The sequence below is a fragment of the Mercenaria mercenaria genome, chromosome 1 (genome assembly GCF_021730395.1).
Source record: "Mercenaria mercenaria strain notata chromosome 1, MADL_Memer_1, whole genome shotgun sequence".
Classification (NCBI taxonomy): Eukaryota; Metazoa; Mollusca; class Bivalvia; order Venerida; family Veneridae; genus Mercenaria; species Mercenaria mercenaria.
This window is the reverse complement of record NC_069361.1, coordinates 88,260,552-88,484,496: the sequence shown is the minus strand read 5'-3', so window position 1 is coordinate 88,484,496 and position 223,945 is coordinate 88,260,552. Positions and strand designations below refer to the sequence as shown.

At 35.9% G+C, this 223,945-nt stretch overlaps 4 protein-coding genes and 1 long non-coding RNA gene across 18 annotated transcripts; 2 read left to right on the top strand and 3 right to left on the bottom strand.

The window, feature by feature from the left end:
* Positions 1-908: 908 nt before the first annotated feature.
* Positions 909-34,568, bottom strand: LOC123531285 (tubulinyl-Tyr carboxypeptidase 1-like). Of its 3 annotated transcripts, none has more exons than XM_053516643.1 (11): positions 33,053-34,568; positions 32,290-32,381; positions 29,078-29,134; positions 28,849-28,923; positions 27,008-27,179; positions 26,519-26,564; positions 25,829-25,908; positions 22,383-22,466; positions 19,223-19,273; positions 2,710-2,852; positions 909-1,672 (listed from the first exon to the last, which is right to left on the bottom strand). In XM_053516643.1, the coding sequence occupies exons 1-11, from the start codon at positions 33,371-33,373 to the stop codon at positions 1,597-1,599; spliced, it is 1,197 nt and encodes a 398-aa protein (XP_053372618.1). In that variant the 5' UTR covers positions 33,374-34,568; the 3' UTR covers positions 909-1,596. The 3 variants fall into 3 exon arrangements, with proteins under 3 accessions (XP_053372618.1, XP_053372612.1, XP_053372620.1); XM_053516637.1 differs by lacking the exon at positions 19,223-19,273 and adding an exon at positions 13,305-13,358 and having other exon boundaries at positions 33,053-34,567; XM_053516645.1 differs by lacking the exon at positions 19,223-19,273 and having other exon boundaries at positions 33,053-34,233.
* Positions 34,569-36,216: 1,648 nt separating this feature from the next.
* On the bottom strand, positions 36,217-60,153 carry LOC123531294 (protein angel homolog 2-like). 4 transcript variants are annotated; one of them, XM_045312131.2, is made up of 6 exons: positions 60,010-60,153; positions 49,313-49,758; positions 46,028-46,272; positions 39,957-40,052; positions 39,158-39,227; positions 36,217-37,982 (listed from the first exon to the last, which is right to left on the bottom strand). In XM_045312131.2, exons 2-6 carry the CDS (start codon positions 49,752-49,754, stop codon positions 37,039-37,041), a joined length of 1,797 nt encoding a protein of 598 aa, XP_045168066.2. In that variant the 5' UTR covers positions 49,755-49,758; positions 60,010-60,153; the 3' UTR covers positions 36,217-37,038. The 4 variants fall into 4 exon arrangements, with proteins under 4 accessions (XP_045168066.2, XP_045168075.2, XP_045168057.2 ...); XM_045312140.2 differs by lacking the exon at positions 60,010-60,153 and adding an exon at positions 58,015-58,162; XM_045312122.2 differs by lacking the exon at positions 60,010-60,153 and adding an exon at positions 57,333-57,758.
* Positions 60,154-60,285: 132 nt separating this feature from the next.
* LOC123531312 (uncharacterized) lies at positions 60,286-121,768 on the top strand. Of its 2 annotated transcripts, none has more exons than XM_045312163.2 (12): positions 60,286-60,491; positions 81,573-82,601; positions 85,020-85,181; positions 89,032-89,182; positions 93,465-93,574; positions 94,439-94,586; positions 95,771-96,687; positions 98,118-98,204; positions 98,651-98,780; positions 99,300-99,481; positions 100,098-100,272; positions 109,893-121,768. In XM_045312163.2, exons 2-12 carry the CDS (start codon positions 81,681-81,683, stop codon positions 110,075-110,077), a joined length of 3,168 nt encoding a protein of 1,055 aa, XP_045168098.2. In that variant the 5' UTR covers positions 60,286-60,491; positions 81,573-81,680; the 3' UTR covers positions 110,078-121,768. The 2 variants fall into 2 exon arrangements, with proteins under 2 accessions (XP_045168098.2, XP_045168105.2); XM_045312170.2 differs by lacking the exon at positions 60,286-60,491 and adding an exon at positions 60,517-60,689.
* A 20,920-nt stretch (positions 121,769-142,688) lies between these two features.
* LOC123531333 (patatin-like phospholipase domain-containing protein 7) lies at positions 142,689-209,358 on the bottom strand. 5 transcript variants are annotated; one of them, XM_045312212.2, is made up of 36 exons: positions 208,628-208,786; positions 206,091-206,172; positions 205,512-205,603; positions 205,014-205,114; positions 204,628-204,780; positions 198,371-198,530; positions 195,963-196,040; positions 193,963-194,024; positions 189,029-189,095; positions 187,317-187,397; positions 184,134-184,257; positions 183,615-183,742; positions 180,622-180,777; positions 179,842-179,919; positions 178,221-178,295; positions 177,341-177,474; positions 176,676-176,807; positions 176,092-176,265; positions 175,265-175,407; positions 173,748-173,876; positions 172,876-172,939; positions 170,724-170,892; positions 170,166-170,348; positions 169,546-169,664; positions 169,104-169,260; positions 168,457-168,520; positions 168,137-168,259; positions 167,775-167,891; positions 166,457-166,605; positions 166,053-166,205; positions 165,332-165,463; positions 164,800-164,911; positions 164,142-164,386; positions 162,382-162,396; positions 160,259-160,272; positions 142,689-149,123 (listed from the first exon to the last, which is right to left on the bottom strand). In XM_045312212.2, exons 1-35 carry the CDS (start codon positions 208,739-208,741, stop codon positions 160,261-160,263), a joined length of 4,077 nt encoding a protein of 1,358 aa, XP_045168147.2. In that variant the 5' UTR covers positions 208,742-208,786; the 3' UTR covers positions 142,689-149,123; positions 160,259-160,260. The 5 variants fall into 5 exon arrangements, with proteins under 5 accessions (XP_045168147.2, XP_045168130.2, XP_045168122.2 ...); XM_045312195.2 differs by lacking the exons at positions 160,259-160,272; positions 208,628-208,786 and adding an exon at positions 209,163-209,358; XM_045312187.2 differs by lacking the exon at positions 160,259-160,272.
* Positions 150,997-154,430, top strand: LOC123531363 (uncharacterized). Of its 4 annotated transcripts, none has more exons than XR_008365931.1 (4): positions 150,997-151,085; positions 151,547-152,248; positions 152,656-152,740; positions 153,350-154,430. It is a non-coding gene; the product is annotated as an uncharacterized LOC123531363 (long non-coding RNA). The 4 variants fall into 4 exon arrangements; XR_008365935.1 differs by having other exon boundaries at positions 151,035-151,646; positions 152,150-152,248; XR_006682410.2 differs by having other exon boundaries at positions 151,035-151,685; positions 152,150-152,248.
* Positions 209,359-223,945: the final 14,587 nt, after the last annotated feature.

The following is a 223,945-nucleotide window of genomic DNA, read 5'->3' as shown; positions in this document are numbered from 1 at the left end:
AGGACATACAAAGATCTCAGTTTTAGTCAGTCTTGTTACACTTTCTGGTCCTTTAGGATCAAGAAAATTCATTCCATGTTAATGTATAATAGAATTCCAGTTTTATGTATCATCTACAGCAATTCAGAATAAGCCGGTACTATAGCGGGCATTAGGAGTGTTGCACATTTCATAACCTCTAATGAACAGATGATCAAACCAAATCTGCTTCAGTTTGCTATATTGCATTCTGTGCTTCTATAGGATCTTCTTACAGATTTTATGAGATGTACTCTTCCTTCAGCAAACAGATCCGAGCACGTGAGCAGAACTACCGACTTCTGTACACTAACTGAATGGCTTTCACACCTGGAAGAATTCTACAGCCCAAGCCAGGCTTCAAGTATCTGTGATTAAAGGCAAGGTGTCTGAAATCAGTTACCTTTACCACCGTACCATGGAGGCCCCCATTTTTCAAACAGTTAATACAAACAGCAATGAAACAACCAATAATACTAAGGTTATATATGAACTGAAACTAACTTTCTGTAACACTGTTATTTTATTTTTTCAACAACAATATATAAATATATATATATATATATATATCACATTACAAAACAGTTTTAAATATACATATAAAACAGGTATAAATTTTCAAGCAGATTAAGTACTACTTACTTTGTGGTAAATATTATCACAACAATGACGTGTTTTCATTTAAAATGTTTATAAAATGTGCAAAAAGTAAAAAAAATGTACAAGAAATAGAACTGATCACACAGCAAATGTAGAAAGCTACTACAAATAACACTGCTAGTTATATCAAAAATAAAGCTAGATAATATAAAATGTTCACTTCAATGCAAACAAAAAAGTAGAAAAATAAGTAACAGTCTCTTTAAAAAAATTAATAAAATGTTGACAACAACTTTAAAAACATTTATCACAAATATATAATTATGACTAAGTCAGACGAGTGGTTATAAAGATAGAAAGGGTATCATTCACAACAGTTTTTCTTTTAACTTATTTGCATGAAAAACGCGACTCACAACTAAAACAGATGTAAATATTGAAGTAACAGAATATGGCTGTTGACTAGCAACTGTGAAATAAACTTAAGGCAAGATATACCCTATCTACAGCATCACTGAACAAAAAAAATAAAAATCCATCAATGTGTATATAAACATCTTACATTAGCATTTTCATTTATGGTGACTGCCATTCTAACAACAAGAGCATTTCTGGACTGATATCACAACCTTATCAAATCAAATATACATTACATAATACATTATCACAGTCAATAGTTAATTCAATGTCCTGTGTATAAATTGCTCTCAAAATGGTCCCTTTCTGAGTATCTTTTTCCTGAAAATCCTAATTCCAGTGTCCGATTCTCTATTGAATACACTGCAAGGTTCAACACAAAGTCACTGGAAGTTGCAATATAATCTCAGAACTGTTTACCAACAGTAGTTGTACACAAATATTGTAGAGATCAAATTCTATGAGATCTGTTGCTTATCAAATGACTAATCATAATCTGGTATTCCCAAAGATCTGCTGCCTATCAGATCCTGATCTTGTATTCCCCGAATCTGTTACCTATCAAATTCTAATCTGGTACTCCCCAAGATCTGCCCCTTCTTTCTTTTTCCCAGTGCTCACTTCTTTTGTAGTTCCACTAAGAAGAGACAAATGACATAAAAATTTCAGCTATCAGAAGAACATAAAATACATTTTAACATGAAAATCTAATTTTAATTAAAGCATAGCAATATTGACATCATATTGACATTTGATATACACATATACTATGTGAACTACTATTTTGTATAAGACATTCTAGAATGAAACTGATGTAACACTGTTTCAATTAACTCACTCACTATGAACCAAGTTACATTTTACTCGAACACTTTGAACCAAGTTACACTTTACTCACACACTTTGAACCAAGTTCCATTTTACTCACACTCTGAACCAAGTTGCACTCCACTCACACCAATGAACAAAGTTACACTTTACTCACGTGCTCTGAACAAAGTTACACTTCACTCACATACTCTGAACCAAGTTACACTTTACTCGCACACACTGAACCAAGTTACACTTCTCTCACACACTCTGGACCAAGTTACACTTTACTTGAACACACTGAACCAAGTTACACTTCACTCCCACACTTAACCAATAATTGGTTGACAGGGTAATTCATTAGAGGTCTATCCACTTCTACATTATTCTGACACGTAATTTCTTTGCAAACTTTTGATATTATTACAGTCGCAATGAAATCAAGTGGTCCTGCCATTTGATGCCATACATGCACCAAGAAACAGTGCTTCCCTATTTCATCCACACTTTTTACAAAAAAGGTCAAGTTAGCATTAAAATAATATGTAGCAGAACGATGTTTTTAATATATCTAATCACTCCTGCATAGAAGTAACTCTGGCTGCGCCCTCAAGAAAATGTTTTGCAGGCATTCTTCGTCATATTTCAATACACAAAAACGAGGTTCTGCTGTGTATTATTTCTTAGTTAGATCATAAACTGAATATTCCTGTCAATTTTGAAAGAAATTCCCAGATGACTGAAGAGATGTATCGAATTTACTGAGCCGAAGTATACCCTTCTTTCCATGTCAAAGACTTAAGACCAAACAGAAGGCCTGACAAGGTATGGCAATACTACCTAAAACTACAAACAGAAGTTTACCCTTGGTACAGTTTGATGGCCTGGGTGAAGCTAGATTGTGAGGAATGGTTGCCGTTAGATTTGGAATGTCGAGGATGGTCCAGGTCAGCAATTGACATCGACTTCCGCGGTGAGTTTGTCTGTGGAACTGACCAAGATCTTGACTGAAAACAACAATCAGATATTGTATTAAAGCAACACAGGTCTATCATGTTAGGACAACTAATATTTAAGGAGGAACCACACTATAACTTTTTTTCAGAGCCCACGTTATTTACTGGTACCAACAAAAACTGGAAGATATTTCTGATTTAGATCTGTGTATATTTTTACGTTTAATGCATCAGTGACGTTTCCATAACGTCGCAAACATGACCACTTCGCGTACTTTTGACGTCAGATATACGGGGACAAAATCTGCCTTGAAATGGTTGTACCGGCAAAATTTTTAAATGTAAACCCATAAATTATACATGAAATGAAAGCTGACATGAAATTCCAGACGATGATTTAATCGGAATTGCTCTAAGTTTTCGCGTAATAAAATGAGAGCCAAAAAACGAGTTTTCTTTTTACTTAAATTTTCCACAAAAAATAGCTTCGCTCATCATTAAAAAAAAATCCATCCGTAATTTTTTTACCAAAATTGAATATGTTTTACACTAATACATCCTGTAAATCAATAGTAAAAAACAGAAAGTTTGACCGTGCCGTTTTTTGGCTATAAGAACCTTTTAAGCATCACTACAGTAACATTTTTCGACGCTGAAAAAAATGACGTGAATGTGAAGATATGGCTCTTAAGGTTAGGCCAAAAAAGATTGTTTCTGGTAACATGCTAAAAAATTAGGGTAGGTAGCTTAAGTGCCGCCAGTTGTTATTTACACAGTTACAATTAACTGTAATATATTTATTATTAGGTATAAGGCCAAGTCACGGCTACGAAGTAGGTTCGAAATGGCCTTTTTGACCATGTCTGGAAGGTTTTCGACCCAGTTGGGTCCCTTTTGACATAAACTTGTACCCTTTTAATACATGGTCGACTAGGTATGGGTCCTGGCTACAGATTAAGACCATGTGCGAAAATTTTGGTGAGCCATATGTGTCAGGGGAGGTAATACATGGAGGAACGGTATTGTATTAAATTCATACTGAATTTCAGCTGATAATGACACTATGTTAGATTTTGACCCTTGTTCGAGTCCCTACACCCCAGATACCTACCTATACCATACATGAATATGTTTGTAGATGTCTTAGCTTTACATTTAAGCTATTAAAAGCCCATATGATGCCATCAGAGCTCAGGACAGGTATCAGAAAATGGCCATACTTGTTATTTGCAGTAGGGTGCTGGACAAGACTAAGCTGGCCCGCCCCGGGGAGCTGTGAGAATTGCTTCAATGGTGTCATTGGACTCAGTGAAGGTAGTGCTCGAGTTTTCAGGACTGCCTTGACTGCTCTGAAAAGTTCATATTTTGAGAATATTACCGGCATTTGACCTATGACCTTGACCCCTAGTCAACAGAGTTCGAACCTGACGTGGCCTGTTTTCTTTAGATACTTGATTGCCCTTCGCAACAAGGTATCATTCATTAAAATCGGACATCAGGTTATGAAGATATGACTCCTCTGACAAGGCCAGCCCCTCTATTTAATATAATTATGAAGAAGTATGCATATTTTCACGAAAAATGATACATTTTGAGACGGTCCTCCGACGAAACCATCGGCGATAAAAATATACAAATTACATATCTGCTTAGACAATGTTTAGATATAATTTATAAAAGTTATTTCATTAAAATATCTTGTGTTTGGAACATTCTACAATTATGTGAAGTTAATGAAAAACACTGCCTTTTACCGTACGGAAAAGTACAGAAATACAGCTTTTATCCTAAATTACGTACAAACGGACGAAAAGATGTTGTATTTTTTGTCACAAACATTCAAATTTTGTCAATTCCTGTCAAAACGGGTTTTAATTTGCAGTTCTTTCGCCAAAGTAAATATTTTATAAGCACTTTTTCCTTATTCTACGGCAAATATTTTAAGGCAAAAATGGCAAAATTCAGCAAATGTTCCCGACGGCGTGCTCATCAGGGAAGACAATTGTTTTTCATATTCGATTAGACAATATTTCCAACTACTTTTTAAAAGAAATTTCAGTTTGATATCTTACTCTTAACGCTTTTTATAATAAAAAGAAATTGATGAATTTTTCGAAAAAATGCGACCAAGATTAGCGTTATACGGTCCCTATAGCAAGTCTACAGATCGAACAGACGGACAAAACTTACCTAAAACTATTTATTTCCATAGAAATAATTGATATTCGCCAAAACGTGTTACTTAAGAGCCTTAATTGATGTAAAATATTTTTTTCAGAAAAATAAAGTGTATTTTCGTAATGTTTTTGCTTTTTGACATAATGGCACCCATGTTCGAGTCCACACGACCTTTAGGGTCGAGTTTGAGCCTTGCGCTATACCTTTATGAAATAGTTCTTGAATAGTTCTACAAATGAATGTAACTTTCATTAAGATATCTAGAGTAATATATCGTATACCTAGTAATAAAGAAGCGATAAAAATCGTAAACTATGCGTCGAGAAATCCGTGCAGAACTACGCGCTATCATCTGAGTTTACATGTCTTTTTGACCACACCAAGCACGTGATCGCGATCGGCCAATTTGCTCTGAACAAATATGTAATACAGCTAAACATCGCTCGCTCGAGCATCGATGACTCGAGCACCTGGGCTCGCTCGAGCAATTTATGTGGTCCCGGCTGATTTCCTTCTATTTTCTATGTGATATTACCATGGCTGGGTCGAGCATCGATAACTCAATCGATCGAGCATGACACCTGGTCCCTGTGTATTAATTTACTCTTTGTTGCTGCTGGCTAACTCGAGCAGAGGTGTCAAAATTTTTCACACCTTCGGCGGTCAGAATGTATATCGGTTAATTAAACATTTTCACACACCGTGAGAATTGCGTAGTCTATTCCCAGACCTAAATGTTTGTTTGTCGGTATATTTGATATTATGATGAGACCAATTATTGATAAAAGCTTAAAGAAAAGTTTTATTGATCAAATATCGATCAATTACTGATAACTTAAAGCATCTTTTCTGCGGGATCGAGATCTTAGTAATTTAATCAACGGTTGTTTGCATGCAAATGAAGGAAATAATATAGCCGTTTCATAAAATTGAGACGATAATTATGATATGCACTTGCTGATGAATAAAAATTCTAAAAAAATCTTAGTTGTTTCTTCGCATGTGCCATTTACAAATTACATATTGAAACGTCTATCAATAGATAACGTTTGTAATACGTTTGTTTTCGAAAATGTCACAAGTATGTTATTATTACGCATCACCGTTTACTCAGCAAACTGTCCCGATGACCGTAAAACAAACTTTAGTTTTCTTCATATGTTGGTCAATGTTTGGGTCGCTCGAAACCATGGATAACTCGAGCATTTTGCTAATCCCCTTGCGACCTCGAGTGAGCGGTGTTTTACTGTATTTTATGCTATTATAGACAAATTCGGTCATTTCTGTAAAATTACTACATAAATATGGTACGCTTTATACAAAGTATATAAAATATGTTAACTATTTGCATTGTTAAATAGGCTCAGGTCTATAACTCTCTTTTGTGGAAAATGTATTAGCAATAATTTTGTTTATGTTAGAAGAGTTTCAAATAATACATGTTTATTACCTTGCATAACTTCGAATATGACCACGCAGATAATGAGGTCACTGAAAGGAAATTTACACTAGTGTTTCCACTGATGTGATAATTATTCTTATCACTATAAACGAATGCCATAGTCTCAGCCTATTCTTTAATTAGTACTTATCTTCGCAGAAACATAATATTTCCATATTTTGGGTCTGAACGATAGATATTCAGATCTGACAGTATGTTAACTAATGAAAGTGTTACCGTCTGCGTGATTACACATTCCATAAAAGCTACCACAATTACTAAATAATTGGATAACTAATGTAATTTCATGTTTATCTGAATGTTGCGTAACTTGTCAATTCTTCAAAAACAATTTGAAATGGTGACGTCGAGAAAACGTAAATTTGTTGACCTAGTATCAACGCATAACAGCTAATTACCTAAAAACGACACCGCAGAACTTTCTAAATTTTGACTTTTATTCAGAAAACATATTCAGTTTTAATAAAAAAAATTACGAATGGATATTTTTTTAATGCTGAGCGAAGCTATTTTTGTGGAAATTTTAAATAAAAAGAAAACTCGTTTTTTGGCTCTCATTTTGATAAGCGAAAACGTAGAGCAATTCCGATTAAATCATCATTAAATAAAAATCTATTATAGTTAACTGTAAATGTGTAAATAAAACCTGGTGGCACTTTAGCTACCTACCCTATTTGTTTAGCATGTTACCAGAAACAAACCTTTTTTGCCTAACCTTAAGGGCCATATCTTCACATTCACATCATTTTTTTTCAATGTCGAAAAATGTTACTGTAATAATGCTTAAGAAGTTCATATAGCTACAAAACAGCACGGTGAAACTTTCTGTTTTTTACTACATATTTACAGGATGTTTAGTGTAAAACATATTCAATTTTGGTAAAAAAATTACGGATGGATTTTTTTTTAATGCTGAGCAAAACTATTTTTTGTGGAAAATTTAAGTAAAAAGAAAACTCAGTTTTTTGGCTTTCATTTTATTACGCGAAAATGCAGAACAATTCCGATTAAATCATCGTCTGGAGTTTCATGTCAGCTTTCATTTCATGTATAATTTATGGGTTTACGTTTAAAAATATTGCCTGTACAACCATTTCAAGGCAGATTTTGTCCCCGTATATCTGACGTCAAAAGTGCGCGAAGTGGTCATGTTTGCGACATCATGGAAACGTCACTGATGCACTAAACGTAAAAATATACACAGATCTAAATCAGAAATATCTTCCAGTTTTTGTTGGTACCAGTCAATAACGTGGGCTCTGAAAAAAAGTTATAGTGTGGTTCCTCCTTAACAATGGAACATTCTAAAGCAAAGTGTATGATGCAAATTCAACATTTCTTCATCCAGTCGATGAGAAGAAAAAGACTAAAATGATTTATTATAACTATTCTGAGCACTTGAAATGACTATCAGAAAACAGTTGTGCTTCATTCAATAGTAACATGATAAATAAACATAGATTCTAGCATTTCCATAATGTTTAATCTTGCTTAACTATTTTTCACAAAACTGAACCCTACTCTGACTTCGTACATTTTTCATTACTGTTCTTTATAGTTCTTCAATACCCTGAGTAGTTGTTTATGGAGATCATTATTACCCTATCTACTCACTTACATCTGGAATCCTGACTTACAAACACCAGTTACATATTTTACTGTTGATATGGGTGTCTGTAACCTGTAACATCTAGACATTTATCATACAGTCTGTCTGGCTTTCCTCATGTCAAACACTTCTTTTGAAGTTTTATTTTGTTAATAACACAAAGCCATTAGTTTGTATGCAGCAAGATTGCATGTCAATATTTAGTACAGCAGTATAATGCATTAAATACATAAAACCTGTCTGTTTTAATTGCTAGGATAAATACCAGGACAATCTTGTGATCAGTATTACAAAGCAATGTTTCAACATCACATGCACAACATCATTTTTATATACTTAATTCTTGGAGATAAAGCATTTAATTTATTTTTCGCCTTTTTAGGTATAGACCAGAATACATTTAAGAGCAAAAATTTATACATGTGTAAAAGACCTACTCCTGTGGCATATAACACTGGCTCCCACATCTCTACAGCTTTTCTTGTTGCATTTTCATGATAACAAGAGGACCATGATGGTCCTGAATCGCTCACCTGTCTCCACATGACCCAATTTTCATGAAGATCCATTGAAAAATATGGCTTCTAGAGAGGTCACAAGGTTTTTCTATTATTTGACCTAATGACCTAGTTTTTGAAGGCACATGACCCAGTTTTGAATTTGACCTAGATATTATCAAGGTGAACATTCTCACCAATTTACATGAAGATCTCATGAAGAGTATGGCCTCTAGAGAGGTCACAAGATTTTTCTATTTTTATACCTACTGGCCTAACTTTACCTAGATATCATCAAGCTGAACATTCAGACAAATTTTCATGAAGATCCATTGAAAAATATGGCCTCTAGAGTGGTCAAAAGGTTTTTCTATTTTTAGACCTACTGACCTAGTTTTTGATCGCAGTTGACCCAGTTTCGAACTTGACCTAGATATCATCAAGATGAATATTCAGACCAACTTTCATACAGATCCTATCAAAAACATGGCCTCTAGAGAGGTCACATGGTTTTTTTATTATTTGACCTACTGACCTAGATTTTGAAGGCATGTGACCCAGTTTCGAACATGAACTAGATGTCATCAAGCTGAACAATCTAACCAATTTTCATGAAAATCCATTGAAAAGTATCGCCTCTAGAGAGGTCACAAGGTTTTTCTATTTTTAGACCTACTGACCTAGTTTTTGACCGCAGTTGACCCAGTTTCAAACTTGACCTAGATATCATCAAGATGAACATTCAGACCAACTTTCATACAGATCCCATGAAAAATATGGCCTCTAGAGAGGTCACAAGGTTTTTCCATTATTTGACCTACTGACCTAGTTTTTGAAGGCATGTGACCCAGTTTCGAACTTGACCTAGATATCATCAAGATGAATATTCAAACCAACTTTCATACAGATCCCATGAAAAATATGGCTTCTAGAGAGGTCACAAGGTTTTTCTATTATTTGACCTACTGACCTAGTTTTTGAAGGCACATGACCCAGTTTCGAACTTGACCTAGATATCATCAAGTAAACATTCTGACCAATTTTCATGAAGATCCATGAAAAGTATGGCCTCTAGAGAGGTCACAATGTTTTTCTATTTTTAGACCTACTGACCTAGTTTTCGACCGCACGTGACCCAGTTTCGAACCTGACCTAGATATCATCAAGATTAATATTCTGACCAACTTTCATAAAGATCCCATGAAAAATGTGACCTCTAGAGTGGTCACAAGCAAAAGTTTATGGACGCACGGACGGACGCCACGCGATCACAAAAGGTGAGCTAAAAATACGAACATTGCTAGACTTCACAAGATATTTTTTAACAATTCTGCTTCTATGTAACATAGGGTGAACAAAATGATATGAGGGTGTTTAAAAATTATTTCAGAAATAATTTTTATTTTGAGGTAGTTCTGTTTAGTGAAACCAAATTTGTTCTAATATGTAAAATTTGATATCAATGTATTTTATCACCATGATATACTATAAGCTAGGTTAAAAAGTGTTTTTTATTTATTTCTGGATTGATTTACTCATATTTCATAATAGCAGCCAATAGAAAAATATCAGTTTTAGTACAGAAAAAATTCTTTCAATTTTTCAACTGTTACATTTTCTCTATCATATGGTCAAATGAAATGTCACTGTGCTGAATTTGGGATATTTACTATAATTAAAGAGGACCAAGATACGAAGCTCATTTTTACACAATGTTATAATGTTATGACAATACAGCCACTTGCCAACATTTTTATTATTAAATATCCAATCTTTGGAGTGATAGTCATGTTGCTACCTGTTACAGTTATCAAAAGAGTGGTCATATATTCTGACATGTTGTATGTTTCAATATTCCAGACCCAGATTTTATTCTATGTTATCTTGATAAATGACATTAAGTATTAAAAATGCAAAACTACCTTAATATAAAGTCTAATTTCCACTTATAATAATAAAATAACAAGGCTAATAACATAACATATAGAAATGTTATACACATCTGAGCCACATTAACAACACTAGATGCCCACGGGCAACATGTCGAGCCCGCCAGCAGTTAAAAGGACTGGGAGTTGCACATGACACTCCTTGTCTCATTGAGGCAAACATTTATGCCAAATAAAAAAGAGATTGCAAAAAGTTACAATATAAGTTATTTAAAGTAACAATAAAGGGACGTAAATCTTAAAAAAAAAAAAAAAATTAAAAAAAATAAAGTCCACACAAATATCCTCTCCAGTAGAGATAGGTCAAACTACACCTCAAAATTGGATTTAACATGCATGTTGTACTACAGAAAAGTGGTCTTGATTTTTCCCTACGACCAGTAATAAACAAGAGGACCATGATGGTCCTGAATCGCTCACCTGTTCCCACATGACCCAGTTTTGATTATGACGTCATTTTTTCTATTATTTGACATAGTGACCTAGTTTTTGAGCTCATGTGACCCAGTTTTGAACTTGACCTAGATATCATCAAGATAAAAATTCTGACCAATTTTCATGAAGATCCATTGAAAAATATGGCCTCTAGAGAGGTCACAAGGTTTTTCTATTATTTGACCTATTGACCTAGTTTTCGAAGGTACGTGATCCTGTTTTGAACTTGACCTAGATATCATCAAGGTGAACATTCTCACTAATTTTCATGAAGATCTCATGAAAAATATGGCCTCTAGATAGGTCACAAGGTTTTTCTATTTTTATACCTATTGGCCTAGTTTTTGACCGCACCTGACCCTGTTTAGAAACTGACCTAGATATCATCAAGGTGAACATTCAGACCAGTTTTCATGAAGATCCATTGAAAAATATGGCCTCTAGAGAGGTCAAAAGATTTTTCTAATTTTAGACCTACTGACCTAGTTTTTGATTGCAGTTGACCCAGTTTCAAACTTGACCTAGATATCACCAAGATGAACATTTAGACCAACTTTCATATAGATCCCATGAAAAGTAAGGCCTCTAGAGAGGTCAAAAGGTTTTTTTATTATTTGCCCTACTGACCTAGTTTTTGACGGCATGTGACCCAGTTTCAAACTTGACCTAGATATCATCAATGTGAACATTCTGACCAATTTTCATGAAGATCTATTCAAGGGTATGGCCTCTAGAGAGGTCACATGGTTTTTCTATTTTAAGACCTACTGACCTAGTTTTTGATCGCAGTTGACCCAGTTTCAAACTTGACCTATATGTCATCAAGATAAACATTCAGATCAACTTTCATACAGATCCCATGAAAAATATGGCCTCTAGAGAGGTCACAAGGTTTTTTCATTATTTGACCTACTGACCTATTTTTTGACGGCACGTGACCCACTTTCGAACTTGACCTAGATATCATCAAGATGAACATTCTGACAAATTTTTATGAAGATCCATTCACAAGTATGGCCTCTAGAGAGGTGACAAAGTTTTTCTATTTTTAGACCTACTGACCTAGTTTTTGACCGCACGTGACCCAGTTTTGAACTTGACCTAGATATCATCAAGGTGAAAATTCTGACCAATTTTCATGAACATCTTGTGATACATGTGGCCTCTAGAGAGGTCACAAGGTTTTTCTATTTTAAGACCTACTGACCTAGTTTTTGACTGCACGTGACCCAGTTTCGAACTTGACCTAGATATCATCAAGGTGAACATTCTGATCAATTTTCATAAAGACCCCATGAAAAATGTGACCTCTAGAGTGGTCACAAGCAAAAGTTTACGCACGGACGGACGGACGACGGACGCTGCGCGATCACAAAAGCTCACCTTGTCACTTTGTGACAGGTGAGCTAAAAAGTTAAGAATATAAGCTATTTATAGTAATTCTAGGATCTTGCGCATGACACTCCGTCTCATGATGATGAACAATTGTGCCAAGTTACATCAAAAGCCCTCTATGCATCAAAAAGAAATGCTCCTGACAAAGTCATTCTTCTATCTGACTTTTGACCTCTGAGTGTGACATTGACCTTAGACCTAGGGACCTGGTTCTTGCGCATGACACTCTGTCTCATGGTGGTAAGCATTTGTGCCAAGTTACATCAAAATCCCTCTATGCATGAAGAAGAAATGCTCCAGACAAAGTTGTTATTCTTGTATCCTTTGACCTCTAAGTGTGATCTTGACCTTAGGCCTAGGGACCTGGTTCTTGTGCATGACACTCCATCTCATGATGGTGAACAATTGTACCAAGTTACATCAAAATCCCTCCATGCATGAAGAAGAAATGCTCCGGACAGTCATTTTTGAATTTGACCTTTGACCTTGACCTTTGAGATAGTAACCTGGGCTTCACGCATGACACTTCGTCTCACTGAGGTTAACATTCATGCCAAATATAAACAAGATTGCACCATGCATGTCAAAGTTATGGTCTGGACAAATCCGGACGGATGGACGGACGCACAAACATAAACCGAACAGCCATTTGGACAACTATGTCTTCGCTTCCGCAAGCGGGCTCGACAAAAACTATAATATATATGGAGCATTAGTATACAAAGCTTCATTGGTTCAAACAGCTTTTAAAAAGTCATTGCTTAATTAGCTTAAATTAAATGATTTTGTGTGAATATGCATTTTGAAGACAAATTAACTCGATTCCTAGCTATTATGCACAATAATATTATGTAAATCTAAGCATTTTCAATAAAGTGGTAAGTGCATTTACTGATTTTGATAATTACATGCCTAAACCTTCTGTTAGTTAGCAAGCCTAGTTTATGTCCACTCCCAGATCTTAATTAGCACATATACCTTCTTTCTTGAAGAGTACATCACAGTAGGTGACTCAAAATCTCTGTGCAGTCCCTGTACAATATTTCTTAACTTTCATACTTAAGGCAATATTAATGAAAATATATACATCTAATAACAAATTGTGAGTATGTCTTATGCATGAACAATTCTTCCACACAATTCAAACTGAGCGGAATTTCTCCCCCCAGCTTTTCTTCATTATTTTATGTGGAGTCAAGTTTTCTAATAAATTACACTTAATTGCCCACACAAAAACCTATCTTCGGTAATTTTATTTCTAAATGTATTGTAAATTTACATCGCAAGTCTTTAAATTTGGATAAAACTTTAACACACTAAGATAAATTGAAACAAATTATTGCCTCATGGAATCCAATTAAAGTAAGGCATTTCCATCTTTATTTGTAAAGAAGACAACATATGAGAGCTACAAATGTACATGTAATTGCTAGAAATTGTTAAAACTGAAATACCAATATCACAGTGAATATGAAAACAAGAAACATAGAAATTCAACGAAAACCAGGTTTTCAAACTTTGCATCAAGTTTAATGAAGATCCATCATGAGGTTCTATTTTTAGCTGTATTTGAACAAAATTGGCAGGTTTGATGTGCTTAATGAGAACGCATTTCAAAGTATTTCTATTTTTAGCTGTAGTGGTCACTAAAAGGGCAAATGGCCCCATTTTAACAATTTTGGTTGAGGACCTTATAATGATGCCTCAGACTGAAGATCCATACATTGGTTCATGAAAAGAAGTCATTTAAAGGTATTTTTTTATTTTTAGTTCTAATGGCCCCTTTAAACACCCACATTTAAACAACATGATGTGAAGACCTTATAATAATTCAAGTTTGATGAAGACCAATTGAGCTGTTCATGAGATGTTGATTAAAGATTGTTTCTTTTTAGCCTCAGTGCCCCCTCCTCTCACCCCCACCCCCACAACACACAGCAAAAGAAAGGGCCAATTGCTCCCATTTGAACAATTTTGGGAGTGGTACTTAAAATGATATTAAAGATCAATTCTGATGAAGATATCCATCATGTGGTTCCTTTCAGAAGTTGTTTAACAGTTTTTTCCTCTATTTTTACCTCTAGCAGTCCCTTAAAGGGGCTAAGTGCCCCCATTTAACCCTTACCATTCTGGACACGATTGATTCTGCCTTTGCAACTAGCACTGTTCCCTATTCAGTCAATATCTTTTTGATAAGCACTCCTTTCAACAGTTAATGGTACCGTCCAAATTGGAAGACGGACAAGTTCATTATATAAATTTAGCATGGTAAGGGTTAAACAAACTTAGGAATAAACTTAATAGAGGTTCATGCCAGGATTCTACTGACCAAAATTGGTGTAAATCTGACTTGTAGTTTAATAGGAGATATTTAAGTAAAAATGTTGATGCAGGACGACGGACAATGGATGCCGGACTATCCACCTATAGTAATAGCTCACCCTGAACAAAGTTTAGATGAGTTAAAACAAGAGGACCATGATGGTCCTGAATCGCTCACCTCTTCTCACATGACCCAGTTTTGATTTTGTTTGTTTGTTTTGAGTTTTAACGCCGTTTCTCAACAGTATTTCAGTTATATAACGGCGGGCAGTTAACCTAACCAGTGTTCCTGGATTCTGTACCAGTACAAACCTGTTCTCCGCAAGTAACTGCCAACTTCCCCACATGAATCAGAGGTGGGGGACTAATGATTTCAGACACAATGTCGTGTATCAAATAGTCACGGAGAACATACGCCCCGCCCGAGGATCGAACTCGCGACCCCGCGATCCGTAGACCAACGCTCTTACCTACCGAGCTAAGCGGGCGGGCTAAACCCAGTTTTGAGTATGACGTCGTTTTTTCTATTATTTGACATAGTGACCTAGTTTTTGAGCTCATGTGACTCAGTTTTGAACTTGACCTAGATATTATCAAGATAAAAATTCTGACCAATTTTCATGAAGATCCGTTGAAAAATATGGTCTCTAGAGAGGTCACAAGGTTTTTCTATTATTTGACCTATTGACCTAGTTTTCAAAGGTATGTGACCCTGTTTTAAACTTTACCTAGATATCATCAAGGTGAACATTCTCACTAATTTTCATGAAGATCTCATGAAAAATATGGCCTCTAGAGAGGTCACAAGATTTTTCTATTTTTATACCTACTGGCCTAGTTTTTGACCGCACGTGACCCAGTTTAGAAACTGAGCTAGATATCATCAAGGTGAACATTCAGATCAATTTTCATGAAGATCCATTGAAAAATATGGCCTCTAGAGAGGTCAAAAGATTTTTCTAATTTTAGACCTACTGACCTAGTTTTTGAACACAGTTGACCCAGTTTCGAACTTGACCTAGATATCATCAAGATGAACATTCAGACCATCTTTCATACAGATCCCATGAAAAGTATGGCCTCTAGAGAGGTCACAAGGTTTTTTATTATTTGACCTACTGACCTAGTTTGTTATGGCACGTGACCCAGTTTCAAACTTGACTTAGATATCATCAAGGTGAACATTCTGACCAATTTTCATGAGGATCCATTCAAGGGTATGGCCTCTAGAGAGGTCACAAAGTTTTTCTATTTCAAGACCTACTGACCTAGTTTTTGATCGCAGTTGAACCAGTTTCAAACATGAGCTATATATCATCAAGATAAACATTCAGACCAACTTTCATACAGATCCTATGAATTATATGGCTTCTAGAGAGGTCACAACGTTTTTTCATTATTTGACCTACTGACCTACTTTTTGACGGCATGTGACCCACTTTCGAACTTATTATAGATATCATCAAGATGAACAGTCTGACCAATTTTTATGGACATCCATTCACAAGTATGGCCTCTAGAGAGGTCACAAGGTTTTTCTAGTTTTAGACCTACTGACCTAGTTTTTGACCGCACATGACCTTGTTTCGAACTTGACCTAGATATCATCAAGGTGAACATTCAGACCAACTTTCATACAGATCCATTGAAAAATATGGCCTTTAGAGAGGTCTCAAGGTTTTTCTTTTATTTGACCTACTGACCTAGTTTTTGAAGGCATGTGACCCACTTTCGAACTTGACCTAGATATCATCAAGATGAACATTCAGACCAACTTTCATACAGATCCCATGAAAAATATGGCCTCTAGAGAGGTCACAAGGTTTTTCTATTATTTGACCTACTGACCTACTTTTTGAAGGCATGTGACCCAGTTTCGAACTTGATCTAGATATTATCAAGGTGAACATTCTGACCAATTTTCATGAAGATCTCATGAAATATATGGCCTCTAGAGAGGTCACAAGGTTTTTCTATTTTTAGACCTACTGACCTAGTTTTTGACCGCACGTGACCCAGTTTCGATCTTGACCTAGATATCATAAAGATGAACATTCACACCAACTTTCATACAGATCCTATGAAAAATATGGCCTTTAGAGAGGTCACAAGGTTTTTCTATTATTTGACCTACTGACCTAGTTTTTGAAGGCACGTGACCCAGTTTCAAACTTGACCTAGATATCATCAAGGTGAACGTTCTGACCAATTTTCATGAAGATTTTTAAAATATATGGCCTCTAGAGAGGTCACAAGGTTTTTCTATTTTTAGACCTACTGACCTAGTTTTTGATGGCACGTGACACAGTTTCGAACTTGACCTAGATATTGTCAAGGTGAACATTCTGATCAATTTTCATGAAGATCTTGTGAAATAAATGGCCTCTAGAGAGGTCACAAGGTTTTTCTATTTTTAGACTTACTGACCTAGTTTTTGTCAGCACGTGACCCAGTTTCGAACTTGACCTAGATATCATCAAGGTGAACATTCTGACCAATTATCATGAAGATCTTGTGAAATATATGGCCTCTAGAGAGGTCACAAGGTTTTTCTATTTTTAGACCTACTGACCTAGTTTTTATCAGCACGTGACCCAGTTTCGAACTTGACCTAAATATCATTAAGGTGAACACTCTGACCAATTTTCATAAAGATCCCATGAAAAATGTGACCTCTAGAGTGGTCACAAGCAAAAGTTTATGGACTGACGCACGGATGGACAACGGACACCGCGCTATCACAAAAGCTCACCTTGTCACTTTGTGACAGTTGAGCTAAAAAGGTCATGTTCTGTTATAAGTATCTGACTGCATCCAGTCATGCTATTCAAAAGTACAGATACAACAAACAAAGGTGGATCATTGCCACATGTTATTCCTGACTCAGGTCATTAGTTTGACCTTGATCCTTGGCTTGATGTTAATGTAATCTTAATGACGTCTTTGAGTACAAAAAAGTAAGGTCCAGGCCAGGATTTGAACCATTACCTGTTCATTCCACATTATAAAAGGTACACTAGGCCAACACTTAAGCCCACTGGCCCACAGTGGAGCTTTCAAAGTATAATACAGCTCAAGTTATTGAGCTGAAACCATTTTTCTATTTTTAGTAACAGTGGCTTTGACCCATGTGACTGCTAAAGACATTCTCAACCCATCTTTGATAAAAGGTACCTACACACCAAGTATGCTGACAATAGGTCATTTTTCTATTTTTAGTAACACTGATTTTGAATACAATCCAAAGTCAGTTTTTCTTTTAAGCTTGCTATGTATCAAGTTTGGAGACAGTAAATCAATCCTAACTAAAACCTCCTTTTTGAAGATCACAGTGAAAAAAAAATCAATTTTTAGTAATTGTGACCCCAACTTTGACAGATTGGAATCAAAATTATTTTTTTATTACAAAAAAAAGTTAGGCTCAGACTAAGATTTAAACTGCGACCCCTCTGTTCAACATTTCAAAAGGTCAACAGTTAAGGGCAACCTGTCTTTCAACTTTAGGGTTAAGTATACTGTTATTTTGATATTTCCAGTGGAATGTAAAGTTTTTGATGGTCAAAATTCATTCCAACAGCAACAAGAGTGCCAGACTGTCACAAAATATGCCCGTCATCGAACTTGGCCTAATTCAAGAGGCATAATTTAAGAGTGCCTGGGGCGATTTGGGTGGTTATCGTACTTGGCCGAGATATATGCCCACTAACATTGTCAGCAAGTTTGGTGAAGATCGGATGAAAACTGTTTGACTTAGAGTGCGAAAAAGGCTAAATTCGCAGTTTTTCAAGTAATTCAAGGGCCATGATCCAAGGATGCCTGGGGCAATTTGGTTGGTTATCGAACTTGGCCGAGATATTACGCCCACATTGTTAGCAAGTTTGGTGAAGATCGGATGAAAACTGTTGACTTAGAGAGCTGACAAGGCTAAATTTGCAGTTTTTTTTGAGTAATTCAAGGGCCATAATCAAAGTGTGCCTGGGGCGCTTTGGCTGGTTATCGAACTTGACTGAGATATTATGCCCACAAACATTGTCAGCAAGTTTGGTGAAGATCAGATGAAAACTGTTTGACTTAGACAGCAGACAAGGCTAAATTCGCTGTTTTTTTAGTAATTCAAGGGCCATAATCGAAGAGTGCCTAGAACTATTTGGCTGGTTAATGAACTTAGCTGAGATATTATGCCCACAAACATTGTTAGCAAGTTTGGTGAAGATCGGATGAAAACTGTTTGGGTGTTCACATAATACACCCCGCTCTTCCAGAGACGGGCATATAACAACATTAAAAAGGGGCATTATCTTAAAAATGTATGTCAGAGTTATAGAACCTGTCTCACAAGGTCACTCTATGAAGCCAAAGGCTGGTGTGGAGTTTGAAAACATTCAGTCCAATAACTGAGAGAAACTTTTGTGACAGCGTCATAAACGTAAAAAGTGTAAAAACAAAGTTTCAGTTGGGCTCAACTGTATATCAGTGATGCTAACAGATCTATCTGGCACAAGTATTGCCAGATCTGAGCACATCAACGTGATTGATAAACTCAACACCCATCACCATAAACGTGCAGTATATACCTTATGAAGGAACAGTGTAGGCTCTTTATGATACACCCAACATAATTTACCCTGAATTAACCAAATATGAAGATACAGTATTAAAGGTGCAGCATGATTTCCCTTTTCTACATGTTAATAGATCTATATCTCATCTGATTCATCATTTCACATGCTTTCAATTATACCCTAATTAACCCTAAGCAAGACCTTAAGAAAGAGAACAAGTTCCTGTGAGTGCTGTATTCTCATAAAATCAAAATACATTAATTAAGGGGTAAAAGATTAAATATCTCTGAAACTTTTGTTTGAATACAGCTGTGGGGGCTAATTTTGTTGACTTCCTAGTTACATTAATCTCTGACATTAAATTCCTATGAAAAATTAAATTCCCATTTATTTCCATCTTAAAATTTGAAATCCTATAATTCATATTCTCATGAAATTTCATGTTTTTTTTTTCTGGCAGACAAACATGGAATTTTGTCCACAAATTTAAATTATTTCACAGTCTTGTCACCTCTGTTTAACAACTATTGTTCTGCACAGTAGCAACACTTACAAAATCTGAAAAGTGAAAATATCTTTTTAACAAGAGGCCATGAAGGCCCTGTATCGCTCACCTGACCTATTGACCTAAAGATCATCAAGATTAACATTCTGACCAAGTTTCATTAAGATATGGTCATAAATGTGGTCTCTAAAGTGCTAACTAGCTTTTCCTCTGATTTGACCCGGTGATCTAGTTTTTGACCCCACATGACCCAGATTCAAACTTGACCTGAAGATCATCAAGATTAAGATTCTGACTAAGTTTCATGAAGATAAAGTTATAAATGTGGCCTCTAGAGTGTTAACAAGCCTTTCCTTTAATTTGACCTAGTAACCTAGTTTTTGACCTCACCTGACCAAGATTAAAACTTGACTTATAGATCATCAAGATTAACATTCTGACCAAGTTTCATTAAGATATGGTCATAAATGTGGCCTCTACAGATTTAACTAGCTTTTCCTTTGATTTGACCTGGTGACCTAGTTTTTGACCCAACATGACACAGATTCAAACTGGATCTTGAGACCATCAAGACTAACGTTCTGACCAAGATTCATGAAGATACAGTCATAAATGTGGCCTCTACAGAGTTAACAAGGTTTTCCTTTGATTTGACCTGGTGACCTAGTTTTTGATCCCAGATAATCCAATATCTAACTCATCCAAGATTTTATTGAGGGTAACATTCTGACCAAGTTTCAATAAGATTGGGTCAAAATTGTGACCTCTAGAGCATTAACAAGCTTTTCCTTTGATTTGACCTGGTGACCTAGTTTTTGACCCCAGATGACCCAATATCAAACTCGTCCAAGAGATTATTGAGAATAACATTCTGACCAAGTTTCATTAAGATTGGGCCAAAATTTTGACCTCTAGAGCGTTAACAAGCTTTTCTTTTGATTTGACCTGGTGACCTAGTTTTTGACCTCAGATGACCCAATATCAAACTCGTCCAAGATTTTATTGAGAATAACATTCTGACCAAGTTTCATTAAGATTGGGCCAAAATTGTGACCTCTAGAGTGTTAACAAGCGTTACCTTTGATTTGATCTAGTGACCTAGTTTTTTGACCCCAGATGACCCAATATCGAACTCATCCAAGATTTTACTGAGGGCAACATTCTGACCAAGTTTCATTACGATTGCCAAAATTGTGACCTCTAGAGTGTTAACAAGCTTTTCCTTTTATCTGACCTGGTGACCTAGTTTTTGACCCCAGATGACCTAATATCAAAATCGTTCAAGATTTTATTGAGGGCAACATTCTGACCAAGTTTCATTAAGACTGGGTCAAAATTGTGACCTCTAGAGTGTTAACAGTCAAATTGTTGACGAAGGACGGATGACTGACGGACAGATGAACGACGACGGCGGACGACGGACACAGGGTGATCACAAAAGCTCACCTTTGAGCACTTCGTGCTCAGGTGAGCTAATAAGGCTATTTAATTAGACTCAAAATGACCTTAACCAGAAATACTGTCAAATAAGGAGGACTTAAATTTTGTGGATTTTATAATTATATTCCAAAGAAAAAATAGATTTCCCTTTAATTTTACCTTTAAACTTTAAAGTCTTTGAATACATCCCCACGTCAACACAGCAGCCACGATGGAAACCAAACATTTTTATGCCAACAAAATTAACAGATGTGACAGTAGATGTATCTGCAGCAATAAGAACAAGGGCAACAATGCTGCAGATTTGTGTGACCTTGACCTTAAAAGATTAGAACCTGAGGTTTTTGCAAGACTCTGCTTCTCATTGAGGGTAACATTTAAATCAAATATAAAACAAGAGCTGTCAGTGGACAGCACGCTCAACTATTCTCAGTGCTTGATAGTATAATACAAGCTATGAGTAAAACTTTAACATTACAATAAGCATATTCTAAGTCGAAAAGGGGCCATAATTCAGTCAAAATGCTTGATAGAGTTGCCTTGTCCTTTTTACAGACTGGGGTCATGATGGTAAACAAGTATGCAAAATATGAAAGCAATATCTCAATGGACTTTGAAAATATTTGGGGCGGTACGCAAACGTTAACATTTATTCTAAGTCAAAATGGGGCCATAATTCAGTCAAAATGCTTGATAGAGTTGCCTCCTCCGTTATACAGACTAGGGTCATGATGGTAAAGAAGTATGCAAAATATGAAAGCAAAATCTCAATGGACTTTGAAAATATTTGGGGTGGTACGCAAACTTTAACATTTATTCTAAGTCGAAAAGGGGCCATAATTCAGTCAAAATGCTTAATAGAGTTGCCTCCTCCTTTTCACAGACTGGAGTCATGATGGTAAAGAAGTATGCAAAACATGAAAGCAATATCTCAATGGACTTTGAAAATATTTGGGGTCGTACGTAAACTTTAACATTTGTGTGACGCTAACGCTCACGCACACGCCGGGGCGAGTAGGATAGCTCCCCTATTCTTCAAATAGTCGAGCTAAAAATGTATGGACATATATCAAACAGCCACTTTGATGACTTTGTCGAGCTCACTGTAGGCTTGACAAAAAAAAAACTTGATGTAAACCAAGATGAGCAATAACCATTATGCTGAGTGAAGCTACAATTTGTTTGAATTGTCAGCAATTAAAAAAAGAAACAAAATAACAAATTTACCCTTGTCCTTATTTCTGTGGCATGTGTATCAATCTCTTTGATCAGTTCCTGTTGTGTTAAACGACTGCAAGTCAACGTCAAAGTCTGAAATTGAGAGAATTTATAAAATACCTTGTAAACCAAAATTCAAACAAGAGCTGTCACTATTGGTGACAAACGCCTCCGAAGCGTGCCCAAGAATGCTACAGTTGTCTGCGCAAAAAAATCACACATCATTTCGTTACCTTGACCTTGACCTGAGAGACCCGGGTCATAAGCGTGACACATTTTCTTAATATGGTTAACATTTGTGTCAAATTATTTTCAAATCCCTTGATAAATGCAGAGTTATAGACCAGACAAGAAACACCTTTGACTTTTAAGTGTGACATTGACCTTGGAGCTAGGGGTCTGGGTCTTGCGCATGACATGTCACTTCAATATAGGGAACATATATGCCAAGTAATTTTAAAATCTGTTCATCAATGGCAGAGTTATGGACCAGATAAGAAACAGACCACGTTAACCTTTAACCTCTAAGTGTGACCTTGACCTTAGAGCTAGGGATCTGGCTCTTGCACATTTACATGTCGTCTCATTATGGGGACCATTTATGCCAAGTAATTTCAAAATCCCTTATCAATGGCAGAGTTATGGACCGGACACGAAACAGATCCTGTTAACCGTTAACTTCTAAGTGTGACCTTGACCTTGGAGCTAGGGATTTGGGTTTTGTGCATGACAGGTCATCTGATTATGGTGAACATTTATGCCAAGTTATTTCAAAATCCCTTTATGGATGGCAGAGTTACAGCCCGGACAAGAATTTACACGAATGCACGCACAGACTCATGCACGCTCGGACAGTGTGATTTTAATATGCCCACCTTTGGGGGCATAAATAAAAAAACATGTATCAATAATCTGAGTGTATTAAAAAAATATAACCATGTTCAAGACAGCTTTAACAATATGATAGGTGACACTTACAGTTGTTAACTTTTTTTTGGTCAAACTGGAAATCCCAATGAGAGATTTGAATATCCTTTTAATTAATGAATTTAGAATAAACAGAGAGGACTCAAATGATTTTTTTTGTCTCATTGGGTTATAAGTTATAACTAGAAAATGCTTTTGTAAAAAAGCGCATGTCTCCCCCAATGCAAAGTCCTATAGGCAAGAAGTCAATAGGGGTCAGGAGCAAAAGTCAAAGAGACACTGATGGTTGGCTGCAGTAGGGATCATCTACTTGGCATGTCCAATCATCCCGCTAAATTTCAACACTCTTGGCCTAGTAGTTCTCAAGTCACTGTTCAGGCTTCTGTGACCTTGACCTTTGATCAAGTGACCTCAAAATAAATAGGGGTCATCTACTCTGCAAGTCCAATCATCCTATTAAGTTTCAACATTGTAGGTCAAGTGGTTCTCAAGTTATTTCCAAAAAATGATTTTACATGAACAGGCCACTGTGGCCTTGACCTTTAATAGACTGACCCCAAAATCAATAGGGGTCATCTACTCTGCATGTTCAATCATCCTATGAAGTTTCAACATTCTGGGTCAAGCGGTTCTCAAGTTATTGATCAGAACTGGTTATCAATGTTCAGGCCCCTGTGACCTTGACCTTTAATGGAGTGACCCCAAAAACAATAGGGGTCATTTACTGTGCATGAACAATCATCATATGAAGTTTCAACATTCTGGGTCGAGAGGTTCTCAAGTTATTGATTGGAAATGGTTTTGCATGTTCAGGCCCCTGTGGCCTTGACCTTTAACAGAGTGACCCTAAAATCATTAGGGGTCATCTACTCTGTATGACCAATCATCCTATGAAATTTCATCATTCTGGGTCAAGTGGTTCTCAAGTTACTGACCGGAAATGGTTTTCAATGTTCAGGCCCCTGTGACCTTGACCTTTCACAGAGTGACCTCAAAATCGTTAGGGGTCATCTACTCTGCATGACTAATCATCCTATTAAGTTTCAACATTCTGGGTCAAGTGGTTCTCAAGTTACTGACCGGAAATGGTTTTCAATGTTCAGGCCTCTGTGACCTTGACCTTTAATGGAGTGACCCCAAAATCGATAGGGGTCATCTACTTTGCATGTACAATCATCCTATGAAGTTTCAACATTCTGGGTCAAGTGATTCTCTAGTTATTGATCGGAAATGGTTTTCCATGTTCAGGCCCCTGTGACCTTGACCTTTGACAGAGTGACCCCAAAATCAATAGGGGTCATCTACTCTTCAAGACCAATCATCCTATGAAGTTTCAACATTCTGGGTCAAGTGGTTCTCAAGTTACTGACCGGAAATGGTTTTCAATGTTCAGGCCCCTGTGACCTTGACCTTTAATGGAGTGACCCCAAAATCGATAGGGGTCATCTACTCTGCATGTACAATCATCCTATGAAGTTTCAACATTCTGGGTCAAGTGCTTCTCTAGTTATTGATCGGAAATGGTTTTCCATGTTCAGGCCCCTGTGGCCTTGACCTTTGACAGAGTGACCCCAAAATCAATAGGGGTCATCTACTCTTCATGACCAATCATCCTATGAAGTTTCAACATTCTGGGTCAAGTGGTTCTCAAGTTACTGACCGGAAATGTTTTTCAATGTTCGGGCCCCTGTGACCTTGACCTTTAATGGAGTGACCCCAAAATCGATAGGGGTCATCTACTTTGCATGTACAATCATCCTATGAAGTTTCAACATTCTGGATCAAGTGCTTCTCTAGTTATTGATCGGAAATGGTTTTCCATGTTAGGGCCCCTGTGACCTTGTCCTTTGACGGAGTGACCCCAAAAACAATAGGGGTCGTCTACTCAAGCAGCCCTATAACCCTATGAAGTTTGAAGGTTCTAGGTCAAATGGTTCTCCAGTTATTGCTCGGAAATGAAGTGTGACGTACGGACGGACGGACGGAAGGACGGACGGACAGACGGACGGACAGGGCAAAAACAATATGTCTCCTGGGGGAGACATAATGACTCAGTTCAGATCATAGGACCAGTTCTCAGCTTTAATTGTGTAAGAAGAGCGCAGAGCCCTTGGTTGAACCATCAACTTTCATTTCAAAAGCCAGCTGGATAGCTTCCTCATATGATGACCCCCATCACAAAAGTTGTGACCTGGTTCTGGCAGAATTGTAACATGAGCCCCGATTGTCATTTAGAATCTTATTAGATTAGTGGACTATTCAACCAAAACTTCATATATATCTTTTTTAAGGATTTAGAAAATATTAATTGGATATGAAGTAAAAGGTTGAAACATTTGACTTACAGCTGTAACCTTACGCTAGCAAAACTCAAAACACTGTTTCTGCACTGTTTAGGAAAGTTTCAACAGTATCCTAAAAGAGGCTTAGAGGATAAGGATGGGATATAAATTCCAGGGTTTAAATGGTTTCACAACTATGAAATCCACAAACAGTAGTCCCAAACAAGTATTAATGCTTCATTTTACCTTCCACTGGATAAACTCATAGCTGTGTGGATCATGTGGTATAGGAAGACCAATCTTTATTTTCTTCACATCATGCCAGTCTAGAGGAGAAATAACATTAATTGAGCCGCACCATGAGAAAACCAACATAGTGCGTTTGCGACCAGCTAAACCCTGACCAGCATGGATCCAGACCAGCCTGTGCATCCGCGCAGTCTGGTCAGGATCCATGCTGTTCGCTAATGGTTTCTCTAATTGTAACAGGCTTTGAAAGCGAACAGCATGGATCCTGACCAGACTGCGCGGATGCGCAGGCTGGTCTGGATCCATGCCGGTCGCAAACCCACTGTGTTGGTTTTCTCATGGTGCTGCTCTTATCAAGAACTACTGTGTTCAACATAATTATAGGCATTATGGTTTATACACACTAAATGTTCTTAACTTGTGAAATTTAACTAAATTCCTTTCAAAAGTTTTCTGTATATTTACTATAGGGAGAAAAGTAAGCAAAGTATAGTTAGGGTTCTTGTACACTTCACTTCCACTCAATCTGTCACCAAACAAAGAGTTATAAAATTTGTTTCTTTAAAAAATCCATGAAAGGAAAGTATTAAATATGTATAAACAGAATCTTCCTTAAAACAAAGGTTTAATACTTTAGTTACTGCAATCGTAACTGAGTCACAATAGCATGAAATTGTCTGTACTTACATTTTTTATAGGCTCTTTCATAATCTATGATCAACTCTGACAGTGTCTGAAAGTTGAAAAATATACTGAAATAAAGAACATAAATAAAGCCGCAAGTAAATGATCATGTCATTTTGTAGGACTCAACACTCAACTGCAAGCAACGTAAAATTCTGGCCAACACAATCATTATATCTTATAAATTAAGACCAGGAAGTAAAATACTATTTTTCAAACTTATTTCTATCTACTACACATCATGGCAGAAAGTGAACAGTAATTCTGGCCAGTTTTTATTTTATGTCAAAATAAAACTTGTGTCAATATATGCATTCTGGTCATAACATGAATAAAATTTAAAAACCTTGCTAAATCTAATTCATCAATACTAAAAATAAAGTGACACATAAACTTGAGAAATTTTTTTTTTGCCGTATAAAAACATTATCATTTCAGTTACAGGTTCTGTTTTCAAGGAAGAAACAGAAATGAAACGGATAAAATATGTACCTTGTAGATCAGTGGTTTATACATGAGATCATCTCTGCGGGACATGCCGAGTGCTCCGTAACGACCGGCATGGTACACACCAAGCACTACATGACGATGGATGTTTGTATTGAACTGCGTCTTGAAACTAATAGGAAATCTTTCCATTCCCATCATGCCGTTGGTCAGGAAGCTATACAACTGTTAGGGATTAAATAGTAAAAACTAAGTTTCAAATTGCTAAGAAAGAAGTTACTATTATTATATTACCTGCATATATTTCACTGACAGAGATTTACTAATAAGTTTGCTTGTCATTCCAACAGGTAACAGAACAAAATGTTCAAACTTCCTGCAGCAATTACTTCCCCTTATGGTACATTACATCACTGCAATCACGATTTGTTTAACCAGATTTGGTTAATTGTTTAAAATTGCAATATTTGCATCTAGATGGTTATATTCACGCACATAATTGTTCAAATAACAAACTAAAGAGATTTTTGTGAAAAATATCTATTGGATGTTTGACAAATGAAACAGGCTGCCGGAATTTGTTTCTTTGGTGTCTCTGCGATGTTGCAGTGTCATGTGACTTTCTCATTGTCACGTGGTATCTTGTGAATGCAGCGGTTATAATGAAGGCAAGGGAAGGTAACAGCTGTAAGGAGCTTGCAAAATGTTATGCTGCAAAATTAATTCACTTTCTACAACATTTCCTCAATAACACATACAGCGTGTACATGTAACTCTGGCATTGAATATTCCTACATAAGTGACTATTGTACATTTATTTAATTGGTCCGTCATTTCATCCATGATTAAATATACTGCTCAACTTTGGTACCATCCAGGAAAATGTCATATCATACTCACACCCTGGTACCGGCGCTCCCAAGTACAGGTGGCACTTGCACATACAGTGCTCGATAAGCGATTTTGGAGGAGCGGTGGTGTAAGATTTCTTATTGTATCTCCGGTAATTCAAAACTTTTTGTAAAATGAAAGATATCTGCGCCCAGATAAATAATTGAGGACTATGTTCTGTGAGTGTCACAACATTTCATCTTGAAATAAACAAAATACAGCGAGTTAAATGTGAACGTTTGACTCAAAAATGTCAAATGTCAAAAAAACACGTAAAATACTCAGTAAATACTCCAAATGTATTCATTTTTGATACAGTACCATATAGTCGTGTCTTCCCACAATAACCAGTTCAAATTCCAAGCCTTAATTTGTTACATTTAAAGAATGACTCGTTTTTCAAAGATGGTAAGGGGTTTCAAAACGGCACTCACGTGGCACAGGACTGTGTGTATTTTTTTGACGCTCAACAAGTACAGCGAGAGAAATGTGCGTTTTTGACATTTGACATTTCTGAGTCAAACATTCACGTTTAACTCGCCGTAGTTTGTTTATTTCAAGATGAAATGTTGTGACACTCACAGAACATAGTCATCAATTATTCATCAGGGCGCAGATATCTTTCATTTTACAAAAAGTTTTCAATTACTGGAGATACAATAAGAAATACTTACACCACCGCTCCTCCAAAATCGCTTATCGAGCGCTGTATGTGCGAGTGCCACCTGTACTTGGGAGCGCCGGTACCAGGGTGTGCTACTTGTATGCTTAGATAAATTTTAGTCCATGATGCCCAGCACAGCAGAGTTCACAAAATATGCCTGCTCGCTTGACATGGGGTAAATTTACAATTTAAATTTTGTGGACTGTCTAATGGTGAGCAGTTTCATTGATATTGTAAAGTGTTACTATGGTTTTATGTGCAAGAATTTCCCAATATTCATTACAATGTAGAAAATTGTTGGTACTGTTTTTCATATATCATGAAAGGATACACTCCAAGAATAATGGCTTCAAGGCACTTGATTGGCAGTGATTCCCGAATCATGTCCTTGGCTACTTCCATCAGCCTACAAAATATATATCTAGACATTATAACCCATTAAAACATGTACAATAACACTAGTCATTTCAATTCTGAAACATACTAATCTGTCGCTGATTTGTCATGTGATTATTTACAAATTTAGAAATTCCTGAATATCATAAAACAAACATACATACCCAGAAATTGGTCTGTTTTTCTTTATTTCAAAGAATTGTGTACCAGTGTGATTATATCTGTGACAAGTTAAGGTCTAAACACTATCATACAGTGTAACTTCCGAAAACCGGACCTTCTGAAAACCGGAAACCTTTGAAAACCGCACGAAACTCAAAGTCCCATTTTTTTCTGTTCTTATTTCTATCTATTTTTAACTTCTGAAAACCGGACGATTTTTGAAGCACCGTTTATATATTAACACTAAGATTGATTTCCGAAAACCGAACAGCAAAATTTTTGCTAGATTAAAAGTGTCACCTGATAACCCAAAAAAAATGTGTCAACATCTTCTTTTGTTTATCTATTAGTGGCACGTGTTTATTTTGACATGCTATATAATCACAATGATCATCTGATGCATAAGTAAGGAAGTAATTAGCGATTATTTTCATTTGTATTCAATTTATGAAAAATTGAAGAATTAAATATCTTACGTGTTAAAACCTTTCTTAATGTTTGAATGAAAGAAAGATAGGTGTTTTAAATGATTTAGTTACATTGATTCAACTATGCATTATCAACATTAATTAAAATTTAATTAATAAAAATTAATTTTTTTATACTTGTTATTTATGTATTTATTATCCTTAATGTTTGTAATTGATTATTAATTAATTAATTAATTAATTTCTTTATGTGAAATTGTAAAATTAAAAAAAAAGATAATAATCTCCTTCATCCTACAAGTAGGAAAACATAACTCTTTGTGCATCATGTCCACTTTGCCTACAGATTTCCAAACTTCTGAATTCCGGAAACTTCCAAAAACCGAACTTTTAGGCTGGTCCGGAGGTCGTTTGGTTTTGGGAAGTTTCACTGTACTCTGACTCATCAAATTTATTTAAAAAATTAGACTCTGAACAAATAGTGAAGACATTCAACTACGGGCATGTAAAGTGTATATAAAAACAAGAGCTGTCTCCATAGGATGACACATGCCCCCGATGGCACTTTGAATGAATAGTTATGGCCGATTGCGGGCGACACCTCGTCTTACTGTGGTACACATTCATGCCCAATAATTTTAAAATCCATGCATGAATGACAAAGATATGGACTGGACACACCCATCAATGCACTATCATGAAATATGACCTTTAACGTCTAAGTGTGACCTTGACCTTTGAGCTACGGACCTGGGTCTTGCGCACGACACGTTGTCTTACTTTGGTACACATTCATGCCAAGTTATTTGAAAATCCATCCATGGATGACAAAGATATGGACCGGACACGAATGCACTATCATGAAAACTGACCTTTAACGTCTAAGTGTGACCTTGACCTTTGAGCTACGGACCTGGGTCTTGTGCGCAACACGTCGTCTTACTGTGGTACACATTCATGCCAAGTTATTTGAAAATCCATCCATGGATGACAAAGATATGGACCGGACACGAATGCACTATCATGAAAAATGACCTTTAACGTCTAAGTGTGACCTTGACCTTTGAGCTACGGACCTGGGTCTTACGCGCGACACGTCGTCTTACTGTGGTACACATTCATGCCAAGTTATTTGAAAATCCATCCATCGATGACAAAGATATGGACCGGACACGAAAATTGCGGACAGACTGACAGACCGACAGACGGTTCAAAAACTATATGCCTCCCTTCGGGGGCATATAAACTGTGAAAATAACTTACTTGCATTGGCAAACTGATGATTCATCTTTTATTCACTAGCTTATACTTAGCCGCGTTTAATATCATTTAATTTCAATCAGACATATTTATGGCAATGAAAACTGATGCTTACTTCTCTACATTAACACATTTTTTAATATATTAAGCAATAAACATTTATTTGATATTAGTTTAATATCATATTTTAAAGTTATCTAGCATATACATGTACCAAAATACAACATAATGTTCCTGCATTCAAAACCAATACTAAAATGTTCTCCACATGAAGCTCACAGTTACCTCTTTAGATGTGCACTAAATGTGAAATAAAACTAACTTATGAATCAGAGGTGAAGCACTATTCAATGAATAGTTTTCTGACAGAATCAAGGAAAAGCCCCTCCACCGGTAGCTTATGCTCTGCCTACACAGATAATTATCAGAGCTGTCAACAATAAAATAATTCCTATGTAAAGCATCTACAGCACTAAATACTAGGGATGGCAACAAGTACCGATTTTGGTACTCGAGTACTTGCTGATTTTTTTGATCAAGTACTCGATACTCATTAAAAGTGGTTTACTATCAAAGGGAAATAATTCAAAATCATTAGTTGTTTCACCATGGCTCACGTAAGCAATGATATAATGTTTCAAAACCATTTTTTGTTGTTGGATACAGCTGTAAATAATTACTTTGTGCTAAAGGGAAAACTCTAGAATGTAAAACCAACACAGATGATAACAGTTCATTGATATATTATAAGTAACTTTTTATGTCCACCTAATAAGTAAGATAATCAAAATAGCAAAACAAGTAACATACGAAAATTTAGTAAATTTTGATAGCTCATTTAATATTATTCTATATATATGCGACTAATAAAAAGCTAAGCCGAACTTCTGGAGCAAACTGCGAAGTCGGCATAAAATTGGACTGGTTTACTTTTTTAATCATAAAGGATATGTTCTTTATGATGTACCACTAATTTAAACGTTTGCACACAGGTGTGGTGTGATTTTTTAATTGTTTATGATATAAGTGGTACTGCAATATAGGGCATAAATACAATTTACAGCGGTCATAATTTTGCAAACACATGCTACCTGTCAGGGGTCATTATTGACCATTGTGCATCAATTCAAACACCTTCGTGTTTGTATAATCTGGGTAACTGATCGAAATATTGACAGGTAGACACTTTGGTGTCTTTTAAACAGTCGCGTTAAAATTGACGTGTTTCTAGTCTTTTTTTCTTTATTTTTGTTTCCAGTACTCCATTACTAAATTTCGTAATTGATACTCGGAACACCGAGCGAGTACTCGGTTAACTGTTGCCATCCCTACTAAATACACAGTCATACTGATGCATCTTAGAAAATAAGTTTAGATTTCTGATCTCTATACTACTGTTACTTTACAACAGCATTAAATTTCTCTCAACAGGATCAATGAACCAAAATAAGGATAGAATTGTACCTTTCTTCTGGTTTCTCATTTTCAAAGTTGCCATTTATTTTTATTATTTTAAAAAAGGATACTGTAGCGTATTCATGTAATTCTGTATCTTTTCCAGCCTCTCTAGAATAGACAGAGAGGGTGAGAAACTCATTGGAGCTTGAGGCACTGGCACCTGCAATTCAAAACATGTAAAGTTTAAAAAAATCATATTAATATAACAATGATAAATATGCAAACACATTTATTCCTCCATAATAAATATGATAGACAGATAAAATATGAATATTGTCTAAGTTCTTTACAATACTTTTGGAAAAAGACAAACTGATGCAAAATTAAAAATGTTTGACAAAATTATCCATTCACTAGTAGCTATTTCTGTCCCAGCATATTTTGAAAAGCCTAGGGGAGACTCCTCACACACACACCCTGGCCTATAGACAAGTTTCAAACAATTATAATTTTTCTTCCCCCCCCCCCCCCCCACAGTACTTTTGTCTTATTGCACAACCTCCCATGATGGACCCATCTGAAACTGTTCTCCTGTCCATGCTTGAATCTTTCAAGCAGGCAGTATGCCAACATAGTTACATTCAGTTGTAGCAGTGTGTGTTTTTAAATTGATTTTACTACTCTTGTCCATATATCCCAGTCATAATCTTAATTGATTGTTCGCGAGTACCGACTAGAACTAGAATATCTAACATATCTAACTGTTTCCAGTCTCACTTAAATTTCTCATCACTCTGAAATTTCACTGCCAATACTTTTGTAATAATTATTCTCTTTCTGTTAATAATACCCGAAAGGGGAGTTCAACAGTAATCAAAGATAGATGGATACCTGAGGAAGACTGCTATTTCCTCTGATGGTTGAGACCATCTTGTAACCATCCGGATGTATTTTAGCAACATGATCCCACATCCTTCCCCATGTCATATCGTCTACTGGGAAGCCATTCTTATTCACCCAAAACCAGACACCATTTTCCTCCCTCTGATCTTCTTCGTTTACAGTTGATGGTCTGGATCGTGCATCATGTAGAGAGGACTGTGTACCATTCCTCTTCATTTTCTTCTTGAGCTTTCTTTTATCAGTGTCTTCTTCCTCAGAATCAGAAATTCTTACGAGTGTCCCAAAATTGCAGAGCGGTTGTCTCGACATCTCGGTCTCCCATTCTGGACAGATTCGGGTGTTTTCGCGAGACCCGCTAAATTCAAAGAACAATTAAGATATGCAGACCTATTTCACTTATTTCCGCTGTTTAGTTGACTTAAACACAGACGAAAATAGAAATAAATTCATCAATTAACTTGTTGTTTACATATCCGTTGTTAGTATCGGAAAGCAGTCGATAATGTTTTTACGACAATCGGCTTCAGTTAAATCCCGTCACCGGTGCCGGAACATTTCCGTGTAACGTTACCCAAATTATAACGTTACGCTGTTTTATTTACTTTTAGAATATAGCAACACGTTCGAAAATTATCACTTCTTGCTTTGTTGCTACTTTATCTTTTGTTATATAGTTGTTTAAAGAAAGCTCAAAATAAATTATCTTAATATCCCATCAAGTTCATATATATTTTTCTTATACCCAAATCTACATAATGCCACTTCTAACTCCTTATTCTAGAAAAAAAACATTCCTTGATGCCAAACTCATCCTCACTATCAAAGGCATCAGCTAAATCAACAAATAGATTTTTATAGAATCTAGTAAGGCCTTTATTAAAATCAATCATTATACCATCTTCTACAGAAGCTGGACAACTAAATGTCAGAAGCTGCATTAAATCTTGGACAGCCAATTTCCTGTTTTTAGACATTGCAAGTATCCCTAATGGGGCTATAGTTTAGAGGCTTCCTCTGCAAGCAGCTATAGTGTTCTTTGCCTTCATCTCTTCCTTATGTACATCAACAACCTCCTTTCTCGTGTGAAATCAACAGACCAGGCCTCAAATATCATCCATGGCCTGCCTCTAGCTTTTGTGAAACATGGCATCAACACTGCATACAACTTTAGTTGCAACCATCGTACTTACCCAGAAAGGCAAGAAGCCCGCCCGCTTAGCTCAGTAGGTAGAGCGTCGGTCTACGGATCGCGGGGTCGTGAGTTCGATCCTCGGGCGGGGCGTATGTTCTCCGTGACTATTTGATAAACGACATTGTGTCTGAAATCATTAGTCCTCCACCTCTGATTCATGTGGGGAAGTTGGCAGTTACTTGCGGAGAACAGGTTTGTACTGGTACAGAATCCAGGAACACTGGTTAGGTTAACTGCCCGCCGTTACATGACTGAAATACTGTTGAAAAACGGCGTTAAACCCAAAAAAACAAACAAACAAACAGAAAGGCAAGTAAAAGTTTAGGTTTCTTAATATGTTGTAACCTTGCCAGATACCCAAATCCTACAGAAGCCCTTTACTACACAATATGAATCAGTCATATGGGACCCTAACACCTGCAGAAATATACAAATTTTGGAAATAGTAAGGCATACGGCAAGGTGGTTTGTAATGGGGGATTACATGATAACCAGTAGTGCCAGCAGTAGATATAACTCTACAACAGAGGGGATCTGACATCAGATCAGGACAGTCATGATATACTGAATCACATCATTTTATGGCCTTATAGTGATCCAGACTGCTACTCATCTTCTATCTACACTCTCCATAGGCCACCTCTCCAATACTTCGTTTCATTCTGAAGAATTGATGTATAAAGATACTCTTTTCTTTCCAGCAGGCATCAGACTATGAAGCCAACTCCCACAGCATGCTATACCACAGCCTAGACCATAGATGCCTCCAAGCCAGGTTGGCTGGCCTCCATTAGTTATATACAGGATATATGGCTTTTATCTGTTTTATATCTATTTCAATCCAATATTATGTAGTTTTCCTCAGATTTATCTCAACAGAAAGTTGCATGCAAAACTTTACAACAAGAAGGGACAGTAATTCCTATCAAAATCAGTCAAGTATTATCTAAACTGGTTATGTGAGAAGGTTTGATGATAGGAAGACATGTGCGATGTTTCAATCCAACACATACACGGTTACTAACATGACCTTGTAAGCAAAACTTAAATCAGAGTGTGATGTAAACACTCAACAAGAGCCATCTGTAAGACAGCACGCTGGACTTTTCTCAGTGCTTGATTCTGAATTTGAGCTTTGCCAGAAAAAACTTTATAAAACTTTAACCAAAAAATGTCTGGTGTAGACTTTGATAGTATGTAACTATTTTAAGTTTCAAGTCAAAAGCTTTGAGAATAACTGAGATATTTGACTTTATCAAAAACTTCTAAATTAAAAAGGGGCATAACTCTGTTAAAATTCAAACAGAGTTTTGGGGATTGTTTCTCCTGGTGTAGACTTTGATAGTAAATAACTATTTTAAGTTTCAAGTCAATAGCTTTGATAGTAACAGGGATATTTGACTTTATCAAAAACTTTAACCAACAGGGACGCAGATGTGATGCCGAGGTGAGTGCAACAGCTTTACTTTTTCTTTGAAAAGTCAAGCTAAAAAAGGAGTTGGATGGCTCTCAACAGTCCTTAGAATAATAACAAGAATGATCCACCGAGTTCATTCCTGACAAGTGTATGGTGCTGAAAATTTTTCACAAAAGCTTTCTTATAACCTTTCATAATCCTAGTATATGTTGACCCTAACTGTTCATCCCGAACATGGAATTAAACTCACCATATCATGAATTCAGTACCTTAGGAACTCCTATTAATGAACAATTAAGTAAAGGACAACCTCTCTTGTGTAGAACAGTCTGGACTCAGCATTAGTGTCCTAACCGTGTGAATAGCCAAGGTACCCTAAGTCTTATCTGTGACTGATTTCAACACGTAGCAGTTTTAATTATTGTTACTGTAACTTTGTATCTTTACAACATACCCAGTAATACTTTGGTGTACCATGTATATGTAGGGAAGCATATAAATAACCCCTAAAAAGGAGAGGTTATAAGATATGATATAGTGAAATGATGTGTTAATAGATTTATTTTATCTACTTGGTGGCTAAATACATTTTTGGTCATAAAATCAAAATTTATAAACACACAATTCAAAAATATATTCATCACCTATAAAGATCTTTTGAAAAAAATTGACTGAAAACATAAGATTCTTGAAAAATCATAAAGAAATTAAAGTAAAAACCAAAACCCTCTTTAGCAAGGCCAACCTTAAAAATAACTTTGTTTCCCCTCCCGCAACCCATGTCATTAAAGGCTAGGAATAGGCTGGTACAAACAGAAAATATCTTTCTGTTTAACTTAAAACTTTTAATGTGTGATACAAAATCAGTCTGTGCCTCCTGCATACGTGCACAATTTTTTTCCAGCCATAAACAGCTCTGTAATATAGGTTATTAAATTTGTATCTAGAAATATGCCTGAGTTTTCAGTTGAAATATTGCTCGACTTTAGCTCAATATTATTTCGCGAAAGAACGAGTGCATATTTCTCAATGCAAATCTAATAATCTTTTCATTACATATGCATCTATACTTAAGATTATTATAAAAATAATTCAAATTTATTATTAAGGATGAGCGAAATTGAAAATATTGCCATTAAAGAACTCTTAAACACGAGGCCAAAATATTTTGGGTAGGGGCATTTTTGTGAGAAGGTAGCAGAAGGGGAAACAAAAAATATTATATTCTAAGCCTTATACAGAACTTGTGAATAAAACAATACATGTGTTTAGTCTTCCTGCCTCAATAAAATATTAATTCCAACATGAAAAAAACCTGCAACAGAATATAACTGTGACTTAACTGAACAACAGGTACTTCCCTAATTAAGTCATCAAGAACCTAGCAATAAGTGACAGATGGTCAGATCCATATGCGTAATTTGGTAGACTTCCCATATCTTGCAGTTCATGATTAGACAACAAACCATATCGTGCGAGAAGACTCAGATGCCCTTCCTGAACTTCTGTAGTCTCCACTTCTCCTCTATAGAACCTTGTCATCCCTGACCTAACTCCATAAAACAAATAATCTACCGTACACGCTGCCTTACCATGATGTGTTGTAACTTCTCTATGTCTATAATTGAGTCTAGACAACCAGTGTTCATATACTGAGATCAGTCGGAGTTGATGCTGTAAGTAGCCACTGCCCTGAGTTTCCATAACTTGAATATCAACATTTTCACTGTTCCCGCCATTAGTGTCAGGTTGTGCACGTTGGCGAACAACATTACAATACTGACAGGTATCACTAATTCCAATTTCACTGGGAAAGAAATTTTTGTCTAGTGTAGCTGTCCCACGACCATATTTACCCTCCTGTTGTCCAGAGATCTCTCTAACCAATAGCCCCTCATACTGCAAATATCCCATAACTATGAGTTTATATATGTCACTGTGCGGTTCTGAATTAAAATCTCCACACATGATTATAGCCTGGTATGTGTCAGGATGGCTCCAAAGGTATGCACATTTATCAATTTCTGCCATCAGCACCATTAACTGAGCAAGTTTAACATCTCCTCGTCTGGGGTTAAATAACAAATGAGTGTTAGCTACAGTGAGAGTTTTGTGTGCTGGCAATGATGTTGTTCTGGGCCTGAGTCTCACAATCAGTCCAACATTATCCCTGTCTAGAACAATACCACCACTACTGTGACAATAAGGAACTTTAACAACTTGCACACAAGTGAATTTATGTTTCTTGAAGAAAGTTGCACAACCATCCAGTTTATCTCCTGTTCTCTTCATGTACACACCATCATATCCTAAGAAAGAGACAAGAAAACAAATTTTTGACCTGAAATTTAGGAAGTTTTCATCTGTGACATTATTGTGTAGTATGCTATATACAAAAGACAAAAATGTAGCACAGATATAATATCACTGCCTATGCATGCTAAACACAAGTGACAGAAATGCAGCACTGTCTTAAGTATGTTAAACACAAACAACAGAAATGCAGCACTGCCTTAAGTATGCTAAACACAAATGACAGAAATGCAGCACTGCTTAAATATGCTAAACACAAATGACAGAAATACAGCACTGCTTAAATATGCTAAACACAAATGACAGAAATGCAGCACTGCTTAAATATGCTGAACACAAATGACAGAAATGTAGCACTGCTTAAATATGCTAAACACAAATGAGCACTGCTTAAATATGCTAACACAAATGACAGAAATACTGCACTGTCTTAAGTATGTTAAACACAAACGACAGAAATGCAGCACTGCCTTAAGTATGCTAAACACAAATGACAGAAATGCAGCACTGTTTAAATATGCTAAACACAAATAACAGAAATGCAGCACTGCCTTAAGTATGCTAAACATAAATGCAGCACTGTTTAAATATGCTAAACACAAATGACAGAAATGCAGCACTGCCTTAAGTATGCTAAACATAAATGACAGAAATGCAGCACTGTTTAAATATGCTAAACACAAATAACAGAAATGCAGCACTGCCTTAAGTATGCTAAACATAAATGCAGCACTGTTTAAATATGCTAAACACAAATGACAGAAATGCAGCACTGCCTTAAGTATGCTAAACAAAAATGACAGAAATGTAGGACTACCTAAGAAAGCTAAATACAGATGACATAAATGTAGGACTGTCTAAGTATGCACAACATAAATGACTAAAATGCAGCACTTGCAACAGGAGGCACTTTTTTACAGGAAGATTTAACAAAATCAGTTGTGTATCGGGTATCATCAAATGTGTATCCACCATCCATTTCTACACTAGAATTAAATAAAGTATTTAAATACATTTACATGGTGCCAAATTTTCCAAGTGCAAAAAACCTTGATGTGAGAAAAGATATGTACATGAACCTATGTTCTGATATTTGAAAAATACATGTTTTATTCTAGTAACAAGCACAAGGTCTACATGTGCGGTACTGTTCAGGCTGTAGTACACTCACCTTGATTCTGTAGTTCAGGTAAGAAGAAGTTCTCATAATGATCACAGTTAACTTCCTGCAGACAAATAACCTGCAACAGAAGCACAACATTCTCATTTTACAATGGATGTACAACTCTTCTTTACATTTACCCTGCTAAATTTCTATAATGAACTTGTCCATCTTTCAATTTGGACTGTACCATTTACTGTTACAAGGGGTGCATACCAAAAAGATACTGACTGAATAGTGAACAGTGCTGACCATGATCAGACTGCATGGACGTGCAGGCTGATCTTGGTCTGCACTTGTCGCAAAGGCAGAATCAATTGCCGCCAGCAGGCTAAAGGTTAATAAATACTATGATTCATAAATATTTTCAATATTCAATAACCTTTTTGGAAATACAATTATCAATACTAACAGGTTATTAAACTTGTATGGAGAAATATGCACAAGTTCTGCAGCGAAAATACTGCATGACTTTAGGAGCACAATATCATTCCACGAAGGAATGAGTGCATATTTCTTGATATAAATCTAATTATCTTTTTATCATCTACACATACTATACTTTTAATTACAGTCAAAACTCAGTATCTCAAATTTCAAGGGACCGTGTTTTTTATTTCGAGATAACCAAAATTCGAGTTATGAGGAGAGACGTATATGGACGAAATAAGTACACATTACGAAAAGATTTAATAAAAAAACTGTTTCCTTGATGCCGTGTATACGCTGTCGGTACTTTACACATAAACGATTCCGTACAGAGTTTATCAAAGTTTTCAGTTTTTCGAAGAATAAAAATGATACTAACCTCAAATGTTTTTGAGGCAAGCTTCCTTTTTGTACCACGTTTCTCTCCCGGGGTACTGACATTCAATCTGACATTTTGAACGAATGATGCTTTCCCCTAAGAAGTTAATTTGTATACAACAACAACACCAACAACAACCTCTATTATCCTTATCAAATATCCCAACTGTTCAAACTAATTAATTCATTAGTTAAATTAAAAGCAATTTTTATTACGTCTCAAAAACAAATGACTGCTGATTAAAGAAATCTAAGGTTTACATCAAATAATTGTCATTATGGCACGTGCAAATAAGTATGACATCATCTCACTTTTGATAATCGCCGCACCTTTGATATGTCGGCATCGCAGCTTTCTTGTTAGGCAATAAACATGAACATTTGTTAAAAACCAACCACATTCAAAATGAAATGTGTGAAATTCTATTGTATATTTTTCTCACTTCGACTTACCGAGTTCACAATGCACTTGAATTTTATTGACGGGTCTGAAAATCTCTTTCGACACATCCGGAGTCTCGGTAAGTCAAATTTTGACGTAACCGAAGTTGAATTACATATATAAAGAAGGAAATTTGACGGGACTTGAACATTTCTTCGACTTAAGCGGAATTTCGAGGTAAGCGAGTTTGTTTGTTTGTTTGTTTGTTTTGGGTTTAACGCCGTTTTTCAACAGTATTTCAGTCATGTAACGGCGGGCAGTTAACCTAACCAGTTTTCCTGGATTCTGTACCAGTACAAACCTGTTCTCCGCAAGTAACTGCCAACTTCCCCACATGAATCAGAGGTGGAGGACTTATGATTTCAACACATGTCTTTATTGATGGTCTGAAATCATTTCGACCATCCGATCTCGAAGATCAATGCGACCAAGCGATCATAACGAAGACTTCCTTACCTACTGAGTTAAGCGGGCGGGTCGTAAGCGAGTTTGAGATACAGAGTTTCGACTGTATTATATAGATTATTTTAAAAAATTTCATTAGCCTGAGTAAAATTGAAAGTATCATCATGACGACTTGCATAAAACTGACATCACAAATGAGGTCACACACCCGGTATGAAACTTCAAATAAATGAGTACCGGTATGTAATAATAAACCTATACATGTCTAATTTTGGTTGAAATATATTCACCTGTAATTACTACATGAAAACGACATACAAGTGAAAGGAGTATAACCAAACAAAACAGTGCCACCTACTGGTTACGGAACTGCAGGTTTGAACTTTTGAGTAGCTGTCTAAAATTAGTGTTTTTTTTATTTTATTCAATGTATAAGAGTACGCCTAACTGCCTAACTGTGAGGCTATTATACCTTGTATGCGTCCCTAAACATGTCATATAAACCAAATGGCCAATCAGAATTTAGAAGACAAAATATGTCATGTTATATGGCCAATGAGGCCTAAATGTGCAACTAGCAGACAATACTGAAAGGTCTAGACAATGAAGCACCTAGGTGGAATGTTTTTAACCCAAACAAGAACTTTTTTGAGCAGGAGGAGTTGCTGTCATAGTGTACATGGCAACATCTGTTTGGTCTGCATCGACAGAGCCATGCTAGGTGTCACGCTTTGATGCTAAGAGGTCACTTGTCATAGCTATTATTTGCCAATACCAGGAGCTATTTAATTTTTTATAACTTATAAATTATAACTAAAAGATGCTTCATCAGTCATAAGTGGCATTTTCTTGTCATCCAAAAAAATACTTTTTTTTGTGAACCACTCCCTCTAGCAGAACAAAGGGATATCAGCAGCAGACTGCTGGTCTCCAGTATTGCATGGCTGAATGGACCCACACCAGGTTTGATGGCCTCATGATCAGGCAGACCCTTATAAACTGAATACAACAACAAGAGAGCCATGAAGGCCCTGTATCGCTCACCTGACCTATTGACCTAAAGATCATCAAGATTAACATTCTGACCAAGTTTCATAAAAGTATGGTCATAAATGTGATCTTAAAATGTTAACTAGCTTTTCCTTTTATTTGACCCGGTGCCCTAGTTTTTGACCCCACAAGACCCAGATTCAAACTTGACCTAAATTCATAAATGTGGCCTCTAGAGTATTAACAAGCTTTTCTTTGATTTGACCTAGTGACCTAGTTTTTGATCCCACCTGATCCAGATTTGGACTTGACCTATAGATCATCAAGATCAACATTCTGACCAAGTTTCATTAAGATATGGTCATAAATGTGGCCTCTAGAGTGTTAAAAAGCTTTTCCTTTGATTTGACCTGGTGACCTAGTTTTTCACCCCAGATAACCTAATATCGAACTCGTCCAAGATTTTATTGAGGGTAATATTCTGACCAAGTTTCATTAAGATTGGGCCAAAATTGTGACCTCTAGAGTGTTAAAAAGCTTTTCCTTTGATTTGACCTGGTGACCTAGTTTTGACCCCAGATGACCCAATATTGAACTCGTCCAAGATTTTATTGAGAGTAACATTCTGACCAAGTTTCATTAAGATTAGGCCAAAATTGTTGACCTCTAGAGTGTTAATAAGCTTTTCCTTTGATTTGACCTGGTGACCTAGTTTTTGACCTCAGATGACCCAATATCGAACTCGTCCAAGATTTTATTGAGAGTAACATTCTGACCAAGTTTCATTAAGATTGGGCCAAAATTGTGACCTCTAGAGTGTTAACAAGCTTTTCCTTTGATTTGACCTGGTGACCTAGTTTTTGACCCTAGATGACCCAATATCGAACTCATCCAAGATTTTATTGAGGTAACATTCTGACCAAGTTTCATTAAGATTGGGCCAAAATTGTGACCTCTAGAGTGTTAACAAACTTTTCCTTTGATCTGACCTGGTGACCTAGTTTTTGACCCCAGATGACCCAATATCGAACTCGTCCAAGATCTTATCGAGAGTAACATTCTGACCAAGTTTCATTAAGATTGGGCCAAAATTGTGACCTCTAGAGTGTTAACAAGCTTTTCCTTTGATTTGACCTGGTGACCTAGTTTTTGTGTTAACAGTCAAATTGTTGACGACGGACGGACGACGGTGGACGACACACACAGGGCGATCACAAAAGCTCACCTTTGTGCACTTAGTGCTCAGGTGAGCTAAACAAGAGGGCCAAGATGGCCCTGGGTCGCTCACCTGAGAAACACACCATAATACACCATAACAGTGTAAACATAGATCTAGTGATTGCATGGAAAAAAATATTCTGACCAAGTATCATTAAAATTGGAGCAAACACAAGTATTTCTTTTATTTGACCTAGTGACCTAGTTTTTGACCCTAGATGACCCATATTCAAACTCTACCTAGATTTTATCAAGGCAATAATTCTGACCAAATTTCATAAAGATCAATTGAAAAATACAGCCTCTATTGCATGCGCAAGGTTTTTCTTTGATTTGACCTAGTGACCTTATTTTTGACCCAAGATGACCCATATTCAAACTTGACCAAGATTTTATCAAGGCAATCATCCTGACTGAATTTCATGAAGATCAATTGAAAAATATAGCCTCTATCGCATACACAAGGTTCTTCTTTGATTTGACCTGATGACCTACTTTTTGACCCTAGATAACCCATATTCTAAGTTGACCTAGATTTCATCAAGGCAATCATTCTGACCAAAATTCATTAAAATAAATTGAACTAGATATTATCAAGATAAAAATTCTGACCAATTTTCATGAAGATCCATTGAAAAATATGGTCTCTAGAGAGGTCACAAGGTTTTTCTATTATTTGACCCATTGACCTAGTTTTCGAAGGTACGTGACCCTGTTTTAAACTTTACCTAGATATCATCAAGGTGAATATTCTCCCTAATTTTCATGAAGATCTCATGAAAAATATGGCCTCTAGAGAGGTCACAAGGTTTTTCTATTTTTATACCTACTGGCCTATTTTTTGACCGCATGTGACCCAGTTTCGAAACTGACCTACATATCATCAAGGTGAACTTTCAAATCAGTTTTCATGAAGATCCATTGAAAAATATGGCCTCTAGAGAGGTCAAAAGATTTTAATAATTTTAGATCTACTGACCTAGTTTTTGACCGCAGTTGACCCAGTTTCAAACTTGACCTAGATATCATCAAGATGAACATTCAGACCAACTTTCATACAGACCCCATGAAAAGTATGGCCTCTAGAGAGGTCACAACGTTTTTTTATTATTTGACCTACTGACCTAATTTTTTAAGACACGTGACCCAGTTTCAAACTTGACCTAGATATCATCAAGGTGAACATTCTGACCAATTTTTATGGAGATCCAATCAAAAGTATGGCCTCTAGAGAGGTCACAAGGTTTTTCTATTTTTAGACCTACTGACCTAGTTTTTTAACCGACATGACCTCTTTCAACTTGACCTTAGATATATCAAGATGAACATTCAGACCAATTTTCATACAGATCCAATGAAAAGTATGGCCTTAGTGAGGTCAAAAGGTTTTTCTATTTATTGACCTACTGACCTAGTTTTTGATGGCACGTGACCCACTTTCGAATTTGACCTAGATATCATCAAGATGAACATTCAGACCAACTTTCATACAGATCCCATGAAAAACATGGCCTCTACAGAGGTCACAAGGTTTTTCTATTATTTGACCTACTGACCTAGTTTTTGAAGGCACTTCACCCATTTTTGAATCTGACCTAGATATCATCAAGGTGAACATTCTGACCATTTTCATGAAGATCCATGAAAATCATGGCCTCTAGAGAGGTCACAAGGTTTTTCTATTTTTGACCTACTGACCTAGTTTTTGAACGCACTTACCCTGTTTCGAACTTGACCTTATATCATCAAGGTGAACATTCATGACCAATTTCATACAGATCCATGAAAATATTGGCCTTTAGAGAGGTCACAACGTTTTTCTATTTTTGACCTACTGACCTAGTTTTTGACGCACGTGAACCCGTTTCGAACTTGACCTAGATATCATCAAGGTGAACATTCTGACCACTTTCATGAAGATCTCATGAAAATATGGCCTTAGAGAGGTCACAAGGTTTTTCTATTTTTAGACCTACTGACCTAGTTTTTGATGGCACGTGACCCAGTTTCGAACTTGACCTAGATATCATCAAGGTGAACATTCTGCACCAATTTTCATGAAGATCTGAAATATATGGCCTCTAGAGAGGTCAAAAGGTTTTTTATTTTAGACCTACGACCTAGTTTTTGGACCGGGCAGTTGACCCAGTTTCAACCTTGACCTAGATATCATCAAGATGAACATTCAGACCAATTTCATAAGATCTTAGAAAATATGGCCTCTAGAGTGGTCAAAAGGTTTTTCTATTTTTAGACCTACTGACCTAGTTTTTGATGGCACATGACCCAGTTTCGAACTTGACCTAGATATCATCAAGATGAACATTCTGACCAACTTTCATAAAGATTCCATGAAAAATGTGACCTCTAGAGTGGTCACAAGCAAAAGTTTACGGACGGACGCACAGACGCACGCACGGAAGGATGACGGACGACGGACACCGTGCGATCACAAAAGCTCACCTTGTCACTTTGTGACAGGTGAGCTAAAAATGAAACAAGGAGCTGCGTTCAATAAACGCTTGATGCCCCCAGTGGCATCCTTGTCAATAGATTTTGCACCCAAGTCCAAAACGAGGTCAAGGTCAAACTGAGGTCAGGTGATGTTTGAAGATGAGGAATGGTCACAGTTTACGTCTGTATTAGTATCAATTCATTCTTGTAAGGGGTATTGATGCTAGACGAAACGGTCCCATTTGGTTAACCAAGAGATTGCCCATATAAAGCAACCTAAGTTCAAAATGAGTTCAAGGTCAAACTGAGGTCAGGTGATGTCTGAAGATGAGGAATGGTCACAGATTACAAATCTGCATTAGTATCAAGTCATTCTAGTAAGGGGTACTGATGCTAGACGAAACGGTCCCATTTGGTTAACCTCGTACGGACTGACGGATGAACGAACGGATGGACAGGACAATCACTATATGCTATGCCTCCCGCATCAGTAGATGCTGGGGGCATAAAAATACTAATATTAGACAGCAGTTATAAATGTACAACAATTTTTAATATATTACATCAGGACTGTGGTATCTCAGCTCCTTCAGCAATTGCTTCTTGCGATATTTCCAATCCAAGACTTTGTGTGGACTGTTGTAATACATGTTGTAGTTGTCTTCCAACAGGTTCTGTGCCAAAACATTGTAACTCATTACAGTGAACTCAAATCCTCTGTGCCAGGAAGGGTGACGCAGGTACTGCTGGCCAACTTCAGTGTACTCCCATTGTCTTGGATAGTAACCCTTCCTATCTGAATGCCTATCTGAATAAAGACAGAAACATTTGTATAATCACAATTACAAATCTTTTTTTTGTGTTTTTTGTTGCACCAACACAATTACCTGGGTATAGGTCATATGGCGACTTTCCAGCTTTGATGGTGGAGGAAGACCCCAGGTGCCCCTCCATGCATTATTTCATCACGAGCGGGCACCTGGTAGAACCACCGACCTTCCGCAAGCCAGCTGGATGGCTTCCTCACATGAAGAATTCAATGGCCTGAGTGAAGCTCGAACCCACATTGGTGAGGGGCAAGTGATTGGAAGTCAGCGACCTTAACCACTCGGCCACGGAGGCCCCACAATTACAAATCTTATAGGGTCATAGTCATACAGGCAGGACCTTAAAGGGAAAGGCAACATTTTTCTAATGTAAATTCTATCTGCTAGGACTTCTTAAATCATTTAAAGAAGTGAAAGAAGTTTTAACATTGTCTTAAAAATGAGAAAGTTATGTATAACTTTAACCAGAATTTTCAAAGTCCAAAAGGGGGCATAATTTGCCCAAAATACATGTCAGAGTTATGGGTCTTGACCCAGTGAGGTTGGTAATTGATCTAGAAAAAGAAAAAGAAAGTTTCAAATCTATATGCCTTTTAGAAATAGCTGTATGTACTTGCACGCAAAACTTTAACCAGAATTTTCTAAGTCCAAAAGGGGGCATATTTGGCCAAAATGAAGGTCAGAGTTATGGGACTTGCTGCTATCAACTAGTTTTATAACCCCGAAGACACACGTGAAGTTTCAAATCAATATCTGCATTAATTTTGGAGATAATAACTTGCATGTAAAACTTTAACCAAAATTTTCTAAGTCTAAAAGGGGGCATAATTTGCTCAAAAAACATGTCAGAGTTATGGAACTTGACCCAGTGAGGTTGGTAATTGATCTAGAAAAAGAAAAAATAAGTTTAAAATCTATATGCCTTTTAGAAATAGCTGTATGTACTTGCACGCAAAACTTTAACCAGAATTTTCTAAGTCCAAAAGGGGCATATTTGGCCAAAATGAAGGTCAGAGTTATGGGACTTGCTGCTATCAACTAGTTTTTAACCCGAAGACACATGTGAAGTTTCAAATCAATATCTGCATTAGTTTTGGAGATAATAACTTGCATATAAAACTTTAACCAAAATTGTCTAAGTCCAAAAGGGGCATAATTTGCTCAAAATACATGTCGAGTTATGGGTCTTGACCCAGTGAGGTTGTAATGATCTAGAAAAAGAAAAAAAGTTTCAAATCTATATGCCTTTTAGAAATAGCTGTATGTACTTGCACGCAAAACTTTAACCAGAATTTTCTAAGTCCAAAAGGGGGCATAATTGCCAAAATGAAAGTCAGAGTTATGGACTTGCTGCTATCAACTAGTTTTAACCCGAAGACACAAGTGAAGTTTCAATCAATATCTGCATTAGTATTTGGAGACAGTAACTTGCATGTAAAACTTTAACCAAAATTTTCTAAGTCCTAAAGGTGGCATAATTTGCTCAAATACATGTCAGAGTTATGGTCTTGACCCAAGAGGTTGATAATTGCCCTAGAAAAAGGAAAAATAAGTTTCAAAGCTATATGCCTTTAATTGATGGCTGTATGTACTTGCATGCAAAAACTAAACCAAGGTGTGACGCCGACGCCAGGGTGAGTAGAATAGCTTAGACTATTCTTCGAATAGTCGAGCTAAAAATGACATCACACTAAACTTGCTACCTCCATTATCAGCCATTTTCTTAAATTTCAAATTGCCAGATCTCTTTCAATAGTGGTTTAATTTTAAAAAAAAAATTTCAATGATTGTGTTTCAGGATGGCCTTCATACAAAATTCACTTATAATCAGGCATTCTTTGTTCTTTTAAAGTTATATTTCCACAGTTTGGGTGAAATTTTTCAACATGTTCATTTCCACTAAGTTTGGCATAGAATGTATACATGACACTGAAAAATGATAAGTGGGTGGAAATAAAAGTTAGATATTGGTAAAAATGCAAGAATGTAAATCTTCTGCATTTTTTTGAAAGTGTTGCAACTTGCAACTGTTGACTACCATCTGCACAATATATTTGGTTATTTGTAAGAACATCTTGCAAAAACCTTATATCAATAAGTTTGTACCACTAGTCACTCTCAGAATACTCACTTTTTACAGATTTTTGAGAGAAATTATTTATGTCTAAAATGTGTAGGTTAGTCCCTTTAAGCCTTGTTGCAGCATGCTGCCATAAAGAGTTTTCAGGGTTATTTTTACAGACTCTTAGAAAAAACAAGGAACTGTGTTTTCAAAACGCAAAATCATAGGACTAAAAATGTTGTTTATTAAGGTTTTAAGTTTGAAGGTGAAGGTCACATCAGGGTCAAGGTCATTTATACATAGATCAGTTTGACAGTCTTGCCACAAGGATTGTTGAGTATGAGTATGTACTTAATCTGGTTTGTACAGATGGACATACAGTTCAATTGTTATATGCCCTAGGGCATAAAAAACACAGGCTATTTCCTGGTGTGACTAAAAGTAGATATGTCAATGTCTTAAAAGGTCTTCTTTACAATTTGCATCAAATGTAAGAGACTTGCAAATGGAGAGTTCTGATATAGCTGACAAGTTGGCCTTAGTATTTGACTGTTAATGATACTCTAAAAAAAGTACAATTTTTTAGACCTACATGAAATATAAACACCTTCAATTAGACTACATTTGTATATGTACACTATTTACCTTGTAATTAAAAATAAATTATGCAGACAAAATGTGGAATACAAGATTAAGGTCTGAATGCATTAATTTTATCTAAATCTACTAGTTTACGGCTACATTTGTCCTACATCAGGGTTCAAAACTGTAAAATATATTATGTAAAAGCCATTTATCTAATTTTCCACTTATGTATCACTAACTTGTAACAAAGTTACACAGCTACGTTTCAGATATAAAAATAACCATAAAATTTACAAATGAACATGATAAATGGTGACAAAGGTTCACAACATCTCTTGTTTCAATGGAGATACACACTATCTGTTGCAACTTACCATCCATTCTAGAAGTGTTTCTATGTGAGAACACATCTGGTTCCCAGGCTAATCCTGTGTATACTGCGTGTCCCCTATCACTGGTATCCTGGACTGGTTTCCTGTTCCTATGGTAGACTGGTACTCTCTTACTATAAGATACAGGGCCAACGTCTACATAAGGGGCATTTTGCTGTAACATAATTGCTTCAGAAACACTAGCTGGGGCAACATTCATGTAAACTTTTTTCAGCCTGGTTTCTTCAGTAATACAGCTTTGATTTACTAAATCAGTCAATGTTTCTCGCACAATGTTTCTAGTAGGTGAAGGGCAGTCCTTTCGTGATTTCTTGATTGCATGGCTTGGCCTGGTATTCTGATCTCTGCATGAAGTTTGCTTTATTTCTTCTTTTTTCTTGGAACGCACTGATCTCGGAATCATTAAATGGTCAGACTTTTTCATTTTCCTATATTAAAAGAAGAAAAGAAATATATTATTTTACATTATGACAGCAAAATTATACTTAATATTTTCCATACTTTCAATAAAGATGAAAACTATTTTATAACTAACTAGACCACAGTTAAATCAAACTCCCGACGAGACTGCCTCCCGAATCAGTGCATTAACCCTTAGTCTGCTGGCGGCAAGTGATTTTGCCTATGCAACCAGTGCAGACCAAGATCAGCCTGCACATCCCTGCAGGCTCATCATGGTCTTCACTGTTTGCCATTCAGTCAGTATCTTTTTGGTAAGCACCCCTTTTAACAGTTAATGGTACTGTCCAAGTTGAAAGAGGGACAAGTTCATTATAGAAATTTAGCAGGGTAAGGGTTAATTGCTGCAGTGACATTAGCTTGTTTCATCTGCCATCTCAGATGAGCTTCCCCTCATAGATGACCTCCTTTCAGGCATACAGACACTAAATAGCCTGAGCACCTATCAAACAAGAGCTGTCCGTAAGACAGCCAAGCTCGACTATTCGAAATATTGTCACAGAAGCAGGAAATTATTACCCAAAATGTTAAATATCAAAAGAGTTTTAAGTTCGAAACGGGACATAATTTGACTAAAATGCATATCAGAGTTATGGGACTTGATGCTATCAACTAGTTTAATAACCCCGAAGAAACATGTTAAGTTTCAATTCCATATCTGCATTAGTTTTGGAGATAGTAACTTGCATGTAAAACTTTAACCAGAATTTTCTAAGTCCAAAAGGGGCATAATTTGCTCAAAATACATGTTAAGAGTTATGGAACTTGACCCAGTGAGGTTGGTAACTGACCTAGAAAAAGAATAAATAAGTTTCAAAGCTATATGCCTTTTGGTAATAGCTGTATGTACTTGCACGCAAAACTTTAACCAGGATTTTCTAAGTCCAAAAGGGGGCATAATTTGCCCAAAATACAAGTCAGAGTTATGGGACTTGATTCTATCAACTAGTTTTATAACCCCGAAGACACATGTGAAGTTTCAATTTAATATCTGCATTAGTTTTGGAGATAGTAACTTGCATGTAAAACTTTAACCAGGATTTTCTAAGTCCAAAAGGGGGCATAATTTGCTCAAAATACATGTCAGAGTTATGGGACTTGGCCCAGTGAGGTAGGTAATTGATCTAGAAAAAGAAAAAATAAGTTTCAAATCAATATGCCTTTTAGTAATAGCTGTATGTACTTGCACGCAAAACTTTAACCAGAATTTTCTAAGTCCAAAAGGGGGCATAATTTGGCCAAAATACATGTCAGAGTTATGGGACTTGACCCAGTGAGGTAGGTAATTGATCTAGAAAAAGAAAAAATAAGTTTCAAATCTATATGCCTTTTAGTAATAGCTGTATGTACTTGCACGCAAAACTTTAACCAAAATTTTCTAAGTACAAAAGGGGCATAATTTGGCCAAAATGAAGGTCAGAGTTATGGGACTTGGTGCTATCAACTAGTTTTTATAACCCCGAAGACACATGTGAAGTTTCAATTCAATATCTGCATTAGTTTTGGAGATAGTAACTTGCATGTAAAACTTTAACCAGAATTTTCTAAGTCCAAAAGGGGGCATAATTTGCTCAAAATACATGTTAGAGTTATGGAACTTGACCCAGTGAGGTTGGTAATTGACCTAGAAAAAGAATAAATAAGTTTCAAAGCTATATGCCTTTAAATGATAGCTGTATGTACTTGCATGCAAAAACTTAACCAAGGTGTGACGCCGACGCCGACGCCGACGCCGACGCCAGGGTGAGTAGAATAGCTAGACTATTCTTCGAATAGTCGAGCTAAAAATGGTAGTCGCATAATGGCGGATTCAAATAGTTCTCAGTTTTTTTTGCTGTAAGAAGGATTTTTCCTTGAAATCATTGCTATATATTGGTTGAAATCATATTGCATGCCTATACTTGACATACTGGTAGCATTTGCATGTTGAAAAAAGACTCCAAACTGATTTAACATGTGAAATTTATTCATACACCCCTACCCTAAATTGTAATTGTCATTTCAGTGTAAAAATTACGGTGTGTCCGTTTGACCAGAAATATTTTTCTTGCATCAAACATGACCCATACTTTTCTTTGGATATTTTTACAGTATAAATGTTGCTCTACAAGAAAATGTAAGTTAAAGAAATTTAAAATGGGTCTAGGTGTGTATTGCAGCATTGTGAAAACTTGTCATTTTATATAGAATATATAGTGGTGGCTATTTAGTGTGTTATAACCTTCACCATTTCATTTGTCAGTAAGTTGACTCTTCTGAACAAAGAGTAGAAAAGGAAATCAGAAGCAGGAAACACTCGGAACAAAATCAACTTGGAAGTCAACTGCTGAGCTATTTGTCTAAATGATCAAAAATGTTCATAATTGTACTATAGTGCACACCTAAGATGTACACCTTTCAAAAGCTGGAAGTGACTATAGGTATGTAGCTTTCAATACCAGACTACACACGCTATATAGCTTTTAATATCAGTATACTCATAAATATGAAAAGGGGCCAAGCATCCCCATTTGAACAAAATTAAGAAGAGACCTACAATGATGCAATAGACCAAGTTTCATTAAAATCCATCTAGTGGTTCATCTGAAGAAGTCATTTAAAGGTACTTCTACATAATTTTGACAATTCGAGAAACAGTCCTTGATAACTTAACAGGAGCTCTCCTGACAAATATTTCAGCAGTACTTTAAATTATAAAAAAATTCAAAAAGCCTTTACTCCTAAAGCAGGCAGGAAACAGCCATGTCCTGATAATGTGCCGAAGTTCTCTTAATATTATTAGTTTGGGCCTGATCCTTTGAAATCTGTTGGAGAAGTCACCTATTTAAGCTTTATATATGTACTTGGCAATATACAGCATTCTGTAAAATTTCAAAGGGCCATAACTCCCACATCAGGCAGGGTACATTCATGTCCTGACAATATGCCCGAGGTCACTTCATAATGATAAATTTCTATGTTTGGGCTAAAACCCTTGAAAACAATAGGAGGGGCTATCAAGGCTTATATCAGAATTGCTTAATATACAGCATTCAAAAGGCCATAACTCCTAAAATGATACATTCATGTTAAGAAGTTAAGTACATGTTCACTTTATAGTGATACATTTCTTTCAATTTGAGCCAAATCCCATGAAATTGCAGGTGTTATCTAAATATATGGACAAAGATTTGGAGATGGACTGACGGACAGACAGACAATGTATATGCAGCATAAGTCCTTTCTCCCCTCCCCCTGAAAATATAAGGGGAAAATAAAAAGGGGCATAATTTTGACAAAATAAAAGCTAAAGGTATGATACTTGCTCTGTGAGGTTATCTCATATCAAAGAGCTGTAAAATATTTTATACTTCTTAGCTCAATATCAAATGGCAAAGAAATGTCCCGAGTTGGAAAGCATTTGGCCAAGTAATGTCTGAGAAACTGGCTTTCAGCAGGGTTCTCAGAAACGCAAATTTGACATCCCCGTAAGCATAACTGGTCCCAGTATACGTGTGTTTAATGAAGTTTGAGAGTATCAGGACCCAAGTTTCTGCAGTGGGATGCTAGCTCTAACTCCATAATCAATTGTTTACAAACACATGCGAATACACACGGGTTAACTCAGTAAATTCCAGAGGGCATTATTAGTGGGCGGAGTTACTTGCTTGTCACTGATAGTCATATACAGCCAATCACCCTTGCTAGTTTGCACCATTGGCATTCGGCACATTTGTTTGGTCAATAAAGGTACTATTATATGATAACAAGAGGGTCATGATGACCCTGGATCGCTCACCTGAGTAATATGAGCTACATGTTTCAAATGTCAAACTGATGATAAAATATTAAGAAAGTCAGTACTAATCACATTCATGATCAATGAAATTCAGTTACGATTTGTGTGCAAAACTGTGTATGTCATCAAAATTTCAAGGCTGTATCTTAAAAAACAAGAAAGTAAGTCAGTAGGTCAGGGTCACAATCAAGTGACATCATATTACTTGGGGTCATCAGGTAATTATAATTAAACAGTCTTGGAAATAGGATCAGATGATTTTTTAAGTATTTTTCCTATATAACTCACATAATAACTAAGTGACCCCAGGGCGGGGCCTCTTTTAACCCCAGGGGCATAATTTGAACAATTTTGGTAGAGGACTACTAGATAATGCATCATACCAAACATCAAAAGCCTAGGTCGTATGGTTTCAGACAAGAAGATTTTTAAAGCTTTTTCCTATATAAGTCTATATAAAACTTGGGACCCCTAGGGCAGGGCCTCTTTTCACTCAAGGGGTACAATTTGAACAATTTTGGTTGAGGACCATAAGACAATGCTACAAACTAAATTTCAAAGGTCTAAGTATTGTGGTTTCAGACAAGAAAATTTTTAAACTTTTTTTCCTATATAAGTCTATGTAAAACTTGGGACCCCCGGGGCGGGGCCAAATTTGACCCTAGGGGGATAATTTGAACAATCTTGGTAGAGGACCACTAGATGATGCTACATACCAAATATCAAAGCCTTAAGCCATGTGGTTTTGTACAAGAAGATTTTTAAAGTTTTTCCTTTCGGTTGCCATGGCAACCAGAGTTCTGCATGGAATTCAATTCTTTGAACAATTTTGAAAGGGGACCACCCAAGGATCATTCCTGTGAAGTTTGGTGTAATTCTGCCCAGTGGTTTTCAAGAGGAAGATTTTTTTTAGAAATTGTTGATGCACGACGCACGACGGACATCAAGCGGTCACAATAGCTCACCTTGTCACTTTGTGACAGGTGAGCTAAAAATAAATTCTAAGTCCACAAAAAAATCCTCACCAGGTACAGGTTTGTCAAAATACACCTAAAAATTGGAGGTAACATCCATGTTATACAACAGAAAAGTGGTCTCGGTTTTTCCCTACGGCCAATAATAAAAAAGTTTCAAAATAAGTTATTTATAGTAATATAAAAGGGAAGTAATTCAAAATAATTTTTTTGTAAGTGAACAAAAAAGGGATCTGCCAAATAAAAACAAGAGCACTGCAATGCAGAGCAATATACACAAAGCAGTCATATATGACCTTTGACCCCTAAGTGTGACCTTGACCTTGAAGCGAGTCGTCCGAAACATGCGTTCTGCACGTCGTCTCGGTGTGGTGAACATTTGTGTCAAGTTTCTCTGAAATCCTTCAAGGGGTACAAGAGTTACAGAGCTGACACGAAATTGCTAATGGACGGACGGACAGACGGACACTGGAGGTATAACATAATACGTCCCTTCGGATGTATAAAAAATACTAATTTACAGAAATTACTTAATTTGTTTTTATTGTTTCTTTTATTGTATTGTACCTTTTAAGTTTAAAAGGTTGGTGTGTGTTGGAACTTAATGCTGTTTGGTCAGAGTTTTTCAAGCTATTCATGGTATGGAATGCAGGGTTTCCACTGGCCCTAATTTTTTTGGACACAAAATATTGAAGTCAGTGATGCATTGGGGGAGGTTCAGGGGGAGTATTCTCTAACACACTGCACATGTTGCAACAATTTGTCATTTTTATAGTTTATTTCATCATTCAATATTTCTTAACTTCTACTGGGGGTCAGGGGAGAGCCCCCCCCCCCCCCCTGGAAAATTATGAAATACAGGTAGGAAATGGTGGCCTCTGGTGCATTTCTGGGTCTAAATTTTGAGAAAATATTATTCCTTTGCCAAAATAGTAGTGTGCATCTTTGGTGAGTATAGGTCACTTCTCAGCTAACTGGTGGTGGGGAATGAGCACTTAGGCCAGGCCCTGGAATTATATTTCAAATAAAAGTGCTTTATAAATCAAAGAAACATTCTGATGCAAGATAAGAGTCTAATAGAGATATATATGTTTTTGTATTTTGCATTTTGACAATTTTGTTTTAAAATTAAAAATACATTTGCATAGTTAGGTTTTCTCTGAATGACCAAAATTATTCGGAAATTAGGGTCGCGAAAATGTGATTTTCATTTCTTTGACGATAACAACTAGTAACTTCCTCGCCAAATTACTTCAATCAACAATGACATATGTAAAAACGGAGCTAAATAATTTTGCCGATAAAATACGTCACGCATTCTACATCCAAAGCTGTCATTGGTTTATCGCATGTGTAAATTAAAGTCCATGAGCGAGAGGCACATGGCAGCGTTTGAATATACAATCATGTAATGGATGTCGAATCGCTAATCCCTGGTTGATGACACGCTGTGTATAATAATAATAATAACGACTTTATTTTGAGAGGCTAGTACACATTTGGGTGTGCCCAATCTTCCATGTGGGCCTCATGACATTTAACAATATTATAATACATTGTATATACAAGTGTACATTATAAAATATTCTACTACATGAATGACAAATAAACATGCAATTATTTTAAGAAAACACAAATCGAGGGCTCAGAGCGAAACTAGTCTATCTGCTTCTATTTCTATATATATTTAGACTAGTTTCGCTCTGAGCCCTCGAAATACTGAATTTACAAGGAATTCAACATCCACCAGAAAACTTCCAGGACAGGTAGAGCTTCCAGGACAGGTAGAGTTTCTTAAAGGAAATTAATGATTCTGCAGTTCGAATCTGAAGGGGAATTTCATTCCAAATTTTAGGTCCTGAATAATAATTCCAGATTAGGTTTTGGAACATTTAAGAATTTATTGTTAAAGGATCGTAATGACTTATTTTGAGAGTATGTAAACTTTACTTTCAGATAATCAGGGCTCAACCCATTTAAAGATTTATACATCAAAACTGCTTTTTTGTAGTCAATTCAGTCATGGAATTTCATCCAGTTGAGCTCCTTGAATAGTTCTTCTGATGGTGCATCGAATGGTTGATCCAGGTTATTGATATGTGCAGCACGTTTTTGAAATTTAAGTATTTTATCAAGCAAGCTTTGACTACAAGCTTCCCAAATTGTACAGCAGTAATCAATATGAGGAAGTATATAGGCATTGAAGAACAGTTTCCTTGAATGTATATTTAGGAATTTTCTAATGCTTAGAAGAAGGAAAAGTAAAGAATTACATTTTTTTGAGTGTATGTTCAATTCCAGTTTAGATGTGGATCTATATATACTCCAAGGAGTTTTTCTTCATATGTTTCTTCTAATTCCTGATTATTCAAGTACAGTTTATATTCATCGGTTTCGGGCTGATCTTTTACCTCAAGAAATTTTTTTTTTAAATATACATGAAAATATGCATTCTGGTGCTTTCTGAGGCCATTAATATGAATTTCAGGTCCACCCTTTTTTGCCTTGCTTTAACACATTCTATATGGAAAACACATGATTTTTTTGTTTAATTTTATTTCATGACAGATCTACAAGAAAATTTAGTTTTCTAAAAAACAAATAAAAAAAATAATGTGATTTTGTCAGTGAAACTGTTTTGAGTTTTTATTACAGCCATGATATGAAATGTATCTATGAACCTAAATGTTTAATACAAAAACGTCTCACTGATCTACATATTCTACTTTCGATCTGAAATGTACTTTCGGTTTGAACCTGCACCGGAAAAACCGTTGCGTATACAACTTACTTCCTACATAGCTTGCAGAAAGCAAAACTAGGTCCATTGTCTGCTTTTCTAAGCCAAGAAAATTCCAGTTCCCACGCGTTGTTATATTTTGATGAATAATTCTTCTTTTTTTCTGGCATCTTCTTGTTGTTTTTTTTAGTGTCGGTCAAGGTCAAGTGCGCGAATGGTTCTAATACTTTTCAGACAACGTCCACGAATAGCATAAATAGTAACCAGTCAGTCAATATCGATGATTTACGTAACTGGCTCGTAGTCATACGGAAATTAACGCATCAATTTGATTGGTACAATCTCTCTCGGGAAGCTTCGGTTAAAGCAAAAACTGGCCAGAACCAGTTTCGGGAGGTCCGTTACGTATCAGTACATTGACCTCAAATGACACTTGACATGTGTTTTCTGTTTATTGTTGTCTCATTCTGTCTTAAAATAACGATGCCAAATGGCAAATTAGAGAAAATAAGTGGTCCACAAATTTTTTGGTCTGATTTTTTTAGAAAGCGTGAGAAAATGCTCCAAATTCGCTAAGTCGTGATCAAACCTTGAATTTGTGAGTATCACGATTCAAGCGTCAGACTTGACTGGTATGCTTTAGTAAATTTATGAATCTCTTACTGAATTAAATACATGTGTAATGGTGGGCAAAATCCGCATATAATAAATTATAAACATCTCTGAAGCTTACTTTCTTTTAGCTAAGCATTTTTAGTCTGTTAACTCATGCTTTGTTTTAAGTACTGGCCATTTAGGCAATATCCGGTCTTTGTCCCCGGGGGGACGATAAAATTTTACAATTGATGACTGTCGCAGCCAAATAATGATCAGGGTCACACAGGCGCTTGGAAGTGAGCTAAATATAGAATAGCCTATCAGGTATGGGCAAGTACCGCATCAATGAATGAGGCGCTATAAAGGTATGAGTACCACAGTTTACTACATATATGCATAACATGTATGCATGCGCCTTTTGTTATTTAATACAATCGATTGAATTATTTGAGTACATTTTTTACGATTTTCCATGATATTATGAAACGCACTTCATTCCGTCAAACTCACAAGGGATGTTGCATCATAACATTCACCTTCATTCCGTAAATATGTTTAGTCATGCTACTGTATATATATAATCCGGTCTTTGTCCCCGGGGACGTTGTCTCGCCGTATATTAGCTGTTCATTCCGTCAACCGAGCATGTTTCAAACAAAATTAAAATGTGTATTTACGGAATGAATAGCAATAACACAGTGAGACAACGTCCAAACAACATTATAAACTTTGTTTCAGAAATTTTCGCCGCTATATATATAATCCGGTCTTTGTCCCCGGGGACGTTGCCTCGCCGTATATTAGCTCTTCATTTCGTCAACCAAGCATGTTTGACACAAACATAAAATGTGTATTCACGGAATGATAGCAACATGACAGTGAGATAACATCCCGGCAGTATTTCGTAAAAAATGACGTGTTTTATAGAATGAATAAATCAATATAAACGTTGTAGCATCGAGACCCCCGAAGAAAACCCTCTTCCGGGGGAAACCTCCCCCTCAACAGGCATTATAACGTTTGTTTTAGTCATGCTACTGTATATATATAATCCGGTCTTCGTCCCCGGGGACGTTGCCTCGCTGTATATTAGCTCTTCATTCCATCAACCAAGCATGCTTCAAACAAACTTAAAATGTGTATTCACGGAATGAATAGCAACATAACAGTGAGATAGCATCCCCGACAGTATATCGTAAAGAATGGCGTTTTTTATAGAATTAATAGTTAAATATAAACGTTAGTGACAATGTCCCCGGGGAAGTTGCCTCAATCACTTTTAATTGATCTTCATTCCATCTGAATGCATTTTAAGACACTTGCCCCAAAAGAATGCCAAGCCCCATTTTCTGTAGCATGGTAGCCCCCAGAAGAAAACCCTCTTCCGGGGGAAACTTCCCCCTCAACAGGCATTATAACGTTTGTTTTAGTCATGCTACTGTATATATATAATCCGGTCTTTGTCCCCGGGGACGTTGCCTCGCCGTATATTAGCTCTTCATTCCGTCAACCGAGCATGTTTCAAACAAACTTAAAATGTGTATTTACGGAATTAATAGCAATAACAGTGAGACAACGTCCCAGACAACATTATAAACTTTGTTTCAGAAATTCTCGCCGCTATATATATAATCCGGTCTTTGTCCCCGAAGACGTTGACCGGATTATATATAATATTACACTACACGTACATGTGATAAACAAACTATGATGCCTGTCAAGAGTGATTTTTCCGTATAGCAATCATTGAATGTTATTTAACACGTTAATCTTCTAGGAATGCATGACGATTGTATTTTGATAACAAATGTTCATTGCGTGAAACTCATATCCCTTCGAATGCCCCTTGAGGACATTTCACACATATATATTTAGAGGTAGGTCAAGGGCAATCAAGCGCTTGAATGATCATGATCAATATGTTACGGGCATTGTCCCCTAGGGGACAAAGACCGGATAATGCCGCCATTTACAATTGAAGCCATGCTGCTATAACGAAACTAAAATATATTTAACTACTTTGTCCAGATTTTTTTATCCATGTATTAGACAACTTTCTCGAAACCTCGCGAAAAATGGTGTCAAACTGAAAATATGAAATACACTTCAGGAAAATAAAAACAATGAGTACTTTGCACTAATGGCAGTAAAGTTCTTCCTGTTGTTCTATTTATAAGTTTGCTTCCAAACATCTATCAGTAGAGAAAGAAGGAAAAGTTTATAAAAATTGGAGTAACTTCCTTTGTTATAGAATTTAAATTGGTCGAAATTTAATTACCTATCTAAATTAATTTTCAGAGATAAAATTGTAATAAAGGTTAACATGATATTCCATCTGTAAGTTCGAGCATTTATTGTTATGTTTCAGATTTATTTTCCACGAATATTTGAATTTAGAACAAAATTATTTCGTCAAAAATATGTCGGTCGTAATTGTTTATTTTGCAAACAGTGTCACCGTCGTCACCGAATTTTGTTGAATTTTTCTTGAAATCCTTGGAAGTGCATTATTTCCTGTGTATATGTACATTACATTAAATTCACGTAGTTTTATTTTCTATCTGTATTGCTGTGACATGATACCTACCTACTTAAAATGGGACAATTTGATCAGTAAGTAACCCTGACCCAGTTTAAGAATGGGGTCACTATATCGGATTTGTTTACGGAATAAAGTACATTTTTTCATTTTTTTTTCACATTAGCTTGATTATATTTTCAGTATCGTAATTCTTTAGCTACTGTTATAAGAATGGTGTTTTTAACAGAATTTGAATTATTGTGACAGTGGCTTGGACTAAGTGTCTGCAGGTAATCGTAAATTAACTTACACTTTTTTATATTGCTTCAAATTCAATTAAGTTATGGCATACTTGCAGGGAACCAGTAGCCGGACAAATTTTCATATTTCGGCTCCATTATTTTCTCAGACAATATTTGACATAATTGAAGCCCACACTGCACAAACTTCATCTCCTTCTGATATCGTTTATTTGTGACGTAAAATATCGGTTCCATTGGGTCTCAAAGGGGTCACAAAAGGAAGTTAGCCCTGTTAGGGAAACCACTAGCTGAACAAATACTTTGACGATGGTTTGCTGTTATTTTGATATAAAAAAAAGAAAAACTATTTTTACTCATGTCTTTATTATTAATCTCTCCGACAGTGCACATGAAAGATAATCTGACTTTCAATAGCAGCGACGAGAGCAAAGAGAGCTTAACTCTCAAAACTTGAATTTCGTCTTGCACGAATTCTTGATAACTTAAATAAATATAGAATAAAATTAGTGCAAAAATCAACAGCCCTCCATTTTATATAACCATTACGGTTAACCGAGAAATTAAAAGTAACACATGTTATCAGTAGATAATCAATATGCAGTTTAATTATTTCTTCCCCACTTGATACCTCTACAAGTTAAAACAACTGCGCATGCGCAATGCTATTTTCATACCCCTGTTAAGACAGAAAGTTGTTTAGTAAACACAGTAGCCTTACTCATTTGACTTATCGGGATGACTTATTTTATTATCTGATATTTTATAGTTGTCATCCCTCTAAGCCTTACCGGTATCTGCATGTTACTGTTAGGAAAACGAAGACATTAAAAATCCAAAAAAGTCATAATATACTGGTCATTCTTACTTGGTTTAATAAATTAAACATTAATAATTATTCATGTAGAAACATCAAATGGGTTGAATTTAATTCATATTTTTAAATGAGACTTAAATCTTCGAAAATAGGATGTGACAGGTGCGAGGAGATATCTACCCTGACACCGGTTTCAATAAACAGCAGACTGCTGATGACACTATATTGCAGAAACAAAACACAAAATATACATTCGTAAAATGTCAGCGAGGCAAGTTTATGCTTTAATGTCAACATTAATTCACTACCAGAGAAGTAATCATTACAGATACTTTGTACATGTACCAGAAAACGTTCTTAACAGATTTCATTGGGGATTTCCTAACAGAAATATGCAGAATAAGTTTGGACGTGACGGAGACAGCGACAGTCAAAAGTTATCACGCTGTCCTGAAACGTCTTATTATTTTGACTATAAACACAGGTGATGTATCATCATAAAACCTAACATTATACAGACTTGTGAAACAGTAGATTGTTGTAGACATGAAGAACAAGCATCCAAATGATTCAGATGAAACAGTTGCATGAAAAACACCCAAATAAAGCTGTTATTACATGTGTCCAGAAACTGGTCCAGTCCAGATACTGGTTCCTAACCAGTAAACTAGTTTGTTTACCTAAGCAGGTCAAACTGCAACATCTGCACACTGACTCTAGTGATCGAGAAACTGATAACGTTATGCAAAGTTCTTAGCACATGGTTAATTTTGAATTTCATGATAAATTTTTTTTATAAAAATGAATTTTATTGACTTAAAAATGTAAGAATTTTTTAACAAAGTTCATAAAATCATACCTTAAGTAGAAAGTTTGAATTCACAAAAACTTCAATAAAAATGATTTTTAGCTCATCTGATTTTTTGAAAAAAAAATGATGAGTTATTGTCATCACTTGATCGGTGTCGGCGTCGGTGTTGCCTGGTTAAGTTTTATGTTTAGGTCAGCTTTTCTCCTAAACTATCAAAGGTATTGCTTTGAAACTTGGAACACGTGTTCATCGTCAATGGCTGACCCTGTACAGCAAGTAACATAACTCTATCTTGCTTTTTGCAAGAATTATGGCCCCTTTTGGACTTAGAAAATATCAGATTTCTTGGTTAAGTTTTATGTTTAGGTCAACTTTTCTCCTAAACTATCAAAGCTATTGCTTTGAAACTTGCAACACTTGTTCACCATCATAAGCTGACCCTGTACATCAAGAAACGTAACTCCATCCTGATTTTTTCAAGAATTATGGCCCCTTTTGGACTTAGAAAATATCAGATTTCTTGGTTAAGTTTTATGTTTAGGTCAGCTTTTCTCATAAACTATCAAAGATATTTCTTTAAAACTTGCAACACTTGTTCACCATCATAAGCTGACCATGTACAGCAAGAAACATAACTCTATCCTGCTTTTTGCAAGAATTATGGCCCCTTTTGGACTTAGAAAATATCAGATTTATTGGTTAAGTTTTATGTTTAGGTCAGCTTTTCTCCTAAACTATTCAAGCTATTGCTTTGAAACTTGCAACAGTTGTTCACCATCATAAGCTGACTCTGTACATCAAGAAACATAACTCCATCCTGCTTTTTTGCAAGAATTATGGCCCTTTTTGGACTTAGAAAATCATGGGTAGGACAATTTTTCTATTATACAAAAAAAATCAGATGAGCGTTAGCACCCGCTTGTGGGTGCTCTTGTTATACACCCGTTTGAAAAATGGGACGTATTATGGGAACACCACTGGCGGGCAGGCGGCATCCACAGACTTTGTCTTGAGCATATCTTCTTCATGCATGGAGAGATTTTGATGAAACTTGGCACAATTGTTCACCATCATGAGACGGAGTGTCATGCGCAAGAACCAGGTCCCTAGATCTAAGGTCAAGGTCACACTTAGAAGTCAAAGGTCAAATTCAAGAATGACTTTGTCTGAAGCATATCTTCTTCATGCACGGAGGGATTTTGATGTAACTTGGCACAATTGTTCACCATCATGAGACGGAGTGTCATGCGCAAGAACCAGGTCCCTAGGTCTAAGGTCAAGGTCAGAAGTCAAAGGAAACAAGAATGAAAACTTTGTCCGGAGCGTTTCTTCTTCATGCATGGAGGGATTTTGATATAACTTGGCACAAATGTTCACCACCATGAGACGGAGTGTCGTGCGCAAGAACCAGGTCCCTAGGTCTAAGGTCAAGGTCACACTTAGAGGTCAAATGTCAAATTCAGGAATGACTTTGGAGCATATCTTCTTCATGCATGGAGGGATTTTGATGTAACTTGGCACAATTGTTCACAATCATGAGACAGAGTGTCATGCGCAAGAACCAGGTCCCTAGGTCTAAGGTCAAGGTCACACTTAGAGGTCAAAGGATACAAGAATGAAAACTTTGTCCGTAGCATTTCTTCTTCATGCATGGAGGGATTTTGATATAACTTGGCACAAATGTTCACCACCATGAGACGGAGTGTCACGCGCAAGAACCAGGTCCCTAGATCTAAGGTCAAGGTCACACTTAGAGGTCAAAGGATACAAGAATGAAAACTTTGTCCTGAGCATTTCTTCTTCATGCATGGAGGGATTTTGATGTAACAGTTAAACTTGGCCCAATTGTACACCATCATGAGACGGAGTGTCATGTGCAGGTCTTTTCTTTAGAATTACTTCCCTTTGTTGTAACTATATTTAGCTTATATTATAACTTTTTCATTACTAGTCGTAGGGAAAAATCGAGACCACTTTTCTGTAGTACAACATGCATGCTACATTCAATTTTGAGGTGTATTCTTACCAATCCCTACCTGGTAAGGATTTTTGTGTGAACTTACAAATTTTTTTTTTGATTTTTTTTAGCTCACCTGTCAAGTAGTGACAGGGTGAACTTTTGTGATCGCCCTTTGTCTGTCCGTCCACAATTTCTTGTGAACACTATAGAGACCACATTTTGCAAGCAATTTTGATCAAACTTGTACAAAACTTGTATTGGCATGATATTTCAATTCCTTTCGAAAACCGGCCAGATCCCATCATGGGTTCTAGAGTTATTGCCCTTTAAAGGGCCAGAATTTGCTATTTTTGTGCGTCAACAATTTCTTGTCTGCACGATAGTGGTTTCATTTATGATTTTATTATGCCCTCCTTCGAAGAAGGAGGGGTATATTGTTTTGCAGATGCAGACATCCCAACTCTCCCGATCCGATCGGGTTTCTCCCGATTCTGGTTGTAAAACCCGATCACCCCGATCAGAAGTCTCAATCTCCCGATTAAAACAAAACAAAACAACATAAACACACAAAAATTATGAAATAATCCGCTTCTTTGCGCCTATCTCATACTGTATCACTACTGACGAGTCTGTAAACAACAGCTTTCGGATATTTTCGCACCTTATACTACCCGTGCTGATATTGTTTATTACACGATTTAACAAAGCCAGGTGTTGATTAATGTGTCACAGTTGAAATTAAAATCCAGACATTAGATATCTAATTAAATTCAATCACATTTAGATTAGAAATTATACTGGCTTTAGCTTTTTCTGTAACTTTTTGAAATCGAAAGTAGATGGTCGCCGAGTCAACCTGCTAGGTTTTAAAAAACATTTCTCTTAAAATCATTTTGATAAGAGGAAATGTCATGGTAAATTTTAATATCACTTACTATCAAATGCTGTTAAACTGTCTTTGCATCATAACAATTTGTCAAACACATCCTTTTAACTGGAGATTTAGGCAAATCTACGAAAGTGTAACAATACCCGGACATTCAATTTTGGATAACAGGATAAAGTATTTGAGCCAGGGGTTTTAAATACTGGTTGACAGGGATGAGAATCAAACAGTAAATTTTCTATTGCTTGAACTTTTATTCTTTTAGCTATATACATTTTGTTTTTACAGTTCTAACAGCTGTACTGTTTGTCATGTAAAATTCACTTGGGGAGTCTTCTTTCCAACAAAAGAAATAAAAGTGCAGGTTTAATTCTCAGTGGTGTTTTGAATTTAGACATAGTGCTTAAAGTGCCATAACTATTTAATTTTGCACAGAAGGCTTCATGTATGATTGTTCCAAAACATTAAAAATGCATGAATAATAAGATATAGACAAGTGAATTTTTTTAAGACTAGTGATTTTATAAGGGCAAATAAGTTTATATTATCATTAGATTTGTTAAAAGCTTCGTTATCATGAACATTATTACCACGGTATAAAATCTCCCACTTGAACACCTCAATCTCCCACTTTGGAAAGCAAAAACTCCCACTTGGCACTCAGAAAAAGTTGGGATGTCTGCAGATGTCGGTCGGTAGGTAGGTCGGTCTTTCGGAATGTAGACCAATCGGTTTCAGGATGATAACTCAAGAATGCTTGGGCCTAGGATCATGAAAGTTGATAGGGCGGTTGGTCATCAGCAGCAGATGACCCCTATTAATTTTGAGGTCTGTATGTCAAAGGTCAAGGTCACAGTGACCCTGAATAGTTATACGGTTTCCGGATGATAGCTCGATAACACTTGGGCTTAGGATCATGAAAGTTAATAGGGAGGTTGGTCATGACCAGCAGATGACCCCTATTGATTTTGAGGTCAGTATGTTAAAGGTCAAGGTCACAGTGAGTTTTTCAAGTGGTGTCCCAGAGGCCCCCTGACCTGTAGAATTTGGTGTCCTTCACCAATACAAGGGATCCCTCCAGTTTGAAAGAATGAAAATGGACTCAACCAAAACTGCTAAATCTTAAATCTTATTTATTTCTATTCTTGTTTCAAATTAAATTCAGCAACAGTCTATATGCTCAGGGCTCTCGCGACTGGGCGACTTGAGCGAAATAGGCGCTCTAGAACTTCAAACTTCGCTCAGATCTAACCTCAAAGCGAAATGCAAGTCGCCCGATTTTCTTTGATTTCCGCACTCGCTAATTACTGCTACCCAGACTGTTGACAATTTGCACCGTGTCATATAATGAGTGTCGAATACACAAACACACGCCGGCAGCATAATTTAAGCTCCGCCTACCTCAGGTACTTGCGAGATTATCCCGAGAAGTGTGAAAGCGAATCAAATTATCCGATACACCAGAGTCTATTGTGTTAAGCCAATCAGCGCCGCGCTTACGTCTTTGACACTTCGCGTTAATTGTCAACAGGTTCGAGTGCAAAAAAAAAACTAATGTTTTATTTAAGAAACTGCTGATTAACCATGCGATTAATTGGAATATGGTACACAATTATTTGTTATCTATGATAAAAGAACGACATGTAATGTATTAACTACGTTAAATTGACTTCCATCGATGAATTTATTTGAATATGTATTTCTAGATTACTGTACACATTTTACTTTCAGTTTTATATTTCGAGTGAGATACTGACATTCTCGGTGAATGACTCGGTGCAAAGAGCTATAAAAAATAAATACACTTCTACTTCTTTGCTGGTGTTAATAATAAACACTTCATACATGTACAAGATATAACCAAAATTCGGCGGGTTACATTTATAGCATAGGCTTGAATTTTGAAAACGACTTTTTTCAGAATTTTGTAACAAAACGATAACCACTGTATTGGAAATGATCTAACTAAGAAAATGAATGGTCACATCAATGTTTTTTATCAAGAAACAAGAAAATTACAGCCACCTTTCGAATCACTCAACATCATTGCGGTAGAAAAAGTCTTCCCACTTCTCCCTAAAGTCTCCCCACTTCTCCCTAAATCAGCTTGAGGGAGAAGTGACTTCTCCCAAAAATTTGGACCTAGCTAGACCCCTGATGCTAAATTATGTAACAGCTGATATAGGTTGTTGCTGAATTTAAATTGAAGCAAGAAAAGAAATAAATACAATTTAAGATATAGAAGTTATTGTTAGATGTAAACAACATCCGTTTCATATTTATTTGATCGATTGTTCTGTTAGAATTAAGAAATCTTTGAATGTAACTTGGTATTTAATGTGGCTGTGACATTGTCATTGAAAATAGGTATCTTGGTGGAACACCCAGCTTTGAATAATGGGTGTCCCTTGCTAGAGATCCAGGGACACTGTTGTCCGGGCCTGTATACATAAACAACTTCTTGTGAACCGCTTGATGGATCTTCATCAGACTTGGTCTTTAGGTTCATTGTATGTCTTTCCACTTTCGTTCAAATGGGAGCACTATGCCTCTTTTGGGGCCCACTGAAGCTATAAAGAGAAAAAACTTTAAACAACTTCTCATTAATGGCCTGCTTTTCATCAAACTTTATCAGTGGAAACATTGTAATGTCTTTAAGTGGTGGCTGTTTGCCCCTTTTTGGGACCACAAGAGGTTAACAAAGAGAAACCTTTAAATAACTTCTTCTCATTCATGAACTGCTTGATGGATATTCATCAAACTTGGTTTGTAGCATAATTAGAAGGCACTTTGTTTTTTAAATGGGGCACTTTGGCATGTTTTGCAGTTTTTACAAAATTTTGCCCCTTTTATGACTTTGCAAGTTTTGGTTACCGGTAAGTATTTGTATGTAGGGTGGTATCTCAGTTCACACTGATGGTAATAGTTTGAAACTTCACACAGTTATCCACTGTGATGACCTGACATGCATTGTACAGATTCCATAACATTGTTTTGCATTTTTAAAAATTCTTGTCAATTTTTAGATTGACTAAACAAAGTATCTGGAGAGCTGTCCTACTCACGTTGACGTCCTTCTGCGTCTACACCTTGGTTAAAGATTTGATGGACTTTCTCTTTTTTCTCTTATCTCTGTAATTACTTGATGGATTTGCTTCAGACTTTAAATAGGTATTCCTCATCATCACCCACATCATCTGGCGTAAGGGCCGTAATAATTTTTTAATTATCCCCCCTTTTTACTTAGAATTTCAGGTTAAAATTTTGGTGCACTTTCACTCTATCTCAGTTATTACTAAATTACTAAATGGATTTGAAGGGGCCTCCGTGGCCGAGTGGTTAAGGTCGCTGACTTCAAATCACTTGCCCCTCATCGATGTGGGTTCAAGCCTCACTCGGGGCGTTGAATTCTTCATGTGAGGAAGCCATCCAGCTGGCTTATGGAAGGTCGGTGGTTCTACCCAGGTGCCCGCTCCTGCAAGATGTACGGAGGGGCACCTGGGGTCTTCCTCCACCTTTAAAAGCTGGAAGGTCACCATATGACCTATCATGTGTTGGTGCGATGTTAAATAAAAAAAAAAGATGGATTTGATTCAAACTTTAAAACTTCAAAATTAGTTGTTTCACATCATCTCCCACATTATATGACACAAGATCCATGAATCTAGCACCAATTTTTCATGAATTATGCCCCTTTTTACTTAGAATTTTAGGTTAATTTTGATGCATTTTCACTGTATCTCTGTTATTACAGAAGGGATTTGATTAAAACTTAAAACAGTTGTTAGACATATCACCCACATCATATGACACAAGGGTCATAACTTTGGCACCAACTTTTCCTGAATTATACCTTCTTTTTACATAAAATCTCAGTTTTGATGCACTTTCACTCTATATCTGTTTAAAATATTACCAAATGGATTTGATTCAAACTTAAAAATAAACTGAAACTGAATAATTTGATTGAATGCCTGTTTCTATACAATGACATATTCAATTGAGTTGTACATAATAATAATGACAATAATAATAATAATAATGATGATGATAATAACTTTATTTAAACAAACAGTCATGACTGCATCCCGTCCCCTGAGGTCATTTTTAGCTGGACTATACGAAGTATATGGAGAGCTATCCTAATCAACCCGGTGTCGGCATCCTTCCACGTCCCCACCTTGGTTAAAGTTTTTTTTACACTGTCCCTTTTTTGCTCACCTGTCACATAGTGACAAGGTGAGCTTTTGTGATCGCGCAGCGTCCGTGCGTAAACTTTTGCTTGTGACCACTCTAGAGGTCACATTTTTCATGGGATATTTATGAAAGTTGGTCAGAATGTTCACCTTGATGATATCTAGGCCATGTTCAAAACTGGGTCACATGCGGTCAAAAACAAGGTCAGTAGGTCTAAAAATAGAAAAACCTTGTGACCTCTCTAGAGGCCATATTCAATGGATCTTCATGAAAATTAGTGAGAATGTTCACCTTGATAATATCTAGGTCAAGTTCAAAACTGGGTCCACTGCGGTCAAAAACTAGGTCAGTAGGTCAAATAATAGAAAATCCTTGTGACCTCTCTAGAGGTCATATTTTTCATGGGATCTGCATGAAAATTGGTCAGAATGTTCATCTTGATGATATCTAGGTAATGTTTGAAACTGGGTCACGTCCGGTCCAAAACTAGGTCAGTAGGTCAAATAAAAGAAAATCCTTGTGACCTCTCTAGAGGCCGTATTTTTCATGGGATCTGCATGAAAATTGATCAGAATGTTCATCTTGATGATATCTAGGCCAAGTTCGAAACTGGGTCAACTGCGTCAAAAACTGGGTCAGTAGGTCAAATAAAAGAAAATCCTTGTGACCTCTCTAGAGGTCATATTTTTCATGGGATCTGCATGAAAATTGGTCAGAATGTTCATCTTGATGATATCTAGGTCAAGTTTGAAACTGGGTCACGTCCAGTCCAAAACTAGGTCAGTAGGTCAAATAATAGAAAAACCTTGTGACCTCTCTAGAGGTCATTTTTTTCATGGGATCTGCATGAAAATTAGTCAGAAGGTTCATCTTGATAATGTCTAGGTCAAGTTTGAAACTGGGCCACATGCGGTCCAAAACTAGGTCAGTAGGTCAGATAATAGAAAAACCTTTTGACCACTCTCGAGGCCATATTTTTCAAGAGATCTGTATGAAAGTTGGTCTGAATGTTCATCTTGATGATATCTAGGTCAAGGTTAAAACCGGGTCAACTGCGGTCCAAAACTAGGTCGCCAGGTCTAAACATAGAAAAACCTTTTGACCTCTCTAGAGGCCATATTTTTCGATGGATCTTCATGAAAATTGGTGAGAATGTTCACCTTGATGATATCTAGGTCAAGTTCGAAACTGGGTCACATGTGTTCAAAAAGTAGGTCAGTAGGTCTAAAAATAGAAAAACCTTGTGACCTCTTTAAAGGCCATATTTTTCATGAGATCTTCATGAAAATTGGTGAGAATGTTCACCTTGATGATATCTAGGTCAGGTGCAAAACTGGATCACATGCCTTTAAAAACTAGGTCATTATGTATAATAATAGCAAAACTTTGTGACCTCTCTAGAGGCCATAGTTTTCAATGGATCTTCATAAAAATTGGTCAGAATTTTTAGCTTGATGATATTTAGGTCAAGTTGAGAACTAGGTCACATGAGCTCAAAAACTAGGTCACTATGTCAAATGATAAAAAAAACGATGTCATACTCAGTTCATGTGGGGACAGGTGAGCGATTCAGGACCATCATGGTCCTCTTGTTTCTCCTTATCTCTGTAATTACTTGATGGATTTGTTTCAAACTTAAAATAGTTATTCCTTATCATCACCTACACCCTATGGCACAAGAGCCATAACTCACACACCAATATTTTATGAATTATCCCCCCTTTTTACTTAGAATTTCCTGTTAAAGTTTTGATGCACTTTCACTCCATCTTAGTTATTACTAAATGGATTTGATTCAAACTGAAAGTATTGTTCCACATCATCCCCCACATCATATGAAATAGGGTCTATAACTCTGGTACCAATATTTAATGAATTATCCCCCACTTTTACTTAGAATTTCAGTTTAAAGTTTTGATGCACTTTCACTCTATCTCAGTTATTACTAAATGGATTTGATTCAAACTTAAAATAGTTGTTCAACATCATCACCAACATCATATGACACAAGTTGCATAACTCTGGCACCAATTTTTCATGAATTATGCCCCCTTTTACTTAGAATTTAAGGTTAATTTTAGTGCATTTTCACTATATCTTAGTAATTACTAAATGGATTTGATTCAAACTTGAAGTAGTTGTTCCACATCATATGACACAAGGTGTATAACTCATGCACCAATATTTTATGAATTATGCCCCCTTTTTGCTTAGAATTATACTTATTTAGTGTTTTGATACACTTTATCATTATCTCTCTTATAACTAAATATTTTTGACACAGACTCAATATCTTCATCCACCATTGGAGTCATTAAAAACTCCAGTGACAGCTCCAGCTTCCACAGTTGTGCCCAGTTTCACTGTCCAGCATCGAAATAGTCAAGCGCGCTGTCTCCTGTGACAGCTCTTGTTATAATTGTAGCACATCATATGACACAACACAAAGGCCATAACTCTGGCACCAATATTTTTTCATGAATTAAGCCCCCTTTTTAGCTCACCTGTCACATAGTGACAAGGTGAGCTTTTGTGATCACGCAGCGTCCGTCGTCCGTCCGTCCGTAAACTTTTGCTTGTGACCACTCGAGAGGTCACATTTTTTGTGGGATCTTTATGAAAGTTGGTCAGAATGTTCATCTTGATGATATCTAGGTCAAGTTCGAAACTGGGTCACGTGCGGTCCAAAACTAGGTCAGTAGATCTAAAAATAGAAAAACCTTGTGACCTCTCTAGAGGCCAAATATGTCAATGGATCTTCATGAAAATTAGTCAGAATGTTCATCTTGATGATATCTAGGTCAAGTTCGAAAATGGGTCACGTGCCGTCAAAAACTAGGTCAGTAGGTCAAATAATAGAAAAACCTTGTGACCTCTCTAAAGGCCATATTTTTTATGGGATCTGTATGAAAATAGGTCTGAATGTTCATCTTGATGATATCTAGATCAAGTTCGAAACTGGGTCACGTGCGGTCAAAAACTAGGTCAGTAGGTCTAAATATAGAAAAACCTTGTGACCTCTCCAGAGGCCATATGTTTCATGAGATCTTCATGAAAATTGGTCAGAATGTTCCATCAAAAACTAGGTCAGTAGGTCAAATAATAGAAAAACCTTGTGACCTCTCTAGAGGCCAAATTTTTCATGGGATCTGTATGAAAGTTGGTCTGAATGTTCATCTTGATGATATCTAGGTCAAGTACGAAAGTGGGTCACGTGCCTTCAAAAACTAGGTCAGTAGGTCAAATAATAGAAAAACCTTGTGACCTCTCTAAAGGCCATATTTTTCATGGGATCTGTATGAAAATTGGTCTGAATGTTCATCTTGGTGATATCTAGGCCAAGTCTGAAACTGGGTCACGTGCCTTCAAAAACTAGGTCAGTGGGTCAAATAATAGAAAAACCTTGTGACCTCTCTAGAGGCCATATTTTTCATGGGATCTGTATGAAAGTTGGTCTGAATGTTCATCTTGATGATATCTAGGTCAAGTTCGAAACTGGGTCAACTGCGGTCAAAAACTAGGTCAGTAGGTCTAAATATAGAAAAACCTTGTGACCTCTCCAGAGGCCATATGTTTCATGAGATCTTCATGAAAATTGGTCAGAATGTTCACCTTGATGATATCTAGGTCAAGTTCAAAAGTGGGTCACGTGCCATCAAAAACTAGGTCAGTAGGTCAAATAATAGAAAAACCTTGTGACCTCTCTAGAGGCCAAATTTTTCATGGGATCTGTATGAAAGTTGGTCTGAATGTTCATCTTGATGATATCTAGGTCAAGTACGAAAGTGGGTCACGTGCCTTCAAAAACTAGGTCAGTAGGTCAAATAATAGAAAAACCTTGTGACCTCTCTAAAGGCCATATTTTTCATGGGATCTGTATGAAAATTGGTCTGAATGTTCATCTTGGTGATATCTAGGCCAAGTCTGAAACTGGGTCACGTGCCTTCAAAAACTAGGTCAGTGGGTCAAATAATAGAAAAACCTTGTGACCTCTCTAGAGGCCATATTTTTCATGGGATCTGTATGAAAGTTGGTCTGAATGTTCATCTTGATGATATCTAGGTCAAGTTCGAAACTGGGTCAACTGCGGTCAAAAACTAGGTCAGTAGATCTAAAAATAGAAAAACCTTGTGACCTCTCTAGAGGCCATACTTTTCAATGGATCTTCATGAAAATTGGTCAGAGTGTTCAGCTTGATGACATCTAGGTCAAGTTTGAAACTGGGTCACGTGCCATCGAAAACTAGGTCAGTAGGTCAAATAATAGAAAAACCTTGTGACCTCTCTAAAGGCCATATTTTTCATGGGATCTGTATGAAAGTTGGTCTGAATGTTCATCTTGATGATATCTAGGCCAAGTTTGAAACTGGGTCACGTGCCTTCAAAAACTAGGTCAGTAGGTCAAATAATAAAAAAACCTTTTGACCTCTCTAGAGGCCATATTTTTCATAGGAACTGTATGAAAGTTGGTCTGAATATTCATCTTGATGATATCTAGGTCAAGTTCGAAACTTGGTCAACTGCGGTCAAAAACTAGGTCATTAGATCTAAAAATAGAAAAACTTTTTGACCACTCTAGAGGCCATATTTTTCAATGGATCTTCATGAAAATTTGTCTGAATGTTCACCTTGATGCATATCTAGATAAAGTTTGAAACTGGGTCACGTGTGGTCAAAACTAGGTCAGTAGGTATAAAAATAGAAAAACCTTGTGACCACACTAGAGGCCATACTCTTCATGAGATCTTCATTAAAATTGGTGAGAATGTTCACCTTGATAATATCTAGGTCAAATTCAAAACTGGGTCATGTGCCTTCAAAAACTAGGTCATTAGGTCAAATAATAGAAAAACCTTGTGACCTCTCTAGAAGCCATTTTTTCAATGGATCTTCATGAAAATTGGGTCATGTGGAGACAGGTGAGCGATTCAGGACCATCATGGTCCTCTTGTTTACTTTAGATTTTCAGGTTAATGTTGGTGCACTTTCTTTGATATTACTTAATGAATTTGATTCAAACTTAATAGTTCTTCTACTTCTTCATCCTCATCATATGACACTGTGACAAGGTCCATAATTCTGGCACAGATATTTAGTGACTTTTGTCCCCTTTTTACTTAGAATTTCAGTTTAATTTTAATGCTTTTTCACTATATCTCTGTTGTTACTAAATAGATTTTGTTCAAACTTAAAACAGTTGTTCCACATGGTCACCCACATCATATGACACAATGTTCATGATGCCGGCAGCAAAATGCAATGAGTTATGCCCCCTTTTGACTAGAATTTCAGGTTCAAGTTCGGGATACACTTCTGGAGTAATTAAATACTCCAGTGACAGCTCCAGCTTCTTCAGATTTGCCCAGTTTCACTATCCAGCATTGAAATGGTCGAGCGCGCTGTCTCCTGTGACAGCTCTTGTTATTTTTGTTATTTTACTTTCGTTATCATTCATTTAACTTTCTTTAGTAACAGGGCTTTTGAATAGTCAGGTGGTGCTGTCCTTAGACAGCTCTTTTTGTGGTAAGAAGGTCAAAGTTGAGGGATGCTCTGAATGTGAAACTGTATACATTTTCCATATTGGTATATAGTTCTAGTCCTCCCTTGGGTTTTAAAACATTTACTGATTTCTGACCATATGAGTCATTTAGAACCAGTTTTCAAGATGAATTGAAGTCAGTGTTTCATGTTGATTCCAAAATTCATTCACCACTTAAATCTGTCACATTTATCAACAGTGGACAGTGATTTTTTTGGCCGTTGTTCACCTGTCCAAAAAGTATGTTTTTTTTCCCCTATTTCTGAAAAAAAAAAAAAAAACTCCATTTTTTTTTATACATATCCCAACCAACAAAACCCTTTCTAGATATACATGATATTGTAAACATATTTATGAAAAATATTGCTTTTATCACAACGCAATTTTTCCACTATTTTAGCGGTTATGGCACAATTTCCCCTCCTTACAGGCCTTGCCACCATTCCCCCAAAACTTAAAAAAAAACTGTGGTGGAAAATGGCATAGGAAATCCTGCAGTTCTTAAGCTTAGCTTTGGTAAGGATTGTTCATTAATGGTTTAGTGTTTGCAGGCTTTCATTGAGCACTTTAATGCTTTTTCCTTCCATCAAAGTAAAAAGATAAAGGTAGAATCTCTGGAATTTTTCTCTATGCAAAGTGTGTGTTATATATGAATCTTATATTGAAACTGCATCCTCATTTATGCTTTGACATGGAACCCTCTTACTGTTCATGCTCCATTTACTAAAGTAAGAGCTGCAAACAAAATCATCAAGAGTAACATTAGTTGAATAGAAGTTTTAGTCTGTATCAGCTGGTAGAATAAGCCTCAGTAAATTTTGCTCTGAAAAATTACAAATGACTGTGAAGGTCATGGATTGTTTTGACAAATGTTATTACTAGGTTAAATAATGTCTCCAAGTGCATATATGCAGTTTCCAGAGTTATTTCCCTTTAAAAAGAATGATGCTGAGAGAGATGAAAATGAATTAATTAATAATTATGTTGACTTCTCAGTGAAAGTGACAGTTCATATGTCAGTCAGAGCATTGCTCAAGACTAGTGTGAAGTTTTCTGGTTAAATTTTCCAGTTGTACACTGTACTTTACAAACTTATCATGCTGGGTTTGCAGAGTTATGGGACTTTGTTTTTTTTGATTCTGCCTTTACAACCAGTGCAGACCATGATCAGCCTGCATATCCATGCAGTGTGATCGTGACCTGCACTGTTCACCATTCAGTCAGTATCTTTTTGGTATGCACCCCTTTTAACAGTTAATGGTACAGACCAGATTGAAAGATGGACAAGTTCTAGAAATTTAGCAGGGTAAGGGTTAACCAGACAGTAGCAGACTCATGCTTGCCCTTGTCATTTAAAAGAACACTAGGTTTTACTTGGTTCTCTGTGGTCCTTCTGTAAAAACAAAATTCATTTGGTAGAATTTAAAGATATTTGGTAGCAGTGCCAGACACTGAGTAGCAAAATATTAGGTTCAGATAAAAAGTCAAAAGAACAACTGAAAAAATTGCACTGTTAAAAACTGCCCTACAAAAAGTGTCATCATATATTAAATCTGATGTCAAGGTAGCATTTCCTTGGACAAACTAGTCACTTGTTTTTTAGCTCATCTGATTTTTTGAAAAAAAAATGATGAGTTATTGTCATCACTTGAGCGGTTGTCGGCATCGGCGTCTGCGTCGGCGTTGCCTGGTTAAGTTTTATGTTTAGGTCAGCTTTTCTCCTAAACTATCAAAGCTATTGCTTTGAAACTTGGAATACTTGTTCACCATCATAAGCTGACCCTGTATAGCAAGAAACATAACTCCATCTTGCTTTTTGCAAGATTTATGGCCCCTTTTGGACTTAGAAAATATCAGATTTCTTGGTTAAGTTTTATGTTTAGGTCAGCTTTTCTCCTAAACTATCAAAGCTATTGCTTTGAAACTTGGAATACTTGTTCACCATCATAAGCTGACCCTGTACATCAAGAAACATAACTCCATCTTGCTTTTTGCAAGATTTATTGCCCCTTTTGGACTTAGAAAATCAGTTTTCTTGGTTAAGTTTTATGTTTAGGTCAGCTTTAATCCTAAACTATCAAAGCTATTGCTTTAAAACTTGCAACACTTGTTCACCATCATAAGTTGACCCTGTACAGCAAGAAACATAACTCCGTCCTGCCTTTTGCAAGATTTATGGCCCCTTTTGGACTTAGAAAATATCAGATTTCTTGGTTAAGTTTTATGTTTAGGTCAACTTTTTCTCTTAAACTATCAAAGCTATTGCTTTGAAACTTGCAACACTTGTTGACCATCATAAGCTGACCCTGTACAGCAAGCAACATAACTCCATCCTGCTTTTTGCAATAATTATTGCCCCTTTTGGACTTAGAAAATCATTTTCTTGGTTGAGTATTATGTTTAAGTCAACTTTTCTCATAAACTATTAAAGCTATTGCTTTAAAACTTGCAACAGTTTTTCACCATCATAAGTGGACACTGTACATCAAGAAACATAACTCTATCCTGCTTTTTGCAAGAATGATGGCCCTTTTTGGACTTAGAAAATCATGGGTAGGACAATATTTCTATTACACTAAAAAAAATCAGATGAGCGTCAGCACCCGCAAGGCGGTGCTCTTGTTTAAATTCCTCCCTATGCCTGTGAGCTTCGCTTTTAGCTAGACTATACAAAGTATTTGTAGAGCTCTCATACTTGACCTGGGTAGGTGTCTATATCCGCGTTGGCATCTGTTCTGCGTCCACACTTTGTTTAAAGTTTTGATTCACTTTCTCTTTATCTCAGAGTCTGTATTATTACACGATGGGTTCGCTTCCACATCATCATCCACATCATAAGATACAAGAGCCATAACTCTGGCACCAATATTTTATTAATTATCTTCTTATAGTTGTCCACATCATCACTCACATCATATGTCACAAGGGCTATAACTCTGGCACCGATTTTTCATGAGTTATGCCCCCATTTTATTTAGAATTTTATGTTATTTTGATACATTTTTACTATATCTCTGTTATTACAAAAGGGATTTGAACCAAAATTAAACTGATTTTTTAACATCACCACCCACATAATTTGAGACAAGGGCCATTTCTCTTGAACCAATATTTCATGAATTATGCCCCCTTTTCACTTAGAATTTCTGGTTGGTGCGCTTTTACTGTATCTTCATTATTATTTCATGAATTTGATTGAAGCTTTAAATGGTTCTTCCACATCATTCTCATCAAATGACACAAGGTCAATAGCTTATGCAAATACTAATAACTTAATAAGCTTTGATAATGTGGCAGCTGAGTCCAATAAGTCCAGGGGTGTTCAAAGATAATCCGTCACAAATCTATTGTCAAGCAATTATTGGATTTACCTGTATTGGAAAATAAACAGTGTTGATTGTATTGAGGTCAACTGCCACATTATCAAAGTTTATTAGTATGTCATGAACTATGTTCTGTTTTTATTAGTTCACCTGTCACGTAGTGACAAGGTGAGCTTCTGTGATTGCCCTTCTTCCATATCAGTCCGTCGGCTGTTTACAATTTCTTGTGAACACAATAGAGACCACATTTTGCAATGGATTTTAATCAAACTTGCACACAACTTATATTGGCATAATATCTCTGTTCCTTTCGAAAAACTGGCCAGATCCCATCATGGGTTCCAGAGTTATGGCCCCTTAAAGGGCCAAAATTTGCTATTTTGACTTGTGAACAACTTGCACACAACTTGTATTGGCATAATATCTCCGTTCCTTTCAAAAACTGGCCAGATCCCATCATGGGTTTCAGAGTTATAGCCCCTTCAAGGGCCAAAGTTTGCTATTTTGGCTTTTGCAGCCATAGAGAGACTTCATTTATGGTTTGATTTGATGCAAACTTGCAAAATATCTTTAGCAACAATAGATCTTAGATTCCATGACAAATCCTTTAAATCCAACCATAGGTCCTGGAGTTATGGCCACTGACTGACCCCTGAAAGAGTCGAAATTTGTTAATTTTTACCTTGTGAGCACAATAGAAGTGAGATTTTACATTCAATTTTAACCACACTTACACACAACTTAAGTCACAATAAGATCTTGGTTCCTTTCGAAAGACCAGCTAATTTTTATCATGGGTTCTAGAGTTACTGCTTCTGAAAGGGGCAAAAATTTCTATTCTAGCCCTTTCAGTCATATAGAATTGTCATTTATGCTTTGATTTGATACAAACTCACACACAATGTTTATCTTGATGATCTCTAGGTCAGGTTTGAACTGGGTTGTATGTGGTCAAAAACTAGGTCACCCAGTCAAATCAAAGGAAAAGCTTGTTAACACTCTTGAGGCCACATTTATGACCCTATCTTCATGAAACTTGGTCAGAATGTTTATCTTGATGATTCCTATGCTAAATTCAAAACTGGATCATGTGACCCTATCTTCATGAAACTTGATAAGAATGTTTGTCTTGATGATTCCTAGGCCAAGCTCGAAACTGGGTCATGTGGTGTCAAAAACTAGGTCACCACTCAAATCAAAGGAAAAGCTTGTTAACACTCTAGATGCCATATTTATGACCCTGTCTTCATGAAACTTGGTCAGAATGTTTATCTTGATGATTCCAAGGCCAAGTTAAACAAGTGAGCGATATAGGGTCATTATGACCCTCTTGTTTAGAATTTCAGTTTAATTTTGATACTTTTTCACTATATCTCTATTGTTACTGTTAGTAAATTGATTTAACTCGTACTTAAAATGGTTGTTCCACATCATTTCCCACATCATATGACACAATGTCCATAATGCTGGCACCAAAATATTATGAGTTATGCCTCCTTTTTACCTAGAATTACAGGTTCAAGTTGTTATGCATTTTTGCTCTATCTCAGTTATTACGAAATAAATTTGATTCAAACTTAAGATAGTTGTTCTATATTATTAGACACATGATATGACACATGGTGCATTACTCTTGCAGAAATTTTCCAGGAATTATATCTCTTTTATACTTATTTAATGTTTTGATGCACTTTACTTCTATCTCTGTTATAACTAAATACATTTGACACAGAATGAAACTATTGTCCAATATCTTTGTCCACGTCAGAGTAAGTAGGCACTCCATAGACAGTTTCAGCTTTCTCTAATGTGCCCAATTACACTATCCTGCATTGAAATAGTCGAGCCTGCTATTTTAAGTTTATGAAATCTGTTTTAGGTGTTCGGCAACAGACTTCCAACTTAGCAGTCTATGGCGAACTTGGAAGAGTTCCCATGATTGTTTTGAGAAAAATAAGCATACTTAAGTTTTGGTACAGAATTTTGAAAAACCCATATTCATTGATGTACAGGTTGTTCGATATAACGGATGCTCATGGAAATCATATAAACAAGTGGTCAGTTCAAGTAAAAGATCTTCTTGAGAGTTTAGGTTTGCATTTTTATGGAATAGTCAGGATATTACAAATATACAGTTAAATGCAGTTATTCAAAGAGTTCATGATCAATACTTACAACAGTGGTTTAGCGAAATTAGGAATTCTCCAAAATTAGAAACGTATTGTATGTTTAAATGTGATTTTAGTGTAGAAAGGTATCTTAGTCTGATATTGAATGAGAAACATAGAATAGCTTTTACTAGGTTAAGATGTTCAGCACATAAATTATTTATTGAAGAAGGAAGATATAGAAATATTGAAAGAAATAATAGAATATGCAGTAATTGTAATATGAATCAAATAGAAACAGAATATCACTTTCTTTTAGTGTGTCCTAAGTATAGAGAACTCAGATACGAATGTTTACCTAATTATTATTGTGCATGGCCTAATATTAATAAATTCAAAAGTCTTATGAATACAACGCGTGTTCAGCTAGTGAACAAAACAGCTAAGTTTATCTACTTAGCACTATCAAACGTGAATCATTAATTAATTAGTATAGATACTATCTATAAAATATTGTAAATAACGTTGTAAATGATTACAGTAGGCAGTATACTAGTGTGTTTGTTTGTCTGTTAAAATATGTGTTTCTTAGTCTCAGTGTGAATGGAATTAACTATTACTGTATGTCAATTTTATATATGTCTCTCACACATTTGTACTAACATACTTTTCTCATATTTTGTATATATAACCGCCATTGTAGTATGGCGATAGACATTGTAAAATGTTTGAGCCAATAAAAATCTTGAATCTTGAATCTTGCTTGCTATCTCCTTGACAGCTCTTGTCTTATGTAAATGTTAAGTTTGGACAAACTGTAAAGATACATGTACTTAAAATGAGCACAGGTCATTTCATGCTGCACCAGCAGTCCTGAATCTACAGTTCATTTAAATGGGTCAACCGTGTTGTTGCACTGATAAAATAGACCGACCCGGTTTATAGGTTGGTCAGGGCTACGGATATGTATAGTATTTTGCCATCACAATATTTCTATAAAATGCCTCTTCCCCTTCCGTTTGGATCCATCCATCCATGTTTATAAACATGTTTGTTTATTTTATGGACTGTAGTGGTAAATCCAGGGACATCTCAATGGTAAGAAAAAAACAATAACATTTAAATGACAGCTGTAACAGAGTCAGGTTGATGTACCTTTACAGAAATCAATGCTAAAGCTGATGTATTGTTTAAAAAGCTAATCTTATCATTACTCTTAGAAGGTAATTTTATATTTTTGTTTTGCACTGATAAATGGTCATTTCTGTTTCAGATTTAAAATCAATAAAAGTTGCAGGGATTTGAAGCAGTACAAAGTAAAAGGGACTAAAATCTATTAGCAGTAACTACCAGTAGTTAATCATACGAAAAACGTGAAGTTATGGAAAACAATTCTCATTCCGACCTACAATGCAAGAAAAGAAAGTATGGACCGAAAAAAGGCTTCTTGTCACGTATCAGTGTTGATTCGGATTCTGTATCCTGTTCTTCAGCTGATCAACACAGCCACACTGCAAACAGACTGTCCTATTCATTGAATGGAGATAATCATTCAGAAAAAGGAGTTAACCAATCTGCCAGAAATTCTGAACTTCCTTTTAATCAGTCTTCAAGAATGCATTCTGCAGATGGACAGAAATATTCCTTAAATGTTAGTAACCAGTTTGCAAGAAGACAGTCTGCAGATGGAAATAAAACGTTTATGACAAACGGAGATGACAAGTCTGTAAAATTTAAATTGTTGAACAGTCATCCTGCAAAAACACAAAATTCTGCTTTAGGAAGTCAGTATATAGACAGTAATGACCAGGGATCAAAGATCTCTGCTTTAGTTAGTCGAAGTTTTTCAACGGGGAGTGAGATTATTGATGGACAAAGTAAGTCATTGAAACAGCAAAGTTCTGAAAGCATCTCTACAATGTCTCTACCTGAGGACCTGCGTTTAAGTTTCTCAGAGATAGAGGAAGGGTCATTGCAGCTTGATGACCTTGACCTTACATACTCTCCAGCATCAGGAGGTAACAATTCTTCAGGTAACTTGTGTAATATGGATCAAGAGAAATGTTTTGATCAGGACGGAGACCTGCAGAGGTTTGCTGCAATTATTTCATCAACGTCTGAACAGCAAGCATCAGACAAGGAAATAACAGAGATGACAAAGTTGTCAGAGGAATTCATGACAAAGGAAGATCAGTCATCAGGAAAAGAGCAGAATAACGTTGTTGTTAAGTCGGAGAGTAGTAACAGTAATGCTAATATTACGTGGGATGATATTGTACAGTGGGGAGTAAATGCTCAACAGGTAAGAGTGTCTTATTCCTACTTCTGTGACTTATAGTTAATATTGTAAATAGTAATACAGTTATAATGACTGAAGACTTGTTACTGAAGTAAGTTTTATGCACCAGCCATTACAAATGGGGGACGACAACCCAACACATTCATTTCCCATACCTCTTCCTTAAAAGTCAAGGCCACATTTAGAGGTAAAAGATTTAAAAGTCATTTTCCTGTCCTCAGTATGCATGGATTATACAAATATCTTGGCAAAGTCATCAAAACAAGATGATATTATGTCATATTAAAGACACATATAGTAGTTGCAACTTGACCGCGATGGTTGACCTTCAGCTGATTATTCATATCGAATATTTCATTGTAGAAATAAAGGTTGATGGGGGTAGCAATGTATATTTATATGGACTATGTTTGCATAAGGTGCAGTATCAAAGTATGTGTACTTGCATTTGATCGGTTAAAACTTTCCAATACACTAATTTATAATTGCACAAATTTATGTTTCCACTTTCTCATGCAGCTCGTGTCTTACGTACACACCTTTTCAATAATAGGTTGTGCCTCATTATATATTATAATACAAAGGTCAACCATCGGGGTCAAGTTGCGTCCACTATACACCTTAAAGGACAAGGTCACACTTGGATATCAAATAATTGATGACATTTTTATTGTTCATTCACATTCTTTACAAAATTGAAAAAAAAAACTTGAGGTTTTTCTTACTTTGTACACTAGTCTTACTTTTCTGATGACACATGCAGCAAAAGAAAACTTAATTAAAGGTAAATTAGAACTCCTCAATAATTAGTAGATGTTTTTCACAAATAAGTAATTTGAATAACCTAAAGACAGTTAAATTAGCAGTAATTAAAGAGTTTTCACCGGGAAACTACAGTTAAAACTTGGTTCAAATTTTGTCTACAAAGTCAAAGAAAATAAATGCACTCAGTTACATGGCAACTGAAGACGTTCTCAAAATGAAAAGTCTGTTGGTTATAATTGTTATTATTATCGTCTGCATCTTTGCGCCTTGATCAATATGTCATTGGCTTAGTTTATGTGCTTGGAATAATACATAGTGTTGTATAACTGTGCACTTTATTGAATTTTTCTACATTTTGCTGGCACACAAGTTGACAGCTGGTTACTTTCTGTCTTGGTTTATTAAATTATGAAGGTGTTCAATAAGATAATCAACATTTTCTGTTGCCAAATTAAAAAATGCTTTCCATTGAAATAAAGTTAATACAAATGGTGAAAATGGCAACCAAGAGCTTGACTTTTGCAATAGGATGATTATTTGTGGTCAGTAAATGACAACTGTTGTGTTGGTGTTAATGTAACTCGCCAAATTTTAGTTATCTTGTATGACAGTGTGAAGTGTTTAATAACACCGAATCACCACAAACAGTATCGTAATTCACTCAAATAAAGCTGAAAGTAAACTGTGTCAGTGTGTAAACACTAAACTAGAAATACATATTCAAATCAATTCATCGATGGAAGTCAATTTCCCGTAGTTAATACATTACATGTCGTTCTTTTACCATAGATAACAAATAATTGTGTACAATATTCCAATTAATCCCATGGTTAATCAGCAGTTTCTTTATAAAACATTGGGTTTTTTTGCACTCGAACATGTTGACAATTTAACGAGAAGTGTCAAGACGTAACCGTGGCGCTAATTGGCTGAACACAATCAGCTCTGGTGTATCGGATAATTTGATTTGCTTTCACACTTCTCGGGGAAAATCTCGCAAGTACCTGAAGTAGGCAGAGCTTAAATTATGCTATCGGCATGTGTTTGTGTATCTGACACTCATTTTGACACCGTGCAAATTGTCAACAGTCTGGTTAGCAGTAATTAGCAAGTGCGGATATCAAAGAAAATCGGGCGACTTGCATTTCGCTTTGAGGTTAGATTTGAGCGAAGTTTGACGTTACAAAGCGCCTATTTCGCTCAAGTCGCCCACTTGCGATAGCCCTGATTAATTGTATAAGCTGGAATGTTGCATATGACATAAATCATGTGTCTTAAAACCGATGAAAAACAAAAACTGTTTGGGTTTTTTTTCTGTAAGAAATAGAATGAAGTTTGATAATTGTCCGTATTATGCAGGATGCACTGATCATTTTCTGATTCTGAACTAATGGACTATAATTTTTTGAATGAGGGATTTTAACCTTTAGCCTGCTGACAGCAACTGATCTTGCCTTTGTGACCAGTGCAGACCAAGATCAAGATCATGGTCAGCACTGTTTACTGTTCAGTCAGTAAATTTTCAGTGAATGCCCCTTTGAATATTAAATGGTATTGCCCAAATTGGACCAGTCCATTTTAGAAATTTAGCAGGGTAAAGGTTAAACAAAAACAAGTATAAAAACAAAGCTAAAAAAAAAACATTGCATGTTACAGGTGTCTACAGTTGGCAGCAGTGGTGAAGTACTGAAACAGAAAAAAACAATTTCTCCAAGACGATCCAGTAAGAGTAAGCACATGGAAAATGTGTCATGTCAGGTGTGTGGGGACATGGCTGCAGGCTTCTACTGTGGAGCTTTCATTTGTGAAGCTTGCAAGGTAATGGCTTGTTAATCATTTTTGATGAAGCTAAGAATTTCAGGTAGCAAGTTTACAGTTTCATTAGCCAGATATCAGATAGAAAAAAATATGTGATTTTCATCTTTTCCATCCTTTTTTTTACCTACATATTTGGCTGTACCACTCTTCTTCTGGCTGTGGAAATAAGCTGTATAAAATCTACCTTTAAGGCATAAAAGTCAGGTGAGCTACTTAGGACCATTATGGCTGTCTTGTTATGGTTTATCATATACTGTATAGCGGGTTATATTCGCGGAGGTTTAATTTTCGCTATATTCGCAGTCAACATAGCGCGCGAAATCTGAACACCGCGATGTTTTTGTTACCGCGAACATACACATTTCACCAAGGGACGGCCAATAACAGGATGATCTAGTGTTTATTATCTATTCTCTTTATCAGTAATTGCTTCGATCCTAAAAATGTAGAAATTATGCACATGATAAATAAAGGTGTGAAAAAGCATTGTATTGTTATATAGTGGTTATACTTTACAAAGTTTTGATAATTGCAGTTGCCTTTTCATCATTATTTAATTTTGTTGGATCCGGCAAAATTAATAAAGGCGGCTTTTTAATACCGCACTTCCCTTTATGTAGCCATTTTCCCATAATATCCGACATTTTCTTAGACTAGAATACACGTAGCACCAAGAACACAAGAACCAAATGTGACAAAAGTTACCAGCACAAACATGTTCATAAAAAAAATGGAATTTGTATGTGTACAACTTTTCATGTGTCATGAATCAGTCAAATAATAAGCTTAGCAGACGCGGTGAGATAATTTTATTTCTATTCATTTTCATTGTAATTGCTGTATTAAATATAAATACAGGGTTTGTATGAGTAGCTACTTGCAATGCATTTCGATATGTGATTAAATATTATTAAAGCAGTGGTGAGATTATTTCAATGCATAACAGAACTAAATTTCGCACATGTGTTGAATTATTACTAGTATTATACGCTATATGAGTCTCTATTCAGACGACAGCGACATACTTATTTGTGTGTTTGTTATTATTTGCATGTCTAGGAAGAGTGATCTCCCTTTCTTTTGTTTACAACCAAGGTTTATAATTCGCAGTCGAAATAGTTTCCGCGAAATCAAGACACTGTGAATTCAAAACTCTTAAAAGAAACACGAACATTTGGCACCGTGAATATATCCCACCATACAGTAATCTTTTTTTTTTTTTTAAGTTTTATAAGCTTCATCAAACTGCCTGCTTATTGATTTCTATATGTACTAATTTAAGGACACTGCCAATTTTATACAGGAATAATTGCAAAATGATGAATTATAGAATACTATACTCCTAACCTTACAAAATGTAATGTAAAAATACAAAAATAAAGCCCATTTAGATGCATCACATTTCCTTCCACTCATCTCCTGCACCAACTAGCCAGCTATTGACATATCTTGATGTATGTGTTTTGTTTTTAACTAGAATGATACTACTGCTCCAAATATAAAAACACCATAATCAGGGCCTCCTCTGCCATTCACCAGTGTAGTCAAAGGCTACAAATTCGAAGAACTGGCTACATATTTTTAGCTCACCTGAGCAATGCTCAGGTGAGTTTTTGTGATCGCTCGATGTCCGGCGTCTGTCTGTCGTCTGTCGTCTGTCTGTCGTCTGTCAACATTTAGCTTGTGTATGCGATAGAGGCTGTATTTTTCAACTGATCTTCATGAAATTTGGTCAGAGTGATTATCTTGATGAAATCTAGGCCAGGTTCGAAACTGGGTCATCTGGGGTCAAAAACTAGGTCATTAGGTCAAATCAAAGAAAAACCTTGTGTATGCGATAGAGGCCGTATTTTTCAATTAATCTTCATGAATTTTGGTCAGAATGATTACCTTGATGAAGTCTAGGCCAAGTTTGAAAATGGGTCATCTGGGAGCAAAAACTAGGTCACTAGGTCAAATCAAACAAAAACCTTGTGTATGCAATAGAGGCTGTATTTTTCAATTAATCTTCATGAATTTTCGTCAGAATGATTACCTTCATGAAATTTAGGTCGAGTTCAAATATGGGTCATCTGGGGTCAAAATCTAGGTCACTAGGTCAAATAAAAGGAAAACCTTATATACGTGATAGAGGCTGTATTTTTCAATTAATCTTCATGAATTTTCGTCAGAATGATTACCTTGGTGAAATCTAGGCCGAATTTGAAAATGGGTCATCTGGGATCAAAAACTAGGTCACTAGGTCAAATCAAAGAAAAACATTGTGTATGCGATAGAGGCTGTATTTTTCAATTAATCTTCATGAATTTTCGTCAGAATAATTATCTTGATAAAATCTAGGCAAATTTCGAAAATGGGTCATCTGGGGTCAAAAACTAGGTCACTAGGTCAAATCAAAGAAAAACATTGTGTATGTGATAGAGGCTGTATTTTTCAATTAATCTTCATGAATTTTGATCAGAATGATTGCCTTGATGAAATCTAGGTCAAATTTGAATATGGGTCATCTAGGGTCAAAACCTAGGTCACTAGGTCAAATCAAAGGAAAAACGTATATGCGATAGAGGCTGTATTTTTCAATTGATCTTCCTGAAATTAAGTCAAAATGATTACCTTAATGAAATCTAGGCCAAATTTGAAAAGGGGTCATCTTGTATCAAAAAGTAGGTCACTAGGTCAAATCAAAGAAAAACCTTGTGTATGCGATAGAGGCTGTATTTTTCAATTGATCTTCATGAAATTTGGTCAGAATGATAGCCTTGATGAAATCTAGGTCAAGTTCGAATATGGGTCATCTTGAGTCAAAAACTAGGTCACTAGGTCAAATCAAAGAAAATATTTACTTATATCCAATATTTTTGCTCCAATTTTAATGATAATTGGTCAGAATATTTTTTTCCATGAAATCACTAGGTCAAACATGTTTACTCTGTTTAATATGCTGTGTTATGGTGTGTTTCTCAGGTGAGCGACCTAGGGCCATCTTGGCCCTCTTGTTGTAAGTGGCGACAAGAATTCTATTAAAATGTGGCCAAATTTCAGCAATTCAGATTCAATTTGGCACTTTCTCTCAAAAAGTGGCTACAACTTTATAAGGCCTAGGGAAGGCGGGGTACTAACACTACAAATGGACTTTGTCTTTCTGTATGTAACTGATACTTTTTGTTATATCAGTACTCTCCCATCTGTGGAAATTAGTTGTAAAAAATTTAACTGTCAGGCATAAAAAAAAATTTAAGGATAAAATTACTGTATATTTTTATGGTTTGTCATGCTAATTAAAGTTTATTTGACAGCGGTTAACCAGATTGAGGTCAGGTAATGGATTTGTTCGAAACTTAAACGTCTGGTCATATACACTTATTGGTGCTCACTAAGAGCTTAAAACGAGTTTGAAATTTTGTGGTGATGTTTTTAAAATTTTCCTATCCTGGTTGCCACTCAAGTTTTTTTGTTTGTTTATTTTGGGTTTAACACTGTTCAGCAACAGAATTTCAGTTATGTAATAGTGGGCCATTAACCTAACCAGTGTTCCTGGATTCTGTACCAGCAGTACAAACCTGTTCTCCACAAAGCAACTTTCCAATAGAAAATAATAGTTTAGTTATTGCAGTCTTAACTGTATATTCCTTAACAAGGTCAGTTTCAGTATGCATATAGATAATCAAGATCACTTTCACAATGTATAATCGTAAACAATGTCATTTTCAACATGTGTATATAGACACACATTAATGTCTAAACACTTAAATTGTACATACATGTAATTGATTTCCTAGTTTCAAACAAGTGAAGTGGATCTAGGTGAAAGATGAATGAATATTTACCAAATTCAATTTATATTTTACAGAAGTTTTACATGAGAGCATACAAACAAGACAAGTTGAAGTATGTATGCTTACGAGACAAGAAATGTATGATAACAAAGGAAAGTCGAGTACAGTGTCAGTACTGCAGATTCCAGAAATGTGTCACTCTCAACATGTATATACCTAAACAAGGTTAGTCTCAACATGTATATACCTAAACAAGGCTAATGTCAACATATGTATACCTAAACAAGATCAGTCTCAACATCTATATACCTAAACAAGGTCAGTCTCAACATGTATATACCTAAACAAGAGTTTCAACATGTATATACCTAATAAAGGTTAGTCTCATTATGTATATACCTAAACAAGGTTAGTCTTAACATGTATGAGAGCATACAAACAAGACAAGTTGAAGTATGTATGCTTACAAGACAAGAAATGTATGATAACAAAAGAAAGTTGAGTACAGTGTCAGTACTGCAGATTCCAGAAATTTGTCAGTCTCAACATGTATATACCTAAACAAGGCTAGTATCAACATGTATATACCTAAACAAGATCATTTTCAATATGTATATACCTAAACAAGGCTAATATCAATATATGTGTACATAAACAAGATCAGTCTCAACATGTATATACCTAAACAAGGTCAGTCTCAACATGGATATACCTAAACAAGGCTAGTATCAACATGTATATACCTAAACAAGATCAGTTTCAACATGTATATACCTAAACAAGGCTAATATCAATATATGTGTACATTAACAAGATCAGTCTCAACATGTATATACCTAAACAAGGTCAGTCTCAACATGGATATACCGAAACAAGATGAGTCTCAACATGTATATACCTAATAAAGGTTAGTCTCAACATGTGTATACCTAAACAAGGCTAATGTCAACATATGTATACCTAAACAAGATCAGTCTCAACATGTATATACCTAAACAAGGTGAGTTTCAACATGTATATACCTAATAAAGGTTAGTCTCATTATGTATATACCTAAATTAGGTTAGTCTTATCATGTATGAGAGCATACAAACAAGACAAGTTGAAGTATGTATGCTTACAAGACAAGAAATGTATGATAACAAAAGAAAGTCGAGTACATTGTCAGTACTGCAGATTCCAGAAATTTGTCAGTCTCAACATGTATATTCCTAAACAAGGCTAGTATCAACATGTATATACCTAAACAAGATCAGTTTCAACATGTATATACCTAAACAAGGCTAATGTCAATATATGTGTACATAAACAAGATCAGTCTCAACATGTATATACCTAAACAAGGTCTGTCTCAACATGTATATACCTAAACAAGGTTAGTCTCAACATGTATATACCTAAACAAGTCTAATGTCAACATATGTATACCTAAACAAGATGGCTTTCAACATGTATATACTTAAACAAGATCAGTATCGACATGTATATACCTAAACAAGGTCAGTATCAACATGTATATACTTAAACAAGGTTAGTCTCAACATGTGTATGCCTAAACAAGGTTAGTCTCAGCCTGTATATACCTAAACACGATCAGTCTCAACATGTATATACCTAAACAAGGTTAGTTGCAACATGTGTATACCTAAACAAGGTTAGTCTCAACATGTATACACCTAAACATCTGTTACATAAATAGGGTTTTTATTCCATTTTCTGGCCGTCTGGAGTAGCATCTCTGACATGGTTTGAAGGATTTCTTTAAACATTGTAATAATGTTAATTGTAATAAGGCAATGTGGGTCTGAAAGATTCATTGAAATTGTTTCAGGAACACATGAGTTATGGCCCTTAGTACTTATATAATGTTTACTACCGTCATTGTATGCGTATAGGTCGCATTCATGTATAAGACGCAGCGAAAGAATATCTACAGATTTCTGGAAAAATGCTTATACCCCTGTATTGGTCGTAGAGAAAAAAGGAATTTCAAAAACATGTAAATTTGTAAGGAAATGCGATTTCCCCGGCATCGGTTGGCCATTGTTTCGGCAACCGTAATTTTATCAAAGTTGTTAAAAAAAATTATTAAAATTGCGAGGTGAGATACTACTATGCCTGTTTCTCGTCGATTCGAGCTTTCTCATCGATTCGAGCCCTTGTGTTTTAGTAAAATTCATGTTCATAGAGCATGTTTTTCCATCAGAAACTTGTGTCATTTACATTTTAAAATTCCTTGGAAAATATTAGTCATGAAACCACTGAAAAAATGAGTAAATACCTGTTTTAATATTTTTGCATAAAAAATTGCTGATTTCAAAAGGAAATTACATAGTGGGTAATATTGTGAGCCCAAATTTCAAATTAAAAGTGTCCTGAGCATATTTCGACTGTTGTAACGAGTGAACAAGAAGTCAATCTTGATAGAAATTTGCTTTATGGAAATAGAATATGCAAACATTAACACTTAATAACCTTCCAAACAAAGGGCTCGAATCGATGAGAAAGTTTTAAAATGATGTGGAGTTTGACCTCCTTCAGTCTCGTGCAAAAAAATACATATAAAAGATGATAAAATTGTAATTCTTATTGCCCATTGTTAAATGCAAATATTTTTTAAACAAAAAACAAAAATTATTTAAGTAAACAGGTTTACAAAAATATGCACAACCCTAAAAGATTTAAGAGGCTCGAATCAAGGAGAAAGCAGCATAAATGCCAGTTTCAGTGGAATTTATTTCGAATACACAGGTATTTAAAGTTTTTGTCCAAACTATTTCAAACTTCTCAACACCTTTTCAATCTCATCACTTTCTCAAACATCTCCTAATTATCGACTCATGTGTTGCGGCAACTTGTAATTACAATTGGTTTGTTGTACTTGCAGAATGTGTGAAAACACCAACCTGGGAAAGTTTTACACAGGTTTTGCTAAAAGCTTAATGATGAGTTATAGAACTGCGTTGTAAAATATATTTTAATGAAAAACAGCATTTCTTTAAAGCTTTTACAGGAGCTCTTACTTTTACATTTTATACAAAATTCATTTAAGACGATTGGTTCCGATACCGGTTTTTACCTATGCCCGAGTCATAGGTAGTCACTCCCCTTCTCTTCAATGTAAAGGTACGCTGTGTAAACAAAGATCAATTTTCTTAATTTTTTGAGCCGGGGAAAAAATGAGGTCTTGTCCTATACCCATATATAGGTCGCATCAGTCCTTCCTGACCAGAATCTCGGTAAAAATGGTGTGACCTATACCCGTACGATGACGGTATATAGGGTATTTCTTTGCCAATTTAATAGCATATTAAGGTGCATTTTTGCTATGGGATAGTGTAACCAAGCTTAGTACATATATAGCTTTCTTTGAAACTGACGTACAGGATGAATTTTTGTCACTGGGGTCAAGGTCAAGGTCACTGTGACTAAAAATAGAATATTGTTTCTGCTCAATTACTTCAGTAAGGAATAGGGTATTGCTGCCAAACTTGGAATCTTTGAAGTTTGCATATAGGCCATGGTTTGAGATGTATTTTAGATTGCTTTCAAGATAATTTCTGCTAAAAATAGAAAAATGGTAACTTCTGTTAGGAATGAGGTAAGCAGACCAAACCTGGTAAACAGGTAGCTTTCAAAGGGACCAGTTTCATATTGTTTCATATGGGGTAGCTTGGATCAAGATCATTGTTACTAAATGTAGAAACATGGTTTTTGATCAATAATTTAAGAATGAATAAGTAGTGTTCAAAGAGACTGAAATTCAATTGCATTTAAGTGGTTTTTAGGCAGAGAATACTTTTTCAAGAGTGAAACCTTTTATTCCGTTTGGCGGGGGATACCAATTCACAGAATTTGGTTGATGATTTTAGAAAGTTTCCTGTTAACTGAAGGATATGCTGGTCAAGATTTACTTCCACTGTCCTACAGAAACAAAAATACTTATGTAACTGTGGCTCTAAATTGATATTATTTGCAAAAAAAAATGAAATGAAAATCTTGAGTCAAAAAAATGTTTTCATTCCTTATCAATACAACAAAAAAAAAAAACCTCACTGACCAGAACAGTCTAATCAGGTGGAATATAATATGTTTGCCATGCATATTTTGAGGCAAATGCCACTAGTTTGAAAAATGATTGTCAAATTGAACAGAAAGGAATAATAGGTTGATTTATGTATTTTTCAAGGAATTATTGGAAATGAAGAGTGTATTATATCTGATATTTTCACAGTAAAGTTTAAATGAAATATGAAATAAAAAGAAAATCTGTTTGTTTTTCATGTACGATCAAAATATTTAGCACTCTCTGATGACGTTTGTGACATGTGACATTTTTACTTGTGTTTAGCAATTCGTGAAGATAGCACATTTGATCTTGAGGTAAAAGATATTTTGATCTGACACAGAAGTAAAAATATTCTATTGCTCTCCCTGTATATAGGGATGCATATTTATAGATATAACTAATGTGGTGGAGCAGTCTGAAAATGATTTTATCTTGTAGGAGAAAGTGAAATGAGCAAGGACATGCAGATGTCGGACATTCCGTGTCGAGTGTGCTCTGCACCATCTTCAGGATTCCACTTTGGAGCTATAACCTGTGAGGGCTGCAAGGTAAATTCATACCTACAGTTGACCTTTGGCTCTCATATTTCACAGAATCAGTGTTATGTTTCCTGTCTCTATGTTGCTCACCTGCTTTCTTTTCATTCACAGTAGAGTGGGATGGCATGTAGGAATGCTATTGTGTCAAGTAACACACAGGCTTATGTTGAAATTGTAAAGTGACAACTCGGACAGACAGAGAAAAAACCTTTTCATTCTTTTATCAAGTCTATGCATATATTCACAACAGTGATCAGTATGTTGCTTTCAGTTAACAATAGTGTGCTTAATTGTTAAGTGGGAGGGGTGGTCTAGTGGTTACTGTGTTGGTAGCTTAACAAGTGGGTCGTGAGTTGAGTCCCTCTAGGGACACATTTATACTTTATATGACTACAGTACTGGTTTTTCTTGGAATTGGACTCAAGTCTGGTTCCAGTTATCTTGAAGCTTTCATCACAATCAAGCTAAAATAGATTAGAGTAAACTGAATGCTTTAAAAAAGGCAGTATGCAACAAAACCTACAGATTTGTAATGATGTCAAACTGTCAGAAAACTATATCACAAGTTGATATCATTGACGTAATGTTCTATTATACCAGTATATAAAAAAAGAACAGTTATAGGTCAAAAAATATTACACAGTAAATATATGACTAGCCTACAGATAACTATTTTTTTTCTTTTTTGCAAATATGGAACATGAAAATGTTTGTTATTTAACATTAGATTTTTTCTTTTTGACCAAGGTTTCCAAGAATTTCTGATTGGTAGATTAGCAGAAGGCTTTTGGATATTTGGTAGATTAGCAAAAGGCTTTTGGATATTTCGAGAATCCTCTTCTAATTTAAGTTGTCTTTATATGTTGATTTCAGGGCTTTTTCCGACGTATGGCGAAGGAGAGAGAACCTGAAAAATACCAGTGCAATAAGAAAGGCCGCTGTGAAATAAACATGGTAACGAGAAATCTTTGTAAAGCTTGTCGTTACAGATCTTGTAGGGAGGCAGGCATGTCAGTAGAAGGTTAGTTTATTCTTAGTGTTATGTCTCCCACACCACTGTGGTGGGAGATGTACTGATTTACTCCTGTCTGTGCGTGTCCGTCTGTCACACATCTTGTCCGCTCTCTAAATGGAACATTTCTCATCCGATCTTCACCAAACTTGGACAAAATGTGTTTGCCAGTAAGTCCTCGGCCAAGTTCTATAACTAGCCAAATCGGCCCTGGCACTTTGGAATTACGGCCCTTGAATTACCGAAAATCGCTGAGGTCTTGGGGTCATAAATGATTCATATACTGTTAATCATGTGAATAGTAGTTTATGAGTCATTTATGCCCCAAGACCTAATCATGTCAGATGGTTAGGCAGTTGAGGTCTTGGTGCATGGTTGACTCATATACTACTATTCGGATGATTAGGCAGTTGTAGGAAACATGTGCTCTTCTCAAGAGCAGCTCTAGTTTTTTTGCTCTTTAACAAGTAAACCTTTAATTCAGCAAGGAAATTTTCTTGGCTTTCAGTCCTTTATGCCTGAGTGGTTTAAATCACTTACTTTGAATCATATGCCCATAATCTAGTATTTTAGAAAAGTACACAGTACTCTTTAGTACGAGTGCCAATATTTTTGGTGAGTACTGAAAAAAATGGTACTTGTACTCGTAATACTCAAGTACTGAAGTACTCAACCCAACCCTGGCAGTCATCTGGTAAACCTTCCAACTGGCTTGTGGAAATGCGGTGGCACTATCACTGAACACACTCATACCTGAAATAAACCCTCCAGATCACCAGTTGTCTTTCTTGACAAGCACTATAGTCAAAGTCACCATGTGACTTTAAACCGAATGATCCCAAATCATGAATTTGAACCCGACTCCCCCCTGAGTAATGAAGATTTTGCAGAAGGCATTTGTCTAAGGTCACATGGGTCACCATTGCTTTGTGACATTGTCATATTTTGTTTTGGAGACCTGGTTTGTTCTGGTGTAAATCTTGCAAATACTTGGATCTATCCTTTAATATTACTGTAGTCAACACGATTATTGATTATTACAGATAACAAAATATCTGTACAAAGGTGTTGAGAAGTTTTTTTATGGAAGGTTAAAAAATACATACAAGAAACTTGTCAGTTTTAAGTTTCTTTTAAACAGTTGTTATTTTTTCATGTTTAAAAAGTTATTTTTGTTTTCCTTTTTCCAAAAGGTAGCAGAATTGGTCGCCAGCCAAACTCTGTGAAACATGCTATTTCCATGGAGTTAAAGCAAGTGAAACCAGAGGGTGAGTCAGATGTCGTAACAAAGATAAAAGAAGAACCGATAGATGAATCAAGCATTGACTTTCTCAAAGACAGTGATAAATCTGAGAGCTTCTCATTTTGGGATGAGAAATCAGATAATTCTGTCAATCAGACTTTGAATAATCAAAGCGCATTATGTGACAATCAAGTAATAAGTTCAGCAAACATGAATGTGAAGGAGCCTTCTTTAGATACACATACAAGTGTTGGTCATGTGTCACCTTCAGTTTCAAATAATGTTTCATGGTCGTCGAGTATTAACAATGTGAATAGAATACCTCCAACATCTCCAATAAATGGAACGTTGCCGAAGCCGAGCCAAACACATATGTCTGTAGGAAATACCATACACACAAAGGCAGACCCACAGTCATATAATGGGAAACAGATGACAAACCAACAAAACCATGTGTCAGTGGGAGGTCATATCCAGAGACATATGCTTCCTCCACCTCAAATGTCTGCCGGAGACTTAAACAGGGGTCAGTCCAATGGACCATCAGGAAATTCACTGGTGTTTACACCCAGTCCTGTGACACAGTTCTTTTCAACTGCACCCAGAAATGAAAATAAACAGTACGTTAGCTCAAATCAACAGCCCAGGGATAACCAAGCAAACCATAAAGTGCCAGCCCCAATTGATACCACACAAAACATCAACCAGGCCTCAGCTACACCTCAGCCTATCCTATACTCCCCAACCAGCACAACTGCCCCACATGGCAATAATGAAGGAATGGGACAAGGTTCTTTCCAGAACATGACAGAGTTCATCAGTAAGATTATAGAAGCTGGGAAATGTCTGCAGTTACTGAACTATAGGGTAAGGCTTCTACACTTACCACTTCCATATGAAGGCCTCTTTATAGTGCATTTATACACTGAAAATGCAAACTGATTAGGTCCTTAGTAAATTACCTCTTGATATTCTCAGATTACAAACAAAAAATCAGTCTTCCTAGCATTGTTGCTGCAGATATGTTGCTCTGTATAGAGGTAAGAAAATCCTTGAAAAGTTGCCCTCTTCAAAAGAAAAGATCTAAGGGCTGAAATGAACGTATAAGTTGAATCTATGGCTTGCACAACATTAAGAAGTTCATTGTACATTAAATTGTCTGTTTCATCATGAAAAAAAGAAACATTTCTGAAATAAGCTGTGGAACAACATTTCTCAAATAACTCTGAAATGGATGTGTACAAAATCTTGCACACTAGTAGTATATGCCTAGAATTTGAGTGTTCTTTAAAGATGGGTATACTACAGTATGTTGTAAAAACTGGAGAATGCTAACAATGACCAAACTTTATAGGATGGTTACCTGTGGTCAGTAGATGATCCATATCATTTTTAGGGGCTAGTAGGTCAAATGTCAAGGTTTCATTGACTTTGAGACTGAAAATTGTTTCAGTTCAATAAGTAAAGAATGTTTTGGCCTACAGTTGTCAAACCTATGTTCAGTAGATGACCCTTGTTTTTTAGGGATTAGTAAGTCAAAGGTCATGGTCACAGTGACCTTGAGATTGAAAACAGTTTCTGCTCAATAAGTAAATAATGTTTTTTTTACTGTTGTCAAACTACATTGGGTGATTGCCTGTTGTCAGAAGATAACCCTTAGTCAATAGGTCAAAGGTCAATATCACAATGAACTTGAGACTGAAAGCAGTTTCTGATCAGTAGCTAAGGAATGCTTTTGCTAACTGTTGTCTAACATCAAAAGATGATTGCTTATGGTCAGTAATTGACCTCTGGTCACAGTGACCTTGAGACTGAAAATGGTTTCCGTTCAGTAACTTTAGAATCCTTTGGCATACTTCCTACAAACTTCTTGTAATGATTGCCTTTGGTCTGCAGATGACTGCTATTGTTGTGGGCTTTAGAAGATCAAAGGTTGAAGTCACAACTACTTGTAGACTCGTTGCATTTCAATCTCTATTACTAAGAAAGCTCTGGCCCACAGCTCATAATCTTCATAGGATGATTGCCTGTTATCAGTAGATGACCTTTCTTGTGATTAAAGGACAAGGTCAGAGTAATCTCAGGACTGAAATTGGGGCAGGCCTTTATTGGGGCATACGTATTTTACAAACAGCTCTATTTTCAACAAAGTTTCATAGTTCCATACATGTGAAAGTTGTATTTGTTATTTTTCACAGAAATGATCGGATACATTTATCTGTAATGTTTCACTAATTCATTGAAAAACATGCAATAATATATATGTGGAATGAAACATTGTTATCTGCATATTTCAGGTTTTTGATACAGACGTGAATCCAACAACGTCTATGAATGTTGATGACATCAAAGCATTGTTCAAAAGTAAATACATGGATCCTAAGGTAAACTGTCACAGTATTTCTTTACAGGTATTTTATGTAATACAACAAATAATTTTGTAGATTTGTTTTACCTTGTGTGCTTTTCTCTTGATATTTGTATGACTTGACAAAGTTGGATAGCACATTGCTCTAACAGCTTAACCTTTAGCCTGCTGGCGGCAAGTGATCCTGCCTTTGCGACCAGTGCAGACCAAGACCACTGTTTGCTATTCAGTCAGTAAATTTTCAGTGAACACCCCTTTGAATAATAAGTGGTGCTGCCCAAATTGAATGATGGACCAGTCCATTTTAGAAATCTAGCAGGGTAAAGGTTAAGAATCTGTGAAATCTGTCTTCTGATGACTCACTTTAATGTGTCTGTCTAGTTGATGTTGAATTTCATAATGAGCCATATGGAGAATGTTATTTTATTTCATGTTTTCTATGATTTCATTTTCGTTTGACAGGCTGGTAATCATATCACATCCAAGGTGGACATGTCAGTGTTTTCATCTCGGGAATCAACCTGGAATTACATGATGACCAATTTCCATCATAATACCTACATCACCATTAGGTTTGCCAAACTTGTACCAGGTATATAAACTATTGCTTTTATCAAATTATTTTACTCTGTGTGCATGAATTACTTCATAAAGAACAGCTTTGTTTTCATCATATAGTATAGATAGTGGTTTCAACTACCTTTTGAAAATACCAACACAGAGTGAAAACAAGTATAATAGAAGTATTTTCTTGTGCAGTAGAAAACATTTCAAAAGGGCCAAAGTGCTAAAATTCAGTGTTTTCATACTGGCATGTTACACAGAGCTGTAGCTTTTCATTTAATAGAGCAGCAGGCCTGAAACTAGGGCAGAAACTTAATGGGAAACATGGGTGCCTGAAAAACTGTGAAATGTAGGAGTATTTTACAGTGCATCCAGTTTTTCTTTGGTCAAGCAACAAAAATATACAAGAACTTGGCATTCTTTACAAGGCAAAAAAATCAAGTAAATTACAGGTGGAATGATATATGTCTATAATGATGATATAATAGTAGGATACCTGGTCGTGTGAATTTTATATGTGATCATATACACACATTTATAATTTCAGGATTTAAGACATTGAGTTTGAATGATCAGGTGAAGTTAATCCAGTCATCTATCTACCCAATAGAACTGCTCAATATGTCCAAGGTATATGACCCGACAACAAAGAAGTACAACTACTTCACTTACACTAAGGAGGAGGAAAATATTATGATGGAACAGTTTCCCATGTTGAGAGTTTTTCAGGTAAAATTTTATCAAGATTGGTAACATTTCTTTAGCTAACTTTTAGGTTTCTCAGGCCTGGGATTTTTCAGGACTTGTCCTTATTTTAGGGCTTTGGCTGCCAGAATTTCCCCATATAATTCAATTGAAAAAGAATATTTCAGGCTTTAGAATGTAGATTTTCAAGCCTTTTCCTCTTCGGGAGATTGGAGTTTGATCCCTGTATGTAGGAGTGGTGTCATACCAAGGACTATAAAATGGGTTCTAATAGCTTTCTCGCTTAGTGTTCAGAACTAAGTGGATAGTTCTAGAATTGGTCAGCCCTATACAGGACATACTATCATGATTCTGTATTACGAACGTTTTAATAGGAATAAACACTTTCGTTAAAATTTAAATGAGCCGCACCATGAGAAAACCAACACAGTGCATTTGCGACCAGCATGGATCCAGACCAGCCTGCGCATCCACGCAATCTGGTCAAGATCCATACTGCTCGCTTTCAAACCCTATTGCAATTAGAGAAACAGCGAACAGCATGGATCAGTGCAGTCTGGTCTGGATCCATGCAGGTCGCAAATGCTGTGTTGGTTTTCTCATAGTGCGGCTCATTTATACTGATGATATTTTATTTCAGGAACATTTTCTACATGTTGGTGAGATGGTGACATCTTTCAATTTTACGGATGAGGAATTCGCAATATTGTCAGCATTACTACTGTTTCCAGCTGAAGCTAATGGTCTCGAAAATCCAAAGGCTGTTGAACAATTGCAAAATCAGATTTCTGCTGCATTACAGGCTTATGAAGAAAGTAAGATTTTTTTCACCGCCAAAAATATTGGGGTGGGGGGCACTTAGAGACTTTTAAAGACTTTGTAGTTATGTATATCTGTAAAAAAAAAAGCTTGGCAGTGATATTATTATGCCCCCCTTCGAAGAAGGTGGGGTATATTGTTTTGCAGATGTCGGTCGGTCGATCCGTAGACCAATTGGTTTCCGGATGGTAACTCAAGAACGCTTGAGCCTAGGATCATGAAAGTTGATAGGGAGGTTGTTCATGACCAGCAGATGACCCCTATTGATTTTGAGGAAAAGTTAAATGGTTTCCGGATTATAACTCAAGAACGCTTGGGCCTAGGATCATGAAAGTTGATAGGAAGGTTGGTCATGACCAGTAGATGACCCCTATTGATTTTAAGGTTAGTTGGTCAGAGGTCAAGGTCACAGTGACCTTCAACAATTAAACGGTTTCCGGATGATAACTCAAGAACGCTTGGGCCTAGGATCATGGAAGTTGATAGGGAGGTTGGCCATGACCAGCAGATGACCCCTATTGATTTTGAGGTCAGTAGGTCGTACATCAAGGTCATAGTGTTAAACGGTTTCCAGATGATAACTGAAGAACGCTTGGACATAGGATCATGAAAGTTGATAGGAAGGATGGTCATGGCCAGCTGATGACTCCTATTGATTTTGAGGTCAGTCTGCCAAAGGTCAAGAACACAGTGACCCAGAACAATTACACAGTTTCCGGACTATAACTTGCGAATGCTTGGGCCTAGGATTTCGAAACTTGATAGCGATGTTGATCATGACCAGCAGATGAGCCCTATGGATTTTGAGGTCAGTAGGTCAAAGGTCAAAATCACATTGACCCAGAACATAAGAACTTTTTTTTGCCAGATAACTGGAGAATGCTTTGGTCTAAGATCACATTTGATACAGAGTTTACTTATGATTGGTCAATGACCCATAATTATTTATTTGAGGTCAGTACGTCAAACATCCAGTGGGAAGTGACCAAATAATTTCTGTTCCTTGTGCAATTACTGAATGCATCAAGGGGGGCATTTCGTGTTCGACGAGCTCTTGTTAAAACTTAGTGATTTTTAACTTGATTATATGAAGTATATGGAGAGCTGACCTACTCGCCTAGGTGTCCTTCAGCGTCTACATCTTGGTTAAAGTTTTGATGCCCTTTCCTTTTTAACCAGGTTTTCAACGAAAACCTGAGTTATTAGATTGGGGTAGATGTCGGTCGGGCGGGCGGGCGGGCGGCGGCGGGGGCGGCGGCGGCGGCGTCAAACTGGTGTTTCCGGTCAATAACTTTTGTTTCGGTAAAGATATTTGAATAAAACTTGGTACGTATGTAGCTTATATCAAGACAAAGGCTGGAATTGATTTTGGGGTTTCTGGGGTCAAGGTCAAGGTCACTGTTACTTAAAATAGAAAAAGGGTTTCCGGTCAATAACTTTTGTTTCGGTAAAGATATTTGAATAAAACTTGGTATGTATGTAGCTTATATCAAGACAAAGGCTGGGATTGATTTTGGGGTTTCTGGGGTCAAGGTCAAGGTCACTGTTACTTAAAATAGAAAAAGGGTTTCCGGTCAATAACTTAACTTAGGAATGAGCTATCATGATGAGACTTGGTGTATAGAAAACTTATATAAAGTTGTAGCTTGGGATTGATTTTGGGGTTTCTGGGATCAAGGTCAAGGTCATTGTTACTAAAAATAGGGTTAGGGTTAGATTAGGGTTAGGGTTAGCATATCTTCTACATGCATGGAGGGATTTTGATGAAAGTTGGCACAATTGCTCACCATCATGAGACAGAGTGTCATGCGCAAGAACCAGGTCCCTAGGTCTAAGGTCAAGGTCACACTAAGAGGTCAAAAGATACAAGAATGAAAACTTTGTCCGGAGCATATCTTCTTCATGCAAAGAGGGATTTTGATGTAACTTGGCACAATTATACACCATCATGAGACTAAGTGTCTTGCGCAGTTCCCTTCTTTAGAATTACTTCCCTTTGTTGTTACTATAAATAGCTTATATTGTAACTTTTTCATTACTAGACGTAGGGAAAAATCGAGACCACTTTTCTGTAGTACAACATGCATGTTACATCCAATTTTGAGGTGTATTTTGACCAATCTCTACCTGGTAAGGATTTCTGTGTGGACTTACAATTTTTTTTTTTTTTTTTTTTTTTTTTTTAAGATTAACTTCCCTTAGTTGTTACTATAAATAACTTATATTGTAACTTTTTAGCTCATCTGATTTTTTGAAAAAAAATGATGATTTATTGTCATCACTTGAGCGGTTGTCGGCGTCGGCGTCGGCGTCGGCGTTGCCTGGTTAAGTTTTATGTTTAGGTCAGCTTTTCTCCTAAACTATCAAAGCTATTGCTTTGAAACTTGGAATACTTGTTCACCATCATAAGCTGACCCTGTATAGCAAGAAACATAACTCCATCTTGCTTTTTGCAAGATTTATGGCCCCTTTTGTACTTAGAAAATATCAGATTTCTTGGTTAAGTTTTATGTTTAGGTCAACTTTTCTCCCAAACTGTCAAAGCTATTGCTTTGAAACTTGGAATACTTGTTCACCATCATAAGCTGACCCTGTACAGCAAGAAACATAACTCCATCTTGCTTTTTGCAAGATTTATTGCCCCTTTTGGACTTAGAAAGTCAGTTTTCTTGGTTAAGTTTTATGTTTAGGTCAGCTTTTATCCTAAACTATCAAAGCTATTGCTTTAAAACTTGCAACACTTGTTCACCATCATAAGTTGACCCTGTACAGCAAGAAACATAACTCCATCCTGCTTTTTGCAAGATTTATGGCCCCTTTTGGACTTAGAAAATATCAGATTTCTTGGTTAAGTTTTATGTTTAGGTCAACTTTTTCTCTTAAACTATCAAACCTATTGCTTTGAAACTTGCAACACTTGTTCACCATCATAAGCTGACCCTGTACAGCAAGCAGCGTAACTCCATCCTGATTTTTGCAATAATTATTGCCCCTTTTGGACTTAGAAAATCATTTTCTTGGTTGAGTATTATGTTTAAGTCAACTTTTCTCATAAACTATCAAAGCTATTGCTTTAGAACTTGCAACAGTTTTTCACCATCATAAGTGGACGCTGTACATCAAGAAACATAACTCTATCCTGCTTTTTGCAAGAATGATGGCCCTTTTTAGACTTAGAAAATCATGGGTAGGACAATATTTCTATTACACAAAAAAAAATCAGATGAGCGTCAGCACCCGCAAGGCGGTGCTCTTGTTTATAATTGACCGTAGGGAAAAACCAAGACCACTTTTCTGTGGTACAACATAGTTGTTACTTTCTAATTTTAGGTGTATTTTAAGGTATCTCTACCTGGTAAGGAGTTTTTTTGTGGACTTAGAAAAACAAAAGTATTACAATGATTACTAAACAACCACAAAATTAAAATTACATCTGCAAATACAGGTGCTAGAGTAAAGAAATTTGCTGTGACGGGCGTATATTGTGACATTCTGGCACTCTTGTTTATTCTTATGAAAAGTGTTGAAAACCTGGTTTCGTGGCATTGCCGCATTTCTTGTTTCCTCTTTATCTCTGTAATTACTGGATGGATTTGCTTCAAACTTAAAATAGTTATTCCTCATTATCACCCACATCAACTGGTACAAGGGCCATAACTCTTTCACCAATATTTTATGAATTATCCTCCTTTTTTACTTAGAATTTCAGGTTAAAGTTTTGATGCACTTTCACTCTATCTCATGTATTACTGAATAGCTTTGATTCAAACTTAAAATACTGTTTCACACCATCACTCACTTAGGCCAGAGTTTTTTTATTTTTCGTTTTACGGGAGCGCCGGTCCTAAATATTGCAAAAGTGGAATAAAATTAAAATTCATTTTCCCGAGTTTTATTTTATTTTTTCCGCCGGTCGGTTGTTTACAGCCCCAAAGAAAATAAAATTAGTGTATTTTCATCTGGACGTAATTTCACAGGAAGGGAGTTTAACGCGTGCAAAATATCGTGTTTTGCCGTACATTTATCGGCATTAACAGGGTGTAAGATTCCACTCGCCTGCTCGCATTGGCGAGTTAAGTCTGAGTAGGACGAGTGGACCTCGCTGTGTACTCGACCGATCGGGCGAGTGTTTTTTTTACGTCGTTACTTTACCAAAATTCAGAAATTACATCTACAAAACGTCAACAAACTTTGAGATGGTTCAGTCGCTACCTGGATTGACTGGAATTTACCCGCGAATCGTAAAGATATCAAAACGTCATGCCGGTAATTTTCCATTCCACAAGCACGTGTAACCTATCGTAACATCTAATTTACATCGACACGTACACAAAAACCGTGCGTAGTGCATTCATTTTTAGCTCATATGATTTTTTGAAAAAAAAAATGATGAGTTATTGTCATCACTTGAGCGGTTGTCGGCGTCTGCGTCGGCGTTGCCTGGTTAAGTTTTATGTTTAGGTCAGCTTTTCTCCTAAACTATCAAAGCTATTGCTTTGAAACTTGGAATACTTGTTCACCATCATAAGCTGACCCTGTATAGCAAGAAACATAACTCCATCTTGATTTTTGCAAGATTTATGGCCCCTTTTGTACTTAGAAAATATCAGATTTCTTGGTTAAGTTTTATGTTTAGGTCAACTTTTCTCCTAAACTATCAAAGCTATTGCTTTGAAACTTGGAATACTTGTTCACCATCATAAGCAGACCCTGTACATCAAGAAACATAACTCCATCTTGCTTTTTTCAAGAATTATTGCCCCTTTTGGACTTAGAAAATCAGTTTTCTTGGTTAAGTTTTATGTTTAGGTCAGCTTTTCTCCTAAACTGTCAAAGCTATTGCTTTAAAACTTGCAACACTTGTTCACCATCATAAGTTGACCCTGTACAGCAAGAAACATGACTCCATCCTGATTTTTGCAAGATTTATTGCCCCTTTTGGACTTAGAAAATATCAGATTTCTTGGTTAAGTTTTATGTTTAGGTCAACTTTTTCTCTTAAACTATCAAAGCTATTGCTTTGAAACTTGCAACACTTGTTCACCATCATAAGCTGACCCTGTACAGCAAGCAACATAACTCCATCCTGCTTTTTGCAATAATTATTGCCCCTTTTGGACTTAGAAAATCATTTTCTTGGTTGAGTATTATGTTTAAGTCAACTTTTCTCATAAACTATCAAAGCTATTGCTTTAAAACTTGCAACAGTTTTTCACCATCATAAGTGGACACTGAACATCAAGAAACATAACTCTATCCTGCTTTTTGCAAGAATGATGGTCCTTTTTAGACTTAGAAAATCATGGGTAGGACAATATTTCTATTACACAAAAAAAAAATCAGATGAGCGTCAGCACCCGCAAGGCGGTGCTCTTGTTTAATATTTTCGCTTCAAGTTTTCAACACCCCTTGAGAAATAATACTTTTTGAATTCTATAATGATTTTAATAAGATATCGACAGAAATGTAGGCAGAATTCTATAAAAATGGTCGAATTTTCATATAATCATTTGTAAAAATTCAAACAGCGCGATCTTAGTTACTTATTTCTTTCTAAAAGTAAATAAATGATGAATACTATGGGCTTGAAATTCAGACTTTTGACCAGAAAGTACAAAAAACAGAATAAAAAAATCTTAAATAATGAAAAAGCGGCTGCGATTACAATACATGGAGTAAGACGATTTTTGGCAAACAGATTTCTGTTAGTGCGGCAGAATAGGTTACGTGACCTCGTGAACGTAAATAGAAATGCGATTTTAAAATAAAGCAATGTGATGTCACTGCGGTTTTTAATAAGTTTTAAATGAATCTTTGTACATGTATTTTTTGACCAACAATTTAAAAGTTTTTCTTGTCAAACAATAATGTAAATTCCTTGAGGGCAAATAGGTCACAGAGGTAGGATATCCACTATAGTAACAATCGTTCGAGACATTTACCTTTTATACGGGATATAGCACATTCGCTTTTGATAACAAATTAAAGAAGAAATTTTTTATTGTTTTCTATTTCTCAGCAATTTTAAGAACCGATGCGGTACGATCAGACAGTGATATGTCACATGGCGCGAAAACATGACGTAATGCCATTACAATCTCGAGCAAAAATACCGCTTTGATCTCCGCTTCAGATGTCAAGATACTGGCACACTTCTTTTAGCTCTTAGAGGGGGTGTAAATTGATCATGAAAACAAGGTCAACATTACTTAGTTTGTCACTGAATAATTACCGATAATCTTTAACGTTTTTTTTTCTCTCTTTCTACACGGGTGGATGGACGATGATTGTGTCCAAATATTTTTAGACACTTTTCAAAATATATATTTTTTCGGGAAATAATACTATTGTACATAATACTCCTTTCATAAAAGTGACAGTATTAAAAGTATTAAATTGTCTAAAGATTGTCTTACTCACATTTTGTTTTCAATAGATTCAACTTACAAGTTTGCCATAGAAAGGTAATACAATATCAAAGGTGCGTTGACATTAAATTTTATTCAAAACATTAGTTGTTTGCAGAACAAATAAATGTTTGTAACAGCAGATTTTTTTACATTTTTATTTCAATGGTGACCCCTCACACTTTACACAGGCTTGGGACTGTCTGGCATAAAGCAGCTGGTAGTGTTGGCAAAATCTCAGACAGATGGTCCATTTCTTTTGTAACTTCAATAGAATTCATAAGTGTATAAAGAATAATAAAGAATCCTTTTTATTGGAGACAATATTTTGACAAAAAGTGATGCAACTTCAGTACTTGAAGTTAGTGTAGTATAAAAAGGTGCAAATTACAGAAGCAACTTCAGTACTTGAACTAAGTGTATTATAAAAAGGTGCAAATTACAGAGTTAAATGAGGTAAATTTTCAGATTACTTTTTGCTAGATTATCTTTCGTTTTTCATCACTGAAAAAAAAAAATCTTGCCCTCTGCACTGTGACTGTTATTCAGAGTTATTAAATACTTTATTTTGCTGATAAAATCCAGTATATTATGAGCTGGCATAAACTGTAAAGTTAGCTCGTTAAAGATGATATTGGTGAAAGATACAATAAGTAAATATAGGAGAGATCGTGTTTGTACACAAATCCGTTGTATATTCTATTTTTAGAACTGATAAGACAAAGGTCGGGTGGGCAGACGCCGAGCGTCCATGCTTTTTTTGTTAACAGTGATGTTTTTCTAACGGCTTAAACTTTCTTTAAATACAAATAATATCAATAATTTTTTGATCAATGGAAAGGATATAAAACAAGCAATTTATTGATAACTTTTAATCATTATTTCGAAATAAAATCGATTAATTATGAACGCTTAACTTACAGTGTTTTTTCTAAAAGTTTGGAGCATCGCTACGCCGCTATTAAAATCATATGTCATTTAAAACGGTTATTCATTTTCAAAAGATATTTGAATAAGAAAATATGAAAATCGTAAGCATTTCAAAACTTTTTGAATTTTTAAAATCCATAAATGAACGAAGAAGTTGTTAAAAATTGAAAATTCCGATCCCATACACAAACGATGTAAAAATATTTTGTTTTACCCACCACCAGATAAACAGGTGTTGATGCGTGACGTCAGGGCGATCACTCCTATTATGTATAAAAAGCAGAGGTTACACAGCAGAAGATGCAAGCAAACCAAACCATCAAAACTACTACACTACTAAGCCACTTTATACCAGACGTGTTTAGTCTCTACTTGCTGTCACTGAAATTTACTGTGGCTGTTGTAACAGATAAAATAATTTTTGTCTTCCACTTAAATTAAGTAAAACAAGCTTTCTGAATTTTAAAGACTTGCCAGTGTGAGTTAGTGCCTGAAGCAGTTTATTCACAATCATGCATGAAAATTTTATTCAATGTTCATCCTGTATAAATGGCTTTTATAGTCTTAAAACATAACAATACATCACAATATTAAATACTGGACACAACCACAAGTAAACAAAACTTGAAACGAAAGTTCATCAAAATAAAAAAAAATCTTAAAAAATTCTATTTTATTTTTATTTTTTACGAGATGCTCACTTTCAAGCTTTTTATTTTTATTTTTATTCCCTCCTCCCCCTGCTCATTTTTCAAAAATCTCCCGTAAAACGAAAGATAAAAAAACTCTGGCCTTAATATGACACAATGGGCATAACACTGGCACCAATTTTTCTTTTATGTCCCCTTTTTACTTAGAAATTTAGGTTGTCTCTCCCATAGGTGGGGGAGACATACTGTTTTTGCCTTCGCCGTCTGTCCGTCAGTCCGTCTGCATTAAGCTTGTCCGGCTTTCACAGGTCAAACTGCTGGCCGGATTTCGACGAAACTTCACAGGAGTGATCAGTACCAAGTCTAGTTGTGCATTTCGCCGACATGTTCAGCTTCGCTGCACAAAATGGCCGCCAGAGCTAAAGTTAAAAAAATCTTGTCCGGCTTTCACAGTTCAAACTGCTGGCTGGATTTCAACGAAACTTCACAGGTGTGATCAGTACCAACCCTAGTTGTGCATGTCACTGGCACGTTCTGCTTTGCTGCACAAAATGGTCACCAGAGCTATAAAATAGAAAAATCTTGTCCAGCTTCACAGTTCAAACTGCTGGACAGATTTCAATGAATCTTCACAGGAGTGGTCAGTACCAAGCCTAGTTGTGCATATCGCCGGCACGTTCTGCTTCGCTGCACAAAATGGCTGGCAGAGCTAAAGATAGAAAAATCTTTTCCGGACTTCACAGGTCAAACTGCTGGCCAGATTTCGATGAAACTTCACAGGAGTGATTACTACCGAGCTTAGTTGTGCATATCACCGGCATGTTCCGCTAAAATGGCCACCAGAACTAAAAATGGAAAAATCCTGTCTGGACTAAACAGGTTAAACTGTTGGTCGGATCGTACATAGGGGGGAGACAAATGATTTTGTGACAAAAACACCTTCTAGTTTGGTGCATTTTCACTGTATCTCTGTTATTACTGAAGGGCTTTGATTCAAACTTAAAACAGTTATTTGACTTCATCACCCACATCAAATGACACCAGGGTCATAACTCTTGCACCAATATTTTATGAATTATGCCCCCTTTTTACATAAAGTTACAGGTTAATGTTCATGATGATGGCACCAAAATACTATGAGTTAAGCCCCCATTTTACTGGAATTTTAGGTTTCAAGTTGTGATGCACTTCAGCTCTATCTCACTTATTTGATTCAAACTTCAAATAGTTATTCCACATTATTAGTCAGATGATATGACACATGTTGCATTACTTTTGTAGAAATTTAACATGAATTGTGTCCCTTTAATGCTTATTTGATACACTTCTCTATCTCTGTTATAACTAAACACATTTGACACAGACTTAAGCTAATGTCAAATATCTTCATCCACATTGGAGTAATAAAACACTCCAGTGACAGCTCCAGCTTCCTCAGATGAGCCCAGTTTCACCATCCAGCATCAAAATAGTGGAGCGTGCTGTCTCCTGTGACAGCTCTTGTTTTCTTATTTGTTAATTTGTACATCTCACAAAGAGGGTGAAGATCTTTACATATTATCTATCTTACAATCACATTAATAAGTATATATAAATTTTACTTAGGTTAATTTGTCATCTATGTTACAGGAGAGTTTCCGGAAGGTTTGACTCGCTATGGAATACTTCTGGTGAGAGTTGCTGAGCTTGTTCAGTGTCTTCTACAACACAATCTCGCTATTGGTCTTCTGCTTACCCATAATCCCACAATTAAGGTCCCACAACTCTTCCATGAACTTATTATTGAAAGCATAAAGGAAGGACAGAAACTATAGCATTGGTCTTCTCTTGAATCAGTGGTTTTATTCAAAAGTTGGAATTTATATTGTAGTTCTATTCTAAATAAATGTAAAAAGCTGATTGTGCTATGATGCTATTACAAAGTGTGAGTTTTTATTGTTGGAGAGATTTCGACATTGATACCTCATAATCAACAGGCCAGCGACAGACTCAGCATTTTTTGGAACTGACTATAAATACATACAGTCTAATTGTAAATAGATATAATCTGTTTCAAACTTGTTATTGAAACAAAAAATGACATCATATGTTCACCTGTTGTGGAAACAGTTACCTCTAAGACGTGATCAGACACGGCAACTTGTTCTAGGCCTTACATATTCAGTTACCAGTGCTAGGCAGCTACAGTGCACTTTAGATAGGTTTGCCCAGTGTTACAGGCACTATGGGAAATATATTTTCACTCCAGTTACAACTTAAGGAATTGAATTTGTCAGTGTTATATACAGGAAATTAGAGACTAATTGAAGAATTTGTTGCAAAATTTCTTGCATCAGAAAAAAGTGTCAGTCAATAAACTTCTGATCAAAACTTATTAGCTGACTGTTTATTGATATAACAGTTTTATACATAGTGACATTACATAAGATAAGGCAGCGGAAAAGTTCTACAGCTGTAAGTGTTCTTAAATTTCATATTGTAACTGTAACTGAGGTTTGTAACTGAGTGTTTATGATATGATATATAACCTCGGACAGTGAAAAAAGGCGATGATGAGACATTACATGGTAGAAATGTTCAGCTTGAAACATTGGACACATGTTTTTACACACATACATCAGGATTAATTTTGTCTTTTTTTATGGTGTTAACTGAAGTTATGTGAATTGTTGAATGGAATTTGTGCCTCCAGAGTGGAGGATTATTTAACCATTGTTACTGTTGAGAAATTCTGCTAATTTCTTTTTCAACCAGGAACTCGAAGTAACTGCCTCTTTAGTAGACTATATGTTACTTCTAAAAGTGAACTGTTACATGATTATTAAACCTGTGATTGTTATTGATATATTTAGTGTACTGTCATTATTTGTTATACTGTAGATCACTTTGAATTTGCGAGTATACTTCATTTCACGAAAAACTGCCAATATTCACATTTTGAATTACAGTTAAAAGTCATTATCTTGAAATTTTTTATTTCAAAATTCTATATCTTGAATACATTTTCTAGTTCCGTCCCGAAAACACATGCAAAAAATATCATTTTAAGTCGAATTTTGGTTTTCTCAAAGAAAAATGCTCGTTCCCTTGGAAATCAAGATACCTAGTTTCAACTGTAAAGTTCTTAATAAAAGCATATTGTTGTTGTGTTTGAATCCCATATTGACAGTACCATACACATACCTGTTCGAAAACCTGAAATCTGAATTATGCATACAAAATTTTGATGCTCACAAATAAGTAGTGATCTACAGTAATGCTCTTATTGTTAAAAATTTCATTGTGTTATTTTTGGATACAAAGCATACCTTACTGTATAAGTGGGTATGTTTTGAGCTCACATTTTTCATAAAGAAAGTAGTCTGCACAAGACAGTAATTTCAGTTCAGGATCTTTTTAGTTCACATGAACTTGTTCCCGGTGAAGTATTAGTATAGGTTGATGATCTGTAGTCAATTGTCCTGTGTCAATATTTTACTTAAACATGTTCTGCTCTGAAACTACAGGTCAGAATTACACCAGTCCTGTCTAGTAGCATCCTAGCATGGACCTCTCTCGAGTTTGTTTAATGGTTCAGCTTGGCCCCTTTTGTGAACCACTTAATGGATCTTCACCATACTTGTTCTTGCACACCGGACAGGCGTTTCCAGTGATCTTACCCATGCCAGCAAAACCCATCTGGCAAACCCCTATGCTAGATGACTCTCGTGCTGTTAATGACAACAAGCAAATCATGCATTGATAGTATATTGTTATGTAAAATACGAAAAAATCGGGTACCTTGATAGTTTCTCTCCGTTCCTTGTAGTATATTTCTCTGTTCAAAATACATTATTTTACGTTAAGAACAAGTCTAGTTACTGCCCAATGCGCAGGTGCCTTTGGGATGGATATTTCTATCGGATGCATTATTAAAACACATGACAGATATTATTATTCTGTAGCATCCTTGTAATGTTCTCTCTTAGGGACTGCCAGAGCTATAACCTGCAGTAGCTTGGAGCTGTGTTCATGAAAGGAGATTCTGTTTCAGTGATTTTAATGACTGATGCCACTGTGACTCTTTAAATGGAAAATCTTATTTATTTTACACTGTATTTGAGGACTTTCTGGTATATATACCTTATCCCATCTATAGACTACAGAATTTTAGTCAGTGATATTATTTTTTTTTGCTGCATTGTTTTCATGCTACATGTAATTGTTTACATATCAAAGTGTGTGTCTTGACACATTTCTTAGGGTCATATCTTCAAGGTCAGAGTCACAGAGCTTAAAAGTCCTGATTTCCTGTCTTAGTTATGTATACGTGCATTTCGACATTTATGTTTTTAGCACTGTTGTTACCATTTACAATACAGTGTGTCACATATAAATTCAGGGTCAAATGGTCAAGGTCATGTGCAGGGATCATCCTAGGTCAAAATTTTAGGGAGATTAGTCACTTCTCTCTCCACAGAATTTAGTGAGAAGTTGAGGAATTTAAGGAGAAGAATCGGCCTAGCATTCAGTTTCCTGCCTATATATATCCACTTTCTATAGGTGTAGCTGTAACTTATAAACAGTAATTATTTAAGGAAATTGATTTTTGCATTATCATTTTCATGAATTTCTAAATAAAGTATTAAATTAGCTATGAAAAAGTCGCCTTTAAATTTTTATCCGAAATTTACATGTCCGAAACTCGTAATTTAACAGGTGCACGATTAAAACGCCGTGAAATTTTTCATTCATTTTTCGATTCTCGTGCTTTTATAATGCCTGATTTTTGCATCAACTTGTTCAGATTTATATATTTAATTAATTAATTTATTTATTTTTTCGAAAATAATACCAAACTCGTAGGTAATGACGATCTTTTTACAATATTTTGTATGGCAGTTCTGACGTCCGCGAAATCATTTTTAGCTCACCTGAGCACGAAGTGCTCAAAGGTGAGCTTTAGTGATCACCCTGTGTCCGGCGTCCGTCGTCGTCCGTCGTCCGTCCATCCGTCGTCAACAATTTGACTGTTAACACTCTAGAGGTCACATTTTTGACCCAATCTTAATGAAACTTGGTCAGAATGTTACCCTCAATAAAATCTTGGACGAGTTCGATATTGGGTCATCTGGGGTCAAAAACTAGGTCATCAGGTCAAATCAAAGGAAAAGCTTGTTAACACTCTAGAGGTCACATTTTTGGCCCAATCTTAATGAAACTTGGTCAGAATGTTACCCTCAATAAAATCTTGGACGAGTTCGATATTAAGTCATCTGGGGTCAAAAACTAGGTCATCAGGTCAAATCAAAGGAAAAGCTTGTTAACACTCTAGAGGTCACAATTTTGGCCCAATCTTAATGAAACTTGGTCAGGATGTTACCCTCAATAAAATCTTGGACGAGTTCGATATTGGGTCATCTGGGGTCAAAAACTAGGTCATCAGGTCAAATCAAAGAAAAAGCTTGTTAACACTCTAGAGGTCACATTTTTGGCCCAATCTTAATGAAACTTGGTCAGAATGTTACCCTTAATAAAATCTTGGACGAGTTCGATATTTGGTTATCTGGGTTCATAAACTAGGTCACCAGGTCAAATCAAAGGAAAAGCTTGTTAACACTGTTGAAGCCGCATTTATGACTGTATCTTCATGAAACTTGGTCAGATTGTTAATATTGATGATCTTAAGGTCCAGTTTGAATCTGGGTCATGTAGGATAAAAAACTAGGTCACCAGGCCAAATCAAATGAAAAGCTAGTTTACACTAGAGGCCACATTTATGACCATACCTTAATGAAACTTGGTCAAATCTTGATGATCTATAGCTCAAGTTCAAATCTGGGTTAGGTGGGGTCAAAAACTAGGTCACTAGGTCATATCAAAGGAAAAGCTTGTTAACACTCTAGAGGCCACATTTATGACTATATCTTCATGAAACTTAGTCAGAATGTTAAACTTGATGATCTTTAGGGCAATTTTGAATCTGGGTCATGTCGGGTCAAAAACTAGGTCACCAGGTCAAATCAAAGGAAAAGCTAATTAACACTGTAGAGGCCACGTTTATGACCATATCTTAATGAAACTTGGTCAGAATGTTAATCTTGATAATCTTTAGGTCAAGTTTAAATCTGGGTCAGATGGAGTCAAAAACTAGGTCACTAGGTCATATCAAAGGAAAAGCTTGTTAACACTCTAGAGGCCACATTTTTGACTATATCTTCATGAAACTTAGTCAGAATGTTAAACTTGATGGTCTTTAGGTCAAGTTCGAATCTGGGTCATGTCGGGTCAAAAACTAGGTCACGGGGGTCAAATAAAAGGAATAGTTAGTTAACACTTTAGAGGCCACATTTATGACCATATCTTAATGAAACTTGGTCAGAATGTTAATCTTGATGATCTATAGGTCAAGTTTAAATCTGGGTCAGGTGTGTTAAAAAACTAGGTCACTAGGTCAAATCAAAGGAAAAGCTTGTTAAGACTCTAGAGGCCAGATTTATGACTGTATCTTCATGAAACTTAATCAGAATGTTAATCTTGATGATCTTTAGGTCAAGTTTGAATCTGGGTCATGTGGGGGCAAAAACTAGGTCACCGGGTCAAATCAAAGGAAAAGCTAGTTAACACTTTAGAGGCTACTTTTATGACCATATCTTAATGAAACTTGGTCAGAATGTTGATCTTGATGATCTTTAGGTCAATAGGTCAGGTGAGCGATACAGGGCCTTCATGGCCCTCTTGTTTATCCACAGTACCCGAGCAATTCATTTACAGAAATTGACCGTAAACATGGTAATTGAAATAAATTTTGAAGTAATCTTTAATAAAATAAAAGAATGATATACAGTTGTTGCATAAAAGATCATGCTCTCGTTAAGTTTATCGGCTTTTTACAGGCCGATTGAAAATTTTCAAAATGGCGGCGGCTTACAATATTATTGATTGACACTGTGGAATATTAACGCTACGATTGGCTGAAGTTTGACAGGCGAGTAGGCGGGGTTAACTATGGATTTATCGATAATTTAATCTAGAATATGCATAAAGTTTTACAACTTTAAGTAAACAGATAATAACTCGCTAAAAAACTTGGCGATTCGGATTTTGCCCGGAGGCGATAATTAGGCGAAGTGGCCGACTTTAAAGCGACGATATCGCTCAAATCGCCATGTAGAATGATCCCTGATGTGAGTGACTTTTACATTTACAATATAGGGCTAAGCATGGTACACAATCATTTTCACAACAGTTAATGCCTTATAACTGTATTGCTCAATTTTTTATTTTTATTGCTTGATTAAGGTAAAGTTAATGTATTCATTAAGGTGTACATATTTAAGACTCACAAAATCTTACCTTACATTGTATGTCCAGCAGTGAATTAGTTCCTATAGACCAAACTCTTCCTTTGTTTTATGTTTCTAAGAAAAATCTTCACACCAACAGATCCTTTTTATTTCGCACACTGAATGAAAAGTTTTCAAAGATGACACTGGAGAAAAAAACTTTTGCAAAAACATAAAAGAAGCATAAAATGCAGTTGTAACAGAGTTACAATTAATAAATTTTTAATATTTTGAATTATTACATTAAAGTTTCTGTAGTTTCATCTATTTTTTAAATAAAATTTCTATTTATTGTTTTTATTTTGTACAGAAAAAGATCGGCAGCTTTTGTTGTTTCAGCACTTTTTATTTTTACTAACATAGTTTGGGCAGTGGCTTAAATTTTATGTTTCTTCTTAGCTACATATTGGACACAGACATTTTTACAAAGTCTTGTATTTCAAGTAGTGTTAGTAAAGTGCTATTTCATTTTGATTGTTTTGTAGCGTTTCCAACATGTTTTGCATCTACCTGTCCAACAGTGATATTTCACTATTCCTTTTATGGCAAGTGATAAAGTCTTTTTGTTATACATTCCATTGCAACGATACCGGTTTTTAAAAGTTCTTTAATAAGAATTGATGTGGTTAGTCCTAATAAAAAAATGGGGGGGGGGCACGAAACTCAAATTACAGTTACTTATAATCAGCCTTAGCATCTTGTTTCTATATTCCTGTATGTTATTTTAGTACCGCTGTCAGCTATTCATTATATTTTACAGTCATTACCTTTCAGTGCTGTGCAGGGCTAGCAATGTAAGATAAAAAAAATTGGCACATTGGCACCAGGCTTTAGAAAAAGTATTTTAAATGTTGTTGACAGAAAATAAAATTTTTGTATGTTGTCAAACATGTTGGAAATTACTTCATAGATTTGCAGAGCTTTGTATTTGTGTTAAAGCCTATCTCCCCGCTGTGTTATATTGCACAAGCTTTACTTTATTCCCAGTAAAGGTCATCACTAGGAAATTTTACATCACAAGTTATTATAAATACTGAGCAAGATTTACTAGTCTGAATACAGTTAACCATTCTCAACATTTGGAGTGTGATCAAGATCTGCACTGTTTGCCATTCAGTCAGTATCTTTTTGGTAAGCACCCCTTTAAACAGTTAATGATACTGTCCAAATTGGAAGATGGACAAATTCATTATAGAAATTTAGCAGGGTAAGGGTTAAAGGAGTCTAGAACATATTTTTTATTGGTAATTAATGTAAAGTTTTCTAGTACCGTATTTTGGTGTGTATAGGTCGCACTTTTTCTACCCATTTTGCTGCCTGAAAAAGTTCCTGCGACCTATACGACAGAACATTGCCAGCAGTTTGTTTTTTTTTCGGGCCAATTTTCTGACCGTAGCTCTCACAAAATTATGTGCATCTGTTACGAACGAACAAAATGGATAAAAAATATCAATATCGGCGGCTTTTCAGCCAATAGCGGTTACTTTCAATAAAATATATTGTAAATAACCCATACAGACTATTAAAATTACGAATGACATTAATTCAAAGATGTTTTTGCAGTCTGAATTATGTTTGTTTCTACTTTCGTTTTACTGGACGCCACTGACATGTACTCCGGGTTGGATAAAATCTGGACAGATCCGTCCTCCATTTCAAACATTGTTTATACTAATTCTTAGCGTATTAAAAAATTTGAAAGATAATTTTTTACTTTTGATTTTTAAATAAAAGAAAAAAATCCAAACAGAGATATTTTGTTAATCTTTTTACTCAGAATCAAAAGAACGCTGTTAATTACATGACACGGAAAGGTGCTATAATTGCTGTGCAAACAATTCACACTTAAACTTGCATGATAACAGAATGAAAACGCAAACCGTCTGCTGCCAATTAGTGTCAAAAAGCCGCTTTTCTTTGATGTAGTCTGTTACCGATACTACTGTTGGTACGAAACGGTTGGGAACGAAAATAACACTGTCCGATTTCCACCAATCAGGTTCTGATAATAATTCAGTCAGCGGCATCAATATGGCTGCCGCCATAACTTTTTTGCCGGTAAATATTAAATATTGCTGGGGAAAAAATCCGAAATTTAACTGCGACTAATACGCTGGAAGTTAAATTTTCCGACCATTTCCAGAGCAAAAATTAGATGCGGACTATACATTACCGCGACCTATACACACCAAAATACGGTAATGACCTTTGTATGGTGGTAGAATTACAAAACGTTGTTATATTTGATATATATATATATATGTGTATATTATATACTATTTGTATATATGAAATGATTTATATATGTTTTTGTTGTTACAAGATACTTTATTGATAAATATAAACTGGTTATATAGTTGTTGCTAGAGTATATACCTACATAAAATTATATTGTTTTATGAATGTTTTATCATCCAGGTGAACATTTTTTTATCCTTTCTTCTCACATATCTGCTTGCAGTTGTTCTTTTTATTATCCCAATTATGTTATTGAAGCCTGTGTGTTTATTTTATATTTACTTTGTAATAAGGATGGGAATGAAGTCTAAAATTAATTTTCACGTATTAATATAGATTAATCGAATAATTTTATACAAATGTAGTAGATTTGCAATCCAAGTATTGCTGTCTGAAATTATGTATAGTTAGACTGTTACAATTTATATCAGTGATATGAATTTACTTTTTAATGTTTGCTGTTGTTAGCATTTCAAAATCTTAATTTTTTAAAAGAAAATGTTTAAAATGATATATTTTAGAAGATAACTGACTAAATATTTGCATTTGTGTGTTAGTGCTGTTACCACGCCCTATGTAATTTCATACACACAATGGGACTATTGGTGGTCTTTTGTACATGAAAATCATGTTCTGTGCCCGAGAAGTTCTAACTATGAAAATGATAAAACCATCAATGAAATTTTGAATTTTGATAGGGGTTTAATCGAACAATCAGATATGATTGTTGTTTTGTCAAAAATTGAAACAACAAAGTGCAGATCAGCGTGAAAAGGGAAACTGGCTTCTCTTCTCTGATACCTTCATGGCGATGGATTCCATCAGGAATGAGGTGTCAGGAGTGATTAATATTGTAGAACTTGCTTCACAATCAACCTAAAATAAATTAGCATAAAAAATAAAGTGCAGATATGTTCTTGAGGTGGGCATGGGGGAGGCAAATGTCCTATAACTTTTTTTTTTACTATACTGTGTGGAATTGCTTTACTGTTTTATGTGCTAATGTGTTTTGTTTATATATTTTGTATTGGTGCAGCTTTGCTATGTTTCAATCCTTTCATGTCTGCATGATTTTGTTTTGTACAGATGTTGTCATTTTTAGTTCCCAGAGGGGCTTTGTGGTTTGACCCCCCATCAGTCCTTCATTAAACAAATTGGGTTCCTGTGACAGCTTTAAAAGTACAAGATATTTTTTAATGAAATTTGGTACATGAATAGGTGACAATATGGAGAATGTGCTCATCATTTTTTGTTGCTGTGGCAACAAATAGTCTGAAAAAAGATGACAAAAATGTGGATTCTACAATGAGCTTTAAATTTTAAGAGATTTTTTAAGAAATTTGATAAACAGAAAAAAATGTAGAAAGCATTCACATCATTTTATTTTTCACAAATGGTGGATGCTATCATAACTTTAAAAGTACAAGAGATCTTTTCATAAATCCTAGGACGTAGAAAGCTGTATGTAGAATATACAGGTCATTGTATTTTATCCTTTTATATGTCCATTTGTCCATCTGTCTGTCCATCTGTCAGTCACAAAAGATAGTTCCCTTTGTTAACTTCAAAGAATAAGAAATTTTTCATGAAAGCTGACTTGTTGATGGTAGGTTAATTTGAGAACATGAAAGTTTCACTATAGCAAATATGGTTCCTATGGTAGCAAATATGACAAATCCCCTTCCTGTAGGGGACTTTTAATGTAGAAAATATTCTTATTATGCCCCCACACATTTATGTGGGGGGCATATAGTGTTGCTGCTGTCTGTACATCTGTCCATCCATATGTCCCAAAATCTTGTGCGTCCAACTCCTCTCACACTATTAGCCAGATTTTATTCAAACTTTCACAGATGAACAAGCTTGATAATGTAGATGACTATAAAGGAAGAAATTTTTTCTGTAACTATTTTTACTGCAGTTATGGCCCTTTGATAATTTTTGCTATATGAAATATAGAGAAAACTTTTGTGTGTCCAACTCTTTCCACACTATCTTCGTTTACTGCTTAACTCCTCTTTCGGGTATTATTAGCAGATGAGCAGTCAGTGCAAGGGAAAGATTTTTACAAAAGTATTGACATTGAGATGTCAGAGTGAGAAAGTGAGACTGAAAATAGTTAAAAGTGTTAGATATACACACAAGAATAGTAAAATCGGGTTAAAAATGCACTTTGCTACAACTAATTGCATGTATTGCAATTGCATACTGCCTGCTTGAAAGATTAGCCTGATTTGCTTCAAACTTTCACAGATGAACAAGCTTGATGTGTAGATGACCATGAAAGAAGGACTTTCTTCTGTGAGTATTTTTACTGCAGTTATGGCCTTTGATAGTTTTTGCTATATTGAGGATGGCACAGTATGTGGGGGCATCCATTTCTAGTTTAAATTGACATTGTTTGGTTTGCATTATGTTAAATCTTTAAACCTACTACATTTACACCATTGTTTTAGTAACTTAGAATCATTCAGTTAGATGTAGTTATACAATAGAAAAAATACAGGTATTTCGGTAGTATTCTAATGCGTTCCTAGGTGGTAAAAGTTAATCAAAATTGAAGTGAAACTTTGTATAAATACAATCAGCTTAAGAAATTCACTTTGAGATGATGTTTCTGTTTAGCTGACATAACATTTATGGGTATTTGTTTTTAGCCAGTTTGAATCTGTTTACCTACAGAATGTTTATAATAATAATTATCTACATATGGTTTCCTGCTTGCTATACATATATGTATATTTAAGTTAACACCTATACTCTAGCTAGAGTGCTTTATGTTCTCTGTACTTTGTATAGAAACTTTGCTCATTTGTTTTAGTTCATAAGCTATCTGCTAATGTACATCATGTTACAGCAGTGATGTACTTCTGTAAAGTTAACAGCATTCAAGCCCAGAAAATGTAACGTATTTTGGGATGACCAGCAGAGGCGGTGGGCAACATCCACAACAAAAGTTGCCGGTTTTCTAACTTGAGTAGTTCTTACCCGGTATTACCAGACTTGGTCACAGTGTTTATTGGCATGGTATGTTGGTCAAGTTTGATAACCAGCTGGACACGTCTCTTGAGTTACAGCCATTTAAATACTCAACATAGTGAAAATTGAGTAGTTGTTCTGTAACTTGAGCAGTTCTTGTCCAGTGTTCACCAAACTGGATCACAATGTTTACTGGCTTGATATATTGATCAGGTTTGTTAACCATCCAGATTGTCCCAGTGGCTCTTTCAATTGTAGACCTTAAATTACTTAACATATGAAAATTCATTGTGTCTGCTCAGTTTATAAACTTTGGATCAAAGTAGTAAAACTGTTCCTTTGTGCATGTATGGTACCAAATAATAGCTTGTCACACACCTTTGTTTATGCTGTTCAGGACCGAAAACAGTAATACATCTTGCACAGTAATACCATCAAGAGTGCAAATGAAAGTGATTTATTCTGTAAAATATGTAACCAACTCAGTGTGTGTTAATTAATGACGGGTGTGCTTTGTACCATGTCATCTTTAAAGAATAATATTTAATCAAAATTTTTGAAGCACTATTTTCCATTTATTCATTAAATATAATGTAGATGTGACATCAGCATAACCTCATAGTGATATCAGCATTTCTGGTCATATAGGAATACTTGAAATACTGATGGAAATTTTCAGAGATTTTGAAATTAAACTATTGTTCTTACCCTTCTCAGTGCACTGATGGCTTCAGATTTTTTAAAGCACATTAAATTTATTTCTAATGTTACAGCAGTGGTACAGACCATTTACCAAACATTTTAGTTCCAAGTTACTTTTACCTGTACTAACTTTAGTGTATGTATATATCATCACTTACATCATAGCAGCATGATAAACAAGTGCTCTGCCTTAATTTTAGCTTTTATTATAAGAATTGTTAAATTTGAAATTCCATGAATGAATAAATGTTTAAAACTGTTGATAGTCTTTGTTGCTTTTGTAGTGCCATTGTTCTTCATCCATTGTACACGCGTTTTAACTTAAACATCTTCTCCTCTGAAATTAATGGTCAGAATAACACCAGACTTGGTATGTAGCATTCTGGAATGTACCTCAAGTGTGTTCAAATGCTTTTGATGGACATTCAGGATGCCCAAGAGCTAAAAGAAGCCCTCGTATAAAAGCCTTTAAACAGCTCATGAACCGCGGGATGGATATTTCTCAATTTTGGTTGAATATTTTCATTTGATCCCTTTTAGGGACCAACTGAGTTAAAATTAGAACAACCTGTAGACTTCTTCACCACTTGAATTGTTAAATGGGTCATCAGCAAATTTGTTCTGTAGCTGCATTGTATAGATCTCTGTCAAGTTTGTTCAAATGGTTCACTCTGAACTCTGTTCAGGTATGCCAGAGTTTAAAATAAAACAAGGACCAAATGGTCCTAGGTCCCTCACCCGAGAACAGCTTGATCAAATTTAATGAATATCCTGCTTTAAATGCGACTTTGATTGACTGGGTGACCTAGTTTTTGACCCCAGATGACCCATATTAGAACTTGACCTAGATTTCATCCAGACAAACATTGTGATCAATTTTCATGAAGATCCAGTGTAAAATGCAGTCCCTATTGCATACAAAAGTTTTTTCTTTGATTTGACCTAGCAACCTAGTTTTTGAGGTCAGATTACCCATATTACAACTTGACCTAGATTTCATGAAAGCAACCATTCTGACTACATTTTATGAAAATCCAGTGTAAAATGCAGCCCCTTTTGCGTACACAAGGTTTTTCTTTGATTTGACCTAGTGACCTAGTTTTTGACCCCAGATGACCAATTTTCGAATTTTACCTAGATTTCATCAAGGCAATCATTCTGACCATATTTCATGCGGATCAATTGAAAAATACAGCCATTATGGCATATGCAAGGGTTTTCTTTAATTTGTCCAGATGAACATGTTTTTGACCCAAGATGATATTCAAACTTGACCTAGATTTCATATTGACAAACATTGTGATCAAATTTTATGAAAATCAAGTGTAAAATGCAGTCCCTATTGCATACACAAGGTTTTTCTTTGATTTGACCTAGCGACCTAGTTTTTTACCCCAGATTACCCATATTCGAACTTGACCTATATTTCATCAAGGCAACCATTCTGACTAAATTTTATGCAAATCAAGTGTAAAATGCAGCCCCTATTGCGTATAAAAGGTTTTCTTTGATTTGACCGGGTGACCTATTTTTTGACCCCAGATGACCCATATTGAAACTTTACCTAGATTTCATCCAGACAAATATTCTGATCAAATTTCATGAAGATCCGTTGTAAAATGCAGTCCCTATTACATACACAAGGTTTTTCCTTGTTTTGACCTAGTGACCTAGTTTTTGATCCCAGATGACCCATTTTCGAACTTGGCCTAGATTTTATCAAGGCAATCATTCTTACCAAATTTCATGGGGAGATCAATAGAAAAGTACAGCCTCTATCGCACACACAAGCTAAATGTTGACAGACGACAGATGCTGGACAAAAGCGATCACAATAACTCACTAAAAAGAAAGCAACTTCTCATTAAGGGCAGAAAAAGGACCTTTTCGGGGCCTGATGTTCATCACGACATTCACCAAACTTATTCAGGAGCAAAGTCGGAAGATATAGGTCATGAAACTGCATATATAGCAATTTCAAAGTCAGATTGTAAGTAATCAAACCTTTAAGCTGAAAAACTGTGGTGCCAGATCGTGTTTCCTCGCCCCCCCCCCCCCCCCCCACCACACACACACACACACACTTGAGGGAGGGGGGTGGTACTTAGAGTTTCCCTTGTCCATCCAACCGTCCGGCTTTGTGTCATGCATATGTCAACAAGTATTTGACCAAGAGCTACGAAAGCTCACATGATTGTCATGCAGCATGTGAAGTTTTTGTACCTGTTTCAATTTGGATTTCACACACCCAGCCCTCTAAAAAATACATATAAAGGACCAAAATGTTCATATAGCATGTATCTCAGTGTTTGACATAGGATTATGAAACATTATAGGAATATTGTTTAGGATTTGAAGTTGTGCATCTGGGGTTTTGTTTGAGATTTCACTTGACCAGATCAGAGTTATGGCCCTTGACTTAAGTAATATGCATTAAAGGGCATAAAATTTTGTGTCGCATGTATATTAAAGTGAGTCATGAAACACAATAAGAATATTAATAAACATGAGAAGTTGTGCACCTGGGTTTTGTTTCGGATTTCTGCATGTCAGACCAGAGTTATGACCCTTGAAATACACATTGACATGCATGCAAGTTTTTATCACATGCATCTCAAAAAGTATTAAGAGTTTGTGTTATAAACATTAGAGGATTGTTATCCCGCATGTCAAGTTGTGCACCAGGTGTTTTGTTTGGGATTTCAGTCTGTGAGATCAGTGTTATGGTCATTGTCTTAGTGGAACATACACATAAGTGCCTAAAAGTTTGTGTTGCAGGGCCGGATCCAGAAATTTTTGACTGGTGGGGGGGGGGGGGCACCAGTCTTGAACCAAGATACCAATATGTCACCGCCGAGGGGCTTAGCAAGGTATTGGAGGGGGTGCCTTCGCCTGTATTAGGGGATTCTGTGTGAGTTTGAGGAGGGCTTTCCCTGGATTCTTTTTAGCTCACCTGTCACAAAGTGACAAGGTGAGCTTTTGTGATCGCGCGGCGTCCGTCGTCCGTCGTCCGTCCGTCCGTCCGTGCGTGCGTGCGTGCGTGCGTGCGTGCGTGCGTCCGTAAACTTTTGCTTGTGACCACTCTAGAGGTCACATTTTTCATGGGATCTTTATGAAAGTTGGTCAGAATGTTCACCTTGATGATATCTAGGTCAAGTTCGAAACTGGGTCACGTGCCATCAAAAACTAGGTCAGTAGGTTCTAAAAATAGAAAAACCTTGTGACCTCTCTAGAGGCCATATATTCACAAGATCTTCATGAAAATTGGTCAGAATGTTCACCTTGATGATATCTAGGTCAAGTTCGAAACTGGGTCACGTGGGTCAAAAACTAGGTCAGTAGGTCTAAAAATAGAAAAACCTTGTGACCTCTCTAAGAGGCCATAATTTTCAATGGATCTTCATGAAAATTGGTCAGAATGTTCACTTTGATGATATCTAGGTCAAGTTCGAAACTGGGTCAGGTGGGGTCAAAAACTAGGTCATTAGGTCTAAAAATAGAAAAACCTTTTGACCTCTCTAGAGGCCATATTTCTCAATGGATCTTAATGAAAATTGGTCAGAATGTTCACCTTGATGATATCTAGGTAAAGTTCGAAACTGGGTCATGTGGGGGTAAAAACTAGGTCAGTAGATCTAAAAATAGAAAAACCTTGTGACCTCTCTAGAGGCCATATTTTTCATGAGATCTTCATGAATGTTGGTCAGAATGTTCACCTTAATGATATCTAGGTCAGGTTCAATACTGGGTCATGTTGGATCAAAAACTAGGTCAGTAGGTCTAAAAATAGAAAAACCTTGTGACCTCTCTAGAGGCCATATTTCTCAATGGATCTTCATGAAAATTGGTCAGAATGTTCACCTTGATGATATCTAGGTCAAGTTCGAAACTGGGTCACATGCGGTCAAAAACTAGGTCAGTAGGTCTAAAAATAGAAAAACCTTGTGACCTCTCTAGAGGCCATATTTTTCAATGGATCTTCAGAAAATTGGTCAGAATGTTTACCTTGATGATATCTAGATCAAGTTCGAAACTGGGTCACGTGGGGTTAAAAACTAGGTCAGTAGATCTAAAAATAGAAAAACCTTGTGACCTCTCTAGAGGCCATATTTTTCATGAGATCTTCATGAATATTGGTCAGAATGTTCACCTTGATGATATCTAGATCAGGTTCGAAACTGGGTCACGTGGGGTCAAAAACTAGGTCAGTAGGTCTAAAAATAGAAAAACCTTGTGACCTCTCTAGAGGCCATATTTCTCAATGGATCTTCATGAAAACTGGTGAGAATATTCAGCTTGATGATATCTAGGTCAGGTTCGTAACTGGGTCATGTGCGGTCAAAAACTAGGTCAGTAGGTCGAAAAATAGAAAAACCTTGTGACCTCTCTAGAGGCCATATTTTTCATGAGATCTTCTTGAAAATTGGTGAGAATGTTCACCTTGATGATATCTAGGTCAAATTTAAAAGTGGGTCACGTGCCTTCAAAAACTAGGTCATTAGGTCAAATAATAGAAAAAGCTTGTGACCTCTCTAGAGGCCATATTTTTCAATGGATCTTCATGAAAATTGGTCAGAATTTTTTTTCTTGATGATATCTAGGTCACATGTGCTCAAAAACTAGGTCACTATGTCAAATAATAGAAATAACAACGTCATACTCAGTTCAACACTGGGTCTTGTGGGGATAGGTGAGCGATTCAGGACCATCATGGTCCTCTTGTTTAAATATAGGTATGAATACAATTATTGGTGGGTTTACTCCGCCCATAAGGGGGGGGGGTCAGGGGGCACTCCCCCTAGAAATTTTCGAAATACAGTCTTGAAATGGTGGCCTTTGGTGCAATTTTAGGTATAAAGTTGGAGGGGTACGTCACTCCTCTCTTGATGGGCGGGGGTCAGGGGGCTCTCCCGCTGGAAAATTTTAAAATATAGGTATGAAATGGTGGCCCCTGGCGCGATTCTGGGTCTAAATTTTCAGAAAAAGATTTCCTTCCCCAAAATAGTATGGCACATCTTTGATGAGTATAGGTCACTTCTCAGCCAACTGTGGGAGGAGGGTGGGGCTGGTGTTGCATATATGTTATAAAATATTTCACCTAGTCATAAACACCAGTGTCATGTGAACAAATCTTGTTAGAAAAAAGTATCTGCACAAATGGAATATGGATTCTGCAATTTGTCTTGACAGAGAGTCATTTTACTGACCGAAGTTCATTCATCCTTCAGTCTACAGGACACATAATCCGACTTTCTGATGTGACCTCGTAGCCAATGCAACTGAACATTGTTTCTACACGTTTTCTTGATGAGTGAAACATTCACCCACATTTTTATAAATATACTTAAGCAGTTTAGAAGGTATGGAACAGATACAGTCCATGGCTCAAACTTTTGTCATTTACTTGTGGCCTTAAGCTTACGATTATGTTTGAAATACAAGTTCTGCACTTTGACTGACACTTTTCACTTATTTCATAAATATTCTTCTAGGGGTTTAGTGATAAGCCATGAACATGAAATCAGGCAGACAGGCTAGGCCTCTGTTTTCAGTGAGGATAAAAATAAAAAGAACATCAAAACTGCAGATGTGGTGAAGTTGAGCTAAAAATGACATTGAACCAATGTTGGACCTCCTTTGACACGGGTGAAATGCCCTTTTTAACATTATTAAGATTAAGGCAGTCAGCATTACTAAATTCAGCACTATTACGTTAATGCAAGTTACCAAAAATTTCCCCAACATGACATCAGAAATTGAAATGGCTATATTGAGGGAAATAAATTTATGAATTTCAGCCTTTAGTGGTAAAATGAATGAGAATCTTTTTTGTATTTAGCTAACAGAGCACACCTTGCTCAATGTTCTGAGAAGCAGAACAGCTGTTGCTTCAATGATTTATTTTTCGCAAATCATATTTTACAAAATGATAATATCAATATAAATAATGCAATTTCAACAAAAATAAAGGAAGCAGACTTCAATCACATTCAGTAAAATTATATAAACAAAACTTGGTCAACGTAAGCCCTGCTGACACATTACCCATACCAGTAGTTATAATGGAATTATTTTTTTAAGATAACAAGCTTTCTGGATTTTTTTTTAATGTAAAACGTTACAAGTATCATGACTCTTTTCTCTTTTTCAATCAAGAACTTTGTGTTAACTTAATCTGTAATTACAAATATAAGCACATCCCTCCACTTTACTGTATAAAAAATCTTCGCAGAAGGTAACAGCAGTATCATTCACCATGGTGATGAGTTTCTACTAAGAAAACACTCTTTAAGAAAGCATCATGTACAACAACACAAAATATCACTGTGAAGAAACAAACATAAAGATGCTTCAGACATAAATCAAGGTTTACATTGCTACAAAACATTTTGAGAATTACAGGGGCATTCACCCTACAATATCTTGTCCGGGCTTAGCTACAATAAGATGGTCATGAAGGACTTGCCTCTATCACTCACCTGACCTAATTTTTACCCTAGGTAACCTAGTATCCTGTCTGGCCCAGATTTCATTACAAAACTCTGATCATAAATTGACAATCACACAGTACTAGTATACTAACCAAGTTTTTTCAACAATTTGACCTAGTTTTTGACTCTGGTTTCAAACTTCATCTAAATTTTATTATGACAAATATTCTGACAAAATTTGCACAGATCAGATATAAAATGTGGCCCTTAGTAAGTAAACAAGAAATGTTAATAAACTGGCATTGTGACCTAATTGTTTTACCTCTGTTCCCATCTGACTTTGTTCCTTAGTTTTGAGGTCGGGTAATCATTTCTGAACTTGGCCTAGATTTAATGAAGGCAAACAATCTGACATCAGAAACTGTGACGTAAAGTGTTAACAAGGCTTTTCTATGATTTGGCCTAGTGGCCTAGTTTTAACTTTTGACAACCCAATTTCAGTCTTGTACTAGATTTCAGTGACAAAAATTCTGACAAAATATTATAAAGATCCCATTAAAAAGTAGCCTCTGAGGTGTTTACAAAGTTTTTTTAAACATTTGACATAGTGATGTAGTTTTTGACATTTTATAACCCAGTTTCAATTGCCTTCGAGGTTTTATTACTGGAAACTTTTTGACCCAGTTTCCTTATGACTGGACCCACACTGTGACCTCTGAAGTGTTTATAGTAGAATTCTTGACAATATACAATGATGGACAACTGACTTAGGGTGATCACAATAGTTCACCTTTAGCATGATGTGCTCAGACCAGCTAAAATATAATTTTGGGCAGTGTGCATCTTAAAACTTCTTATGACATAACAAAATACATTACCACAGTTTAACTAGGTTAAAATATGATTATAGGTTTATACCCTGTAAATTTGAACAAGTAGATTGCTCATATATAACCTTTAGCCTGCTGGCGGCAAGTGATTTTGCCTTTGCGACCAGCGCAGACCAAGATCAGCCTGATTTGCTATTCAATCTGTAAATATTTAGTGAACAAACCTTTGTATAATAAGTGGTACTGCCCAAATTGAATGATGGATCTACCCATCTTAGAAATATAGCAGGGTTAAGGTTAAAGTAAGTAGAAAACAAATTGCCTGCCTAGAACAAACTAAACTACTCTATATACTAGTATAATCAATTACAATCAGCTCAGAAAAAAATTTGAGGGTATACATCAAATGGATAACAAGAAACAAACTTTTCAAATTTAAATCACCTTATATATACCTGTTTGTAACTTTCAATGTTTTCAGTATGGCACCAAATAATTTTCACAAACACTTTTTACACAATAATTCAATGCACTAAACTACCAGTACAAGTTCTCATATCTATGAAATCAAGACTGCAGGCCATACACTTTACAACTATTTTGTTACATAACTTGTATACAAAGAACCCAAATTCATATAACGAATTATTATATAAATTAATACCCACAATTTCAAGTATTTTCATTAATTCTATGAATAAACCTGAAGAAACTCCTGACTCATCAAAGAATAAATGAAACAAATTTATGTTATCTCTGGTACAATAATTGAGGGTTGAGGCCTACAGGCATTTATTCTAATGAAAATCTGTTCAACTTTAAGGATGTGATCACAGCTAGAATGGTTATTACAGACTTGCTACTTCATTTCCTTATCAAATAATATCACAATTGAGACAGTTTTATCACATATATTACAGCTACAGTTGAGCTGTTTCACTATATGTCTAATATGTGAAATATCTAACAACATAATTACTACCAGTAATACAATTTTCATTAGAATACTCTATTTTTTTACTTACAAAGTTTTAAAGGCTGAAAATCAGTTTGTTCTACCCCTCCTGACAGTATTTAAGGCATAGGCATGCACCTACATAGAACCACAGGCCTTCCACAAGCCATGTACACGGAGAACACTGCATGGAAGAAATCTTCATCCCAATCTGGTTGTAAACCCACAACAGTGAGAGGCAGGATATTAAAGTTAAGTCAACAGTTCCCCCTCACCACCACCTCACACACAAAAATCAGTCTCTTCAAAGACTCATTGAAGCACATAAAACAGATGAAGAAATGTTTTCTGTATATATTACAACTTTTTTTTAATTAGAAGATTTCCATCAGATCAGTCTGCTTGCAGAATTGAAGAGAAAAACAAAAGACAACAATCAATTAAATATTTTCCCCCACCAAATGTATGTCTGTCCAAATCAGAGGTAGGATGCACTTTAGAAGTCCCTGGAAGTTTATTTATTTATTTATTTGGGTTTTACGGCGCACCAACACAGTATAGGTTATATGGCGCCAAACAGGACTACAAATTTTGGTTCCACATCTCATTTACATCGAAATAAAAACATGAGGTATGGAACCCTGGAAGTTTAAAATATGCACATGAAAGTTGTGGTGCTTGGACAGTAGCTGCTAAAAGTAGCTTCTGCAAATAAAGTTACCCCTCACAAGTTTAAATCTTTTAATACATTTTAGAATTATTTTTATCATTAGAAAGCCATCTTTAATTTTTTTAATACATTTTAGAATTATTTTTATCATTAGAAAGTCCGCTCAAGTGCAGGTACTACCCAAATCACTAAAAACAAGAGTCACAGCTTATTTGGTCACAGAAATAAGAATATTAAATATATTCTGAGTTGTAGGTAAAAAAACTTTTCTTTCAAAAAAAGACATTTCAGGGGCTATAACTGTGATATAAATGGAGCAAGTGAGAACACATCTGCTGTGATATATCAGCTTGTATATGAAACCATTCGCATAACTCAACAAGATTTGGCATCGGATGTACAGAAAATGCAGTCTCTAATTAATTAAAGTGAATAACCCTGGTGTCAATGGAAAGTTAAATTTCATTTGCAGAAAGGCAATCTCCTGTTAATACAAACATTAACAAATAATATCCAAAGTTCATATATATGCAAAACAAATATATCGGTAAAAATGATTTTAACCCAATCAGGTGCAACAACTCTGTGAGTATACACAAACATCCGCATCAGACATTCACACAATGTATCAATGTAAATAAACATTACAAAGTTATGACAGTGTATGAACAACAATTTGCAGTTTTAATTAATTAAGGGCAATAACTCTGGCCAAACTAACTTAATTTTCACAAAAATTGCAGGGTAGCAGCTGTGACTGAATACGCACACACCAAATATTCAAACTGAATGACTATTACCAAGATACTGCTGTGGAAGGACAAAACTTGAAGTTTTTTAATTAAAAAAGGCAATTACCCTGGTCATACTAATTTGATTTTCAAAACATTTGCCCGGTAGTTGCTCTGAGTCATATAGACAGACAGACAGACAGACAGGCAGACAGACAAATACAACAAGAGGGCCAAGATGGCCTAGGTCGCTCACCTGTGTAACACACCATAACAGTGTAAACATGTTTTACCTAGTGATTTCATGGAGACAAATATTCTGACCAATTTTTATTAAGATTGGCAAAATATGGCCTCCTGAGTGTAAACAAGCATTTTCTTTGATTTGACCTAGTGACCTAGTTTTTGACCCCAAGTGACCCAGGTTTGAAATCTTCCAAGATTTCATGATAACAAACATTCTGACCAAGTTTTACGAAGATAGAATAAACAATGTGCCCAAAAATGTAAACAAGCTTATTCTTTGATTTGACCTGGTGACCTAGTTTTTGACCCCATGTGACCCAAATAAATCCGAGATTTCATGCAGACAAATACTCTAACCAAGTTCCATGCACATCAAATGAAAAATGCAACCCCTATTGCATGATCAAGGTTTTTCTTTGATTTTACCAGGTGACCTTGTTTTTGACCCCAGATGATGCAGATTAGAATTTGGGCTAAAGATCATCATTTTGACCAAGTTTCATGAAGACAGGGTCATAAACGTGGACTCTGGAGTGTTATCAAGCTTTTCCTTTGATTTGACCGGATGACCTAGTTTTTGACCCCACATGACCAAGGTTCCAATTTGATCTAGAGGTCATCAAGACAAATATTCTGACCAATTCTCACGAGTTTCAAACTTAAACTGTGGACTCTAGAGTGTTAACAAGATTTTCCTTTGATCTGGCCTAGTGACCTAGTTTTTGAACCCGTGTGACCCAGTTCCGAAACTGACCTAGAAATCATCAAGACAAACATTCTGACTAAGTTTCATAAAGACTGACTCACAACTGTGGCTTCTACTGTGTTCACAAGCTTTTCCTTTGATTTGTACGGCTGACCTAGTTTTTGACCCTACATGACCGAAATTTGAATTTGAACTAGAGGTAATCAAGACAAACATTCTGACCAATTCTCATGAGTTATCTGTCCATTTATCCATCTGTCTGTCCATCTGTCAGTCACAAAAGATAGTTCCCTTTGTTAACTTTCAAAGAATAAGAATTTTTTCATGAAAGCTGACTTGTTGATGGTAGGTTAATTTGAGAACATGAAAGTTTCACTATAGCAAATATGGTTCCTAAGGTAGCAAATATGACAAATCCCCTTCCTGTAGGGGACTTTTAATGTAGAAAATATTCTTATTATGCCCCCACACATTTATGTGGGGGGGGGGGGCATATAGTGTTGCTGCTGTCTGTACATCTGTCCATCCATATGTCCCAAAATCTTGTGCGTCCAACTCCTCTCACACTATTAGCCAGATTTTATTCAAACTTTCACAGATGAACAAGTTTGATAACGTAGATGACTTTAAAGGGAGGATTTTTTTCTGTAACTATTTTCACTGCAGTTATGGCCCTTTGAAAGTTTTTGCTATATGAAATATAGAGAAAAATTTTGTGTGTCCAACACTTTCCACACTATCTTCGTTTACTGCTTAACTCCTCTTTCGGGTATTATTAGCAGATGAGCAGTCAGTGCAAGGGAAAATGTTTTACAAAAGTATTGACATTGAGATGTCAAAGTGAGAAAGTGAGACTGAAAATAGTTAAAAGTGTTAGATATACAGACACGAATAGTAAAATCGGGTTAAAAATGCACTGCTACAACTAATTGTATGTATTGCAATTGCATACTGCCTGCTTGAAATATTAGCCTGATTTGCTTCAAACTTTCACAGATGAACAAGCTTGATGTGCAGATGACCATGAAAGAAGGACTTTTTTCTGTGAGTATTTTTACTGCAGATATGGCCCTTTGATAGTTTTTGCTATATAGAGGATGGCACAGTATGTGGGGGCATCCATTTCTAGTTTATATTGACATTTCATGTTAGACTGTTTGGTTTGCATTCTGTTAAATCTTTAACCCTACTACATCTACACCATTGTTTTAGTAACTTAGAATCATTCAGTTAGATGTAGTTATACAAAAGAAAAAATACAGGTATTTTGGTAGTATTCTAATGCTTTCCTAGGTGGTAAAAGTTAATCAAAAGTGAAGTGAAACTTTGTATAAATACAATCACCTTAAGAAATCCACTTTGAGATGATGTTTCTATTTAGCTGACATAACATTTATGGGTATTTGTTTTTAGCCAGTTTGAATCTGTTTACCTACAGAATGTTAATAATAATAATTATCTACGTATGGTTATCTTTTAGATGTTTCCTGCTTGCAATACATACATGTATATTTAAGTTAACACCCATTCTCTAGCTAGAGTGCTTTATATTCTCTGTACTTTGTATCGAAACTTTGCTCATTTGTTTTAGTTCATAAGCTATCTGCTAATGTAAATCATGTTACAGCAGTGATGTACTTCTGTAAAGTTAACAACATTCAAGCCCAGAAAATGTAACGTATTTTGGGACGACCAGCAGAGGCGGTGGGCAACATACACAACAAAAGTTGTCTGTTTTCTAACTTGAGTAGTTCTTACCCGATATTACCAGACTTGGTCACAGTGTTTATTGTCATGGTATGTTGGTCAAGTTTAATAAACCAGCTGAATTAGTCTCTTAAATTACAGCCATTTAAATACTCAACATAGTGAAAATTGAGTAGTTGCTCTTTAACTTGAGCAGGCTTTTCCAGTGTTCACCAAATTGGGTCGCAATGTTTACTGGCTTGATGTAATTTATTGATCAGGTTTGTTAACTGTCCAGATTGTCCCAGTGGCTCTTTGGGTTATAGACCTTAACTTACTAAGTTACTAAGTAACTTACTTAACTTACTAAGTCGCCCCGACTTTATCTCAGTGTTGTTATATTTTCTGGTCTTTCGGGATCATTGATTTCAACTCATTTAGATTTGAAGATTGAATACTGCTTAAGCCGGTGCTAGGGGGCGTGGGCAGTGTTGCGTTTTCCATTACTGCCCATGAACAGACTCAATCAAACCGAGTCTGCAATTTTCACTATTTGCCTTGTTCTCGGTGCTTCCGAGGGATCTACTTTCCAGATTTTATTTACTAACATGAGAAAATTGATTGTGTCTACTCAATTTGTAAATTTTTGATCAAAGTAGTAAAACTGTTCCTTTGTGCATACATGGTACCAAATAGTAGCTTGTCATGCACCTTTTTTATGCTGTTCAGGACAGAAAACAATAATACATCTTGCACAGTAATACCATCGGAGTGCAATTGATAGTGATTTATTCTGTACAATGTGTAACCAACTCAGTGTGTGTACCTTAATTAATGACAGGTGTGCTATGTACCATGTCATCTTTAAAGAATAGTATTTAATCAAAATTTTTGAAGCACTATTTTCCATTTATTCATGCCGCTAAATATAATGTAGATGTAACATCAGCATAACCTCATAGTGATATCAGCATTTCTCGTCAGGAATACTTGAAATACTGATGAAAATTTTCAGAGATTTTGAAATTAAACTATTGTTCTTACCCTTCTCGGTGCACTGATGGATTCAGATTTTTAAAGCACTTTAAATTTATTTCTAATGTTACAGCAATGGTACAGACCATTTACCAAACATTTTAGTTCCCAGTTACTTTTACCTGTACTAACTTTAGTGTATGTATATATCATCACTTACATCATAGCAGCATGATAAACAAGTGCTCTGCCTTAATTTTAGCTTCTATTATATGAATTGTTAATATTTGAAATTCCATGAATGAATAAATGTTTAAAACTGTTGATCAATCAATAGTCTTTGTTGCTTTTGTAACGCCATTGTTCTTCATCCATTGTACACGCGTTTTAACTTAAACATCTTCTCGTTTGAAATTAATGGTCAGAATAACACCAGACTTGGTATGTAGCATTCTGGAACGTACCTCAAGTTTGTTCAAATGCTTTTGATGGACCTTCAGGATCCACCAGAGCTAAAAAAAAGTCTTTGAAGAAAAACTTTTAAACAGCTTCTCATGAACCGCATGATGGATATTTCTCAATTTTGGTTGAATATTTATTTGATCCTTTTTAGGGACCAACTGAGTTAAAATTAGAACAACCTGTAGACTTCTTCACCACTTGAACTGTTAAATGGGCCATCAGCAAATTTGTTCTGTAGCTGCCTTGTATAGATCTCTGTCAAGTTTGTTCAAATGGTTCACTCTGATCTCTGTTAGGTACGCCAGAGTTTAAAGAACAGCTTGATCAGAAGATCCAGTGTAAAATGCAGTCCCTATTGCATACAAAAGTTTTTTCTTTGATTTGACCTAGCGACCTAGTTTTTGACTCCAGTTTACCCATATTCGAACCTGACCTAGATTTCATCAAGGCAACCATCTTGACTAAATTTTATGAAAATCAGTATAAAATGCAACCCCTATTGCATACACAAGGTTTTTCTTTGATTTGAACTAGCGACCTAGTTTTTTTCCCCAGATGACCAATATTCAAACTTGACCTAGATTTCATCCAGACAAATATTCTAATAAAATTTCATGAAGATCCGTTGTAAAATGCAGTCCCTATTGCATACACAAGGTTTTTCTTTGTTTTGACTTAGTGACCTAGTTTTTGACCCCAGATGACCCATTTTCAAACTTGACCTAGATTTTATCAAGGCAAGTATTCTGACTAAACTTTATGAAAATCCAGTGTAAAATGCAGCCCCTATTGCGTACACAAGGTTTTTCTTTGATTTAACCGGGTGACCTAGATTTTGACCCCAGATGACCCATATTCGAACTTGACCTAGATTTCAACCACACAAACATTCTGATCAAATTTTATGAAGATCCAGATTAAAATACAGTCCACATTGCATACACAAGGTTTTTCTTTGTTTTGACCTAGTGATCTAGTTTTTGATCCCAGATGACCCATTTTCAAACTTGGCCTAGATTTTATCAAGGCAATCATTCTTACCAAATTTCATGAAGATCAATTGAAAAATACAGCCTCTATCGCATACACAAGCTAATTGTTGACAGACGACAGATGCGGACATCAAGCGATCACAGTAACTCACTAAAAAGAAAGCAACTTCTCATTAAGAGCAAAAAAAGGACCTTTTCAGGGCCTGATGTTCATCACAAGATTCACCAAACTTATTCAAAAGCAAAGTCGGAAGATATAGGTCATGCAATTGCATATATAGCAATTTCAAAGTCAGATTGTAAGTAATCAAACTTTTAAGCTGAAATACTGTGGTGCCAGAATGTGTTTCCTCTCTCCCCCCCTCCCCCCCTCCACACACACACGTTTTGTTGAGGGGGTACTTCGAGTTTCCCTTGTCCATCCAACTGTCGGGCTTTGTGTCGTGCATATGTCAAAAAGTATTTGACCAAGAGCTACCAAAGCTCACAGGATTGTCATGAAGCATGTGAATTTTTTGTACCTATTTCAATTTGGATTTCACACACCCAGCCCTCTAAAAAATACATGAGCCGTGCCATGGGAAAACCAACATAGTGGCTTTGCGACCAGCATGGATCCAGACCAGCCTGCTCATCCGCGCAGTCTGGTCAGGATCCATGCTGTTCGCTTTTAAAGCCTATTGAAATTGGGGAAACTGTTAGCAAACAGCATGGATCCTGACTAGACTGCGCGGATGCGCAGGCTGGTCTGGATCCATGCTGGTCGCAAAGCCACTATGTTGGTTTTCCCATGGCACGGCTCATATAAAGGACCAAAATGTAGTATGTATCTCAAAGTATTTGACATAGAATTATGAAACATTATAGGAATATTGTTTAGGATTTGAAGCTGGCATCCGGGGTTTTGTTTGAGATTTCACTTGACCAGATCAGAGTTATGGCCCTTGACTTAGTCAGTAATATGCATTAAAGGGAATAAAATTTTGTGTCGCATGTATATTAAAGCTAATCATGAAACACAATAAGAATAAATCAGCATGTGAAGTTGTGCACCTTGGTTTTGTTTGGGATTTCTGCGTGTCAGACCAGAGTTATGACCCTTGAAATACACACTGACAGGCATGCAAGTTTTCATCACATGCATCTCAAAAAGTATTAGTTTGTGTTATAAACATTAGAGGATTGTTATCCCGCATGTCAAGTTGTGCACCAGGTGTTCTGTTAGGGATTTCAGTCTGTGAGATCAGTGTTATGGTCATTGTCTTAGTGGAACATACACATAAGTGCCTAAAAGTTTGTGTTGCATATATCTTATAAAATATTTCAGCTAGTCATGAACACCAGTGTCGTGCGAACAAATCTTGTTAGAAAAAAGAATCTGCACAAATGGAATATGGATTCTGCAATTTGTCTTGACGGAGAGTCATTTTACTGACGGAAGTTCATTCATCCTTCAGTATACAGGACACAAAATCCGACTTCCTGATGTGACCTCTTGGCCAATGCAACTGAACATTGTTTCTACACGTTGTCTTGATGAGTGAAACATTCACCCACATTTTTATAAATATCCTTCAAGCAGTTTAGAAGATATGGAACAGATAAAATCCATGGCTCAAACTTTTGTCATTTACTTGTGGCCTTAATCTTACGATTATGTTTGAAACACAAGTTCTGCACTTTGACACTTTTCACTTATTTCATAAATATTCTTCTAAGGGTTTAGTGATAAGCCATGGACATGAAATCAGGCAGACAGGCTAGGCCTCTGTTTTCAGTGGGGATAAAAATAACAAGAGGGCCATGATGGCCCTATATCGCTCACCTGTTATCATTGCACTTGAGGACAAGAAGGTCCTCAGAAAAAAATATCTAAGTCAAAAGGACAGGAACAACAAAGGGAAGAAATTTAACCAAGAAAAAACAAGAGCTGTCTCCGTAGGATGACACATGCCCCCGATGGCACTTTGAATGAATAGTTATGGCCAATGTTAGAGTTTAGGACCTTTGACCTATGGAGCTGGGTCTTGCGCGCGACACATCGTCTTACTGTGTCACACATTCATGCATAGTTATTTTAAAATCCATGCATGAATGACAAAGATATGGACATGACATGCCCATCAATGCACTATCATGAAAAATGATCTTTAATGTCTAAGTGTGACCTTGACCTTTGAGCTACGGACCTGGGTCTTGCGTGTGACACGTCGTCTTATTGTGGTACACATTCAGGCCAAGTTATTTGAAAATCCATCCATCGATGACAAAGATATGGACCGGACACGCCCATCAATGCACTATCCTTTAACGTCTAAGTGTGACCTTGACCTTTGAGCTACGGACCTGGGTCTTGCACACTGCACGTCGTCTTACTGTGGTACACATTCATGCCAAGTTATTTGAAAATCCATCCATCGATGACAAAGATATGGACCGGACACGCCCATCAATGCACTATCCTTTAACGTCTAAGTGTGACCTTGACCTTTGAGCTACGGACCTGGGTCTTGCGCACTGCACGTCGTCTTACTGTGGTACACATTCATGCCAAGTTATTTGAAAATCCATCCATCGATGACAAAGATATGGACCGGACACGAAAATAGCGGACAGACTGACAGACCGACAGACGGTTCAAAAACTATATGCCTCCCTTCGGGGGCATAAAAATTCTTACAAGGTATAGATATGTCAAAATACACCTAAAAATTGGAGGTACCATCCATGTTGTACCACAGAAAAGTGGTCTCGGTTTTTCCCTAAGGCCAATAATAAAAAAGTTACTAAAAATAAGCTATTTATAGTAACGTAAAAGGGAAGTAATTAAAACAAGAGGACCATGATGGTCCTGAATCGCTCACCTCTTCCCACATGACCCAGTTTTGAGAATGACGTCGTTTTTTCTATTATTTGACATAGTGACCTAGTTTTTGAGCTCATGTGACCCAGTTTTGAACTTGACCTAGATATTATCAAGATAAAAATTCTGACCAAATTTCATGAAGATCCATTGAAAAATATGGTCTCTAGAGAGGTCACAAGGTTTTTCTATTATTTGACCTATTGACCTAGTTTTCGAAGGAACGTGACCCTGTTTTGAATTTTAACTAGATATCATCAAGGTGAACATTCTCACTAATTTTCATGAAGATCTCATGAAAAATATGGCCTCTAGAGAGGTCACAAGGTTTTTCTATTTTTATACCTACTGGCCTAGTTTTTGACCGCACATGACCCAGTTTCGAAACTGACCTAGATATCATCAAGATGAACATTCAGATCAATTTTCATGAAGATCCATTGAAAAATATGGCCTCTAGAGAGGTCAAAAGATTTTTCTAATTTTAGACCTACTGACCTAGTTTTTAACCGCAGTTGACCCAGTTTCAAACTTGACCTAGATATCATCAAGATGAACATTCAGACCAACTTTCATACAGATCCCATGAAAAGTATGACCTCTAGAGAGGTCACAAGGTTTTTTATTATTTGACCTACTGACCTAGTTTTTAAAGGCACGTGACCCAGTTTCAAACTTGACCTAGATATCATCAAGGTGAACATTCTGACCAATTTTCATGAAGATCCATTCAAGGGTATGGCCTCTAGAGAGGTCACAATGTTTTTCTATTTTTAGACCTACTGACCTAGTTTTTGACCGCACATGACTCTGTTTCGAACTTGACCTAGATATCATCAAGATAAGCATTCAGACCAACTTTCATACAGATCCCATGAAAAATATGGCCTTTAGAGAGGTCACAAGGTTTTTCAATTATTTGACCTACTAACCTAGTTTTTGAGGGCACGTGACCCACTTTCGAACTTGACCTATATATCATCAAGATGAACATTCAGACCAACTTTCATACAGATCACATGAAAAATATGGCCTCTAGAGAGGTCACAAGGTTTTTCTATTATTTGACCTACTGACCTAGTTTTTGACGGCACGTGACCCACTTTCGAACTTGACCTAGATATCATCAAGGTGAACATTCTGACCAATTTTCATGAAGATCTCATGAAATATATGGCCTCTAGAGAGGTCACAAGGTTTTTCTATTTTTAGACCTACTGACCTAGTTTTTTACCGCACGTGACCCAGTTTCGAACTTGACCTAGATATCATCAAGATGAACATTCAGACCAACTTTCATACAGATCCCATGAAAAATACGGCCTTTAGAGAGGTCACAAGGTTTTTCTATTATTTGACCTACTGACCTAGTTTTTGAAGGCACGTGACCCAGTTTCGAACTTGACCTAGATATCATCAAGATGAACATTCAGACCAACTTTCATACAGATCCCATGAAAAATATGGCCTTTAGAGAGGTCACAAGGTTTTTCTATTATTTGACCTACTGACCTAGTTTTTGACGGCACGTGACCCAGTTTCGAACTTGACCTAGATATCATCAAGGTGAACGTTCTAACCAACTTTCATGAAGATCTTTTGAAATATATGGCCTCTAGAGAGGTCACAAGGTTTTTCTATTTTTAGACCTACTGACCTAGTTTTTGATGGCACGTGACCCAGTTTCGAACTTGACCTAGATATCATCAAGGTGAACATTCTGACCAATTTTCATGAAGATCTTGTGAAATATATGGCCTCTAGAGAGGTCACAAGGTTTTTCTATATTTAGACCTACTGACCTAGTTTTTGACGGTACGTGACCCAATTTCGAACTTGACCTAGATATCATCAAGATGAACATTCTGACTAACTTTCATAAAGATCCCATGAAAAATGTGACCTCTAGAGTGGTCACAAGCAAAAGTTTACGGACTGACGCACGCACGCACGGACGACGGACGACGGACGCTGCGCGATCACAAAAGCTCACCTTGTCACTTTGTGACAGGTGAGCTAAAAAATATTGTAAGTGAACAAAAGAAGGATCTGCCAAATAAATCTGTTGACATAAATGAAATTTCAGGTCAGTATCCTTATTAGTTACGGAGATATACCCATTTTAATTTGAAATATAGGGAGGTAATTTGACATAAAATCAGTCCATAGTTATCTACCCTGATTGTCTCTGTCCAACTAATAACAATAATGAAATTTCAAATAAGTCCTATAAGTACTTACTGATATAAATCCATTTTGATTACAATCAGGGGAGGTAATCAGATATAAAATAACTCTGGAACCTATGATTGGATCTGAATTGTCTTTGAATCCAAGATTTATTGTTGTAAGATATTTTGGAAGTTTGTATCAAATAAAACCATAAATGAAGTCCCTATATGGCTGCAAAAGCCAAAATAGCCAATTTTGGACCTTTAAGGGGCCATAACTCTGGAACCCATGATTGAATCTGGCCAGTTCAAGAAAAGAACCAAGATCTTGTGGTGATACAAGTTGTATGCAAGTTTGGTTAAAATCGAATCATAAATGAAGCTGTTATTATGCAGACAAGGTCAAAATAGCTAATTTTGGCCCTTTCAGGGGCCATAACTCTGGAACCAATCATGGGATCTGGCCGTTTCAAGAAAGGAACCAAGATCTTATGGTGACACAAGTTTTGTGCAAGTTTGATTAAATTCAAATCATAAATGAAGCTGCTATTGTGCGGACAAGGTCAAAATAGCTAATTCCGGCCCTTTCAGGGGCCATCACTCTGGAACCCATAATGGAATCTCGCCAGTTCAAGAAAGAAACCAAGATCTTATGGTGATACAAGTTGTGTGCAAGTTTGGTTAAAATAAAATCATAAATGAAGCTGCTATTGTGCAGACAATGTCAAAATAGCTAATTTTGGCCCTTTCAGGGGCCATAACTCTGGAACCCATAATGGGATCTGGCCAGTTCAAGAAAGGAACCGTGATCTTATGGTGATACAAGTTGTGTGCAAGTTTGGTTAAAATAAAGTCATAAATGAAACCACTATCGTGCAGACAAGAAATTGTTGACGCACGGACTGACGACGGACGAAAGGTGATCACAAAAGCTCACCTTGTCACTATGTGACAGGTGAGCTAAAAAGAACACCAAAACTGCAGATGTGGTGAAGTTGACCTAAAAATGACATTGAACCAATGTTTGACCTCAATTTTGACTGGTAAAATGCCCTTTTTAACATTATTAAGATTAAGAGTCAGCATTACTAAATTCAGCACTATTACGTTAATGCAAGTAACCAAAAATTTCCCCAACATGACATCAGATATTAGTGGATCAAGCTTTTCAGCCTGTGGTAACCTTGTGCTCTACCGTGAAATCATTTATATATGTGGTCATGAAATTTCATTGAAATGGCTATATTGAGGAAAATAAATTTATGGCTTTCAGCCTTTAGTGGTAAAATGAATGAGAATCCTTTTTGTTTCTTGGGATTTGATTTTATGGATTATCACAACCACAAAATCCATGAAAATTAGCCCCACACAAATATTCATGATTCCACAATACTTAGGTAACAGAACACACCTTGCTCAATGTAAGTTTCATTGCAACAAGTTACAGTGAGGGGCAGAACAACTGTTGCTTCAATGATTTATTTTTCTCAAATCATATTTTACAAAATGATAATATCAATATAAATAATGCAATATCAACAAAAATAAATGAAGCAGACTTCAATCACATTTAGTAACATTATATAAACAAAACTTGGACAATGAAAGCCCTACTGACACATTACCCATACGAGTAGTTACAATGAAATTATTTTTTTAAGATAAACTTTCTGGAATTTTTTTTTAATGTAAAACGTTACAAGTATCATGACTCTTTTCTCTTTTTCAATCAAGAACTTTGTGTTAACTTAATCTGTAATTACAATTCTAATATGTTTGTCTCTGTTAAAACACGCTTATGGTAGAATGACGTCATGTTAACGTCAAAGGTTTTGATGCGACCAAGAAAGAGCGCTACTATATTTTATCTATTGTTTTAGATAAAGGGCATATTAGAATCGAAATAATTTATAGCAAAACCGTGTTTTAACACTATTTATACAATCGGGCAGTCATACGTCGTACAAATAATTTCACTCGGGCTGCACCCTCGTGGACTTATTACGCCCGACGTATAACCACCCATCTTGCATAAATAGTGTTAAAGCACTCTTTTGCTATAAATTATTTCTTAAATATAAGCACATCCCTCCACTTTACTGTATACAAAAACCTTCGCAGAAGAAGGTAACAGTAGTATCATTCACCATGGTGCTGAGTTTCTACTAAGAAAACAGTAACACACTCTTTAAGAAAACATCATTTACAAAACACAAAATATCACTATGAAGAAACAAACTTAAAGATACTTCAAACATACATCAAGGTTTACATTGCTATGGAACAAAATTCACCCTACAATATCTTGTCCAGGCTTAGCTACAATAAGATGGTCAAGAAGGACTTGCCTCTATCGCTCATCTGACCTAATTTTTACCCTAGGTAACCTAGTATCCTGTCTGGCCCAGATTTCATTACAAAACTCTGATAATAAATTGACAATCACACAGTACTAGTATACTAACCAAGTTTTTTCAACAATTTGACCTAGTTTTTGACTCTGGTTAGCAGTTTCAAACTTCATCTAAATTTTATTATGACAAATATTCTGACAAAATTTGCCCAGATCAGATATAAAATGTGGCCCTTAGTATGTAAACAAGAAATTTTAATAAACTGGCATTGTGACCTAGTTGTTTTACCTCTGTTCCCAGTTTTGCAAAAAAGATATTTCCACGATCTGACTTCGTTCCTTAGTTTTGAGGTCGGGTAATCATTTTTTGAACTTGACCTAGATTTAATGAAGGCAAACAATCTGACATCATTTTATGAAGATCAAGCAGAAACTGTGACGTAAAGTGTTAACAAGGCTTTTCTATGATTTGGCCTAGTGGCCTAGTTTTAACTTTTGACAACCCAATTTCAGTCTTGTACTAGATTTCAGTGACAAAAATTCTGACAAAATATTATAAAGATCCCATTAAAAAGTAGCCTCTGAGGTGTTTACCAAGTTTTTTTTAAACATTTGACATAGTGATGTAGTTTTTGACATTTTATAACCCAGTTTCAATTGCCTTCGAGGTTTTATTACTGGAAACTTTTTGACCCAGTTTCCTTACGACTGGACCCACACTGTGACCTCTGTAGTGTTTATAGTAGAATTCTTGACAATATACAATGATGGACAACTGACATAGGGTGATCACAATAGTTCACCTTTAGCACATGTGCTCAGACCAGCTAAAATATAATTTTGGACAGTGTGTATCTTAAAACTTCTTATGACATAACAAAATACATTACCACAGTTTGTTTAACTAGGTTAAAATATGATTATAGGTTTATACCCTGTAAATTTGAACAAGTAGATTGCTCATATATAACCTTTAGCCTGCTGGCGGCAAGTGATTTTGCCTTTGCGACCAGCGCAGACCAAGATCAGCCTGATTTGCTATTCAGTCTGTAAATATTTAATGAACAGTCCTAGTTTGTATAATAAGTGGTACTGCCCAAATTGAATGATGGACCTACCCATCTTTGAAATATAGCAGGGTAAAGGTTAAAGTAAGTAGAAAACAAATTGCCTGCCTAGAACAAACTAAACTACTCTATATACTAGTATAATCAATTACAATCAGCTCAGAAAAAAATTTGAGGGTATACAAATGTACATCAAATGGATAACAAGAAACAAACTTTTCAAATTTAAATCAGCTTATATATACCTGTTTGTAACTTTCAATGTTTTCAGTATGGCACCAAATAATTTCCACAAACACTTTTTACACAATAATTCAATGCACTAAACTACCACTTCAAGTTCTCATATCTATGAAATCAAGACTGCAGGCCATACACTTTACAACTATTTTGTTACATAACTTGTATACAAAGAACCCAAACTCATATAACGATTTATTATATAAATTAATACACACAATTTCAAGTATTTTCATTAATTCTATGAATAAACCTGAAGAAATTCCTGATTCATCAAAGAATAAATGAAACAAATTTATGTTATCTCTGGTACAATAATTGAGTGTTGAGGCCTACAGGCATTCATTCTAATGAAAATCTGTTCAACTTTAAGGATGTGATCACAGCTAGAATGGTTATTACAGACTTGCTACTTCATTTCCTTATCAAATAATATCACAATTGAGACAGTTTTATCACATATATTACAGCTACAGTTGAGCTGTTTCACTATATGTCTAATATGTGTAATATCTAACAACATAATTACTACCAGTAATACAATTTTCATTAGAATTTTTTTTTACTTACAAAGTTTTAAAGGCTGAAAATCAGTTTGTTCTACCCCTCCTGACAGTATTTAAGGCATAGAACCACAGGCCTTCCACAAGCCATGTACATGGAGAACACTGCATGGAAGAAATCTTCATCCCAATCTGGTTGTAAACCCACAACAGTGAGAGGCAGGATATTAAAATTAAGTCAACAGTTCCCCCTCACCACCACCTCACACACAAAAATCAGTCACTTCAAAGACTCATTGAAGCACATAAAACAGATGAAGAAATGTTTTCTGTATATATCACAACTTTTTTTAAATTAGAAGATTTCCATCAGATCAGTCTGCTTACAGAATTGAAGAGAAAAACAAGACAACAATCAATTAATTATTTTCCCCCACCAAATGTATGTCTGTCCAAATCAGAGGTAGGATGCACTTTAGAAGTCCCTGGAAGTTTATTTATTTATTTATTTGGGTTTTACGGCGCACCAACACAGTATAGGTTATATGGCGCCAAACAGGACTACAAATTTTGGTTCCACATCTCACTTACATCGAAATAAAAACAAGAGGTATGGAACCCTGGAAGTTTAAAATATGCACATGAAAGTTGTGGTGCTGGGGCAGTAGCTCCTAAAAGTAGCTTCTGCAAATAAAGTTACCCCTCACAACTTTAAATCTTTTAATACATTTTAAAATTATTTTTATCATTAGAAAGTCCGCTAAAGTGCAAGTACTACCCAAATCACTAAAAAAACTAATGTCACAGCTTATCTGGTCACAGAAATAAGAATATTAAATAAGAATATTAAACATATTCCGAGTTGTAAAAAAAAAACATTTCAGGGGCTATAACTGTGATATATCAGCTTGTATATGAAACCATTCGCATAACTCAACAAGATTTGGCATCGGATGTACAGAAAATGCAGTTACTAATTAATTAAAGTGAAATAACCCTGGAGTCAATGGAACGTTAAATTTCATTTGCAGAAAGGCAATCTCCTCTTAATACAAACATTAACAAATAATATCCACTATCAAAAGTTCATATATCAGCACAACAAATATATCAGTAAAAATAATTTTAACCCAATCAGGGGCTCACCTGAGTAACCTAGAGGTCATCAAGACAAACATTCTGACCAATTCTCACGAGTTTCAAACTTAAACTGTGGACTCTAGAGTGTTAACAAGATTTTTCTTTGATCTGGCCTAGTGACTTAGTTTTTAAACCCACATGACCCAGTTTCGAAACTGACCTAGAAATCATCAAGACAAACATTCTGACTTAGTTTCATAAAGATTGAGTCACAACTGTGGCCTCTAGTGTGTTCACAAGCTTTTCCTTTGATTTGTACGGTTGACCTAGTTTTTGACCCTACATGACCCAAATTTGAATTTGACCTAGAGGTCATCAAGACAAACATTCTGACCAATTCTCATGAGTTTCAAACTTAAATTGTGGTCTCTAGAGTGTTAACAAGATTTTCCTTTGATCTGGCCTAGTGACCTAGTTTTTGACCCCAAATGACCTAGTTTTGAATTTGACCTAGATATCATCAAGACAAACATTCTGACTAAGTTTCATAAAGATTGAGTCACAACTGTGGCCTCTAGAATGTTCACAAGCTTTTCCTTTGATCTGGCCTACGCGGTAGTGACCTAGTTTTTGACTCACATGACCAAGTTTCGAACTTGACCTAGAGATCATCAAGACAAACATTCTGACAAAGTTTCATAAAGATTGGGTCACAACTGTGGCCTCTAGAGTGTACACAAGGCAAATGTTGACGGACGATGCACGCCTGACAATGACCGGTCACAATAGCTCAACTTGAGCACTTCCTGCTCAGGTGAGCTAAAAACTCTCTCAGCAGATCATAATACGTCACGGCACTGAACATGAAGCAATAATTGTTCTTGATCCAGTCAAAGAGATATCTAGGACAAGCTTACAACTAGTCTCTTCAAAGAAATAAAACAAATCCTATAAATAAATATTGTCTGAATAAGAAGGAACAATAACACTGACAGTGGAGCTATCTAGCAGATCCTTAGTTTCAACAATCCAATAAGATTTATATCTATTTTTAAATATTCATTAATTTAATGGTAGAGCAATTTATGTCTTTAAAAAAACAATAAAGTACTACCACAATGAATAACAAAAACTTGGAAATGCAATAAAACTGACTAATCTTCTGGCCTGAGTAAACTTAAAACCTGAAAATACAATCAATAGATGTCAGTCAGAAACATTTTACAAGTGTTAGAGGAAAAGTAAATCATACCTGGAAAAAAAACAAGTGATCAGCACAGGTACGTCTTTAAGAAAAAACATGTCTTTAATGCCCCTTTCATTTCTGCTGTTCTGTATAAGTATTACAATATAACATATATAAAATAGACTTGTGATAGTTAGTTATTACTATTTGTTTTAGTCTGGCATAATTTATTTTGTTCAAATAGCAAAGATATTTAACAGAAAGAAAACAACATACTCTTGTTAAGATCTGTAACTTAAACTTGTTAGGCACTGTTGAATAATGTCTATACATTTCTACGACAACAAAATTATACAACAAAAAGATCAACATCAGAAAAAAAAAATCTCCATTTTTCTCTTCAGCTTTCTAAAAACATCAAATTCAACACAATACAACTGACATTAATAAACTTAACATACAGTATATATACACATCTTAACAGTGATACAGTGAAATTTTGAACATTCACTTTTGATAAGTTACAAATTGGCATTTTCACACATACAAATATAAGCAAAAATAAAAAAGTGATGAGGTCACTCAAATTCTGCACAGGTAGTTTATGTATTAAGACCAATTACAGTAAAATGATGGTGTCCATTTATGATACAGAACCTATCCTTTTGGCCTCTGTGATTTTCTAATCAATGTACATTGGAATTCAATGAGAATTTTTTTGAAAAAAGCTACAAATCTCTCAACCGATCAGCAAAGCCTGATAAGATAATTTCATTTCATGTCAAAGCACGATTGGTTGAAAAAAAAACAACAACAAAACATGTAAAAAAGCAAATCCTATCTTCAAACATTGGCATTTTTCATACCAATTGGAAGAATAGAAGTAACTTCGAAGACAATTTCTATAAAATTCTGCAGCTTTTTTTTTTTCATCATTCTAAAAAAAAAAAATTTTGCTCCTTCTGAAAAGTTAGGTATTTGTTGGTTCATCATTTGAAATGGAGACCATGAATAAATCTTTACAAATATAGTAGACAATAAGTCCAGTAAAACAGGTGGTACCTCTGTAAATATGGTGGTAAAGGCAGATCTGACTATTGGTCTTATGTCTTCCTATCAGATTTGTACAGTTCTTGGGACTTGAGAATGTCTTCCAGATTTTGACATAAACGAGTTCGAGATGTCAAAACTCAACTGTATTAAGCAACAATATACATACATAAATAGCATTAATACGGCAATCCCTGCTTATATCAATCTAAAGGTGCAGAAAAAATCAAACAAAAGAGCAAAAGAATCATAAAGAAGTTGTCTAGTATCAGAAATGTTCCATCACTGTAAGTATGCACAGATTTAATACTCTAATACTGTAAAACATCACAGTGTTCAATGCTTTATGCTACACTATGTCAAGCTGTTGTATTTTGTTACTTCAAATAACCTGACAATCTTCTCGGCATTCCACATTTCTGAAAAGAAAATAAGAAAGTTAAAATTAAGTCTAATCAGGATAAAAAAAAATGTATAATTTTAGCTAAACAGCTGTTAGTAATCACTATGCACCGAGTTACACATCACACTTGCTTGTTATTTATATATAAGCACCATTTTCTACTTTAAATACAAAGCCCTTCTATTTCAATAGTGCAAAACTTAAGTTATTTGATTTTGGCAAAGTCGCCTGAAATCTCAATTTTTACATACTAGTAAGTTTATGTCAGTTGAACTTATTTGAACATAATAAATATAGTATCAATAATTATTGTTGATTCTTCTTTACATAGTGAATATATAATATTCTATATATAATTATACAATAACAAGACCCGCATTTTCTAGAAAGAAGCATAATATGGTTATATATCGAAAGCCTGCAACATACAGTGAAAAATAAATCATTTGCTTTTGCTGACAAACAACTGCCACTGAAATCATAATAATGAGTGAAAGTGATCTTACCACTATATTTGTATACAATATTGACAAGAAATGGTAAGGTGATTTTATCTTAAACGTGAACCATGGTTTTATTGAAATACTATATAACTGAATAAAATCAAATTATTGTGTTTCATTGATAATCTCAATATAATAATTGTTTCTACTGGATTGCTGCACTCCTCAAATCTTCTCATCACAACCCAGTGCTCCGGACACAAAATACAGAGAACTGTACTGACATTTGAACTTAATGTGTGACCTTAACCTTTGAACTATTGACTAAGTTCATGTGCTCTGCACATCGTCTCATTGCGACCTACCTATATGCCTATTCTGCAGTCCAAACTTTAAATGGTGATTAAGTTATGCTCAAGACACAAAATATGCAGGATTAATTTGACCTTTGAGCTCCATCTGTGACCTTGATCTTTGACTTACCAGCCTGATTCAAGCACTTTGTACACTGCCTCATTGCAACCTGCCTATATGTCAAGTTTAAGTCAATACTTTGAATAGTTATTAAGTTATGCTTCAGACATGAAATACGAGGAACAAATCTGACCTTTGAGCTCCATTTTTGACCTTGACCTTTGACCTACCAACCTGATTCATGTGCTCTGCAAATATCATCACCATCTACCTATATACCAAGTTTAAGGTCAAAACCTTGAATGGTTATGATTTATGTTCCAGACAAAAATATGACAGACATACATGTGATCCATCCAAAACTACTGACCTCGATCCTTTGAACCCTGGGGCAATATTTTTGACTATTGACTAGCAAGCCATTCAATAAGTGCTTTACAACCTGACATCAGAAATTGATTTCTACTGCTTTATTTTTAACATTTTGACTCATTGGTCCATTAAACCCATGCTAAATACAGACCAGTAATACAGTGCAAACTTATATGAGAATTTCCATAATAATATGCAAGTACCATATTTGATCATGCAAGTCAGATATTAACATTCAGATTACCTACAAACAAACAAAATGTTTAGCCCTTATCATGCTGGACATGACTGATTCTGCCTTTGCGACCAGTGTAGATTATGATAAGCCTGCACATTTGTGCAGTCTGATCAAGATCTGCACTGTTTGACATTCAGTCAGTATCTTTTTGGTAAGCACCCCTTTAAACAGTTAATGGTACTGTCCAAATTGAAAGATGGACAAGTTCATTATAGAAATTTAGCAGGGTAAAATCATGCATACACAAAGCAACAGTAACCTGCTTATAAAGCACTATGTCTTACATGTATATATTAATATTCTAGTTAGATAATCATTTGATTAATAAGACTAGCACAACAACTATTAGACATAGTACTAGAGCCGATTTACCCAATCGAATACCACCGGAAGTAGAACATTTATGTCAACACCGGTTTCGTATTTTCACGTGAAATCGGCCGAAAACTGAGAGGTTATCAACAAATTATACGTTTACGGGTACCATGAGGATTTTTCATGCATTTAAACGGTAAGTATAATGTTTATGGATTATTCAATACAGTATGAAAGTAAACTGTTCCGCTTTAAATGGAAATTATGAAAGAAAAGTCGATAAGAAAATATTAAATTTCTACTTTCACTTTCATTGTCGCTTTTTAAATTGCCCAAAAATGTTCTTTCTATTAATTTGTTTTTTCTTGTTTTTTGTTTGTAGATACATAACCCTATAGCAAATTATTGTGTGAAATGACAGCTTATTTAAAGCATCTGTGATTAACTGGGCCTAAGTTTACCGATTTTTCCTTTTAGGGTGACCTTTGACCTTATAATAGCTTATAGTCTGTTCTATGTATTTTAGCTGTAGTCAGAACAGAATGTAATTGAGATAAAATGAATTTTCAAAATAAACTGTTGCAAATTGTAGGAAAAGAATAACATAATATATTTATAATTATAAGTTATTGAAATATTATAATTACCTCATTTCAGACAGAAGTACAAGCGAACAGATGACACATTAAAGTGGCTGCAGAAGCTTGAAAAGTTAGATAGAGCAGGGACAGTCAAAACTGTGGGATAATACGTCTATGTATTTTCTTTTTAAAGGCAACTTATACAGGATGGAAGGGTATCTCATACAATGTTTTACAATTTACATGTAGTTTTATCTCTCTTTATGATGTTGAAACAAGTAAACAATTCAGTGACATCTAATTAACACTTGTAAACTATTGACAGTTGATATATATATAAGACAGCATTTGATAAAATGCAATTGCCTATCAATATTAAAAAGAGCAAACAGTTGACAATTAACAGGCAGGTCATTCTTTTAAATGACACCATAAATAAACTTTCATAATTTGTTTTTCTTCCAACTTCTGGATTTAGACTGGAAGCCATTCCAAACTATGAACTGGTAAATTACATAAGGAGTCATGTAATGATTATGGATGGGATACATTATACTTTTATGGACAATAATAATTTGAAATAATGATATTTTTTTAGGTTAAGGTGATTTTATAAAGATGGTGTTATGGTTTTTGCATGATGAGTCTTTTCACAGATTTTATCATTTATATATTTCAGGGTGTCCAGCATGTCTAGTCAGGTTGACAGAAGTGAAAGATGGTCTGATGGTACAATGATGTACAAATGATACTCTTTAACAACTTTAACATGTCAAAGGTAATATAATGCCAGTTATTAAAATTGCATTCCCATAAACATTTAACAGATACACATTGAAAATGTAATTAAAAAGATTTTATGAAGTTTCATGAAGGATGGTACAGCCAACCATTTTGAATCAAGAAATTTTGACTTAGGTAAAGATATCTATTCAGACTCCTTAACTCTTAGCCTTTCATAAGATACAGAGATAAAAGAACTACTATTGTCGGCCACTAACCATGTTTCAAAGCTTTTAAACACAGTATAGCAATAACCATTTTGTTTAAATATCTTTAATGCAATGTTTTCTTGATATCTGTCACTTCATGTTTTCAATGGATAAGAGTCCTAATTTAATGTAAAGTCTGTAAATTTCAGTAATGGAAGTACAAAATTTGTAGAAAGTTGTTTCTTTATTTCAGTGTAAAATGTTCTGTGGATTCATATGATGAGAATGCCAATGTTGATCTGTATGACTTAATTAAACACAGATATTTATACCTTCAGGTAATTGTTTACAATATTCAAAGAGTTACAATGTAATTCAGTTATTGATTTGGCATATATCACTTCAAGAGGCTTGTGTAAAGTTTGTTTCACATGAGACCAAGGGTCAAGTATGATATATAAACTTTATACTTACAAAAAGAAATTATACAGTACCAAATAATTTCAGACTTATGAATGTAACTTTCCAAATATCTTACATTTTCCTCCTCAAATTAATTAAAAAGGTAAACACAATTCTATTGTTATAAGCTTAAAAAGGTGAATGTAAGATATAACTTATGAAATGTCAAGTATAAGGTGTGTTATTTTCAAAGTATTTAAGATTTAGAATAAAATATAGCCTGCCATCATAATATTCTAAAATACATAGTGTGTCATACATATATTTTAGGTCAAATAGTAAGGTCAAGTGAATGACTTAGGGTCACTATTGGCCTCTTGATATATTCTACTAAAATGGGTCTTATGCATAAGATATGTTGAAGGTTTATTAATCCAGTAACACTTTTATTCTACCTGTTATTCAGAAATATACATATTTTGAATATTGAAGAGCTGCAGACACCTCGAATACAGAGTTACTACATTATGCATTTCTTTCTTCAGATATATACCTGTGAAATCTTCAGTGTCACCGTTCAGCTATTGTTCAAGATCAGTGTCTGCAGCTTGCACAGTTTAGTATAGAAGAGCCTTCTGAATCAATTTTGTTACATATTTGCTGTTATTGTAGGACGCATATGTAGAGAGCAACAAGTCCTGTCCAACTGTGCATGTAAATGTGATTCAGGAACTTTGAGAATATGTAAACATTACACTGTTATAATTTACAAAATACTGTGTCTTGTAGTGTATCAGTACTGTTTTGTCTCAGTTTATAGCACAGTATGTTCACAAATCAAACTTAAGACCATAGTTATCAGTATTATTAAAATCATTAATTATTTGTATGGTGACAAAATTTAATTTCATGCAATACCACAGTAAAACGTTCGATAATTTTCGTTTTTAAAGTTGTAAGTTTAAAGTTGGCATAAACTGTTTTTCTCCTTCATTAATCTAAAAAGTGATTGGTCATTATAATTGCAATATCATTTTAGTGTGACAAAGTTTATATTGAACTGAAACGCTAATGTAAATTTTTGAACTATTCAATGCATTTTCTTCAGTCTTAAAACATATGTTTATCGTACATGTCATGGCCCATAACTCCTCCATATTACTTGTGTTTTGTCCTTTTTCGTTTCACTGAAGGATATGTAGAAGTATTGCACATCCATTTTTAGCATCCTGATTTTGTAAAGTGTTGTATGTAAGGTTTTATCTCGGAATTATGTCTCATCTAAAGGTGGGGAGAGGTATTGTTTATGCCTTCTCGTCTATCCGCATTAAGCCTGTCTGGCTTTAAGAGGACAAGTTGCTGGCCAGATTTTGATAAAACTTCACAGGACTGAACAGTACCAAGCATAGTGTTGTGCATATCGATTGCACGTTTCGTTTCGATGCACTAAATTGCAGCCAGAGCTAAAAGTAGAAAAATCTTGTCGGCTTTCACAGGTCAAAACTACTTAACAGATTTTGATGAAACTTCACAGGAGTGATCAGTATCAAATATATTTTTGCATATCAGCGACACTTTCCATTTTGCTGCACAAAATAGCCGCCATAGCATAAAGGTATACATAGGTGGGAGACATGTTTTTGTCATAAAAATACCTAAAACACCTTCCACTTTGTTAATGAACAAGAGGACCATGATGGTCCTGAATCGCTCACCTATCTCCACATGACCCAGTGTTCAACTGAGTATGACATCGTTATTTCTATTATATGACATAGTGACCTAGTTTTTGAGCACATGTTACCTAGATATCATCAAGATAAAAAATTCTGACCAATTTTCATGAAGATCCATTGAAAAACATGGCCTCTAGAGAGGTCACAAGGTTTTTCTATTATTTGACCTAATGACCTAGTTTTTGAAGGCAGGTGACCCACTTTTAAATTTGACCTAGATATCATCAAGGTGAACATTCTCACCAATTTTCATGAAGATCTCGTGAAAAATATGGCCTCTAGAGAGGTCACAAGGTTTTTCTATTTTTCGACCTACTGACCTAGTTTTTGACCGCACATGACCCAGTTACGAACCTGACCTAGATATCATCAAGCTGAACATTCTCACCAATTTTCATGAAGATCCATTGAGAAATATGGCCTCTAGAGAGGTCACAAGGTTTTTTCTATTTTTAGACCTACTGACCTAGTTTTTGACCCCACGTGACCCAGTTTTGAATCTGACTTAGATATCATCAAGATGAACATTCTGACCAATATTCATGAAGATCTCATGAAAAATATGGCCTCTAGAGAGGTCACAAGGTTTTTCTATTTTTAGATCTACTGACCTAGTTTTTAACCCCACGTGACCCAGTTTCGAACTTGACCTAGATATCTTCAAGGTAAACATTCTGACCAATTTTCATGAAGATCCATTGAAAAATATCGCCTCTAGAGAGGTCACAAGGTTTTCCTATTTTTAGACCTACTGACCTAGTTTTTGACCGCACATGACCCAGTTTCGAACTCGACCTAGATATCATCAAGGTGAACATTCTGACCAATTTTCATGAAGATCCATTGAGAAATATGGCCACTAGAGAGGTCACAAGGTTTTTCTATTTTTAGATCTACTGACCTAGTTTTTGACCCCACATGACCCAGTTTCGAACTTGATCTAGATATCATCAAGGTGAACATTCTGACCAATATTCACGAAGATCTCATGAAAAATATGGCCTCTAGAGAGGTCACAAGGTTTTTCTATTTTTAGATCTAGTGACCTAGTTTTTAATCCCACGTGACCCAGTTTAGAACTTGACCTAGATATCATCAAGATGAACATTCTGACCAATTTTCATGAAGATGCATTGAGAAATATGGCCTCTAGAGAGGTCACAAGGTTTTTCTATTTTTAGACCTAATGACCTAGTTTTTGATCCTACGTGACCCAGTTTCGAGCTTGACCTAGATATCATCAAGATAAACATTCTGACTAATATTCATGAAGATCTCATGAAAAATATGGCCTCTAGAGAGGTCACAAGGTTTTTCTATTTTTAGACCTACTGACCTAGTTTTTGACCCCACGTGACCCAGTTTCGAACTTGACCTAGATATCATGAAGGTGAACATTCTGACCAATTTTCATGAAGATCTTGTGAAATATATGGCCTCTAGAGAGGTCACAAGGTTTTTCTATTTTTAGACCTACTGACCTAGTTTTTGATGGCACGTGACCCAGTTTCAAACTTGACCTAGATATCATCAAGATGAATATTCTGACCAACTTTCATAAAGATCCCATGAAAAATGTGACCTCTAGAGTGGTCACAAGCAAAAGTTTACGGACGCACGGACGCACGGACGGACTACGGACGACGGACACCGCGTGATCACAAAAGCTCACCTTGTCACTTTGTGACAGGTGAGCTAAAAATGTATTAAACTTCTTACAATTGCAAACTGTAATAATCTGACATTAAATGCACTAGTTACATAACTACATTTGGCTTTTTTCATAATTATTGCCCTTTTCTTACCACAGCAATATTTTGTGTAACATGTTACCTCATTAAGCATCATAAGATCATAAAGTTCTATGACTCAGAAATGTTGGCCCTTTTGTATTTGTCATGAGTATGTTTTCAATATTTTATATTGTCATTACTTTTTGTTGCGTGAGTTTACGGAAATGAAGACTTAGTTGTCCAAATGGTGTGCCTGTGCCTGTCCTGATTTGTTTGTCTGGACAATATATTATTAATTAGTCTTCACGAAACTTTGCAGGTTAATTTCCTTAAGTTCCCTGTCAACTCTGATAGTGGCATGGTTACTTTAAAAGTGATGTCACCACTGTACTAGTCAAACGTTTTGTATTTCAGATTTTATATCACATTACAGGCTACTGGTCTTTAGCAGCCTTCATAAAACTTATCAAAAACTCATAAAAGTTTCCAATAATGTTGTATTTTGATTTGAACTGGCATTATTCAAACATTAAGAAGTAGTACTACAAGGCAACATTTGACCTCTTTTCCAGTGCTTTTTGATTTTCTCTGTTACTATGAAGTTGCCTTTTCCTAGAAATTGGTTGGCTTATTTTTTATGATCTTATGTTTTTAATGAATTGTAGCTATATGTTCTTTTTCTCATGAAAATGTCCATTTTTATATAATTCATATTTTTTACTGTCAACAAAGTGCAATACCACATACTTATCACTTTATTAACATACTTGTACTATTTTCATAAAACATTATATAAATCATTATATTTCATATAAACAGAATTAAATAAATATTTAAGAACATCAGTGTTTTCTTTGATTGCTACATGAAACAGACCATAGGTCAATTTAGGGTCAGTTCTGACACTTTATATGCAAATTGATAAGGGAGATAACTAGTACTGTCTTAAGTAACCAATATTTAGTTACACAGTTACCTTCCCTTTACACAGGTAGGACTATTTGTTGTTGATCATCTTTTGAACATTATTCCATTACTGATGACAGAACATTGAAAATAAAAGTTGTTGTATCATGCAATGGCATCATATATGACAATATTTACTTTTTTATTTCATTTTTTAAATATTCTTTAAATTAGGTACAATGCCTACAACTATAACATTGCTGAATAAGTTTCTGGATTAGTAAGTGTAAAGATTAAGCATAAAGCTTTTAAAGCACTAGAACTGTATTACTTCTAACATGTGTGTGTATTTTATACATCTGGGCACCATATCCATCAATGTTTAAAGTCTGAAACTGGGTCCGACTTAAGAACAGACAATACTGATTTCCCCAGAACTTTGTTTATAGCAACTTCATGCTTATGCAATTATGCTGATCTGTCTTTGGCTACAAAATACACATTCTTGCAAAGTTTAATTATAATCTGTACTAATTTATAAATGAAAGAGTAAAAAGAAAAAATAGCAATATAAAGTTGAAGTCTAATAATTCCAGACTTAAAACGCTGAAGAATATTGGCCCAGTGATCTGTAAAATAACAACTAAATTTACAGGAATGAAAAGTGGTTTTAAAACCATGTTGTTTTTTTTACAAATACAATTAATTTGAACATCTTGGTGGAAAGTTATCCAAGGAAATTCTATGTGAAGTTACTTAAAATCTGCCAAGCTTGGTGCTCATGTCTTTTGATTAATCAGAATACTTTGAACAATCTTTGGGAGAGTCAACCAAAGAATATTTCAGAGAATTACTTTTTAAATCAACTAACTGCTTGGGACAAAATTTTACTAAACTAGAAGATGGAGTAATATATCTGAAAAAAAAAAAATCTTGTTAAAGCGTCACCCAAAGATGTTCAGATTATTTTGAAATCAATCGAGCAGTTTCTGACTCAAGATTTTGAAATTTTCCACTTAATAATATATAAATAGGGAAAAAGTGTACATGCCCTCTGGCAGCCATATTTTTATTTGAACAATACTGGTAGAGAGCCAACTATGGATCATTTGTGTGTGTGAAAATTTTCAAAATCGTGGAGGCAGTTTCTAACAAGAAGATTTTTGAAGTTTCCACTGTATACAAATAAGGGAAGATGACTACGACCTATGGTGGCCATTATTTTGATACATCATAACAATTTGAACAATCTTGGTAGAGGGTCTCCCAAAGATCACATTCCTAGGTGTTGTTTTATATTTTCATGTTTGCAGAGGTTTCTAGTTTAAAGGGGTTACAGTTTGGAAGGGTTTCTAGTTTTCAGAGGTTATGGTTTGGAGGGGTTTCTGATTTTCAGGGCTTATAGTTTAGAGAAATTTCCAGTTTTCAGGGGTTACAGTTTGGAGGGGTTTCCTGTTTTCAGTGGGTTATAGTTTGGTGAGGTTTCAAGTTTTCAGGAATTTCAGTTTGGAGAGGTTTCGTTTTTTGTTTTCAGCAAGTTATTGTTTGGAGAGGTTTCAAGTTTTCAGGGACTTCAGTCAGGAAGGTTTTCCTGATTTCAGGGGTTACGGCTGGGAGAGGTTTCCTGTTTTCAGGGCTTACAGTTTGGAGAGATATCCAGTTTTCAGGGGTTACAGTTTGGAAGGGTTTCCTATTTTCAGGGGTTATGGTTTGGAGAGTTTCCTGTTTTCATGAATTACAGTTAGGAGAAGTTTCAGGACTTTCAGTTTAAAGAGGTTTCCTGTTTTCTGGTGTTCTAGTTTGGAGAGGTTTCAAATTTTCAGGGGTTATTGCTTGGACAGGTTTCCTGTTTTCAGGGGTTATGGTTTGGAGGAGTTTCCTGTTTTGCAGGGGTTATGGTTTGAGGGGTTTCCTGTTTTCAAGGTTTACAGTTAGGAGGGGTTTCCTATTTTGAGGGGTTATGGTTTGGAGGTTTTTTGTTTTCATGGGGTACAGTTTGAAGGGGTTTCCTGTTTTCAGGGGTTACAGTTTGGAAAAGTTTCCAGTTTTCAGGCGTTACAGTTAGCCAAGATTTCCTGTTTTAGGGGTTATACTCAGGAAAAGTTTCCAGTTTTCTGGGGTTATGGTTTGGTGAGCTTTCCAGTTTTCAGGGGTTATGGTTTTGAGGACTTTCCTGTTTTCATGGTTTACAGCTAGGAGGGGTTTCCTGTTCTGAGGGGTTATGGTTTAGAGGTTTTTTCTGTTCCAGGGGTTACAGTTTGAAGAGGTTTCCTGTTTTCAGGGTTACAGTTTGGAAAAGTTTCCAGTTTTCAGGGGTTACAGTTAGCCAAAATTTCCTGTTTTAGGGGTTATAGTTAGGAAAGGTTTCCAGTTTTCTGGGGTTATGGTTTGGTGAGCTTTCCAGTTTTCAGGGTTTCCAGTTTGAAAAGGTTTCCAGTTTTCAGGGGTTATGGTTTGGACAGGTTTCCAGTTTTCAGAGGTTATGGTTTGGAGAAGCTTCCAGTTTTCAGGGGTTATAGTTTGGAGAGGCTTCCAGTTTTCAGGGGTTTAGTTAGAAAAGGTTTCCAGTTTTCAGGGGGTATAGTTTGGAGAGGTTTCCAGGGGTTATAGTTAGGAAAGGTTTCCAATTTTTAGGGGTTATAGTTAGGAAAGATTTCCAGTTTTCAGGGGTTATGGTTTGGAGAGGTTTCCAGTTTTCAGGGGTTATGGTTTGGAGAGGTTTCTAGTTTTCAGGGGTTTAGTTAGGAAAGGTTTCCAGTTTTCAGGGGTTATGGTTTGGAGAGGTTTCCAGGAGTTATAGTTAGGAAAGGTTTCCAGTTTTCAGGGGTTATGGTTTGGAGAGGTTTCCAGTTTTCAGGGGTTATAGTTTTGGAGTGGTTTCCTGGTGTTATGGTTTCAGTGCATCTACAAGCACCACTGTACTCCTATTACTCATAGAAAGAAGTCATGCTTTACTCAATCCATGCTTTTACATGGTATTGCAGGCAACATTCCACTGCAAGGTGATTTTTACATCTAACACTATTATATATGGGAAGGGAGACAACTCATGCAAACTATACTCAAATTCTGTACTCACTGCTACTTGTGGAGCTATACAAGAAGCAAAAGCAAATTCTAATAAGTGTTATGCAAAGCAATTAATCTAGAGTAAGAGGTAAACACACTTCACAAGACACAATATCATGAAAAAAAATGACAAATTATGAAATCTGATTATAATTTTAAGCAATTATATAGCAATGTTGAAAGTATTCCCAATTCCCTGAAAAATGCCATTGTCTTAACCGTTTGCCTTTCCAAGGACCTAAATATAATTCTAAACTAATACACAGTTAACTCAGTGTTGCTGTTTTTTTTTCAACTTGGAGAAAAAAAATTACGTGTTGATTTACTGACTGGGACTGGAGATTATAACCACAGAGTTTGGAGAGCAATACTCCTGCATCCAAATGGCTGATTCTGAGCAACATCTAAAATAATCTTTGAATTGACCAACAGAAATGTTGCAATCTGATACTGGTCTCCAAACTCTGGCCTCATGTTCAAGAAATATTTTCTGCCTTAGCTGAGTCTGATATTGAAATGATATTTGTCCATTATATCTAAACTGCATGTATGAAATTAAATGTTAAGTTAATGTCTATTTTCAAGTGACTATTCTGTATAAGTGGTCACAATGAACCCATGTTCCAGTCACAAATGATAGTGAAAACAAAAACAGTCTTTCATACATCTCAACCATCATAACGTCTGTTGAAATCTAGCACAACTAGAGTTGTCACAGGAGTGACGAATTATACCCCCACAATATGGCCTTGTCACAGAACTAAGCCAATGTCAAAGCTGAATTTGCTTGACCTTTGACCTACTGACCTCAAAATCAATACAGGTCATCTGCTGGTCATGATCAACTTCCCTATGAAGTTTCATGATCCTCGGCCCAAGCGTTCTCAAGTTATTGTCCGGAAAAGGTTTAAATGTTCCTGGTCAATCTGACTTTTGACCTTTGGAACTAAAAATCAATAGGGGTCATCTGCTGGTCATGATCAACCTCCCTATTAAGTTTCGTGATCCTAGTCAAAAGTGTTCTGAAGTTATTCTCTGAAAACCTTTTTAAATGTTCCAGGTCACTGTGACCTTGACCTGTGACCTAATGACCTCAAAATCATAAGGGGTCATCTGCTGGTCATAACCAACCTCCCTATCAATTTTCATGATCCTAGGCCCAAGCATTTTCAAGTTATCATTCGGAAACCACTCAACTGTTTTGTGTCACTGTGACCTTGACCTTTAACCTACTAACTTCAAAGTTGAACCTGACCTGTATTTCATCATGTTACACCTGTGTACAAAAAAATAAGATCCAAGACCAAAGCATTCTCAAGTTACCATCCGGAAACCGTCTTACTGTTCTGAGTCACTGTGACCTTGACCTTTGACCTACTGACCTCAAAGTCGAATTCGACCTGTATTTCAAGATGTTACATCTGTGTACCAATATTTATGATCCTAATCCCATACGTTCTCAAGTTATTATCCGGAAACTGTTTTACTGTTCAGGGTCACTGTGACCTTGACCTTTGACATAGTGACCCCAAAGTCAACCTTGACCTGTATTTTATCATGTTACACCTGTATACAAAAAATTATGATCCAAGACCACAGCGTTCTCAAGTTACCATCCGGAAACTGTTTAACTGTTCTGAGTCACTGTGACCATGACCTTTGACCAACTGACCCCAAAGTCGAACTTGACCTGTATTTTCTGATGTTACACCCGTGTACCAAAAATTATTTAAATCGGTCAAGCCTTTCATGAGTTATCATCCTGAAACCATGAAAACCAACAGACTGACAAGCTCACTCCTATATAGCCCCCCCCCCCCCCCCCAAACTTCATTTTGTGGGAGTATAATAAAGTTTTCCATTTTTCTAGATCAATTCGTTATCATATTTATAAGCATTTGCTAAATTATGTTTTCCTTCACCCACTGATAGAAAAATTCAGCACTAAACACACACACACACATATATGTATGCTCAAAATTTATATCAATATATAAATATGCCAGAAAATATAAAACTCCATGCCTAATATAAATAATGTATACATTTATTATTTGTAATGAAAAAAAAACACAAATAAAAAGCTGCAGAAGGGAAGGTAGGATAGACAAAAACAGAAAAGCAAAACTATACCTGTCTAGCTCTTTTCTTAGTAAACAAAACAAACAAAAAAACATTTAAAGAAATCATACAGCATGCATGAAATGTACATTCTTAATAAATACATAATGTTTATAAAATCAAATTTTTCATTTATGGTTTTTGAAAACAAAACTTTCCTTTTTGTATACAAGAGAATATCACTGTAGTTTTCAAAATGTATTTCTCCAATAAGTTCATAACAAAGCTTCTTATAAAGTTTCTAGTTATCAACAGCTGTCAATGGAAACAGCATGCTTGATCATTTCAATGCTGGCAGTGTAATGGGGGAAAAAAATGAAGGAAATTGTTTCCTGAAAAGAATCACAATGGAAACAATTTCATATCTGCAATCTTGATTAATGTAGCAATTGTGTTGGAATAGTTATCATCTTTCTGTAATAAGTGATCGGTAATTCTTAATGACCATAACTCTATTTAGAGCTTGTTTGTATTTTGGCTTATTTATAGTAACCCATATGGGCGACACATGCAGACTGTTGTTAGTAATTATAGCAGAAGAATAGTGCAAGATAGAGAAAATGCTCCCATTCCAGAAGCTTCTCTGGTTCCAGGTGTAAAGCGCCCATATATGGAATTCTTAGTAATCTTTTATCTGTAGGGGTAGGGAATGGAATTTACAGTCCATAGTTTAACAGAGTGTTACAACTGTACTACTGTGCGTACTCTAATATCTAGAGTCCTATGTTCCCAGGATGATAAAATGCAGAAGCTTTCAACAATTTCAAAGAGAAATTTGAGAAACTGAAATGGAGTTGTGCTAAAAGGTTTTGATAGACAAGCATGCAGGTAGCAACAACAAAAATATTATTTCCCAACATTGTTTCTGTAAGCAACTTACAACCTAGTTAGATTTAATTTATCAATATAAAAATGCGGAGAATTGCTGCAGAAACTTAAACTGAAGCATAAGCTGTAAACAAAAATATTATAAAAACTAAACAACAATTAAAGATTAAAGCATACTTATTATAAAATAAATGCAGGTAAAAAATCCGATATAAATGTCTGTGTTCCCAATTCTAAGTCAGGTCACTATGTACGGGATTGACTTTTAACACCATTTAACAATAAAGCAAAAGAGAAATAGAATTGTTTTCTACAATTTTCACATAGCTGTTCCAGCATAAAACTGTCAGCAAACAGGTGAGCAGTTACCTTGCTTCATTTCAATGTCACTTTACCTGGCCAGTGGTCCTGGATTCCACACCAGGACTTACTTGCCCAAGACACACATAACTACCTTAACCATTACCCTGCTGGCGGCGATTGATTCTGCCTTTGCGACCAGTGCATACCAAGATCAGCCTGCACATCCGTGCAGTCTGATCATGATCTGCACTGTTCGCCATTCAGTCAGAATATTTTTGGCCATCAACCCTATTAACAGTTAATGGTACTGTTCAAATTGAAAAATGGACAAGTTCTTTATAGAAATTTAGCAGGGTAAGGGTTAACAGTCAAATAATCATCAAGAACATTTTTCTTTCCCCATGGTGTCAAACTTGCCACCTGTCTACTGATAGTCTGTGCTTTACCTACCTAGCTAACATAACTCACAGGAATTTAAATCGAGGTTCTGACTTAAATTTAAATTCAGGAAAAGCACTCAAATAACACATGTGAAGACCATCTTTAGGGCAAAGAGATAAACTAAAATATTTCAAGATTGAAATTTCTTTCATATTACCAGGAACACAGATATTTATAGAGTGTAAACAATAATTACATACCTCTGTAGACGGTGACATCTTGAACTTTGTGGAAAGTGAGCTAAGGTCATCATCTCCCTCAGTCTCACTGTCAGTGATATACTGATCATCATCATCATCATCCTCATCATCACCTTCATCACTAAGACCATCAGCTTCATCAGAAGGTATGTGAAACTGAACATTTCGCAGACTGGTATGTTCATCAGGTACAGATGCATGCTGGTTAGTGTCCGACACAATCACCTCTTCATCATCATAGGAATCTGCCAGAACATCAGACATAATAGTGAACTGGTATATCTGACATTACACTGATGTAACCCTACTTTCTTGTTTCAGAAATAATAATGTCTAACCATTCTCTTGTAAATCTACCTTCTATATTATTATTGTTGAGTTATAATTACAGCATCCTGAATGGACAGACACAAATTCTCTTTCCCTTTAACATCTTTGCTGAACATAAAAAAAACGTTGTTTTTTTTTGTCTTTTTTTTTTTAAATAACAATGTCACTTCTTTTACTTTAATCACATGAAACAAGGTAAATACAAGAAACTGATTACACAAACATACACATGACAGATTCTAATCTATATTGCTATTTCAATTTGATGAGCCATGTATAAACAGAATTGTTTTTTCCTTGTTTTTACTTCATTATTCTGAGATTTTACCTGAGATTTCATCATCCTCATCATCATACAATGACACAGAGCTTGTGGGTTCATCTATCTTTGAAACAAGCTCTGCTAGGTCAGTAAAGTAGGCCAGTCTTGGTGTATGGGCCTGCAAAACATATACAAAACTCCATTTAAAATTCTATCGAACAGGAACAGTTTGTCCTAGCAAATTAATGGTACTAAAATGTCCTGATAAAAAGAATTTTCCTTTTCGAGTTTTGTGAATTTTTCTCTTTTTTTTAAGAGTATTTTTACTGTTGTTTTAGTGTCAATTTCTTAAAGAGTATGTCTTACAAATCATATCTGAATTATTATTGGTGTAAGTCTTTTCTTTACAAGTAACTGACAACTGCCCCACAGCAGTGGGGAAAAATAATTTGTCCGACAAAGGGAAAATTTACCCCTCTAGATGACTGAAGACCTTGACATTTGATTGGTTGTCTTGTGCCTTCCCTATACAGCTAACATGGCAGCTGTCTTATAAATGAGACTGAGTCTGTCAAAATGGGAGATATATCATACTTACCACATCAGGTTCAGATGATCTAGATGTTACAGGTTTTCTTCCCAGACGCTTCTTGTCCTGGAACAACTTGCTGATAAGCCCGCCTTTCTCCCAGCCTGACAGCATTGTCTTCCCATGATTGTATCCGACCTCCTAAAACAGAGCATACTAATTTACAGTCACTGATAACAATGTACATTACTGCTCATAACAACAGAAAAGATCCCATTCATGCAGCAAAATCAATCTTATATGAGCCGTGCCATGAGAAAATCAACATAGTGGGTTTGCGACCAGCATGGATCCAGACCAGCCTGCGCATCCGCACAGTCTGGTCAGGATCCATGCTGTTCGCTAATGGTTTCTCTAATTGCAGTAGGCTTTAAAAGCGAACAGCATGGAGCCTGACCAGACTGCACGGATGCGCAGGCTGGTCTGGATCCATGCTGGTCGCACACCCACTATATTGGTTTTCTCATGGCACGGCTCATATCTTGATTAACATTACATTCTCAGTTTATCTTATCATCATTCCATGCATTACAAAACAATTTGTATTATTATTTTCCACATAAATCATTATCTTTACAACATACTGGCTGATACTGCCTGTTCCTTCCATTTTCAGATTTACTGGACTTCTGTGACTATGCATGTTATCTTTCTACAAACTGATATTTGAATCCTACTGTATACATCATATATTTATCCAAGACTGGGAGTTACGGGGATAAGAACATACCATAACTTCATCAAAACTTCCAAACTGGAGTGTACCATATTTATCTATAGGTGGTCGGATATATTCACAATAGTCACTGTTTTTCACCAGTTCTAGTTGTCTTATGCAACTAACATAGGCCAGTCTTGACTGGATTTCTTGCATGTCCGGAACCTAGAAAAGATAGAGGTATTACAGGTAAATTACTGCTGGCAAGTAAAGTACCAAGAGGTTAGTAAACAACCCTTAGATCAGTGTTTGATATATATTTGTCTCTAATTTTTCTATGAACATATGCCAACAAGTCGAAATGTAACCTGACCTTACAGTCAACAATACCAGAAAGATCACAAAGCACTCAAAACATCTATGTCAAACTTTCTTTTACTCAACCAGTCTCGTATGTCACATGACTAAGAAGTTACCCTGACAGGTTCAGCCCATGGATTCCATCGTTTCCATAGTAACCACCAGCCTGACAGTTTGTCACCATAGTTTGTAAGCTCTGTACTGTCTATACTACCAACATCTACAGCAAATATAGACTGGGCACCAAAAGTTCTCATTACATCAGCTGCAATTGTAGACAGATTTTATACAGATTAAAGTCAAATAAACTTGGCATGTTTCTTATATCTTACAAAACTAACAAGAGCTGTCGGAGGACAGCAACGCTCGACTATTCAACAGCCTTGTCAATTGAATGAATACAAATGTTGAAAAAGGGGCATAATTTTGTAAAATGCAAAGTAGAGGTATTGAACCTCTGTACTGCATGTCATATCATGACAGTGAACAAGTGTGTGAAGTTTCAATCCTTTCCGATTTGTAGATACTGAGATACCAGCTTACATACAAAAACTTAACAAAAAACTGCTAAGTCAAAGGGGCATAATTTTGTAAAAATGCCAAGTAGAGTTATGGGACCTTCACAGTGCATGTTAGATCATGACAGTGAACAAGTGTGTGAAGTTTCAATCCATTCCAATTAGTGGATACTGAGATATCAGATTACATACAAAAATTTAACCAAAAACTGCTAAGTCAAAAAAGGGGCATAATTTTGAAAAAAAAGAGAGCAGAGTTATGGGACTTGCTTAGTGCATGTCAGATCATGATAGTGAACAAGTATGTGAAGTTTCAATCCATTCCCATTAGTAAGTACTGAGATACCAGCTTACATACAAAACCTTAACCAAAGATTTCTAAGTCGAAAAAGGGGCATAATTTTGTAAAAAAGCAAAATAGAGTTATGGAACCTGTGCAATGTAAGTCAGTTTGTCACAGTGAATAAGTGTGTGAAGTTTCAATCCATTCCCACAAGTGGTTACTGAGATACCAGCTTACATACAAAACATTAACCAAAATCGGGACGCGGACGCGGACGCCGATGCGGACGCGGACGCCGACGCATGGGCGAGTGCAATAGCTCACTATTCTATGAATAGTCGAGCTAAAAATTAAAGCAGTAAGCTCTGTTAGTTTTACAATTCTAATTTTACTAGTATTTCAGCTATACACAAGCTCCATACAGTAATTTAACCAAAGTTATTCAATGAGCTGCGTGGAAGGAGCTGTGAACTTCCATTTAACCATTAGTTGGAAGACTGGAGTTACTAAGTACTCAAAATCAAGGGGTACATAACCACAAGAACATTAGCTAAACACAGATTAAAGCCCAGTATCAAGTAGCACAGGCTAAACATCATCAGTTACATCAAGGTCTATCATTACAGTAAGTACCTGGTAGATTGTTGACATATCCTCCATCAAGCAGTAGATGTCCATCTATAGGATCACACAGGGGTGGAAGATACCCAGCTAGAGTCATACTGGCTCGTACATAACGCCATAAATTTCCTGAAATTCATCATTAAAATAGCATACATCTTGTAACATTCATTTAATTTTGAGTGATCTTGTTACATGTGTGCTGAAATATTAGTGAAATGTTACTATAACAATTAAGTTATATTTATTGTTCCACAGACCAAAGATATCAAGGTCACAAAGACCAGACCCTATCAAACATTTTGCTCGAAATGGAGACACAATGTGTCCATAAAACCTTTACCTTAAAATTTACCTACACAAATGATACATACCATGCGTATGTACTCTCATCTGTGACATATTTAGGTCAGTACTTATACAGAAGAAAGGAATCCAGAGATCTTCAATCTGTCGATCTTTGAATGTACTCTCTATACTTTCATTAAAAGCACTTCCTGTAATACAAGTAATAAAACAGTTAGTGAAAAAAGCAAGTAAAATAGGTTACAAGATATGTTATTACATTTCTTTGAAGCATGATGAATTTTGCTTTGGTATTTATTTGCCATATTTTGCAAATTTAAATTAGTATTTTTTTAGAAATTTGTGTCTTGTGAAGTAGCTATGACTGGATAAAATGAATGTATTTTACCTGTAAACATTGAAGCAACAGGATATGTCAGATCTAGTATCTTGTTGGCTATTGATGTCATTTTCTATAATAAAAGAATACATGTCATATTTACATTAAAACTCTAAACTCTGCTTACTTTTCATAACTTATTTTACTACAGTGAAACACTGCTCGCTCTATTATCCATAGCTCAAGCACTCATGCTGAATCAAGCAAACCCCTTGCAGCCTTCAGTAATGCTGTTTTACTGTATAGAAAGTGGATTTAACTAACGTTTTATTTGTTTTTCATGTAAATATATGAATTAGCACTATAACAGTCACATATGTAATGATAAATCTTTTATGTTTTTTATTTCATTGTTTGTGTTGTAGTGTACAATGCCATTTCTCAAAACTATTTCACCTGTATACAGTAGTAATTTTTATATTCACAGTCTTATCACCTTCATAATTATCTTGATTTTACATTTCACTTTTCCTTGCAAATAAACTATTAAGGTTTTTTTTTTTCATATAAAAACATTTATCAATCATGTTAAGTTTACCAACCATAAATAAGTGAAAATATTCCTTGGCAAAGTTAAGAGTTGAACATGATATTGATTTTAACTATTGGATGTGATTGTACCAATTTAACCAATGATACAAATTCTAAGCACTAACCATAGACCACTCCCTCGCACGTTGTATAAATCTTGGGTGTTGCACCTCCTCACACCACAGTGCCCCCATGAATGCACCGATACTCGTTCCTCCCACAATATCTATAGGAATCTTTGCCTCAATTAAGGCACGTATGATACCTATATGTGATAAACCTCTGTAAGTAAAGTTAGATGGCTATTAAACATGACAAAATTTGCTTGCTAACATTAACAAATCTACTTGCTATTTGTAAACTACTGTCTGATTCATTAACTCTGTAATAACATTGCTCATTGATTTCTACCTTATTATGCAAGAGCCATGTGAAGGTGAACTTTACAAAACTTATATCTGAATACATTGCTTTTATGGTAAATAAGGCATTCTGTAAGTTGGATGCATAATTCAATAATGTCCTCTGCCGATACAGGCGTACAATGAAATACCTAACTCTCCTTACCTAGCTCCTCCTCCTCCAAGTACAAGGCCTACTGATGTACCAGTCAGGAACCTTGCCAATCTGCTCATATCTGACATACGATCAGCACCTGTCTTCTGTAACTCTTCATACAACTGCATCTAGAAAATATCAAGTTTTCTCATTTCATTACTGATTTATAGACATACAGATATTTTCACCTACTCTTTTTAAGTTTAAATCCACTTATTTTAGGTTGACAGTGAGACAGTTCTCAAAACTTGTGAGTGCTTGACTTCTGCTTCCTTCATTTGTAACCAGTATTCATGCCTCGAAAAGTAACCATGGAGACTACAGTCAAGTCCCTCTCTCACCTGGATTCCAAACCCAAGACCTCTAGACAATCAGCCTGATGTTCTACCCCAGCATTGCTGCTGTTTGTCAAAGAAATGTTTCATAATTATTTTTTTACCTGTGATATGACCATAATATGCCTTTTGATTTTTGTTGTTTTCTGTGCTTATTCAACGTTCCCAATATATTAGCTGGTTAAAAATACACCAAGTTTAATTTAAATCTGTGGAACTTTAAACAGATAAACATGTTATAAGTATTTGTCTGCCGATATAAACTAAAGTTTACACATAAATACTATCAATTACCATTTTAGCTGGAGATCTTTTACTGAAGACTCTCTTTGGACAGCGTATATGGTGATGAGAGGAGCACCAGCCGCGAGCGTTTAGCCATTGTACCGTACCGTTAGGGTAGTCCGCATCTTCCTGGTGCAGTAACACCAGTTCCTTCTGTGCTCTAACATCTATTGTCTCCATCTGTTGCTCCAACTGTAACAATGATGCAGAAATCCTTTTATCTACCCATACTTAAATCTGATATATATCTTCAATAAGACGACCATGAAGTCACTCAATTGACCTCAACTATTTTACATGATAAACTGTACCTTTGGAGGTAATTAGTTTGTGTTGGGTTTAATGCCGGTTTTTAACAGTATTTCAGTTATGTAACGGAGGGCAGTTAACCTAACCAGTGCTCCTGGTTTCTGTACCAGTACAAACCTGGTCTCTGTAAGTAACTGCCAACTTTTCCACATGAATCAGAGGTCGAGGACAAATGATTTCAGATACAATTCATATTATATTTCTACTATTTGGCTCAAACAGAAAATGCAAACCAGGTGCATTCTGCATTAAGCATACCTCACCAACTTTAGGATCATTTCCTGCTATACCAACAATAAGTATACAATCTGCCTGTCTGATACACATCTTAGTCCATCTTGTCATTGTATAATCACACTGGTATAATATCACACGGTGCAGGTCTTCCTGTTGACCCAACCAACTAAACAACCGGAACTCATTCACACTGTAAATATATGGCACATAAATCAAAATATATTTTTTATATAAAACAGTTTGTCAGAAATTAGTTTTGTCTTGTATTTAGTATTATAATAAATAAAATGTCTCATTTTTGGCACTTATTAAATTTTCTGAAACTTGCATTCCAAAGCTGATTTTTGTTTAATTTTTATAGATGCATATTTCCAAAGACAAAGAGTTAAGTCTAATCACACTTCTTCAGTACACTGCAGATATATATTTTTAACTATACCGTAAGCCTAGAAACATTCATGAAAACTATATATCCCATTTTAATAACACAAGGTGTTCTAACGGCTACTAAGAGATGTGGAAATACATCGGAAGCAAAATCAGTGAAAACTTAATAGTTTAAGCAAGTAATAACAAACTGTCACATGTAAACTTACAGGTAAAAACTGCACATAAACTGGACAAATAACTTATCAACACATTTTTTAATGCTGTGTGATCATGAGGGAAATTCACGTTCCTGAATTACAGCCTCGGCATTCACAAATCACTGTATACTAGTACATAAAAGCAATCCAATTTGTCTATTCTGATTTTTGTTATGCCTAAAAGAAAGGACGGATATACAACTAGTGCAAAGAATGATACTTCTGATACTATATCACTGTAAACAAGTGACGCTGACCATTTGATCAATAATGTAAATTAAGCAGTCATGAAGTCAGGTTTGAAAAGGAAAAGGGTGGGATACGTACATTATGATGATAAAAGAAAAGTTAAAATTGCAAAATATGAATGTCCGCAGTGGAATGCTAGTACTGCACAGCATTTTACAAAGAAACTGTCTTTATAAGAAATGATTATTCATGATAAAGCATCCTTTTTTAACAATTACACATGCATGTATCAGGGAAATATATGGCAACTGACTACCAATGAACACTACAAACTTTCATGTTTCCATGGTAGCTGGTTGCTTTTAGACTACAGAACTGTGTTGAAACACACATCTACCTTGAAAGTTGCTAACTTAAAGAGCTGGAAACCATTTCAAAGTTTACAGTATACCTAGACGTCACAATGCAATCATACAAATAAGAGATAAAAAGAAAGCCAAAATCATATTTTTAATCCTGTAAAGTGTTTAGACATTTTGCTCAAACGTATCACAGCAAAGCAGGACAATTTTGCAACAAAACTTGAGTTTAGATTACAATGCAATGTTAGTGATTAACAATAAAACAATCTGATAATCTGTTAGCAAATTTAGACCATGCATGAAGCACACATCACTTACTTTGACTGAACATCATCGTAAGCTCTAGTATGTATGGTCAGCAAGAGAAAGTAAAAGAAGCTATGGTACACCAACATAAAAATGTACACGATATTCTTCTGAAATCTATATAAAATTTCTTGACTAGCAAAAATCTGAAGGCATCTATAGGCACTTAACATTTGGCCAAAACTCAGATAGATGCCGATTAATGCAACTGTTTACAGCAATAATAATGGTACACAAAGTATTTATACTCAACAAAAATCATTTTCAACTGCTATATATAAATGGAAACTAAAGCTTACATGGATGTACTATAAATACATTTTTCACATTCTAGTTCATCGGTCTAGTTTTAAATTATTACTTTGCAAAGAAAAAGTTGAAGGCACTCATTTTTTTTGTTGTTTTTAGACGCTTCCTTCATTACAAAATAAAGACGCTATAGTCGTTGCAACAAAAAATCAATGGCTCTCTTTATGCACATCAACCTCAGAACAATGTCACTCAAACAAACTGTTCTACAACAAGGAACTGTTAAACCAAATAAATTCCACCAGATTAATCTCTTTCAGCAAGCTCAGCAAAATTCAGTTTTATTTAAAGCTCTACTCAGGAGTATGTATGTTAGTTCTGAACTGAAGAATGTAACTGTGGCTTGATAACTCAAAGCATGCTACCGGTAATTACTTTCACCATTTCTTGGAAAAATTCAATCATAAGAAAAGACCAAACCTGTCAAATGCTCCTGCACCTAACCATCTCTTCACAATGTCACTTGTAAATCTTGTCACAGGTCCTACAACATAAGTAACAACTTAGTTTTTACACAAAACATATTTTCAGACTGACTGTTTATCGAAGTTGTATGCTTACTGCACTACTTCTGAGTACCCTGAGGAAAGTCTGTATGGCTGTTATCCCAGCTGAGATCATATCCATGACTTTAGAGGATGAGCAGATTGCAACTTATAATACCGTATTACGTTTCCACTGAACAGCTCATTCCAAAGATAAAAGAAACATGAACAATCAAAACAAAAGATATTTAATTGGCAAAAAAACAGAAACTAAGAGCAAGTTGAGCAGTAAGGGCCACAACTCAGATTTTGTTTAATGACTTATTCACACTGTTACAGCTTGAAATTCAATCATTTGTAAGTAAAATTAATACTTAAAAAATTTAAAACATTTGGTATTTGGCAGTAAGGACAATATTTTTTTTTTATTAGGGTTTTACGGTGCACCAACACAGTATAGGTCATATGGTACCAAACAGGACTACAAATTTTGGTTTCTCATCTCATTTACATCGAAATAAATACATGAGGTATGGAATCAAAATTTGCATACCTGCTGGAATCACAGAGTTACTGCAAAACCAAGTGTTAAGACCCTAATAGTCGCCTCTTACGATCATGCAAGGGTAAGGCAGTGGTTCCAATTCTTTCATACACAGATCGTCCCAGAACCACATGGGGCTAGTAAGGACAATATATGCAACATAATGGAACCTGTACGGCAATTTTTGTGAGGTATATAATCTTCTGCATAGTACAGTAAATATCTGTACTGAAATGTAAACAATGAAAAAAAACAACACATACCAATAACTTTCAGTGCATGTTGTATCTCCAATGTAAAGTTCGTAAGAGGTACATCATTAGATGCTGGCAAGATGGCTACAGTAGCTAGATTGGTCACAGAACCTCTCGTCTCCACTCCTGGCATTGTTTCTACAGGTTATATAACAGTGGATTTCATAAAAATCTCACTCTCTAAATATTTTCATCTAATTGCATTAAATAACAAGATTAGTCATTAACACAGTGTTTCTATAATTTTCATAGTAATAAAAGTTTCCTTAAAGCTTTTAATTCATATCTGGCATAAGATTTTACCTTACATGACATTATTTAAACATACGAGAGATACAATATGCACAAGAGCTCGTAGAACATGAAATGCCTTCCTTGATGCATTCAGTAATTGCACAAGGAACAGAAATTATTTGATCACTGTACATGAAAGTTCTACTGTTCTGGGTCACTATGACCTTGACCTTTGGCCTACTGGCCTCAAAATCAAAAGGGGTCTTCTGCTCGTCATGAAAAAACTCCCTATCAACTTTCATGATCCTAGGCCCAAGCCTTCTTCAGTTATCATCCAGAAACTGTATAACTGTTCCAGGTCAGTGTGACCTTGACCTTTGACCTACCGACCTCAAAATCAGTAGGGGTCATCTGCTGTTCATGATCAACTTCCCTATCAAGTTTTGTGACCCTAGGCTCAAGCGTTCTCAAGTTATCGTCAAGAAACCATTTAACTGTTCAGAGTCACTGTGACCTTGACCTTTGACCTACTGACCTCAAAATCAATAGGGGTCATCTGCTGCTCATGACCAACCTCCATATCAACTTTCATGATCCTAGGCCCAAGCATTCTTGAGCTATCATCCTGAAACCGTTTAACTGTTCTGGGCAACAGTGGCCTTGACCTTTGACCTACTGATCTCAAAATCAATAGGGGTTATCTGCTGGTTATGACCGATCTCCCTATCCACTTTCATGATCCTAGGCCCAAGTGTTCTTGAGTTATCATCTGGAAACCGTTTAACTGTTCCAGGTCACTGTGACCTTGACCTTTGACCTACAGATCTCAAAAATCAATAGGGGTCATCTGCTGGTCATGACCAACCTCCAAATGAACTTTCATGATCCTAGGCCCAAGCCTTCTTGAGTTATCGTTCGGAAACGGATTGTTCTACAGACTGACTGACCGACCAATCGAGATCTGCAAAACAATATACACCTCCTTCTGTGACGGGGGGCATAAAAATTACCCAACATATAATAATGACCATGGATTATGTATAATTTTTTGTAGATATGCGACGAAAAAACTTTAATCTATTCAGTAGCACAAAGACTTACTCTCCAGAAAAATATAGCAATAAGGATATGCCTACTAATGAGTTACCCATGGTAAGATATATAAAATGTAACTTAAGACATGAGATACCTAGGGGGCAGATACCTCTGACTAAGGAGTATTGATGGACCAAAGAAATATCTAAAAGTATCAAGTTATATGAGATATACAGAATGGCAAGTTCACAAATTACCAGATATCTGTAGAGAATCTTTACTCCTCATGGATCCTATGATCCTCTGACCTAGCAGATGTATCAACCTTGTTACAACCTGTGGAAACTTTCTCTTTATCACATTTAATAGTTCGGAAGGCAACTTGGCTAATTCAGTGTCTCTGAAACAAAACACAAAGTAAATACAAGCTGTCTATAAACTTTCGTAACAATATTCTAAATATAATTACAAATAAAGTTCATTCATTATATTCAGTATTTCAGATAAATACTCGAAACAGATCCTCGTTTTTTCACTGTCCTAAAATTACAACACTACTTGAATAAACGGGGAGAATCAGAATATATTTACTCAGTTTATCTTTCTGCTTATCTAGAAAATTTTCGTATCTTACTGATCCGATAGTCTGATATAACAAATATACCTTTTGCTGTATTTTTGTTAAATGCATTTTGCTGCTTATGTATGTAACGTTGCTTAGCGCTTTGGCGTTATTTTACACACTGACGTTACGTCAGTTCCGCTATTTATGTATTACCCTGATGAAGCCTTTTGGCAAAACGTCAGTATATTAAAATTGTAATAGTTTTTCGTGTTTGGTGGTATTTTTCTAATATATGCTTATCTAACATGCATTTTACTTTTAAGTGTCTAAATAACATATCACCAAATAGATGTATACAAAAGAAATAACAAATGATTTAGATTATCTCATTTACATATCTAATTTGTGCATCATGTTTTTTACAAAAACATGTTAGCCTTTAAAGATGTGCAGTCTAACTAATCCAGTGATCAAGACATTCTTTACTGCTTCATATAACTTAACAAATTGTTCATCTACCTAACAGCTATACCCGTTGTCACTCTCTCCTGCTGTGTAAGAACCTCTACAATACCAACCAGTTCTCCTCGGCCATACTCCCCTACCATTTCTTTCTTATCACCAGAACTTGTAATCACTGTTCTCAGTCGACCCGTCAAAACTATGTAGATAGAATCTGAATGGTCTCCTTGTCTGTAACAAAGTAAGGGGCAATATTTACCTTGCATCACTAAATTTAAGGACTGACTTTATATTAACATCACCGACTAATATCATAAAAATTGCCAAAAGTTTACAGCTTGCAGCTTAACTGGGAGTGACATTATTTCAGATACAGATTTGCACCATGTTTGCACCATAACCTTCAAAAAACCAGATGAGTCCTTCCTTTCCATGAAACTGTACCACTCTGACTCAGCTAAAAGTCAAAGGAGTTAGGCAAAAAACAACCTAGCAATATAGCTGGGCCCATACTGTGTATTGTACATCATGTTACCAACTGCTACGACTCAGCAAAGAGAACTGAACATTTAAGTGTCCTACTAATTTTATTTCATTTTCACCAACAAAAAAGAAAGAATCTTAACATGTATCTGTATTACCTGAAAAGAGCTCTTCCAGCTTCTATCATCATCCAATCAAGGGCAAAGTCAATCTGCCGGACAAATGGTGTCAGTCGGATTAGAGTTGTTGATGCAGTATTCAGCACAACAGATGGCTGTTCTCTCATTATCCTGTTACAAACAAACAATAGTGATGTCAATACTGTATTACACATGATCCCAGAAAATGCTTGATAAAATAATATAATAAGTCCAAAAAGAGGCATAACTCAACAAGAACAAAATCGGATAGGAAACTCCTGACAATATTTCATTGAAATGAATAGAACTAGAGTTGAATAGACAGCCTACAGATGTAGTTGTTATATTAATAAGTCCAGAAACTAGTAACATCTCTAGAAATGGTCACCATACATAAAGTTCTGATAATGAGCACATGCTCACCTGACGTTGACGATGTATAACAAGTTTCATATGAACTGCATGAAACCTACAGGAAAAGCTGTAACAGACTACACACAATTCAAACAATATATGCACCCCACATTTCCGACATAGGGAGAATAAAAACATCTCTTTACTTACACACACTTTAAGAAAGGAAAAATGTTTACAACTTGTAAAATGTGAAAAATGTACTACGAGTCATTTGCATACTTGTTTGTCAGTAGAAAGTTTTATCAGTTCAGAAGATAATGCCTTACAAATAGAAGTCCTTTTTGGAGATGACAACAACCCTGGTCTCACATTTAGACCTAATGGTAAAGAATGAAGGTTCTCCAGTCAAAACAGCCAGTGCTCCAACAATATCTCCAGGCTGGGCAGAAAACAACTTCACCTGCAAAATATTATCTTAAAATAAGAGGTCATTTCAACTACATTTATAGAAATTTTGTAGATTCTAAATCTGTTTAGTACAGGTAATAGAATTTGTATGAATTTTATCTAAGAAACAATATATCTGTGTCATTTTGTCACTGAATAAAAAACATTTTTTGGAGTTCAGATGTGAAGGAAATATAATAGCATGAAACTGAACAACAATGATTAAATTCAAAAGAAAGTCACTGTTTGAGACATATTATTTCGATTCTGACATAACAGCATATCCTTGACCAAATCCACCAAATCTTTGACTAGTCTTGTGTTATAGTCATTTTCTGTGCCCTATTATGGTGTTTAACACCAAGACGTAATAACTGTGTTGTAAAAACAGTGGTTTTGTTGCATAATAAAGTCACAGTTTCAGTCTTCTTTGTTAAAATTAGTTGTATTTTTATGATAGCGATTAAAAATTGTATTTTGATACAGAAAAGAATCTTCTTGATTTCAAATAACAAATATTTTTAACTATATAAAATGTTAACATACAAAGACTTGAATAGAGGTAAGATATTCTTAATATACTGTACTGTACTTAGAACTTAGGAAACCAGTCAAAATCAATAACTAGTGTAAATATGCATCTGTGAACACTTTGCAGCAGGTTAAACTGTATATCTGGATAAAATACTGGTGCAAAAAATATCAAGAATGAAGTCACAACAAAGTCATGAAATATTTTGAAGAAAAGATTTGACAGACCTCCTTTGCTTCTTCCCCTACATAATGCTGTAACACATTGAGCTGACCACTGACCACGAATATCAGTGAGGCTTCCTGCAATATATCAAAATTTCTCAAATCACTGGAATTAAAAAAGCAAATGTCCATCTGCTATGTATGTTCTACATCAACTAAACAATACAGTCAAACACAGCTCACTCCTGCACTGACAGCTCCTGCACAAGGCTGACTTGAACAATTTATGTGATCTCCTGCTGTTTTCCTTATATTTTCTATGCTAAGATAAGTCGAGAATTTTACTGATCCCTTTGTCACTTGCTTAATGTGTTGCTGTAGTTTCATATTACGTATAAAAGAAATCTAAATGTCAATATACCAGTATATACAAAATCAACAAGAGTGCCAGAATGTCACAATATACGCCCGTCATAGCAAATTTCTTTACACTAGCACCTGTATTTGCAAATGGAATTTAAATTCTGTGGTTGTGAAGTAATTATTGCAATTCTTTTGTTTTTCTAAGTGCACAAAAAAACAACTCCTTACCAGGTAGCAATACCTTAAAATACACCTAAAATCTAAAAGTAACATCTATGTTGTACCACAGAAAAGTGGTCTTGATTTTTCCCTATGGTTAATTATAAAAGAAGTTACAATATAAGTTATTTATAGTAACAACTAAGGGAAGTTAATCTAAAAAAAAAAATCCCCCCCCACAAAAATTCTAAGTCCACACAAAAGTCCTTACCTGGTAGAGATAGGTCAAAATAAACCTCAAACCTCAAAATTGGATGTAACATGCATGTTGTTCTACAGAAAAGTGGTCTCGATTTTTCCCTACGACTAGTAATGAAAAAAGTTACAATATAAGCTATTTATAGTAACAACAAAGGGAACTAATTCTAAAGAAGGGACCTGCGCATGACACTCCGTCTCATAGTGGTGAACATTTGTGCAAAGTTATATCAAAATCCCTCTATGCATGAAGAAGAAATGCTCCTGACAAAGTCATTCTTGTATCTGACCTTTGGCCTCTAATTGTGACCTTGACCTTAGACCTAGGGACCTGGTTCTTGCGCATGACATTCCATCTCATGGTAGTGAACATTTGTGCCAAGTTACAGCAAAATCCCTCCATGCATAAAGAAGAAATGCTCCGGACAAAGTTTTCATTCTTGTATCCTTTGACCTCTAAGTGTGACCTTGACCTTAGACCTAGGGACCTGGTTCTTGCGCATTACACTCCATCTCATGATGGTGAACAATTGTGCCAAGTTATATCAAAATCCCTCCATGCATGAAGAAGATATGCTCCGTATAGTCATTCTTGAATTTGACCTTTGACCTCTAAGTGTGACCTTGACCTTAGACCTAGGGACCTGGTTCTTGCGCATGACACTCTGTCTCATGATGGTGAACAATTGTGCCAAGTTTCATCAAAATCCCTCCATGCATGAAGAAGAGATGCTCCGTACAAAGTCTGTGGACGCCGCCCGCCCACCCGACCAACTGCCCGCCCGCCAGGGGCATTCCCATAATACGTCCCGTTTTTCAAACGTATATGAAGAAAGTAATACGAAAAACTAACAAAACTTGGATATTCTCTAAAATGTGTATAAACTTTATAAATGTAGTTTACCTGATCACCCTGTTTCATCAGATTCATCCCTCCTCTGTATGTATGTAGATGTACCCTGTCGTCCAACAGTGACTCATTCTACAGGAAACACATCAAAAGTGTTGTGATTTTTTTCTACAGAAACTTTAATTTACAATTAGTCAATCAATTTTAGACGAAGTGTTCTGGTCACAGTCTTATCAGAGTACAAGCATCATATTTTAAAACACTCCATACAAAAACAGGAGTACCACCTATGGGTGCCGACACATATCTATAAGTGCTTAACATAAGGCAATATGCAAAAATATAGTTTTGGCACTGTTTCTCACCTATCAGTGATGAACTATGTATAAAGTTTCAAAGCTAACTATCTAAGGAAAGTGAAGCTAATCAAAAAGAATAACAACGAAATACATGTATCAATTTTCTAAGATAATAAGGACCACAATTCTAAGTTACAGCCCTTACAGTTTTTGAAAAAAAGTGTACCTAAAAAAATCTTAACCATGCCAATGCTGACAACCAAATAACAACAATACCTCACAGATTTTTCTAAAAAAAAAAAAAGCTAAAACAACTAAACAATATAAAATTAAAGTGAACTCAGTAATATTAATGGGGGAATAATGTCCATGGATTTCGTAGTTGCATTAATCACGAAACTAAACACCAACAAACAAATAAAATTCCAAGTCACCAATACAAATATGTGAATTCATGTCCCAAGGTAAAAGCCAGTTTTGCAGAAATCATAAAATTTTATGCCAACGTAATTAAATTATTTTATAGTAAGCTTACCTTAAGTTTAAGAATCTTGACAAGATCTGCCTTTGCCATATCAAGTATATCATCATCTTTAAATGTTTCCCCACTCTCGTTGACCAGTGGCTCTGATGGACGTTTCAATCTCAATCTTGACCCCTGTGGTGACGTTGACGGCCCATCATCAGATACCTACACAATGTATAAAGAAAAGATTATTACATCTGTGAGAATAAGACAATCAAAGTGTATCAAGACAAGAGCTCGTCGAACACGAAATGCCCCCCTTGATGCATTCAGTAATTGCACAAGGAACAGAAATTATATGCTCACTGTAAACAAAAGTTCTACCATTCTGGTTTAATCTGACCTTGACCTTTAACCTATTAACCTAACAAGAGATTACAGAGAGATCTTGGTGCCATCCACTGAGCCATTTTTGAATGTTCCAAATTTCAAGACTAGCTCAAGGTCAAAATCAAGGTCAAATTTCATTTCGGTACAAAACAAAGTGTATGTGGTCCAAATTTGAAAGCTGTGGCTTGAGAAATGTAAAAGTAGGTCACTAGATCAATTTCAAGGTCAAATTTCATTTCGGTAGACAGAACTATGCATGTGCTTCAAATTTGGAGGCTGTAGCTTGAGAAATGTGAAAGTAGGTAATAGGTAAAAATCAATGTCAAATTTCAATTCAGAACACAAAAATAAATATGCATGCAGTCCAAATTTGGAGCCTGTAGCTTCAGAAATGTGAAAGTAGTTCACTAGGTCAATCTCAAGATCAAAGTTCATTTCGGTACACAAAACTATGCATGTGGTTCAAATTTGAAGGCTGTAGCTTGAGAAATGTGAAAGTAGGTCACTAGGTCAAAATCAAGGTCAAATTTTATTTCGGAACACAAAACTATGCAAGTGGTCCAAATTTGAAGCTTGTACCTTCAGAAATGTGAAAGTAAGTCAGTAGGTCAATCTCAAGATCAAAGTTCATTTCAGTACACAAAACTATGCATGTGGTTCAAATTTGAAGGCTGTAGCTTGAGAAATGTGAAAGTAGGTCACTAGGTCAAAATCAAGGTCAAATTTTATTTTAGAACAAAAAACTATGCATGTGGTCCAAATTTGAAGCATGTACCTTCAAAAATGTGAAAGTAGGTCACTAGGTCAATAATAAGGTCAAAGTTTTTTTCGGTACACAAACCTATACATGTGGTCCAAATTTGAAGGCTGTAGCTACAGAAATGTGAAAGTAGGTCACTAGGTCAAGATCAAGGTCAACTCATGTCAAGGTTCATCTTGCCACTCAAAACTATACATGTGGTCCAAATTTGAATGATGTAAGTTATGGACATGAAGATTCTAAGTTTTTCCCTATATAAGTCTATATGAACCATGTGACCCCTTGGGCGGCGCCATATTTTACCCTAGAGGGATAATCTGAACAAACTTGGTAGAGAACCACTAGATGATGCTACATTACAAAATATCAAAGCCATAGTCTTTGTGGTTTTGACAAGAAGATTTTCAAAGTTTCTCCCTATATAAGTCTATGTAAACCATGTGACCCCCAGGGCTGAGCCACATTTGACCCTAGGGGAATAATTTGAACAATCTTAGTAAAGGACCACTTGATGATTTCATATACAAAATATCAAAGCCCTAGGCCCTGTGGTTTTGGACAAGAGGTTTTTCAAAGTTTTTTCCTATATAAGTCTATATAAACCATGTGACCCCCGGGGTGGGGCCATATTTGACCCCAGGGAAATAATCTGAACAATCTTGCTAGAGGACCACTAGATTGTGCTTCATACCAAATATCAAAGCCCTAGACCCTATGGTTTTGGACAAGAAGATCAAAAACCGTTTAACTGTTCATGGCCAATGTGACCTTGACCTTTGACCTAATGACCTCAAAATCAATAGGGGTCATCTGCTGGTCATGGCCAACCTAACTATCAATTTTCCTGACACTAGTCCCAAGCGTTCTTGAGTTATTGGCCGGAAACCATTTTACTGTTCCTGGTCACTGTGACCTTGACCTTTGACATACTGACCTCAAAATCAATAGGGGTCATCTGCTGGTCATGATCAATCTCCCTATCAACTTTTGTGACCCTAGGCCTAAGCTTTCTTGAGTTATCATCCGGAAACCGTTAAACTGTTCAGGATCACTGTGACCTTGACCATTAACATACTGACCTCAAAATCAATAGGGGTCATCTGCTGGTCATTACCAACCTCCCTATTAACTTTCATGATCCTAGGCCCAAGGGTTCTTGAGTTATCATCCGGAAACCGTTTTACTATTCAGGGTCACTGTGACCTTGACCTTTGACATACAGACCTCAAAATTAATAGGGGTCATCTGCTGGTGATGGCCAACCTAACTATCAATTTTCCTGACACTAGTCCCAAGCGTTCTTGAGTTATTGGCCGGAGCCCATTTTACTGTTCCTGGTCACTGTGACCTTGACCTTTGACATACTGACCTCAAAATCAATAGGGGTCATCTGCTGGTCATGATCAATCTCCCTATCAACTTTCATGATCCTAGGCCCAAGAGATCTTGAGTTATCATCCGGAAATGGATTGGTCCACATTCCGACCGACCAACCGACCTACCTACATCTGCAAAACAATATACCCCTCCTTCTTCAAAGGGGGGCATAATAAATAAAACAAAGCTCCTCTGACAGTTTTGATATGAATTAACTAGAAATAAATCATTCTGAAATTCTGTTCATTTTATTAGAGTAAGCACAGTACAATTAAGTTTTTAATTCCGAAAAATTCCTTTTATCATATATATAACAGATCTTATTTTTGAGGCCAGATCAGTTAACATATCTATTATACATAAATCTTTTTTCACCAAGTTGTGCATTCCCTACAACAGAGAGAGAGCAATTAAAACAAAGAGAAATTTTAACTGTTCCAAACTTTTCAAATGTCATAACGTTTTTTATAAATGATGTATGAAGACAACCCCCAGGTCTCTACAGACCTTGTAGAATTGAAAACACAAGTTTTACCTGTCTTAACACAGTCTTACTAGCCTCAGTAACCCGAGCCCTCAAACATGCCGCATCAAAATCTGTGATCCTTGTATCATTGTCTGATTCATCAGTAACACTACTCACACTCTGGGCCTGTGCTCTTACTGTAATACAAGTATTTAGTTTGTCACTTAACCTATGGCTGTTTGTGTATCACTGTCATTCCAGTGGTTTGTGTCAGTATTATGATTATATAAGAATTACTTACAGAAAAAAAGTAAAATGAGCCGCGCCATGAGAAAACCAACATAGTGGGTTTGCGACCAGCATGGATCCAGACCAGCCTTCGCATCTGCGCAGTCTGTTCACCATGTAGGTATGGAAAACCTAGTACAACTTGCATTAAGAAACCACGCTACCGGAATGCATGAAAATTAAAAGTGAATTTTCCTTAATAGCAGAAATGATCAGTCATAATCAAATAGAAAATGTACTCATTATCTTTGACATTCAAAAAAATTCTTTTGTTCTATTAAAGTCGAAAGTAAGACTCACTAGGTGCTTCCTGTTTTTCATTCTCAGACTTGGACACACCAGCCAAACTACTGTGTCTCTTACCCAGAGGAGTGTGTGAAGCTATAGCATGTATAGAAAGAGACTTGAAGTCCACTTCACTGTGCTGAAAATTAAAAATTAATGTTTACATAATTACATGAGATAATTCTGCCTCAAAAAACAACAACAAATGGTGATAAAATGAATCCATAGACGACCACTTCAGAAGAGCAATGGTACAAATTTAGACGCACAATGATGTTTTGGGAAAGTGTCTGGCTAACAGGTCACAGGTTCAAATTCTCGTGAGCATTTAATTTGACTGCATTCTCTACAACTGTTAACTAGAAAATGCTTTTGTAAAAAAGCGCATGTCTCCCCCAATGCAAAGTCCTATAGGCAAGAAGTCAATAGGGGTCAGGAGTGAAAGTCAAAGAGACACTGATGGTTAGCTGCAATAGGGATCATCTACTTGGCATGTCCAGTCATCCCGCTAAATTTCAACACTCTTGGCCTAGTGGTTCTCAAGTCACTGTTCAGGCTCCTGTGACCTTGACCTTTGATCAAGTGACCTCAAAATAAATAGGGGTCATCTACTCTGCATGTCCAATCATCCTATTAAGTTTCAACATTCTGGGTCAAGTGGTTCTCAAGTTATTTCCAAAAAATGATTTTACATGAACAGGCCACTGTGACCTTGACCTTAAATAGACTGACCCCAAAATCAATAGGGGTCATCTACTCTGCATGTTCAATCATCCTATGAAGTTTCAACATTCTGGGTCAAGTGGTTCTCAAGTTATTGATCGGAACTGGTTATCAATGTTCAGGCCCCTGTGACCTTGACCTTTAATGGAGTGACCCCAAAAACAATAGGGGTCATTTACTCTGCATGACCAATCATCCTATGAAGTTTCAACATTCTGGGTCGAGAGGTTCTCAAGTTATTGGTTGGAAATGGTTTTCCATGTTCAGGCTCCTGTGACCTTGACCTTTGAATGAGTGACCCCAAAATCGTTAGGGGTCATCTACTCTTCATGACCAATCATCCTATGAAGTTTCAACATTCTGGGTAAAGTGGTTCTCTAGTTATTGATCGGAAATGGTTTTCAATGTTCAGGCCCCTGTGACCTTGACCTTTGACAGAGTGACCCCAAAATCGTTAGGGGTCATCTACTCTTCATGAACAATCATCCTATGAAGTTTCAACATTCTGGGTCAAGTGGTTCTCAAGTTACTGACCAGAAATGGTTTTCAATGTTCAGGCCCCTGTGACCTTGACCTTTGACGGAGTGACCCCAAAATCGATAGGGGTCATCTACTGTGCATGACCAATCATCCTATGAAGTTTCAACATTCTGGGTCAAGTGGTTCTCTAATTATTGATCAGAAATGGTTTTCAATGTTCAGGCCCCTGTGACCTTGACCTTTGACAGAGTGACCCCAAAATTAATAGGGGCCATCTACTCTTCATGACCAATCATCCTATGAAGTTTCAACATTCTGGGTCAAATGGTTCTCTAGTTATTGATCGGAAATGGTTTTCAATGTTCAGGCCCCTGTGACCTTGACCTTTGACAGAGTGACCCCAAAATCAATAGGGGTCATCTACTCTTCATGACCAATCATCCTATGAAGTTTCAACATTCTGGGTCAAGTGGTTCTCTAGTTATTGATCGGAAATGGTTTTCAATGTTCAGGCCCCTGTGACCTTGACCTTTGACGGAGTGACCCCAAAATCTATAGGGGTCGTCTGCTCTTCATGACCAATCATCCTATGAAGTTTCAACATTCTGGGTCAAGTGGTTCTCTAGTTATTGATCGGAAATGGTTTTCAATGTTCAGGCCCCTGTGACCTTGACCTTTGACGGAGTGACCCCAAAAACAATAGGGGTCGTCTGCTCTTCATGACCAATCATCCTATGAAGTTTCAACATTCTGGGTCAAGTGGTTCTCTAGTTATTGATCGGAACTGGTTTTCCATGTTCAGGCCCCTGTGACCTTGACCTTTGACGGAGTGACCCCAAAATCAATAGGGGTCGTCTACTCTTCATGACCAATCATCCTATGAAGTTTCAACATTCTGGGTCAAGTGGTTCTCTAGTTATTGATCGGAAATGGTTTTCAATGTTCAGGCCCCTGTGACCTTGACCTTTGACGGAGTGACCCCAAAAACAATAGGGGTCGTCTGCTCTTCATGACCAATCATCCTATGAAGTTTCAACATTCTGGATCAAGTGGTTCTCTAGTTATTATCGGAAATGGTTTTCAATGTTCAGGCCCCTGTGACCTTGACCTTTGACGGAGTGACCCCAAAAACAATAGGGGTCGTCTACTCTAGCAGCCCTACAATCCTATGAAGTTTGAAGGTTCTAGGTCAAATGGTTCTCCAGTTATTGCTCGGAAATGAAGTGTGACGGACGGACGGATGGACAGGGCAAAAAAAAATATGTCTCCTGGGAGGGACATAATTAAGGCACATGTAATAGTCAGAAATCCAGAAAGCAGTCAACATTCTAAGTTTTTGTAAATTGTACAAACTTCCCCTATAATCCATTAAAATAAATAGATTAAACTAACTACAAAATAGTACTTAATTATCAAACACCAATAAAGCTGGAATGCTGATCCCTTTCAATGCAATACATATGAACATGTAGTGGTTTTAAATATGGTGATACCTGAGCTATTTCCGAGACATAAAGTAGGAAATTTAAGTAGAACTGAGGTTAATAGGGAATCCATCTTACTGATTTTCGTCGCAAAGCGATGAAAATCGGAATCGATCCCTCTATGGTAACATGCGATATATACCGAATGAGATACACCATCAAATTAAAAAATGTGGTCTTCCGGCACGTGCACAAAGCGTTTGACTTTGGATTTTTTGGAAGAATACGCTTTTTCTTTGTGCATAATAAACAGAACTTGTCCGAAACGCAATGTCTTGCACATCAGTACAAATATGAGCAGTATTGTTTTTTATTTCAAAATCTACCTTTAAATGGATACAAATGCATATTTCTGGGCAAGCTGATGGACTGTAATGATTCCAGATTGAGGTATTGCCTTATTTCATATTATAAATTATTGAGCTATTGCTAAGATTACTGCAGCTTACAAATTTGATAAAGCATTTCTTATACAATAAAGCAGGATAATTTGTTAATATAAAATCCTAACCCTGTTGATGAGTTCACTGCTGAGACCCAGGTAGTTATGTAAGGCTGTAAACGTGACCCTCTGTAGTCTCACCATTATCACCTGAAAGCAGAATGGAAAACAGGCTATATCACACCTTTCAAATAATGCTGCCAACAATATAAATATATATATTTTTGATATCTATCAATTATACACAAATTCATAACTTATTACTCCCTCTAGCTGCCATATATTTAAACAACTTCACCAAATCATATCAACACCATTTAATATTTCCATAAACAGAAATAAAGTACAGACTCCTTTTCAATACATGTATTAGAGACCGTACCATAGCTCTTCGCATACTCTGATTTTTCAAACTAAAGTGATTTTTACAAGTGCACCGGTTACGATAAAAATGTAAACAACGGACTCTGTCTATGAAACTTTGAAATGAATGAATGACAGTCGATCTCAGTCATAATACTGATTGACAGTGAATGCTAATGACTCCATGTGTTGCAGAAAGGTATTTAGTTTGTAACTGTAATTTCCCATCAATTGAAATCCTCCCAAAACTGGTAAAATAATTACTTTTATTTGGACAAATCTCATCGTCTTTGCCGTTCGGCAGCTGCAAAAAGGGCAAATATAAAAGATTCAGTGTAAGTAATATTTCACTGGTACTGCCAGTTAGTAAGTTCATACTCTGAACAACACGTCAGAGAAATTTGGGCAGATTTGACCAATTATGACGTTGGCAGCATTAGATTATATTTTTTCTTTACACAAAAATTGCCGTTAGGTAACAAAGCGAATACGCCGATAATCCAATTACACCGATTATTTTTCCAGTTCACACAATGTAATCCAGCAATTAAACTGCATAGCTATTAGCTACTGCTGTTATAGGGAAGTGGTAGAGTGTCTGCCTTAGGGGTGAGAGGTCCTGGGTTCGAGTCCCAGTTAGAGCTTAACTATTTAGATTTTGTTAAAGCGTAATTTTGCTGTTAATAGACTGTTCCAGATGTTCTAAATTTTTAGCACACAGTATCATGGATCAGTATTTAGCAATCCAGATCAAAGTTGAATGTTAAATCAAATGCACCCAATTAGAAAATATTGACTATATTATGTCCTTTTGATGTTTATGCTCTCCATGTTCAAGAAGAGTTACATTTCCTTGATCACAAAATTTTCGTTATCATGAAAATATTAAATGCTCATAACTCCGCACTTCTGGTTAAAATATTGTCTATATTTCTGTTTTTGAGAAATATATGGACATTTCTCTTCATTTCAAAGCTTTTTAACTCCAAACCAATGATTTGAAAAACTTAGGTACTATCTCTACATGTATTAATCTAAGGTTGTTTTGCATGGTAGACTATGTTACTATGCATATTAATAACATGAATAAGGCAAAGTCTACTGAAAGTATGCTTTTTTATCATTTTAAATCAAAACTTACGGAAGCTGTTCACCGCTATCTAAAGACAGCAAAACATTTCCCTGTTGCATACTATGTGACATCATTTGCCTTCAAAAAGAGACTTAAAACAGTGCAATAGAAAGAAGAATAAAAAACTACCAGTTCACCATGGTATAACAAAAAGACAATATTCATCATATGCTGGAAATGCTCGTGGTGCTGTAAAGCTGGTTTCTCAAGCAGTCCCATTGGATTTGCACTTCAAGCTCGATATAAAACATTATAGATATGTCTAAGAAACAACTTATGATTTTACCTGTACAACTCTAACCAAGGACTCTGGAAACCTTTCAAACAATGACTGGAAAGCTGAAGCAGGTAGTCTACAATATACAACACCTTATTATCACTAGGTATTACTACAAATAAACTGTTCATAAAATTTCATTTCAAGAAAATGCACTGTAATTAACATCTTCCAGAAATTTCATGTCTAAAAGGGAACAGCTTAAAGGCCTAGATCCACTACAATATAAATGTTCCCCCTACCCCCCAAATCCAATATACAACTCCCATCTTATCTCCTGCTTATCAGCAATTATGTAACGGTAGCTGATTAGAGGGTAATTAGCACAGCAGAAGTCCCAACTTGACCATGAAGATGTGTGCAGTGGAGTTGATAGAAATTTTTTCCTTCAGTTGATGCGGAATAATATATATATATTTTTTTTTATATAGGTAATTTTTATTATTATTTTTAAATTAATATTATATAGATTATTATTATTATTATATACTATTACAAATAAAATAATAAAAGACATAGTAATAATATTTAAAAACAAGAGGACAATGATGGTCCTGAATTGCTCACCTCTTCCCACATGACCCAGTTTTGAGTATGCATCGTTTTTTCTATTATTTGACATAGTGACCTAGTTTTTGAGCTCATGTGACCCAGTTTTGAACTTGACCTAGATATTATCAAGATAAAAATTCTGACCAATTTTCAAGAAGATCCATTGAAAAATATGGTCTCTAGAGAGGTCACAAGGTTTTTCTATTATTTGACCTATTGACCTAGTTTTCGAAGGTACGTGACCCTGTTTTGAATTTTACCTAGATATCATCAAGGTGAACATTCTCACTAATTTGCATGAAGATCTCATGAAAAATATGGCCTCTAGAGAAGTCACAAGGTTTTTCTGTTTTTATACCTACTGGCCAAGTTTTTGACCGCATGTGACCCAGTTTGGAAACAGACCTAGATATCATCAAGGTGAACATTCAGATCAATTTTCATGAAGATCCATTGAAAAATATGGCCTCTAGAGAGGTCAAAAGATTTTAATAATTTTAGACCTACTGACCTAGTTTTTGAAAGCAGTTGACCCAGTTTCAAACTTGACCTAGATATCATCAAGATGAACATTCAGACCAACTTTCATACAGATCCAATGAAAAGTATGACCTCTCTATAAGGTTTTTTTATTATTTGACCTACTGACCTAGTTTTTTAAGGCACGTGACCGAGTTTCAAACTTGACCTAGATATCATCAAGGTGAACATTCTGACCAATTTTTATGGAGATCCATTCACAAGTATGGCCTCTAGAGAGGTCACAAGGTGTTTCTATGTTTAGACCTACTGACCTAGTTTTTGACCGCACATGACCCTGTTTCGAACTTGACCTAGATATCATCAAGATGAACACTCTGACCAACTTTCATACAGATCCCATGAAAAATATGGCCTTTAGAGAGGTCACAAGGTTTTTCTATTATTTGACCTACTGACCTAGTTTTTGATGGCACGTTACCCACTTTCGAAACTGACCTAGATATCATCAAGATGAACATTCTGACCAACTTTCATACAGATCCCATGAAAAATATGGCCTCTAGAGAGGTCACAAGGTTTTTCTATTATTTGAGGTACCGACCTAGGTTTTGATGGCACGTGACCCACTTTCGAACTTGACCTAGATATCATCAAGTTGAACATTCTGACCAATTTTCATGAAGATCTCATGAAATATATGGCCTCTAGAGAGGTCACAAGGTTTTTCTATTTTTAGACCTACTGACCTTGTTTTTGACCGCACATGACCCAGTTTCAAACTAGACCTTGATATCATCAAGATGAACATTCAGACCAACTTTCATGCAGATCCCATGAAAAATGTGGCCTTTAGAGAGGTCACAAGGTTTTTCTATTATTTGATCTACTGACCTAGTTTTTGATGGCACGTGACCCAGTTTCAAACTTGACCTAGATATCATCAAGATGAACGTTCTGACCAATTTTCATGAAGATCTTGTGAAATATATGGCCTCTAGAGAGGTCACAAGGTTTTTCTATTATTTGACCTACTGACCTAGTTTTTGACGGCACGTGACCCAGTTTTGAACTTGACCTAGATATCATCAAGGTGAACGTTCTGACCAATTTTCATGAAGATCTTGTGAAATATATGGCCTCTAGAGAGGTCACAAGGTTTTTCTATTTTTAAACCTACTGACCTAGTTTTTGAAGGCACGTGACCCAGTTTCGAACTTTACCTAGATATCATCAAGATGAACATTCTGACCAACTTTCATAAAGATCCCATGAAAAATGTGACCTCTAGAGTGGTCACAAGCAAAAGTTTACGGACGCACGCACGCACGGACGGACGACGGACATTGCGCGATCACAAAAGCTCACCTTGTCACTTTGTGACAGGTGAGCTAACAAGAGGACCATGATGGTCCTGAATCGCTCACCTGTCCTCACATGACCCAGTTTTGAACTGAGTATGACGTCATTTTTTCTATTATTTGATATAGTGACCTAGTTTTTGAGCTCATATGACCCAGTTTTGAATTTGACCTAGATATCATCAAGATAAAAATTCTGACCAATTTTCATGAAGATCCATTGAAAAATATGGCCTCTAGAGAGGTCACAAGGTTTTTCTATTATTTAACCTAATGACCTAGTTTTTGAAGGCATGTGACCCAGTTTTGAACTTGACCTAGATATCATCAAGGTGAACATTCTCACCAATTTTCATGAAGATCTCATGAAAAATATGGCTTCTAGGAGAGGTCACAAGGTTTTTCTATTTTTAGACCTACTGACCTACTTTTTGACCGCACTTGACCCAGTTTCGAACTTGATCTAGATATCATCAAGGTGAACATTCTGACCAATTTTCATGAAGATCCTTTAAAAAATATGGCCTCTAGAGAGGTCAAAAGGTTTTTCTATTTTTAGAGCTACTGACCTAGTTTTTTACCGCAGTTGACCCAGTTTCAAACTTGATCTAGATATCATCAATATGAACATTCAGACCAACTTCCATACAGATCCCATGAAAAATATGGCCTCTAGAGAGGTCACAAGGTTTTTCTATTATTTGACCTAATGACCTAGTTTTTGATGGCATGTGACCCAGTTTCGAACTTGAACTAGATCAAGGTGAACATTCTGACCAAATTTCATGAAGATCCATTGAAAAATATGGCCTCTAGAGAGGTCACAAGGTTTCTCTATTTTTAGACCTACTGACCTAGTTTTGGACCGCATGTGACCCAGTTTCGAACTTGACCTAGATATCATCAAGATGAACATTCTGACCAACTTTCATAAAGATCCCATGAAAAATGTGACCTCTAGAGTGGTCACAAGCAAAAGTTTACGCACGCACGCACGCACGCCGCGCGAGCACCAAAGCTCACCTTGTCACTTTGTGACAGGTGAGCTAAAAAATAATGATAATGAAACAAAAGAGCTATAAAAATATATTTTATACTTCTTTGTATTTTTACTTCATTGATAAAACACAGGTATAGTGAAAACTCAATGAGTTCTTTGTGTTGACAAACAATATTTTCCAATATCACAATTATAAAGGTCATACTAATGAAGGTGATCCTTACATTATATTTATATAGAATACTTACAAAAAGAATGGGAATATGATTTTCTCGTATACAATGTACATGCAATCACCATTATTGGAATTTTATTTTATTATAATATTACTGGGTAAAATCAAATTATTGTGTGTGTGTTCGGGTTTAACGTCTTTTTCAACAATTTTTCAGTCATATAAACGACGGTGTCTACTTGTACCAGTGAGCACAATGCCCAACTTTATAGTGCTGCCTCACTGGAATATCACGTCGTAGACACGTGGCATGATACCCCACCCAGTCACATTATACTGACACCGGGCTGACCAGTCCTAGCACTATCCCCTTAATGCTGAGCGCCAAGCGAAGAAGCTGCTAGTACCATTTTTTACGTCTTTGGTATGACGCAGCCGGGGATCGAAACCACGACCTCCCGCACTCGAAGCGGACGCTCTACCACTAGGCTACCGAGGCGGTACTCAAATTATTGTGTTTCATATATACTGAATTTTCAATTTCAATAATAAGTTGCCTAAGTGTACTTTTTTCATGCTTTACTTTATAAAACTGAAATGCACATTCGGTTTTCAATCTTAGACAAATGTTATTTACAATATTCTGCAAGCATTAAAACAAAACTTTTAGATGAATGAAAGTCACGTTTTTCTAAAATATAACAAATCTCCAGATAGAACTTGAATAAATAAAAACTTGCTTTTTTCCCTAAATAAGTTTTTATTATTTTATTATGTATGATCAGCAAATAATTTTCTTTACATAAAAGAAAATGCCAAAAATAGGTATAACTTTTAATGTTATCACATATTTATTAAATTAAGTACACTGTTTCCCCATCTCACTTATTGATACACTTGTAAGGTAGACTGACTCTCCAATAAACAATGACCCTTGTTTATTAGAACCATACTGTGATGATCATTAGCCCCTAACTGTGCTAATAAAGACAGAAATCCCTTGGCCCACTGCCAAGATCTAGGCCTTAGTTTTGCTTTGTTCAATACATTGAACAGCACACAGAAACATGTTATGCTGGACACAATGTCCAATATCAAAGTCACTACAAATACATCAGATCTTCTGAACATAAATGAAAAGCTACAATATTTATATACAAAGTTTGTCAACTTAATTAGTTTATATACTAGTTTATTTTAGCTCAACTGTGATGAAAGCTTAAGTTTATTTGGATCCTCTCAAGTCCAATTCCTTGAAAAGCCAGAACTGGGGTCATATGAGAAAGTGTGGTTATGACCCTAGTGGAACTTGAACCAAGGACCTTTGGGCTGAGCCGACAACTAGACCACTAGACCATCCCTCCTGCCAACTTACTTGAGAATGGTTGTATCAACAACAGCTCTAGCTGATACTGTTTTGTACGGTTGGGGTTTGCCCTAGAAAACAATATCAAAGTATGATTTATTACAAAACACAATGTATAATATCATTAAAAACAAGTGAATGAAGTATTGCCATGCAATACAAAGTCCCCTACTGGTGGGCACCTAATTTTCTCTACTGCAGTATAACATAATGAACTGATATCTGTCAATGATGTATAAACAATATTGTACTATATATACAATATGTTATAACAAAACACTTGGATTAAAATTTATATATATAAAAACCTATAGTTGTTTTCATATTGAATTTTTTTGGCTGATTATAAAAATGTTATCATGTAAGTTATTTATAGTAACAACAAACGGAAATTAATCTTTAAAAAAAAAAAAAAAAAAAAAAAAAAAATCTATATAATATAAGTCCACAAGAAACTCTTTACCAGGTAGAGATAGGTCAAAATACACCTAAAAATTGGATGTAACATGCATGCTGTACCACAGAAAAGTGGTCACGATTTTTCTCTACCGCCAGTAATAAAAAAGTTACAATAAAATCTATTTATAGTAACAACAAAGGGACGTAATTCTAAAAACAAGGGTGCCTCATGGTGGTGAACATTTGGTCCAAGTTACATCAAAATCCCTCCATGCATGAAGAAGAAATGTTCCGTACAAAGTCATTCTTGAATTTGACCTTTGACCTCTAAATATGACCTTGACCTTAGACCTAGGGACCTGGTTCTTGCGCATGACATGTTGTCTCATCCAGGGGAATATTTGTGCCAACTGATATCTAAATCCTGCTTTGCATGACAAAGTTATAGACCGGACAGGAAAAAAATCCTCTTGACCTTTGATCTCAAAGTGTGACCTTGACCTTTAAGCTAGGGTACTGGGTGTTGCGCATGACACGTCGTCTCATCATGGGAAACATTTATGCCAAGTAATATTGTAATCCCTTGATGGATGACAGAGTTCTGGATCGGACAGGGAAAAAACCTTATTGACCTTTGACCCCCAATTGTGACCTTGACCTTTGAGCTAGGGGTCTGGGATTTGCGCACGACACGTCGTCTCATCATGGGGAACACTTGTGCTAAGTGATATTAAAATTCCTTAATGAATGTCAGAGTTATGGACCGGACACGAAACAGACCCTGTTCATGCTATGTTAACATTAGACTGCTAAGTGTGACCTTGACCTTTGAGCTAGGGGTTTGAAAGTTGTGCACGACACATCGTCTTATTATGAGGTACATTTGTGCCAAGTAATATTAAAATCCCTTCATGAATGGGAGAGTTATGGACCGGACAGGAAAAAAGCCCTGTTGACCTTTGACCTCCAACTGTGACCTTGACCTTTGAGCTAGGGGTCCGGGTTTTGCGCATGACACGTCGTCTCATCATGGGGAACATTTATGCCAAGTAATATTAAAATCCCTTCATGGATGGGAGAGTTATGGACCGGACAGGAAAAAAGCCCTGTTGACCTTTGACCTCCAATTGTGACCTTGACCTTTGAGCTAGGGGTCCGGGTTTTGCGCATGACACGTCGTCTCATCATGGGGAACATTTGTGCCAAGTAATATTAAAATCCCTTCATGGATGACAGAGTTATGGCGGGACACGAAATTGCGGACGGACGGACGGACGGACAGACGGACGGACGGACAGACGGACGGACGGACAGACGGACGGAATGACGGAAAAGCGCATTCCTATAGTCCCCGAAACTGGTTTTCAACCAGTAGGGGACTAATAAGTATTTGGTGTAACCTATATAATTAAGATCATTTACAATTTATTCAGCATGCACTCAAATAATGATTAATATACTCTAATAAAACGTTGTTCTTGTTTTTATGCCATAATTAGTTCCACCTGACGGTAATATATGATGAAATAAGAAATGTCACGTAAAAAGAGGTAACAGATTACTGGGTAAGCATTGAAGTCAACCAGGCATTATCAGAGCCATGTACTTACAGTTATGAAGTCTAGTATACTGAGCAGACTGTGTATACTATCACCTGTATCAACTTCTTTCACCAGGTACTCTGAACCCTGTAATTTACAACAAGAGCTCATAGAACACTAAATGCCCCCCCCCATGATGCATTCAGTAATTGCACAAGGAACAGAAATTATTTGGTCACTACATAAAAGTTCTACTATTTTGGGTCAATGTGTCCTTGACCTTTGACCTACTGACCTCAAAACCAATAGGGGTAATCTGCTGGTCATGACCAACCTCCCTATTAAGTTTCGTGATCCTAAGCCCAAGCATTCTCAAGTTATCATCCTGAAATGGTTTAACTGTTCTGGGTCACTTTGACCTTGATCTTTGACCTACAGAACCAAACATCAGTAGGGGTCATCTGCTGGTCATGACCAACCTCCCTATCAACTTTCATGATCTTAGACCCAAGAGTTCTTGAGTTATCATCCGGAAATCGTAAAACTGTTCCGGGTCGCTGTGATCTTGACCTTTGTCATACTGAACGCAAAATCAACAGGGGTCATCTGCTGATCATGACTAACCTCCCTATCAAGTTTAATAATCCTAGGTGCAAGCATTCTCAAGTTATCGTCCGGAAGCGGTTTAACTGTTTTGGGTCACTTTGACACTTACCTTTGACCTACAGAACCAAAAATCAATAGGGGTCATCTGCTGGTCATGACCAACCTCCCTATCAACTTTCATGATCTTAGACCCAAGAGTTCTTGAATTATCATCCGAAATCGTAAAACTGTTCCGGGTCGCTGTGACCTTGACCTTTGTCATACTGACCGCAAAATCAACAGGGGTCATCTGCTGGTCATGACTAACCTCCCTATCAAGTTTAATAATCCTAGGTGCAAGCATTCTTGAATTAGCATCCGGAAACTGTTTAACTGTTCTGGAACACTGTGACCTTGACATTTGACCTAATGGCCTCAAAATCAATAGGGATCATCTATTGGTCATGATCAACCTCCCTATCAACTTTCATGATCCTTGGCCCAAGCGTTCTTGAGTTATCATCCGGAAACCGTTTAACTGTTCAAGGTCACTGTGACCTTGACCTTTAACCAACTGACCTCAAAATCAATAGGGGTCATCTGCTGGTCATGACCAACCTCCCTATCAACTTTCATGATCCTAGGTCCAAGCGTTCTTGAGTTATCATCTTGAAACCGTTTAACTGTTCAAGGTCACTGTGACCTTGACCTTTAACCAACTGACTTCAAAATCAATAGGGTCATCTGCTAGTCATGAACAACCTCCATATCAACTTCCATGATCCTAGACTCAAGCGTTCTTTAGTTATCATCCGGAAACCAACTGGTCTACATACCGACTGACCGACCAACCGACATCTGCAAAACAATATACCCCTCCTTCTTCGAAGGGGGGCATAATAAAACATACACTTTTATTAAATGACTCATTATATAAATCTCCAGTCCATAGTTTATGCTATTTACTGATCTACAGTTCAAGGATTAAAGTCAAAACTTCAAGAAAACTAAAGCTGTCAGAGGGCAGCAAAGCTCGACCATTCAACCGCCTTGTCAACTGAATGAATATTCAAGTCAAAAAGGGGCATAATTTTGTAAAAATGCAAAACAGGGTTATGGAATCTGTATAATGCATATCAGCTCATGCCAGTGGACAAGTGTGTGAAGTTTCAATCCATACTGAGATACCAGCTTACATACAAAAACTAAACCAAAAACTGCTGTCGAAAAAGGGGCATAATTTTGTAAAAAATGCAAAATAGAGTTATGGAACTTGTACAATGTAAGTCAGTTTATCACACTAAATAAGTGTGTTAAGTTTCAATCCATTCCCCATAAGTGGCTATATACAAAAACTTAACCAAATTGTGACGCAGACGAGGACATCTACTCATGGGTGAGTCCAATGGCTCTACCCATTCTTCGAATAGTCGAGCCAATAAATCTGAAAATCTTATGCCATGTAAACAAATACTTACTGAATGGCTTGCAGATCAATAGTCAACATTGCTGACTCTCAGCCCTATTGACCTCAGGCAACAGTTTTGAGTACTGACAGACAATTCATTTAGTAAGTGTAAGACCTCAGGCAACAGTTTTGAGTACTGACAGACAATTCATTTAGTAAGTGTAAGACCTCAGGCAACAGTTTTGAGTACTGACAGACAATTCATTTTAGTAAGTGTGAGCTGATATATCTTACAAGTTACACATATGCATAATGCAATATCTGTTAAAACTATCAAATACCATAACAATCAAAATTTCAGAAATATACAAATATGATTATATTAAGTAAACAATAACTGATAAACTGTTACATGTAATATTCTTCAAACAAAAAAGAAAATGAAACTATTCTGATTTCAAATATACACAGTCAAATGACCTACCCCTTCAGTGATATAGACATTGATCTTGCCACTCTGTACAACATATATACAGTTGTCTTCATCTCCTACCCTGAACAGGTAACTTCCTGCTGGAACAAACTTTGACTCCATATGTTTACACAGCTCCAAGAATAGAGGTTTCTCAAAGTGGCCAAATACCCTAAAATAAGTACTTCCATCTGTAACATACACTTATATATTGAACTGAATATGTCCTTTAAATAAACAAAGATAAACCTATAACACAGCTCCTTCTACTGAACTGAAGACAACAACTGTCTAGTTCATACACTTGTAACAACATCTTTATACTGTCTAGTTATAAACTAGATGTGTGTCCATAGGACAAAGGTGCCCCCCACTCCTGCCACTGTAACATGGTTTAATGACTCAGGTTAAACAATTTTTAAGATGTTTGCAACACAAACTTTTAAGAACCTTATGTGTATTTTTCACTTAGTTGGCCATAACTCTGGCCTAGCTGAGTAAAATCCGAAAGAGAACACTTCATAGGCTATAAAACAATCCTCTAATGTTTTATGATTCTAGGTCAAGTACATTTTAACATACAAGTTTCACAAATGTTTTTTTTTAATAAGTCTGGACAAGAAATCTGGTCTTGTGTAGTGAAATAATGACTGTAGGTAAAATATTTTCGGAGCTACGCGCAACAAAACATTAAAATGACAATTTTTTCCTAGGTCAGGGGCCATAACTCCTACAATACTGAATGAATCCGGACGCAAAACCCCAGGTGCACAACTGCACATGCTGACCAACATTCCTGTAAGCTTTGGTGACTCTAGGTCAAATACTTTTGGAGCTAAGCGCGACACAACATTAAAATTACCAATTTTTAACTAAGTCAGGGGCCATAAGTCCTACACGACTGAATGAATCCGGACGCGAAACCCCAGGTGCACAACTGCACATGCTGACCAACATTCCTGTAAACTTTGGTGACTCTGGTCAAATACTTTTGGAGCTACGCGCGACACAACATTAAAATGACCAATTTTTTACTAAGTCAGGGGCCATAACTCCTACATGACTGAATGAATCCTGATGCAAAACCCCAGGTGCACAACTACACATGCTGACTAACATTCCTGTAAAGTTTTGTGACTCTACGTCAAGCACTTCTGCAGCTAGGCGCGACACAACACTAAAACTAGAGCTATCACTAAAGGTGATGAATGTGCCCCCCGCATGCACTAACACAGTACATTGCATTTTGACGCACACAAGATTTCATAATTTATGTGGACTGTATGCATATAGACTGTATGTATACAGTATAGTAACAAACAAGAGGACCATGATGGTCCTGAATTGCTCACCTCTTCCCACAGGACCCAGTTTTGAGTATGACGTCGTTGTTTCTATTATTTGACATAGTGACCTAGTTTTTGAGCTCATGTGACCCAGTTTTGAACTTGACCTAGATATTATCAAGATAAAAATTCTGACCAATTTTCATGAAGATCCATTGAAAAATATGGTCTCTAGAGAGATCACAAGGTTTTTCTATTATTTGACCTATTGACCTAGTTTTCGAAGGTACGTGACCCTGTTTTGAACTTTACCTAGATATCATCAAGGTGAACATTCTCACTAATTTGCATGAAGATCTCATGAAAAATATGGCCTCTAGAGAGGTCACAAGGTTTTTCTATTTTTATACCTACTGGCCTAGTTTTTGACCGCGCGTGACCCACTTTCGAAACTGACCTAGATATCATCAAGGTGAACATTCAGATCAATTTTCATGAAGATCCATTGAAAAATATGGCCTCTAGAGAGGTCAAAATATTTTTTTAATTTTAGACCTACTGACCTAGTTTTTCACCGCAGTTGACCCAGTTTCAAACTTGACCTAGATATCATCAAGATGAACATTCAGACCAACTTTCATACAGATCCCATGAAAAGTATGGCCTCTAGAGAGGTCACAAGGTTTTTTTATTATTTGACCTACTGACCTAGTTTTTTATGGCACGTGACCCAGTTTCATACTTGACCTAGATATCATCAAGGTGAACATTCTGACCAATTTTCATGAAGATCCATTCAAGGGTATGGCCTCTAGAGAGGTCACAAGGTTTTTCTATTTCAAAACCTACTGACCTAGTTTTTGATCGCAGTTGACCCAGTTTCAAAACTGACCTATATATCATCAAGATAAACATTCAGACCAACTTTCATACAGATCGCATGAAAAATATGGCCTCTAGAGAGGTCACAACGTTTTTTCATTATTTGACCTACTGACCTACTTTTTGAAGGCACGTGACCCACTTTCGAACTTGACCTAGATATCATCAAGTTGAACATTCTGACCAATTTTTATGGAGATCAATTCACAAATATGGCCTCTAGAGAGGTCACAAGGTTTTTCTATTTTTAGACCTACTGACCTAGTTTTTGACCGCACATGACCCTGTTTCGAACTTGACCTAGATATCATCAAGATGAACATTCAGACCAACTTTCATACAGATCCCATGAAAAATATGACCTTTAGAGAGGTCACAAGGTTTTTCTATTATTTAACCTACTGACCTAGTTTTTTAAGGCACGTGACCCACTTCCGAACTTGACCTAGATATCATCAAGGTGAACATTCTGACCAATTTTCATGAAGATCTCATGAAATATATGGCCTCTAGAGAGGTCACAATGTTTTTCTATTTTTAGACCTACTGACCTAGTTTTTGACCGCACGTGACCCAGTTTCGAACTTGACCTAGATATCATCAAGATAAACATTCAGGCCAACTTTCATACAGATCCCATGAAAACTATGGCCTTTAGAGAGGTCACAAGGTTTTTCTATCATTATACCTACTGACCTAGTTTTTGACGACACGTGACCCAGTTTCGAACTTGACTTAGATATCATCAAGGTGAACATTCTGACCAATTTTCATGAAGATCTTGTGAAATATATGGCCTCTAGAGAGGTCACAAGGTTTTTCTATTTTTAGACCTACTGACCTAGTTTTTGATGGCACGTGGCCCAGTTTCAATCTTGACCTAGATATCATCAAGGTGAACATTCTGACCAACTTTCATGAAGATCTTATGAAATATATGGCCTCTAGAGAGGTCACAAGGTTTTTCTATTTTTAGACCTACTGACCTAGTTTTTGAAGGCACCTGACCCAGTTTTGAACCTGACCTAGATATCATCAAGATGAACATTCTGACCAACTTTCATAAAGATCCCACAAAAAATGTGACCTCTAGAGTGGTCACAAGCAAAAGTTCACGGACGGACGGACCACGGACGCTGCGTGATCACAAAAGCTCACCTTGTCACTATGTGACAGGTGAGCTAAAAACAAAGTCCCATAACTATGCCGAATATTTATCTAAAAGAAAGTAACATGCACCATGCACAACTTGGGTTGGTACTGATCATTTGTGTGAAGTTTCATTAAATTGTGTGCAAGGGTTCGGAAGATTAGCCACGCACAAGATTGCATATGCAGACTGTATGTACACAGTATGATAACAAGAAACAAAGTCCAATAACTCTGCAGAATATTTATCTAAAAGAACGTAACATGCACCATGCACAACTAGGGTTGGTACTGATCATTTGTGTGAAGTTTCATTAAATTGTGTGCAAGGGTCCGGAAGATTAGGCATATGCAGACTGTATGTACATAGTATGTTAACAAACAAGAGGACCATGATGGTCCTGAATCGCTCACCTCTTCCCACATGACCCAGTTTTGAGTATGACGTCGTTTTTTCTATTATTTGACATAGTGACCTAGTTTTTGAGCTCATGTGACCCAGTTTTGAACTTGACCTAAATATTATCAAGATAAAAATTCTGACCAATTTTCATGAAGATCTATTGAAAAATATGATTACTAGAGAGGTCACATATTTGACCTATTGACCTAGTTTTCGAAGGTACGTGACTCTGTTTTGAACTTTACCTAGATCTCATCAAGGTGAACATTCTCACTAATTTCCATGAAGATCTCATGAAAAATATGGCCTCTAGAGAGGTCACAAGGTTTTTCTATTTTTATACCTACTGGCCTAGTTTTTGACCGCACGTGACCCAGTTTCGAAACTGACCTAGATATCATCAAGGTGAACATTCAGATCAATTTTCATGAAGATCCATTGAAAAATATGGCATCTAGAGAGGTCAAAAGATTTTAATAATTTTAGACCTACTGACCTAGTTTTTGACCGCACATGACCCAGTTTCAAACTTGACCTAGATTTCATCTATATGAACATTCAGACCAACTTTCATACAGATCCCATGAAAAATATGGCCTCTAGAGAGGTCACAAGGTTTTTTCATTATTTGACCTACTGACCTACTTTTTGACGGCACGTGACCCACTTTCGAACTTGACCTAGATATCATTAAGATGAACATTCTGACCAACTTTTATGGAGATCCATTCACAAGTATGGCCTCTAGAGAGGTCACAAGGTTTTTCTATTTTTAGACCTAATTTTTGACTGCACATGACCCTGTTTCGAACTTGACCTAGATATCATCAAGATGAACATTCAGACCAACTTTCATACAGATCCCATGAAAAAAAAAATATGGCCTTTAGAGAGGTCACAAGGTTTTTCTATTATTTGACCTACTGACCTAGTTTTTGATGGCACGTGACCCACTTTCGAACTTGACCTAGATATCATCAAGGTGAACATTCTGAGCAATTTTCATGAAGATCTCATGAAATATATGGCCTTTAGAGAGGTCACAAGGTTTTTCTATTTTTAGACCTTCTGACCTAGTTTTTGACCGCACGTGACCCAGTTTCGAACTTGATCTAGACATCATCAAGATAAACATTCAGACCAACTTTCATAAGATCCCATGAAAAATATGGCCTTTAGAGAGTTCACAAGGTTTTTCTATTATTTGACCTACTGACCTAGTTTTTAATGGCACGTGACCCAGTTTCGAACTTGACCTAGATATCATCAAGGTGAACGTTCTGACCAATTTTCATGAAGATCTTGTGAAATCTATGGCCTCTAGAGAGGTCACAAGTCTTTTCTATTTTTAGACCTACTGACCTAGTTTTTGAAGGCACCTGATCCAGTTTCGAACTTGACCTAGATATCATCAAGGTGAACATTCTGACCAATTTTCATGAAGATCTTGTGAAATATTTGGCCTCTAGAGAGGTCACAAGGTTTTTCTATTTTTAGACCTACTGACTTAGTTTTTGACGGCATGTGACCCAGTTTCGAACTTGACCTTGATATCATCAAGATGAACATTCTGACCATCTTTCATAAAGATCCCACAAAAAATGTGACCTCTAAAGTGGTCACAAGCAAAAGTTTACGGACTGACGCACGCACGCACGGATGGACGACGGACGCTGCGCGATCACAAAAGCTCACCTTGTCACTTTGTGACAGGTGAGCTAAAAACAAAGTCCCATAACTCAGCATTTTTTTTATTAAAGAACCTAACATACCCCATGCACAACTACTGTTGTTAGTGATCACTTGTATGAAGTTTCATTAAATTGTGTCAAGGGGATGAGGAGAGATGGTGCGCACAAGATTGTGTCTATGTATATAGTATAGTAACAAAAAACAAAGTCCCGTAACTCTGCAATTTTTTTCTGAAAGAACCTAACATGCCCCATGCACAACTACTGTTGTTACTGATCACTTATGTGAAGTTTCATTAAATTGTGTCAAGGGGATGAGGAGAGATGGTGTGCACAAGATTGTGTCTACGGACAGACAGACAGACAACCTGAAACCAGTATACCCCCTCTTACAACTTTGTTGTTCCCGGGGTACAATGACCAATTTTTACAAAGTCAGGGGCCATAACTCCTACACAACTGAATCAATCCGGACGCGAAACCCCAAGTGCACAACTACACATGCTGACCAACAGTCCTGTAAAGGTTTGTGACTCTACGTCAAATACTTTTGGAGCTAGACGAGACACAACATTCTCAGAAGGACAGACGGAAGGACGGACAGACAAGAGCAAATCTATATGCCCCCACCACTCATGGGGGGGGGGGGGCGGGGGGCACAAAAAAGAAAGGTAACAAGAGTTGTTTGTAAAACACTTATGCCTCCCACGATGACCCATTGAATGGTGTATTCACCAACCAAAAGAAACAACATACCCACTCTTCTTCGAATGAGGGCATAAATATTGCACTGATCTGAAGTATCTAAAGTTGATTCTTCGTAATTAAAAGTGTGCAAGCAATGAACATTGTGCTTACCTGACACTCCTGAGCATATACAGAACCTCGGAGGGAATCCTGTGATCTTCCTCCATCTCAGCTCCATCAGCTTCAAAAAAAGACTTTGGTGGACACTTAACTTGTAGTGTAGGTTGTGACGGGGCTTTCTTCAGTCTCAGTATCTTGGAAAACCTAGCAAATTATGCATCAATACATGAATAATAAAACAATTCTGATGCTCAAAAACATTATTTGACCTTGCTTTTAAGTTACTTAGAGGAAAGATGTAGAATTCCTATAAATTTAAGAAACCATTTGGTGTAGTTCACAAAAACATTCTGTTAAATGTAATATCAACTGTAGCTATTTAACACAAAAATTATAATGGTTCAATATTTTTTCTGTTGTTTCCCTTCCAATCTTACTTTTTAGCCAGCATCATGATTTCTTTCTTATTCAGTTCTCCTCTACCTTTCCCCTGACCCAATCCTGCGGCGTTGATTGTATTCCGAGAAAAACTGCTCACCTGAAACAAACCACATAAAAATATCCTTATTCACAGTACTATAATGGTGTGATCTTACATTATTATATTGACCCTTAATTTATCAATCTCATACTTTACAATCTTTATTGTCCTGCTACACTTTCTAAAGTTAAGTACATGTACATCTACATTTGTATGTATATAGACATATCAAAATCAACTAAAAATAACATTGATGATTAACAATAACATATATAACAAAATGTATGTGTAATTGAAATTTTCACTAATTAGTGAAGAATTCAAACATTTATTTAACTCAACATAGAAAAGAAGTGAAAAACCCCCAAATACAATGTACCATTACACCCAATTTTGCTGGAAAATGCATCAAATTATAAAAGTTACATTTTTTATAATGGAAGACATAAATTACCTTCCTGAGCATTTTGCGTCCATAGAAGAGTACCTTGTCCCTCTTCCTGAACCGATACTTCTTGTGGGTACCACTCTGGCTCTGTTGAGCCGCTGAAACACAAATACTTGTAGTTTCAAACATCAGGTAAAATCAAATAATGCTTTAACAAACAATTATACTGCTGTAATTCTGCAGTGTTTGACAACTTTCTTTCTTATTTCAACTACACTGCAAAATCTTATGAAAGATAAGTAGGATAAAACTACACTGAAAACTTAGAATCTATTATCATGATTTTATTTCTATATTTCCCTATCTTTAGTCCTATCAGCTCTAGTATACATCTGAATACTGTGAAATCATCTATGTTCATGGGGACTAAATGCAATTTCGTGGATTTCATGGCTGAGTTAATCCATGATTTAAATCCCAACAAACAAGTAAGATGCCCATTCATTTTATGTTCAAAGATCAAATTCTGCTAACTGATATTCCAAGGAAATAGCCACATTGGAAGAAAACACAAAATTGTATGTCCAGAAAATAGAATGATTTCACAGCATCTGATCACTATTTGCAAGGAGTAATATCAAATACCTCTTTTCTTGAGTTTCCATAATCCAAACACGACAATGACAAGAGTAGTTATAATAGCCACAGACACTGCTACCACAATACTCTGAAAAGAAATTGTAGGATGCTTTTAAGTACACGCAGAAATCCAGGGACCTTTGCCTTTCTTCCTGAAATTTTATCTGTCCTCATTTTGTGGAAAAGTTATCATTTCAGAAAAAGCAGTGGCGGTGGCTCTGAGAAAAAATACCCAGTGTGATCCCTGTTAATTCGACAATGTTGTACTTTCCAGTTATTTTGTATATCCCGTGCATGTCAAGGAGCGATCATGTGATATTCTGGTAGAACAGTTAGGGCACAATGCTCATTCTGTATATCATACAGTGATCAATAGATCATAAGTAAATCTAAAGAGATTTTGATATATTAATAAGTATATAGGGGTTTCATTAGTTATTGAAATAGTAGGTTGAAGTTGTGAAGTAGAGAGGGTCTGGGGGTCCTCCCACAATATTGGTGTGAGAGGATCCTGGGGAACAAAACTCTTTGGACGAAATAAATATTAAGCAGTTTGCTAGAGGTAAAAATAAGCTCTCCTGCAAGTTTTTGTAACTTGTTCTTTAACCATCATAATGTCAATGAGTAAATGGAAATGTTCTCAAACAATGCCTATCTTTAAGAAGGAAACTTTATAATTACATTTATGTTGAAGTTTAGTTTTTAGTGTGTCACGACATTACACTAAAATGTAAGCTTGGCCAGAAGTCCTGTGCAGTAATACTTCAAGTGGAAATAGAAAGACAATGCGTAGAATATCTTTAAACAATTTCATACTCCTTCATACTTATTTTCCCCATTTTGAACTTTACTTCCTGCATTTTGACTACTAAAACAGCAAACAATGGGTTATTATACCCTCCATAAATGGCATGTGCAGTAAGCAATGGTATAAAAGTTACCTGGGTATGGTGGGCCTATGCATTTTTTCTAGCTCATGTGTGGAAGGGAAATATACCTCCACTTTATCAATTCAGTCATTTTGGCACATTTATTGTGCTTATATCACATGTTTCATGTCATTCAGTGGCATCTTTTGTGAATTAACTATGTCTAATATATTTATTGACTCCCCTTTTAATACTTTCTTACCAGCTAATTTTTCATTTCATTTGCTTTCGTTGAAGTAGGCGGAGCTAAATTTAGCGAATCAGATTGACTAATAATCGCTCTTGCGTAGAGGAACACTCTCGTGACTCAGCAAAGTTTTAAATTATGCCACGTAGTGTAATTCGATATTGACACGTTGGTGTATTGTCTTCACTGGTTTACTGCTAAATATCGGATTATCCGTTACTACGTCTGTGAGAAAGATCACAAGATCAGATCGATGATTATCTAGTTGGCGCCAATGAAATTCGACTCAATGGCAGTGTTAGAGAGAATACTTTTTCAGCTATGAAAATAACAAAGCATTGCAGGACTTACAGACCCGCTAATGGTCTATCTTGATAATGACCATATACCAAAATGGCCATTTCACAGCTGGAGCCCTTGTCTATGTATTGGGGTTACTATACCCACACTACCCCAAAACCTTTATTTGATGTACCCCTTAGGTTTAAAGCTGCTGTTTTTATTCAAACTGTAATTTTAACAGATTTCATGTACCCAATCTGTAAATTTATAGATTGAAAAATCTTTAAATTTATGAACTGTACGTACAGTTACAGAATGTCTATAAAAACTACGAAATTATAGACCTGATCCTGGCTCAAATCAGCCTGAAGCAAAATATTTATATGAATCCTAACCACCTCTGTAGCCTAGTGATATAGTCCAACTAATTTAACGCGATCCTAGGAAATATTGAGATAATTTTTTCATATGGGCAATATCCCACTCGCGTCAAACACTCGAAAGACTAAAATAGTTGAAGCAATTTCCGACGAATTTTTCATCACTGCCGACGCTTTACATGCTATAGGTTTAAATGCTGATTATTTCAAGAATTGGCCATAAATTCAAATAAAACTTACATGCATCAAAAAGGGATTCAATTCCTTATTGATTTATGTAAACATTTTCAAATAATATCTAAAATTACGAATTTTGTGGTGATTTAAACCTATGTATGTACTGTACTCGATACATGTTTACATGTATACAAACCAATATGCGCAAGCGATAAAATCAATAACTTTACACGACTGTGTATGGTGATTCATCCTCCATTATTTTGGTCCTTCAAAGTTTTGACATTTAGATTGCCAGTCACAAATATAAAACAATCTGAACGTCAAATTATTTTGACTACCTAGTGGTACAGCGTCCGCTTCGAGTGCGAGAGGTTATTGGTTCGATCCCTAGCCGCGTCATATCAAAGACGTGAAAAATGGTACCAGTAGCTCCCTTTTTTGGCCACAAGCATTAAAAGGGAAACTGGCTTCTCTTCTCCATCAGGAATGAGTTGTCGAGAGTGATATAATTTGTAGAACTTGCTTCACAATCGACCTAAAATAAATTATCTCTCTGACCGCCTTGTAAGCTAACAAATATCTTACTAAAGTCAAGTCATATTTGGACAGTCTCTCTGCAACTTGACGCTTGATTTCCTCTTCAATATCACTCAGCCTCTCCTTAAAATTGACTTTTAGTTCGTCAAAAGATGTGGTCATTTTGACATTTTTGTGCGTTTTAGTTTAACTTCAATTTGAAGAGCATCAAAACAATCAATTAAACCCAAAGAGTTTATACTAAACGAAAGAATCTGACAACACTATTAAGGGAAATTACGGGACTTATAAACAGAAGACCATTCCCGACAGGCGGGAATTTGACAAACATTTGATGTACCAACCAGGCTCTAGGGTGGGGATTTAGGGTGGGGATTTAGACAACAAAATTTTTAAAATGTCAAAGTCCCCTGGGTCACCCCGCCGCCCCCCTCCACTCCACGGACGGGCAAAATATTGACAGGTGCATAATTTAATCAACACCTATTGAGATCTACATAGATGCGCATTAATTGAGCTGTATTACATGCTAAATATATTCGCAACGTTTATAATATTTATATTGCCAAACTTGAATCCCTACTGGAACGAAACCTGTCATAACATCTGCAAACGACCGAGGGAATGTTTTTTTTTCTCCTGCCCGACCCCGGTGAGGCGGAGATGAACATATCCCGTAGGATTCTGCTGCTGTCATAACACGAATCAAATATGAGTCGACGCTGTTCTGCAGTAAATCGTGAAAAAGAAAAAAAGTACAAAATGAAGCCTCTTTTTAAAATGTTCATGAAATGCACTTGTTTGCTCACACTGACGTCATTTCCTTTTGAATTTACATTTTGCCAGAGAACGCGCATGTGTAAAACTTTTCTAGATCTAGGGATATGCTTGTACCCTCGACCTACCAATCTATGGTGCAAACCAATCCATCGCGATTCTTCAGATGTTATAACCTGAAAAAAATAATGAGAAAAAAAAAATATGCGGATTTGTGCATAAAAGAAAAATTCACATTTTTCCGCATTCTGTTTTATCATTCTTAAATTCTTTAAATTCTCTGCATTTTGTTCGATTTCATTGGGGAGTTTTATTTTTATGAGGATAATGCCGCTGACATGCAATGGTATGAATGTTGCATCGCCAAGCACAAGGTAAATTGATAAAATATGTTACTATTCATTCAGTCATTTTTATTTACTGGCATGTTTTTACAAACTTGCATGTATTTAAATTAAGAAATAATATATCTCATTTAGTGATTTGCCATTGAATGAAATCGTTGTTTGGAATTAAGATGCGAAGGAATAATATCACGAAGGCGCAGCCGTGATATAATAATACGCATCTGGACGACAAACAATGACTTTATTCAAGAGCAAATCATTACATCAGATATATTATTTCGATTCTAACATGTTATTAATGGTATTTACCTACATCTTTGAAACTATTTGTCAACTATTTACAAGTTTTATGTGATTATCTTTTCGGACGCGCCGTGACGTTTAACGCTATGACGTCTGAACTGTGACGTACAAACCGTATATGTTTTGCATAATCACACTATGTACCCGGATAATCTTAACTCTGTTCAGCAACCCTAACTCAGTGCCAACATGGCGGATGTAAAGCCGATACAGCTTTGTTTTCTGTGTAATTTCGATATATAAAGGAATGTTTCGGTTGTTATATCTGTCTCCATTGATCGAGTGTATATTTATTTCAAAATGTATCATGTTAAATATATCAACCCTTGTGTTTTCAGGTGGAATACCGACGAAAAAGGCAAACTTTTCAATGAAATGTTTTACAAAAAATCTTGAAAAATACAAATATGCTTTTGATGCCTCTACTATTTTGTTGTTTGAAAGCAAAAATATACTGCTTTATAGGCCCGTTTACACTATGTTGTAAACCCACTACATGTTGACACAATACATGTTCAAATGTACTGACAGCGAGAAAAGGGATAAAACCCTAACTTCGAGTTGATAAAAACCGAACTCAGTTTACATGAGGAATGGATAAAAACCTAACTTACACGAAATCGCGGGAAGGATAAACACCTAACTGACTAGTATTCTATAGAAATGAATGAGTTGACATGTACATAGTCTGATTATTGTAAACATTACTTTATTTTATAAGCGGTAACAATTGTCTTCAAACTTTGTCATTAATTTTACAAGATGTTATATGTATTTTTTCATAATTTTAATATTATGCAAATAGCAATGTTTGCGAAAATCAGGATAAACCCTCAAAAATCATTCAATATAAAAGTAAAAAGTATCATACAATTATATAAGAAAATATTTAATACCACCGATGTTCGAAGTTCTGTAACCCCCAACCTTCTCTCCCTCCATCTCTCCCTCTCTCTCTCTCTCTCTCTCTCTCTCTCACTCTCTCACACACACACACACACACACACACACACACACACACACACACTGTTTCAGAAGAATTGCGTTTGTTTCAAATCTTGTATATCTTATCTTGTTATAGTGTAAGAGATTTTTATAGAGGTGCTAATGGAATATGTTGATATTGCTTAAATGGGATTAGATTTATGATTAATTATCAAATATGATATTTTTCAGACGGTATGTAGGGAAGAAAAGTGTGTGTGTGTGTGTGGGGGGGGGGGGGGGGGGGGGGTTGATCATGGACTGGCAGGGCAGGGGTGTGAAAATCCACACATTTTCACTTGTCCACCGTGACGGACACTCAAAAATCAACTAGTCCATAGTCAAATTTCACTCGCTCGGATTTGTAGTATTATACCTTCATGAAACTGCAAATAGACTGGAGAGTTTTTTATTTAGGACAATGAAAAGAAAAAAATCACAGTAACTGTGGTAAAAAATAAGCTGTTAAAATATTTGTCTTTTAAAGTTTATAAAAGTCTGAAATCGCGCAAGCAGGGTTTGGGATCTTTTGATGCCATGCCCCAAAACACTGTCCACGCAATGGTACAAAGCCAGATGCATTCAGAGAAAGACTCTTAAAACGTTCCCACTTGTTTTTAGTCATAGTTGGAATCTCTGTGTACTTTGAATTTTCATTTTGCTGACTACTGGCTCCCATATTTCCTTTGACAGTGACTTATTGTCTAAGCAGTTGGAATTCTACTAACAAACTTGTTGAAATACTTTTTTAAGTTGTTTACGTTTCTGATTTTTTATCATAGTCACCGAATTACAGTGTGCGCAAAACCTAGCCATAGAACCAATCAGATCATGGAAAGTGATGCTTAAAGACACAGATGCATTTTTTTTCTAAAACTGCAGCAATCGAGAGACTCTCAGCAAGTACATCACGGATTTCATACATTAAATTATCTTTATCACCTCCATACATTTGAAGCAACACACAATCTAAATGATATTTTTTGTTTTCTCATTTTATACTTGAAAAATTCTGCTTGTCCGCGGACACACACATCCCCAACTTTAAGCGTGAAATATACGAGAACCGCAACTCTTGTCGGTATTGATTTTTTGCCTTGTGTGCCGTTGTAGTTGTTTCCCTTTACACTAAAATATCGATAAACCTGCTGTTTGGCATTCATAGGTAAATTCGGCTCTACATTTTCGAGCAACGCATCTTGGTTAGACAGAATTATTGAAGTATGCAAATTAAAGCAGAATATAACACATCTTTAAGCTACTGTAATTAATTGTATTTTATGGACTTTGCTAGATACCGACATTGTTCCACGAGTTATAAATAGTTATATTATATTAAACAATAAGTAAAATGTACGATTTTACAATAAAAATACTTGTTTATCATGCGTATGTAATGTTGATTTTCTGTCCTGTATATGCTGAGTGACGTTATAAGTTTCGTTGAATGCATGGACCGAAAATATAAAATTAAAAAATGCCACTTTTCAGTGGTAAAGGATATACATAAAACACCACACAAAACGATTCCTTTTCTTTCAAATCCCTTTTGAAAGCCTTTCCCATTTTTGCTGTGAAACGTAATGTTGTAAAATTATGTTCTCGAGTTATTTTTTTTTTAATTTATCGCCCTGAAAATTTCGATTTTGACAATTACTGCATATTGACTGTAAGTGTTTTACGCGTGATGTTTTATGGACCTTTATACACCGGATGGAGACAAGTTAAACACCCCAGGCTATGCTAATTACCCCCAAAATACGTCTGTAATAAAAATCATCAACTGAGACATAAAGTAGAGATGTTCTGCCATATATATCTTCTTATAGCTTAAACGATAAAACAGATATTTATTTATTAAATTATTTATCGGCAAACTGATCATAAATGTACTTTTTTTTTACTTATTATACTTTTCTGCATAAAATTTTAGATGGGAATGAAAAATGCACTTGTCTGCCGGAAAAAAGCACGAGTTGGACAAGATGGATATAGGAATCCTACATCCCTGCAGGGGTGGGTGGGTCAAAGAACTTCGAGCATCTATGATTCCTACATAAAGCACAGACGAACAGATAAGTTTTCGTTTGGTTAGGTGTTTATCTATTCTAAGTTCGTATTTATCCAGTACTGTTTCCTATACCAGTTAGGAATTATCCACAAATCTAAACCCACCTCATGATCAATACAGTTTTTAAGCTATAAAAATGAATTTCAAACTTCGATACTGTTAAATATTGTCTAAGAGATGTTTATTGAACAAATACAGTTGATAAGTAAGGTCTTTTTGCAATTTCTGGTACTTTAAAACAGATAGAAACATAAAACATGTTCATTTTGAAGACTTCTTTGAGTACATTTTAATGAATTCCAGCCACATAATGTGACTTGTCGATTGAAATATTTAGGACACAAAACATGTTATCAATACAGGATATTATGGCTATCAAAAGTTTTACGCTAACATTGCATACTAACATAAAAACATGAAAAAAGACAGGGAAATTAACTACATACCTACATACATCGCCTTTCTGTCAGCCATGTTGGCACTGAGTTAGGGTCGCTGAACAGAGTTAGGATTATCCGGGTACATAGTGTGATAAAAACACAGAGTTTTATATTATACGTCGGGTTATAATTTCACGAGGGCGCAGCCCGAGAGAAATTATTTTGAACGGCGTATAACCGCCATACTTGGCGCTAAATATCACGTCGACGTGACGTCAGCATAATATCGTGGTGAGGATTTAAAGGAGTTCATCACAATATTTTGTGCGCAGTTCAATCGCGCAGCAAGCGATATCCACTGTAAAGTTCAGAATTCGCCGCCGAAAGTGCATAATTGTCGGATATGTAGCGCACTCGCGCAAAATATATCGTATGTACTGACAATATCAAGGGGGGTATTCGATCTACTCTTTACCTCCGAAACAAAATGGTGGCCAAAACTGAAAATGTGAGTTTTTCTTACTTTTTATCTTTTTTAAGGATTTCTAGACCATTACACATGGCTATCAACCTGCTCCACTGTTTTCTCTATCTATCGGTACCTTTAACTTTGGAAACAGTGCTGTAATTTGTCTGGAATGCTGGTCATGAGATTTGAATCGATGGAAAATCCTCCGTTAAACACGGGATAAGGAATAGTGCGATTAGCAAAAATGGTCTTTTTTCCTAATTATTCAAACAGCTGTGAGCTATTTTTTTATTAGAAGTAAAATCTCAATACATATTTCCTTCATGGTTAGTCTGGAGCCGATTAAAAGTCGTAATTTTAAATTACACAGTTTTTTTGTCTGATGGTAAGGAACAGTGTACGAAAATAAGAGGATAAGGTGCAATTCACTTCTTCAAGCGACTTTTTTCTTCGCTCTTTTCAGAGACAATCAAGTAAAATTCTGTTAAAATAATATTTTGGTGATCATTTATAACTATCTCTTGCTCAATGTAGTAAGATTTAAAAGGTATCCGCCTGTCTATCAGACACGTGATGTACTGAAAGCCAAAAGTTTAGCAAGTATTTAATATAGTATCCCTTGCCAACATTTAACTATCTGTAAATTTCTTTTTGGTATAGGAGTGTTTACACTATGTGCTTTTACATTTGTGTTTTGGCAAGTGGTGCTTATGCTTCTAATGTTTTTGGAGTTCCCACTATGTGTTAAAGCTTACATGTTAATTTCAGAGGTGAAAGCAGTATCATAAAATACGTTTATCAACACATCTAGTTCCATAAGCTTTATAAATAAACGAATCTAAATCTTACTATTATGATTTGAAAACACTACTGCTGACATCTTTTTATGAAAAGGACTAAACCTTATTTTCCAGAAGCCTTTCTCCTAATGGTATATAATAATTCAAACATTTTAAAAGCTTTTTGGGGGAAGTAATTCACCCAAAATTACAAATTAGGCGCATATAGGTCGTAAAAAATCTGGAAAAAAATGAGGTATACAAGTGAGGTGTTTTCATTTCCAAAATAAAACATACCTAGATTAAACACAAAAAAAAACAACCATGAAAATTTTCTCTGAAGAAAGTTATGATACATTAAAAAACATCACCACTTTTTCCTTGAGGGTTTTCAAAATATATACGTGACTACACCAGTGTTTAAAAAACAAACTGTTTTCGGGAACAGTTGCGCGGTTGACTGTGTCGGTATGTTTAGTAGAATAGCTGAAAATATACCAGCATTTTAGCTACATACTGATTATACAAACTGCATTTATTTTTCCCGGCTTCGTATATCAAACTAACAAGATGAATTGAAATCAAATTTTATTTAAACATTCAGAGTGAACTAAACCAGTTTTTTTCTTTTTTTTCTATGTAATTTAAACGTAATACAAACAATAGTTTTGTCTGAAGGAAAAGTCCTGGAATATTTACAGTCATTCTAACAACTTTAAGAACATTCTATCATATTTTCATCATACATAACACAAAATCGATGAGTATGCTCAAGGTAACGTATGTACCAGTTAAGTAAATTATGCATATACAATGTATTTACCGATACCACTTTTCGTTAATTTAATAAAATCTTTTATATGCCCTTTGAATATGTTTCGATCACATTACATTTTGTATTACTGTTTATGGGCAATAGTGTATTCTCATTTGAATTCAATCATCTATGATACTGCCCTGAAATTTATGTACGTCCTAAATTTCTAGTATATTAGTCCAAAACTATAATAAAGGAAATGTTTTAAGATGTTTAATCACTATCAAGGCAGTTATGCATATCATGCGAATTGCAGAAAAGAAGAATAAACAATATCGCGACAACAAATAGCTTTTTTTCAAAGCAAATACATACGTTACTGCACAATTACACTGACATGTAACCTCCTGCTGTACAAAAGTAAGCATCTGCGTTATGTAATTGTCAAAATTCTACGAAACGATATAAAATCCATCCTGTACGACTGAATTGAAGCATTAGTATTGATGTAAATGAATTACAGATCAAATGGAACTTGAATTACATTGTCAAATCAACTTTGGAGATAAAAAATGGCACCCGTTTTGAACATAATGCGAAAATACTTTCCTATCTATTCATATCCTGTATATTCCGAGCATGATATTCAAATTATTGTATTACTACATTACGAATGCCACAAAAAAAGAAATGTTTTTTTATTTGAAATTATACATACGTTACTACTGGATACGTATGTATCACTCGTAAACACTGTATCTTTACTTTTATATACATTAATATACATGTAATTATTTCATTTGAAAATAATAAACATATTCTATATTTAAAAATTATTAGATATGAAAATTTATTACGGTGTGATATTATTCTCTTATCATATCTATAGCATACAATTCTCAAAACTGAATTTGTTTACAATGTGTACGTGATAAAAGGTTATCAAAATTAAAAGTTGGCGACCTAAAAGGCTTGTAAACATGAAACCCTGCGTCACTGTTGACGTATGCTGACGTAGGAGTTAGTTTTAAATATTTCAGTAACTTATGTATCGATCACGTATGTATCATTTCCCTCTTTGATGCTCATAAAGAATATTCATAGATAGATATTTGTTGCCTAAAAGGTAATCAGCTATCAGATATGACAATGATCTTCGTCTTTAAGAGCATTAAAAAATGAATTAAATTGTGATATTTCTACAATACGGTAACGGATGTATCAATCTGTTATATACGCTTTTGGGTAAGGTTTTCCACGCTGATATGGTATAAAATGTAACCCGAATTAACAGCATGAATGAGCAAGCATAATAGTTATATAATTTACAAACAGACATGTGTGAATGTTTATTCTACACAGAAACGGCAAACACATTATCATATTCTTTGGTATCATTTTAAATGATGACTGATACCGAAGGAGTCCGGAAAAATTTGTATCTATGTTTGATTATAAAATAACTTCCTATGTTACTTCATAAAAATATGTGATTTCGTTGACTACTGATGAATTTTAACTACAAGAACGTTCATTAAACATAAAAAATGAGCTGGCGACAGTAACGTATGTATTGTTTACGGTAGTTTGAAGCTTCATAAATTACTAACAGACAAAGGTAACAGTCAAAGATTCGGTATAAAAATCAAACAAGCTTAGTGCTATATGACATGGAGACGAATTACTCTTCTATTGATTTGTGAATAAGATAGTAAACAGTAACATACACATGCGCCTCACTAGTGATTTTGGGTGAATAATTCCTTTTGCATTTTTAAATGAAGACTGAATCCGAGTCCCCATAATTAAAGCCATGTTTATGAAAATGTTTACATTTTTCACTTTTTTCATGCAGGCTGATAACGAGACATCATACTTGGAAGTCTTTCAAATGAGATTTGATTACCGTATGTTTTAGCATACAGAATAGAGCATTGTCCTGTTCCGAATGCCTGGTTTATATATTTCAAAAGCACGACAACCAAATACTTATGCGGAAATATCATTCATTTTACACATGGAAATGCACAGCAACTGAAAATTGCTACTAGTATTATACTACACGAATTACAGTAAGATGATCAGAGTTTCACTTTAATTTTGCAAATGAGATTGTGAAATAAAAAGCAACGGTTCTTGGCCGTCATGAATAATCATAAAAGTCTACCAAGAGACCTAACCGATTTGTAATTTCAAGAAAAATCGTTCTTTTTTATATTTCGTGAAAAGCTTCTGAAGTGGAAATCAAACTTTGTAGTATATCTTCTGAAGAGGAAATTGGTTGCTTTGTATATTATACCAATGGAAAAATCGGTTACATTTGCTCCCTACCTATTTAGCATTTGAATGGCCAAATATAAGTTCCTATAAAATGTTTGATTGGCCAAAAATCTAGGCCAAAAGTGATATAAGACACCACGTAGAACAGAGAACAACAGTTTTGTTTAATCGACAATCACTGAAAAAGTCAAGTGTGCTTACCTATTGACATATCTTGTCTGGTAATATGTTCATTCGGGGATTATGTTACTGTTCTACTCCTCAATCCGACCCCTTCAGTTATTACATGGTAGAGAAATGTCAACTGGTTATCTCAGAAACGATGAAAGAAAACTGTAAAATCCGTTTGAAAAAAATGCACTGCACCTTATCCTCTGATTTCGCACACTGTTCCTTACCATCGGACAAAAATTGTGTTTTTTTGAAAATACGAACTGTGATTTGCACAAAACGAACAGTATTAGATAAGTATGTGGAAATATTCCTCTCAGTCAGAAAAATAGCTTACAACCTGCGGTATATTAGGAAAAAAGACCATTTTTGCTAATCGCACTATTCCTTATCCCGTGTTTAACGGAGGATTTTCCATCGATTCGAATCTCATGACCAGCATTCCAGACAAATTACAGCACTGTTTCCAAAGTGAAAGGTACCGGTTGATAGAGAAAACAGTGGAGCAGGTTGATAGACATGTGTTATTGTCTAGATATCCTTGAAAAAGAAAAAAAGTAAGAAAACTCACATTTTCAGTTTTGGCCGCCATTTTATTTCGGTGGTAAAGAGTAGATCGAATACCCCCCTTGAATATAGGTCGTGCATCCATATTTTACCTTTAAAAATGATGGTGCTTTATTGGAAGAGTAGTTGTAGGAAGTGCTCGAATCGAATACATTGTGGACAGCCAATTTGAAAGTAAACTATTTCGTCCAGTAATGATGCAGCCGACTCCAAGTCAAATAAAATTCCAGAAAATCTTAACGTAGATATATCTCCTTCAAGTTTAATTGTGACTTCCTAAAAATGTTGTTATACTTTTTGTGCCCCATCCCGTCTTTCACCTAGTAAGACCAGAGTTATGGCCCTTGATAGTCAAATTGTACATAAAGGGTCTAAACATTTGTGTCGCATGTACCTCAAAATTATATGCGCCAAGAGTCATGAAACCACACAAGAATTAAATTCAGCATGCGAAGTTGTGCACCAGTGCTTTTATTTGAGGTTTCACTCAATAAAAACAGATTTATGTTCCTTGACGTGGTCAAATATATACGTAAATGGGATGTGAAAGCTTGTGTAGCACGTATCTCAAAAAGTATTTGACATAGAGGCATGCAACCTTAAAGGAGCATTATTCCGCATGTGAGTAAGAATATTGGTTAAGGAACTGATAATAACATTGTGCAATTTGTTTTGTAAGAAAAAAAATGTTCATAATTTTTAGGTGGGTGGGGTAATGAAAAAATACTTTTGTGGGTGGAGTGACTATTTTTTAATTTTTCTTGAAAACAAGCACGGGTTGATATTATTTTTTTTGGTTTAGATTTTTTTGTCTTAGTTCTAGCTTACATAATTTAAAATATGGAAAAATTCTGTCCGCTAGATTTTTCATATCATTAAGAAATACTTCGTGTTTTTCTCAGTTTCAGATACTTTCAAGTCAAGTCAAGTCAAAAGTCAAGTCAAGTGTTAAAACATGGCTTTGCAGTAAATTATTCCTTAAATAGAAAACAGTAGATTAACAAACAAACAATAACTTCTTGATCCTTTTTATTTCATTGATTAATTAACGTGAGACAGAAAAGCGTATTTTATAGGGCCTATCATTGATAAAGGTACAAGTAATGTTTTCTATCGTGAAAAATAAATGCGCAGTTCTTCTTTATTTTATTATAATATTAATACATACAAAAATACAGAAACTGATATCAAATGAAATAAATCAACATAAGTCCAACAGATAATTCATAATTCTCTACAGTTTTCATATGCAATATTTAGATTACAAGACATGCATGCTCGCCGCGAAGAAGATGGTATAATTTAGTTAAATTTAATTAATAGCGAGGAAGTAATATTGGGACAGTAATGTTCTCGGAACTGGCATTATACCTTGACTTGGAAAAGGCTATACCTTCGAGACATTCACACCTGTTCAAAAATTCAATTTTTTTCCAGGGGTGGCCGGTTGCGGCCATTTTAAATAATAGTTGCTGGAAACAGCAAGGAACAATTGTCTCCAGTGGCCGGTTGCGTTCATGGTTTGACGCTACATTTTATCCCTCGTCAATCTATAAAAAGTCGAGAAACAGAAAAAAATCCGCGAGATTTTTTTTTGCAATTTAGTAGAAATTTTACAAAAATCGAGGGTAAAAAATAAGCCGCGACTATTTGTTTCTCGACGAGCGAGTTTTTAGCCGCGATATTTTATGCAGACGGAGTGATTTGAATACACCTGTCCTTTTCAAAAATTGATATGAAGTTGGCAGTAGCAGTAGCAAAAACGTGAAATTAGCAGTAGCAGTTATAGCAGTAGCAGTAGATAAAACGTGAAATTGGCAGTAGCAGTAGTAGCACTAGCAAAAACGTGCAATTTGCAGTAGCAGCAATAGAAGTAGCAGCAGTAGCAGAAGCAACAGTAGCAGTAGTAGATGCAGCAGCAGCAGCAGCAGTAACACCAGTAGATGTAGCAGCAGTAGCAGCAGCAGCAGTAGCAGCAGCAGCAGTAGTAGTAGCAGTAATAGCGGCAGCAGTAGCAGTAGCAAAATCGTGAAACTAGCAGTAGCCATAGAAGCAGTAGCAAAAATGTGTGCTATTGCTTCTGCTACTACTGCTATTACTGTTACTTCTGCTGCTGCTACTGCTGCTATTGCTATTACTGCTACTGCTGCTACTGTTATTACTGCTGCTGTTACCGCTGCTACTGCTGCTGCTACTCCTCCTACTACTACTGCTGCTGCTGCTGCTACTGCTACTGCTGATACTGCTGCTACTTATACTGCTGCTTCTGCTACTGATACTTCTACTATTGCTGCTAATGCTACTGCTACTGTGCCTTCTGCTACTACTGCTACTGCTGCTACTGCCGATTTCACGTTTTTACTACTGTTACTGCTGCTACTGCCAATTTCACGTTTTTGCTACTACTACTCGTATTACTACTACTGCTATTGCCGATTTTACTTTCTTGCTTCTGTTACTGCTACTACTGCTACTGTTGATGCTCACTGCTACTATTAACTTCTTATATATGTTTTAAAACCCGTTTTCTTTCCGGGTGAATCACGCTGTGCATTCGCATTTTTATAAAAGGTCGCGGGTAAAAAAAATCCGCGAATATTTTTTAAGAAGCCGCAACATTTTATGAGAGACGTTTCTAGGCATAAGAACTCGAGGTAAACAATCATTTAAAAGAATAGAAAATATCTTTGGTTTATTCCGACTACCAAACAAAATCTGGAAAAGCTGAACTAAAGGCTCCAAGAAAAATTCTTAATCCCCCACTCCCACGCACACAAACTAAAACAAAACAAACAAAAAAAGCTCTTGCACCTACCTCCGGTAACCCATATGGACGACTCCTCTAGAAGTTAATAATTTTAGTTTTTAGTATATCGCGAGATAAGGGTATACTCCTAGGTTCTAAAGCGTGCCAAGTGTAAAGTACTCATACACGGGATCTTCAACTGAATGTAATCATTAGATTTGAGTTCGAGCTTTCAAATGAACTTCAAACAACTTGCAGAAGACATACAGTCTGTCACTGGAATAAGAACTTACAACTTCGCTCGTTCCGAACGAGATAGTAAGTACTAAGTACAAAGTATGACTATGGGACATAATGTGGTCCAAAGAATGTTACAGCCATACTCAATTGCTTCTTGTTGAATATAGAAAAATATGAAGGCGCTGCTGTTGCGATAAACAGTTGTGATAAACTTAACTTTTAAAACGATACTGATTTTTTTTTTCAACTTTTCTGTAAATGAAACTTTTAAAACAATATTGATGATTTTTGTTTCAACTTTTCCGAGTGTAAATAAGATACTTCACTCTAACCTTTATTTCCTGATATGTTTTAAATACGTGCTCATTTTTCTATGCTGATATATTTCTACCACTTCGTCCTGGCATGTTGATGCGGGTTGTCGTTCTAACACGCCACAAATACGAGCGTCAATACATGCCATACTGGTGCGCTTATTTTCGTGCTATTGTGTTGGCGTCCTCCGAACGCGCCAACACGACACATTATCTGCCGACACGACACACAAGCCATTTTTCGTGCTGGCGCGCTAGTTTGTCTTTTGGCATGTTGGCGCTCTTCATACGAACGAACCATCATATTTTCCCTGTTCCAAAACCGGAATTTGAACAGCTTTAGAGGTTTGTACTAATTTTATAGGAAGGGCCACTAACTTATTAATGCGGACCTTAATTTTATTTGTCGGGTATAGGTAAAATCGATTCTTCCTCAGGAATTATAGTTCAGATAGGACATAAATATTAAGCATTCACACGTCTATTTCGCTTGACTTGCATTTTCGATACCTTTGGACAACTGCCAAATCTTTCTTACTGTTTTGAATCCACGGTCCATTGTTAATAATGTATTATAAGTCACTATATAAAGTCTGTTATGTTGAAATACTTGATATAACTTAATGTATTTTTAATACTAGCTCATGCCATATTTATGTTCATGATTTAACAAAATGGGAACCCATGACCAAGTCGTATAACACTGCATAGACTTATTAACGCATACTACCATAAAACATATGAAAGTAAAATGGACGGTGTGATTTTAAGGAGTCACGCGAAATTGAATTTCTGTTTATGGGTTTATCCCCCGTTGCCGGGCATCCAAAACTTTCATCCAATTCGTGGGATTTTCCAGACTATATCGCTACATGATACACTGAATGTTCGTACTTTAAGCGAAAAACAATGTAAAATTGTCTGTGATTCGCCGGAAATACCACTGAACCAAGACAATGATATCGCAAAAGCATATTCTAAGTTACAGGATAGGCTAAAGATTGGCGTGGCCGTCATTTTGACTAAACGGATACCAGTAGGAGCTGGTCTCGGAGGCGGGAGTAGTAACGCGGCTACTCTGCTGCAATATCTCAATCCTTTATGTGAACCAGAATACAGCACGAGTGAGTTGCAGAAACTTGCCTCGGAAATAGGATCAGACGTTCCTTACTTCATAAATGGTGGCACGTGTTCTGTAACAACTGGTTCCGGTGTAAACGTAACTCCGCTACAAGAAATGAAAACAAAATGGTTCTTACTTATTTATCCGAACTTCAAAGCATCAACTGTGTCAGTATACAATGAGTTTGGCAGACACGACAAACGAGATCTTAACGGCCCCTTCCCAGACTTAGAAAATAACTTTGGAGAAAATGATCTCAAACCCGCGGCTCTCCAACTGTACCCTGACCTTCAAAGGATACACAGGAAATTATCAGAAATGAACCTAGGTGATGTCTACATGACAGGTTCGGGCTCAACTCTGTACATTTCCGTTGTTAGTAAAGAAGAGGGAGAACAGTTGCAAAATATTGTTCAAGATCATATAGAGGGAGTGTGGACTTGTGTAACTCACACACAGCCGTTCTCGTATCAGCAAGAAAAATAACCATGATTACGATACGAAGTTAGTTTTGTTTCAGAATTATCAGTCTAAAATCACTTTTAAGGAACCATAGATAACAGATGCATATGGATCATACATATCTGTGTATTTTTTTTAAAGGGACGTGTGTTTTTTCTGTTTTGTCGAGTGTTTTCCGACTTGTCCGATTTGGTAAACATACCAGATACAGACAATTTGATCTATACTTGTTTATCACACGTTTGATTAATAAAATTGGTTTATCATGATATATATATGATTTTGAACATTCTATATCAGTTTTTTTGTGAAGAAGGAAGCAAAACTTCGCACACACAAACGTAAATAACTTTAAATTTACGTTGTGATCCCTGTCTGATATTTTTTGTAAGTGCGTACAAGTCAATCTAAAAAAAGTAATATTTATCCTGACAACAACCCTATGTGCTGTCTTTATTTTTATTTCTATGATTCAACAAAATGGAAACCCACACAAAAAAACTGAGAGCTGTTCTAATGCATTCGCACATATGGTTTTCTGGTGGACGAGACGAGAACGTTTTTAGTGTGGTTTGGGAAGGGTCGTTTACTGACGT

Bases quoted from the DNA above. Each gene is read 5' to 3' on its own strand.
- LOC123531294 (XM_045312122.2), bottom strand. From the start codon at position 57,451: ATGCCAGAAAAAAAGAAGAATTATTCATCAAAATATAACAACGCGTGG. The intron at 46,273-49,312 runs GTAAGTTGCAAC...GTCTTTATTCAG, and splicing joins AAACACTTCTAGAATGGATG to ATAGGCATTCAGATAGGAAG. The intron at 37,983-39,157 runs GTGAGTGTACTA...TCTCTTTCTTAG, and splicing joins ACCTGAACTACAGAATCAAG to GATATGATGGTGTGTACATG.
- LOC123531285 (XM_053516637.1), bottom strand. From the start codon at position 33,373: ATGTCGAGACAACCGCTCTGCAATTTTGGGACACTCGTAAGAATTTCT. The intron at 26,565-27,007 runs GTACATATTTTA...TTCAACTTTCAG, and splicing joins ATAAACCACTGATCTACAAG to ACACTGTCAGAGTTGATCAT. The intron at 13,359-22,382 runs GTAAATTTGTTA...AATATTGTACAG, and splicing joins CCACAGAAATAAGGACAAGG to GGACTGCACAGAGATTTTGA.
- LOC123531333 (XM_045312195.2), bottom strand. From the start codon at position 209,276: ATGACAGCAGCAGAATCCTACGGGATATGTTCATCTCCGCCTCACCGG. The intron at 176,808-177,340 runs GTAAGGCATTAT...TGTTTGTAACAG, and splicing joins TCCAAAAAGGACTTCTATTT to GATAATGAGAGAACAGCCAT. The intron at 169,261-169,545 runs GTAAGGAGAGTT...CTTTACTTACAG, and splicing joins CTTGGAGGAGGAGGAGCTAG to AGGTTTATCACATATAGGTA.
- LOC123531312 (XM_045312163.2), top strand. From the start codon at position 81,681: ATGGAAAACAATTCTCATTCCGACCTACAATGCAAGAAAAGAAAGTAT. The intron at 93,575-94,438 runs GTAAATTCATAC...TGTTGATTTCAG, and splicing joins TAACCTGTGAGGGCTGCAAG to GGCTTTTTCCGACGTATGGC. The intron at 96,688-98,117 runs GTAAGGCTTCTA...TGCATATTTCAG, and splicing joins TGCAGTTACTGAACTATAGG to GTTTTTGATACAGACGTGAA.